A 235,639-nucleotide genomic window follows, 5' to 3' on the forward strand; every position below is an offset into this window, starting at 1 on the left:
TCTTTTTGCACTTGTTGGTATAGTCCCACATCCCTGGGTACTCTTGGAGTGTGCAATATATTAAGTGGGAGTAACCCTCTCCCGAGGTAAGAGGCATGAGGCATGGGCTTTAACATGATATCAGAGCGGGTGTACTTTTGGAATGGGTTGAGTCATTATCTCTAATTGTGTGGAAGGGGAGAGTCGAGTGTCTCTAACCGTGACGTTGAGGGAGAGTGTGTGTTAGCATCATCCCACACTACTTGGGTACTCTTGGGATTTGTAATGTATAAAACGGGTGCAACCCTCTCCTTGCAAGCTGATTTTTAAGGATGAGTTTGGCCCATGGGCTTTAACAACACTAACCTAAATGCCTTCTTTGTGAAACCTCTTGATTTTCTTTTAAAATTAGTCATCTTTAATTTATTTCTTATTCTCATTTACAATTTTTAGATTTTGATTTTTCAAAACCTTAAGAAAGGGGAAGAATTAATTTCAAAAGGACAATTTTTGAAGAAGTATAACAATGAACTTTTTCGAGTAAAAAAAAAAATTTATTTTCATTTCACGAATTAGGGTTCACATTTGTGATTTTTTAAGAAAACATATTGTCTTTGCAATAGTTAGTAACATGTATTCAACCTTACTTTATGAAGTTTGTTACCCACCAAACGTCACTTTATCAAGTTTGTTATCGATCAAACCTTGGAGTGCGGATCCGCATCATAAAATCCTAATTTATGCACATAACTTGAAGTGGATTTTAACTGCATCAATTTGTGGCATCAAAAAGCATGATCTAATGTCATGGGATTATAAAAGAAAAAAATTCTAAAAACTTTGAAAAAAAATACCAAGAGAAAAATATTAATTTTCACTGTTGAATTTTAGTTTTAAATTTGTGAGTTCAGGTGCCATCCATTCTCAACACCTACGATCAAACTAAAAAATGAAGGGGTTTTTAGAATTTTTTTCTTTTTCTTTTGAAATTTTCCATTAAACCTAGAAGGCTGTGTTGTTGGATTTCTAATTTGATTATCCATATGGACCCAACAAACCTTAGTAAGGTTTTAAACATTACTAAATTAGTCATGGTAGCATGATTCGTAAAATAAGTTTTGTTTAACTAACAAACTTGATAAAGCAAGAGAGTTTTTAAAAAAAATTTGCGACTGATAGGTTCGTCTAGTAAATCTCTATAAAAAAGGGTTCTCAAATACAAATCTAGTCTAAAAGATTAGTTTGCTTTTTAGTTGGATTAGTCATATACCTTATCTGTAACATTATATATATATTAAAAAATGGACGGTTCACGATTCTTCAACTCCTAAATATGGGGTTAGAAGTTTTAGAATTAGCTGATTTTTTGTGGGGATGATCTCCTCGTCATAGCGATCATCCTCACCAAAAATCAGCTCAATCAAAAAATTTAGCCTAAATAAGACAAAACACGTTGTAGATATGTGTGTACACGGATCTTAACCTTATATATATATATATATATAGGAAATGTTCAGCAACAAACATTTTGGCAAAACATTTTTCAAACACATGGGTTGGAGGTTTTGAAATGGGCTGATTTTTGGTGGAGATGATCTCTATGGTGAGGAGATCATCATCACAAAAAATCAGCCCATTCCAAAACTTCTAACCCTATCAAAAATTATTTACAAAAATTGGACGGTCCACAATTTTTCAACTTGTAAACTGGGGCTAGAAGTTTTGGAATGGGCTGATTTTTGGTGAGGATGATCTCCTCACTGTAAAGATCATCCTCACCAAAAATCAGCCTATTCCAAAACCTCTAACCCATGTTTTGAAAAATGATTGTTGCTGAACAGGACCCTATATATATATGGGTTATGTTCTCTTGTCAAAGTCCAAACCAAAGTATTTTATCCTATATGTGATAAAAGTTTCGAAATGGACTGATTTTTTTATGAGGATGATTTCTATAGTGTGGAGGAGATCATCCTCACAAAAATCCAGTTCATTCAGAAATTTCTAACCTTAATTTATAAGTTGAAGAATCGTGGATCGTCAATTTTTAACTATTAATTTATAATCATTTTTCATGGGATTAGAAATTTCAGAATAGGCTGATTTTTGGTGAGGATGATCTCCTCACCATAGAGATCATCCTCACTACAAAAATGAGCCCATTCTAACACTTTTAGTCCATATAAGACAACACTTTTATTAGGAAGTTGATTGTTGAATCCAATCCTATATACATTAATTGAAATTGACCTGAATCAAACCTCGCGTGACTTACCAACATAGCACGATTCATGTATTAGATATAATGAGTAGGCTAGCCCGACTAACAAAGTCATATTCCCAACCTGACTTAATTTGACACGCACAGATACAATGTGGTTAGATTAGAGTTTTTCTAACATAATTTGCTTTCTTCCTACTATGCTTCTTTGATAACTCGGTTTAAAAGTCTCACACTCATGTGTATTCCTTTTTACTAATAATGCCTAACCAGCCTAACATTTTGCAAAACTGATTTGGTATCAAAACTCACGTGAAAGGCTGCAGAAAGGTCAGCAACTTTTAATTCTTTGGGCCCCTTTCCCCCTTTGTCTAGTCACCCAGGTCTTCCTTTCTCTCTCTCTCTCTCTCCCTCTCCTTTTCCAAGAATATGGGTTGAATTAATTAAGTATAGATTTTCAAATAAATACAAAAATTTTGATATTTTATAACTGTTGTTAATGTTGACATAGATATTATGCGATAGTTGCGTCAACACATATAACATTTTTGAAATTTTTTGTTAATTATTTAAAAACAAATCCATTAATAATAAAAAAAGGTATTTCACGAAAATGATTGAATATTTTGCAAAACTTACAAATTCAACTATTTTATTTGATATTTATGAAAATTAAATTATCACATCCAATCTTGTAAATTGTAATCATGTATTTCTATAAAAACAATTATACAATATAACGGTAAAATCATCAAATTGGTCAAATAAAGAGCCTACATCAAATAATCATTTTTCATAGAAAATCATAATAATTACAAATTAAGTCGTGATAATATGACGCCCCCCGATGCCCCCATCACATTACCTTAGATTAATTGCCTTGGGATAAACAAGAAAAATATTTATGATTATGTGTATCCCAAGGCAAATGATCTACAATTCTATGATGAGGTCGTACGAATGCGTGTATCAGAAAATCATTACACTTACCAAGTGGATACATGACAGCTTGTATGGACACTTAGAAAACATGACTGATATAGTAATATTTAAAATATAGATAAATTTCTTAGTAATCTCTTATTAATTAAATTTTAGTATTTATTACCCATGGTCCAATGAAACCCAAGAACGTAAATTCGAACAATGCTCTTCTTGGGTAGGTGGGTACCAAGGAGCTTTCAAGAACAAAATTTTTTTTGTTTTATTTATTGAATTAGTGCACAGACTAAGACAATTATAAAATTTTAAATATTATTATAAGAGACTCCAATTATAAAATATTTATTCTTTGTTTAATAATCCCAAAACTTACCTAAATTTATTCTTTGAATATTTTTGCCCCTCCAAGAGTGGATATCTGGTGTACACTAAATGAGTTAAGGAACTCACGATTAGCAGCGTGTGTTGGCCGACTCATTATAAAATAATTTGCTAAATCAATTTTATGGGTGCTTAGATACACGGTGCAAATGATTTGCATTGCGAAAATTTTGCATCATCACCTAAATTTGTACGAAATTTCAGCAAATGATTTGCCGCACAAAAAGTTTTGCAAAATTATTTGACTCCAACCTATGCATATCAAAATTACTAAATAGCCCTTATTACAAAAAAATAACGTCAGTACTTGTTATATAGACCTACTTGCACATAAATTTACAAAAGTACTTCTGCTCGAAGAAAATTTTAAATTAGAAAAATAGTCATCGGTACTTGCCATAATAATATGCATATGAATTCGAAAAAATACTCTAAAAAAAGGTACATTTACTTACATGTATAAATTATAAAAGTACCCTCATCAATGTTTTTTTTTTACAAAAACATCCTTGATATGAATATATTTTAGTAAATTCATGAACATGTTATTGTAACAAGTATTGAATGTATTTTTATAGTTTGAATAATTTTTTTAAATATAGATATAATTGTAATTGCAATATGGAGTATTGATTCTATGACCTATGTTATTGTCTTGTTGAACCCATCTTCACTGTTGATCAATATAACCTCGGTTACTTAGCAAATACATAGATATATATGGGATGTGAGAACCAAATTTAAACATTAATTGGGATTAGCAAAATAATCTTAGAGATAGAGAAAATTACATTGAGATTTGAATAAGATATATTCAACCTAAATCTAACCTGAAAATCTTTCCAAACTTGATCGAAGAGAGCATACCTTAAGATGTTGACACCCTCATATATGTGTAGAAGGCTCGGCCCAATGTAGTGGCCGACCCCTATGCAATGGATAGGTGGTTTGGCCCAAAGTCATAGTCAATAGCAGGTAGTTCAGCCCAAAGTCATAGTCAACCCTCGTATGCAATGGATAGGTGGCTCGGCCCAAAGTAATAGGGAGCTTGACCATATGCTTATTAGACTTCACCTTCTCTCTCTCTCTCTCTCTCTCTCTCTCTCTCTCTCTCACACACACACACACACACACTCCCTTATGGTCATTGGACTTTTTTTCCCTCCTACCTCTGTCTCACAAACTTACATATGCCTTTAGTCTTTTATCCACTTATTATCATGAGATAGGTCTCCTCTAATCGACAAATGAAAAAAAAAATACTACATTAGTCATATGAGGATGACACCTTTCAAGTTAACTTGATAGGGAAGGTTACCTTGGAAAAAAAAAAACTACCCAAGTAGCAATCTCCAATGAAGTGGATAGGAGTAAACCTTAATCACTTTCGATTCAAGGACAATCAATTAAACCCGACTCAAAGAGATAATGGGAACATAATTTGACTGAGTCAACTTGGGTACTTGAGCCATTCCTGAGTTCGAACAATTAGAAAATCAAGACCGCTTCTCATGTCAGTTGTAAGTGTCATGAGAAGTAGGTCTTTAAAAACATTAATACGAGGTATCATGGACTAGTGGAGGAGCAATTGCATTATAAGTGTAATGCTTTGCATTTAATCCGTGAGAGAAACCCATTTGTTTAGTTGTGATTTTGATTTTTGATCTATTTTTTATTTAGTTACACATCAAATAAAAGAGAAGTTGGAATTAAACTCTTATTACGTTGTGTTTCTATTAGCCTTAATAGAGACAATAGGTTGTCTTGCGCACACAATGAGGCCCAAGAAGGAAACCCAAGGCTTCTAGTGGGCTTTGGATCCAACTTTCGACAACTCTTAGGGTATGTTTGATTGCATGGAAAGTCACTTTCCATGGAATTTGAAATCCATGAAAAATTAGTTGTGGAAAATAGGTAGAGTTGGAAAATCAAATTCCATTGTTTGATTTCACTTGGATAAAATCATGGAAAAAATATGAGAAAAAAGAAGAAGCGGAGAATGAGGAAGAAGATGGAGGAGGGGGAGAGGAAGAAGAAGATGACAAGGAAGAGAGAGGGGGCGAAGAAGGTGGTGGCGGCGGTTGCGACGACGGTGGAGGAGACGGCGATGACGACGACGGTGGAGGCGGCGACGATGGCAACGATAGAGGTTAGTGAGGAAGATGGGGGGAGAACGTGGTGGTGGTAGCGGAGGAGGTGAGGGATGGAGAAGGAGAAGAAGAAAAAGAAGAAGAGAGAAAGAGAGAAGGTGGTCGGAGACGGAGTCGACGGGGATGGCGATGGTGACGACGGCGATGACGACGACGACGAGGTTAGTGTAATGGTGGTGGTGGTGGTAGGGAATAATTGAGGATGAAAAATATGGGTGGATTTCATTTTCCCACCAATATGGGTGGGAAAGTGAAATCCATGATTTAGTGGAATTTTTGAATAGGGTGGAAAATGAATTTCCATTTCCATGTGCAATCAAACACTTGAAAAATGTCATTTTCCATAGAAATTGATTTTCCATGGAAATTGATTTTCCACCATATTTTCCATGTGCAATCAACACATACCCTTAGCGTGTGTGTGTTGGCGATGCGCATCATATGTGTTTCACACACATGCATGGACCAGACCAGACTCGGGAATTAACTTAATTTAGTTTTTTGTTGAAATTTTATTTTAAAGAATCTAAACCAACATCTGTGGGAAACCCAATTCGATAATGCCCTGTTTGTGGTGTCCGTACAAGTCTTTTGTGTTTGAGAGACACGAATAAGGGGGTTTATGACTGTTTGAACAACCACATCCCTTATATTTAATTTCATTAATCTCTCAATTCTTTCAGATTCAGTTTTCTCAACAAATACTCTTTTATTCACAACCTATTGTCAACTACTCACCATTATAATTGCATTATATTGTTTAGGAGAGCACACAATTAAATTCGTTGTTTCGTTCAAATTGTAGTATCCCTTTAGAGCGTGGGTTATTGTATCTTGAAAAGTGGATGCCTACAAAATTACGATACCTTAACAGGGGTGATTTTTTTTTACTTTAGGACCATGCATTCATGTATGTCTCAACCATTCAATTTAGTTAAAATATATTTTTGTTACATCCAAATCCAAAATTTGAATTTTTCTCAATACCTACATTAAAAGCATATGAATGTCTTTAGAATTGAAATTGTCGATGAATTACATAGGTCTCACAACCCAATACAGGTGATAACTAGACCATGAATTACTATGTTATTTTTGGATATCCATGAAGAAGACTAGAGTATGAATCGATGTTAAAAAATTGAAAACTGAAATTTTATAGACAATCAAATTCTATATTTCTCTGTTAATAATCATTTTTTTAAATAATCAATTCTAATGAGAATAATTGGCAAACGGTACCTTGGTTTTATAGCGTAAATCGATTTAGGTGAGCGAGGACAGCACTTGCACTCACGTTAATCGATTCAAGTCCCTCGCAATTGTTCGAGAGCCCCTTGTCTGGTGAACCCATACTTCACAGAGCAGTCTCTAGTCTACTTGTCACCGAGTCTTCGAAACTTCTTTTCCCCGACTTCTCTCTCTCCCCTAAATCCGTCTTCCCGCCATTAAAGCCTCTCCAATTTTCGAGGTTTTCGACAGAGAAGAGATGGATCTCAGATCCAGATCCCATGCTACGAGGTTGATCTTCTCTCTATATCTGATCGCTCTACTTCTTTTGGTAAGCACTCTTCGAAGTCTATATAGTCGAAAACCCTCGTTTTTTCCTCTCTACTTCTGTTGTTTTCTGTCTATTTTCCTTGTAATTCTCCATAGTTTTGATTATTTTCTGTTTTTGGTGATCTTCTGATACCTGTAATTTTGTATCCAATTGGATATTAAGTTCAAAAGACGAAATTGTTGCTTATTTTTCTCTATCAACTGGTTATTCGATCATATTTTGTATGATTCATTTGAAGTTTAGTTGTTTGGTAATATCCAATTATCAGCTGAAATTTACTCGTAGAACCCTTGAGAAACACCTTCAAACTGAATCTAGAAGCAGTTGGAGACCAATTGAAACGATGCACATTAGAGCCCGCCCAATCCCTGTTGAATTCAGTTCCCTCTAAATCCAATAGAAATTTTGACTATTGAGTGTGTGTAAACGATCGTAATGTCCAAAGAAGAATCTTAAAATTTGCTGCATCCTGTATTTCACACTTAGATTTTTGAGAGAGGTAGATTGCACTATCGAGATCTGCCGATAGTGGTGTAAGAAATGATGAACGTCCAACCCAAAAAATGATTGAATGAGATCGCTTCCTCCCCACATTCAACTGTTTCTTCCTTAGCAGCTTCTCACCACTCCGTAGAAGGCGAGGAGATCAATCCAAGATTTGATTCAGAGCGGGTTGTGCGGAAATGGTTAGCGAAGCATGAGATTCATCCTCTTTTCCCCACTGCTCACCTAAACCACTATTTCTTTCCTCTCTTCCGGCGCTGTCGGCAAGGGATGGATATTCAATCCCAGAGGATCCGGGGGTGGACTTCGACGAGGGGATGGGATGACAGGCACTGGTCACGGGGAGGCAATCTCACTCCTAATCGCGTGATGAAGCAGAAGAGGGTCAATGTAATATGAGTAGCGGACCATAAAAAGGAGGGATTTGGTTCCAGCACTATTTTAACATTTTTTATTCACTAAGAAATGATGTACTTGCTCTATAGCTTGGTTCTTTGGGGATTTAAGTGGATATTGAGAGTTTGTTAGACCTGACTACGGCACCCACAATCCTTAAAGAGGTACATTACATCCGTCAGTGGTAAGGATTAAAAAAATGTCGACCTTTTCTCTGTGTACCAACAGTGTGATTTGAAGATAGTGTGTTGAACTCAACTACTCATGGAATCAGGCTCTCAACTATGAAACCTATAAGCTTTACAGGAAATCATGAAGTTTATATAGTGGCATGATTTGTTTTAGTTGATGCACAGAGTCTTTTCTTTGACTAATCGAGGCTCCTACGTTAGGACATTCAGATGTGTCTGTCTTCATTTGAGAAGTCTAAACAATGACAGTGAATTATTTAAATATGATACGTTTTACTGATAGCTGGATAATGTTTTTCAGTTCTTAGCTGCCGGGTCATATGGATCTTCATTGGGATCTCGTCGAATTGGGAGATCATCAGTATTTTCCTTATTCAACCTTAAAGAGAAGAGTCGATTTTGGAGTGAATCTGTTATGCATTCTGGTAAGTCAATTTCATGGATCTATGACATTTTCTAATTTTCCATTTCTCATTAATGGTTGTATTGTGGTCATGGGCTTATCAGTTTTAAGTTAAGTCCAAGTTCCCATCATTCAAAATGTTCTTTTATATTAGTAACATAAACAATAAGACATGATTAACTGATGTATGGTTTTGATGTGACCCTATTTCGTGGAATAAAGACATCTTGCATTATCTTACCGCATGTTTTTTTTTTTTTAAACCATTGACTTGTTCTTTATGTGTGCCTATGCATGCATGTCGTGTGTGAATTCATTTGGGTCTGTGGGTGGGTGGTAGAGTGGTAGGTATGTTTATCAGTGTATCTACTTGTGTGCATGTGTGTACGTATTCATATTTAGGAGTTTATCGATTATGCCCATTTTCCTATCAAAATTGGATGGATTTTCATCCCAATATCTTTACTGATACCTTCCATTTTTCAGACTTTAACGACCTGGAATCTTCTAGCCCTGGCAAAATGGGTGTTTTCAACTACACAAAGGCAGGTAACATGTGTATTGCAATTCTTTTTCTTTGATAAACATGGTTATTGAAGAACAAGAAGCATGAAAAAGATGAGATCATTTTGAATAGATGTTGTGCTTATGGCTTTGCCATTATTTGTATACTATGCTTATGCATCATCAAACTAAGCATGCTCTATTTTATCACAGTTGGAACTAATATGTACTTGATGTCTGCACACACATCTTCTGATTTATGAAGGAAAGAAACAACTGTGTCTGTGAGGGCAAAGCTAGTGACTCTCAATCCATCTTTATCTCAATTTTGGGTTTGGTTTTTTTTTTTGGTTGAAAATTTGCAAGGAGTTCAGGTGTGTATTTTATGAAGATTTCATAGGCAATTGGGAGAGGGTGTGTTATATCAATTTCAGTTAATCTTGTTGTATCTGCTGTGCTTGATCGGTCATCTTGCCCGGCCTTGTTTTTTAATAAAATCTTTTGCTTATAAAAAAAATATGATTTATGAAGAAGTCTCATATTAGATTTTGGGCCTAATGGTTCTTCAACTAGTGTTGTTTATGGTTTGAATGATTATATTCTTTGAAGCTTGGTCATGGATGTATGCCAACATTAAAAATGGACTTGATGATAGTGAGACAAGAAAATAGGATGGTGAAACAAGGGAATAACTTTTCTTTAATGATGGCCCAGATTATTTCATCATCTTTAAAGTATTATCCCAAAACATATGGGATCAGTTGAGATAATCTTGTTCCTCCATTCATTGTATCCAAAGCATATGTTACTTCAATCCAGGCGTCCTTGTATATGCTGTCACTACCTTAATTCCCACCCTTCTTGGGTTTCCTCTCAACCTTTTAGAATCTTCAACTTGCACATGCCTTCTAGTTGGTGTTGTCGTTAATCTTCATTGCAAATGACCAAACTGTCCCAAATCGACTTTCCTGTAATTTATCAACTTGTGGGGCTAATCCTACATTTCCAAAACATATTTATTTATAATCTTACCTGTCTTAATCTTGTTCTACTCTTCCATCTCACCATCTTCATCTTTTTTGCATTCTTTTATTGATGATGTTGTTTCTTGATTACTTAAAATTCAATCCCATAAAGAATAGCCATTTTTATTGTTGTTTTATAAATATTTTCTTTTAATTTCATTGTTATGCATTAGTCACTTATCATTTTGGAAGCACACTTCACCTAAACCACCTACCTCTAAATTTATGGGTAACACACTCTTCAAAATCTTTCCATTATAGCGGATGATATAACCAAGATAATGGAAATGGTTGCTCCCAGGTTTAAGCTTTTATTGGTGTATTCTCTCTTTGTCCTGGCTAAAGTCACACTGTACGGATTGTGGCAATGTAAGGATTTCTTTGTGTTGATTTTGTACTTTCACCTTGCCCCTTAAAATGGATGGTCTGGAACTTCATTTCTGAGCGTAAATGTTACGTCCAACGATGTACCTATTCGTGTGCTTTCTAATAATCGTGTGATTTGTCATTCATCCGGAAAAGAAAATTTCTATGTGGCTTAGTGCTGTGACTGGAATTTGTGGTGCTTGGGCTTGTTTTTAGTGTATTTTGTTCCTCTGCTGGTCATCTTGACCTGCTTTCTTTTCTAATACATTTTTCATACCAAAAAAAGAAGAAAAAAATATCCAATAGGTGCGTCATACACCCCATAAAGTGAAACGAAAGATTTAGTAACAATGGGACAAGATGTTTATGAACACCCATATGTCTCGGGCTCAAGGGTATCACTCATGGGGAGGGAATTTGTTACTTTCATCAATTATTCAAATTATGTAAAATCAAGGGTTAACATTGATTAACTTCTGGCCCTTTTTGATAAGACTATTTTCAATAATTTAAAGCGTTATTCAGTCCCAACTTATAGTCTATTGTATAATACTTGTGTTTGAAGGGAAGCAAGGGATCAATCTACGACATCTTCATGAGTATCAAAGCTCACACGTTCCTTTGTTCAAAGATGCACGTGAAATTCCAGGGGTTTTCATCGAGGACTTTGTTTTTAAATAGGATAGTTTGATCTTTGGATCTTATTTGTATGTAGCTTTGTTGTGTTTTTTCTATTTGTGTCTTGGTATGTTTCACCTACTTGCTGATTTTTCTTCTATAAAATTTCCTTATTTACTAGTAAGAAATAGGAAAATCCATTGGTTTTACTTAGGTTTTAACTTCTTAGCACAATAGATTGAATACTTAGTTGTTTCCACCATTAATTTATGTGTTAAAGCCTAGTTTTTTCAGGATGAATCAAATTTTAGTCAGTACTAATTTGAACTGGGTGGTGATTAGGTCCTTTGAAGCATCTTGATTCTTTTGATCTTTTATCTCAGGTAACATTGCAAATTACATGAAGCTCTCGGAAGTTGATTCTATGTACATTCCAGTCCCTGTGAATTTCATTTTCATAGGATTTGAGGGAAATGGGAACCAGGGTAATGATACTGTTTTTCAACATCAAGTTCTGTTTGTTGGTTTAATCTTTTGTATCTATCTGATTGTGTGTGTTTGTTTTATGTCTTTTTTTAATGGTTTTGTTTGTCACATTTTCTTTAGAATTCAAGCTTGGTCCTGAAGAATTGGAGCGCTGGTTCACAAAAATTGATCACATTTTTGAACATACGCGAGTTCCACCTATTGGAGAGACTCTCAGTCCATTTTACAAAGTTACCATAGATAAAGGACATACTCCTTATCTTCCTACTGTCAGTCACATAAATTACAAGTAACTTTTTTCTGCTTCTTGCTCTTCTTTTTAGTTCAAAAGCTAGATTGGCTTATTCCGCACATGATACATTTTTTAGTTCTGATTCCTAGGAAACTTGGTGCACTTTTTCTTGATTACTATTGTTGATATGCCTGTGTGCAGTTTCTCTGTTCATGCCATACAAATGGGAGAAAAGGTTACTTCTGTTTTTGAGCATGCCATTAAGGTCCTATCGCGCAAGGATAATATATCTGATACCAGGTAAAATATTACATCAGCCCTGATCTCAGACTGTTTGTGCATATGGAGTTTGGCATACTATTGAGGTGAATCTGCGTACATAGTGACATGGGCACATCTCAATGGTTTGTCCTATTCCATTAAGCAGGGACCTTTATCTTATTTGATTTTGGGGATAAAAGGCAGTTTTATGTTGATATTGGAATTCATTGATATACTAATGGTTTTCAGAGATCCTAGGTAAGCCCCCATGCATTTGATATGCTAATTGCCTAGGCGCCTATGCGCTCAACTAGTGAACATTCCATCCATATAAATGATGATTTTGGGTTTTACCTGTTAGTCTGTTATATTATATATGATATTACTTGTTCATTAACTCGATCTTAATCATTTAATGTTAGAATACTAACCAAGCAAGCCCTTTGAATGGTCGATAACCATGATCGATGGTCCTCAAACAACCTAAGTACACTATGTATAACCGTAAATACTCAATTTCAGTGGTTTTATATCATTTCTGTGGAAAAAAGAAGAAGATAAACACATGCTTGATTGACTTGCTCTTCTCTATTAAAATAAGAAAGCCTAAATCAGATGTGATGTTGATTGCTCGATTAATTTAATCAATCTATGAACGGGCCAAAATATGAAGGAACGTAACTAGACTGAAGTTATGGTTCATGATAGAGTTAAATGGTCAAATAGGATTCATCTTTGGGATGAGGTGTAGACAATGATGAATGGCAAGACTAAAAGAATAACTTTGCAAGAAGGCTTTATCAAATAGAAGGCTAAAAATCTTAAACCTTTTTATAATATTTTGTAATTAACATTTGGCCCCTTATGTACTATCTGTAAGTCTGGCTGAAAATCTTGCTTAGTTGTCTGTAGCGAGTATTTGGCTTGGGCTCAACCCGCTCTACTACTCACCCTTGTAAATGTGCCTAGATCTAGGGCTTTCAATGGGTGAGTTCGGGCTGGGTTTGGATGAGCCCTAAAGAGGCGGGGTTGTACCTTAGATTAGCCCTAAACCCTTATTGGGTCTAAATCGACTAAGCTAAGCATAACCCTGACGGTTTGGGTTAGACTCGGATTATTTTTGAATTTTATAAACACATTAAATTCATGCACCTTTGAAGTTGTTTGGAATTGTTTGATGCTACTTTTCATCAAAATAAGCCTCTAATCTCTACTGTAGTTAAAAAAAAATGTTAGAACTAAGAGTAAATTTGTTATTTTATGATGTTGTGGTTATTTTTTGTTACAAAATCATAAATTTAATTACATATGACAACTATATAGTAAAGCACAACTTAGTTGGTACAGTTGTGAGACACAAACCTTTGTGTGGGATCCACTTTAACCACTTTATTGATTTTCTATTTACGCCCTCAACTTTATTTTCACTTCTCTAACGTTATTATATTTCATCTTTTACCCCTTTTAACCTATTTTATTGTTTTTCATTTTTTACCCATTTAACTTCAAAATTCTTTAATTATACCTTTCCAACTTTATTTATTTCACTTTTATGCTGTTAACCCTCCCATCAAGCTATAGTTTTGTGGGATTCACTTTATTTCTTTTACATTTCACCCCCTATAACTTTATTACATTTCCTCTCTTACCCCTTTAACCCACTTTATTGTTTTTCATCTTTTACCCCTTTAACCTTAAAAATTTATGGTAATACCCCAAATGCAATTAGGCTTGACCCAAACCCACTAATTTTGTGTCATGCTAAAATTGCCACCACCTATTCCAACTTTATGTTTTTTGTTTTTACCACCTATTTTAGTACATATATACAATATAGTAGTGGGCTGGGTCATGTTGGGCATTATTAAGCCCTAGCCCGGTCCAAATGTATTTGTTGGAAAGTTTTGAGCCTGAGCTTCCTTTGCGGGCTCAAAAGCAAGGCCCTAAACCTTGTTTTTCAGGCTGGACCAGGCTGGATGAGTGGGGTAGCGGGCCAAATTGACATCCCTACCTAGATCTCATGTTTATTGACACTGCATCAAATGATGGACCTACATTTACATAATATATGACTACCTTTTATGGTTTTCTTTTAATAGATGATTTTGATTGTTTATGAAACAATCAATCTACACATTTTGTATGGCTTAACTTTTACAGTTTTACTGGATTTTGCATTCCCATGCTTAGATTTAAATCTTTCAGTTTGCTAACATGCTTAGTGATTCCTACATGCAAGTTAGGTTGAATATCCCTTCAAATGCTTCTATTAATTTCTTTTGATGTTCGTGCTTACAGGGATGATGAAAATGTTCTTTGGCAAGTAGATGTCGATGCTATGGAGTTGCTTTTCACAAGTCTTATTGACTATCTTCAACTTGAGGATGCATATAACCTTTTTATCTTGAATCCCAAGCATGAAATTAAAAGTGCTAAATATGGCTATCGGTAGGTGTTCTAATAAGGAACTTTATAATGATTTTCTGATCCAAACAAGTAATGCACTTGTATCATCTTAACGTCCTAAGCTTTTAGAAGTTGTATTCAGTTTGAAGATGATCTTGTTGTTGTTAGAGACTATAGTCTGATAAGACTGAGAAGCATAATATTTTCAATAAAGCACCTCAAAACTCTTTTACGTGAAGTGATCATCCTTTTTCATCTGGGCTTGGGATTGGTACCACAAGCCTAATCTATACTCAGGCAGAGATGAAAACACAGGATGGGTTATAAACTTAATGAACGCTTGCCTTGACTTAGATGTGGCTCGAAATAGAGTTGAATGGTGAAGTAGGATCCTTATCAACCCAGTATTTGCGATAAGGTCTGGATGATGGTGCATAATTATTAGAGGATTGCAGTTTATCCATATCCTCCATGATTTAGGAGTGGCTCAATCAAAGGTTTCCTACATTAGGTCATGCTCTTGGTGGTCTTTATGCATATGAATATGTTTATGTTTCAGACGAATAGGTCAAGTTTTCGAATATAATAAAGATTGTCTTTTGGTTGTCTGTATTCAACAACCATAGCTTGCCTTTTCTTTGTAGTTGTGATCTATTTGATAATATTTTTTCTCTCTCATTTCCCCGTAATGAAGTTCTGTACTTGTTTGCAGGAGAGGGTTATCTGATTCGGAAATAAGTTTTCTTAAAGAGGTAGTTTCCAGTTTACTTGGTTCAAAGTTTGTTTTTTTGCATCTCATTTTCTTTTGGTTGTTCATTCCTTTGAGGATGGGTATCCTGTTAAGAAAGTATGCCACCTTTATAGTTTTATTGGACTTTTTTGGTCAGTCTGTGTAGTTAAGGCTTCGCATGGGAAAAATCTATGCGAGTGTTTCATCTATCTGGGACTTCTTGAGCTAAAACAGAGTCTAGGCTGGCACTAGTACAAAACATTCACTAGGTACCAAGGGCGCCGGGCGTTTAAGTGTTTGCATAGGCTATACATATAAAATCAAACTTACATGTTTATAACACATTAATAAAAAATAAATGTGTATGGAACTATTGATATAGAGGTTATTTCTTCTTCTTATTCTTATTATTAATCTCGTCTATTGTTCAGTTGATGTACACTATGTCACCGTAGACATGGATTTACGATTCGGTTGTCTTTTCAATTTGAAAATAAATTTCCACATTTACCACTCTGTAAAATTCTATAAATCCAGTTTGATTTGGTTATCCAAATAGATGTCTAAAGTTGGTACCTCTTTGTTTATGCACCTTCTAAATCAATCGATAAATATATTTCTTTTCCAATTATTTATCTCTTTATTGTTAGTGAACTAAATAAGAGATGATTTTTCCATTAAATTTCTGCCTATTTTGTAGAATTTTTTGTATCTGGTGCTCTGGGATGAAGTAAAAAGGGTTAAATGAAACTGGAAGAGATAAAATTCATTGGAAAAATCAAATCCCATAAATAAATAGCGAAATGATTGATCCCCTCTCTTGAGGAACCCCTATACCCAAGGCATCACCTAACTCTTCTGATATCAGTCAGGCATCACTTGCACTTATTACTGTGTCACTTTGTTTGTCTTTCTCTAGATGTTTTATCCTTGTCCAGACTCTATACTTACTCACTGAGCTTTGTTATTACAGAATAAGAGCTTGCAAGAGAAAATTCTTCAGTCAGGAAGCATCCAAGAAAGTGTTCTTGGTAGGTAGCAACTTTTGTTTATTTTTCTTCTTTTATCTCAGGAATGGTGGGGTGGCATACTCATTAGTTCATAAGTTGTCTACAGATGAGGTTACTAATAAATCAGTAAGAAATTCTCTTTTCAGCTCTTAACAAGATTAAAAGACCTCTATATGAAAAGCATCCTATGACAAAGTTTGCTTGGACAACCACTGAGGATATTGATACAGTAAGTATTCATTCTGTTTCTAGAACTCGTGAAAATTGTAAATCATATTTTTCAAGAGTTCAAGTTAAAATCAACTTTCTTTTTGATGGCTTTTAAAATAACTATTTCAACTGTCCATGAGATTTACTTCAATTGTATCCAATTAATTCATCTTTTTGGTAAGCAATTTTATTCATTCATATGCTAAACATATAGTAACAGTTAGAACTCATTTGGAAATGCCTGGCTGCACAAAATGAACTCCGGAATTTGAAGCTTTAATGGTTTAAATGTACAATTTTGAAGGCTTTTATGTGCCATTGTATGCTGCCCAGGTAGAATGGTCAAACATCTGCCTAGATGCTTTGAATAATGTTGAGAAGTTATATCAAGGAAAGGCTGCTGTTGATATCCTGCATAGCAAACTTGTACAGGTATTCAGTCACTTGGCAATTTTCCTGGTCATAAATCATAAACCTTGCAGGGCTGAGATTAAACTAAATTTTGTTTCATTATATTTCCTTATTTTTATTTTTGTACTTCAAGTTAAAGAATGGGAAGAACGAAGATATGAAGCTCCTCCTGGAAAAAGAATTAAAACGTGGGGAATTAGTCGGTCTTCACACTGAATGTCTCACAGACACATGGATAGGAAGAGATAGGTTCTCTCTCTCTCTCTCTCTCTCTCTCTCTTGTCAGCACGTCTTTGAGGCTTAGGTATTATTTTTGTATCAGGTGGGCATTTATCGATTTGAGCGCCGGCCCTTTCTCATGGGGTCCTTCTGTTGGAGGAGAAGGTGTGCGCACAGAACTTAGCTTGCCAAATGTGGAGAAAACCATTGGTTCAGTACAAGGTACTATTTCATAGCTATTCTTGTATTTTCATGCAATTTGTGTTGTCCTCTGCAGAATGCATGGCTCCAGAACTTATCAGTTGGTTGCATTAGCACTTACCCAGTTTCTAATGTTATATTGGTACTGATTGACATTAATAAGATGCAAATTGAACTGATGTAACATTTAACAAGGGAATAGCATGTAATGTTGCTTGAGTAAAACAGGTTACAGTTTATTTTGAAGTATTTCTGGAGCAAGGATGAGTTTATGGGGTTTGAGAACTGAGACGTCAACCCAGATGAATCATTGCCAACTTTTTGTTTGTGCCAGACATACTATTATAGACAGCCACTTGTGATATGTTTGTTTAATTTTAAAACGAATATGCTTTACCTAGTTTGGAAGCCTTTGAAGCCTTCCTCTTTCAGTCTATTTCATTCTCATCTAATTGATGTTTCAATGACCTGTAAGTCGGCATTAACTATCTTGATTAGTAAGAAAATAAGCTTTTCATTGCTATCATCTGTTTCTGCCTCATGTAATTGATGCTTCCACAACTTTCCAAATTGGTGATAAATATTGATCACTAATAAATGTATCTTTTCATTACGGTCATCGACTACCCCATGGATCGCTATATGTATATATATCTTTTATATGTCAATGAACATCATGATAGCATATCAGCATATCTGTGAGGATGTTAATTTATCATTTTGCTGTATTGACGTTTTTCTGTTTATGACATCGACTCTTTCTGCAGTAGCATTAACTCATAATTTCTTTGTGTCTTTCAGAAATTACGGAAGATGAAGCTGAAGATCATTTGCAAGGTGCAATCCAGGAAAGGTTTGCAGTTTTGGGTGATGTATGTCCTCTATCTTCTTTCACTTCTGTAATTTTGGTAGGACCAACTATACACTGATGGAATAATGCTGAAAGTTCTTCAACATTGGGCTTCAATTTATGGAGTGGACGGTTCTTAATTTTTATTGAGAAGTAGTTGGAAATTGCACATCATAAAGCTATGATTAAAGGTTTCCTTGTCAAAGGGTTCTTTAACAGATTAGGATGAAAGCTTTTTTGGAGTTCTAGATTTTGTTAGTATCTAAAAGAGTCAAAGTTGCTATTTTGGTTTGATAACAAAAGAGTGCAGGTGGGAGCACGATTACCTCTTTCTTTATGTTCTTTCTACAGTAGCACCATGATTAGGGACATTACAGTTTTTCCGGCTTTAAAGATTCAGGAGCTTTGGTTCTTTGCAAAATGAGTTGTTCCTTTTGGAGGGCAGCACGGGACAAAATCCTCACATGAACTGCTTGAATCCTACTGGAGTTTGCAATGTAATGTCTGTGCAATGCTCAATGGCAATACGTTACCATCTTCACTCTAGTTGTGGATTCACCAGGAAGATTCTTAGATACATCCTTATTTTTTTGGACTTAAGTGGATTTTCCCAAGCATAGAGGACATAATTACTGATTAGTCAACTAGTCTTTTAATCACTATGGGTAGAGGATTATCGGAGATTGTCTCACTTGCCTACCTTGCAGAAAAAAAATATGGGTAGCTTTAAGCAAAGGAAAAAGTGGGAAAGGTTGTTTTCAAGAACTTCAAATTTAAAGAGCCATTAGGGCTGCTATTTTGTGAAAATTTGATGGATTTGGAACAACTGATTTTATAAGTATGAAAGCCATTTGTGTTTAGAAAATCCATTGTGGCACTCAAAAAAAAAAACAAAAGGGAGATCTTCTAGATGAATTGAAGTTGACCTGCCCTCAAACCGTATGAAGATGATATTCTCCTTCTTGTTTTTTTTTTTTAATTTCTGGGAAATTTATTTACTTTTGGCTGCACTTTCCTGGTTTACTCAAGTGTGCTTTTAAACAATGCAGAAAGATCATCAGGCCATTGATATTCTTTTAGCAGAGATTGATATATATGAGCTTTTTGCATTCAAACACTGCAAGGGAAGAAAAGCTAAGCTTGCTCTTTGTGAAGGTAATCTCTAATTCTCTATTGTCATACTTATGTGAGCTTGATTTGCTGGGAAGTTCACTTAGGGGGTGTTCGGTTGCAGCTGTAGCTCTGTCCTGGATAGACTAAATCCAGGAAAGAACTATCCATTGTTTTGCCTGGATTAGGGTTGTAAAATATACTAATCCTTGGAAAATAATTTTATGCATTTTTTCATCTTTTTGGTTGCTAAGCATGGTCCTTCTTCCCTCTGTCATAATAGCTTTTCTATCACACAAAAACCCACATGCAAAAATGCTCAAATAGCCTAAGTTCATGAAGTAAATTTCATAATGCTCATAATGTGTGTGTGTGTGTTCCTGTGCGGATGTGGGCTACTTACACACCATACCCTCACTTATACAAGTATCACGCCGCTGCTCAAAGAACATAAACTGGTTGGTGGGACCACCTTTGAGGAGTTGAAAATAAATGGTGTGATGATTGCTTTCATCCCTTTGATATACCTTTCTTGGAGTATTGATGATATTTATTCGTATTCTCCAAGAATGCTAAAGATAGGACAATGACAATCATATGATATGTTCGAAATTCCTGGCATAGGAGATTCCTGGATGGGTTTTGACGTATGAATCCATAATAATATGTTACTTTTGAACCTTCCTTGTTGTCTACATAGCTGTCCACTGTAGGTCTAGCTGATTACTTGCTCTGATTCCTCAATATGTTCCATTTGATATTTTAATATCCAAGACTCTCAGTAGATCATTTTATAAAAGCCTCAGTTTATGTCTCACCGATTACTTTCTCTGATATTCTAATGGGCTCCACATGTTCATGTCGGCCTTTTCCTTCTGCTAATAGATCTGCTTTTACCGATAAAAAAATGTTGGAATAAAAAAATTTGCGAAGGCATTTTGTATGTCAATTTTGACTTTCATATTATATACATTTCAGAGCTTGATGAGAGAATGCGAGATTTGAAAAATGAGCTTGAGTCTTTTGAGGGTGAGGAGTATGATGAAGGTCATAAGAAAAAGGCTAACGAGGCATTAAAACGAATGGAAAACTGGAATTTGTTCAGTGATACTTATGAGGTATGATTTCGAATAATTTTTCAAATGGTTTGTAGTGGAAATGGGACTTATCACTGCAATACTTTACTATTGGTTTTGATGAATAGCGACGATAAAACACGATTTTTGATCAAGCTTAACTATATAATGATTTTAATACTGCTTAGACGTTTTAACGTTTCATCATGACTAATGTTCCTATTCAGGAGTTCCAAAACTACACTGTTGCACGTGATACTTTCCTTGCTCATCTAGGTGCTGCACTGTGGGGGTCTATGAGGCACATTATCTCGCCATCAATTGCTGATGGGGCATATCATTACTATGAGAAGATATCATTTCAGTTGTTTTTCATCACACAGGAGGTATAATATTTGTTTATAAGTTGAGAGGTCTCATAATTCAGAAATCTTTTTCACTGTAGTCTTGTTTGTGCAGAAAGTCAGAAATGTTAAACAGCTACCTGTGGATCTCACAGCTCTCATGAACGGGCTTTCCTCTTTGTTGTTACCATCTCAAAAAGCTATGTTTAGTCAACATCTGTATGTATTCTGCATTGCTTGTTCACTATGCCGCATATTTCTGTATTCTGCATTGTTTAGTCTATATCATTTGTTACTCATATGTCCTCAAAAGTCCCTTTGCACAGTAGGATACTAGGTAAAGTTTGGTTGCTTTTTACCTATAAAAAAAGAAGTTTGGTCGCTTTTTTAGTAACCTTGTAGTTTCGGTTTTTCATGTTTTAATTTGATACAACAGCCAGTTACTTATTGAATTTTCTGTTGGCCTTTTGATTTCATGGGCGAACTAAGGAAAAAGAAGAGAGCAATGTACCCTTATAATTGATAATTTCATGTATGACTCCATATTGTATTGATGATGGTGAGTTTGTAGGATGACACTTTCAGAAGATCCAGCTTTGGCAATGGCCTTTTCAGTGGCACGGCGGGCAGCAGCTGTTCCACTATTGCTAGTCAATGGGACATACAGAACAACTATCCATTCCTATCTCGACTCCTCCATTCTCCAACATCAGTTGCAAAGGCTGAATGAGCATGGTTCACTTAGAGGTACCCGGCTATAAATTTCTCACACCCTTTTCCTTTTCTGCCATTTCTATTTTTTACTCTTATTTGTGTGGGGGGTTGGTTGTACTAGTAGCCTCTTCTCACAAACATGAGATGATTGCTAGTCAGATGAGTCCTTGAGTTACACTTGTGTAAAGTATGTACAACTCATGAAGTGATGCGACTCATTGGTAGCCATTGAAAGTCACTGTGATATAGTTGTTTTTAGACCATGATGATCTCTATTCGGCCTAGTTGCTGCAAATCTCATGTCTTGGAATTCAAGCTTTGTTATTTTTCTTTGATAATGCAGGAACACATGCACATACCAGATCTACTCTGGAAGTTCCCGTATTTTGGTTTATACATAGTGATCCTCTATTAGTTGACAAGCATTATCAGGCAAAGGCGCTTTCTGACATGGTCATTGTTGTCCAGTCGGAACTATCATCATGGGAAAGCCATCTGCAGTGTAATGGGCGGTCTCTTTTGTGGGACTTGAGGTTGATATTTTGAGCATTTAGGGTCTAATCTTTAATACCTTAACATTTAGTGATTTTTAACTTTGATCATTCAGAATTTAGCTTAATGTTGGTCATAATTTTTGGCTAAATTGGGCTAAATGGTTCTGGACGAATTGGGTTGAGCTTTACACAGTTCACCCATGACTTTTAAGTGAATCCATTTTGTTGCTCACTGATCATATGATATCAAAGACCATATTATCCAAATCTGTTGGGTTTTACAGGAAAAAATTAACTCTATTTTGTTTTTCATTGTGTTTCATGATGTAAAAAATCAGTGTTTTCCAAACTTAATGGATAATGACAAATATGGAGACCAGTGTTTTTTTTTGACATATTGCATTTCTTTTTCACAGGAAACCAATAAAAGCTGCCTTAGCTGCTGCTGCTGAACATCTCGCCGGTTTGCTCCCCCTTCACCTGGTTTACAGTCAAGCCCATGAAACAGCGATTGAGGTATGTTGAATATTCTGATGTCTTATTTGTCAGGGTTGTACCTTGGGTAACAAATACAATCTGGATGGAGATGTTGTTAACACACCCTCCCCCTCCTCTCTTTCTGGACCAGTTAAAAATGAATTTATTGAATAAAAAAGGTGTGGATTATGAGAATCATTCGCAAATACAAAAATGCCTGTAGGCATTTTTTGCCAACCTATCATCACAATCGTTGATACTGTGGAGTATGACCATTTACTTACTATAAACTTTCAATGATTAGTGTGGCGGTTGTCTTCTAGTCTCCAAGAGGCTGGACTTTACAAGGGACCCATAACCAAACTAGATATATTTTCTTTACTACAACCTGGCTCACAAAGTAGCTACAGAAAATCTTTAAACATTCTTAGTGGGTCATCTTCCCCACTTTATTCTATAGCAGTCTTACAACCGCCCCTGAGGAACCTTCAAAGTTCTACCTAACTCTTCTCGAATATTCTTTTCAGTGGGCCCAAGTGCAGTTTTCTGCACCAATAAACCTAGAATTTAATTCTCTGCATAGTTGACACTGGCTTGGGTATACTGATACCACGTGAGTCTTTTAGAACAGTAGCTCACTTGATGGTTGAGCACTAATGATTTCAAAAACCTGATTGAGTGACATTTACTCATGTTCAAAGTTTGTAGCTTCGTTCTTTCCAAAACCATCAACACAAAAACAAAAAAAGTACTCTGCAGTGTACCCTCCATCTCCACAACACAACGCATTTTTTTTTTTTGGCTGAAAACACCAGCAGACCGAGGTTGAAATAAGCACCATGGATTCCTTGGAATTTCTATTCATGGGCACTTATTAAGGACAATTTTTTTTTTCTATCAGAAAGCCCAGAAACATCAAAACAGATCCATATCACAATTTTTTTCCAGGTCATAAAGAATGGCATATATTTTGAAATGCATCACAGAGGACTTGAGAAAAGAAAATATTGATCCATCTCATGATCCTCCATTTTTATTTTATTTTTTTGAGGACATGTGTGGGATTCATTTTGGAGAAAGAAAATCATTTCTACTCCATGGAGTGACAAAAATCCTTCCCTTGCAGGCCCCAATAATAGGGGTTTTTTTTTTCATGAAATTTTGCTAAATTCTTTTTCCTTCATTTCATTTTCTTATGCCTTATGGTCTACTGTAATAAGCTTGTGTATTTACTGTTAAGCTTTAACTGCGTTACCTTCTATATTGCTAAGGCATGTGTTTCCTGCAATTTTATAGGACTGGGTATGGTCAGTTGGGTGCAACCCTTTATCCATCACTTCTCAAGGATGGCACATTTCACAGTTCCAGTCTGACACAATGGCTCGGAGCTATATCATCACAACACTTGAGGAATCGATACAACTTGTCAATTCAGCAGTTCATCTTCTACTCATGGAGCAGACAAGTATCCTTCCTACAATTTAGTACTATACCACATGGGAAGTGTTTTGGAACGTCTTTACATTTTTTCCATTTTAACTCATTTTTGGTGAAAGTGCAAACACTAAGTGGTACCATGGACCTGGGAGTACATGGAACTGTAATCATCAGAGGCATGCCATCATAAGGGGTGGGGATTGATGCCATCGTAGACCAAGGCAATGGATTTTATCGCCCGTGTCATATGGTATTATATTATCTGCATACCCCAGGACTATGGCATCCTTGTTTTTATGAGAATAATCCACCTTTTTCTTTTTATTGTTTTAAATTGGTACCCAAAGACTAATATATATTTTTTTAGCAAATGTTCGTACATTTTTTCCTCGAAGGCGCTGTTTGGTTTGTGGCATTCTTTTTTCTGGCAAATAATTTTGCATGTGAAATGTCATTTAGGGTGGTCTGCCTTCAATTATTTCTGTGGGAACAAAATTTCAGTCAAAGTAGACTTGACAAAAACCAGCTGCACTGACTTTTAAGTTCTTCCAATCCAAGGAGCGTGAGCTAGTGAACAAGTACAACTTAGTTACTGGCCTGTGGAGAAGAGTGAGTGCATTTCCTTGCTGTCTTGTGCCCTAAATATGCCTATCCTAATTCCAAGTTTCTTTTTATAAAATTCACCAATACAATATGGGTCTCTGGTTTCAGATCTCAACTATTACTGGAGAACTGCGATATATGGATGCCATGAGGCTGCTATCAGCTATGGAGGATGCATCCAAGGGGTTAGGCACTCAAACTGCTTTCTTGTTTCCCATTTGTTTTTAATGATTGTGGGGTGTATCATACTTTCTCAAATATGGGTTAAAGTGACACATAAGTGTACTGAGCTCTGTATAATGGTTGAGTTTGGGTCATCTATCACAAAAATAATGGTAATTTTTTTATTAGACGAAAGTTAGGGATTGAAGGCAGCACATACTACATGTCTGTGGCTCCAACACTGTTGGATGCCGAAATGCATGTGTCGGGGAAGACCACTTTATCCCAAGCCAATATGACATAATGCAGAGGTGTCCCAACAGTAGCAGTCCCTTTGGTGATCCGAAACAAGATCTGGTTGTAATGACCAATGGTCAAATTCTCCATTTTCGTAAATTTAACTTATGATGTATCACATGCTTTGTCAGGAAAGACCACATTATTCTTGGCTTTCCTGAAAGTAACTTGAATGATATTGTTTGGGAATGTTTCCGCATTTCCAAAAATAGGGACTAACCACATTTGTTGCCAAGTTTCAACATCACACATCCAATCTGGTCAATTTGTTCTGTTCTTCTTTTTCTTATCATGTACAACTCTCGCTACTTATGTAAAATAAATGTACTGCTGCCTAAAGTTAGATTTAGTTGGATTTGATCTTAAATTTATTCCATCTGTCTCATAGATGGTTGTGGTTTAATCCAAAAATTAAAAAGACTTATGGATGGATAATTTTGATAATCTATTTGATTATACATATCAATTGGGCCTTTTTCTGTATACATATGAACAAACTCACTCTCTTGCAGGTTTATGGATTCTGTAAATGCAACTATTGCCCTACTCCATCCAATTCACTGCACCAGAGAAAGGAAAGTTCAAGTAGAGTTTGACATGGCAACAATACCTGCATTCTTCGTTGTTTTTGGAATTCTCTGGTTTTTGTTGAGACCGAGAAGGCCCAAACCCAAAATCAATTGAATAAAACACTCAGAAGAAAATGAGGCCAAGGACAGGTACACTTTCTCCCAATTGTGGGGTGTTTTTGGAATTTTGTATGAGAGATGTATGGCTAACAAGAAAGTTATTGGATCAGACATCTCCTTTTACTGTCTTTGCTTGAGCTCTCTGTACTGTTACTAGTAATCTGGTGGCTGAGGGAAAAAGTAGAGAGTTATGTGGTCCATTCAGATGAGATGTCGTTGTCATGACCATTACACTTTCATGGTTTGGGCTTTTTTACTGTAATGGGATTATTTAAGCTCATAATTTACTTTCAACAGAAAAAGATAACTTGAAATTATATGGTACACATTGAAATGCAGGGGTTACTCTTGAGTTCCCCCTTCCCCACCCCACCAATTCTAGTTAATGAATTCTGAAGGTGAAACTTTGCAGTCACAAGTGACTGGTTCTATCTTTTCTCTATTATTTTTAAGCTGGAACAATCTTAGATGTGTTATTCTCATTACTTGGGCTGCAATGTATAGTTATTTTCTTTATCATGAATAAAATATAGATCAGTAGTGGGACACATGGTGTTAATGTGTGTGGAGTTGAGTTAGGTTTGCTGGACCTGCCAATGGGGGGGATAGGCCTTGTGGGTACTGTGTCCTCAAGGAGCTTCGAATCTCTGCTGTGTCATCTATGCTGCATGGTGTACGGTGTCAATATCCTGGGAATGCTCTGTGATGCGGTATCCTCATCAGCTCATTGCTTGTTGTAGACTCTTCAAAATTGTGCTCGTATTTTCAAATTTACAAGAAGTTTGTTGAAATTCAAGGTAACCATGATGTTCGCCCTTTTTCTGACTCTGACCTTTGTCATAAATGGGTGAAGACTGATGGATTCCACGGATTTGTAAGTCTGTAAATAGAGAATGTACCACCCCATTTGCCATTTACCATTATTGCTTACAATCTTTGCAGACGCAGCTCTGATGGTCTTCTTGCTTCCTTTCTTTTTTGACTTGTTTAGATTGAAACATGGTTTTAAAACTCATTTCGACGCCTCATCTCATCCATGAATGAGACCGAGTTGTCTCGGACGAGTTTTCCTATATGTTTTAGTCATCTCATTCAACAATGAGAAAAATGAACCCTGATTTTAAATCTCAATACGTTTGACTTATCTATCCATAACGTTGGTGGATGATACCGAGATTTATTGTAGGAGTCTGTCTCAATCTTGGACAATATTTAAAATCATGGATGGAAAGTGATTTCTAGTTTATCAAATGGTAATTTGCATGCAAAAAAAAAAAAAAAAAACTGAGTGGTAGGGTTTTGAGAATCGATGTCCAGTTGTATTCCCAAACGAAATGTTATTAATGTGAGTCAATGATTCTAATCCTTGTTGTATCCTTCTACAATGTCAGGAAGGAGGATTAAAGGGCTCCATGTCTGATGTGTTCGATGTGTTGTGTTTGTTTTCAACATAATTGCTTCTACATATCCTAATCATGAAGCTTTATACGTACAACATTATCTTCGAATGAATGATTAATTACGGCAAAATAAGCTTACATGTGATTGATGGGACATCATAAACAATGGTTTTATTTTGAGATTAAAAAAAAAAAAAAAACTAATTTAGCAATTTTTAATTTGAGAGTCTCCAAATAAATCTATTGGGTAATCACTTTCGGTCCAAACAAAAAATAAAGGAAAAATTAGTTAAAAGGACCCTGTGATGGGAGTTCTTTCTAAATATTCCCTAAGCTCTGAGGAATAGTTTAATAATCCATTTAGCAAATTTTTCTTGTCTGAACGGTTCCTCGTTATTGGAAAGATCACCACTTTTTATTTGTTGTTCATGTCAACATATTTATTGTTTGACACCTCTTTTTATTTTTTATCGAATTTAATATTTTTTATTGTTGAATTTGAAAATTTTTAGACAATGTCGACTTGACGTTAGTAAAATCTGCCCATCTACATTTTGTTACTTTTTCAGATAAAAATATGTGAAAAAATCAATTAAAAACTCGAGATAAAACTTGTCTGAATGATTTCAAACTAAAATAAATATTAAAACAAAGAATTTTTTTGAAAAAAACTTTAATTTTTTCACACATCTTCAAAAAGTTTAAGATATCCCTTGAAATTGATTTTTTTCTTTCCTTCTTGAATCCTTTTCAATAAAATTGAAATTTCGAAATCTTGATTAGGATGTTGAAAATCTAATTTTTTGAATGACAATTGTGAGATCAAACTGTTAGGACATTCAATTGTGAGAACTGTGATGAATGGGGATTATTAAAAAAGAAAATTTTACTAAATGAATTATTAAAAGAAACTTAAAACTTGATGACTAATTAAAAAAGAAATCCCTCCACCAAAGTTTATTAAGTAATTTTTTTTAAATAAAAAAAAAAAAAAAACAGTCAAACATGATCGGATGATTTCAACCCTCTTTCCCATCCTATTAATTTATGGGTTTTTGTTAACAAGTGCCCAAGGCACACGTTAGAGTTTCCAAAAATTACTTAATAATCATAGTCACGAAGTAAAATATTAAATAAATAAATTTTAATAATTGAATATTCTGTTTACATGTTTTCTTCGTCACTAACAACTTTTACTGGATTTTTTAATTGTATTTTGTCGCTATTACGTCCATGTACACTCACTTTATTTATATATTTAATTGGTTTCCTAACTAGGCTTTTTTGCCAGCTAAATTAGAATCAGAGATTCCGTCTATAGAATTGCCAGAGAGATTCCGCATCCAAACAAACTAACGACCAAAGGAAAGTCCTAATTGGGGTAAAAATACGTATTTACTCTAATTTACATATAACCCCCTTCTCTAAATATATATTACATATCCTTCTGTTTTGAAATTAATTACTTATTCTTGACCGTTGTAATCTTTGAGAGACTAACTAAAATGACTTTAATACCCTCTTCTTAAGCTCTTTGACCCATGATTTTAAAACTCATCCAAGATCGAGACGTATCGCCCGAGTTAACTCAATATTGGAGTTGAACGAGATTAACTCACAAAATCACTTTTTTGATAGAGATTTAGGACTCATGTTCAATTTTTTTTTTTTAATTTTTTGAATAAGACATCTCAAACGTATCGAAAAACTCATCTGAGTCGACTTGATATCGGACTTAGACGAGACAAGATGTGAAACCAAGTTTTAAAACCATGCTTTGGCCCCTTCCATTCATCGGGATACAACTTTATAATAGGGAAGTCCTTTGGCAAATATATAAAACTTGAGAACATCTCCTCAACGAAATACAATGTTTTAAGATGAAAAATCAAGTATTCCGAAGAGATTGAAGTCAAGGCTATTTCTACCATTGTTCATTAGTCAAGATTAGAAGACTTCAGTCAAGGGATATATATCATGAGTTTGAAGATTAGGGGGTATATCTCAAATATTCAGTGAAAGTCAAAGGTTATTACCTAAATTATCGGTAAAATTATTATTATATATTCTTCCAATCTCCTTCGCGTCAACTTCATTGTAGACCTCTGTTAGCGGAGCGTTTTAGGGGTTTTCTTCGTCTCGATTCGATCTCTAGATAAGGTAAAATTGCTCATCGTCTTTGTGGTTTGAATTTCTTCGATCGTACTTATTTGGTTGGCGATCACTTTGAAATTAAAGGAATCCGATTGAGAAATCGTACGGATCTAGAGTTGTTTAGTTGGTGTAGATGTTTTGATTTCTGATTTAGTTTGCTTGATTTATCTTCTTTCTGAATCGTGTGTTTTGGATTTTCTTTTTTATTTTTCTAGTAAAAAAGTTTTGATTTTGGTAGTCGTTGTTTATTTTAATAATAAAATCCTATTATTCTGTGTTTGATAATAATTTACTGGACATCAAACCATGATTCATCAATCTCATATACCAGTTTGTATTCTTGACTGCAGGGGTGTGGGAGAAATGGCATTTAAGACTTCTACAATTTCTCTTGCTGTGGCAACTTTTGGGATCCTTTCATTCATACTCGGCGTAATTGCTGAAAATAAAAAGGTTAACTTTTTTTTAACTAATTCAGAAGTTATTGCATGTAAAGGGAATCCTGTTTAGAAAATCATGCCAATAGATAGGTTCTCCATGGTATTTTATTTATTTATTTATATTTATTAGGCTTTTAGTATCCATCTAGACTTGGCCTTTTGGATTTAGGAATAGATTTCGTTCGGATGGTGAAATCTTATTGCTTACCATGTGATTTAAATTTTTTATTATGTTATATCTGTTATATCATTGCCTTTTTTGGTTTGAAATTTTTATTCTTTAGGTTTCATCTCCAAACATTTTTGTAGACAATCCTAAAAAAATAAATATGTCCATTAACTTCTAGACACAAAATTTAGGCTTTTCTATTTGTATTTTATTATGATGGTTGGATTTATTAAGTTATATGCAGATTATAGAATTAGGTGAGAACTGTTTGGTAGTATATCTGAACAATAAGGAAAATTATCTCAGCTGTGAAATATAAAATATTTTAGCTTTGATTATATATTCTATGTTTTTCGTTGGTTCTTTATGGTTCCACTCTTCTTGATATACTTTCTCTTTTGTCAGCCTGCATCTGGAACTGCAATTCCCGGAAGAGATATGGTGATTTGCAAATTTCCATCGGATCCTACTATTGCTCTGGGGAGTTTATCTGTTGTAGCTCTCGTTATCTCAACCATTCTTGGTTTGTTTTCTGTATTTTACTCCTACAAAGGAAAATCTGTTCCTAGAGAGGCTTTGTTCCAAAGCACCACTTTGGTCGTGTTCTTTGTGATTGCAATGTAAGTACTTTTGTCTGTATCATCATATTCACTATTCTTTTTGGTAATCTACTTGTGAGCTCTGAATGTTTGAAATGCCATCTTCTTGTTGCATTTGAATTCTATCTTTGCTTTATTTCATTTTTTTGTTTTGTTTTGTAGAAATAGAAATTTGAAATTAATTTCTTTTAAAGTTAAAAGACTAAGACAATGGTTGAGATTGAGTGTTTTTTGCCCCTAGTTAAACATATAGTGTTTTATAATGTTTTTTTTCCTGGTCATTATATGTTTAATTGATTATGCCCATGAATCTAGTCCCACCTGTTTATTTCATCCCTTGGATGTTTTTGATTACCAACTTAAAGACCTGTTTCTGTTATCTAAATAAAGTTATGACATAACCACCACGTAACATGATCCTCCAAATGGGTAATACTAATTTGGTCCCTTAGATGGGCCTTGGCCTGTCTATTGTATTGTCCCAATTTATTGGCATGTGTGCCCCTAGAAAATAAATTGAGCTAGCGCACGTCATTTTTAGCCACCTTTAAGCTTGCAATAGGACTCGGAGTGCTTCAAGCCTTGTAAACTTAAATGATTTGATCTTAAAAGAGAAGATTCACACCCAAGCACCTTCAACCTACCATGACTTTTTGATGTACTACGGTGGTTGGGATGTCTAATTCCTATGGTTATTGGTGAAAATTAATCTCAAGCTGATGATGTTGTAGCTTTTTCTGCTTGTTTGGCTAGAGCGATCCATGTGCATACTGGTGGTTAATCAATTTCGTAGTCATTCTAGAATAGCACTTATTGTGAGTTTGTACACATTTTGTATAGTTCTTTTTTTCCCCTGCATGCGAGTCTATCTGATTCCTTACTTTCACTGAAGTTTGTGCATTGGTGATATCAGGGGTGTTTCTATTTTTGGGGCAGTAATGATGCTTTGGGCCACAATCACTGAAGGTCCTTCACCGCGTCCACAATGTGCATCACACCCTTGACTATGCATGCCCCACAGCCAAGACTGGACTCTTTGGTGGCGCGGCATTTGTGGCCCTTGATGGATCCCTCTTTTGGTTGATCTGCCAAATGTTAACACTCAATGCCAGAGAGGACTACTTGGAGGACGATGTCAAGGGTGAATATGGTGAGGTCCTTGCAACTGATTACGATACAAATGGAAGGGCCAAGGTATAATGTGTGCCGTGGGAGGTTATAAGAATGATCAGACGTGCACTGCCTCAACTCTTATCAGCATACTACTTGTTTAGCTTTTCAGTTTCATGTTTATGTTTTAAATGTGTTAGGATCCCGTCGTTTATCTCAGATTTGTAACTTGTCTTGCATACATGCCAAAGGACATCCTTCGTTCCATTTGCACATTTGGTTTGGTGTTCCCCCCTTTTTTAATTTGTAAATATAGTCGTGCCTTTCCTGTCATCTCTTGTAACATTTCGTTAATTCTGATAAGCTGGAATTTAACGCAGATCATGATCAATGTTTGGTTCCAAATCTGAATTTCGGTATAGTTGTTCTATCCAGCACTAGACAATGTTTCAGTGAAATTCTACAAATCTAATTCCGATCCTCGGTTTTAAAAAAAAAAAAAAAGGGCTCAAGAATACAATTCCCAATCATACATTTAAGGAACACATACATTAGAATTCCTTAAGAATACACTTAGTTATTTCACAATCATGCATTAATGTACACATACATTCCATATAATTGGGTAACAAACTAAACGGTTAAAAAACGAAAATTTGCAAGTTATTGTCTGCCCCTGAATTGAACACTAGTTTTGCATACACATTCTTGCTATCAGATCTACTATGAAAAAAAAAAATCATAAAACTTGGCAATGTTTACTGCTTACATTTTTTTTCCTTGAAAAGACCAAAAATAAATAACTTTCAAGAAAATTGTTTAATCGAAAAGTCCAAAAGAACTATCAGAGTAGGTTCAGGACTTCTGGAGTGCTATGTGATCGATGAATAATAATTAATTTAAAAAAAAAAAAACTTCAAAAAGAATGTGGATTAAGATAGTGACAGAATGCAAGGAATGCTATGGGATGGTAAGGATTCGATGATGGTGGCAATGATGACCTCTCTCTCCCGAATTGTCCCTGACATAAAGGTTTATGCGTTTTAGTGAATCTCAAAGATAGATAAAATTCTCCAATATTTTCCTTTTTTTTTTTTTTGAATAGTGGACTAGCTGATTAATCAGGGAATTGATGAATTAATCATGATTTATCACCTGAATATATGACTTGTAAAATCAGGGTGTAGATTATTAAGTGATAAATATTCCTTTGTAGATGATTTATGAGTTGGAGTTCAATCAATTAGTTATGAAAACTTTATGGCATGAACTTGTCACCAAAACCCAAGATTGAAGATGAAGAATATTTTACTTTTTTTGAGATAAAAATATTAATTTTATTTTTTTACGTGTGTTTGTTAACCAAACTATAGATAGGTGTTTAAATTAGAGAGCTGGTATTCGCACCCCATATTTTACTTATTACACCTCATTTAAAAAACAAATAAAAATAGATTAATGGGTGAAAGTAAGTAAATGTTGGGGTGCCAATGCTTAATCCTAATTGTAAACAAAATGCTGAACTAGTTGTAAGGTTTGTAATGTTGAAGTAATAACTTCAACCAGACTTTTGTAATGGGTTTGTTTTAATCTTTAATAATCTAGGTATGATAAAATAAATGAGAGCTGCTATTGCCACACCAACCTCTACTAATGCCACACCAATTCCTATGTAACTAGATCACCAAATAATTACACGGTGTGGGTGAAATAAGTAAAAGTTGGGGTGCTGATAGCATCTCTCTTAAAATTAAATTACAGAGAGAGATCTTTATTTTCCTATATAATATATACAGTGTAGTTGGTTTCTCCATTATTATTTCTTTAAGAGATCTTTTAAGAGATAGAAAGCAGAAGAAGAAGAAGAAGGGTCATGAGGTTGCAGACACCGAGAGGGTCAGGAACGAATGGGTATATTCAGACCAATAAATTCTTGGTAAAGTCAAAGTCAAAGTCAAAGAAGACAGAAGGAACTAAGAGAATAGAGTACGATGGTCATGTCCAGAAGACGAATAAGGAGAAGATGGTTGAACATGAGAGGAAGCGTCAGATACAGTTGAAGCTTCTGATGCTGGAAGATAAACTGATCGAGCTGGGAATACACAGAAGCTCAGAAGCAACGGAGAAAGCCATTTAATTTTATGTTGGCTGTGCTTTGAGTTTAGAATATAAAAATAAAAATAAAAATGAATACTGTATTTATATTTATTTTATATTTTGTTGAATGAGATGGATCCAATGATGGATTACTGTATTTTTTTTTTTTTGTTTTTCAATTTCAAAGCTTTTTTGAACAACGACGAATGTTCTTATTTATTTGTTGGGAAAATTATTTAAAGTACCCTCCTAGAAGGGTTTCTTTCTGAATAATCCTTATGTTTTGCATGTTAGCTCAAGAGGACATTTAATAAACTTTTTTTTTTTTTACAGGACATTTAATGAACATTTTTCTTTCTTAATGGTCTCTCATATTGTCAAATTCATAATTTTTACTATCAAACTCGACGCTTTTTTAATTTAGTGTCGAGTCGAGTTCATCGATTTTTAAATATAAATTGGTGAACTTGACACTGGTAAAACTCATTTATTTTTAATTTTCGAATTTTTCCGACTAAAATACATGAAAAGATCGACTAAAAATTTAAGATAATGATTTGTTTAAATTATTTCAACCCAAAAGAACCATTTTCAAAATATTCGAAAAAATACTCAAAAATGAGTTCTTCTTCTTTCTTAAATTCTTTATGACAAAATAAAATCTTTGAAATTCGATTGAGATGTTAAAAATTAAAATTTCAATTTTTAGATGAAAACAATGAATTCGAATGGTTAAGGCATTCATTGTGAGAAATGTGGGAGATGAGGTTGACAATTTTTGACATCTCCATTGAGTTCGAACGGTTAGGTCATTCAATCTTGAGAAATGTGGGAGATGAGGGTTAGGTCCTGCCAAGCAACCTTTGAAAAACTTAGGGATCATATAGAAAGAAGTCCTTTCTTGAGAGTTCTTAAAGTAATTTTCTCTTATTTGTTTGTTTATTTTCTTTTAATATTTTAGTTATTAATAAAGATATATATACATAGCCAGTGACTGGTTTTGGCATTGAAGAAATGGGCAATTAGGTCATTTCTCACTAGTATTCGATAGAACACCTAAGATATATAAGATCTCAAATATTGATCAAAGACTAATGATAGGCATATTGACCTTTCTACGCTCCCTAACGTGGCAGTGCATTGAACCATAGATTTTTATCATGTATCTCGGAGAAAAAAATTTATGGTCTATGCATTGTCGCAAAAGCGTCAAGTTTGAGTGTGTCAGTCTATAATGACACTTGACTAAAATTCCACCATTCTTCAGTGAATTTTGTATTTTCGAATGAATTTTAATAATATGATGTCGAATGCCCTTGGCTCCCCTTTCTCTCTCTTACTCATTATGAGAAAAAGAAAATTTTCTGATGTGATCACCTTGTGACAATTAAAAATATGATTCGATGTAATGGAGTTGTAGAGGATAATTATATAAAGGGTTTTTTTTTTTTTTTTTTTTTATGTTTCACTGTTGAATTTTATTTTTGGGTGTTCGATGGTCATCCATTTTCAACACTTTGGATCAAGCTCAAAAAATGGATATTATTTATTAATATGAATATTTTCATGAAATCTAAAAAAATAAACATGTGGGCAGCGTGCAAGAAAAAGAAGTTTTCTCTATTGTTGATGCCATTCGTGCCACACATCAAACTTTGTTGGGCTGTGAGCAAACATCCACCAAGAATTGGAGGACATGTTATTGATTTGAAGTAAAGGAGTGTGTCAAATGCTCATAAAAAATTTGCTAATGTCAAGGTTGGAAAACATAGGTGGTAATGTGGTATCTCAAATATTAACCAATTAAAGGGGGTTCTAATTAACCCAAAAAAATTGAGTGAGGGTCGGGGCAAACAATGGGGTAAATTTAAAATATATCAAACTATTAGTAGTTTCATGTAATATTTTAAAAATGGATGGGGCTATAAGCACCCCCACTACATAGCCAAAGTTTTTGTCTTATATAGGTTATAAGTTTTGGAATGAGCTGATTTTTCATGAAGATGATCTCTATGGTGAGTAAATCATCCTTGCAAAATATCAGGATATTCCGAAATTTCTAACCCCATCAAAAGGAGTTTATAAAAAATGAGTGATTTAGTACCCTTCAACTTGTTTTAATGGAGTTAGAAGTTTCAGAATGGACTGATTTTTGTGGGAAATGATATCTCACTATAAAGATCATCATCACCGAAAATCAGTTCATTCCAAAACTTTTAACTCATATAAGTAAAAAAAAATTGGCTTTGGTGTGGGGCTCCTTTCGTAATAATTGGATTCCTTTAAAAATTCTTGTGGGGGCAAGTGCCCCAATTGCAACCATCGTAAATCCATCTCTGCCCATTTGTTACATCGTAGGAAAACGTTGTGTGACTTTCTTTTATTTTGTTTGGACTTGGGCTTCAAGAGGCAAAACAATATCAAAAATATCTTTTCCGAAGCGAAGTCATCAAAGGAATTTTTTTATTTTTGGGAGAGAAACATGTTTTCTCTATTCTTGATCTTGCTAGAGATCTCTAGGATTGTAAAACTTGAAAGAATAAAGTGATTGGATTTTTTATCTAATCCATGAATGCAGGCACAGTGTCGGACCACGCAAATCATTGTGTTTAGTGAGCGATTTTCTATATTTTTTGCTGCTTTGTTTTTTCATTACTTTTTTTACATCAAATATTGAAGATAAAGAACCCAACATTAGTAAGAGCTCTTACAAATTTTACACCAAATTTATTAGTTGAAAATCTTACTCCAAACCCATTATTGACAAGAATTCTTATAAAAGTTTCCTCGACTTGTAGCTAATTAATCTTTGAAAACAAAATCTGGATTTTGTGAAGCTTTAGTGGTGTGGTTCCTCTTTAATTTTCAAGAATAAGAAGGGGAAAAGCAACACTATTTTTTTTTCTTAATAAGTTTTTTATTATTAGTTTAGAATGTAATTATTACAAGGAGTTGGTTCAATGTGGGGCCAAATTGAAATCAAATTGGCCTAGGTAAATTCCACTAAATTAACAATAACCATAACTTAACCAAACCGACCATAAACCTACTTGAAAACAATCAAACACCATATATTTTAATGAAAATAAATAAATGATAAACATGAAATATTCCATATATTAAGTCTTTAGTCTATATATTAACTGCTAAGCAATAAGCAATATATATATATATATATATATATATATATATATATATATATATATATATATATATATATCAACCATTTTCACCTTCACGCTTCAATCCATAACAAATACATATAGGGTCGTGTTTGGGGGATATTTGCAAGTAACAACTATTTTTACATCCTTCAATGTCATCCATTTTACAAGATCCAAGAACATCTTATGGTACTGTAGAAAACATTGAAGAAATGAACGGTATCCAAGTGATTGTGTAAAAATAATTGTCAGTTTTATATATTTCGGGGATTGAAAATGAAGTTAAATAAATCAAAATTATTTTGATGGTTAGAAAGATAAATTAAGATTTTTTTGTTTTTGTTTTGGTTATACATGAACATATTTAGATACTATTTTGTTAATCTAAAAAAGAAGAACAAATTTTGAGGTGGGGGTCACAAATTCAAATTAGATCGAAATTGAGGATATTTCTGTAATTTTTTTTAGTCTCTAGTAGAGGACCTCGGTCAAGGAATATACTATTATTTTAAAACACATGATATCTCAAATATCTTCTATTAAAAGTTTCACACATAAACTTTTATTTATAACACACCAATCTACATATGTAATTTAAGGTCTGGCGTGTTGCAAGTAAAAGTTGGTGTGACAATAGAATCTGTTATATATATATTCTTAGTCCAGCTTTTGGTCCTCACGTATCTAGTCTCAAGCGGAGAAAAGCTAGGGTTTCATTCATCTTACGCGATTTCAATCTAGAAGTTCCTTGTCGTTGTTATTCGACTGTATTTTAAGGTAATTATTTTGTTTCGTAGAGTTGTTTAATTGGTATAGATGTTTTGATTTGTTTGTCCAATTGTCTTCTCTTATGTTCGTTCTCTTTTCTTTCTGAATCGTATATTTTGATTTGATGATCCGATAAATCATTCTGATTTTGTGTTTATTTTCAAGCTACAAGTTTTAATTTGTACAGTTCCTTAATCTTCAATCTGATTCGATTCGTTCTAGGGTTTGCTGATTTTGTTCTCATAACTCAGCTACCAAATGTATAACGGGATAGGATTGCAGACCCCGAGAGGGTCTGGAACGAATGGTTACATCCAAACCAACAAATTTTTTGTAAAGCCGAAGAGTTTGAAGACAGAAGCAAAGGGATTAGAAGGTGATCAGGGAACTGGTGGTGTGAAGAAGGCCAATAAAGAGATCCTTGAACATGACAGGAAGCGCCAGATTCAGTTGAAGCTTGTGACACTGGAAGATAAATTGATTGAACAGGGATACACAGACGACGAAATATCTGAGAAACTCGATGAATTAAGGAAGTCTTTGGAATCTTCTGATGCATCCGCTGCAGCCAGTGATCCTGGGGGATCTCTAATCACTGAAAACAAGTAATTATTCCGTCACACAATACCCATACTTTTAGTTATCTTGTTTTGTCTATATGTTATTTCATGACCATCTTACCTTCCAATTCATTGGAAAAGGATTTGTGTTTGTATATTAGTATTCTCATTCATTTACATAAAGCCATGGTTTTAAAATCGTCTTGAATGAGCGAGATATTTACTCTTCTTGCACCATGTTGATTTTTGGGCATCAAACTCGGACTCGTTTAACGTCGTTTGGTGCTTTTAAGTTTTTTTATTCGGTGGTGGTTTGCTTCAAAGAAGTGTTTGTTAGAGGGTTTTGTTGTTTAAGATGGAGAGGCGGATTTTTTTTTCACACTTCTTACAGCTGTGTTGACTTGCTACCATAAATGTACTATCTATTTTTTTATTTGGGGGGGGGGGGGGGGCAACAAATGGGATAAAATCGGTGTCTTGTTATGTACTGAGACAATTTGATCTCAATAAATGTTATCTTTAGTTATTAGATGAAGGCTAGAACATAACATTTAATTTTGGGGGTTATAGAAAAAATATAAACGCAGCAGGGGATTGGGGTCTGTGATTCTCCACCTTTATGACCAATCTTTAACTTTGTAGGGTGGAATTAGCATTGATCCGAATCTTTCTTCGTAGAAAGGCGGGTGGAAGGGAGGGAGTGGTTCTCCACCTCTATGAGTGATCTTTAACTTTGTAGGATGGAATTAGCAGTGATTTATAACTTTTTTAGACCCAGTTCAGTTGATTCAAATGAGGCTTTTCCAAGTTTTATGAAAACTCTGTTGGATCAAGCAATCTTTACCCATATACAAAACTGATCCTGCCAGTTTTGAAACTCGTTTTTAATTAGTTTTCACTGTTTTCTGACAGTTGGAGAAGTGATGAGCTGCTTAGTTCCATTAATTGTGCTTTGAGCTTGGAATATCTAAATTTAAAGCTTAAAAAGAATTTAATATTTAAACCCTTTTTTTTTCCTTTTTAAATTTCAACATGAGCATCATTTATATTTGCATTAATTGTTTGCTTGAGATAGATCCCATGATGAGTACTGTTTTCTGCAATTTCATGTATTTTGAACCATGAATGTGTGTGTGTGTTTTTGTTTTCTGCGAAACAGTTCAAAATGTTATTGTTAGTCAAGGTTATCACATGCGCTAGGCTTGCCTAGGTAATGAAGGAACCATGTCCCTGGGCATGTCTTTTGATTAGTCTTTTCTTATTCCTGAATATCTACATGCCTCATTCTTTTATATTTTATTATAGTTTTATGTAATGTTATTGAAAACGGATATTTAACATGTTTTTATAACTGCAAATTCTTTTATTGTATGGGTTTTAGTCTTTTAGAATTTTTTTTAATTATAATTCAGACTTATTAATATTAAATAATGAAGACTGAAATTATGAAAATCTTGAAAGAAAAAAAAAACTTTCATTTCTTTTATTTACTATTGAGTGTTTGTTGTTGTAGATGGTGATGTTAAAGTTGGATTTTCAGTTCCTTGTTGAATAATTCATAGTTCATTTTGGAGAATCTTATGGAGGTAGAAGAAGTTTGTTCATGGTGGGGTTAGATTAGATATTGTTTGTGACGTGAATGGTTACTGTTTCAGATCTTTGAAGTATAGGCCTTAGGTTTCAGTATCATAATAGTTATCATGCTTTTTTATCTTTTGTATGCAAAAGATATTGGTTACTGTATTTAGATTTTTGAAAGATTAGCCTGAGCTTCAGTATCATAATAATTATCATGTTTTGCATCTTTTGGGTGCAAACCTTTATTTTTCTTCTTTCACTTCATCTAATTTGTTCGAATTACTTGGGTGAATTCTCCAGGTTCTCAGATACACAGACACATCAAATTGCAGCTAGAAAGGAGAGACAAATGGAGACATTAAGAGCTGCTCTTGGGATAACAAGAGGTGATGAAACCTCTGAACCTCCAGAACAGAAGCAGCAGGAAAAAGGTCGTGACTTAGAGGCTGATGAAAGTGATGAGGAGAAACCAAGAGAATACCAGAATATTGATGTAGAGGATGAAGAAAAGCTACTAGAGAAAGATGAATATCTCAAAACTGACAAAGATGTTTCAATGAAGGGTTTGAAGAGATTTGAGACTAAGAATGATGGAAAGAGAGATGAAATTGCGGAGTCAAAGCGCCATGAGAAGCAAGATAACAAAAAGAGAAGGTATCAAGGTGATTCTTCTGATTCAGATACCAGTGCAAAACATGTCAATGTATTAAAGAAGAACCTTCGGAAAGGTAGACGAAGCAGTGATTCAGAAGGTGATTCTGATTCTATACATAATAGACACAAGCAAAAAAGTTCGAAGAAGACCAATAAAACAAGAAGGCCCTACAGTGATGATTCTGATTCTGACAGTGATGATGTTGGCAAAAGAGATGCCAAAAAAGATATGAAACTAAATGTTAGAACTCATGGGAGGCATGATTTGGATGAAAACCCACAGAAGCCCAAAATTCCAATGGAGAAGGAGCACATGAAAAGAGGCAGGCGACATGACTCTGATGATGATTTGGTCCTCGATAGTGGGAAAGGAAATGTAAAAAATCGAGCTGAGAAACATAAGGATCTCAGTGGTAGAAGTCGCAAGACAAATCAAGATGACTTGGACCTCAAAGATCGTAGCAAAAGACGGGAGGAAGGTAGCCGAAGGTACAATGTGAATGATGAATCCGAATCTGAATCTGATAGAGAGAGAAAAATTAGCATGGAAAAGAAAAGTAGAAGACATGATTCTGATGAGGATGACTCTGATACCAGTATTGGTCATATAGATGCCAAAAGGAAGGTTGGGAAATACAAAACCTCAAAAAAATACGCAGATTCTTCAACTACTGACAGTGAGAGCAGCAAAAGCAGAAGCGATAACTCTGATTCAGGCAGCAGTGATAGTGATTCAGGCAGCAGTGATAGTGGTTACAGGCGTGTGAAACTTGATAGGATGAAGTCTAGTGGGGAAAAGAAAGGATTTGGATCTAGGAGGGGTGAAAGTGATGATCAAAGAAGAAAAAATCACAATGATAAACGGCAGGAAAGTGGTGGTTTTGATGAAATGAGGAAATTGGATAAAAGTAATCGGGTTGAGTCAAGGAGGGGGGAAGCTAAGGATGAGGGTTATGGCCCTCAAGAAACAAGAGGGAAGAGGAAGCTTGAAGATGGGGCCAGTGAAGAGCAACCAGAGTCAAAGTCGAGAAATCGGAATTTAGAAAGAGATGTAGGGCATAAGGAGCAGCGTGGGAGCAGAGCTGAGTTTGAAGATCGGAAGGTGGCCAATCAGTCAAGTTTAGATAGATCAAGGGAAAAATTGTCGCATCAACGATTTCATGGTGGTGGAGAACATGGAGGTAGTTCTCACACAGTTTTTGAAGAAGAACGTGGAAGCAGAATGTACAGGACGAGTGAGGAAGGGAATAGGAGCAGGCAGGCAGGAAGAGATGAAGATCGTGGAATCAGACAGCAGGGAAGGAATGAAAAGAAAGAACATGGAAGCATAAGGCACGAAAGGAGTGCAGAAGAACGTGAGATCAGAAGGCATGAAATAGATGACAAAGAACATGGTGTCAAAATGTATGAAAGAGGTGAAGAGGAGCATGGAAATGGGAGGAGACGTGTAAGGGATGAAAATAAAGAACATGGAAGCACAAGGCACGCAAAGGTTGCAGAAGAATGTGGTATCAAAAGGCATGAAATATATGATGAGGAACATGGTGTCAAAATGCAGAAAAGAGGTGAAGAAGAACATGGAAATGGGAGGCGTAGAAGGGATGAAAAGAAAGAACATGGAAGCACTAGGCGCGAAAGGGGTGCAGAAGAACGTGGTATCAGAAGGCATGAAATAGGCGATGAGGAACGTGGTGTTGAAACACATGAAAGAGATGAAGATGGGAGGCATGGAAGGGATGAAGAAGAGCGTAGAAGTAGAAGGCGAGGAAGGGATGAAGAAGAAGAAGAGCGTGGAAGAAGAAGGGAGGGAAGAGAGAGAGAGATGGATGCTAAGAGGGGCAGGTATGATAATGATTCTCGATCAAGGAGAAGTAGGTATGAGCACAACAGTGATGATGATCGGCCAAGGCGGAGAGACTGAGTAGCTGTACGCATGCTTGGAACCAGCAATACACTTAGTGAGTTTGTGAAGTTTTTATTTTTTTCAAATCTTACAGTTGGAACTTGTTCAACCTTTTTCCCCTGTTATCTTAGTGTTTTATGTTTATTAGGAACACTGTGCAGATCCTCTGCTACACCCAATCGGGTTTCAAATCCAACTCCTCCTGACATATTACACAACATATCCTGAATATAAAGGAGACTGCCAGTCTGTGAGGACACGTGCCATAAATTATTAAATTGAATTGGGTTTGGAACTCGATGATGCCTAGGACTGTAGGATCCAGATTCTATTGAAGAACTGTATTGTGTTTTTAATCTGAAAACTATGGTTTCCCTTTTAAATAATTCACAGTTTGTTTTTATTATGAAGCTTCTTTGATTAACATAATCTGAATACCATGGGCGTGCAGAGATGATAGTGTTCGACTGTGATGGCAAAGCTGGCAAGCATTCTTTAAGGGATGGAACACTAATCTGGGCATGTGGCAAGGGCACATGAAATCATGAAATGCTTTTTCCATATTTTTTGCATTATGTTTGGTGAACTTGTAAAAGAGGGTGATTACTTTGGTAACTTGTATGTTTGAATTTGTTAGAAGCTATGAATATTTCAGGTTTGTATTTTTGTTTCTATGGAGAAATTGGCTGACATGATATGCTTGCAGTAATTGCTATTTTTGTTTTAGCACTATGGAAGCCTTTGTGTTTTTTTCTAAAAAAATAAATAAATCAACTTTATGTACATTCATACTGTAATAATCAAACCATTGGTAGTTAAAATATAAGTTGCAGGACAGTGAGTCAAAAAAGCTGTGACTGTGAGGAAAGCAAAGCCGCTCTGCATCCTATATTCCCTGTGAGATTTGTGGGGGAAGGGGAACAAAAATGTTTCCACATTAAATTCATGTGGATTCCCTCAGCAGAATAAGTTCTTGTGGGCTGTGGTTCTGCTGAACAGCTCTTTATGGGCAAAATAAAAAATCTTGCTAGAGTCCTTAGGGTAAGGCTTTGACAATTATGATAAAGCTTATCTTTTATATATGATCTCAAGGATTTTAAAGGAGTATAAAAGTAGGATGGAAAATGATACATGGATGTTGGGAGTGAGATTGTGAGAAGTATATGAAACATGTCTTGAATGTTGTATGGTTCTTAATAGAGTTAAATGGATGAAATTGGATTTCATGTTTTCGCATCATTTAATCAAGTTGGATTTCACTTCCACTGCCCCCAACAACTAACCAAAAAATAATTAAAAACCACCCAACATGATCTTGTCATGATTCAGATTCATGCTTCAATGATGTTTGAAGTAATATTCATTTTTTCAGGGGTCCCTAATTGTGATATAATAGTTGTTTTGGGATTCCAATGTGATTGCACTGTACAACCACCATTGTAATCCTGAAAAGGAGTCATGTCAAATTACTGCCAAATAAGTTCATCATTTGAAGCTACAACATAATTTTCACACTAGAGCTGGTTACAAGTAGTATTACATCGTTCACGAGTAGATAAATAAGATCCAAAAATTGTCATTTGAGTAATGGGTACAAATCCAGAAAAAAATAAAACTAGAGGGCCTCCGACTGGTGATGAGCACGACTTCCATGCTATACGCATCATATGCACAGTGCACCTGCTAGACCATAAAAATAAAATGATTTAACCTACCATACAACACATTCCTAATATATAATGAACATAATGCTTAATCCTCAATCAATTACTCGTGGCATTCATGTAGAGACTTTACATTGCTCTTGAACCCACTTGTCGTAATCTTGGAGTAGCTGCTGGAGAAGCAGTGGAACGAGCCTATCCACCAGAGATTGCATGATCCTTTAGGTAACCACAAATCACCACAATTTGAATGAGCTTCATGTAGTAGTTTTAAAAGAAACAAACAGTACAACTGTAGTACCACAATAATTTTTAGATTTAAGAATGTGAAGTTTCGGAGACCAAGACACACTAGTTTTGGACACGTTAGGGGTGAAATTCTGCTCTACCTTTCCAGAAGCAGACTCATATTCCAGTATATAATAATGTAATTAATGCTAATCTTGTTACCAGGAAGGAAAAATAGCAGATAATAATTCATTAGTGAACACCTCATCCCTGAAGAGAATTCAAGAATTTAAACTACTTTATCAAAAAACAAGAAGAAGAAAGAATTTAAACTACTTACAAATTTCCAGGCGTCTCAACAGCAGATATTGGTAGCAAACTAAATGGCTGTGTGTAGATCTGCAGATAACAGAGGTTGATGTAAGCTTTTTTAGTTACTTATGATTACGTGACATAGTTGCCAATTCGAAAAAGTGCCAGGTGGGATGGCACATGCGGCCTGCCAAAGCAAAAAAAAAAAGAAATTTTCTCGAAAAAGTACACCTCTTAGTTATGACATTACAAAGATGTCTCCCCAGTTAGCCATGAAAGACCATAATCAACCGACTGGATATTTTACATCAAAACTTTGAAGATATTAATATAAACCAACATATCCAAGAAATTTTTTTTGGGCTACCTATCTGAGTTCAGCTCCAATTATCTGCTAAATGGGACTTTATATGATCAAGTACTCAAGAAACTCAATCAAAACCTGTTTGAAATTCTCAAAAATTGGTTATTGGTCTCAACCCTAAAAATTTGACTTGTGTTGAACTGAATTTCAACTCCAGATGGATTGAGACCAAATTCTAGGTTGGGATAAAGCTTCAATTCTCAAAACCATCTGATATGGCGGCAATTCTCAAGCTGAGACGCGTAAGGAGAGTGAGAATGACAGAGAAAGTCCAACAACAATGACCAAACTGGAGGAACCATGGATAAGATCTTCTGAAGAAGAGAGGGGGTTAGGAAATCCTCTATTGAGGCTGCAGACAGAAAAACTGCCTCTGGTGGGAGGGCACACCATATTGTGAAGGCATGCAGGCACTGTTGCAGATGCTAAGGAGGTGAAGCTGCTAATGTCCTCAAGTCCTGTATTGTTGGCCGCTTCGACGGGATGCAAAGTGACCTTAATCTTTATGCTTAGGATCATAGTACAAGCATTGGGAAGACTTACGGTTAAGGAGCTGGAAGTAGAAATGGACGAAACTTTTGTGGTAGGATAAGGTGAAATTTCAATTATTCATCAACTATTTTCAGGTAATGCTCTTTTCTTTGTGGGGAAGTTGAGCATCTAAAAGGAATAAAATCATCACCCTCCATTCATCTATTCAGATGCAGTCTTCATTGCATTGAGGTGATTTCCAATATATGCATAATTTCAAAGAGCAGGATTATTGAGAGTTTCAAGAGACAGTTGGCATCTAGGAGAGCACCTTATCTTAATTCTAATGTCTATGGCAATCAGACTGGAAAGTTTGATGACGAACTTCATTTGGAATGGAACAGATTGAGTGGGATAGTAATAAGGTAAATACTGAGATCTTAGTGATTGGAGGGGAATATAAAATGTGAGGGATGAATTCAAATATATATATATATATATCTATGGGAAGCGTTCGGAGGCCCTAGAGAGAGCCAAACATTGTGCCAAACATTTTTCTATATATGGGCTAGAAGTTTCAGAAATGGCTGATTTTTTGTGAGGATGATCTCTATGGTGAGGAGATCATTCTCACAAAAAATCAGTCCATTATTAAACTTCTAACCCCCCATCAAAAGAGGTTTACAAATAATTGACGGTCCAAGATTCTTCAACTTGTAAACTTGGGTTAGAAGTTTCAGAATGGGATGATGTTTTGTGAAGATGATCTCCTTATCATAGAGATCATCCTCACAAAAAGCCAGGCCATTCCAAAACTTCTAACCCATATATCCAGTTTTAAGGCCTCCGAACGCTCCCCTATATATCCAGTTTAAACTTTGCAAGGGGAATCGGTTCTATTTTGGAGGATGTGTAGTGTGGCAAGTCTTCCTTGAAGGTCCCTTTTCCCTCTTTGTTTTCTGTTCCAATAAGATGGGTTGTTTAGTCGGAGATTGTTGGGAGATGGGAAAGGAGGGATGTTCTTTAGACATGGGCTTCATAAGAAATCTTAATGACTGGAAGATTGTTTCTCCAATCTTATTGCTCTATTAAAAGATTCCTCGGTCTCAGCAGTGGATGAGAATTCAGAGTATAGAAATTGGATAAAAGGGTTGCTTATAAACCCATCTTTTGATAATTTTGTTTTTAGGTGGACTCCATCATCCACAATCCCACCTAATTTTGTACAATTCTTAGAGAGGACAGTCTAAATCCTAAGCTCCACAGCAAAATTTCATCCACTAATCATGCATCTTGATTTCATTTGGGCATTTAATGAAAATAACTAACAACTACATGTAACAGAATTTTAAAAGTTTTAGGGAGAAGACAAATAACCTCAAGAGAGAGATTCAATTTCACATCAACATCCAAAAATTGGTCAGAACCATTTGTTTTCCATGTTATGTGATTTCGCAAAAATGCTGCAAAATGAAAGCAAAGATTGGAAAGTAATTTATTGCATATAATTCCACAATGTTTACTGAGTTCCAGTGTCCTTCAAACTCAATGCTCAAGCCCAAAAAATTCTATATATCTGGTAGAAGCTACCAAACCACCTGGATCTATTTTAAATTAGAACGTGACAAGATGCCTATTTGTTATGCACATGAACCAAGAATTGGCAACTTCATTTGAAAATTTTTATCGCACAAATTGTAACTCCATAACAATTCATGAAAAATTCTTATACGGTTCTTCAAGTCTCAACCACCCATGAATGCACGACACTTGTTATACTGAAGTTAATAAAGTAAAATTTGGAATAGAGGTTGATGTGATTTAAGCCAAACTGAGAACATTTCATTCCTATAGCCAAAACTTTATTCTACAAAGAGATATATGGCTCGGTTAAGAAATTACAAGTCCTTGTATAGTTCCAAAATTGCACCTGAAAAATGATCATTTTGGCGTTCTATGGCTTCTGAACCCTCGAACTGTATGAATAAACAGAAGGAAAGAATATTAGAACAGATCCCTTAAACAACCATGGACTTTCTTACAAATAAAACTCAACTTCAAGATTCAAAATACCAAACTTTATGGTTAAACATGATGCAAGTGCTTGAGATATGAAAGCAACAACAAGTTTGTGCAATATATAATAAATATAGGCACGCATGAATATATGGATCAATCCGAGTTGTTCTGTGTATTATTTGTAAGAACAGACCTCTTAAAAGACAAATTTTAGATGATTATACAAAAAAATCTCTTCCAAACAAACATCTCCTTCATAATACGAAATATCAAACATGAATACCAGTGTTTGAGGTATGAAAAAAAAAAAAAGTTTGTACCATATATAATAAACACACGTGCATATTTTAAATTCTGTAGTGCTTGTGTGTTTAATCAGTAATGGTTATACAAGAAAACATAAGAGGTTAGATAAGTCAGTTGCCTATGCACATTGTTTTATCTTTTATATAGCACTTAGGCAACGATGCTGCATGATCACATGAAAATTAGTCCTCCAAGGTGCCAGATATGCCTTTGAAGACGCAATCTGAATAGGCGGCCTAATGAATAGCTTGGGATGAAATTGGTTCCCCTCGACCACAAAATGCGGAGGGAAATAATGTTGACATTTTTATTGGAACACACCAACGGCTGTCCTGGTAACTTAAATAAGGCAATTGGGTGGTGGTGGGGGGGATTTAAATAAGCAAAACACCCTTAGCCGTTGGTGTGGCCCAATGAAGTGTGTGAGCTTCGTACATAAGATAGTTGTGTTGTTAACATCCCTACTCTTGTAGATACTTAACAAAGTATATAGAGTACTATGTAAGAATGATGCAACTTGTGTCTAGGACGAGGGTAATAAACTCACCTTGCAAGACAACATCTCAACTGTGCAATCTTCACTTGTTGGTGTTACTTGTAAGTCTAACAAAGGGGCCACTTCAAAGTCCAAAAGTTTGAGTTTTGGTAGGGTGCACCTGCATACAAATCTTGTCAAAAGTTGAGAAAATGTCTCTCAATATTGTAATGTCCACTTCCTTTCTGCAACTTTGGTGTGTACAAATTCTCCCTATTGACATTCTTAACTAATCTGTTTAGCGCAAAAAGGTCTGGTACAATATTCATCAATAGGAGAGAATTCCATTGAAAAAGAGGAGGGGTGGGTGGTTACAATGAAATATATCTCCTTCATACAAAAAGGCCTATGGGAAAAATAAGTGCTTGGGCTATATTTCATAATGTCTAAATTCATTATAAGATCTCTAATAGGCCTGGCACGTTGACCATGCCATCATGACTTTTTCTAGTGCTCTGCCTTAAAGATAATCATAATAATATTAAAAAAAACAACTTCAAATTGATTTAGATATTGAAGCTGGAAATAGAAAGCATTTATATTAATATATTATTTAGAGCAACTCCAACCCACGTCTCTACATTTAGAAAAGATGCTCACCTCCGAACCAATTTGAACTCCAACCAATCCCTTCTCTAAAACACTATTCATTTGCTTGAAAAAGTTGAAAAGTGAGGGACTAAAAATGGTATTTAAAACATTTTCATGATAAGAGAAGGTTATTTTTGACATTTATGGAAAAAAAAAAAGAGGGATAAAATTGGTATTAAAATAAGGTGAATAGTGAGTTGGAGACATGAACAATAGATCTCTATATTTAGAGACGTGAACGGTGTTTTAGAGGGGCTTTCTCTATTTTAGAGACCGGTTGGAGTTGCTCTTAGAAAGAATAGAAGAGAGATTTATTGTAGTAGGCATCAAAAAGAGAGGAAGGACAAGGACCTATAAGTGTTAGAATCCATGGACTGAAAGCTTTGCAAGGCCTTTGTGTTCAAAATTGCTTCAACTCCTGATGGATGACAAAGAAATTCACTAATTGGGTACATCCTCCCATAGCCTTCCTCATAATTTGGCAACTTAATCGTTTCCTTCCGTCTAGCAGATAAATTTGCAATCTTTGCATTTGAGTTAGCCAATTCAGCTTTGGGTACTTGGATTACTCCAGTTCTTCTCCTGAATGTTAATTATAGAACCGTCGATGATGAAAAATGGAATCATCAACAAATATAAGAAACGAAGACAAACTAAGAACAAATCTACGGTTTTTAACTTTTAATTTAGTCTAAGCATTTTTATCAGAACCCATTCATTATTAGATTTCAAATGTCTGATTATGGGATCAGAAAATTGAAATACCAACATTAGAAATTAAAAAAACAAAGAAAAAAAAAGAGTATGGAAGACCTTTACATAAAATGGGTGTTCCCATAAGTTGTCGTAGTCTGTTTAACTAATGTCGTTTATATTATTGTAAATTTGACAAATTATGGGTTTCTAACAAGAAGTACCATTGTTTTAGATAGAAGGAGAAAAGAAGAAGATAATATTAGATATAGAAAGTGTTGCAGATGAACCTTATTCTGGAAAAAGCAAGGGAAGGAAAAGTGGGAGTGAGTGGTCCTTGGCATTTAGTCCTTATTAGTGGTTCAACTGCATAAATTGCTGTTTAGAAACAGAAAAACAGTAGACCCTTTATACATATCTTATCAACAGACACAAAGCTAAGGAAATAACAGGATTCAGCTTAAAATCAAGTAAGTAAATTGGTGGGAACAACTTACCTCTTTTACTTGGATTGATGGGTGATTGAGAGTGGAAAGAAGAAGATGAGTTGGAGAAAGATCTCTCTAATCTGCAATTCATTGAGATTTATATATCTTTCACCACACACACAAACACACAGAGATGGCGATACATAATCCAAACTGAACTTTAATGAAAAGTTCATTTAATAAAATAAAATAAAAAAGACTTGGAACTTGATCTTTGTAAAGAGGACACGTGTCTTTTGTGTCATCTTCTTACCTCCTTAAACAGACCCCATTTTGTTTGTTAAGACACAGATGGGACTTACTAGTAAAAACCACATGTTTTGTTTCCTCATGTTTCCTAGGGATGAGTACCCCATCCCTTCCTAATGATATATTTTGAGAAATTCCATTGTCACACCAACTTTTACTTTCAACACAATTCTTTTAAGGTTTTAATATTTCTCAAGGGGCGGCTATTTGTAGACATCGAAATGCCTCAATGCACCACTTAAGTGACTTTTGTTTTAAAAAAATTAAATTACCATTTTACCTTTTTCATTTTTATTTATTGCACCCACCATCACCTACCAAACAAAAACTTAAAATCCACTTCCTCCTCGTCCTTCTTCTTCTTTCTTTCTTCTTTCCTTTTTTTTTTTTTTTTATATTCATCTTCTTTTGAGTTTTATGAGAAATTGAATCGATGGAGATTTTTTTTTTTTCAAATAATCTTATTTTTTTAAATTTATTCTGTATTTAGTCATCAAGAAAGATAGAAAATCATTGTTAAAATCTTAAAAAAATAATTTTGAATCGAAAAACTTGAAGATTTTTTGATAGTTTTATTCGATAGGTTAGTTGCATAGTAATACCAATGATATAGTTAAGCTATATAAATAGTACAAAAAATGCAACCAAGCAATTATAAAGATTGCGGGAGAAAATTTCCAAACAATTTAAATGCTTGGATTTTACTTGTTTTTCAATATGCATGGCATTATGTCATTGTTTCATTAGCTTAGCATATATTTTTTTGTAACAAACATCTTTGTTCTTGGATATTGGATATGGACAAGTTAAAATATAAGACCATGGTGGAGTAATGATTGTTTTTTTCAATATAAAATATGTTTGTTTTATTAAAAAAATATTAATTCTTAAATATAAAAGAGACTTTTTTACAGGGAAATTTAATCTTACCTTACTATAAAATTGGTCACAAAATGCAAGATAAGGTTTGTCCCCCTTGATTTTTATTGACTTAGTTAAACCATTAAAAAAAATGACGTTCTTTAAATAAGAGAGTGAAATTATTGTAATACCCTTATTTAATAACTGATGCAACCTCATAGAAATGTGTAACCTCAATTTGGCTTCTTTCCCAAGAGTTTAGATCTAGCATAGTGTCTACGTGGTAAGATTTGTTAATTTTTAAAACACATTGGGCTCTTGAACCAATCATGCACGCAGCCCTATGTGTCTCTTTTCCTTATTGAAGTTTTAGATCTAAGAGTTTTTTTTCCCAACCTTGAAGTCGTCGTTAATGTTGGCATCACCTCCAACTGAAAATCAAACGGGTCAATCTCCAATTAAAGTTTTAGATCTAAGGGTTTTCTCCTCCCAATCTTGAAGTCGTTGTTAATGTTGGCATCACTTCCAATTGAGAATCAAACCCTTGTTACAAAGAAATCAAATGAGTCGATTTCCAATTAACAAACTGTGGAGATTCCATCTAATATCCGCAATAAATCCACTCGAATAAAGCAAAAGAAGAAGAAGAAGAAGAAGAGAGAGAGAGAGACTTGCATCGCTCTACAAAGGGATAACCAATATGCTTCAAGAATACATACCTGACTTCAAAATAATAGGATTCTTTTGTTTTATTTGATAATGCAAGATCTTACAAGAACAATTAAGGATGGGTACTTAATTTGTGTATGAAGGAAACCCTAGGTTCATCTCTAAAGAAGTTGAAGTGAGGGTAAAGAAAATGAAGTCCAAATCGATGGATTACATTTGTTTGATCTAACGATAGTAAATGTTTTAAATTTTTATTTCTTTCACTTAAAACACATGTGAATCGAGGGCAATTTGATAATTGCACATACCTGAGGGTATTTGAGTCATTTTTCAATCTCAATTAACATAGAACTGTTTTTGTTAACGGTTTGACCAAGTCAACATAAGTTAAGGGGGGCATACCTAATTTCGCATTTCATGTGGGGGAGGGGGGGGGGGGGTATAGGGGGTAAGACTAAATTTCCCTTTTTTATAATAGGTTAGTAAAACAAATAAAATATACAACAATAAAATTGATATTTAAGTGTAGAGTCGGGTTCAAGAACCAATAAAATAGCTAAAGTGCTTTGTCTTGTATGGGCTAAAAGTTTCAGAATGAGCTGATTTTTTGTGAGGATGATTTCTATGATGAGTAGATCATCCTTAAAATAAAATAAAAACATAGTTTATTCTGAAACTTATAACCCCAATTTACAAATTGAAGAATTGTGGACCCATCATTTTAATGTTAAGTTGTAAACAACTTTTGATGAGATTTTAGAAGTTTCGGAATATATTAATTTTTTGTGAAGGTGATCTTCTCACCATAAGGATCATCCTCACAAAAAAAATCTGCACATTTTGAAACTTTTAGACATATAGGACAAAACTCTGATTCCATTTTGACTCCCTAAATTTTGACTATCAAATATTACCTTGAGTATATTAATTAACTTAATACATAACGCTTTGGAGGCACTCTACACCCTAAAAATATTTTTGAACGCTTTGGTCAATAAATTTATAACGAACCAATTGTGTGAAAGAGCTTCCATTGGAATTGTTTTAGAGGGTAAGAAGCTCGATTTTTGGTCTGGGCCTGTGTGCAAATTGGATTGAATGTAGGGTCATGCTAGAGGTGGAAAATCTGATAGGAGGAGTAGTGAGTGAAGCAATCAACTACTACATGTACGATTAGACTAGTCAAACTTACGTTCTCACATTAGAAATAGAAACAGAGAAACAGGAAGAAACAGAAAAACCCAGTCGGACTAGGGATTATAAATTAGAAATTGAGTAGGAGAAGAGGAACTTACGTAGGTTGGTTGTTTTTTTTAATGTTATAAATAGAGGTCTTGACCTCTCAATTTCTGCATTAATCAGTTCGAGATTAGAGATTAGAGAGTAGAGAAGCATTAATCAGTTAGAGTTAGAGATTAGAGATTAGAGAACATTATGTCGATTGAAGAAGAAGGTGATCACTTTGATTAAGTAGTGAGGGGAGAGATTTGAAGTGGAGGAAAGCGATGGCCATCCAATCAGAGATGATCAAATACATGTCGAGGCCGATTGTGTAGCGGATGGTATCCCACTGTCGGGTGTGTGTGAAGAGCGATATAATGCCAAAAATCATAGAGTACATGAAGAAGCATGTTGGTGATTCTTCTTCTTCTTCTTCATCTTCATCTTCATCTTCATCGGGTACTACTGATATCAATGCTGAGTGGGATTCTGAATTTATAAATAGTGCTGATCAAGCTGTATTGTATAAACTCATCATGGCCTCTAACTATCTAGAGATAAAGGGTTTGTTGAATTTAGTGGTCCAGAGAGTGGCGGACATGATAAAGGGCAAGACTGTAGAGCAAATTCGTGAAACATTCAACATCGAGAACGATTTCGCTCCAGAGGAAGAGGAGAAAATTCGAAAGGAGAATCCATGGGCCTTCGACTAGTCAAATAAAACCCATCCAACTAAATTTATTTTCTGATTATTATTATTATTTTTGTGTTGTGTTTTTTTTTTTTATAAATCTTTTAGGATTTAGATTAGGTAAGTAGTAGAAGAAGAATTTGATTGTTATTCCAAGAAATAAATCAGACCATATATATATATTTTTTTAATAATTATTATTCAATGAATCACTTTTCTTTCACACAAAAATGCTTTGTATTTTAGTAATTGTTAAATTTCTGCATTAGAAAATCAATGAACCAAATACACCCTTTTGCCATTATCTTCAATCTCTGGGTTCTATTTCGAATCGTGATAATCTGAACCTAAAGAACAAATAACAAATTTTAAGGAGTTTGAAACAATATTTTATATATTCAACATTCAACCAATGACGGGACCAAATATTATTATTATTATTATTTAATTTGAAAGTTTGTTTTTAATGAGTTGAGTAACTTGTTGGCGGGATTTGAAACCAGGTATAATGATTTGAATTGTCGACAATTTAAATCATCAATGTAATCAATCAATTTTTGACAATTATAACCAATCGGTTCAAATGCAGTTTAAATTGTTGACAAAACATTAAGGTTATGAGTTGAAACTTGGTTCAACCGAATTTGTTTTAATACATTCTATAGGCACCTACCAAATATTATCAAACAGATTTAGTGAGTACCTATTAAACAAAACTTTATCATATGAATAATTTTTCGATTGGAAGTATTAGGGTAAAAAAATAAATAAGATCAAAACTTAAAATCTTTATTGAAATCTTTTTAGATGTAAAGGAGAAGAAGAAATGAGAGAGAGAGAGAGAGAGAGAGAGAGAGAGAGAAGAAGAAGAAGAAGAAGAGAAGAAGAGAGATGATGAAAAGAAGAGAAAAAAGAAAAGAAAAATGATTTGGTACCATTAGGTGGGTAAAATAAGTAATTTAGGTTAAAAGTACACTTAATAGATTTGTGTAAATAATTATTTTAAAGTTAAGGTGGGTATTGCAAGAAAGTCGGTGAAATGAACTATTTTGGTGTGTAAAATTAGCCAGCCCCTTTCCCCTAACAAACGATCAAGATATGAAGGAAAACTCTATTTTCTTTGGAAAATCTGTCAGGAAACCCGTACCTGTATTTTTCCTCTTATATGTGCTTCATTGGATACAGGCTATCAATCACGGTTTTTGAAGGACCATATCACAGTAAGATGCCGTTATCGTCATCTTGAGACAATGGTTCGATTGAGAGAAAAAATGAAACACTCTCGACCATAAAATTCTGAATCAATACGAAATTTAAATGATGGTCATGACATCAATATAATGTGATATCAGTTGCAACTTTTCACGTCCAGATCAATACGAAATTTAAATGATGGTCATGACATCAATATAATGTGATATCAGTTGCAACTTTTCACGTCCAGTATAATGGTACATTTAAATAGAGATGTGTCCACTGTACAATTAGCACGTCGATTAACAACTTCTAAACCCAAATAAGTATTAACAATCGAACTAATATCATGAAATCACGTTTCTGATGGGTGGAGAGTTGCATCTGCACAGCGAGCAGCCAGAAAATAAGGGTTGGAGCCAGTTCTTCGTACAATGATGAGACCATAATAATCATCGTAAGTTTTTTTTTTCCCCAAATATTTGGTGTTGCTGAGTGACTCTAGGTCCTCAATTCAATTCTGTCCAGAGCTCTGCATCATCATAGTCGTGAGATATAAACTTCGTATTATATTAATCTGCTTTAATTTAGATAAACTGTCGCTTTAGATACACTGTCGCTGAGGTCACAGCCCTTGGTTTCAAAGGGGAAACATATAACACAAAGCCCAGAAAGAAACATCACAATCTCGAATAGAACAATGGATGCAGTTTGATGACAACCATGTACCAATCCCACTGCCACAAGAGGGCATACCATCCCACCAATTCTTCCCACCGAGCTTGCAACTCCAACACCAGTTGTCCTAATCGATGTTGGATATATCTACAAAAAGGAAATAAAACAGAGGTTAATTATTTGGCACTCAAAGTGAATGTTCTTTTAAATGCGTAAATGTATATCGTTGCCACCGGGTAAACATGTTTTTAAGATCAGAAACTCAAACATGAAGATGGGTTTTGGACACCTTATCATCAAAGTTTCATCTAAACCTTTCTTCCTTTTTTTACAAGTCTTATCCGTGTCTTATTTGATCATGTATTTCTGAAGATGTTTAAAAACAACTTTCAGGAAGATTAATGAATCCTTTGACTAACCTCTGGAGCATAAATATACACGATTGTGAAGGTTCCAGTGATGCATATGCGAGCTCCAAACAAAAGACCAGTTGTCAAGCTCTCTGGCTGACGGAACACTAGAGGTAAGAGGAAAATGCAAGATAAGAAGAACATGACCGACATTGAAAGCTTGCGACCCAGCCTGTCCACAATTAATGCCGATAACAGAAGCCCAGGAAATTCTGAAAGTTAATTCAAGTCAAACACCTTTATTTTCAGGAATTTTTTTTTGCAGATGAACACCCTAAAAAAAATGTGACCATTTACATACTTTACCTGCAAAACTAGTGATGAAAACATCTTTGTAGAGATTTGCATCTGGGGCATTTACTTGGTGCAAAGAAGTTGGTGCACAGTGACTACGATCGCTTAACTCAGACGTCAGCAACACGAGGCCATAATATGAAAATGCATTCCCGAAGAAGACCACCCATAGTAGGAGGGTTGATCTGAGTAATTTTGGTGAAAGGAGCATAAACAATGAAGAAACACTTCCCGTTTCTGAATCCATATTCTCAGGAATCGTGGCTTCATTTTTTTGGGGTGGAATTAAAAGTAAATGAGTATCTTCCGATGGAGTACATTGGTCTTCAAGCTCAATTGAGTGATCAGAAACAAGCACGCCGGAAGGCAACTCCACTCGGTTCAGTCTCGCCACTCTCTCTAAAACACTAAGTGCTTCAGTTGTTCTACCTTTCATACATAGATACCTTGGGGATTCTGGTGTAATACCATAAAACAGAAGCAGAATTAACGATGGCAAAGAAGATAGTGCAAGTAACCACCTCCACCCTAATGTCGGCATGATTAACTGCACAGAAAATAGCACGAGGACATGTAAGTATCAAAATGAATCTTGGATATCACTTATCAGCATAACAAGTTTGTGAAAGAGTTGATGATAAGAGCAGTCGGGCATAAGAGGACATGGGTGACAGGTCGAGGAATCCTAGTTTGCAACCACAAGAGGCAGTGCGAAATTTCAATGACTAATTATGGTCAATGGTTCTATCTTCAGATTTGATGAGGTTGTTGCCCATGAGAATTGTGCAGTAATCAGTTTTAATGACCTCAACAGTTCGTACCAAGGACCTTGACTTTGGATGTAAAAGGATTTCCCCATTTATCAAAAAGCTTGGGATCATAGTATTCAATTTTGACACAATTCCATGAAATATATTGAAATATTTCCATTTCCACAGACTCGACACAAAATTTAATCGACAATTTCTTTTCGTACATGTTTTGGTGGAAATGTAGCAAATTTCGACCAAAATAATCAAATTTCAAGTTTAAAAATGCAGAATATATATATATCTTGATTATTCTAATTTCTAAGCATGTTAGGATGTTTCTCACACACATGCAGTTGTTCAATATTTCCATAATTTCCAGGAAACTTATATTTATTTCCACGTTGATACAAATATTTATTTCCAAGCTGACTTAAATCAATATTTAAACTGAAATCTAATACATTGCTTGGGGCTGGCTTTAGAGTCCACTCTCCAAATACTTCTAGATTTTTTCCTTGAAGCAATAGATTCTATAGAGATCCTAGAGGTGGAAATTAGGGGATAGACCTTTATTTTTTAGCGGTTAAAAGATGTCAACATTCTTTTCGTGAGGTTTAGTGAATTTGGTTCCCTATTAAATCTTTTATCAAAGTCGTCTTCAAAATTATTGCTAATCCCTCTCCTTATCATTTCCTTTCAAAAACATTTGGAAAAAGAGGGTCTCACCTAATATAAAGTACTGTGCAGATAGGTAGCTCTTAGAGAAAGATAATTACTAGTGAAATCATCTAGAATATAAGAAAGTATAAGCTATTAGCCTCACAATTGCGGCATGTATGAGAGATGGTGATTTCATTGATCATCATTTTGTACTTGTGACATGCATTTGAGAATAAATTTCTAGCCTTGGGATGGTCATTGAGGAGATTAAGGTGATGGGATTTCATTGGGCCCCTACATTGGTGGGAAAAAGCAGTAGTAGTGATAGTCTTAGAGAGAGAAATGCAGTAGCTTGATTGCCCGTCCCCCATCATCCAAAGACATCTATGTGAAATGGAGGGCCCCCAAAGGAAGATGAAATTATGCTCAACGTTGATAGTTATTCTAGGAGCAGACTGGATCCATCAGGTATTGGTGGTAAACTGGTAATTTTAGGAAGTCTATGGCAGGAACCTTTCAGATATTTCTTGGTCTCACTGGAGAAGTTATTCCAATAAGGTTGAAGATTTTGCTCTTTTTGATGGCTTAAAATTAATCAAAAGGATTAAACTTGGCCATTTAATTAAACAGAAATACAACCAAAGATGGAAAAAAGTAGTTAATTATAGCTACCATATAAATCTCTTCTTTTTTTTATAGCAAAGATTAATCAAAGGAGAACAAAAAAAGAAGAGAAAATATACAGTATGAAGAAAGAAAAATGTTATAGTGAAAGGATCTTGAATGATCAAAGAAGGTCCCCCAATTTCTTCCAAGAAGAAAAAGTTAGCAATCTTCTTTGCAGCATATTCTCTTTTGAAATACAATATAAAAGCTACTAAAAATAAGCAATACAATATTATATTGAATTTCCCAGATTTAAAACAAGCTCAAGATTTTTATTTTTTATTTTTAATTCTTTTAAAGAAGAAGGACCGAAAGAAAAGAAAAGAAAAGAACATTAAAAAAATTAACTCTACATAGACTTGCATAAGACAACTAGAGGTGGTGGGAGAATAGCAGCTTTACCCATGCAAGTGAAGCCTCCAAAATTGTTCCAAGAGTCCAAAAAGCCGAAAAAACAACCATCCAAGTGCCTCTGCTAGGAGCGGGAATAAACTCTACAAACCATGAAGCAAGAACGGGGCCACCTCCCAAACCAATGCCAACCAAACATCGGAGAATAAGCAATGAGACATAATTTGGGGCAAAAGCACTTAGAAATCCAGCCACAGCAGTAACTATTGCTGTAACAAGGAATCCCATCCTGAACATAAGGGTAGAGGAAAAAATAAGTTATCGGAAGCACAAAAAAGGAAATGCATATATAATCACTAAGTGCTAAACAAAAGAAATAACATCTAATATGTTTTCTTACATAGAAAGGTAAACTCTGGATAAAAAGTGAACAGATACAGTATAGCTGGTCCAAACTAAGGCAATTTAATTCAACAATGATGGTAGTCAGACTTTGAAATAATTTACATCCAACTATAAATCAAAAGTTAAATGTTGATGACAATGGATTTCTTTTTTTTTTTTTTTTTGGTTGATGAGTGAAAACTTTATTGATAAGAGGACAAGGAGTCCTCAAAAAGAAGAAAACAAATTACAATCTCCCCCTACTTACAGTGTCCCATCTGAACAAGAAATCTTCAAAAAACAAATCCCTAAACTCCTTAAATTGCTTACACCAACAAAACAACAAATCAAGAATGCTAAAAATTAGCTCCTATGTCGAGTTTTCCTTGCCATCAAAAGTGCGCTCAATCCTTTCTTTCCACAGGCCCCAACAAATTGCAAAGGGTGTGAACTTCCACAAAATCTTCATCCTTCCCGAAAAAGAAAAGGGACTTCATCCTCATCTTTGTTGTGCCAATCTATTTACATTTTGCATTTTGATTACCCAACATTTAGCTCCATAAAGGTTTTATTTCCAAGAACAACAACAAAGCCTTATCCAAAGATTTGGGGTCGGCTAGCAAATCTTGTTCCTCCATTCCATTGTGTCCACAGCCAAGCATTTTGTTATTTGAGAATGAGTTTATATTTCCTTTCACTATCTCCACTCCACATTCTTTTGAGTCTTCCTCTTGCTCTCTTAAGACCTGCTACTTGAATAAGTATTCTAATAGGGACTGTAACCAGTCTTCATTGAACATGCCTAAGCCATATACGTCGACTTTCTCCTAGTTTATCACCAATTGGAGCTAATCCTACATTTTCTGGATGTGCTTGTTTCTAATTTTATCTTCCCTAGTCTTTCCACTCATCCATCTCAACATCCTCATCTCTACTACACTCAATTTATTAGCATGATGCTTTTTCACCGCCCAACATTCAGATCCATAAGTATTGACATGACAGGAGGTTCCCACAATCAAAGAGTTTTTGTGCTTATATTCCTATATCTAGACTTGATGAAAAGTATAAACATAAGTCTTATTGCCTTGGGCAAGATATGACTATAGCACCATTTGATGCATAAACTGGGAACATGCAACCTCCTGAAATATAAATTTTGGTATTCTTTGAATACATCCCTGACTGATGAACAGCAACTAGAACATTCTTTCAAGATTGAAACTTCAAACATGACAAACAAACATGCCCGCAAGATGATATGCAGTTATTGCACGAATATTAATATTGTCTTCCTGAAAAATGAAAGTTTTTCAGAGAGCACTTGACATACTACTAACTGAAGGAATTAGATGAATAAAATTATATCCCTTCAAAAGTCAAAACTATATTGACAGGTACACTAAATTAGAGGAATAAACTAGATGCAGTTAAACAATGTTTCCAGCAACACAAGGACATTATAAGGCACAAGAATGAAAAGCTACACATTCATAATGTTTACATATCCAACATATTACAATGTAATCTTAAAAGGTTTTGCATAACTTCTGAAGCATGTAATACACCTTAGTAGTATGATATTAGGAGTAGCAGAAGCTAAACTGATGGCAATGCAAAATAAAATGTAACAAATTGGGAGTAATATAGTCTAAAGGAAGGTGGACCAATCAAGGGGAATATTAAACATATATAAACTAAATGGACAAAGACCTGCCTCCTTCCATGTTTATCTGAAACTATGCCCCACAAGTAAGCTCCAACTAGCATACCGACAAAAACAACACTGGTGATCAGGCTCTCTTCATTAGAAGAAAGCCCCCACTCAGACTGAACTGCTGGTCCTACAAAAGAGAGAAGCATCATTTCCATTGCTTCTGCAACCCATCCCATCCCAGCATAAACAAGCACAAGACCTTGGAAGTTCCCAAATCCCATGGCCACAAGTGCTTCATCCACTGTGAACCTTGGACCCCTATCACCCATCTGCAAAACCAAAGAAACAAAAAATATCAAGTCATGTTCTACAGATGCACACTGTAACATAAAACATAAATCCTTCAATGTGAAGCTAACATTGAAGGATTCACATAAACATTATCTCTTTGTTGAATTTTCAAAGTATCTTTTTGGCAAAATGGAACTCCCGTACCTAGGCCACATTATTTCAGGTCATAACTAAAATGGTCAAAATGTTATGATGTCCTAAACCAAAGACATTAAATGTGTTACAGGGGGTTTCTTAGGCTTACACGGTAATATCAATGGTTTATTGATTTATGAAAGACTACACTAAGATTAGTGCACCACTCAAAGCCATGATACAAAAGAAGCATTTCATTGTACTCCAGAGGCCAAAGCCACATTTGAAAATCTCACATGTTCCATGACCAAGAGTCTACGAAGCCATTCCTTGCACTACCTAATTTGTTGAAACCATTTGTAGCCAAATGTGGCACATTAAGGAATGGATTTGAAAGCGTGTAAGTGCAAGAGGGCCGTCCATTCATTTTTACCAATTGAAAGCTCACGAGAAGACATTTGGGCTTTTCAACCTATGGAAAAAGAAATGCTTGCAATCATCCATGTGATTACAAAATGGAGTCCCCATCTCCTTGGACAGCATTTTAAGGTTTGTACAGAGCATCACAAACTTAAATACCTCATGGTTGTAGTTGGGAGGATAATTGAGAATCCTACCAAAATATGATTGTTTGGGGTAATATTTGGATATATTTCTTTTTTTCTGCTTTATATATATATATATAAGTTGGGTCTTTAAATTGTGGAGAATAAAGGATAATTAAGAGGCTTGAATTCAAACAATTTGAGGGTTCCCCTGGACATGGGAATTACTTTTTGCTAATTCAGCTGTTCTTGTTAATCCCACATAGCTACAACTCCAATGAAATATAATCAAATAACTATATGTTTTTCAGAACAGATGAAAATTTTCTAGTTAAATTCCGTTTATAATCCAAGAAACATAGGCGAGCCAATCCAAATTCCAAAATGAGAAACTGTTGAACATCAACAAATCTGACGAAAGTGTAACCAAAACGCAGGAGAATCTATAATTTCATATAAAAAAAGGGGGAATCTAAATGAATCGTTATGAAGATAAGAGATATTTCGGATTTGAAACTAATAATTGTTCCAAAAAATTAAGAAAAAATAAAATAAAAATATACCAGATGTTTTCGTTGTTGTTGAAGGAAGAGATGACGAAGGAGTGTAGTTGTTGATCCTTTGCGAAGTCAAACGAAGCTGTTGTTGAAATAATAATGGAGCTCTTACGAATTATGAACGCTACGATTAGACTCTCTGACACGTTAAACCATTCCCGCTTTCTTTCTTTATATTATGTGGGTGGGGTTTCATTTAGACGTAAGTTTTTGGTCAATATCAGAGGATACCCCTCTGTTTTTTTAAACTAATGACATACCCCTTGACGTAGGTCTCCTCTGAGATATTAATGTTGTAAATGACGTAAATGCCCTCTGCTCTTCACCCCAAAATTTTCTTCACCAAATCAATCGGCCTCTAATTCCTTGGATAATTCTTCAAACGTACGATTCTATCTACAACAACACCCTTCAACTGGTTTTGGGAATAAAAATCACTGGTGAAAACGATGATAATTAAGTCTTTTTTTTTTTGGTCTATATGGCAAGACGAGGTCAAGGGGGTATGTCATCTGTTTGGAAACATAGAGGGTATCTCAAATCTTTACCGAAACGTGGAGGCGTGTGTCTAATTGTACGAGGTTGTTAAGCGAGGTCGTTAATGGATCTTATTGGGCCGGACTTATCTGTAATATGACTACCTGAATCTGATCTAGCCCATTCTATCAAATGGCCCAAAAATTTAGGCCCGATCTCTGACTCAATCCAACAATTTAGCAGTCTAAAAAAGAAGCCTAGGCCTGGTTCATCGAGCCTGATCATATAATGAAGCTTGTCCATTTGGACCTAAAAGCCTATTTGGCCATTCATGGTACATTGGTGTCGCACTTACGACACAAGCTTTTAAAACTTGTTAGAAACCAAGATGACTAGGGAGAGTCATCGTGATCTCGAATGCAACCAAGTGAGATAGTCAATGTGAATCATCCACTACATTGACTTATCTGTTGAGTAGTCAGTCGCAATGGCAATGGGTCAAGTCATGTCGTGTTAAGGTAAGGGTATTCTGAAAATTCACCCAACCCAAACCGACCCATTTATTAATCGTGTCAAAACCTTAAATCCAAACCCGACACATTTACTAAATAGGTAACCTAATCCAACTTGTGTAACCTGTTAAGCAAAATTATAATCTTTAGTATAAAAAAAAAAGTTTCATTTTCTCCACCAAAAATTAAAAAACCATTGCTAAAAATAAAGTCACACAACCATAAACTAATATCTGCCATTATACTTAAGTATTTTTCAAAAATAAAAATAAAAAAATTCAAAGTTCTTAGAATTTTGTACTCTACATCCCAGAGGGAATTGGATCATGTTTTTGGATGTTACAAGGTAATGCAGTCAAGAAACTTTTCTTACTTAGAAAGAAAAAGGTTTTTCTTTCCCAAACTAAAATCTCAATCACTATTATTTGAAAAATATCTTAAAACACCTTCAATATTTTATAAAATTTGGGGAAAAAATGTATTATAAAAAAATTCTACATAATTTTCTAATAAAAAAAAAAGAAAGATAATTTTAAAAATTATTAAATAATTCTTGATATTTGAGATACCTCTTATGTTTCATGATTTGAAATATGTTAAGGACACAATAATTAAACCTATTCAAACGGATTAAGTGGGTTGACGTCCTTAACCTAAAGATGACCCGTTTAATAACCATGTTAGACAGGTCGACACTACTATGACCTAAGCCCAATTAGGCTTGACCCAAACCCATTAATTTCGTGTCATTTTCAAATTGTGTTCACGGTTCATGTTAAGATTGCTACCCCTAAATATGAGACTAGTATGTCAAGTTGAGCTTTGAAGAATCCTATCTCAACCTTAAAGAGGTAGGTTGATTTATACCAACCTTAATCTCCATTAGGACCTAAGTCGACTAAGCTTAAGCCTGACCCCAAAGGCTCAAGCTAGATTCAAGTTGATTTTTGAGCTTTATAAAAATATAAAATTCATGCATTTTGAGAATTGTTTAAGGCCATTTTATGCTAGTTTTCATCAAAATAGATCTCCAATCTCCTTCCTAGTTGAAAAATAATAAGAAATTAGAGTAAATTTGCTATATATATAATATACTTTATTTATTTTTTGTTGCAAAAATTATACATTAAATAGTGTTATTGGATTTGTTCATGCTATGTTGAACGACGAATCGATACAAAGCGAACTAATTCATGGTTTGATTTGAAATGTGATCATTAAAAAAAGAATTGTGTTGGATTAACATTGAAGTGTACATCATGGGAGACATTTTTGACATGGATGTATATCAGAATCATAGATGTTTTTCATTGAGGAACGAGTGAGATCTCGATGAATGTATCTATGGTTCTGACACACATCCACGGTACATTTTAATGTTACTTTAGCATTATCCTTTAAAAAAAAATTGATTTGTAGTTTGAATCAAAATGTGTTCATGAAAAAAAAGAAAATTGTATACTCCATGTTTTGGTCAATGTTAGATATAAACAATTTAAGACAAACATAAATGGCCTAAAAAATGAGAGGTTCATATGGAGGAACATTGATCCACGATTTCGAAATTTATATGCTAATAACTTAATGAACCAATGGCATGACACCATGTGTATTGAAAAAAAAATACCAAAATAAAGCACTTTAACTGCTACAAAATTCTCTCGACCAATCAATCACTCTTTCCTCATTTAATACATATGATGTCATGCCATTGGTTCATCAACTTAGCACATAAATTTTTAAATAACAAATTTTTGTTTCACTCGCTTTAAGTTAACCAACATTTAAATATGGGTCTTGTTAACGCATGCCCTTAGGGCTTAGGGCACACGTAATCAAGTCGAGATCTAGGAAAAGAGCAGATTTGGGGGGGAAACGTTAGCAGGCCATTAGGCCTAATTGACAGCCCTAATATTGGGGACCCCAATATTGCTCCCTAGAATATGGGAAAAGAGCAGATGTGGGGAAATGTTAAATGGCGATTAGCAGTGTTAATAGGGTGCCTCTTAGAATCATCTATATGCCATTTTTCTTGTCTTGTATAAGTTTAGTTGAGAGCACTCAATGCTGGTAGGGCCACTGGTTTGGAGTGAAATTCACAGGTGATCGATGAATCCAAGGACTTGGTACGCCTATTGAAAGCGACTTTTGGTATCATTTACACCTTGAATAGAGAGAGAGAGAGAGACCAGCCACTAATTCTATCATGGGTGTTTTAGGTAAACAGACACATTTTTAAAATAGAGAGTTTCTATTGCCACACCAACTTTTACTAACACCATTATTTGGTGATTTAGATACGTGGCATTAGTAAAAGTTGGTGTGGCAATAACAGTTCTCTTAAAATATCTATCCAAAGGATTGTTTACCCATTTTGGTGTTTATTTTTTTATTATTTTTCAATCAAAATGGATCATTAAACTGAATTCACTTTTATACTCTTGTTTTTGAATTTCTCTTTAATTAACCAATATTTTTCTAGAGTTTGCATTGAAAAAGATAAATTTAGGATGATTTAGACATGCCTCCTAAATTTTGCTAAATATTAGAGATACTCCTTATGTTTTAAAATTGATGACATGCATGTATTGACCTCAATATTCTAGGAAAAAATTTAGATTTTTCTTCTCAAAATCAGTAATTTTCAAACTCTCCAACCTATAGTCATTCAACTTTATCTTCAATTCAACGTTTTCAATCTAGAACTAACCTTTTACATAAAATCGTAGATTTTTCAACTTAACATCTTTTTTTATTAATCTTTTCAAAAATATTATTTATTTTTTTTCTTCACAAAAATAGTCATCTTCAACTTCTTCAACCTCTACGATAACTTTAATCTATTCAACCTTATCTTAATCCATCATTTTCTATTTTGTCTCCTTTATAGAAAATTCAGATTTTTCTATCTAAAATTTCATCATTTTATATTTTATCAAAAAGTATAGCTTACCTTCAGATTTGAAGGTTAGAGACTTGAAGTAGATAAGATCTGATCCAAAAAAGGAGTTGAGATTAATTGATTTTGAAAGAAAAATATGAGTTTTTTTATTTTATTACTAGAAATTGAAGATTAGGTCATTTAAGTCTTTTCCCCTTAATCTATGTCAACAATTTCAAAACATTTGGGGTATCTCTAATATTCAGAATATTATAGGGGTCATGTCTAAATCATCCATAAATTTTTGTCCCTATTTTTTTAAAAATATTTTCGAGGGCAAAAGAATGTTTTTTTTTTTTATTTAAAAAAAGTACACCATATTTTTGCACTTTTCCTTTATTTAACTCATTCCGTAAATGTGTTCATTCGGAAAGACATGCATCGAGTGTCGTTTGCTTGTCATATTAATTCCTGTCATTCTCAAGGCATAGTGAGGAAAAGAAATTAAAAGGGAAGTCATCATCATTATAGAAAGAAATGGACTGTAGAGATATAACGATTAGACTTCCATTTTCTATATATATTGACGAAAATGGATCCAATGTATTTTTACCATTTTGGTCACTATCCACATCAAAAAAAAAAAAAAAATAGGGATAATATACTTATTTATTAATAAATATTTTAAAAGCTATGGAGGATGTATTTCTAAATTCTGACCAACTCTATTAATTTACCAACCTTATTGGCAAGCCACTTTATGATGCATAATCTTGTTCGTCCATTTTTCTTTACCTTCTTCTTTTAATAAGAAAATAAATTTCTTTATTTGAATTTACAAATGTCGCACTTTTGATTTGTAAAACAATGATTTTTTTATATGTTTAAATAACTGGGTATCTTTGTAGATAGTGGACCTAGCTTGTATCTGGGCTTTGCCCCATTTATAGACCGTGGCCTTGTCCAAGGACAAGTCTCGGGGAAAGTGCAATGCATGCACATCACATGCACCAAGTAAGTGAGGGTGCATCCTCACGAGTAGCAACTGAGGAATTAATGCTTATATTAGCTGGGTATTGCAATATATGATAGATACTTGATATAAAGTTCTTGTGAGAGCAATTTTTTTTTTAAATAATGATTTTCTAAAGCCCCCATCACAGATCCTTAGATCATTTGCCTCGAGATACATAAATCTTAAAAATTTTTCTTGTGTATCTGGAGGCAAATAATCTACGACTCTATGATGGAGGGGGGAACGCCAAATTATAACGACTCCTTTTTTTTTTAATATATATTTATTATTATTATTTTATTTTTTTTATATTGCATATTCACATTTCAAAGAAGAATAAGTCTGACATGCGCTTCATGTATATAAAAAAAATTGCATGAAGTGCCAACACATGAACACCTCATCATGACTGCAATTTTACGAAACAAATTCATTAATGTAAAAAAACAATATACCAATTTCATTAATATAAACTTCTAACAATGTGTTGTGAGACAATTAATTGGCCCAATGATCTTATGGTATTGGGAATTCTCTTCTTAGAATCATTATAAACAAAAGTGAAACTAGTTTTATTAAATATATAATCAATTTTTTATAATGTTAAAAGTCAATAACTATGAATCAATCGTTAAAAATTATCTAATCTAATAATTTTAAGACACCATTTAATTTGAACATTTGTCTAATAAATCCACCAACAACCCATTATAAGGCCGTTGCCAAATAAATGTCCCACAAGACACTTTCAATGAGAAGTACATCAAAACATCGACACATAAAACAACAAATACAAGCCTAGCATAAGGTGTTGGCTTTCATGGAATCTGCGCAGCTTCACATAAGATTGATGCAAGGTGTTCAAATTGAACTTGGTCCCCATTTAATGGTCCCAATTAAGGGTATTTTACCAAAATGGCCCATTATTTTATAAAAAATTACTGGTTCAAACACAAACTTAAATTGAGTTGTGATAATCTGACGCTCATTTTTTTCAGACGCCCTCGTACGCTCCCATCACATAATCGTAGATCCTTAGCTTCGGGATACACAAGCAAAAGATTTATGATTCTGCAACTGCCATGTTAGAAAGAGTAAGGGGGCGTTTGAAAAAATAGCATTAGATTATAATTAGTCTCTAAAATTTTACCGAGCTAGGCATATGTTGTACATCTAAATTGAATTTACCTTTATATCCTTTTTAAAATGCATAACATGAACTATTCTTCCAAAAAGGGTGCTTATTTAGTTGAACTTACTCTTAAGCCCTTATTTCAACTTGAAATAAATACTAAACCTTAAATATAGTTCTTTCATATTTGTACTTTTGTATAAGAAATAACATATATGACCTTTATCTCAACATGAAATAAACCCTAAACACTAACTATGGTTCAATCATTTTCATAATTTTGTAAAAATAAAAAATAAAAAAAATTGATCTTTTATTTTATATTCAAAATCTCAATGTGGCATAATATGGATAGCCATTTTGGTAAAGATAAGTAAATATCAACACAGATATATAGCTATTCTCATAAGAATTTTAAAACTACCATTGGCCAATTGGTCAGTAATTATGATCTCATACATGACCATTTTGGTACTCCCCACTTTAACAATAACCATATCAGAGGATCAAAGTCATGTTGATGAATTTTGTGTTGAAATTTTATCAATCATGCTACACTGACTTCGTTGGACGCTATGTTCAACCCTGCGCTGATGTGGAAGTGTACAACTAGTCATGGATTTCTTTCCTTGAGATACATGATAAAAAAATCAACAATTCTCCATGCATTACCATGTCAACACAGCAGTTTCAGAAAAAGTCAGCCCAGCATTTTCCTTTTCTGTATATAATTTGTGCCTTGTTAACGTGTACCCTAAGGGTACACATTAAAGTGCAATAAATACACTTTAAAAATTAGATTTGATATCGAAAATACCCTTAAAAAATTTAATTTTTCCAAAATACCATGAGATTCCAATTTCAAAAGTTTATTTATTACACTTTAAGGGCACACGTTAACAAAATCCATATAATATAACTAAGCACAAAGGGGTTACGTATGGAGAAATGATTAAAAATGAAATAATTTTAACCAAGTTGATTGCAAGATTTAATTATCAAAATCTCTTTAAAAAAAAGGCAGGGCCCATCATAAATTACAAGTTAATTAAGCGTGGTTTACGCCCCCCCCCCACATGTATTGGGGAATAATTAAGATACCCTTGTGTTTTCAAACTTATGATAAGTCCTCTTTGACCTTGATCTTCTTTAGGAGACTAGCAAGATGACCTAAATACCTTCTTCCCCAACCCACGACTATTAACGCTAGATTTTTCTTCTCAGAAGCAAAGATCCTAAATCTCCCACATAAAGTTTTCACCATTCTCATCAACGTTAAATTCTATCTATTTCATCTTGCAAAATACTTTTGTATTGTTGGATCTACTTCAAACCTTGAGAACTAGATACGATTTTTGAGGTGTAAGATTATGAAATATTGGATAGAAAAATCAAGAGTTTTCCATAAGGTCCAAACTAACTTAGTTGGTGAAGTCTATATATGATGATACCTTAAACCTAGATTTAATTCCCTCTATGATTGATTTATTCGTTAAAATAAGGCATACTACTCAAATAAATAAAAATCATCTTCCAACAGATAAAAAATAAATTTTCATAAATGTTGAAGGACTTGAAGATGGCTGGTCTTGAAAAGAAAACAAGAAATGATTTTTGGTTATAGATCGAAGCTGAGGGCAGTTTAGCCATTTTATAATTATTAAAGAGAAGACTAACGTCAAGGGGGCATGTCATAAGTTTGAAAACAAGGATAAATATTTGTTTGGCATCCTTCTATTTTTGTCTCTTAGAAAGATGAAACGGTGGCATTTTGGGAACTTCAAAATATATTTTAAACAACTAAGCATTAATAGTAATTTCAATCAATTCTTCGGGAAACAAGATTGAGATTATGATTTGATGATTGTCTCTCTCTAAGAGCCGTGTTTGTGTTTGTGTTTGCTTATGCTTTCGTCTCTCTCTCTCTGTTTAGAGAAGAGAAAATAATAATCCATAGCACACCACTCTCTCAGTTTCTTCTGCAATAGTAGTTGAAGGTGAGATATTTTTGCAATTAATAAGATTCTTGTTTTTCTCTCTAAGGAGATTCCCAATTTCCAGGGAAATATTATTCTCTGTTTTTTTTTTTTTTTTTTTATGTTTGTTGTTTATTCTGTTTGGATTTGAAATTTGAAGTTGAGCTACTGCTTTTCTCTGCTTTTCCATCTGTTCTAGGAATTTTCCTTAAATTTAGCAACTATAGATTCTCTCCATTTGTTTTCTTTCCACCCAAAAAAACGGGAAGAAAAATTGTGATAATTTCTTCTTCTTTTAAAGTTAGAATTCTGAAGTTGTGTTTTCTATTTATGAATATTAAGTGCTAATTCGTGGAAACTGATACATATGTTGTTTAACCGTGATGATTTGGAGACTACTGAAATGGAGAAATTCATCCTTCATGGTTAAAAAACTTTTTTTTACCCAAAAAAGTGTCGATTTTTTTTCTTGCTAACCTTTTGAAATGGAAGTACACTTAGAGAACTATTCTTACTTATTTTGAGACCTTTTTTTTTAATGGGTAAAGGGTTAGTGGTTAGCAAGGTGAAGTTGGGTTCAAGAGGATCTGAACCTAAGAAATGGGAACAACACTCCGCACATCTTACCAAGTTAGTTAACTTGGCTCTTCTTTTGGATCTCCTTATCATAGAAAAAGATGAATTTATTTTTAATTTTTTAATTTTTTTATATCAATGCCCATGATTAGTCGTTAAAGAAGAATGACAATGAAGGTCACAAAAAGGAAAAAAAGTCTCATTGATGACTCCACTCTACATTTAATATATGCTCTTGTAACCCCACTTGTAGCTAACTCATTGCCTTCTCATTTACAGACCTTGGATATGCAGGAACTAGAATTTTTCGTATGAACTTGATTTCCATATTTAGAGTTTTATTCTGGGTCCACTTATTTATTTAATGGTTTTTTGGACTGTGTTTTAGAGGACCAAGATTTTTTCATGGGAGCCAATCATGTTCTTTTGTTGGCTACTATGCCATACACTTTGGAGTTGATGGCAAGCGTCCATAGCACTAGGACTGATCAATTTGTTGGAACCCATTAATGATGGTACGTCGTTCCTTGCCCTCTTATGTCACATTTCCACATTGAATTACCAAATTGGTTTGTGGTACATCCAACACAAAACTAGATATAATAGTATGACAGGCATATATGTGGTGATCCATGTGGAATGTTTGAAACTTTGTAGTGCATTCTCACTCTGAAACAATGGAGTTCATGGGAATCAAGTTTAAGGCACAGATGATCTAGGATGCATCATTGTTCAAGGGTTTAGACTATAAATGAATATCATAGTTGGGCACTTTTTTTTGTCCGTCGAAAGAAGTGGAAATTTCTGTTCTGAAACTCTGGATTCTTGTGTAGAGATGCAGATGTTATTGTACTATTTTGGTGGAACTTCTACCACATAAAAGTTCAAATCCCTATATTGTTCATGATTTACTTGTTATTCATCTTTGTATCTCTTTCTCATTTCCAAAATATTAATTGCAGAGACTCTGCGAAGGACCGATGCATACTGCACATGGAGTGGATGAATGATTTGAGTTGTTTTTCTTAAAGACCATGAATTGCAAGAGTGCCATTTCTGTAAAACAAAGTGAATCTCCAAAAGGAGTGGCACAAGCTTATCATACTGCCCACTCCCCAGTTCAAAATACATTCACTGAAGAAACAAAAGGAAAAAATTTATTGGATGATGGCTGTTCATCTGGATGTCCATCCCTATATATACAAACACAATCACTCAGTTCGTCCAGTCTCCAACTAGCATCCCCATTCCAACCTCAGAAATTAATTCCAAACCCAGAAAAAAATAGCCACATGTCCCAAAGTTCTCATCTTCATTACCCCAAAAGCATGTTTTCTCGGTCTTCTACGTTCTGTACCAGATTATATTCATCATCTTCAACAAGCTCTGACACCAATCGGCAGCAAGGCAACCTACCCTTCCTCCCACATCCTGCAACATGTGATCAGCACATTTCTTCTGTTCATTCATCTAAATCTCCATTGCTATTAAGTAGGGATTTAAGTGATGAATTTTCTGAAGAGCATTCTGAGTATCTGATGAAAGACTTTCTTAATTCACCGGGAGATGATTTCGATGGTAGCTTTCATGGCGTGAATTATACAAGTGAAAATTTGAACTTTACAGAGCAATTGGATCTACAATTTTTGTCTGAGGAGCTTGACATAGCTATGATTGACAATGGAGAAAATCAAAGGCTTGATGTGAGTACATCTTATGCGAATCCTATACATATTTCTCAGAAGATGTGAACAGGATTGTGCTTTTTGTGTTCATTTATTGTTCAAATTTCTTCCTGTATATATATATTGAGAGGAAAGGTTACCTTTAGGGGAATACAAAGATGGTCATGGTTTATAATGACTGGGCTATGTGTCTCAACTTGTAGACTCTCTGCCAAAATCTGAACTAATTGCAAAATCTTTGTCATTCAATCTATAACTTTTTCCAGATCATTATTCTCAAAATAATGGGATGGATTTGGATGTTAGGATGGTCTGATTGGGTATATTTGGGATAGTTCTTTAGGAGGAACCATCAAGTAGTGTCACATTACTGTGTGTGCTTGCTATTTGTGTTGTTATGTGATTATTAGAATACTCTTTAGGTTTTTAGTTGATGTGTACTTCATTTTATTTTATTATGATCATTAAAGATAATGTAATTTCTATAAAACGGCGGTTGAGATGACTGCAAAAGATGCAACGACCAAGACCAACCTGCTACAAGAACAAACTTGATGTGTACTTTATGTAGGAAATATACGAGAAACCTCAGGTTTCTCCAGCCCCGACTGTTGGAATGACATGCAACCAAAACCATCTTCATCCTTTAGTCGTTCCTGCTGATGGTAAGATTCCTTTGAGACACCCTAGTCCTAGAGCTGCTGCTGCACACAAACCAAGAATGAGGTGGACACCTGAGCTCCATGAGCATTTCGTAGAAGTTGTCAACAAGCTTGATGGTGCCGAAAGTAAGCAAATTAGTTTGATTAATAACCAACTGAAACAGGTCTTCCATCTCACAATCTTCATTGTGAAATGTAGGGGCAACTCCTAAGGGTATATTGAAGCGTATGAAAGTTGAGGGTTTGACCATCTACCATGTGAAAAGCCATCTGCAGGTATTATTGTAGATTTATTTTTCAGATTGAATTTTAGAATTGATTCAGTTGCAATGTCATTTGAGCTCACATTTTCATGTGTCCATGATTTGCAGAAATACCGACTTGCCAAGTACATGCCAGAGGCAAAAGAAGGTAAAAATTACTGGAGAAAGGATGCTTGCTTCTTCTTCTTCTTCTCTCTCTCTCTCTCTCTCTCTCCTGTTTTTATTTTGAGTAAGCTAAACATAGTTTTCTTATGCTGAGCCATTAGACACTTACCAGTTACCACATAAACTTAGATGCAGTGTTGTATTAAGCACAAATGTAAATGGGACATTATGTGATGCTTCAAGGAATGTTGACTGAAACCTGTGGCAAACCATATCACGGCCATCTCTTGGATATAGTATAGCTCAAGCCTATGCTCGATTGGAACCATGATTGCATTAACTTCCCGGGAATAAATGGGAAGTGGTGGTTTGGATAAAGACCATAATTGGGTGATCCAAAGACCAACTACTATATCAGAACTTTCCTAATGGTCCATTCAATGGGTGGCTACATATACCTAGTTGGCCCAAAAAAATTTCATTTGGGTCTATGATTTGTTCAAGATGTTGTCCACAACTTAGCAGTTGAGATCAATGAACGAATAGACCGCACTACAAAGATGTAGGACAGGGTGATGGAGCAAAGATAAAGACTAGAAACAAGTACATCAGAGAACCAATTTCGCTTCATTGTTAGTGAGGTCATCCAACAAAGCCTTCTTTTTTTACTTAAGACTTTAGGGAAGAAGTTTCGTGAGAAGAGAAAGAGCATTCATAGTCTTTATTGAATCAGAGAAGGCATATGGTAGGGTCTCTAGAGAGTTATTTGGTGGGTATTGGATTGAAAAAGGAGTCTGGTGCAGATATATTGACATTATTAATGACCTGTATGAGGGATTGGTAACTAGAGTGAGCTGTTGATGGTATGATTTGCAGATGATTTTGTGTTGGTTGATGAGATTGTAGGGGGAATAATTGCGAAACTAGAACTGTGAAAGGATAGTTTCAAAGTGAGATATTCTAAAATAAATAAGACCAAGAAAAAGTATATGCAAATCTAAGCCAGTTTGACAAACAAAGAGGGATAACGCTTTATTTAATACTGATGAGGAATAAATGCCCTAAAGTGACCATTTACGCTAGCTAGATTTGATTATCCATTTATTGGAAGAGATTGGGGAGGCTGTTATTGGTTTTTGGTTCGAATTCTAAAACCCAAATGGGATAGGACTAAGGGAATTAGACCAAGTTATTTTGAACTCAGCTTGGTGGGATCAGTTGTCCAATAGCCGATCAGCTAGGTGACAACAAACCACACCTAGTTTTTGAAACATATGTTGAATTGGGTTTTCCATGGTACCTGGGAATCGATTTTTGGTATTCCTCTCTTAATTAGGGGTTGGTAGTTAGGGAGAGCCCAGTAAGAAAATTGCTCTTTTGTATTTTGCTCCATAAGTTCTCAATCCATCAATGGTCACCAATGGGCCTAACCTTTAGGGGTGAACCACATAAGTTTCTGTGCCTTGTGTGCTTATTTGTTTTCTTGTTTTTCTCTTGATTTTTCTACCATCATTTCTTTCGAATTCTTAGTTTTATTTCGTAGCATTGGACACTCCGTTCCAACCATTTATATCAAATAGCAGTTGAGTCAAGTTTTGGTTCTTATGAATGTTGCCCTAAAATTATAGGTAATGAGGCTACATAAAGATAGTTTCATTATATTATGTGCCTGACATGTACTGATGTGCAAATAAAACTAAAAGAATAATTACAAAACAACTATGAAACCAGTTAAGCTTTTACAGGGGTATGTTGTATAATCAAGAAACAACATGCTCATAAATTGACCGTAGCATAGGTGAGAATGTTGGGATGAAAGAGAGACTAGGAAAATAGACAATCAAGTATGAGCACATCCGAGGGACTCTAGTAGTAGGCCTAATAGGTGATAAAATAAAGACAAGTTGATGGAAATTTTTTGGATATGTACGAAGTGCCCAAATCATCTCAATAATAGCTTGTGAGACGGAGTGCTTAGGTGTAGGTTGAAGGTTCTAAATAATCAAGAGGAAAGCCAAAAATGACATTGATTGGCATAGTAAGAATAGAAAAATACTCCTGGACAAAGAGCATAGCTCTAGATGATGAAACAGAATTTATATTGCTGACCCTAAATAATTGGGATGAGGCATTATTAATGATTATAATGAGAACACTCATTTGCTATTTCAAGCACTACTTACCATCTTGTGTGGTAAAGGTACATGTTAGGTCTTATAAAAAAAAGGGTAACATGTTGGGAAATTGATTTTTTTCCTTTAGTGGGGTGTTTTGTGGAAAACTCCATACCTGTTACCCAAATAATTTTTTTTTTTTTTTTTAAATGCCTGTTACCCAAATAATCATGACTCCTTTTGATATTTTGCTATTGTGTTTTCAAGACAATAAAGCTTCCTGCTCTGAAGAAAAAGAAAGGAGGGCAGCTTCAAGCAAAGAAAGTGATCCACACATTAAAAGGTCAATATTCAGTGTCTGAATTTATATTTTTTCCTCTACTTGGTCATCATGCAAACATTGTTAATTGATCTTTCCTCATTCTTGTTTCAGGGGCATGCAAGTTACCGAGGCTCTGCTCATGCAAATGGAGGTTCAAAAACAGCTTCATGAACAGCTGGAGGTTTGTCTACTTCCATCGACGTGTTGGATTTTTTAGCATCTATAATATTTTTGGTTTAAGAATTTATGGTTTTATTCTCACCTGTAACTTAACTTGCACTATTTTGATGCTTTTTAAGAATAAATGTTTTCAGGTCAATGAAAGTCGAGTTTTTCGATTCTCACTTGCACACTTCCATTGATTTTTGGTTCATGCAGGTACAAAGGACCCTTCAGTTACGTATAGAAGAACATGCAAGGTACTTGCAAAAGATTTTGGAAGAGCAGCAGAAAGCTGGCAATGCCTTAATCTCTTCTTATAGTCCTGCATCATCAGCTGACCCACAAACAGATGGTTGTTCCTCACCACTACAAACAGAATCTAAAACTGAGTCATGTTCATCTCTCCCATTGACACATAAAGCTACCGACTGTATTGAAACTGAGCAACTAGCAGGTCAGAGTCAGAAACGGTTCCGGCATGAAACTAAGACAGAGGACGAGCCGGTTGTTGAAAATCCATTGCAATAACTGCTTAGTGCTTCTCTAGGAAAACAACTTTGTTTGCAAAAAAAGAAAAGAAAAAACATTGTATCATATATTACTTCTCTTCTTTTTCTATTTTCAGAATTGTTCAGCTTTTGTATATCTCATGTAAAATGGAATCTTGATTTGTATTGGATGGTAATGTTTACTAGTTTGAATAGGGTCAAAAAGGAAAGGGAGTGCAGAAAAATCAAGGGTTTTTGGTTATAAGTTGAAGATGGCGGCATTTAAGTCATTTTACATCAGTCTATTAGAGTCAACCGAGGCCATCTCAAATATTCATCAAGACGTTGGAAGGGTGGCCCAATCATATCTCGATTCCAATTGCCCAACTATAAGAATTTAGAACCACACATTTGAAGTGGGAGAAGAGTACAAGAGGCAATAAGTGAGAGAGACAGGACGGGACACCACAGCTGGCCAAATTACTAAGGAATAACAACAAACTACGCCACCACTAAGAGATGGCTTGACCTGGTTTAATTAGTCCAGTGGGGGTATTATTGAAAAGAGTCGTGCTGGAGTAACATTGAAATTGACATCGTTCAGGACATAGGTGTGTATAGAACCATAGATGATTCTCACTTGTATCTCGATGAAAAGTATCTAAGGGTTTATAGACACATTCACCATGGCAATGTCCCAAACGATGTCAATTTCAATGTTACTCCAGCATTTAGGAATCTCTTAACTACAAAAAAAAAAAAAAAAAAACAATCCCTAAAGTTTTGAAAACGAACAGAAATTTCTTTTTAAGAAAAATTTCCAAGGGAATTGTTCTATAATGCTCTCAAGCAGTTGTTTGTTGGCTGGTATGGCTACATAATTAAGTAGATGAAAAATGTACTGAAAGACTTTTTTTTTTTTTTCGAACGTGGTATCCCCGTTGATAGTGGACCAGATTGTAACCGGGTTTTACCTGACCCGTGCATCCAGCCATATCTGACAGGATTAATCCACGGTTGCACACACTGATCCACACAACACGTGCAACTTTAATCCAAGAGGTTACACTCGGTTTTGAACTCACGACCAAAAGGAGCACTCTCGTTGCTACGCCTTGACGCTGAGCCACACCCCTGGTGGATATGTACTTAAAGACTTGGTTAATTAAGTTCATTTATTATTGCGTCTGCAAAAAGTTGTACATTTTTTTTTTTCAATTGATTATGCCAGATTAAATTCTAGACCAAACTGGATCTTCTGTGAACATTACCCGTTACTTTTTATAAATAACACATTCAAACAAGATAAAAAGATAAAAAAGATCAGGTATAATGAACTTGATGAATGATCTTTCCACCTTTTGAGTACCAATATCAAGAGTTCAAAACAACTTAAATTTTCCAGAATTTGACTTCAGACATGTCTTTGGAGCTTTTACAGGTACTTTCACTTCTCATTACTTTTCTTCTTGAGGCTTGCACTTAGGGTTGCTTTTGTCTTCATCCACTCCCTCTCCGAAGCTGCACTCCTCATAAAAGTGCAGACTTCACCGACACCAGCCTCCCCCTTCTCTTTTTTATTTGGCCCCGAATGGCTTTTATTTTCAGGCAGCTTATTATAGGCGCTATTATCAGATTTCCCGTTCTGCAAATTCTGTTCCATTGTATTATTAGGCAGAGACTCCAAACCAGCTAAAATGGCCTCATCTTTCGCCAAAGGTACCATATTGGATCCAAAAGGTACAGTTACCTTGTGTTGCAGGATTCCATCGTTCCCAACATCAGAATTATTTGCTCCATCTTGAGTTAATTCACTTCTCAACTGCTGTGTTAAATTATGTTGTTTGTCGTCGATGGAGTTCACAGTAACTGAACTGCTGGATTTTGGTATAGTTTGTATTGTAGCATTGCCCGGCAAAATTTTTGAGATGCTGAACAAACTGTTGTCCATCTCACCAACTAGTTCCCTCCAGGAGGACTTCTGTTTCCATGCTTGCCCTCTTGTTGATTGATGGGTACTTGCTTTTCCGTCAGTAAGTTGGGCTTCTTTTGGGCACTCTGACTCTTTAGACACAGTTTCAGAGGGTGCTACTACAGTGGTGACATTGTCTTGCGGGATTCCATCCTTCCCTCTTGTTGATTGATGGGTACTTGCTTTTCCGTCAGAAAGTTGGGCTTCTTTTGGGCACTCTGACACTTTAGACGGGGTTTCAGAAGGTGCTACTACAATGGTGACATTGTCTTGCGGGATTCCATCCTTCCCATGTCCCAAAGCTTCAGAACTGTTCCCCACGGATTTACTTCTTGACTGCTTCACCAAATTCTTTTGTTTTCTGTCAATGAAGCTTTGGGTATCCAAACCATTGGATTTAGGCCAATTATGTTGCGCACCTGAATCTGTCAAAATGTGTGATATGCCGAACGAACTGTTTGCTGTCTGACCAACCAGTTCTCTCCAGGAGGACTTCTGTATCCATGTTTTATCTATGGTTGATTGATCGATATTTGCTTTTTGTTCAGTAAATCGAGCTGGTTTGAGACCCTTTGATTCTTCCGAATGGGAGTCACCCAAGTTCCCTTTTTTGTGTTTCGTGGATGTGAATTCATTTCTGTTGCTTTCATCTTCTGGAAGTAACCGGGGTTTCTTTGAAGTTCGATCCGAAGAATTTAAACCACCAGTGTTCTTCTTCACCTTCTGATCTTCAAGCTTGCTCTGGGTTGGAAAATCATTTATAAGTTGGCGTTTCCTGAACTTTGATTCCTGGATGAAACAGAAGCAATAAGTCCATTTATATTTGGTGACCCAATCTGAATTATAAAACCTACAACTAAAAGCTTGCACATAACTACGATAAATCACCATAAAATACGATACCTGATATTCGGAAAGTGTTCCCTGTCCCTGAGTCTCCTCCAAACCTAATTTGCCGCTTCCCCCACTCACCATATTCATCACAAGGTTATCCATATCTGTATCTTGATCCACGGCAGTTGCATCAAAAGGAACATCATCAACTATTTGATTGGACTTGTCCTCTTCTGTAGCCATGTTGGTCTCACAATATGCAGTTCTCGAATTGACTTCCTTCTCGAAGATCTTGTTCATCACAGATCTCATCATATTGAGCTCTTCCTCATTAATTTCACCAATTGGGTCTTCAAGAGCAGAAACCTGTTTTTCTTTCGCACTTTCAAAAGGACCACAGTGCTCCTCACAATCACAGAAATGGATCGGGAGAGAAGGAACTTCAATACGTTGGAAACTGTACTTGTGCTTGCCTGTTCCACTGTAAGGCAATGATTTCACCTGCATTAAAATAAATAAATAAGTAAAACTAAGTTTGTATTAAAGAAGAGTCTTTTCTTAAGCACCCTTTTTACTAATTATTTTGGCATTCTCTCAAACGAATACCCCATGTGTAAATATTGGAGCTAACCTTTCTTAACTTGGGAAAGAAAATCTGAAGCTGAGTCTTCTCTGGGCTCAAGAGTTTAGACTTTTCTGATGTGGCCATGACTTTATCTGCAACAACGTCATTCTCAGGATTTTTAGGAACTTCAGCGTCTTCTGCCCACTCTCGTTTCAAGCGAACAAGATAATTCTCTTTAGCCTTCTCAAGCCTCAACCGACCTCCTTTCCACATACATCCGTTATACTGCATGGTTATACAGACCAAAATGGTAGAATGTCATTAACCATCCATTAGAAAAAAGAATTGTTGCAAAATGAATGGTTAGTTTCTTCTCTGGAACATATTTTTCTTACATTATTTGAACATACATAGAAAATATCGGTAACCATATTAACAAATGACAGATTGTTATAAGCAGAGACAACCCTCACTCCTTACCTACTTTTTTTTTTTTTTTGATAACTATAAAATTATATTGCAAAGGGGAGAAGAAAGAAAATACAAAAGAAAGAGGCTGAGGTAGCCCCCAAGCAAAAGCAGGAAGAAATTACAAAGCCGAAGAAAACAACATAGCAACCAAAGTAAAAAAAAAAAAAAAAAACACTAAGAAACACAAAAAGAATCCCATCTAAACACAAAATCATCGGAAGAGAGCCCCGCAAAATCTGTGCTCAACTTCAAGCAAAGGTAAAGAAGCCCCAAAAGTTCCAGAAACACCATGTGAGACGTACTAGCCTTGCCCTAGAACACCCTGATATTTCTTTCTCTTCAAAGACCCCACGCAATAGCTGAAGGAAGGATAGCCCAAAGGTAATGTTTTCTACGAGAGAAGATATTCAAAGTCCACCCTTCTAATAATGAGATGACAGATAATGGAAAGACCCAAGCCATACGAAACCGGGAAAGAAATTTCGACCAAATACCCCAGGAAAAAGAACAACGGATTAGGGTGTGATTAACACATTCCCCATCCCTCAAACAAAGCGTACAAAATAGAATAGCTATAGGAATTCAGAATTCTGTTGAGACTATTTTCATATCCTACAAACCGGGAGAAACCAGTCTGTTTCAAGAAGATTATTTGAATGAGCTACTGTTATTTAATTCAAAACTATTATCACTTACATTCGTTTGAACAAGGTAGCTGATTCCATCAGCATCATTAACACAATACCAACTATTTGGGCCAGTAACATGAATCGGACTTTTTCATTTTATCAAGGCATGTGTCTTCAGATCTTCCCTTAATCCACTTCATTTCATCTTTCCTCTTCCCTTGATAGAACTCTCAACTTGCATGTTGCACCAAAGGACTTCTTCTAAAGTATGTTGTGATAAGTCTTTGTTTTAAATGTCCCAATAATTTCAACCTGAATGAATCATGGTCATCTGGTCAATTCTGTATAAATCAATGTCTTTCATTAATCTAATTGTGTCATATATCCTTTCACTAATCAACTTGCACCCTCCTAATTGGCTCTCTTATTGGACTTAGTTGCACATGATCAAACCGTCTAAAGCTCACGCAACAATCATTTAAGAATTGAACCGAGCTGATAGTCCAACAGGGTCTGACCGAAATTGTAACAAAGTTGGTTCAATTCAAATTTTTTTTTTTTTGATAAGTGTAATGTATTGATAAAAAATAACAAAGTACAATGAGGCCGAGGAAGCCTCTCAAAGAACTACAAAACAAACAAAAAAGTTAAAGCATCAATGATTACATAAAGAGTTCCATCTAAAGACAAAATCATCAAAAGTAGTCCCTTTGAACTCTAATTTCTGTTTTGACCAAAAGTACATCAAGCCCAAAATCTCTAAGAAACTGCCATGAGCACTTCTCATCTTGTTGTTGAAGACCCTATTATTTCTCTCACTCCACACCCCCCAAGCAATGGCCGAGGGAAGAATAGCCCAAAGGAATCTCTTTTTGGAAGAGAAAGCATTACTAGCCCATCCTTCTACCAACGAGGAGAACTTACAAGGAAAGACCCAATGAATACGGAATAAACCAAAAAAATTTGACCAAATATGATGAGAAAAGGGGCAATGGATTAAAATATGATCGACAGACTCCCCATCATTCAAACATAATGGGCAACAATTAGGTGTAATCCAACCTCGAACAATCAAATTATCCATCGTTAGTATTTTACCAAGAGAAGCCAACCACACAAAAAAAGAGATTTTAGAGGGTATAGAGTTAGACCAAATGATGGATCCCAGGAATGATCGCTCGACATAAGGGTTAAACCACTTCTGAAAAGAACTGACAGAGAATCTCAAGTCTTTCGCCCTCGTCCATTCCCACTTGTCCTGTTCCTGTACATCGAAAAGACACGATTGCAAAAGATCAAAGAAAGAGGTCACCTCAGTTAACTCCCAATCATTAAAATTTCTTCTGAACCTCAAATCTCAAGTAGAGTTGGAGTCGTTGCGTATCAAACACCGTTGGATTGTTTCATTTTTTTTCCGAGAGTAAGCGTACAAGGACGGGAATTGAACCGCTAGAGGTGATGTGCCACACCAACTATCCTCCCAAAATCTGATTTTATCCCCCATGCCCACCTTGAACCTAATCCCTTTCTCAAACTCCTCTCTTACTTTAAGAATCCCCTTCCAGACACTACACCCGTAGGTTCAATTCAAATATAACTAAGTTATTTGAAACAACTGTCAGTTTTGGAACCGATGGTTCCACCATCAAACTAAGTGAACAGTCAATTTTTATGAATTCAAAATATAATATTATGGAAAAGTTTTCTTTTCAATATAAAACTTTTGGGAAAGGTAATACAATTTCTATACTGGCGAGTTTTTTTTTTAAATAATCAAACCCTTAATAATACAAAGCAAAAAAAAATATTACACGATTGATTGTTTCACAAGTAAACTATTCACATTTTTAATAAAAACAAGTCAGTCTGACCGAATTAAACCAGGTTCCGACAAAAGCCCAAACATTTTGACAAGTGTTTCGATCCCATCATCAGCTCATTTATTAAAACATTTCCATGCAACTCTTAAGTCTTAACTAGTACTCAAACATAATTTTTTTTGGCTTAGGTCAGGCCTATTGCACCCCTCATCGTCTTTAAGCTTCCTCTTGAAAATAGGGTCACACAACACCAAAATTTTAACTTTGCCAAAATACTTATCCTTGTGTGACATAATCCTAACATTTCCATACTATTAAGTTTTCCAAGATCCAATTCCATTGCGATTAAACATAATACCTTAAAAAAACAATTCTGAGATCGAAGCAATTACTCCTTCCAAATCCGCCAATTAAAGCTCAATATCCTTTTGAAGGATCCAACCCTTTATTACTTCTCACATATTCACTTGAAATAAGTCTCTTCCATAATTATCCATTACTCCATTTTGACCACCTATTTACCAAAATCACTCACTTTTGGGGCAAATAAACATCCTTTCACTTGGCCAGATGGAATTTTTCATATAATCCTTATGTTCTTGGGAAAAAGAAAAAACCCATCTTTGAAATAATATGTTTTACAGTAGAAGAGTAGAACACAATATATTGAGATTGATTTGATTAATAGAAAAAAAAATGTGGGAGAGAAGCTGGAGACCTTGCTAAAGAGCTTGGAGAGAGAATTGTGAGATGAGGGTTGGAAGTCGATGTAAGCGAAGCTGCGGCCATTGGTTCTGACAATGTCGACGCCTCTGACTACTCCCAAGGACGAGAAGGTCTTCTCAAGATCTCCAACTGTTACGCTCCCACCCAAACCTCCCACGAATATCCTCGTCACCACCTCTTCTTCGACATCTTCTTTCCTCTCCATAAATTTAAGATTGACAAAAAATTGAAATTGAATCTGGAACTAGAACAAGACCCAACTCCACTGCTCCGCAAGGACAAATCCTATTTCAATGTCGAAAACCCTAATTAGATACGCAAGGACTCGGAATTGAGTTGAGTCGAGGATGAAGTTTAGAAAAATTAGACATATTTTAACTGCCTCCCTCTTTTTAGAAAAATTATATTTGCCTCCTTCCCCTTACTTCCACTTTAAAATGTGAATCTACCCCTCGTTTTATTATTATTATTATTTTTTTTTAAATTAAATTTGCCTTTTTCCTTAGGTGCATTTTACATTTTCATGTTTAAAGTTGTTTGCTTGAAGGAATGATATGTTAGTAAAATAAATCTTTTTAAATTTTAGCTAGAAGGTGGCATGAACAAACACACACGTATTAATAGGGTTTATATGTAATTTAAAATATTGATTGGAGGGTATTTAAATATTTACCAACTGATAGCTTTGTAATTTTGAAAACTATTCTAGAATCTTGGCCATTTTTTTTCTTTGTTTTCGACTAAAATTGCTTAATTATATTAAGTTTAAATGTGAAAGATGAGAGCATTTGTGGGATCCAAAATTTGGTGTCCAACCATTTCTACTCCACCTTCTCTCTTTATAATAGTATAGATAAGTATGATGAGTCAATTGAAACAAAAAAATTAATTATTGGTGCAATTATTGTCAAGATAATTGTGTGGATATAAACCTAATTATGATCACTTATTTTTGTTTTTTAAACGAAATAGGGTAAGGTGAGAGAAGTAGAAACAATATATAAAATCATCACGAGATACGTATACGTTGTCTTATAGATTACAGACACTTTCATTTAATGGAAAAAAAATGAAGGTACTTTCATGTTTTTTATGAATTCACTTTTAGGATACAACGTAACTCATATTTGCACAAAATTGAATATTTTCTCAAAGTTTGCACAAACTTTAAAGAGACAAATTTCCGGATGTCTTTTGCCAGTTGAAGATCCAACAATTCCACTTTTTATAGGTGCCAGCTAGTTTAGTTGGTTAAGGCCCTGTTTGTTTCAGCTGCCAGAATCTGCTGTCAGCTTTTGCTGTCAGAATCTGCTGTCAGAAACTGAAACACTGAAAAACTTGTTTGATAGAGCTTTGTAAAAGTGCTGTGCTGTTGACCAGAATCTGGTAATTATTGTTTGATACAGCTTCTAGAATCTGCTGTTTAGGGTAAAATGACCAGAATACCCTTAAGGTTGATAGTGCACCCAGAATGCATTAAAAATTACCAGAATACCCCTATAAATATATAATTACACTAAATATATATAAATAAATAAAATTATATAAAAATTAAAAAAATAATTATATTAATTTTAAAATATTTATAATTCTAAAAAATATATAGAAAAATTTATAATTCTATAGAAATTTCGGCAACATCTCCTCTTAAAAATAGACATATGAAATTTTCCTGATAAATAAAATACCTGCATAATACGCAATTCAACATAATGCACCCAGAATGCATAAAAAATTATCAGAATACCCCTATAAATATATAATTACACTAAATATATATAAATATAATAAAACTATATAACAAATTAAAAAAATAATTATTTTAATTTTAAAATGTTTATAATTCTAAAAATAAATTATAGAAAAATTTATAATTCTATCGAAATTTCGACATCATCTCCTCTAAAAAATGGACATATGAGATTCCTTATAAACAAAATACCTGCATAATTAATATTGATAATGCACTCAGAATGTTCTAAAAATGACCAGTATTATTTATATTCATAACACATCCACATAATATCTCATTTATATTCTGACATCATTTAATAAGTAATCCACACTACATGATCAGTATGTAGCATATGATGACATCATTTAGCTCAATTCTCTTGCATATTTACCAAGATCAGAATGTGGTAAATGGATTCCAATCTTATTTTCAAGTGAACAAAACAAATAATATTACCAGTAACAATGAACACAACCTAAAAGCACATTCATATATACATGTAGATCAATCAAATACTAAAAAAGATGATATTTCTTCTAGTAGCAATGAAAAAAACTGTGTACCGTGACCCATGGTTCCAAACTTTGAAAATAGTCTTTAGTAATATCGTGCAAAGCATCAAGAGCAACCTTATCAACTTACACCAATAATTTCCCCAAATAAAAAATAATCAATTTTTATTTTTACCGGCACGAAAATCTTGGTAACTAAACAGACTTCAAAAAAAAAAAAAAAAAAAACTTACACGTTCGAGTTGCAATTTGCTTGGATGCTCCGAAAACTTCTTTGAAACCAACATACAAATCCTCGAATGGTTTGAAATCACACCCGCTTTCCAAAATGCATCCGAGAACACATGAGAAAACGAATCGGGATAATCTAAAATCTAATTCAATCTATACATCTTAGCCAATAAACCTCTAGCAATATCAGTAAGTTGCAAGACCCAATTCATGTTCAAATCCTTATGAGATCCTCCTCCCAAGTTCTGTGACTGACTGCCCTCCATCTATTTGTCTTCTACCTCAGTCTTCAAATTTGATTTAGGACAATCCTGAGCACAAAATAACTAATAAACAACTACCATGCAAATCATAAATTTTTTGATGAAATAATAGTCTCTATTGAGGCAAAGGTGTCAGGTAGCTTAGTTGGTAAAGTACCAAATACAAAGGAACCATCATTACTAACTAATGTTGTTGGGATGTGTGGAACTTGGGTGAAAGCTACGAGTACAAGGAGCCAAACAATGACAACAATTCCAACAACAACAACAATAACAATGAGTATGTGACCAAGAAATATAGCTTGAGTAACACAAGGTTCCACGAGAACATTAACAACAATGATGTTCAAATTGGTACTCATTGTAATGTTGGTCAGTCATGCCATTTTGTTCTTAAGAGATATTTATCATTTAAAATTCAAAGAAATATAACTTTCATTAGATTGGTACCTCTTTTCAAAAAAATTTGTTGTACCTAAGGGTGTTGAAGTATACACATGATGGGTGAAATTTCCAACACCTAAATAGTAAGGACATACTTTTTCATTTTATTGAGGTGGTGAGATCAGAACTACCACTTAACCTTCAGAGGCATTGAAGGGCAATAAAATTAATAAATTTTATGTTTTTGGTTTAAATTCAAATTTTACTAAAATTATTCCTGAATTTCAATTTTTTTTCATTCTCCATTGGATTCTTAAATGTTCATTCAGAACTCAACCTACACTATTCCCACACAAAATATTTCATAAGTTTGAAAAATGCTAACTATGTATAAGAACCAACCAAATCACTCTAAAATATCAAATTTCCTAAATCAAAATAATTGCAAACTAGATGAAACAAGAATTTGTAGAAACTTTACCTTCGCTGCAACATACCAGATTCGTTGGGCCGAAGTTGACTGTTGTTCGTCCCTGTGAACTCAAATGTTTCGCAACTACAAAATCAGAGAAATAAAACAGATCTAAGAACAGAAAATGAAGAAAAATAGAAAATTTAAAATTTTTAAAATACTTAGTAGAGAGTTACCTTATCGATAATTCGGCCATTGAATGCTCGATTGAACGCCGGCTCTACTAACACAACTAATACGAGAAGAAACCCAAGAATCGATCGTCGATGGCGTCGATCAGAGATGCCTGTCGTTGCCAATTTATCGTCGATGGCTTCGATCGGAGATGTGTGCCATCATCAATGGGGATCTAGAGGTGTCTGTGGGGTTTCGGTTGAACGAAGAACAGCTGCGTGCTGTCGAGAAGAAAAGAGAGAGAGAGAGAGAAAGAATGGATGTGCGACGTATTTTCAAGAAGAAGAGATGCGTGATCCGTCGAGAAAAGAAGCTGCTGTGCAGTTCTGTCGCAGAGAAGGGAAGAAGAGAAGTAGAGAAGAGATCGAGGGTACTTCGGTCTTTTCTGCTGAGCCGTTTTTCGGTGTTAGAAACTCCCGCAAACGCGAATATAAAAGCGTCTTTTATTAGCTTTTTCAATCTGCGTTTTAAAACGCAAATTTTTAACGCAAAAAATATTACCAAACGGTAATTTAAGAGTGAGACGCAGATTCTCACCTCAAAAGCGCAAAAAAGCGCCTCAAGAAGCGGTAACAAACACCACCTAAGTGTTTGGGTGATGATACTAAATACCAGGGTTCAAATCTTGTAAGTATTGAATTACTAAATCCATTAAAAACAAGTTTACCAATAAAATAAAATAAAACAATTCCACTTCTTCTCTTTGATACAATATTGTGAATCTTCCTCATGTCTACTAATACAGAAGTCATCACCCCTTTTTGACCGCCCATTTTTGTAAATCACTTTTAATGGGGTTAGAAGTTTTGGAATGGGCTGATTTTTTTTGTCCATATAAGACAAAACACGTTGTAGCTTTTATGTGTCTACGGATGCTGACCCCCATATATATATATATATATTAAACAAGAAATACAAAATCACTAATATATAGAATTCCATCCCCTAACAACATATCACAATAATATTTATAAGCCAAACAAATAAAAAATCAACTCTACCCATACATAAGCAGAGTCATCATGGACTCCACCAAATGTCCATGAACCAACAAAGGATCCAAACAACATTAAAAACAAAACCTTCAGTAAATAAAATTGCATACAACCTCCAAATTTATTATTTAAATAATATTAGAATAAATGAGAGTAAACCAAGGCCCACATTAATAATGTTATACTGTCCATAATAATAAGATGGAATCAAATAGTTTAATGATGCTTCCTACAAATACATGTAGCAAGAAATAAGTCTCAATGACATGTTTGCCCCAATTGGGTCGAGAAATTGCAACCGGCTCATGTTCTAAATGGGCCGAGGCTTGAACATCAATCGGGTTCAGACCGAAAAAAATGGGGGCTGCAATTGAAAAAGTGGTAATGAATGTAGAGTTCCAAGGTCGCCGCTATATCCCATGCAAAAGTAGATATGAGATTCTCTATTATTTTTTTAATATTTTGTATTTGATGAAAAATAATACATAAATAAGATTCTTTTGATTTGAATTTCGAAAAGAAAAGGCTTTTTTTACTTTATTTCTCTCTCTCTCTCTCTACTCCGCCCGACCCTTTGTGCTGCGGAGGATGCCATATGTCAGTTGTCACTACTGTTCTGACTTGTACGTCTCGATATCCCATGCCATGCGGGACCCACACTACATATCAAATTTTAATTTTAACGAGTCAAAATCTAATCTCTCTCTCTCTCTCTGTCTGTGTGTGTGAGTGTGCATTATGTGTCGTCTTTCAGTTGGAGTGTTTCACAGTGAGTCAAGCTTTGTGCAGAAGAGAACAGTATCGTTTGGTTTGGTTTGGTTACTGAAAGCTCTCCTTAGGAAAAGACACCAAGATCGATTTGTTTTCTACTTTTAAAATAAGTTTGCCAGTTCTTTGTGTTTGGAGGTTGAAACCAGTGTCAGAGATTCTCTTTTTCTTTCTTGTTTTTGTTTTTGTTCTTGTTCTTGTCAACCCTGTTTTTGTTATTTGTTATTTGTTTTTTGTTTTTGTTAAATAATCGATTTCAAATCTCTGTTTTTGAAATTTGGTGGGAGTTTCAATTTATATATATATCGTTAGCGACGGACGGATCACGGATAGGATGATTCTCTCTCTCTCTCTCTCTCTCTCTTGAAGTTGACAATAATACCAATTTTGAATATTTGAAAGAAAGAAAGAAAGATCTGAAGGAAGATTTCATTCTTCTCTCCCAAAAGGAATTTTCAGCAAAGTTTCTTGATATTTCTCTCACTAATAGTGTTTGAAGGTATGTATGTTTTGCTTTTAAATGTCAACTTCATTCCTTTTTTCTTTTTTCTTTTTTTTTCAAATCCAGATTTTGAGAGAGAAATGTCCTTTACTGCGAGTGTTCATGACGAAAAGAAAGAAAAACCACAACTTTTTGACCTTCTTTAGATCTGAAGCTTGTTTTCATTCACAGAAGTGAAGTTGGAAATTGAACCCCACATTTAAAACAAAAAAAAAGAACGTTCCCCCTCCATTATTAAAGCTTTATCCTCGTGGGGAAAGGTTCAGTGACTGTGAACCCACGGAAACAGACCATAATGAAACTTTTTGAATTTTAAGTTGGAGTTTATAGCTGAATTTGTTGAAGTTCAATTTAAAAAAAAGATACGATTCTTTTCTTTTTCTTTTGGGATCTTCCTCTCGTGATGAAAGGACAGTTATCTGCAAATTTGTTAGTTTATTTGGCTTTATTGCTCACAGGTGTCACAGTGTTTTTGTTTTTTCTGGTTATGGGTTTCTTTCAAAAGCTTTGCTATCTTTCTTGTCATCCCAGTTTTTTACATGAATCATTAATTACTCTCCAAAATATATGTTCTATTTGAAAATATTATTGGGATGCTTTGTTAACAAAATTCTGTTTTCTACAAATTTTTTGCAAGTTTGGGGTTGCTTCTTATTTATGTCTCTATGAGTTCTTCAACCAAAAGATTTGATTTTGAAATTTTCGGATTCTCTATAAAAGTGCAGCATCCCATGACTACAAGATGTGTGAATCACCTATTGTGCAAAATATATTGTGCTTGTAAGTGTTTCATTCTTGCTGTTCTTCTTGGTAGCTTATCTGTTGTTCAACAATTTATTTATGTTGAATTCTATTAGGATTTGGGACTATTTTGATGGTCTAGAGAATTTTTCGGTTAAATACTACTTCATTTATTTTCTGCAGAAGTGATTCCCACCCCAAATGTTTGCAGATTGTTGGGAGAGAGAGTAATTCAGAACATCTGTTGGATTTTGTGGACAAGTTTGACAGTGGTACTAATTCCTCCATGTTAGAGGTCAGTACTGATCGGCTAATATATGTGTTGCAAATCTTAATCTGCATGTTAAATAAATCTCGGAGGAAACCTGATTGCAGATTATTTATTGGAAATTGGAATCAATCAATTAGTTTGGTGGAAAGCGGACCTGGCTACCCTGTTCTTCCTTTTAAAAAAAATATATTTTTTCCCAATATTTGCTGAAGATTTTTGAAGTGATTATCTTATAAGGCAAATTTAAAAAAATACAATAAGAGTCGTGATTTTCTGATGCCCCATCTGACACATGCCCCCTAACACCCCCTGACGTGGCATGGGTTAGAACCATAGATTCCCCCCTCAGGATACACAACTGTACATCCCCATAAATATGTGCAGTTGTGTATCCCGAGGAAAATAATCAATGGTTCTAAAACATGCCACATCAGGGGTCGTGTGTCAGAGGAAAATCATTATTCAATACAATAATAAGACATACCATGCCCTATGAAGTTGAATGTTGAGCAATTAAGAAGCAACATGTTAATAGATTGATTGAAACGAGATAAGGATGATGAAATGGATGAGTGGAAATATTAACAAATATAAAATTAGAAATTGTCACACTTGTGAAAATGTAGGAGTAGCGGGCATGACATAAGCTAGGAGATGATTGAGTCAAATGGTTTGGTCATGTGTATCAAAATGCTGATTACAGCTCCAACTAGAAGGAAAATGCAAGTTTAAGGTTCTAAAAGAGTGTGAGGAAGTCCAAAAGAATGTCGATTGTAAGTAGTGAAAGCATATATAAACACACTTGTAATGACCGAAGCCATAGATGATCATCATCAACACTAGTGACTGCACTGACGATCATTTTCTCTAATAAAAAACTTTGTAATGGGGCTGATGATTGGAAGCTAGAAGTCTCTATCTCTCTCTCTCCAAGAAAGATGTGATTTCTTTTAGCCTCTTAGGCTCTTCCTATTGCATGAACTGTAATGTAAACCATTTAATTTTTTGTCTGGTTAGGTAAGCAATTCTAGTGGACATGCCAAAAGTTTTGGATACCAACATACTAGTACCTCTCCGTACAGATTCCAGCTTGAACAGGATGTAAGTGGCCTTTTTTTTTTTTTTGGGTTAACATGCAAGTGTTTTTTGCGTACAATCTCCAATGCAACGATACAATGACTGTTGGTTATGACCATGTTAAATAAGGTTCCAATTTCAATCATTGATGTACGCATCAAATAAATCTTTGAACTCAATGTTCTTTGCAAGCACAATACTTACCAATAACTGTGATTTTGACTTGTAGAGTGTGGGCAAAGCAATGCAGCCTATCACTGATATATAGTTTTTAAATCGTATTTTGAAGTTCAATTTACTGAGGTGTATACCTCACGGTTCGTGGAATTTTTAATAAATAATCTGTCACTTTGTTATTTCCTAATGGAAGTCATTATGTGATAGGTTCAACGATTGCAACAACAGCTTTGGGAAGAAAAGGAGATTCATGCTATCCTGGAAAACGCTGTTGAGCACACTGCCGTAACATCATCTAATTTATTGTGCCTTCCACATAATGTATACTTCTTTTTTTCGCAGTTTATTTTTAAATTTGTAATATTTTAATGAAGAAAGAGAGGATCAATTGTTATGGAATGCCTCTTCTGGTCAATCACTATGTATATAATATCCTAAATCTAAGTTTACAGCGCAAATGGCCTTTTCATTGATTTATTCTCTTCCTTGAGTTTCATTATCTTGTACAGGCCAAGGAACTCTTGTCTGGTATTGCCATGTTGGAGATCACTGTTTCAAAGCTTGAACAAGAGCGGATTTCTTTGCATTTCCAACTTAGTCAAGAAAGAAATGAAAGGAGGCTTGTGGAGTACCGGATGAAAAATTCACCTTCTAATTCAGAATTTCTTGGCTCTCCTGACCACTTGAAAAGATTGGTATAAACTCTTTATTTAGAACATCCTGTTATTTCAGTTGACCCTCATGATCATCACACATCCATTCCTCCTCGACAATGCTCTGAAGAAATTTAAGTTCATCTTTTGTATCATTCTTACCATTTATTATCTATGAATATGTTCATGTCCTTTGCATCTTTCTCTGATTATAGTGATTAAAAATGTCTATACATAAAGATTTATGCTTTTTGTGTCCCCGGTATGGAGCCATTACTCTTCAATTTTATAAGGGGGTCATAAAGTAACAAGAAGTACCATCTTGTGTTTTGTATTGGAATCCCTGATTATGTCGGAAATCTATTGATTTTCGTGGGTTAAAGTCCAATTTAAAACCCCACCCCCGAAAAAGGAAAAAAAGAACGATGAATGGGCAAGTTGAATTGAAGCACTCTACACATGAAAACAAGACCACATCTGGAAATAAGACTGTTGTGTCACCCCAGAGTATTTTCTGATTCAAATAACTTGGTGTAGAGGAAAAACTATGGAACTGCTGCTGTTATTTTATAAAATGATGGAATAGATACTGTGTGTGAAATTAAATTGTGATGGAGTTTCACATTTTAATTTTTGGAGTTTTTGTTCTCATTGCTTGGTGATCCTGGACTTCAATGTCTAATTTGTGAGTGGCACAGAATGTTGATAAACTATATTCAAGAATAGGACACAAACTGGAAAAGTTTGATGTATTTTCCATGATATCCATATGGGCATGAAAGTCTCAATCATTTTTTTTAATAATTATAAATCATCTTAGTGATCATATAAGGGTATTCTTTTGATGCTAAGAAACTTGTAAAAGGGAAATAGTTGTAAAATCTTTTTGATGTTGGAATCTAATATTTGACACTTCACATCAGAATATGGACTCTGGCACACTCATCCAAGACAAGAATGTATCCACACAAAAACTACATGTAGTCGTTGGGAAGCTTAATAAAGAGATGCCAATTAAGGGCCTTTGGGATCACCCTAATCATCTATCAGAGGAGATGGTGCGGTGTATGAAGAACATCTTCATCTCTCTGGCAGGTTCTTCCAATGTATCATCCAAATCGTCCACTTCGGACATCCATTGCTCTCCTTTGTCTCCGCATGGGCATCTCTCATATTCATCTTTGTCGTCATTATCTGAGCACTCAATGGTTTCATCGTGGGTGCAGAGCCCACGGGTTGATTTACAGTGTGACTGTAAAGTGTTGTCTACAAAAAATACATGTGACCCCTACAGAGTTCGTGGAAAATTAAGCTGGGCAGACATTGGAAACTATGGATCAGGAGTTGAGGTTTCTTGGATGTTAGTTGGGAAGACACAGCTAGAATATGCTTCTGGGGCATTGCGAAGATTCAGGTAAGATGCTATCCATTTTTTCTGGGGTTTTAATTAGATCTTTGGACTAATTGATGACATGAATTATATTGAATTAAATATAATTTTTGGAAACAAGAAGACCTGATATTGGCAATTTGGGAAGGAACTTTTCTCCAATTTATGGTCTTAATTTGGCGGCAGATTGCTTTTTATGACTTGATGGTTCAACAATCTGAACCTGAAATTTGCAGTTTGATTGAGTTTCCATTTTGTAAAACTGATCTAGTTCTTTTCTTCCCATACTTAGTATATCATGAGTTAATATTGTGAGATGCATCTCAAGGTTTAGCTCATTCTGAGATGGTGTGATGCACTATTTTGTTATCGGCCATATTTGTAAAATTTAAAGCTTGGCATATTTAGCCAAGAATTTCCTTAGAACTTGAACTCTTAATTTTCATTTAAAAGCGTGAGTTCTTATATTAATTCGATAGTATTTATGCGGTTATGGTGCTATTTGTTTGGAGAACAGGTTGCTTGTTGAGCACTTGGCCAAAGTGAATCCAATCCACTTGAGCTGCAATGAGAAGTTAGCTTTCTGGATCAACATATATAATGCACTGATCATGCACGTATGTTTTTCTTTTATTTTGCTTCCAAAAGATTTACAAAATAAGCTCAAAGCAGTTTCATTTAAGAGAAAAAGTATAAAAATAATTTAAGAGGACAATGGTTAACTTGTTCTTTTTAGCCTAATATCTGGATTCCTGACAGGCTTACTTGGCATATGGAGTCCCTAGAACTGAATTGAAGCTTTTCTCATTGATGCAGAAGGTGGCTTGTAATATACATTATCTTCCCTTTCTTTTCCTCTATTTCCAGAGTTCTCTCCATCTCCTTATTTTTTCTTTTCTTTATGGGCAATTCTACAAATCAACATGCCTCTCAAGTACCATGTTATGAAGAAATTATTGAAATATGAAATTACATGGATCTTTTTAAGAATTTTGGCATCACCCATACAAATACTAATTTATACGGGGGTTAGCTTTGTTGGTCCTAGACAATGGTCACAAAAACTTTGTTTTTGTTTTTTTTGTTTGTTGAAAAAGTCTCATTTAGAATGCATTTTGTACTTATAGCGATTGAAATAATTTAAAAACATGATTTTTTCAACCAAAAAAAAAAAAGCTTGTCTACGTTTCAAACATGTTTTTAAACACATTAGTAAAAAAACATTTTTTTGTAGACCTATGGCTACTTGTGATTGGTTTTTAATTTTTTTAGTAATATGTTATTTAGCTTAAAATATACATTGATGGTTAGATTGTTTTTTTTAGCATCATAAAATGTATAATGATGTGTGGAAACAAATTATCATACATAGCTCATCTATTTTTATTTTTATTTTTATTTTTAAACGAAAAAATATATTGGAAACTTAGAATAAATGTCTTGTGTATTATATTTTTCATTTTTTCCCACTTTTTTCTACTTCCTTTCCCCTTTTTGTGAAGTTTTTCCTTGCCGTTTTAAACCCGTATTCCGACTTGGTGACTAGTAACAATAAAGGATAAGTTGCTCAGTTATCATGCCTCATAGTTACTGTTATTCAATTTTGCATTCTTCTTTTCAGGCAGCATACACAATCGGGGGCCATTCTTTCAGTGCTGCAGCCATTGAGTATGTTATTCTGAAGATGAAGCCACCAGTTCATAGGCCACAGACTGTATGAACTCACATTTTTGCTATTATATAAGTTCTAATCTATTCTAGTTTATCTTTCCTTCTTCCTGGTTCTGATGATTAACATCTCATATATTATCAGGCTTTGCTGCTTGCCCTTCACAAGATGAAAGTATCAGAACAGCAGCAAAATTTCTCGATTGATACTCTTGAACCACTTGTAGTGTTTGCTCTCAGTTGCGGAATGTACTCGTCCCCTGCAGTTATATTTTCTCCAATGCCTAGGCTTCTTTCCAAATTCACTTACTTGGAACTTTTCAAAATTTCTCCAAACTTGTTGATCATATCTAAATTGCTGTAGTATTGACTTTGTAGGTAAGGATCTACACTGCCAAGAATGTGAGAGAGGAGCTTCAAGAAGCCCAACGTGACTTCATACGAGCTTCGGTTGGGGTAAGCAACAAAGGGAGGCTCTTGGTGCCAAAAATGCTTCATTGCTTTGCGAGGGGCTTTGTCGATGATTCCAACTTGGCTGTATGGATCTCTCGTTACCTTCCTCCCCAACAGGCTGCCTTTGTTGAACAATGTGTGTCACAAAGGCAGCATAGCTTTCTTGCATCTCGCAACTGTGGCATTCTCCCCTTTGATTCTCGTTTCCGCTACCTATTCTTGCCTGATGAAATCTCTCCCTCTTGTCACTAAACTCCCCTATAATCCTTATATTTGGTCCAAACCGTTACTCCAGAACTATATTTCTTGATTTTGTGGCTCCATCATATTTTGGAAAGACGATGACACTTGCAGTTTCTGTTCATACCCTTTAAGCGTGTGACAACATCTTAAGTCTGAAACGGTATAAGCACCAAGTGCTTTTGAATTCTTTACTGACAAAGAACTTTGTATCAGAACTTTTGGTGATCAACGTGGTTGCCCTCACTGTACCCAATGAAATGTTGTTTAGGTAAATTATGTGAAGTGTTGAAAGTTTTGTAATCTTATGATTGAATTAGGGAATGGTGTACAGTTTGTGCACTGTGTTTCATGACAATTGTACAGTGTTGATGCCTGCTTGCCTAGTTGCTACACATCCATTTGAATTCTACTTGGGAATTGATGCATTTTAATTTGTAAATGTTAACTGATCCATGTCTGATGTGCCGAATTTGATATGTACCAAGGATGTAATTGTAGTTATCAACTTTCCTATTTTGGATGAAATTTGTTTGGGGTCCAAATCCTATTTTTGTTACAATAGTTACCTTATTTATCCTCCAAATGCTTTCTTCAAGGAGAAATAGATGAGTTTTGGCAAATGGTATCACGAAACGGATAATTTTTTGTCCAGAGTTTCATAGGGTTCTTAAAAGCTAGGGCTTTTTGTAGGATCCTTTTTTGGATGAGAAAATGGATATTTTGAAATCCAGGATTTCTTATAAGTTTTCTTAAACTAAATTCATTTTTACTCTTTTTCTCTCTTCCTCCCTATTTATCATGTTCCTTCCCTTGCTCTTAGGTCCTTTCTCTTAGGTTTTTCTAAGAATTCTAGAAGATGACTTTAGTGTATCTATTATTAATTGGGGTGTACTCTATTACTTCATTAATTTGTATGTTATAATTAAAAGTTGATGTGCCAATAGAAATTCTCTTTAGGAAGCTAGAATATTTCCCCTTAAGCAATAGAAACAGATTAGTTTTGGATATATTTATGTGTACACACTGTCGAATGGTGAAGACAAAAAGGGTAAAAACCAGAGCTTTTGATAAGGTGATATGTTCAATAGTCTGTTGGGTCGAAATCCATCATCTCCTTCAAGGCTTTGGCCATTCAAACCCAACCACTATAGGTGGTCTTCAACAGATTTTCAGCCTTTATTTGGTTATTTCTTCTTTCAATCATTTACCCTTCAAAGGGTTCCTCCAATTGGTGTGCTCTGGAACCCATGATTCATGTCATACACTTGGTGAAATAATAATTGTATTTGATAATTAAAATTTCTAATCAATTTGATTTTTCAGTATATAAGAATGCTAAATATTCATGATTCAGAAAAAACACACAAACCACCCCAACCAAAAAAAAGAGAAGTAACAAAAATATAATTGCATTATCACCAATGCCTATAAAGATAATAATACCAAAAAGGCAGAAAGGATATGTAGTAACGTTGTGCCCTTTTAACAAAAGACACATATAACCAAAAAAAATACGAAATCAAATATAACATTCAGCGTTCTATGTAATTATATGTATATACACACAGTAACAAAACAATTTCTTTTATGTTCATCGGAAGGAAGGAAGAATCAATCCTACACTCCACCTCACAATTCAGAGTCTGTGAGGGTCATGTATCAACTTTGGTAATATAGATCTATGGTTCATGTTGCTGTTTCAATTCACTCTAACATGAGAGCAATCACATAGCCACCACTCCCATAAATCTAACAGAAAGAAGAATGCATTGAGTCTACCCCTACCACCTTTAACCTCATTTCCAGCCATGAAAATGGTTGGTATTTAGAAGGAATAATGAAACAACTAGTCACAAACCGGAGAGTGCATTTTTTCATCCAAAACGGATTACGATACACGATATATCGTCTTTACTCTTCCTTGCCAATGCCTCCATGGTCAAACGCTTTGCTGCTGCTCGAGGATCTTTAACCGATTTCACCAGTTCAACAGCCTCTTCATTCTTCATGACCTAGCATAAGAAAACAATTAAAGAATCTTAATCACCATTGTTGATTAATGTTTGTTGGTATCTGAATGATCCCCAACTTCGGTGGAGTACAAAATAAATTGAGTTCATGCAATGACTATGAATTTGAAGTTAAGTAAAATTGAGAGCAACCATGATTTTTTTGTGGAAAATTTCCAAGAGGATAAAAAAATTCAAGGGCTAGAAATATTTTTACTGATAAAAGAAAAAGAGTATTAAAATATAATAATAATAACCCAGACTTGATTGAAAAAAATAAAAACCTCACGCCAACAAGTTGAGAAGACCCCTTGAAGTGGAAATACAGACTATTGCAACAAACTCGGAATCAATTCCAAGTAAGCTTTTTCAATACTATCCTGAAATCAATCTGGCAAGATGATGTACCCCAAAAACATTACTTTACTTGGAGATACCCCGCCAAAAGTCTTATCTTCTTCCCATTTGAATTGCTTCACTTGTTGTAAAACACAACAACAAACGAGGCAGAAAAAAATATTACCCATGGTTGAGACCAGAACGAAACATTGACCCCAGGTTGACTTCAGGATGGTCTCTGTGGTATTATCAACTCTCCAGAAAAAAACATGTTTGACTTCAGCACAATCATCATTCCTAACTAAAGGGCGGGGGGGGGGGGGGGGGGGGGGGGGGGTATCAACATTTCAACACCTATATGTGATTATTTACTTTTAGTTCTTTGATAACAATTAAAGAACTCTGCCAATGTTCGCATTGCCAGTCCCAAGCCCAGACAAAGGAGGAAGGTAGTGTCATGTTGATGGTGTAAATATCCTCAAAACCTTAATATTGATCCAAACTTGCAAAGCGGGATGGGGAAAAAAGGATTTATGCAAATAAATTGCTTATAACTTCAAATCCCCTCAAAAAAATAAAATAAAATAAACAAATAAAACAAAAGTAAAGAAAGAAGAAAGAAATTAAGAAGAAAACAGTAACACATGAGCAAACAATCAAAACTTTATCCTACTATTGCCAATGAAATTACAGATCAGGAAAAAGAAAGAAAAATATGAATAGTAAGATCTAACCTTCCACAAGCCATCGCTAGCCAATATGACAAACTCAATAGTGGGGTCTATGGGTATATGTCTTACATGAGGCTCCGAACTTAAATGCGCCTTGAGGCTTTGATCACCAAACGCACGTGCAACTGCCAGCTGGCCATTCACCCGGGGCACATCTCCTGAAATTAAAATTAATGGATAGAAGGATATGTACAACTCCTTCCATCGGAGGAAGCAAAGTTCTCTACAAAAGAAGAACCGTTTGGTGTAATTGATTAATCAAAAGAAACAAGTACCAGGAAGCGTAATCACAAAGCCGCCCTGTTTCTCAATCCTTCTCCGTTCGGTCTGTGGTTCATGGTCCACTGTAAGCTGATTAGCAGAGCCCCTCTCACACACTACGGCTCTAGAGTCACCAATATTTGCAATCCACAAATCTTTACCATCAATAACAATGGCAGTAACCGCTGTCGAGCCACCAGGACCCAACCTCGTGGCATTTTCTAGAATGATTTTGTCAGTGGAGCTGTACGCATTCTTAATTGCCGTTGCAGTGTCTTTCCAGAAATTTGGCTGTACCATATATAAATAAAACAAAAGAGAGAATAAGTTAATCATAAAAAATGGCTCGATTGATAGGTAATTCAATGTAAGAATTAAAAAAAAACTAAGTTGTGCTAGGAAATCAAATCAATTTAGTATAAAAAAAGAATTTGCAAGTTTTTTGCTTGGTTATCTTGATGCCCATAAAAAAGTAAAATAAAAAAATTCAATCAACTTAAAGAAAGAAATTCAAATGGATATTTGACTAAGTCTCTAGTCAACTCAAGGTTGTCCATCAGTTTGTTTAACTCGATTTTCAATCTTAGAACCTTCAAACAAAAAAGGGTTATTGTGCTCTAATAATAGACAATTTGATTACGTAAGTAAGCAAATTATACAGTGAAACCCATCCCACATCTCACAAGTTCAAAATGAGGACATTCACATGGTGGAACCATTAGTATGCCACCATTTCATTTCTGGATTATGTAGTAGTTTTTTTTTTTCCGTTCGTTCAAATAGCTCTGTGATCTTTCTTAGTTTTCTCCCAGGAATCATTACCCAAGAACTATGTAGCAGCCAATTAGATTTACCCTTTACAATATTCTAGAATGAATCAAAAGAGAAGATTGAAGGATGGGGATAGGTTACCTCATCCAGTATGTTGTTGAAAAGGTTGTGTTTGAGATAACTCGGCACGAGATCCCCGAGGTGGCCATCAAAAATGGCAAATAACCCAAGCTCATGATTCTTTTTGACTTTGTACTCGGCAACTAGGTAATCCTCCATATCGTGACCCGATTTCCCTTCAACCAAGTGGAACCCATGTACCACTCTGTTACGGGACGACTTACTTCGCCCTTTCCCAGTATCTGGTGTCGATGAATTAAGACAAGTGGCATTCTTCACACCCATCCAATAAACACCAAAATAAATAAATAATAATAATAATCAGAAATTCATTCTCAATCAACATACCCAGAAACCAAATTCCATAATCATATAAAACATGGATTAAAACAGGTAGTAATTCATTAACCAAATCATTGAACACCTCCAAATCACTACTCTAGTCTAGTTTTACAATAATTAAATTATATGGGACTGAATTTAAAGAGCATGTTATCTCCAAATCATTAAAAATATTCTAGGAGAACCCAATCAAAACTGTTTCTGTATGACCAAAAAAAAGAAAAACAAGTGACACCCATGCATAAAGAAGAAGCAAATAATCTAAAACCCAAAGGGGACCAGCTTGTTTATATTGGAATGAAGACTGTATATTGGTGAATCTTACAGTTGGATTAGATTGTGAAGTACAAGCATAATCCAAGAGGGGGGGAAAATAAAAAGTCAACAAGAAATCTTGGTTATATAGTTTAATATTTATGCATATTTATTAAATTATAATATAAATATAGAGAGAAGAAGAAGAAGAAGAAGGAGAGGAAGCAGTAAATATAAACCTTGATCTTGGTAAGGAGATCACTTCTCCTTCTGGTGCTGGAAGAACAGGTAGCAACTGATTGGTTCTCCATATCAAACCAAACAAAACATAAGACCCACTTCTCTCCTCTGCTTCTGCTTCTGCTTTTGCTGCTCCTCTCTTCTTCTTCTTCTTCTTCTTCTTCTTATTGAATCTCTCAAGAGAGAGAGAGAGAGAGGAGAGAGAGGACTTGTTCTTCTTTGGGGGCAAAAAAGAAAATAATGAGATAAAGGTTACAGTAGTTCAGCAATGCCATCGTTTCCAACGCGTATTTGCGTGGGTTGGGTGACGGAATGTTTGACTATAAATTAGTCAAATAAAGATGATGGACGGTGGATTCGAGTGTGAACTTTGTTTTCCAGCGGCCAACCAACGGTTGAGACTCCTTAAATATCTCCCAAGCAGTCGTTCAACAAGATTTTTCGTATGCGTGTGGTCCCCTCTCTGATGCTGACATCACCTTCTCCTTAATTCTCCGTAACCTTCCTCGAACTTTCGTACCCTTTGACGATCTCGTAAAGCAAGAAATGGGCCTGATTTTTTACATAGATTTTGTATTTTGTTTGAGACCCTGTTATTTTCAAAATAATGACATGCACCAATGACTTTAGTTCTTCTGAGAAATTAAAAGAAAATGACATAAATACCCTCATCATTTAGCATGAACGTCTTTATTAATATATCTCATCAATCCTATCTTGTTACTTAAGTTTTTCTTTTAAGTTTTTAGGAAAGAAAATTGAGGTTGAAGAGGGTAAAATGTTTTCCCTAGAGAATAGAAGCAAAGGATTTTTTTTTTTTTTTTCCTTTGAAGAAAAAATTAAGGGATTTTGACAAAAGTTGAAGATGAGAGCATTTAAGTCGTTTTCTCTATGGATATGTGATCTATTTGAAACACAAGGGTTATCTCAAATATTTACCAAAATCCGGAGGAATTGTTTAAATCATCCTTTCTTTTCTTCATCTTTAAAAAAAATAAAGTCGAACTTATCAAGCCATGAACTTCTGAACAGGACCAATACACCTAAAAATATGAAAATATCCTTAATTAATGATTACGTGGTTGAATTTGGGCATTATTCCATATAATAATGGTTGGTAAACATTTTCATACCAGTGATGAAGAGCAACCAATCAATCACCTCTCAATCTTAATTAATGGGTTCATAGCTAACTTTACAACTTGGCTTTACACTACATTGCCAGTCCCATACCCGCCATAAAAGATGAGAGTTACAACGTGTTAAGAGCTTCACCACCTACTAAAATGATTTTTTGACCCTTTCTGCTCGTGTTTCCCTCAGAGACTACACACCATTGTAGATTCCAATTATAGTGGGAAGTGTGCAAGAATCAGCCAATAGATCATCTAAAAAATGACAAACCACTAAAATGTTCAATTGCGATGGAAAGTAAGCGAGGATTGACTAACGCTAGCAAAAAAAATATCGACCCATGATGATTGTAAGATTAGTGCGGCACTTAAATGTGGGGACTTTTAGCATGTACGAACATGTTTTTTTTAATAGCTACAAGGTTAGTGGTTAGCAAATGAAGTTGGGTTTAAGGGGGTTTGAACCTAAGCCATTGGAACAACACTCCACATATCTACCACTTAGCTTAGTTGGCACTTTGTAAGAACAAGAAGTTGCTTGATACAAATAAAAGAAGAAAATAAATATAGTTTGTTTAAAATATACAAAATGTTAAAAAACATAAAAACTTAAAAAGAATCGATGGTTACAAACTTCACTCAAACCTTGGTATTTGAAAAATTTTCAATCATCCCCTTTTGAACCTTGGTTTGAAGTTGTGTTGTGAAATTGAGGTCCTTGCATTGACTCCATCTATAGTTTCATCAATCAATACTACATCATCAACAACAACATATACCAAGGGAAACCTCCTTCAACATGAGGAAAGACATGGGAGTTAGTTTCCAGTTAGTGGGTTTATACCAGGGAACACTAAGGGTATGTTTGATTGCACATGGAAAATAAGGTGGAAAATCAATTTCCATGGAAAATGACATTTTTCAAGTGTTTGATTGCACATGGAAATGGAATTCATTTTCCACCCCATTCAAAAAGTCCACTAAATCATGGATTTCACTTTCCCACCCATATGGGTGGGAAAATGAAATCCACCCATGTTTTCCATCATCAATTATTCCCTACCACCACCACTACCACCACCATTACACTAACCTTGCCGTCGTCGTCACCATCGCCGTCGCCGTTGGCTCCGTCTCCGACCACCTTCTCTCTCTCTCTCTTCTTATTTTTCTTCTTCTCCATCCCTCACCTCCTCCGCCACCACCACCACCAAGTTCTCCCCCCATTTTCCTCACTTACCTTCATCGTCGCCGCCGCCACCGTCATTGTCGTCATCGCCGCCACCGCCTCCACTATCGTCGTCGTAGCAGCCACCGCCGCCACCGTCGCCCTCGTCGTCGCCACATCCTCCTTCTCCTCTTCTTATTTTTTCTCATATTTTTTCCATGATTTTATCCAAGTGAAATCAAACAATGGAATTTGATTTTCCAACCCTACCTATTTTCCACAACTAATTTTCCATGGATTTCAAATTCCATGGAAAGTGACTTTCCATGCAATCAAACATACCCTAAGTCCATTCAATTTTTTTTCCTTTAGTAATGGGTGTATTAATTGTTACTATTTAGGGATAATTCCCTAGGTGTGTAATGTTTGTAGATGATGTATTGTTGGTCAAATTAAAAAATAGACTTCTCACATCACAACAAACCCAACATCTGCATGAAGTTAAAAAACTAAATTATAGAATACCACAAAAATTAAAGATTTTACGATAAGTAAAACCAAGAAGAAATATAAGTAATACTACTTTAGTAAGGTACTCAAAAGGTATAAGATGAGATACTAGTTAAAATTGATGTGCTATAAATACCCCAAAGCAACCGCTTTCTTTATGTAGGTTCCATTATATAAAACTATGGAGAAATTTGTAAGGATGTAAAATATAGACGTAGTGTTGGTAACATTAGAAGGAAAGGAATAGATGAGTGTTTGAAGGAATGAAGCAATTGGTTCATAAACTTCTTATTAAAATTTTATGAATTGCATTTTTTTGGGTGTAGGTTGCTTAAGGAATTTAGGCGTAAGACTTACTTTTCAGGTGGGTTCAATTTGTAAGCCACGTGGCTAACCTACTCTATCTTTGTGGCTCAGTGGTCACCTAAACCACCATTTATTATCATTAGTGTATATATATATATACCGTTCAAAACAAGAACTAAACCATCGTATCTAACATTGTTAGTAGACAATAGAAGAATAGAAAGCGTGACAAAATTTATAGGATGCAATGAATGATACAACAGTCAAGCTATCAACAACACATGCCCCAAGCAAGTGTCTACTACCTGTCAAGAGTGCAACCCAATGGAAGTGAAACCTCGTTAAACAGCTCCACATACCCTCCTCTAGTAAAAACATACCCTGCAGTTGCAGTAACACAAAAGGAGTTGAGGTCAATGCCCTTTCCAAGACCAGTTTTGGAATGAAAAATGGACCAACTAGTTCTAGTTAAGTAAAAGAGGAGACAGAGATAGTTCAGTAATTAAACCATTAGCGCTTTGGAAATGTTGTACACTCCTTTATAATCAGCTCTTAGTAGTGAAGATAGCGATTGACTCAAACTTTGAAAAGCTCCCAGTCAACTAGAACTAAGATGATCTGGCTTGGAACACTTTTCTCTTATCCAGTCCACAGTGGTGAGATGTCCAGTGATAGTGGAGTAAGAAGTGACACAACAGATGACCTTGTTGCAACCTTCCACAGAAGCCTTGAGGATTGACGGCTCAACTAAATCCCCAACCACAATCTCCACTGACCTCAGAAGCATGCCTACCACTTTCGGATCACCTTTATTTTAGAAGTATTAAACACAATTCTGTGATTGCACAGCTCATTCAAATCCATGAGTCCTTCACTTTTGTTTTTGATCCGTAAAAAAATGATTTTAAGAGAAAGAAGCAATCAACAAGGAAATTACAATCTAACTGTAATGAACAAGAAATTCGTTCCAATATGGGCTTAAGACACATAACTCAGTTGGTTTGACACATTTGCCAAACAACTTCAAGGTCAAGGGTTCAAGTCCAGCTTACCCATCAAAAACAGAAATTCCCTCCAATATAAATATATATGTGAAAATAAATAAATACATGTGTGTGATCGTGTGCAGAAATCAAATTGTCACGGTATAGAACGCAAATTGAATAATGTCATCTAAAATTAGGAAAGGACACACACAGAACATTCGCACACAACCAATCAAAGGAGGCAAAAGCTTCCAACATTTAATTGGACTTCCCATGAGTATAATAAAATTAGAACAGATTATCTCATTGTGTCTATCAAGGATCATGGCACATCATACATAACCTATTTTTTTGAACAATTGAAATGATATTCTCAATGACACAGACATAATGAAATAAAATCTTGAATCTCTCAAATTGCAAGATTAAGAATTCTCACTATTTCTTCAAAGATTGGAAACAATCATCAAAAGAATGAGCAACTGGTAGGCAAATGAATGAATTTCAGAAAGGGAATCCATGGTTCACAGATCTCTTTGAGGTCACGGCCAGTCGCTTAATTCCCTTAGCATTTTTGTAGAACTCCATGAGTTCGTTGCTGACATCCTCAGCCTGACAGGTAATAAATGCTTTAAGGAACCGAGGCTCCTTCATCCTCAATGCCGTCAACATTGCAGTTCCTTTAATTTGGGGATGGAGACCCAAAGATCGAATCTTTTCTGCAAGAAGATAACGAGGCTTCATCACAGATTCCAGGTTAAAGTACAATAGAAATGGGTTATGAAGTATGACATTGGCGGGCAACTTCAAAGTCCCAATTAAGAAAGTCATGTTCCTCTGAACTTTTTCGACTGATAGTGTGAGAACTAATGGAGATCGACCGAAAAGACTCATCACCTCGTCAACGGATAACCCAAATTTCTCTAGGTTTTCGACCTTTTCTCGAATAGTTTGAAGGCGAGAGATGGCAATGAGGGAGACAACATACTTGTACATCTTGGAATCCTTGGAGAGACCAGTTCTGCGAATGTAATCTAGCTTTTCGTGATCGAACGAAGTTCGGGGAATCAAAGTGGGGCGAGAAAGAAGCATGTGGATCAAATCATCTCTACTGATGCCCATCTCTTGGTAGAGTGTGACACAGCGTTTGATACGAGTTTGTAAGTCATAATTGAGGAGAGAAGGATTGCGAGTGATGGCTTTGAGAAGAATTTCTCTGGAACCAAATAGGGATTGGAGGAAATCGATGCGTTCGTCGAGGTCGGGACCAATGCGACAGGAAAGGAAACGAGGGCGACAGTTGATGATCTTGACGAGATGAGAACCAGTGAAGCCTAACTTACGAAGTAAGGTGAGCTTGGATTCGAGGAGAGGAAGTTCGGCTTTGATCAAAGAAGGTCGGCGAAGGAAGATCTTGGAGATTTCATCAGGAGTGCAACCGCATTTGGAGAAGATTTGAGCAGAATTTCCAAATTCTTTTAGGGTTTCATCTGTAGATGCAGAAGAAGAAGAAGAAGAAGAGGAGAAGCTAGGGTTTTTGAGGGTGAAGAAGGGTTTAAGGAGGGAAGGAGGGGAGGGAAAGAGAGAGCGAATTGAGGTGAAAGCAGCCTTGGCTTTCATCTGTTTTGGTTGAAATGGGCAATCGAATCAAATTGGAGATTAGATGGTTTTGTTGTCAAGGACACTGGCGTATTCCTTCCTCTGGATTCTGGAGTAAAAAGTTCTATTAAAAGGTTATTTACTTACTACACCCTACAATAGGGTTTTCTTGCCAGTAACCCTATAATTTTTTGGGTGGTAAATTAATATAATTCGATTAGTAAAGATTTTCAAATAAAAATACCCTTGATGAAGTTTTAAAAAAACGTGAAATACTTAAAATATCATTTTTATATAAAAATAAATTATTAAAAGAAGGTTAAATATTTTAATAAATATATTTTTTAAACAATTATAAAAAATGATTTAAGTCGCTGGGCAATCTAGCCTTTTAATAACTCTTTGACCTGTCCAACGATTTAAAAATGTTTGATTACTCCCATGGACGAAAATGCACAAGAAGTATACATTAAAACTAGGGTTGGCAACGGATCGGTTCAGTACTGGATCAATGCCACTCAGATTTGATTCGAATTTTTTTAAAGATGTAACTAGTCTGAACAGATTAATGAATATGTGAACCGAATCCGATCCGTTTCATTTCATCCTTAATCCGAAACCAATCCAATCTAATCTGATCCGAACACATGCCTTATCTTCAAAATATCAATGTTCAAATTTAAAAAAAAACTTACTTTCCTACTAGTAATAAATATAGAAAAAAATCAAGAAGACTTAAAACATTATATCTATATATATTTATATGAAATTAAAAATAATAAAAAAAAATTATTGGAATATGTCCAGATCAGAGATTTCAATCCAAATATGATTCAAAAAATCCCATTTTTCATGTTTTTTGGGATCGGACTAGTTCGAACATCAGATATATTTCTAATCATTGCCAACCCTAATTAAAACACTAGACAATTCAACGTTTTAATTTTTTGGAGGGCATTTTTGATAAAGCAATGTATAAAACACTGACAGTCCAGTGTTTTTGATGATATAATTCTTTTTTTCTTTTTTATAATATTAAAATATTTAACTCTCTTTTAATAATTTTTCCTTTTTTTATACATAAATAAATAACGTATGATAAGTCCTCTCTCTTAACTTATATGAGATTTTCAACATCTATCATAGTGATGATTCATTGATGCATACTAAATGAAGATTTAATCTTCCAAAACAACTTAATAAAGGATTTTTCTACTTATCTCTTTAACCTTGTAAACAAACTTGAATGTGAGAGTTGGATGCAACTGACTCTTTTTGGCCTTTGGTGGTTGAAGAGGGCCGCTTCAATGTTTGTTAACAATTCACTTCAATATGAAATCAAATCCTAGTGTCACCTGAAGCACCAGAATATTGGTTGATCATCAAGATTCGCAATACAAATTCCTAGGATCATTAATGGACAAACCCCCACTTGAGCCGGCGGGTATCATTCACTTATCAAAGCTCATGCTTAACAAATAAACCCAACATATAATTGCTCTTACTGGTTGAGAGTGTACACACTGAAACACAATGAATTCTGTTTATTATTTTATAGTGCCAAGAACAATGCCACCATTTGATGCAAATCCATCTCAACAATTATAATGGTAAAATCGGCCGTACAGTCCATATCTCTATCCCTCTTGGAATAAATTACAGTGAACTACGTCATCTGTTAAAAGAGAATTTTTTCTTTTGCTAAGCAAGCAAGAGTGGTTAGTGATCATCAGCGTGAAGGTGTGCCAATTATTAATCATCAATTTGTAGACGACCATATAAATGGCATCAAAAGTCGGAATGATATATACAAACTAAACTTGAGTGAGTTACAGGAGTACGACAAAGAGGGCATTCGGGTTTTTCATTGCACCACTCCATAATGCAGTTCCTGCAGGTAGAACAAAAGAAATATATATATAGAAACCCAATAAGGATCATATGAAAGCCAGTGAGATATAACAGTTGTCTGAGGGGGGAGAGGGACGCTACCAACAGAAGACGTGACCACAAGGGGTGGCAGTTGGGTGCTGGCGAGTACTAAGACAGAGGGTACATTTGCTGATCGTGCTTCTTGCTTGGGTCTGAAATCAAAACAGTACAGAATCAACATTTTGGCATCTGGAATCCATTTTACTCAATATTACAGATCCATGTCTTGGTCCCTTTTGTTCAGACTTTGGACCTAATGGATTGATGGTGTACTGGGTTTCCAAAGATTATGAAATACCACCTTTTATACTGACACATAAGCTTTGTTTCTGACTACATCAGTAATACTTTTGATACCCACACCCAACACAACACCACAAAATAGTTTGACAAGAAACCAAAAGATATCAATAAACCATCAGATGAGATTAAAGAAATAGAGACCTCTGAGACAACCACGGGATCGCTGGCCCAACTGCCCTTGTCAAGATTAGAATCGGAAGTGATCAGATTGCCTTCTTCATTCAGAACAGGCAAGCCTCGTCCTGTGAGCCCATAAATGAAGGAGAGCAAACTGGTTATTGGCATAACATAGAATAAATAAAAGTAAGCATTGAGATAAAATAGGACTGGTGAAGTTTATCTTCTTGCTTTTCTTTGGTTGATTAGTGAGAAATAAAAGATCTTCATAAAATAAGAAAAGTTTCTTTCCTAACAAAAAATAAAATATGTTTAAGTCACCCTCTTTCTAATAGTTCCTACTTGAATTTGTTTGATCAGACAGCATATACTGACCAAATTTAAGAGAAATTTTACAACACAACAATGAGACCAGCGCTATATATGATTTAAGGAGCTGAAAGTTGAGCTGTGAAGAAACAAGTTCACAAAATGAACATAGGCAATATGATGGTGTTGAGGGAACAATAAAATTAGTAACAAGGAAACTCAAGGAAATGTTTACTTTCTTTTCATTTATTATAATTTCCCAAACTATTTATATCTACCTTAAATATGTTAGGATGGTTAAGAAATGAGTTTACGATGGATAACCTGCTGATGTCTGGTTGGTTCCAATTGATGTCTGATGCACTGAACTGGCAATAGATGCCAAATTGCTACGCCTCAGCCCTTCAGCAGTAATGATACACAGTTGGATTAAAAGGAACACTCCCAGTATTTGGTATCTGTTTTGGAAAACAATCATTAGCAATTTTCCTCTTTTAATACAATTCTTAAACTTATAATAAATAAAGCATATCTTGTTAAGGTGCCACAAAAGGTATGAGCTCCAGACAAAAACCAAGCACTTGTAACGTATTAAGCTTGCAATAAACACGTGAGAGAAAAGAACTCAAAGAACATTAAGTATATAATAACAAGCAACAGAGTATTCAGATATCAAGGGAGTTCTTGAAAAGTTTTTAATGAAAATGCAACCTAAAATCCAACCACTAGCAATGCCCCATTATGATATCTAGATTGGATAGTTAGAAAGAGCACATTTTCAGTATGTGCTGTAACCTTTTTTACCTGGTAGGCAGAATATCTGAATACCAACCTTAAAAGCTAAAAATTCCAGCTACGGACTATGTGAGAAGGATGATGTTGTTGGGTGAACCCAGAAAACACCAAGCATTTCAAATAAAAGCATAAAAATAGCCAAGCTTTAATACCAAGGATTGCTCACTCAAGTTCCAAAAACTATATGGAGAAGCCAAAGATATATACATGTACGACTGATGCTGAGTAAGAAGCATAATTAGGAAGACATAACATGTTGATACTGGTAAGCAAACTTACAAACCTACAATCTAAACAAATATTGTACAAAAAAGGAGTACCAAAGTGAGAAACAAAGGATAGGAACATCATTCTCCATCGGTAAAAAATCTGTTGAAAAACTGTTAGTTATCAAGAATGCTAAAAAAAATGTCCCATACAACTATGTACCTAGGCCGTTGATTCAATGGCTTTCCAATGAACACATAACGAACACCAGCAGCACGTTTTGATATATGATAATACAGTCCTGCATGATACAGATGGTGTAAAAGGTTTTTAAATTTTTTAGATAGATAAAATATTTCATCAAAGAGATGAAAAAGGAGAAATATAAAGACCATCCTTAGTGCTTGAGAAAACCAAAGGAACCCACACAAAGAATAAATACAAACTAGGCTTAACCTATGTTACTCGGACTGAAGAAAATCAGTGCCACGTCATAATTCGATAAAAATAAACAACATAAGACCAATAGTAAGAATAGGCAATTTGTGAGCCCACATAAATATCATACGAAGTTGGATCAGTCAACCAACATTTCCTCAAGCTCATGACACTAGAACTTCCACCATAAATGTATGGACTTCCAAAAACTAGGAATCACCTTCAAAGTAAAAGAACATGAGGTTGGTACGGAAAACCAATTGTAAAAGCTCGCGAGCAAACGGAAGCACCTAAACAGTAAGAGCGAGAAGAAATTAGTTGAAAGTCGAAAACAGTCAACCAAGTAATGATCAACAAAGCAAAAGAGTTGTAGTTTACTCTACCAAAAAACCTACATTCAATTCATTTGCTTAGAATAAGGAATTAACAAGCAATATAGCATGCTTCAGGAACTGACAAATGAGATGGAGAAATCAGAAATATATCCAGAAGGGTGTGTGGCATACAGTAGGCCATTTCTGCACAGTATACAACCACAGTCCATAGAGTTTCTGCTTCAACCTCGAAAGGTATGATATAGATACCCCTGCTGCAGGGGAAGATGGGCTTTCAGTAGTAACAGAAGATTGAACTTGATTACTTCCATGAACATTGTTTCCATACAACTCATCAGACTGTGAATCAGCAAGGATGATCCCACGTGCAGCCACTCTAGCACTGCCAAACAGTAACAATTCAAACCTTTTCCGATGAAATAATAACTAGTTCAAATGAAAAACTTGGGGAAAAAGCATTATAATACAAAAGATAAGTGTTTAAAATTAGTGGTGTTGATAAATACCCAATTATTTGGGTGCAGCTCCATCTTTTTCAACTGAATTAATAATTGTGGTACCCCGGAATAAAACTTTCCTACTTCACTATATCAGAATACCTCATAGAAAGATAAATTTCAGACAGGTTTGAGTCCCCAATCAAAAATCAGTTCAAATTTGTAATTTTTTTTTTTCGAAAACAGATATATCGATGAAAACGATGGTCGAGATGACCATTTGAGTACAAGGAAATATTAAGTAGCACAATGATCTCTTCAAACAATTTATACCAGAAAAAAGATCAAACCCAAAACACTAAGGACCTGTGTGGATACTGGAGTCAGAAGTACTCCGCCAAAGAGTTGGAGTTGAAGTACTTTACGAAGGAGTTAGAGAAGTACTTCGGAACAAGATATGTGTTTGGGAACAAAACTCTACGAAGTACTTCTGTGCTGGAATTACGTTTGGAAATTATTCTGACTTTTAAAAAAAGTCTAGAATGCCGTTATATATAACCTTTTTTTCTTTTTTTGGTCCATTTTTTATAATAAAGAGTTTCATATATAATGAAAAGATCTTTCTTGAGAAGGGCCTTTCCTACCAAGCTTAACTGAAACACCTAAAATTACCTATAATACTAAAAAAAAAAAAAAAAAAAAAAAACAGACCTATGTGTTCGAATTTCATTGTGAGAAATTTTTAGTACAAGTTTGAATCAGAACAAAATCCAATCTTTACTACTTCCATAATAGAGAGACCTTCAAGTTTGGAGGACAAAAGAGACGCAAATGGCAGATGCGTTTTACACATATGAGATTATTAAAGAAATTAATTGTGATGGATGCAATAATAAGAATTTTTTAAAACAATTACTCGTTTCAAATGAAGTGATTGCCATGGAATAGAGTAACATCAAAGACGAACAAATTAGTTATTTTTCTAAAACAAATTAATTCAAATCTGAAATGTCCAAACAAAATTAGTTGGAAGTTCAAAGGGAAATTTTGAAAGAAATTGATTGCCATGGAACACATCTTTAATTTGTACGATCGATAGAGATCATGTGCTGGAAAACACATTTGGGGGTTTGATATTCTTTTAGTAGAATATTGATCGAATGCATGGAAAGACCTATCCGTCATCAATTTATATTTTATTTCAAAATAAAAATAGCATTTCTGACGATGGAGAAGGAGAACACGACGATGGAAGTCATGGCATCTAGATATGGAAATCAAGGAAGAGAGGGATTAATGAAGAAGATGATGTGTTCGTGTAATTAAAGAAGGGGCATGTGTGGAATTTCATAAATATTTGAGTGGCATAAAGGTCAGTATTAGCCGTTTTTTAGCAATCTTAGGAGCACCTTTTTGTTACTTTTCTGCCGGAGAGCTTTTAGCTCCTTCGCAAAGGCAGAAAGCACGTGAAACTTTTTTAACCAAACGCACTTAAGAGAACTTTTAACTCTCCGCAGGAGCAGAAGTACTTGTGAAGTCTTATCCTAACGCCACCTAAACATCCGGGATCGATTGCTCCATCCCTTCAAAAATACTAGACGAACCGCCAAAAAAAAAAAAGGTAACATTGTATACTTTCCATCCCCCAAAAGGTGCAAGATTGCAAACTCTAAAATAAGGAATGAATGGAGCTGGAAAAACACTGAGAATTGTGAAATTGAGATGTGAAATAAGCCCACACCTCTCATGCAAAGTAACAATGGATAGAACACGATAGGACCAACTCACCACTAGATTTTCACATGGAACGAAAATTGACTGAAGTGATACCTTGGATTATAAAATTATCCAAAGTAAGAAAACCACTTTTGATGGGATTTTTTAAACTAAAAAAGCATATATTGGAAAACATCCATTGACCAGATATGAAAATAAGGATACACATCCCAAAACTGAACATTTAAGCACCTATTTTAAAAAAATGTGAAACAGAAGGGTGAACGAACCTTATTCTTTCTGCAAGATAAGGAACTGCTGTCTGGAACAAAATGAAGAGAGCACGCCTTGCTGGTGTTGGAGGAATCTCATAAGGACCTGCAACCTACAAGATCAATTCTAAGTATCAGAATGCAATGGAATGGTTAACATTTTGGACAAAGATACCCTTTTAATCTCAAGTAAGAATTCGAGCAGCATTTCTTATGAAGCACACAAGGGCATCAGGACAGGTATGTTTTATAATATGAATGATGTATAATATTTCAATAAACTGTCCATTATTGAAGTCCTTAGACTGTTGGAAGGAAACAGTTGACACAGTAAAACCACTTGATTTTAAAATCAAATAAATAAGGGTATTCCGTTAATTTTTTTAACAAGCATTTCTCAAGAAAATGATGTTCTTGTACTCTAAACTGATGAACACAAAAGAGGAGAGACTTATTTTCTTGACCAAATTGTATTCCATTTTAGTGTCCTAGTTCTAGAATTAAAAAAAAAAAAAAACAACATAAATACATAAATAAATTAATTAAAGGATACGAACCTGTGTAATGTCGCAATATTCTTCCCCAAGTGTTTGCTGCCCCGAACCTGTTGTCAATACATAATAAAGCATCTGACCCAACAGTTTGGTCTGCAAGATGAAGAAGAAAAAAATACAATGCCTCTCATAAGCCCGAATACATGCAATGAGAGGTTGATCCCATTGTAAAATATATACTAAAGAATTGGACCCAACAACAGTTAAAAGTTATAGCTCTATCATGGAACATAAAAATGCAGAAGAAATACTAAGTACCAAAGCAGTTCAAAAGTCTAACCTCACTTTGGTAAGCTACGGCAACTCGTGTACCTATAAGTAAAGGCAAACATCATCAGAACTGAAAGATATAAAGTACTCTCATCGTAGATAGATAGAGATAAGAGAGAGAGAGAGAGAGAGAGAGAGAGAGAGAGAGAGAGACTGAGTACCGGTCATAGACTTCATTATTACATGTTAAAATGAGGTTTTCTTGCCGTGTGTTGTGACATGGAAAAACTGAATCATCTATTTGAACAAATTTATCTAAATTGCCAAATGGACAATAACCTCCTTGTCCACATAACATTCACTCTACTACATATAACACTTTTTCCCTACAAATAATTCCGTCTATTGAATTCTGATCTTTTAGAAAAAAAGGGAAAGATGAAAAATTCGTCTTTGTTCCATAAGGCATATGTCAACTGAGTTGAAAATTGACCCAACCACCTCAGCTGCTATATATGAAATCCATGTAACTGGCAGGATAGAATTTTACAGTACACACCAAAAGTACAAAAACTCAGAAAAAGCATTTTAAATTTAAGATAGGTATCACTTGCAGGCTTGCATCAATCCAAATTTTTTTTCTTAAGCAAGAAATTTAACCTGTTTCAATGAATTCCCATATCCAAACTTCAATCCTAACCTCAAAGAGAAACAAAATAAACCCAATCAATTGAAAATTTCCAATGACACCCATTTGGGCCAAATCAGTTCACAAATTGATTCCTAAGTGCAAAATTTAATTAAAGTCCTCTAAAGACAGATTAAAATATGGTCAAAATCAATTCTAATAAAAATTCAAAATGGGTAAGGAAGAAATAGTATAAAAATCAAATTTTGTGAATTGGGTTAGGGCCGATCCACCACTAACTAGCATCACAAAAAGTGGGTTTCTTGAAAAAGCATATAAACACATTTTATTTCAAATGTACTTCAAGAATTTTAGTTGTATTCGCTGTGAATTGTGATGACTCTTTTAGATGGCTAAGAACATTATCTGGAGGCAATAAAATATTAAAACCCTATCACTAATTTCAGCTTCAGGTAAATAAGATCGTTCCACCCGAAGCTTTGAGCCAAATTCAAAAAAAAAAAGCAAATTAACGATTAGAAAAAAATCAAACCCAAACGAACTAACCAACAAAACCCTAACTCTAAAATTAGAATTTAAATCGAAACTAACCGAATAAATGGCGAAAGGCATCACGACACGCGTCGTAAACAAAAGAGGCGTACTGGTCGTCCTTCTCGGCGGCTCTCATGATCTCCGGTTGCGCAGCGAGAGGGAACCGCCTCCCTACGGCAGGCTGTGAGGTGGAGGAGGAAGATGTGGTGGGCCCCACCAAATCTCCATCGCCAGCGTTAACCATCACTAACTAAACCTCTGTGTCTCTCTCTTTCACTATTCAGTGAAATTCCCGCCAAAATATTATGGGAACAATCCTTAGTTCGATTTGTCTCTTGAGGACGAGCAAACCAGACTACATCGAACGAGCAAACGAGAGAGACACAGAGCTTCAAAAATCTGCTTTTCACCTAAGCTGAAGTGAAATGACCTAAATACCCTTCATCAAATAACGTATTTTCAACGTAAGTCCCACGACATAAAACAGAAAACCCAATCGATCTCTCTCTTCTTCGTTCAACCTAAACCCCACAGCAGCTGATCTACGATCGACGCCATTGAAGACGGCAGGCATCTCCTATCAACGCCATCGACGATAAATCAGATCTGAGGTTTTCTTCGCCTCTCCTCTCTCGGACGAAAAAAAAATCCTCTTTGCATTCTCTCCCTCTCGAGTCTCGATCTCACACAAAGCAACCCTTACCCAACCAAACGAAACACATTTCTCTCTCAATTGATCTCTACCTCTCTTCTCTCTCGATTGATCTCTACGGAAGCAATACCAATATCTCGCTACAACAATCCATCTCCGATCTCTCACAAGCTTCAAACACCAACCGCGATCTCTCTCCGATGTCTCTCACAATCTACTGCGAGATTCAAACACCAAACACTAACATCTAACGGCAGGTACGATGAAATACGACCTTAAATCCAACTGCTCTCTCGATCGCTTCCTCTGTGAGTCATTGAATTTCATCTTTATTTTATGTAAATAAGTTGAAATGATAGATTTTTTTTTTTTTTTAAGTAGACTTAATTTTATGTCTTTCAATTCAATTATTTAAAGAGATCATTTATCTCTATATCTTGATTAATTTTTTAACTCGACCTAGTGTATTTTGGTTTGGTCTGGATGAATTTTTAGAGTTGACATGGTGAGTGGTTCAAAGAGTTTTAGCAGCACTTAACTTGAAATTCAATTGAGTCATTGGCAAAGTCTAGTCGAGTCCGTGAGTTTTAAACCATGAACAAAAACCAAGAAATAACCATCTCATGTTCATGTTCCTCTTTTGATCTAAATTCGAATATGTTGATTGATTATATGGCCAAGGAATGGTAATTCAAAGGATTTTGCTCAAAATCAAAATGGAAGGAGTTGGACTCATGAGGTTTTGCCTTCTCTATTGTGTTATAAAGTTAAAAAAGGTGAAAAAAAAAACATATTGATTTATGCACAAATACATATGAATGTGTTTTGTATATAGAATGTTGGCTTGTGTAGTATGCAGATATTTTCTTTATCAGAAAAATTTTATATGTCCATTTTTAAAAGAAGATGCTGTCGAAATTCTGATAGAATTATAAAAATTATAAATTTATTTAAATTAAAATAATTATTTTTATAAAATTTTAATATAAATTTATTGTACTTATATATATTTAGTATAATTATATATTTATTAAGGTATTCTGATCATTTTAGGTGCATTATCAACATTAAGGTAATCTGATCATTTTACCAGAATAAAGTAGAATTTAGCAGCTGTATCAAACAATAATTACCAAATAAGCTTTTCAGTGTTCCAACTTTTTACAACTATTTCTAACAGCTACTTCTTACAGTAAAATCTGACAGTAAATTTTGGTAGCGTTATCAAACGGAGTCATAGAGAGTCCAATAAGGATTGAAATGTCAATAATACCCCTAAACTTTAAATCCAATTCTAATTGTTATCCTTCTCTAAAAACCAACTCAACTCAAGTGGAGAAAAGGTTTCTCAAACCCTAAAATGCAAAAAAAAAAAAAGATTTGCTTCTAATCACCGATTTTTTATTTTTTATTTATCGTCAGACACGGACCAACAACCATTGATCTATAACGCAGATTAATAATCTACAAGTATGTTTTTTATTTTTGTTTGAGATATACATTTTAATTGGAAATCATTAGCATCTAAACTGTCAAGTTAGTGGATTCGGATTTGAACCTTATCGTGTGGACCCACCTAATCTAATTATTAAAACAACTCGTGTTGATGATAATAATGTCATTAGTGTATCATATTTATCTGGTGTACACAGGTTAAGCATGTTATAATCGTGTCGTGTTCATAGGTTATGTGTGTCAGCCTTAACATGTCACAACCCAACCTTACATATTGAACAGGTTTATTTGTGGCATGTTGTGTTACATGTTTGATAAATAGGTTGGGTTCGGGTTTTGACACAATTATTAAACAAGTCGAATTCAGGTTGGATAAATTTTTAGAGTACATTTATTTCAACACAACTCACCCATTGAATTCTAGATGAATAAGCTCCAATATATTTGCATAGGGGAACGAATTGACCTTCCATCCCTCTAGAAGCATTTAAATGTGGTTAATAAGAAATTAACATAGAAAGATTGATACTTACAAGGTGACCTTCCATCCTTAAAGAAATGTTAGGGTCTTCGAGAATAAGGACTTTATTAGGGTCTTTGTATTTTGAAGACTTCTTGGGGAGGTGGGATTGGGTTTGTAACCGTATGAGTAGTTCGTAGCTTTGTGAAGGTGTAGTTTGTTTTTATCTCTTTTTGCTTTGCTCGCTTTGTTCTTTGGGGTTTTAGGTCACCTCAACCGCCCCCGTTAATAAATATATTTTTATTCATAAATAAAAAAAGATTGTCATCCAAGAGAAGAATTGGGGAAGACCCAAAAGTAGCAAATTGGAAACATGGTCGTTTGAAAATCCAAGTAATTCATAATGTCGAACACCTTTAGATTGCACTCGAGAAGACATGACTCTACCTATTGTTGACTTGCAATCCTAAACTTCCCAAGAGGAGAGCTAATATATTTTGAACACCTAAAGTGAACAAAGGGATCATAAAAGGGTCGTCCCTTGACAATAAAAGGAGGTTGATATAGGGGCAATTAGAGATGTTAGGAACCTTTCATCTTGCCTGCAGACACACTTTGCTTCTAACAATAAAGAGAGTGTTTCCATCACAATTGTAAATAGGTATTTATAAGCTCAACCGAGATTTTTAAAACATTGGGGGATTCAACTCGTTCGACTCCCGAGATTGGAATGACTCACCTGAGTCATATATGTATTGAATGTCATAAAACAATGCCAATTCCCATTTGCCAATGAATGTGAAATGTGAAATATTTGCATTTTGTAGCTCAAATCAAGAAAATGATGAATCATGCTTCCAGAGAATGCAATGCATCCGTAACAATTTTCGATGCATTTCGATTACATTTGATCTGCAGTGTAGGGTTAGTAGCGTCGTTCTGGGTGGCCCACAACATTTATGCTATCAATCTAATTTCTGATCCTGTTCAAACCCTCCGTCTCATCTTGGTAAACGATCGAAAATCAATCTCATATCATCCAATATTGATTTTTCTTTGTTTCTTTAGAAATCAGATTCAATAGTTTTTTTTTAATCTTCTCAGGTTGTCGAATGTCCAATTACAATCTTACTTTACAGTCTCCTTCGACAGAATCTAGATCAATGTTCGGTAACATATCAATCACTCTTTTTCTTACTCTTTATTTTTTTAATTTTTGATTTGTTTGTGTTCGCAATTTTGAATGATTTATAATGTTTTAATAACCTCTCTAACAGTACTGGAAGACTGTTGGGCAAGGACTATTGGCTCTGCCTGCTGGTGTGTCCCAACTCTGTTTTTATTTTTCTTTTATTTTTTTGATTTTTTAAAAGGTTTTTTGGAACATTATGGAGTTTCTTTAAATTACTTGGTTCAAAAGCATATCTTCATCTTTCCATATCTCAAATCAAGCATCACAGAAAATGATAAAATAAAGCCATCTATTTGTCAAAATTTCTTTAATTTATGTGATTTGTTAAAGTTTGTGATTGAAATAGATATTTACTTAGAATAATGCTGGAGTGACCTCAAGTTGGAAACTCATATCGCATTTCTTGACGTGAAAAGGTATGGGAACCATAGATGCTTTTCATCGAGATACGAGTGAAAAAGAATCTATGGTTCCTATCCACTTTCACGTTAAGAAATACGATATGAGGTTCCAGCTTGAGGTCACTCCACCACGACTCTTCTACTTAACTCGACTCGTAACGAATTATATGTTGTAGGGGCTTCATTGATGGCCTTTGGAGCTACTATTTTAGGGGCACCAGTTGGAACTCAGTAAGTGAATTACTTATGCTCACCACTGTCATATTGGAACTAGTTCACTGCCTGTAGTTTATCAGAATTAATTACTGAGTATTTTTATTATTGCCTCTCATGTTTTAAGATTTCTACATCTTGTATTGGACACAGGTACCTAAGAAAGACTTTTAATTGGTCACTTCTCATGTCATTATTCACTGTGAGTATCAGTTGTGTAACTTCGTTTTTTATATTGCTCTGTTACTTCCTTGAAATGTTTCTCGGTTGGTTCGTGATCCCGAGAATTGAAATTGAAGCCCTGCAAAAAAAAATTCTTTTTGAGCTATGATATTACTGCACCATAAAAATATTAATAAACCCCATAAATGATTTTGTTATAAAATCATACTATAAGTGAATGATATTCCAGTTATAAGGGGAGATAAGAGTGATAAAACAACGAACATAAATGCAAAGTTCTAATGGGAGCGTCACACATTACAAAAATTAAAACCTAAAAATTTTAAATTTAAAAATATATATATCCTAAGGACTCCTCCCTTCACTAGAGTTTACTCCGGTGTTAGCTTATCCCAGTACATGAGATACCAATTTTTAATGATGTGCTACATCCCGAATCTCTTCGATGATGTTAGAGTATCTCCACATGCGCTTCTTCATCCTAGAAGCTAACCTAATCACAATACTTGAGTCCCCTCCTACTAATTTATTGTTAATGTGTAAGTTTTGGCTTTGTTAGAATCAAACTCCCGAACTGGCCGTGATAACGTTAGTTTTGTGTGGCCTTGTACTGAACATAGGTATTTTCCAAAACCCAAATTAATAGTATCTATATGAAATATTAAGAAAGCCAACCCAAGTCCATGTTTGGACTATGGTTTTCGTGATACAGGGCTAGTGATGCTTTCTTGATCAAGTAAAGGTTGGCTAGGTATAATGTCTTGTCACTCAATTTGATGCGAATGCTTTCAAAATACGAGTGGTCATTCGACGTGTCTTTCGGCATTATTTGGTGAAGTAATTTTCTAACTACGCATACTATTTGATATCAATCAAGTGAGAGAATATCAGATTTTGTGTGGTGTTATACAAAATACAGGTTTTCCCAACCCCTAGATTAACAATACACATTTGATTCGATGAGAAAAGGGTATGGGCTCGTAGATTAATATTTGGATGGCTACAGTCTATGTGATGAGGGGGTGTGCTAGTATATTTTACAATCTAATGTCAAAACTGTAACATTTTAAAGTGTAGCTCCCATCTCTCGATCCAATGATGGGTTATGGTATGTGGATTACATAAATGTGGCATTGAATGGATACCATATGCTCACTTTAAAGGTTGAAGCCTTCGTCAAATAACTCGTGGGGAGAGATGAAGGCTCTCCCCTCACACATTCTTTGTTCCACCACATGTGAATTCAAGATTCTCCTAGACACATTCTCTAAGCATGGTTGCTCATTGGCAGTTTGTTTGGCAAGACGTTTTCTGCTTGGATTTGCCACTAAAGGAAAATGAATACAGGAATGTTTTAGTTTCTTTGTTTCGGAACCTGATACATACTTCGTTTCACTAGTTTTTAGTTATTTGGATTTATTTAGCTTAGATATATATATATATAACATGTCGAGTTTCTCCTTTACTTTGCCAATCCCCGAAGATCAGTATGGAACACTCTAAATTATATTAATCATGTTCTATGTTAAAATCTTACGAATCAGGCCTCTTGCACTCCCAAACTCTAGGGAAAGATCTTGTTTGTTGTTTGTGGAGCATTCAGTGAAGAAAAACAAAAAAAAAAGTATTTTATCTCCCATTGAAGCATTAGGTATCTGCTCACACGCAAAGATACGCCGGAGATAATCTCTCTTTTACTGCTTAGTATCCTCTTCCTCTCAAATGCAAAACATCGAAGGTAGGAAATGCCTCAATGAGTCAAAATCATAAATGCATATGCCAGTTTTTAGCACTAATTCAATGTGTAGAACAAAGTGATCCCAGAAACCTAGCAAGCTCACACAGTAGGTTAAACAGTGTGTCCAACAGGGCTAATTTCCATGGTTATCAATACTGTTTGCTATAGTTGTTGATATCAAGTTTATTATGTTCAACATGCTATCTTCCGTCGTGTAGGTTAGTGAAGTAAATGGCAATCCTATTGGGTGTTTTGGCAGTTTGTCCCAGCAGCTTCTATTTTTGGTTCATCGTGGAAAGATTGGCAACGTCTATTTGCACACACAAGGTAAGTGTTGCAAATTTTTTGGAGACAAATATGGATTCTTTACCATAGATGGAAACTTCAAAAAGTTTGTCATGCATTTATATTCCCATCTGTTGGAAATAATGGACTATTATTTGTTCTCAGGCCAACAGGAATTCTTGATTATATGATCTGCATTCCAGCACATGGAGCTGTTATTGGAGCTTGGCTTGGGGCTTGGCCCATGCCACTTGATTGGGAAAGGTCATGGCAGGTATTGTTTCCTTCGTATTAATTGTAATTTACCGAAGCTTAAGACATTTTTTTTTTGTTCAAGTTGTTGTTTTCTACCCGTTGTCTGCACTTTCATTAATAGTCTTTATAGATGCAAAAACTTGCACTACCTCGAGATCCTCACTGATGTATTGATTCCTCCTTCTTGTGTTCCTGGGTATGCCTGCAACAACACCTTTCCGATGCCTAAGTCAGAACTTTAGTACAAAAAATAGTGTAGAGTTTAGAGGGGGAGAATCTCCTACCATTTAATGCTCTCTCTATGTATTTATACAAGCAAAACCCTAGGATCTCTTTTTTATCATCTTTCTAATTGTGCCCTTTATCTATTTTAGTAGGTTGTTTTGATTAGGAATATCTCTAATCGATATCATTGTCTTGTTCAACCCCTACTTTTTCGGGATTTTCCTTTAATAAAAATTCCTACTTCATTAGTCACGCCCAATCCTCGATTTTGTTGGGATTTAGGTTGCCTAAGCCATTCTACCTCGTAATCCTGACCCGATATTCCCCTGACCAACCGAAACCCGAGCCCATGGTTGGTTTGCCACGAGCTTACCCCCGGATCTTCACACCAAACCCAAATCCCTAGGTGTTATATGTCGTCCCTTGGTATCCAACGAAAAATATCCTCCACACTCTTCATCTCTTAGTTGTTATTTTAGTGTCATGGCCCTCATTATTAATTTTTTTAGGTTGGATCATATACTTGTCTTAATTTTACTTTCATTTGCACTAATCAACTTAAGCTATTATTACCAAGGTTTAAAATCTCATCTCAAGGCAATGCCTTGCTCAAGAAAATCTGAGACCATTTCAGATGAGAGATTTCGAGAGAAGAATCTAAGACTATCTTAACTGAGACACCACTCTAAGATGGTGCAAAACTTTAAACCAAGTTTGTTACCGAGATTTAAAATCTTGTCTTGAGGCAATGTCTCGGACGAGAAAATCAAGATTGTCTTTACAGAAACATCCCATGATAATCAGAAAAAAAAAAAAATTTGATAAATAAAATGATTTCAATAAAAATGAACAGAGGAGGGAAGCAAGATGACCAAACCCATTAACAGGGAATAAAAATGGAGTAGCTACTACTACTCAGGAACAATACTACAATCCTAATCCTGTCTAAAAATTTAGTAACATTGAATATTTCAAGGTTAATGTTTTGTTCTAATCTTTGTCAATATCAGAGTGATTGTAACGGGAAGACTGATTAAAGAAGTTTAGTTATACCGTATTAGAGTATAAATTTATGTTGGAATTTTATGATTAGGTCTCAAATTGTCCAGTTATGAATTACTTGATCCAATTTGACTAGGTGAATCGGGCTAGTTATATATTTTAATTACAGTATTCAAAATATATTGAAAAATGTTTAATTATCGTTAAGTAAGATGTATAAATAGAATATTGTCAACCTTGAAATTTGCTTCTATAATCAATGTGGACCCGAGTTAGTTTTTACTCGAAGATTTACTTTCATGAAGAGAACTTAGAAACCTTAGCCCCTCTCTAAGTTCTTGAATTGAGCTGAGCTCTGCATCAGCCCATCATAATTTACAATCTTGGTTTGTAGTTTCAGCTTCTAAGGTTCTCTTATTATTCACAACTTTGATTGATTTTGTGTGTGTGTGTGTGTGTGTGTGTGTGTAGGAATGGCCCATTTGCGTTAGTTATGGAGCAGTGGTTGGGTATTTGGTCGGAATGGTTGTATCTATGGGTTTCATACTTGTGTTCCATAGAAGACGACGACACGTCAAAGGAGATTGATTAACCTGAAGCAGAACTTTGCAATCTACAGTATGTTCGTCTGTTTTATGGTGCCTCATTAGAAAAGTCTTGTTGTTTTTGAGCACGTATCATACATTTCCTTCTATATGAGGGACCTATGTTTCGCTGTTCAAATACAATTTTCTTTCTTTCTCTTTAATTTTACGACCTTGAGAAAAATTATCGTCGAGGTAAGTATTAATGGGACATGTATAAATCTTGACAATAGAATTTTGGCATTTACACGGTTGGGATTATGTGTTTTTTCTTGAGCCAACAAAATTCAAACCTCTTATGTATATGTGATCCATTAAGTCCGCACAAAGAGAAATTTGTTGTAGGTGTCAACTTGCTTAGTTGGTAACACTTTTGGGTGATTATATAGATTCACGAAATTCATATTCTCTTGAAATCAATTTCTCCGAGTAATCATATGGTCTCTCGTAGAATTATTAACTTGGAACTTGTCACGAAAGTTACCAAATGGAGAATCAATACCTAGAAAAAAAAAAAAAAAAAGGTCAATCTTCTTGGTACGAAAGAAATGGAATAATATTATTCATCTCAAATGTACTTACCAATCAGAATTAGCCAGTTGGGGAATAATTAGCATCCCACTTAAAACAGCTTTAATAGAATGAAAGAATCCCCACTTAAATCACTTATCAATATTACATTGGCCCATGTATATATTCCTTCCTTCTTTATATCCATATCACATTCCGTTAATTAAACGGTATAAACTTTTGGTGTTTTTAGTTTCGATTTTATCTACATCACATTCCGTTATTTAAACGGCATAAATATCACTGACGTGACGTGTGACTTAAGGATTTACATCTACGTATCTGCATGGGCACCACGTATACAGGTGCAGCAACGATAATACACCCTGATACACGAGATCGCTCCCTTGATGTTTATAAATAGCGGGCCCAAACCGTCACAGGTGCAAGTTCTTTGACATCTGGCGCCCAAAACAACTGAGACTAAGAACGAGGAGGAGAGAGTAATGGAGCAGAAACAGAAGTACGAACAGTTCAAAGGGCAGCCGAGGCTACCGAAATTCGCAGTCCCGAAACGTTATGATCTGAAACTCAAACCAGACCTTATAGCTTGCAAATTCTCCGGAACAGTTGAGATCACAATCGATGTAATCTCTGAAACTAAATTTATAGTCCTCAATGCGGCGGAGCTTGTCTTCGATCATAGTTCAATTTGGTTCAAGAATCAAAGCTCTTCGAAGGTTAATAATTTATTCTTCTTGGATTTATCTGTATTTTCTTCGATTTTGATAGATTGAATGATGGATGAGATTGGTTTTGTACTTCTGTTTGTGTTTCTTTCAGAAATTTCTACCTTTGGAGGTGGAAATGGTGGAGGAAGACGAGATTGTGGTATTTGGATTCAATGAGACTCTTCCAGTTGGTGAGGGGACTTTGGGGATCGGTTTTGAAGGAACCCTAAATGACAGGATGAAAGGATTCTATAGAAGGTATTATCTGTTTCATCCAATCCATCTGTCTTATTTTCATTAGTCTCTCTCTAATAAGTTAGGGTTTTTTATTATGTTTGTTTAGTACTTATGAGCTTAAAGGTGAGAAGAAGAACATGGCGGTCACACAATTCGAGCCTGCGGACGCGAGGCGATGTTTCCCATGCTGGGATGAACCTGCTGTCAAGGTGTTTTTCACATTTATTTTCTATTTTTACTTGATTTAATCTCCATTATTTTGCAATTTAACAATCAATCACAAATATTTATATTTTTTTTCTTTCAAAAGAAGCCGGAAAATTTGAGTGTGAACATTTCTATTCTTCTTTTTGTAATCATGACAAATCTTAGGTGCCATTCCTTTCTCTTGAATGAATGTCTTTTGTTCTTGAGAAATTTCAATCGTTTGAAGGATATTCACTTTGTATATTATATATGCTTGATTATGTATGGAAGCCTAGGTTTAAAATATCGTCCCGAGACAATGTTTTGGTCCTGGCGACCAATACTTTTGGATACATTGCTGAAACTGTCAATGTTTCAGGGTTCATATTTTGATTCAGTCTCAGCCAATACCAAAATTATCAGCTGATATATTCCGACACTTATCAAACCCTTATCCCATGGATTTAGTGTCGGCTAAATAAATCTTGTTTCTCCATTCCACTCTATCCATAGCCACGCCTTTTGTTATTATAGTTGTATTTAATTAATAAATTAGAATATTGAGCATGGATCACCAACCCAATTTAGATATCTTTTTTTAAAAAAGAAAATTAATAATATGTGTCATTTTTTTGTTGTTAGGATGTCTTGAACAGATATGCGTATCATTGTGTCTGAGATGCCAAACAGGGGCGGAGCTAGTAAGGAGCTGGTGGGGGCAATTGCCCCCACAGAGACACCCTTATATTTTCAACTAACTACATGCCCCATTTGTCCCCACTCCCTCACCTCTCTCCCCATTTGCCCCCACACCCTCATCTCCCTCCAATTTTTGCCCCCACAGCCTCACCTCCCTCCATTCAAGTTCTTCAACTATACAACTAATCATAGTTTGCCCCCACTACAAGAAAATCCTAGCTCCGCCCCTGATGCCAAATACAGCTAAAAGTGCTGTGTCTTTGGTAGCTAGGTTCAAATGCGTGTTGGTTGCAGCTTATATGATATCTTGATAAAGGATAAATTTACCCCCTTACATTGACTAATGCGTCGTGTTCAGGCTACATTCAAGATAACATTGGAAGTGCCCTCTGAACTGATGGCATTGTCCAATATGCCAGTCATTCAAGAAAAGCTTGATGGGCATCTAAAGACAGTTTCTTTTCAAGAATCACCGATTATGTCAACTTATTTGGTGGCTGTCGTTGTTGGTTTGTTTGATTATGTAGAAGACCAGACATCTGAAGGTACGGTCATATACTACTTTGTTTCTTTTTATGTGTAACCCTCATTGCTGATCGTGTTATCTTAAATTTTTACATATATGGTCAGGTATTAAGGTTCGAGTATACTGTCAAGTGGGTAAGGGAAATCAAGGAAAATTTGCTTTAGATGTTGCTGTGAGGACACTTGATCTATATAAAGTGTATGCAAGCTACAGACATAACTTTTGTCTATTTTGAACAATGAATCTCCTTAGAGTGATTAGGTGCTCGATGTGGCCTTCCTTGATATACATATCTAATTTCTTATTTGAACTCTTACAGATACTTTGACACTCCATATTCACTACCCAAACTCGATATGGTTGCCATCCCTGATTTTGCTGCCGGTGCTATGGAGAACTATGGTTTGGTTACTTACCGTGAAACGGCTTTGCTTTATGATGATCAACATTCCGCGGCTGCTAACAAGCAACGGGTAATTGACATCTGATGCATTTTATCCATTTGTAAAAGTGCTGAAATCCTTCTCATGCTTTTCTAGATTTTTATAGCTGCTATGCTATCAAAATACCATATTTATTGTTTCAGCATGTCATTCTGCTTCTGTTCAGGTTGCAATTGTTGTAGCCCATGAATTGGCACATCAGTGGTTTGGAAATCTTGTAACAATGGAATGGTGGACTCATTTATGGCTTAATGAGGGTTTTGCAACTTGGGTATTTCTCATGAGATCCTTTATCTTTATTAAATACAACTGGTGATCCATTACTGTATCATGAGCTAGTAAACCGTTTATTTGGATGATTTTTGTGTTTCAGGTGAGCTATTTAGCTGCTGAAAGCCTATTTCCTGATTGGAATGTTTGGACTCAATTTCTTGACCAAACTACTGATGGTCTTGGGCTGGATGGACTTGCAGAATCACACCCTATAGAGGTAAAAAATAGTAAATACTATTCCATTTATTCAATGTGATCTTCCTTTGGAATTGTTAAAGCTTACTATATTTGAAGTTGCCTTGATATAACTTATCTCTTATATTTCCCCAAGTAAACAATATATGTTTCAGGTGGAGATAAACCATGCTAATCAGATAGACGAGATATTTGATGCAATAAGTTATAGAAAAGGTGCCTCTGTTATCCGGATGCTGCAAAGCTATCTTGGTCCAGAATGTTTTCAGGTTAGGCCATTTATCTTTCTTTTCTTCTTCTTCTTTTTTTTTTTTTTTTTTTTTGCCTCACTTTCTTTGTAATCTTTTTAGTCTCTCTATATCCTGGTCATTATATCGTTTTTTTTTTTTTTTTGTTTTGTTTTGAGAACTATGTGTTGAGAGCTTTCCCAATATTCCAACGTGAATGTACCGGGATAATCTGTACCTACACTCTTTTATATTTAGGTCCTGTATGCAAATCCTAAAAATGTAAGATATTTTATTTGAAGGAAATATTGTTTGAAAAAAAAACAAATCAATAGAATTTTCTGAGCTTCCATGTTGAACCTTAATAGGTGATGTATTGCTGAAGATTTTGGACTTGAGATCACTACAACTTTAGGTTGTAGGATTCAACCCTTTTTTAATAATTATTATTTGCTTATTTTGTATTATCACACAAGCTGATGTTTTTCTGCCCATTTTGTATTATAACACAAAGCCAATGTTTTCAAGATACTACCTTCTTTTTGTTAGACATTAGTGTTACACTAATCAAGATACTACAGAACAAGCATATGTCACACTATTCTTTTGACTAGTGTTTCTCTGTCATAGTTTCTTTGGTCTTCATCTGGCAGTTATAGAGTTCTGTTGGTATATTATTTTGAATATTCTTCTCTGGCACTGAGTATAGTTATTATTTTGACTTCTTCATGCAATTAGAGATCATTGGCTTCATACATAAAAAAATATGCTTGCTCAAATGCAAAGACGGAAGATTTGTGGAATGTTCTTGAGGAGGAGTCTGGTGAACCAGTGAACATGCTAATGAATTCATGGACAAAGCAACAAGGATACCCAGTGGTCTATGTAAAAGTCAACAATCATGAGTTAGAGCTTGAGCAGGTTTGTTTGGTTTACCTTCTTTTTTTTTCCTCAAATCAATTAAAGGTAGCATTTATTATCTGATAGGTTTAGGGTGTTTTATTATTTTCAGATTACTTAAACATGATGTTTTAGCTGTGTAAATTACGTTCTTTAGATTACTAGGGTGTTGTGGTACTTGCATGATTTTATTTGCATGTTATAAATTTACAGGCATCTGTATAAACTGGCAAAAGTGTTAATTATGTGCTTATGGTTGAGAAAGAAAATGAACTTGGTTCTTTTATTAGAGAAGAGAATACGTTGGAAAAGAAAAGTGCAGCTTGTGATGTGAGGTGATGGCCGAAACGATTATGGAAATGAGAGAGGAAGAAGAAGATAGTAATTCTTTGAATACAATTTCTAGTTTCTTTGGTCTATCGTGACATTGGAACTTAGAAACTTGACCATTGGAAACTTTCAAAAGTTTTGAAAACTTCCAGCCCATGTTATGTAGTTAGTAATTCTTTGAATAATTCGCGAATTATACCCGACTTTTCCGAATGATGCACAAAACGATTAAAACTTCCGTCCAATTCAATTCCTATTCAAAATTCTTGACTTTTTGAAACTTTTTGAATTATTCTTTTCCTGAATTAAACAAATCAAAAATACTTCTGCAAAGAGAAAAAACACAAATTAACTCATATTTTTATAAGAATAAAAAATCTATCTCAATATCTCATGATAATATTTTCATTATTCTCTCTTTACACTTAAAGGTTTCATCATTAGACAATCACTAATTGTTTTCACACTAATCATTGTTTGTTATCGAATCTCATGATTATATCAACAATTAATTTTTCACTCCTTTTACATATCTTCTCTCTCCTCTCAGATTTTTTGAACATGAGTCTTGGTAACTCAATTAATTCAGATAGTATATGCTTTGCGTTATGAAGATTTGTGTTAATAGTATGATTAATCATAAGAAAAAAAAATTGTTCTTAGTTTTAACTTTTTTTTCTATATATGCTATTTTAGAATAAATATTAAAATAGAATATGTGTAAAGGTATCCAAGTGTTATTGATTTGTACTAATGTTTAAGGGTTTGATATGCATGCATAAAAATATCATACGTTCGTAATTTACCAAGGATGAGTTCAAAGGTGATTTTGAAAAGTAAGATATAAAAATAATAAATCTTAAAAAGATAGGGGAGTTTTCTAAATATTTGGATATGAGTACTATGAAATATTTAATATGTATACATACAAATTTTTTAAAGTTTTTAAGAGTATTGAATTCGAATTATACCCGAACCATTCTCGTATCGTATTTTTGCCGTTCTGTGAATTTTTAAATGAACTAGTAAATGTATATTCCGAATTGTACTCGAATTAATCCATAACGATTTTTTGCCATACACTGAATTGCTAACTATACTATATGGGCCACATTCTAGCACATGTAAAACTTGGGTTTTGGCCCCCAATTAGTTATTGAGAAGTCCTTGTATACGGGCTTGATCCTTTAGCCTTTGAGATCTTCGAAGATTCTTTCGTTTCTCAATCGATTTCAATTGTTGATCTGTGATTTTCTGTGCATCAATCTGTGTTACTCAGAGGTATCCTGATCTCCATGGAATGGTGAAAGGTGTTGCACATCGAGGACATTTGAAGTCTGATGTTGGTCGGGTAGCTCCATGCGATAGGCATTATCCTTAATTTTCGTAAGCACACATTACCCAATCTTCTTAGGTTGTAGTTTGTTTTAAGATCCACTTGTCAACAATTCCTTGGGTACAAAAGCCCACGCATAATCTCCAACATTGAAGACTAGCGACAATGTGCATCCTGACAAACCTGTTTATGGATCCTTCAAGTCGATCAACAACATTCTTGGGCCTGTGATGAATTGCAACTGAATTTGGGATAGGAATTAGACCCAAAGGACCTTAAGAGTTCTTTCCAAAGATGACTTGAAAGGAGAGAAATTGGTGGTTTGGTTAGGCATCTTGTTGAACTCAAACTCAAGGCTTGATAGAGAAGTAACTCAATTTTTTGTATTTTGACATGTGGTCGCAATATGTTTCCCAACTTTCTATTGCTAACCTAAGTTTGTCCTTTATTTTGAGGATGACAATGGGTGCTGAAATTCAATTTGGACCCCAAACATTGATGAAAGCATCTCCAAAAGTGACTCATGAATTTTGTGTCTCGATTATGTATTCTACTTTTGGGTATCCATGGTAAGAAATGATCTCCTTGAAGAATAACTCAGGAATATGACTAGGATCCACTGTATACTTATAAGCAACAAAGTGAACCATTTTGTAAAATCTATCAACAATCACAAGATGCAATCCATAGAAATATGTTCCCAAGGATAGGCGGGAACAAGCAAAAGCATGTATAACATTCGCTTTTTTGCAATGTAAGTTTTCATATAGTTTGCTAAAGGAATGAAAGGTTGTATTGAACTTTGTTCTCTCTATTGCCTAAAGACAATTAATTATGCAAACGTAAAATGGAAGTCATGGAAATCTCTGGTGACAGGCAAAGAAAGTGGAAGCATCTCAAAATTGTGGGCAAAAACAAATAAGTTTTATATCTTCAGACATGCAAGAGTATCTAGGATCTTGCCAAGTCAATGGCTAAAGGAGATATATAAGGGCAATACATATCTGTTTTTTTCCTGTCATCCATATGCCTCATATCTTTTAATGGAAATTATTTTAGCATGGATTTGAAGAAATAGTCAGTTATGTCAATTGTTTAAGTCTTAACGAGTCCATGATGCAGGAAGCAATTTTGTTTGATGATTATCATGTCATCATCATCATCTACACCTTATCTCAAATTTTGAGTTGCTTCTAATCATCATCATCATTATTACCTTTAATTTTTTTTGTGTTCCTTCTCTGCCTTACATTTCATTTTTCTCTTCTCTAGATAGTTGATGGATGTGTACAATTTATTTAATTCATTGCAGACACAGTTCTTGTCCAGTGGAGCCTATGGGGATGGGCAATGGATTGTCCCAATAACATTATGTTGTGGTTCATATGATGCTCACAAGAATTTTCTTTTAAGAACAGAATCAGAAACTCTGGATATAACTGATCTTCTGGGTTCTTCAAATGCTAAAGATAACTCTTTGGAGAAAGGAGCCCAAAGGAAATGGATTAAACTTAATGTTGACCAAACAGGTTTCTATAGAGTGAAATATGATGATGACCTTGCAGCCAGACTTAGATGTGCTATAGAGGCCAATTACCTGTCTGCAACAGATAGATTTGGTAATATAGAAATCTTCACTATTGGTTGCTATTTTTTGTATTAGTCAGATATATTTACCTTCTTATTATTATGATTTTTGACAGGCATTTTGGATGACTCATATGCTCTATCTATGGCTTGCAAGCAGTCATTGTCCTCTTTACTTACCTTGATGAGTGCATATAGGGAGGAACTTGAGTATACCGTGTTGTCATGCTTGATCAGTGTAATGGTCTCCTCCCGATTTTGATTACATACCCTTAATTCATGCCTCCAGCTCCCTAACTCTGCTATTTACTAATTCCACAGGTGAGTTACAAAGTTGCAAATATTGCGACTGATGCCACTCCTGAATTATCAGATAACTTGAAACAATTCTTCATCAAAAATTTTCAGAATTCTGCAGAGTAAGTCTAAGATCATTGTTGTAGTAACATAAAATTGTTCTGTTTGTTTACTTGATGCTCATAAGGCAAGCTTATAGTCCTTGTTAAGTCAAGATTTGTCGGTAGATTCCATGTTTGTTTCATTTAATTCACCGTGCCAATTTGCAGTTATTATCTAGCAGTGAAATCAAGCTGAAATTATTATTATTAGTAGTAGTAGGTGAAGGCGGGTTTTAAACATGGGTCGTGGTATCAATCCTCATAGACTTAATCGACTTAGCAAGTTGGTTCCTTCAAAATGTAAAATTATTTGTCATGAGGTAATGAGTGAGAGGTAACAGGGATTAGAAATGAATGGTCTGTTCTTGGTTTTTAGATGCATAGGAGGGACAACAATGTTCAGTAAATTCCACATTAACCTTCATAGGACGGACCAATGATCGATGGAGCTAACTTTGTCGTACCACATTAACCTCCATATGTTGCAGGATCAAAAAGTGAGACGAAGACCAATAATTTAGCAAGAGTTGAAGGGCCTTGGAACAGACCGTTTGTTTGTAAAATTGAGGGGTGTATCTCTCTCTCTGTTTGTTTTTTTTTTTTTTTTTTAGGGGGGGGGGGGGGTGTTGGGGGAGGGGTCTAAGGAACAAATATTCTTTTTAGTGAACAAAGATGTGGAAGATTCTCATTTGGAAAGAAAGGGGGTAGTTAGTTGACAGGAAACGTAAAGGATTTTGGAGAGTTTAAGCCATAATATGCTTATAGATCTAGATCTTCCATTAAAGAAGTGAGTGTTTCCCTTGGACCAGTACTAGGAGCACCCAATACTGTTTGGATTGGATAGGTTTCTTATCTCAATTCAATGGGATGAGCATTTTTTTTTAGCCTGCTACGAAAATTACTATTTCCAGACCTACTTTTGGTGGTATACCTATTGCTATTTATATCACCAGCCCAAATTACCATCCCAATCTTTTCTATTTTGAGTGTGTGCTGCTTTAAAATCCATTTTTGTTTTTTTTTGGAAAAGTTAGGCGAATGTTGGCCCTCTACATGCACGTGTTTCTAGAGAAAGCTTAAAGCTCTTGATGACAAGCTTAGGGAACGGATTATAGAGGAACAAGGATATAGAAAAAGAAGGCGAACCTAGATGGAGTCTAGATCACATCATGTTGGATTTTACCTAGATGGAGTCACAAGGATATAGAAAAAGAAGGCAAACCTGAATTAGAACAATTCTTCCTTTAATTATAAACTCTGACCAAGTAGTTTGTTAGAGGTATTCAAATCCTAGATGGAGTCTTAATAGAAAATGGGTACATCGATTCCAGGACCAATTTGCAACCCCTAATATCTTGTGAAAGTTTGCATTAAAGACTGTAGTCTTTTATTGTATGATCATCAACAAGTTAATTCATGTTCATGTCTAATGTTCTTCCATGAAACTTGATTTATAATGATGGATAATAAATTTTAAGAATGCACACAGATAACAAATTTTGTGGATAACATTTGGAACAAGGAATATAAAAAAAAGATAGAGGACAGTTTTGGGTTGTTCCCTTGTCTGAGATAGTGGCGTGAACGATAGGTGAATCAAAAGCAACCTGTGGGGGAAAATTCCCACATTATTTCTCCAAAAAATAAAGATGCCAAAAGGTGAATTCTAGATGTTGTTTTATATTCTAATGGATAGTATTTAAACACAAGGTACATGAATTTTAGGCATCAGCTTAGTTATTTATTGAATGAGAACTGTTAGAATTGTTACACCATTCTCAGTTGGTGCAAGAAAAACATCTAGAGCTCACATAACAATTCTAACAGTTGACATTTTGTAAAATGTGAGATTCATGTATTAAATCTGATGACTTGTTTCTTCCTTACTCTACTGGATATAAAATTTATTTTTTCCAGTTTTTCATTCTTTAAATGGCTTCATGTTGAATTTTATCTACAGTAAATTAGGCTGGGAGCCAAAGAATGGTGAGAGCCACTTGGATGCAATGTTAAGAGGGGAGGTTTTGACTGCTCTTGCTGTTTTTGGGCATGATGCAACACAAAATGAAGCAATTAGACGTTTTCATGCATTTTTGGATGACAGAAATACACCACTTCTCCCTCCCGACACAAGAAAGGTTGATGCATTAAAAGTGCTGATGGACTAGGTTTTTTTAATTTTTCATTCAGCCATTTACATTCACTTATTGATGTGTTTTTACAACACATTTTTGTAGGCAGCATACGTTGCTGTGATGCAGACTGTGAGCTCATTGAATAGATCGGGTTATGAATCTCTTCTAAGAATTTATAGAGAGACTGATCTAAGCCAGGAGAAAACGCGTATTCTAAGTAATATCAATTTATGTGGAAGTGATACAAAGTAATTAATTATATCCATTTGTGATACAGAATCAACTTTTCATGTTCTGTAGGTTCGCTAACATCCTGTCCAGATCCTGATATTGTTCTTGAAGCTTTGAAGTTTTTGTTGTCTTCTGAGGTAACTTGATTCATTTTAACGTATATGATTTTCACAAGTCAAGGTATTGGTCTTATTTTGAAATTTTATCTAGGTTCGAAGTCAAGATGCAGTTTTTGGGCTTGCAGTAAGTAGGGAGGGACGTGAAACTGCATGGGAATGGTTGAAGGTACTCTATTTCTTCAGTTTAATCCTTTTACAGTTGAAGCCACTGCAATCAAACTTCACAAAGGAAACAACTCTCTATTTGTTAGTCATCTGCTAACTTGGGAAGAGTCATTCTTTACTTGCTCCCTATTTGTAATCTTATTTTTTAGATAGGTGTAAAAAATTTATTGAAAAGGATTCAGTGGTCAAGGTGGTTGCCATACAACAAAACAAAGAAAAAAAGCAGCAGCAAAGATTACAAGCACCCAAGATCCAACTTAAAAATGAAATCTTCAATGTAATCTCTCACATATAGGGCCCATATAGATATCATATTAGACGATCCAACTATGCAGTGAAATGTTCATACCGTCCTCACAAAATTTCAATCCATCCTCACAGACTTAACCTCATTAAATGTTGACTTAAAATTCTGGATTGTTACTGTTAGTTTTACGTCAGATTTTTAAAATATTTAATACGTAATGTTGTTAGAATGGACTGATTTTTTTAAGAAAATGAAAAAATGTTGAAGATAACTCCATATATAATTTGATCTTCTAAAATGTTATTCATATAGGCCCTACGAGCAGTACAAACTGGTTGTAATATTAAGGAGCAAGTATAATCCATTTGCCTGAAAGAATTCTTTCAGGATTTGGAGTGGCACCCTCTCAATACAATTTTATGACCTTACACACCATTAGTCACAATAATAACCGCTCTTGAGGAAAGATAAATGAGTACGGAACGAAATATAATAAACTGAAAAGGCTGCATATATATATATATATATATATATATATACACCGATATTATTCTGTTGTCTAAGGATACCTCATCTTGTAAATGCAGGATAACTGGGATCACATCATGAAGACCTATGGTTCTGGATTTCTGATAACTCGTTTCATCAGCGCCATTGTGTCACCTGTCTGTTATTAAACCCTTGTCACATTTCCTGTTTGCACTTCTACCTTTTTTTTAATTGAAAGATAAAATATGGAAAATAAATTTTTGTAATGGGAAGACTTCTTTTTTTCCTTGTTTCAGTTCTCTTCATTTGAGAAGGCAGCAGAGGTAAAGGAGTTCTTTGCAAGCCGAACCAAGCCCTCAGTTGCAAGGACATTGAAGCAGAGCCTTGAACGTGTACACATCAATGCAAATTGGGTTCAGAGTGTTCGGAATGAGAATTCCCTCATGGAGGTAGTCATGGAGTTGCTATATTAGGTAGTAGTAGTAGTAGTAAGGGGGTAGGGAGTTTGCAAACTACTGGGGGTGTCAGTGGAAGTTTAATTCTGTCAAATAATAAGGCACATCCATCTATGGTGTTGGACTAATATCCACTTATGAGTTCATCTTTCTGGACTTTTATACTGATTTGACCCAAAAATCTGATTTGTTCCAATTTGATAACTTGGGATCACTGGAGTGAGGATTTAATTTTCTATAAGGATCTGAGCTGTTGCAACCATATTTAATGATTAGCTGATTGATTTGGCTGTAATAATTTTTATCTGTTAAGGACCCGGGCCAGAGTATATGAGAAAATATATGAACATATTATATAAATGTTGTTTAGATGTATGTTACCTATATTTTATATATCATACTGGTTTTGATCTTTTATGTGAAAACGTTCCAATTAACATTGGATTAAAATATTGAATTTCAATAAGAATCCAATCCTATAAAGGTCCATACCAGTTAGTTGTGTCATATTGGTTATTATGTTGTTAGGCCTAAAAGTCAAACGACTCCCCAAGTGGTAGTTTTTAAAGCTTGTCAAGTTGGCCTGAAACTTGGTCAAGTCTACTAAACTCAACTTGGCCCAAGTTACCTTGAAAATGCAGACAATTTTAATTACAACAATCAATGATCTTACTTGTTCACATGGGTGGTCCCATTGATCATTAGATAACAGCTTAGGCAATCATGGCAAATTCCTCCTTATGGGTCAAAAAGAATCTTCTGCATTTAAGTTAGACAATTAAATACTGTAATTTTCAAGAAGAGACGGGCCTAACCAATTCAGCTACCTTATCTCATCGGATCATCATTTTAGCTAATAATTTTGTGAAGTTCACAGCTGTTATAAATCTGGGTTCCTAACACACTGGAAATCAAATCAGATTCTGTAGTAGTGGAGGGACTGTTAAATGAGTGAAGGAAAAAAGACCACTCAAGAACATTGCTCACCTTCTTCTCCCTGAAGACCATTTTATTTGCCAAGATAGACAAAGCTTAAAAGTTACTATGTCCTGTGCAAGCTCCCTCATCTCACCTCCATGATTCTTGTCAAAGATAAAAAGGAAAATCCTAAAATACAGAGCATGGACCACCGACCACGGAGAGGAGGTAAAAGAGGCTTCGCTCCATATTTTGAGCTTGGAGGGAGGTCTCTTCTTCTATCTATGTGCGTCTGCATGTGTGCATATGAGGGGGGTTTTTGGTTCCTATGGTCTGTAAGCGGATGGAAATCTTTTTATTTCGCAATGTTTGCTTTAAATTTTTTTTTCTGTACCACTAAATATGAGTTATCATTCAGTTAATCTTGAAACAGTGGTTTGTCCAAAAAAATTAAATTAAATTAAATTGGTTATTTGAGTCGGTTTCTCCTGTTTTAATGAATCTATTGCACAAATCAGAGATGACCAATTTATGAAGGAAATATATTCGACTCTAATGCACCATTTAATTATTGTATAATTAACAATTAGTCATTCAAACTAGTACAATGGATCATTCATGTACAAGTCTATACCCAATGGCACGTGAATGAGTTCATTGGCCGAGGTAGAATAATTTACGAAATGGTTATTGACTCCTGATATTCTCTTGCATGTACATATACAATGCCTAGCAAGTTATCAGTTAGAATACAAATAAATCCATATCAGAATTGTCAAGAAACAAGATTTGGTATAGAATTTTGGATTTGATTTGTTATTCAATGTGCAGGATACTCATCTGCACAACTATCAAGAAATGGGAGTAAGATTGTGGTTTATGATCATATACAGTTCGATAGTTTATACAATATTTGCTAAATCGGGCACAAGTATGAGAGTTCATCATGCCCTGCTAAGAATACAGGATGACCACCTTCAACATCTTCTAGAGGCCACAAAGTTGAGAGGATTATAATAGAAGAACTAGCAGTGTAATCAAGAGTGCAACCGAACATACCAATGCCTGAAACAGCCATTTCAGTCCATTAAAAGATTAGCCATAAGTAAGGATGTCATGATAATGTTTAGATAAAAACGGAAGAGATGAAAAACAACTAGGCAATTTGTCTCATATATGTTAATCAATCAAGGGGCATAGCATGCATACAAATAGTGGGTATATGAGATAGATCGAGATGGAGCACTTACAAGAATAGCAGATGCAGCAAGGCCTGCCCGCTCCCTTGGATCCTTGCGGTAATAGTTCCCAAAGTAGAGAATCGTGGCATAGTACCACATCAGTGGAAACACAAATCCTAGTAGGAAACTGCAATGTGAAGCTGTAACCATTAGATATGCATAAATATATATATATATATATATATATATATATAGAGAGAGAGAGAGAGAGAGAGAGAGAGAGAGATGTACTCACGAAAACCATCCTATCCCACAACCAAAACACGGGAGGGGTTTGTCATAAAGTCCTAGTTGACAGTCTTCTGCATCTCTGATGAGGATATACTTCCCTTTTTCCCGGTCCATAGCATCTGCAGATTGCCCTACATTCAACAGAACACCAGTCTAAACTACTCATCCAGATATGAAATTCATAAACAATCGGTACCTCTATAGTCCTCTGGTTATTAAGTAAAATGAATAATTCTACGTTGGCTTTCATCAATAGAACATATCAAATGCTTCTCCGATAAAACCCACCCGCCATTGCACAAAATTCAAATAAAAACAATAAGCTCAACAAGCTCTAAGAAAACACTATGCCGTCGAAGAAGGCATATTCTCTGCATATGGAAATGAATTCCTGGTGAATATGGAAAGCTGCCCATATCACACTACCTTTATACACTGAAAGATGTCGAGCGGACGGCCTCAAAAGATCGAAGTGCTTATCTGAAACTGAATTCACCAATTCAATGCCTTTTCTTATACCCTCCACCTGCTCAACAGTAGCATCTGTCACACCAAGAAGGCTCCTTTTATAATCATTATGAAAATAATTTTTTTTTTTTAAATTCTCTATCTATTATGTTCCATGTATATCTCTTGCATGTGTAATTCATGCTATGAAGGCATACATTAGCCTTTTGCATAATGCCAACAGCGAGTGATCTCTATCAGTTCAGTTCTCAGCAACTCAAAGTTGAATTCTTCACAACCATCTATCCCTTGCCTAATCCAACTTTGTGCATGTCAACTATCAGAAAAATGAAAGTTGAAATTTCCAAATTATATGACAAGAATGCATAATAGTCTAAATTTTTTGAACTTCAAGTGACATGTAAGGAACATCCCGAACAATAGAATATCTGGACAAGGGTGTAGGAATTCATTTAGTGGATATTGCTATTAGGAGAAACTAGTTACCTTCACTTCTTTCACCAAAAAGGAGGCACAGAAGCAAAATAAGCTAGTTTACATCTTAAAACTGTATTCTGCGGAGTAGGAGCTTAACCCTAGTCCAGATGACCCTCATTAGCTCTAGCCATCTGAAGAAGCTAGAGGAACTATGGAGATATCGACAGACTAAGGAAGCTCACCAACAATTACAACGTAGGTCAAAGAGAAAATAATAGCCGGAAATTCCATGGAAAATCCATGGCTCCTAACAAGGTGCTAAATAACAACTCCTTAGCAAGACTGCTTTTAGCATCCTCCCACATCAAAAATTGAAAATGAAAGCCAAGTATGCACAACAGAGTCCCGTGTACATGGGCAATCCTTAATACTTGTCAAACATGATCTAACAAGAAATTTTCATACAGAGGAAACAATGCCCCCAACCTCTTTTTATTTTGGATTGGGGGGGGGGGTTGTCAAATTAACTATGGTCTTGACCAAGAACAAAAGGGAAAAGTGCAAAATCACAAAAAGAGTTAAACAGAGACTCCACGACCACCATACCTTAAAAGCCACACCAGAATAAACACTTGAGGAAACCGCCCAATTATCTAGAAGCCTTTAATTCAAAGGCAATCGGCTTTCAAGAGAAAAGTGTAGCCGTACAACCTAAATGTTCCATATACGCCAGATAGGTTTGTCATGATACCATGAATAAGAACCTTGAAAGGGAAGAGGACGACGAAAGAAAGTGTTCCACGTAAGCACCTCAGCAACCCAATGTTGTTAGTGAAGAGTAGTGAAACCATATCCTAAATGAGAGCTATAACGACATGTGTTCCTTTTCATGTCAAATTGCATAGACCTAGGTCATTCTCAATTGTAGCTTAAGCTCCAAATGAAATCAATCTTGGTGAGTCTGAATCTCCTCATTGACACCTCTAAGATTTCTAAAAATAGGTTAACCAAGTTCTTTAGGATGAATAAATCGTCAACATCACATTTCATCATTTTGAAGGAAAAGTGAATTAAAAAATTGAAGCTACTCAAAATCAAATTCTTTCACCTTAGGGCCAGATGTTCTACATAAGGAGTACCAAAATATAACAGACTAGTTAATTAGTCATACGAAGATGTTCATGCTGAACATGCACAAGTCCATGCCGAACATGCACAAGTCCATGCCGAATACCATTCTTCATGGATTTCAATGGTAGTTAATTGTTCTGACTAAACTGATGCCTCACTGGTTTCAGCGTTGGCACTAAAACACTGGCATTGACATCAAACTTGAACCAGGCAGCAACTAAGAAACTCAAGCATAAGCATGTCAGACAAACTTGGCATAAAATTTTAATGTGAAAAATATCAAGATCATGACATGGGAGATACACGAACAGCCCACAAAAGTAAGCCCCATGTTATGTATTTTGTTGGCGGTACCCTGAGTTGCAAGGGGGGCAGGGGGCGGAGCCCCTAGACCAAATTTTTTTGGGTTACTAAAAAGGCAATTTTGCAATATTCTCTTAAGGGTTTTTTTTTCTATTTTTGGGGAGATAGACGTGTTTAGCAACTCCAGGTTTTATAAATAGAGATCTCTAGGTCTGTAAAACAAAGGAAAGAAAATACTAATTGTTTTTATCTATCTATAAAAAAAGGTGATTTTTTATCTGATCCGTGGATTTAGGCAACACTGCTGAACGACAAAAATTCTCATGTTTTTCGTTGCGATTTCAGTTCTCTTTACTGCTTCGTTTTTTCACACCCACAACAATTGGCGTGCAACTAAGTTAATTATCTTTATCATGATGATGATAAATCTGAGTAATGATAGACAAGTACTATAAAGATGAAATGAGTGAAAATATAACTCAAGTAAAGTTTTGTACTCTGATCCATTTGTGTAAGAGGCGAAGCGTACAGTTTGTTGAGGTCGTCAGTACTGCCAGAGTCCAAAACACCTGCTTCAAGTAACATGAATTTATTACTGACCAATACAATTCCAACAGAATTTCAGATTTTAAATTTCCACTTCACTGTCCACCCAAATCATCTAATCACTCTAATCCTATATGTCAATCATATATGACGCCCCATAGGATCATCATGGGTGATGCCTTCTACACCTTGAATCATAAAATGACCCAGTCACTTGTGAATCCAAACTGTTCAATTAATGGGCATCGAAACTAAAATGATTAGAAACCTACAAGAGGATCTTAAAAGGTCTGAATAAATCAGAAACTTGAATAAGCTAGAAAGAGAATGAAGTTCTCAGATCCATAACAATGAGGCATTACATTTATAATAAAAAAATCATCAGAAAGAAAGGAAAAATAACAAACCCCTCAAATGCCTCAATTTAAAATTACTTCAAATTACATCCCATCAAAATCCACATACAGAATGGATAGATCCAATAAAATATTCACCATCATAATCAGCACAAACCACCATTCCTTATCATTTTTTTTTCCAAATAATCCACCTCTCAACGCAACACTCCACAAACCAACTAAAATAAAAATCTAAATTGCCTCTTTTCTCAAACAAAACCCATCAGCTTAAAATCAAATTTCCTCCTGAGAAACTAATCTACATTGCAAAAACAGCCAAAAATAAATAAATTAAAATAAAATTTCCCTCACCAATTAAGAACTCTCTCGTTAAAAAAAATTAAAATTCATGATCCAATTTGATTGAAACACTTTTATTCAAAACCCAGTTGCACGACAAGAAAACAAAATGAAAAACTTTGTTTAAAAATTGAAAAAAAGTGTCAGAAACACAAACAAACTTACGTCTACAAATGAAGAAGAAATACTAGATAAGAAGAAGAGAAATTGCGAGCTAGCTTAGTTGGTAAAGTCTAATGGGGGATGATACCACAGACCTGGTTCAATTCTCGCCATCATCCACCGATCAAAAAATAAAAAGACTAGAAAAAATGAACAAAAATCCAGACTCAATTGAATTCAAATGAATCCCATCAAAAACCAGTATCTAAAAGTCTATATTTTCTTCCCCATAACCACTGTTTTCAGCAAGAATCAAGATCAATTGAAGAAAAAAAAAGTACTAAAAGAACAAGCAATGTAGAGCACAAAACAATAACCACTGTTTTCAGCAAGAATCAAGATCAATTGATATAGAAGAAAACATCTTACCTCCTAGAACTGAACCCAGGATACGAAATCCTTCTTTTTTCAGAATTTGAGAAAGAGGAGAGAGAGAGAGAGAGAGAGAGAGAGGAGAGAAAGAGAGATGGCATGACATTAGGTCCCTCCGCATTAAAATAGTTGAAGTAGAAAAAGACAAGAGCCTATCTGTACGCCAGTATTGAAATAATAAACAATTCTGTAGAAATTTTTTGAAGTTTCATTTGACTTTTAGAAGTATTATGAATTGCACCCCCGAAGAGTTGGTTTAATTAATAATTAGGTTATCAACTTTAGACCTTCAGTCAAGAAGCATTATCATTTGGAGAGATTCACTGGGGTAGACCTCTGTTGAAATTTTATTACTTAACAAACCTTATTTTGAACTAAAAAAATAAAAAACGCTATCATGAGTAAGAGCAGCTCACCCAATATCCTCTCCTAACTATCGTTTACAGAGTCAAAACCCTTCAAAATTTTTATAATGCACTCAGATTGGGATTCTCTACTTTGAAATATTTTAGAGAGAGAAAGTGGGAGAGAAAAAAAGAGTAAGATACTCTCTCTCTCTACCTAATGACGATAAAAAATGATGGCAGTTGTAAAATATTTTATTATAACTGAATTTGAGAAGAGTTGTTTTGACTAGTACGGATTGGAGTGCCAAACCCTTAAACATGCAAAATGGCTCTCTATAATAATACGCCTATTTGCGTGGAAGTTGCTCTAACTAAGAAAGTTTTTAAATCTCTCTAAGGATCTATCGACCCACATGGATTATCAAATTGGCAATCCAACACCACAACCCTATAGGGTTTAAGAAAAAACTCATATTCAAAAATTCTTAAAATTTTGTACTTTATAAGCATGTTGCATCAGATCATGTTTTTGAATGCCACAAATTGATGAAGATATGTAAAGTAACAAATTAATTGCATTAATTTGAATTTTATGACATCCTCACTCCAGGATTTGCAACAACATCAAAAGCACACAACCTTATGCTCAAACAACATGGAAACCTAGTTCGACAATGTTTAGAAAGTTCACAAGTACCACAACGAAAATCAGAGTTTGAATTTCCACTCGATTAATAAGAAAATATAGAACGCCGTTGAGTATGTTACCTGGATATCTATCCCCCTCCTTGCCTCACGTTGAAACATGCTATTCAGGACCTCGTCGATCAAGGTAAAGTGGTAATTTCGAATTCAAGTACATAACTTTCATCCAACATCCTTCATAACACCCTTTTCACCCACTCAACTGGCGGTCCTAACAATTCAAGTGCCACGGTCAATTACATCAAACAAGGAGATGAGTGTGTGGATCCCGTCAAGTGTTGGGGCCAGCACAACTGATTTTGGATCAGATTAACAATTTGATAAAGTAAGATTTCCTTGGAACTGTCAGAACTTTGGTGAGTTTTCGTTAGCGAGGGTAAATCTTTATTATTTCTGTAGACTAAAAAGAACTAGTAAACATTTTTATTTTAGTTTTTTAGGGGTAAACTGGACTTGAACCCACAACCTTAACATTGAGTTGTTTACTATGTGTCGACAATTTAAACTGCATTTCAACCGATTACATTGATGATTTAAATTATCAACAATTCAAATCATTATTTTCGAGATGATACCAGGGACCTGGGTTCAAATCCCGCAAGCAAGTTCCTCAACTCGTTAAAAACAAACTTCCAAATTAAAAAATAATAATTTTTGATCCCATCATTGGTTGAATGTTGGATATATATATAACATTGTTTCAAACTCCCTAAAATTTGTTATTCGTTCTTCAGGTTCAGATTATCACGATTCTAAAGGAAATAGAACCCAGAGATTGAAGATAATGGCAAAAGAGTGTGCTTGGTTCACGGTTTCGAACACAGAAATTTAGCAATTACTAAAATACAAAATATTTTTTTGTGAAAGAGAAGTCATTCATTGAATAATAATTAGAAGAAAAAAAAAAAAGACAAATATGGTCTGATTTATTTCTTGGAATAACAATCAAATTCTTCTTCTACTACTACTTATCCAATCTAAATCTTAAGAGAAAAAAATAAAATAAAATAAAATAAATCAGAAAATAAATTTGGTTGGATGGGTTTTATTTGACTAATCGAAGGCCCATGGATTCTCCTTTCGAATTTTCTCCTCTTCCTCTGGAGCAAAATCGTTCTCGATGTTGAATGTTTCACGAATCTGCTCTACAGTCTTGCCCTTTATCATGTCCGCCACTCTCTGGACCACTAAATTCAGCAAACCCTTTATCTCTAGATAGTTAGAGGCCATGATGAGTTTATACAATACAGCTTGATCAGCACTATTTATAAATTCAGAATCCCACTCAGCATTGATATCAGTAGTACTCGATGAAGATGAAGATGAAGAAGAAGAAGAATCACCGACATGCTTCTTCATGTACTCTATGATTTTTGGCATTATATCGCTCTTCACACCCGACAGTGGGATACCATCCGCTACACAATCGGCCTCGACCATGTATTTGATCATCTCTGATTGGATGGCCATCGCTTCCTCCACTTCAAATCTCTCCCCATCACTACTTATCAAAGTGATCACCTTCTTCTTCATCGACATAATGTTCTCTACTCTCTAATCTCTAACCTCTAACTGATTAATGCTTCTCTACTCTCTAATCTCTAATCTCTAACTGATTAATGCAGAAGATTGAGAGGCCAAGGACCTCTATTTATAACATTAAAAAAAACAACCAACCTACCTACGTACGTTCCTCTTCTCCTACTCAATTTCTAATTTATAATCCTAGTCCGACTGTGTTTCTGTTTTGGTTTCTGTTTCTGTTTCTATTTCTAACGTGAGAACGTAAGTTGACTAGTCTGACTCGTACATGTTGTAGTTGATTGCTTCACTCACTACTCCTCCTATCAGATTTTCCATTGTGGATCAGTTAGTGCTGTCAATGGATCGAATCAGACCCGAAACCCGATCTGTTCCAATCCAATAACTTGGATCGATGTTTTGGGTTACGATAAGGATCCTATCCAATAAGGTTTCGATCCAATATCTTATTGGATCGGATCTGGATCAACCATTACCAAATCCGAGTAAATGTTAGAAAATATATAAATATCTTATATATTTATTGAGATGGATGAACTTTGTTTAGATTTTATATATATCCGATTTTTAATGGGTGGGTTTCACACGATTGGTTGGTTATAAATTCATTGACCAAAGCGTGGAGCGGGAGTGCCAAGTTCAAAAATATTTTTAGAGTGTAGAGTGCCTCCAAAGCGTTATGTATTAAGTTAATTAATATACTCAAGGTAATGTTTGGTAGTCAAAACTTAAGGAATCAAAGTTTTGTCCTATATGGCTAAAAGTTTCAAATGGGCGTATTTTTGTTGTGAGGATGATCCTTATGGTGAGAAGCTCACCCTCATAAAAAATCAACCTATTCCGAAACTTTTAATCCCATCAAAAGTTGTTTACAACTTAACATTTAAAATGACGATCCACAATTCTTCAAGTTGTAAATTGGGGTTATAAGTTTCAGAATAAGTTATATATATATTTTTTTTAAGATGATCTACTCAACATAAAAATCATCCTCACAAAAAAAATCAGTTTATTCCGAAACTTCTAGCCTATATAAGACAAAACACTTTGACTATTTTTATTAGTTCTTAAATCTGACTCTACACTTAAATATCAATTTTATTGTTGTATACTTTATTTGTTTTACTAACCTATTATAAAAAAGGGAAATTTAGTCTTAACCCCTATAACCACCCCCCCCCCCCGCCTCCTCCCCCCGCGCACGAAATACGAGATTAGGTATGCCTCCCTTGACTTATGTTGACTTGGTCAAATCGTTAACAAAAATAGTTTATGTTAACTGAGATCAAAAAATGACTCAAATACCCTCAGGTATGTGCAATTATCAAATTGCCCTTGATTCACATGTGTTTTAAGTGAAAGAAATAAAAATTTATAACATTTACAACCGTTAGATCAAATGAATGAAATCCATCGATTTGGACTTCATTTTTTTTACCCTCACTTCAACTTCTTTAGAGATGAACCTAGGGTTTCCTTCATGCACAAATTAGGTACCCATCATTAATTGTTCTTGTAAGATCTTGAATTATCAAATGAAACAAAAGATTCCTCAAACTATTTTGAAGTCAGGTATGTGTTCTTGAAGCATATCGGTTATCCTTTTGTAGAGATCGCTAGAAGTTTCACACACACGTACACACACACACTCTCTCTCTCTCTCTCTCTCTCTCTCTCTCTCTCTCTCTCCCCCCTCTTCTTCTTCTTTTTCTTCTTTTGCTTTATTCCAGTGGATTTATTACGGATATTAGATGGAATCTCCACAGTTTGTTAATTGAAAATTGACCCGTTTGATTTCTTCGTAACAAGGGTTTGATTCTCAATTGGAAGTGATGCCAACATTAACAATGACTTCAAGGTTGGGAGGAGAAAACCATTAGATCTGAAATTTTAATTGGGGATCGACCTGTTTGATTTCTTCGTAATAAGGTTTTGATTATCAGTTGGAGGTGATGTCACTATTAACGACAACTTTAAGGTTGGGAGGAGAAAACTCCTAGATTTGAAACTTCAATGGGGAAAAGAGACATGATCCAATATAGTATCCCTTGCACGTCGCAACAAATGCTGTCTACATGGCACATTTTGTTGATTTAAAACACATAGGGCTGCGTGGATGGCTGGTTAAAGAACCCAATGTGTTTTAAAAACTAACAAATCTTGCATGTAGACACTATGTTGGATCTAGACTCTTGGGAAAAAGGTTAAATTGAGGTTACACGTTTCTATAAGGTTGTACAATTAAATGAGGGTATTATAGTAATTTCACTCTCTTTTTGAAAGACCATTGTTTTATTTAATAGTTTATAACTAAGTAAATGAAAGTCAAAGGGGGCATTTTGCAGCCAATTTGATAGCAAGGTAAGACTAAATTTCCCTAATAAAAAATTCTCTTTTATATTTTAAAATTAATATTTTTTAATAAAATAAACATATTTTATATTGAAAAATACAATCATTGCTCCACCATGTTCTTATATTTTAACTTGTCCATATCCAATATCCGAGAACAAAGATGTGTTGTTAAAAAAAAAAATATGTGCTAAGTTGATGAAACAATGACATAATGTCATGTGTATTGAAAAACAAGTAAAAAATCCAAGCATTTAAACCGTCAGAAAATTTTCTCCCGCAATCTTTGCAATTGCTTGGTTGCATTTTTTGTACTATTTATATAGCTTAACCATATCATTGGTATTACTATGCAACTCACCACCTATAACTAGTATATTCTTGTTATTGTTTTATTTTATTGGTAAGCCTTTTTTTAATGAGTTCAATAACTCGGTGCTGGCAGGATTTGAACCTAGGTATCTAGTATCATCGCCCAAAGACTTTATTAATAAAAAATTAGTACAAATCAATACTATTATTAACAATTAAGTAATCAATATATTCTTCAAAATTTGCAAAGCACATAGGAATTCAAAATTAAGTACAAACTTCGAAAACAAAAATAAGAAAGAAATTGTTGAAGAGGTACCAATCGTAAGAGCAGGGAGGATTTACAGTGGAGGCACTTGTCCCACAAGAATTTTAAAAGTTTATAGATTAAGGAGCTATTGAGGTAGATATTAACGGCAGATAAAAATATCTGTCACTATTGCCCCCACAAAAAAATTGCACTCTTAGTTACCCCCATAAAAAAAATTCTACTCTTAGTTGCCCCCACATGTGCAAAATGCTCGCTTCGACCTTACGTAAGAGCTTCAATTGTTCCAGTTCATTGGCCTTTGAAAATCTCTTAAAACCTCTTCGATTGTTCTGGGGTTGTACTCTCTCTCTCTCCCTAAAAAAGATGACCATAAAGGAAGAAAAAGACTTCGAAATGAAATGAAGACCACAGAGGACATAATTAAGAATTATAAACTTCTAAGAGTATCTAACAAATTTGAAGATTGCAAGGGCCACGTCAACAAAAGTTGATAAGAGAGAGATTGGTTGGAGTTTTTTGTTTGGAAGAAGGGAACAAAAATGGTAGGGTGGACCTTTTAAAGGAGTGCTACTATTGACACCTCAACTTTTACTTGTTACAAGTCGATTAAAAAAAATCAATTATGGAGAATAAGTAAAAGTTGGGGAGACAATAGAAACTTTCTCCTTCTTGTTTAGATTTCTATTTCCTAGATTTATGATTTTATATGAGCCTAATCCTAATCGTAAACAACTATTGAATGCTTTGTTATGCTGTGGTAATTACTTGAACCAAACTTTTTAATGTTAGAATGATGTGTTTTAATTGTTAATTAAGGTGTGATAAATAATTTTAAAAATTGGGTGCAATAAGTAAAAGTTGGGATGAAAATAGCAGCTTTTTTTCAAGTTAGGGTGAGCATAGTAGCACCCACTTTTTGAGGCATTTACACCCACTTAAAAATAAAATAAAATGACAAATGGATCCCAATTGATATTAGGGCTTGCACCCACCAATATAACTAATCATTTGAAATTGAAAACCCTAGACTTTTGTTCAAACTATTTGGGAAGACTAAGAGAACTCCTCTATGCTCTTCCATTTTTGTTGATTTTAGGTTTAAAAAGTTCTAAAAATAATTATTTAATTGGATTACCACAATGGAAGTTGGTTACTATTGAAATCTTATTCCATTTTTAGATTTTCTCATTGATTAATTTCATTTGTTTAAATCAAATAATGATTTCCAAGAACGCAATCTAAAAAGGGAAACAACTCAATCAAATGATCACAATTGAAATGAATAGGATAGTTCAAAAGTTGTAGATAAAACTTGTCTCTTCCCATGCATTTATCGTTTTTCGTTTTCACGTTTTACGTTGTACAAAAACATGTATGACCTTCAAGGTCAATATAAGCAATCAAAAAAATGATTTTTATTTTTTTATTTTTTTTATTTTTTTATTTTAAATTTAACACATCATCAATAAGTTCTTGTTATCAATACTCTCTAAAAATATTTGTCAATATTTTTAGACATTCAAATGTTGTACATTATAGTTTTAATTCTAATCTAAACCAATTCCAACCATTTTCCCTAATTTTTCTATGATTTTCCTCCATTACAAAGAAGAGATGATAAACAAAAAAGAAAAATTAAGTTTGATGTCTTCTAAGGTTCAGAGCAACTCTTGGTCGAAGATGAAGATGGTTCATTGTGAATTTCTCCATGGGACAACGATGGGGACATGTTGTGATATTCAATCGGGAGTGCAACTACTAAGTGGGTGTAGATGCCTCAAAAAGTGGGTGCAACTATGCTCACCCTAAAGTTATTTTGGATGTAAGTGTGCACATCTATTCCCATGTATGAATCGCCCATTAAGTTCCATCTAATGCGTTTTTATTCTTTCTAGCCCTAGTAACTACAAAAAAATGCTTGATTGATAACATGTTAGACCTAAAACCCAAATGGTATTATGATTATTTACTTACATTTGTTGATTTTTTTTTTTCTTTCAATTGTGGGTTTCTTCAATCGGATCATGAATGTGTTGTAAGTCTATGATGATCAAATCCAATAGCAAGATTTCAACAATCAAGTTATGTACCAGAATTTGGAATAAAATTATTTGGGATTGTAATCACTATGGATGAACTCCTCAAGGTATTAACATCACCAGACAAAATATCAGTAGTTGTAATTTATTATACAGAATTTGAATTAAATTACAACAAATATTAGTAAACAGGTTACTAATTGTTATATTACTCAACAGGACAGGTAAAGATCTGAAATTAAAACAGATGAAATAAGAGCAAAGTCAAATTACAACACTGGATGATCTCGGTTCTAAAATCTAAAACCAATGGCTACCTAGATTCCTAGATTCATAGCTCCATCTCTCAATGCCAATCAAATTGAAGTACAATATACAAGTAGATGATGGTGGAAAGCCAGTACAAGTAACCTGTTATTCATCAATCTGATTTGAGAGGCACGAAGAGAGCGCACACCATCACCCACAAGATCTACGTCTGCCGTAAGACCTGCAGGCACAAGTATTAAAATATAGCTTCAAATTCAGCAAATGAAGGGATGGACAAAAAATAATATTGGGAAGAACTACAAAACTGCAAGTAAACGTACCCACCCAGCACAAAATACTCGAATGTATAACATCCTAGGCTCACAGTGAATAGACAAAATATAGAAAAATTGTAGTATAAAAAACTACCATTTCAGGGAAATGATTGAAAAAAATAAAATTGATAGGCATTTGGAAACTGATTTGATTAAGAAATGTGGATGTGTGCATGTATACGGATGTTTTAGAATGGTCTGGTCTTTCTCCTGTCCGAGACGCATTGGCTTGATGAAAAAAATTTAAACTTCAACAAACCAGAATGTGGGGCTTGGGGATGGGGTTAGGAGTATGTGCAATGGACACAACTTTGACCTTGCAATTGCAAGTCACTGCACCTTCCAATTGCAGTTATGGACTTACAGGTGAAGCATGAAAACATGTCCTTGTGAGCCTATGTTAATTACCCAGAGTAAAAGCAAGCCATACATAAAAGGGCCCAATTTAAAACAAGATTCAATCATCAGTGGAGGGTGATAAAAGGCTTAGAGAAGACAAAAGCTTAGGGTTCTTAGCATGGGAAAAAATTTGGTAATTCATAATGAAAATTGCCCGAGGAATAGAAATTGAAGAAGAATAGACCAGGGATTAAAATTCAAGTCTTCAATCCTCAAACCTCAACATGAAAATTGCCCGAGGAATAGAAACTGAAGAAGAATAGACCAGGGATTAAAATTCAAGTCTTCAATCCTCAAATCTCAACATGATAACCACAGCTGTGTGGCGATTCCCATTATTTCCTTCTTGATAGCATTGCTCACATAATTGAGCAAGTTAATCAAATTGAGGTTCACAAAGCAATATAAATGTCTTCGAAGTCTAAATTCTCACATAAGGAGCAGAAAATAAATATGTCAACCCAAGACCGAAAGAATGCACAGAACATACGGTATGATTAACATACACAAGCAATGATGAGGTAAGACGAAAGCATATGAATGGAGGTCAAAAATAAACATTTCTTCTAGTTTTCAAGATATATAAAGTTATAAACTGGCATAACAACAATTGGGAGGCGAGAACTAGAACATATCAGGAAAGGACTGAATTGAGTGGCTCAAGATCTCTCTTTTTCTCTTAGGCAGTGTTTATTTGCGCTATTTTTCAGCGCTTATTGCTAAAAAAATTAAATTCAGCACTTTTTGTCAAAATAGCGCATTTGTTTACTCTATATTTTCAGCGCTTATTGCTGAAAATAAGTGAAAAAAATTCAACACTATTTTGATGCTGAAATAAATGCTGAAGCAGTAAGCACTTCGCTTTTTTCGACACGGACAAGTATGCCCTTCATTTTTTTAAGCATGGACAAGTATGCCCTTATTCTTAAAAGGATATTACCTCTTATATCCCATGGATAAGTATATAAGCACCCCACAAATTAATAAACCCAAACCATGGCTAAATTATTTTGTCTTATATGGGTTAAAAGTTTTGGAATGAGTTGATTTTTGGTGAGAATGATCTCCTCATTAGTATAAAAGCACCCCACAAATTAATAAACCCATACCATAGCTAAATTATTTTGTCTTATATAGGTTAAAAGTTTTGGAATAAGTTGATTATTTATGAGGACGATCTCTACAATGAGGAGATCATCCTCACCAAATATCAGCACATCCTGAAACTTCTAACCCTATCAAAACAAGTTTAAGAATCATAAATTGTCCCTTTTTTTTTTTTTTTTGAAAACTATTTTAGACGAGTTAGAAGTTTCAAAATTGACTGATTTTTGGTGAGGATGATCTCTAGACCATATAGACCATCCTCACTAAAAATTTGCTCATTCCAAAAACTTTAACCCATATAAAAAAAAAAATTGGCTATGATGTGGGTTGCCCTTATTAATTCATAGGGTGCTTTTATAATTACACATCCTTCATTTCCATCGAAAATTATTCATCCAAAATTAAGTTATTTTAATGTTGATTTCAAATTTTGGTGACTTGTATGACATTATTATTTTTAATTTGAAATTTGTGAACTCTTATAAATAGAAATTATTATTTATAAATTGAAGATTTGAGTATTATTTATTATTTAAAAATGAATTATATTTAATTTTATAAGAAATAATATATTTTATTGTGTTTGATAATAAATAGACATTTGAAACATGCAAACAATGTATAATAGGATTATAAGGGTAACAAAGACAATTTACCAGCTTCAGCAATGTGTAACAAATATGATTCAGCATCTAAACAAACAACTTTTTCAGCACTTAAATTCAGCGCTTATAAGTTTCAGCGCTTAATGCTATTCAGCACTTATTTTTTTCAGTTTAACAAACAGCACCTTAATCTTCATGAAATGATTTACCTATTAAATATAGTCCCTCATTGAAAAAGTAAATCTGAAAATATGACAAATAAGTCAACAAAGGTTACCAAATGCACTAACGGAACGAATTAACACATGCAATAACTAAAAGTTACCGATGCAATAATTTAGCATTGTATATGACAGTCTGATGGAATATATAAAATAAACCAGTATTGAGAACTACCTGTTGAAACTAGAGCTGTAAATTGATCTTTGCAGACCACTTGAAGATATCAGAATAAACTCGATCGCCACCCAAGTCATCTCCTGTAGCCCCTGCTGCTACTCTTATAATATCCTCAATCAATGCAAAGTTCCCCATTATATCAACATGAGCACCACTCTGGGTGCCCCGGCCCTCCAGAAGATTTGATGGAGGGGCATGATCATACTCCCTAATGTAAGTGCGAATGCCCGAAGGATTGAACCGGGTTTTCCCACGCCAACCTTTTGCACACATGAACCCTGCACTAAGAACTGGCACAGTCTCGTCTCCATCAACCGTAAAGACCCCACCTTTCAGACATCTTCCCTCATTTCCACCATCAGCTGAGGTATCGATCTGAAATGGAATGTAGCATTCAGCAGTGGGGCTTAACTTATACACGTAAGCTCTTTCAGTGGGGATTCCAACTCCATACATGGAATAAATCTCCATGTCCGGAGCATTGGGTAACCTGCAAACAAATTCGATTAGATTAAATAGCAAAAATGGAATTCGCCCAGTTAATGGACTTTACAACTAACTAGAAAAGAAAATAATCGTGCATCATTACAGTTGTACAAACAGGTAAAAGCAAATAACCATAATTGGTTGAAAAGCAGAAACAACTGGCAGGTAATAAAGTTCCTATATTTCATAATGTTAGAATCAAATATGCACCTTGGTTTATGTTGTATCATTCTTATTTGTGACCAATTGATCTCAAAAAAATAAATACTCTCCATATTTTAAAAAGCTTTAACCATTTGCAAATTCAGAAACTTTGACTGGACCTATTTCATCTCCCTGATAAACATCAGAAGTTAACAAATAGCAAAGTTTTGTCATTTCATAAGAATTTCAAAAAAAATATATGGAAAATATCAGAGAATAGTTGTTCTCATTTTTTTCCCAACTTTATCATTATTTATGAAATTAGTAAATAACCTGCACGTTAAAAGTTCTTTCGACAACATAAGGGGTGGAAAAGTAATGTAAAGGATATCTAATATACAAACATAGTAGATCTCAACATTTTCCCTTATTAGAAGATCCTACTAACTGATACAGATTTTTTTTTTCATCTATCCACAATATTCTTTGAAAATGAAAAACAGAGCATTATTCAAAATCAAAACCGATTAGAAGAAGAAATAACTTATATTGGGAAATTTATATGTTCTCACTTTGTTTCCAAGGGGTTGGACCAATATTTGTGGTGGTTGTACATAGGATCATCCAAATCCTCAGCTATCCCATATGAAAAATGAGCATCTCCACGCTTCATCATCTTTGGAGCAACAAATTGAAGCAGATCCAAAAGTGATCCAGCTGTGTAAACTTTATAGTCTGCGACAGCTCTGATACCTCCAATGCCCATGTCTTGGTACTCCGTCCATACATCGTCACAAGACACATTTGCAAGGTTATTACCCTTAACAGCACCCTGCATATTAAATAAACAGGCAATCATGTATAAGGGAAATCACAAATAAAAAATCAACATAGACAATAATTTCTAAACAGTAAATATTGAAATTGCTATAGAGGCAAGTATCAGATGTCCTAAGATGCATGTATATAACAATGAAATCTAAGTGAAATTCGGTTGGATGACAAGAAACAAAAGAAATTTGGCATGACAACACAACAGTCAGACATTATATGGTAGGACAGGAACTCTGGTAATTATATGGCAAGACCACACTTTGAAAAACACATCGGAAGTTGTGTTCGTTTTACCTCCAGGGGGTTGCCTGAGTGGTAAAACTAACGACAGGGGTTTGCTCGCCCCAGTCATGTGTTCGAAACTGGTGCCCTCCTGATTTACCTTGTTACGCGTTGGGAAACTTTCGTAGGATCAGGATGAGCTACTTTCGTTGGGAAACTTTTGTGGGAAACAGAGTGCCCTCCTGATTAGTCTACATCCCAAAACGATGTTCTGATACCCAACTCCAACCCCCCCCCCCCCCCCCCCCCCCCCCCAAAAAAAAAAAAAAAAAAAAAAAAAAAGTGCTCCTTTTCATGAAAGTTTAACAAAATTCTGTATGAGATATACAAGCATTAACACTGAATAAATGACGGGGATAAATATTCATGATGCCGTACTATATGATGTACAAGTAATATGCGCCCTATCTTGGCTTCAAGTATTAGCAATTTGTTTTTCACTCTCAAAACATGTCTGGCACTTTCATCCTACACAACATTTCACTCATGCCCATGCATTAGAAATCAGAAACACAGTCAACCTAAATGATCCACTTATTTCACTCAGTTTCATTCAATTTAAGTGACTAGAAAATGGTTTGCCATTATATGCTTTGGCAAACGGTTCAAACCAATATATAAAAAATGAGAATTAACAAAGCATATCTACAATTGGTCGAAGAGGTCGGGCATTAGGTGGAAGAAGGTATGGAGGACTAAAAGCTTTTATACAGTGAAGATACAAATGGTGGAAATGGGGTTAGTGATGGAAAAATGATTTAATAGGTAGTGTTTTGATTCTTGAGTATTATGAAGCGATAGACTTTTGTCAAGTTAACTAGTCCTAGTAGAGGGTGCAGCCAGCATTAATAGTGGTTTGTGTATACCAAGCAGGATTAAGTGACAGTATCTAAACAGTGAATCATTGACAAAAGTAAGATAATCTCTAACAAAAATTGACAGTCAGTTTCTAAGGAAATAGATAACCACATTTCAAAACTAGAAGAATTACCCTGAAATCCATCCTATCAATTGTGGACGAATCTGCCTCTGATACATCTTTTCCAAATGATATAATTCTTCCATAATTCACAATTTCTGTTTGAGAGTCCACACCCTCTGTGCCATTGTAGGCTGCAGCCTTCGTGTCATTGTTTATCTGCTTTTTTTTATTACAGTTATAGCCTTCTTCTGGTGACCAGTCAAGGCCACCCCAAATAGTGTCCCCGCCTTTTGGTATCATTGACATGGTTGAATCCCATGTGCGACTCATCCGCATTACACGTAGTAAAGTTTGAAGATGAAATAAATCCATGTCCAGAACACCTGGTGCAATTGCCCTGCATAAGGGAAATCATTTGATTTAATGACTCAAAAAAATGCACAAAGAAAAAAAAAAAATAAATAAAGCATGCCTGCATCTTTGAAAAACAAAAACAACAAAATAATTTGAAATGTTTTAATGAGTGAGGGAATTGCTAAAGAATATCTAGAGGTGTAAACGCCTACTTGGTCATACAAAGAGCATAAATTGAAACTACATAATTGACATCTCTACAAATAAAATGACATTTTTAAGGTTGTTAGAAACTTTGGAATAATAGAAACAGAATAAAGTATCAAAGAAACGATGATGCTTTGAATGGAAAATAGGACACTGGAACAATGTTGATGAGGAGAAAAAGGAAACAAGCAACCAAATTTCAAAAAGGAAAGAAAGAGGAAATCATGTCAATGCTTAACAGAAATTTCTTAATTTCTACAGCATTTGTTGAAATGGAGTGTTTTGTATTGATTCAAAAACTAGGCAAAAAAGTCAATTGCCAAATCAAATTAAAGATTTTCATTTTGAAACTGGAACATATACAATTTTCTTATATTAGTAGGATGAATATTGAAAACGAATAAGATGGATCTCCAAAGTCCAAACAAATATTAATTCCTAGCATACAAGTAAATGCACATTGTATTAAAGTGGTTGAGTTGGCCAACAAAAGAATATACAAGGGCTTCTCAAGGGATACAAGGAACACCCATAAAACAGTGGATTCCATAGGGGCTAAGGACCTGCTTGGTACACTACAAATCATTTGCATATGCAAATGATTTGAACACCAAATGTTTTGCAATGCAAATGGTTTGTGATGAATGACTTGCTATTGCTTGGTAACCATTGGGAAGTCTCTTGCGAATCTCTTTTTTTGATTGGTTGATCTTTGCAACAAAAAAATTCATTGTGATTTTGCAAATAAGTTGCGGTACTTTTTGTACTGCAACTCATTTACTGAAATTTCTTAACAATTTGGGTGATCCATGCCAAATCATTTGCATTATGTAACCAAGCACCAATAAAATTGATTTCAGAAAATTAATTGCATTTGCAAATGATTTGCAGCATACCAAGCACAGCCTCAATTACAAACCCATTGCCACCTACCCATGAAGCCCTCCAAAAAAATACACCCCTAAACTCCTTAAACACCTTACACCAAAAGCATAAATAACCCATTACATTCACCATAATCACACTAGTATGACTCTCCTTATCCTCAAAGATCCTGGAATTCCTCTCTTTCCAAATTGCCCAGCACACTAAGAAGAGAGAATCAACCAGAGAATTCTTTTTGCATGCAAGAAATCCGTCCCAAAGCTTCCCACAAATGTCTCGGGGTCATAAGGAAACAACAACTTGCATGAAACAGCCCCTCCAAGGTTGGCTTTTTTATTTGGTAGGCTGTGGAAGATAAGATTCTTCCCTACGTAAAGCTAACTCATTGGCAAATACTATTAAACATCAACATACTTCCACGAAATATACCAAAATATATTCATTTTCACAAGGCTTGAAATAAATTTTAACTTAAATTTTCTTTTTGAATATATTTCAGTGGAAATCACTATTTATTTCGTGAAATATTCCGGTGAACGTGAATTTCAACCAAAATATTCAATTTTAATTATTAAAATACAAGATTTAGATGGAATTATTTTGATAATATTAAAATTCAACCAAAATATTCCTCTTGGAATTTTTTTTTTTTTAAATATTGATAAAAGTCATTAAAAAAGAAAATACTTTCCTTAGTAAGATTTTAAGCCTTACCATGGATCGTTTTGCTCAAATGGATTACCACATTGGCAATCCAACACCGCAGCCCTCTAGATTTCATGGAAAACCCCTAATCCAATTTTTTTTCAAAAAAAAAATTTCTTTTGGGCTTGATCCAAGGTTTCAAAAATGGATGGCTACTGAAATTCCACCTAATTCCCAAATTTAAAATTAAAATTCTACAGTGGAAAAAAAAAAACTTTTTTTGGAATTTGTTTTCCAAAATTCTCTGTCCTGAAGTGATCCCAAGGATCCTTAGTAAGGGTGAAATCCTAACTAACTTAGTATAGTTAGTCGGACTCTTAAAAATACACACACACACACACAAAGGCTTGTAGAAAGAAAATTCAAATTACACATTTTTTTTTGTTATGCTTGTACATTATACATAATATTCATTTATTAGCATACATGAATTTAAGACCAATAGTGAGATCAATGAGAAGAAGCGCTTACTTGCAAGTTGAGGGATCTAAAAGGGTAAGAAGAGGGGTTAAAATAGCATGGATGATGACGGTAAGAAAAGTAACAAAGATACATGCCTTGATTAAACAAAACCCATAACAACCGATTATCAATCACTACTTAATAGTTAAACAAAAATACCTGGCCACGGCAACATCCTTGGCTTCAGCAGAGATAAGTCCTGAGACTGCTTTTGGAACCCCTAAAAATGGTCCACCAATGTTCATGATGGCCTTTATATGCTTAGCACACCAATCTGACCCACCCCCACCACCCATTGGAGCTGGTGCCTCAACCCACTTCATAAAATGCAAAAAGTATAGAACTCCCATTGAATGTGGTATAACCACCACCTTTCTCCCACCATTTGTAGCGACCAAGAGTTCTATATTACTTTTTATCCTGCTTAAGGTTTGGTCACGCACCTGATTAATTCAGTTTTGGGAGAAATGTATTAGTTGATATCAGAGAAAAAAAAATCAGTTTAATTTAAAAGGCTACCTCAGTGTTCTGAAATGAGATTCTCCAATCATACGCAGCCATGTACATGGTTTTCTCCTCATATCCAATGCGCGCCAAATTGGCAATCAGAACTGCCCAGACAAAATAGCCAGGTAAAAAATAATCGGCTGCTACAAGTCCAGTGACAGCCCTAACTCTTATGCCGGAAGGATCGAGCCCAGTTTCATTGTCCAGTGACATATGTTCAACCCAGCATAGAGGTCTGCAGAATATCCATGCCAACATAGGAACAAACAGAAGAAATAGGACTACCTATGATTAGACCTTTCCTCAAATAATAATAAGTATATGTAACAAATGAAACAGAAACACGTCAGTGTCCGACAACGATGTGAGGCGTCTGATATTGCACCATTGAGAAGCCTGAAAACCAGATATTTCCCTTCAATGCATTATAATCTAGTATTTGTGCAGTATTTAACTCGACTCTTTTAAATAAAATAAGGAAAGGTCTATATATGAAAGTAACATTGTCACCATGGTTTTAAAAAATGTTTGAGACTCAGATGACTTAAACTAGACGAGACGCCAAACTTGCGTTGAAAATTTTTTTTTCTGGTTTACACATCTGATTTGGAATTAAATTGTCCAAGACACAAATATCATTTGTGAACAATATGAGACACCAAACATGCGTTGAGATTGGATCGCATAATTTGAATTGGGCTTAACAATTGTCAGAAATCGAGATGACTTGCTTTAGTCATCTCGGTATCGTTCTTGAACAAGATGCCAAACCTGCATTGAGATCTTTTTTCCTTTCTCCTGGTTCACATATCTTAATCGGGCCTAAAAAATGTCCACAACATAGATGACTCAGGCAAGTCATCACAGTATCATTCGAGAATGAGATGAGACTCGTTGAGTTTTTCTTTTTTTCTGGATCACAGATTTGAATGGGGCTTAAAGATCGTTTGCTCGCCTGAATCATCTCAGTATCATTCTTGAACAAGAGAAAACACGGAACCAGGATTTTCGCACTATATAACTCCCCAAATACTAAATTGAGTAGATTTATAAGAAGAAAAACTGTCTAAATGGACAAAAAGTTGAAAAATGATACCTTTTATAGACTTCACCAAATGTGCCACCCCAAAGCCGCTTTCTGAACAATCCCTCAGCACATTGGTGCCCCTCCCAGAGCTCAAGCCCACCAGTTACGATCCCTGGTACGAACACCACTGGATGCTTTGCCTTCAACCCCTCTTTCTGCAATTTTACACCAGGAGGATCGGGCAATGGCCCTGTAATCGCTTCGGTCACATATTGAGGGAACGATGAGGGCATCGCCTTATAGAGAAATAGCAGAGTCCACCAAATCGAACAGATGCAACCAATGAACCAACAACAGCTGTTGATACAAGAACATAACTTCTTCTCTTCTTTCCTCTTGTTTGATTCCTTCTCTTTAAGCTTGCTCACATCTTCGTCGTCTCTGTTTTCGATTACATTTTGAATCTGAGAACTCGAACTCTTCTCAGTTTCAGAACCCTTTCTGCGCCTCAACATTGAATTTGTTTAATTGAAATATACAGATCTCTTTAAATGCTCTGGTATCGGCTTGAGTTGATCATTAATGGCGCCTGAGCTGCTCTGCTTATCAAAGCTTCTTCGCTTCTTTTTTTTTTTCTTTCTTATATTTCAGTTCAATCTGATCAAACCCTAACCCTAACACTAGATTTGTTTGGCTTCTTTGAACACTTGATGCCAGTTTTCATTGCAGCGGCTACCGGAAAAATGAGGGTTCCGGCATTAGTGGATTTTGATAACGAATTTACTGATATTTAAGGACCTGTGAGTTTTCGTCCAAAGCGCTGATGTCGGTTGCAAACGAATATAAATCATACACGTGGCGTAATTATGACGACTGAACTTTAAAAATTCAATTGACGTCATCTAATCCTCTGGTGAAGATAAGTCAAGATCGTGTAAATAAATGTCAATAAAAAATTTTGAAATAAGTTTCAGAGTCGTGCTGGGGTGATACAAAGGTGACAAAATCTCGTGTGTCGTGCACATTACATAGATGTTTTACCGCCGACATTCGAGTAAAAAGCATGTACGATCATTTTTGTCACCTTTGTGACTCTATTTCTATATCTACGGTTAAGATATTACTTAATATTTTTATTAAATATTTTAAACTCACATTTAATCAATTATTTAATCAAATTTGACAAAAGAAAATTAATACAAAAATAAATTTGATCATGAATATCCAAAACATTATATATATAAGGTAGCGTTCAATGACTAACATTTTGGCAAAACATTTTTCAAAATATGAGTTATAAATTTTAGAATGGGCTGATTTTTGTGAGGATGATCTCTACGGTGAGGAGATCATCATCACTAAAAATCAGCCCATTCCAAAACTTCTAATCCCATCAAAAATAGTTTACAAAAAATGGACGATCCACGATTTTTCAACTTGTAAACATGTGTTAGAAGTTTTGGAATGGGCAAAAATCAGCCCATTCCAAAATTTCTAACTCATGTTTTGAAAAATGTTTTGCCAAGAAGTTAGCCATTGAGCACTACCCATATATATATAAATAAGATAATCAGACGAAATTTGATTTCTCATACAATTAATGAATTTATATATATATTTTTTATTTAAAGTAGGGTGTAATAGGTAATGTTAGGTTGCTAATAGCATTTTTTCTTGTTATTTTTAACATGTAACTTGGCATGTAAGAAGTAAAGTTGGATTGTCAATACCAATTTGCTATTTTTTATTTTTTTTTTTAATATTTAACTTGGAGTGTAACAAATAAAGTTGTGTTGCCAATAGCAATTTTTCCTTTTTTTTTTTTTGTAATATATAACTTGGGGTGTAACAAGTAAAGTTGGGTTGCCAATAACAAACTTTATATATTTAACTTGGAGTGTAATAAGTAAAGTTGGGATGCCAATAATAAATTTTTTATTTTTTTATTATGTGAATAGTGATTTAGAGGTTGAGCTCCACTGGAGTTCGTTTAGATTTGGATGAGAAAATCATCTCTAAAATGTGAGAATATGTCAAAATAAAGATGAAAAATAAAAACACACGTTGGAGTTGCTCTTAGCAATCTTCGTTTAATTATTGGAAAATTCACGAATTTTTTATTTTTTTCAATGAAAGTATTATTCTTCAAATTATTTAATTATTATGAATAATTAACGGATTTTAAGTTTGAAAATAATAGAATGCTGTTTTTACTAATTTTTATTAAACTCGATAAAAAAAAATACATTAAGTTATTGTATGTTGCAAAGTGTAAACTTGTAAGTTGTGACATATACCCCAAGTCGACTTTGAAGCGGCAAGTCTTCAAATTTTTGGGGGAATCCACATTTTTACATGACAAATGTCCATTATATCTTTAAAAAAATAATGACATGACCATTTACATTTGTTTGAGATTACACCTTAATTTTTTAAATTGATGATTTCTCCTTTGACTTTGGTCTCATTTTAAAAATCAATGGAATAATAACCTAATTATCATTACCATCAACGTCACCATTACTATCATATGGCTGACTTTTTTATTTTCATGAATGCAATGAATAATACACGTATGAAGCATGTGCCACATATTTTTCATTTATAAAATTTTGGCCAAATTTTAGATCGAAAATTTGTAATCCTAAAACTTGAATTTTCATGAATCGAATTTTTTGCCTTATTCCGGATTGCTAACAAGGCATTTGACAACAATTGAACCGAGTGTCCAAATAGAACATCTAGACTCGACTGTGTGAAATGTAGATATGGGTAGGGCTGTCAACGGATAGGTATCCGATCGGAAACTGCTATATCCGAATTCGAATCCGAAAAAAAAAATATACTATCTGAATTTGAATTCGAATCTGATCGGATATCTCTAACAAACATTTGAATTCGAATCCGAAAATATATATCGGATATTTGATAATATCTGACCGATCGAAATTCGCACAATCGAAACCCACGGATTTCATCTGAAAAATCACTCCGGCGGTTTCAGATCGTAAAGAGAGAGAAAGAAAGAGAGAGAGTATGTACCTGAATGCTCGCCAGCCGGAGTAGACGTGTCGGAGTTCGCACAGTTGAACTTGAAACCTACATTTGAATATTTCCTTCAAAAAATCACTCCGATTGGTTTAGATCGGAGAGAGAGAGATGAGAGAGAGAAAGAGAGAGAGAGAGTAGGTACCTAATGCTCGCCGATCGGAGAAAATGTTGCTAACGGAGTTCAATCGAAACGAAACTCTCCATTAACGTCGTCTGGTGTTTAGAGATGAAGGTTGTTTTGAGAAGATAAAGCTTTGAAATATGTTTTGCTGTATGACACGAATACATACACTATATATTTACATATATAAGGTTTTGCTGTAAAACATAAATATATAATATATGTATTATTATCGGAATGGATATTATCGAATCGGATATCGCAATATCCGAATTCGTATCCGAAACTCATTCGAATGTTAAATAGACATCCGAATCCAAATTCGATATCCGAAAAATATCCAATTTTTCGAATTCGAATTCGGATTTCGGCTATCCATTGACACTCCTAGATATGGGCACACATAATTCGGTTTGATTTAAATTGGGGGTAAAATTGGAATCGAACTTGATCAATTTCTACAAACCCGGAACCGAACTGACTACCCCCTATAACTAAATCAACCCAATCCAACCTTATCCCAATTTGGTTTGGTTTGATTCTCGAGTCCCTTGAATATAGATATCAAGGCACCAATTGTCAAAATCTACAACTAAAACATCCACGGCTATCAATGATTTCCATCAAAAGGTGCAATAATTAGGGTCATGTCATTTGAATCACTCATATTAGTGACTAAAGTTGTTAGAATATAGAGGACAAACAATAAGGTTGCACACAGTTTGGTTTGGATTAGGTTGGGGGTAAAATTAGAATCGAACTTGATTGATTTCTACAAATTCATAATCGAACCAACTACCCCTAGAACTAAACCAAACTTAATTCAATTTGGTTTGGTTCAATTCTTGAATTTCTTAAATATATACATCAAGGCACCAATTGTAAAAAAATTACAATTAAAACATTCACGACTATCAATGATTTTCATCAAAAGGCACAACAAAGAGATTGACATTGACAATATAATGTTAATATCTCTATAATCTCAACTATCTACTCAATAACATGAGTGATTTTTTCAAAATTGAAAGTCATTGGATGGTTAGGGCTGTGTCATTTGGATAACTCAAATTGGGGACTAAATTTGTTAGAATACAGAAAACAAACAATAGGGGTGCACACAGTTCAGTTTGGGGTAAAATTGGAATTGAACTTGATCGAATGTTACAAATTTGGAATCGAACTGACTACCCTTAGAACCAAACTAACCTTAGTTTGGTTTGATTTGGTTCAATTCTCGAGTCTCCTGAATATAGATATCAAGGCACCAATTATCAAAATCTTATAGCTAAAACATCCATGACCATTAATTATCTACTTAATAACATGAGCGGTTTTTCTAAAATTGAAAGTTATTAGATGGTTCGGGCTGTATCCATTGGACAACTCAAATTTGTGACTAAATTTGCTAGAATACAAAAAACAAACATTGAGAGTTTTTTTTTTCTTGTATTATATAGGTTCTAGAATTCCTTGAACCGAATCGATGAATGAAAAAATCGAACCAATCCAAAATACCTTGGTTTGGTTCGATCATCTGTTTGACATGATGTTGTGCACTCTTATAAAACACAATGATGGGCCCACTCAATTTATCCCTCACATAGGGATTATGATTTATTTTACAAATCTCGAGAATAAACTTTTGATCTTGTTGTCTTCCCCATAATCTTCTTTTCAATGATACCCTTCCAAGTGTATTGTTTTTCCTCTATTACATCTTTTCAATAATACCCCTCTAGCTCAATTATATCTCTTCTCCTATCTTCTAATCCTCCTCAAGTAAACTCATGGTTTTTAAACTTGATTTCGCATCTCATCTCATTCATGCTAGATATCGAGTCGTCTCAGACGAATTTTCCAATACACTTGAGATGTTTCGTTCAAAAAAATGAAAAATGAACATGGGATTTTATATTTCTTCTCAAAATTTGACTTGTTCGTCTGTCTCATCCATTCCTGATATCAAGACGATTCGGACGATACATCTCGACCTGGACGAGTTTTGAAACCATAATTAATTCATAAGACCCCACCTCAAGAGGCATTTCATTATTTTGAAAACATCCACAAAACGTAAGAGAGGCGGTTCATTCACAATTGTGTGAAGTTCGGAACGAAACGGGGGCACGCTTAGTTATTTATTTTTCAAATATTGATTTTCTTTTTTTCCTTCTTATTTCGCCAAAATAGAGGGAAAGGTTAGGGAACTGGTTCTGGTTGTCTACGCGCCTTTTTTTTTATGATCGATCTTAAAAAGACCATGGAAGAGGGAATCGTAGAAGAAAATGAAGCATTCAGCAGCAACAACGGCACCAACGAAGATGAAACCCGAAGCAGAGTTTTCTCTCAGCTAAAACCCTACTGCTTAGAACTTCTCCACCTTCTCCAAAACCCTAATGAAAATCTCACAACGATCTCTGAACTTTCCGCGGTTCTTCGCAAAACTCCACCCTATGCTTTACAACCTTTTCTCGAGTAAGTTAAAATTCTTTCATTTCTTATGTTTCTTATCTTCCATTGTTCTCGAGAGCCGTTGTCTCAATTGTTCCCGAGTTTCATCAGGAGTTCCACAGTTTTTCGTGGATTAATATCTTTTTTTTTAATTGTTAATTTCTTAGGTCAACTTGGATCAGCATTTTTGCTTTAAAAAGTTTTTTTATTTTTCCCAAATATAATTTGCGTGAAAAGCTCTTACAAAGGCTTTATTATGCCTCTCTCTCTGCGGAGGAGAAGGCTTGGACTTGATTCTTTTATTGAACATTGGGATTTGTTTCTAATGTGTTCGTGAATTTGTCACAATTCTTTTAATACCAATTTTTCTGTTTATACATACCCCTACCCGCCCACCAAAATAAACAAAAATTAAAAAAAAAATCGGATTTTGATGGGTGTTTTGTTTAAATTATTTTCTTTCCGGTTTTGATGAATCATGGGCAGATCTTTTGTTGCACCAAAATGGTGGTTCAAACAGTTTCATTTATTTTTTCCTAGGAGACAATGTTATGTAACCTAATTTCCTTCAGTTCCATTCAGGTAACTAAGAAGCTATGAATTAATTTATCATATTCGAACTTTATTATATTAATTCTTACTGATTTTCGTTGTGTGGGTATGTTTCATTTCTCAGTTATACCTTGTTCCCCTTGCTGCTGCTTCTTGACGCAGCAGTCAGCTGTAGATCCCCACAAAAGTTTGATTCCGAAGCGAAATTTCAGACATCCAATGCCCCAAACATTCCACATGCTGTTAGTGATAGTGTGGTGGAAGGTGTACTTCAGTGTCTAGAGGAGCTTTTGAAGAAATGCCATTTAGAATCTGTGAATCAGGTATTTGAATTCGTATTGTTTAGTGGTTTTAGATCTCGCTCTTGTTATGGTTTATCGATTGGAGTTATGTCTGAGTAAAGAGTCTTACATTTGAACCCGACCAGATCATTTTTATAATGGGTACTGGAGAGGGGGAGTTTGTGCAATAAATTTTGGGGTCTAAATTTTTTAATAAAATCTCAACAGTTTATAGTTCTCAACTAGATTGTTTAATATATATATATATATTTTTTTTTTCTTCCTTTGTTACGTGTAAAATGATACAGTAAACCCATTGATCAAGATGCATAGGGAGAATGCAGTTACCGCCCCCCCCCCCCTTCGGGTGATACGTTGTTCAGTTAAGGGTCTGAAATATGAAGCAGTCTCCTCATCTTAAAGATACAGCCATGAGGCTAGCTTAATTAGTGTGCTTGCTAGCAAAATAATTTCAATTAGATTATTTAATGTTCTATTAAGACAGCAATGAGTGTTTGGGGTTACCTTTATTGTTTTTTTTTTTTTTTGTGGTGGGGGTAACAAGCAACTGTATCGATCTTTCTTGTTAATTTTACAAGATAAGTGTTACTATTATGTTTACACTACATTTTATATCTATTCTGATTTATTATGAAAATACTAAGAAAATCGAGCTTGGCACTCAAATGGTTATGCTCCATTAATTTTTTTAGTCTGAAGCAGTCCATACTGCATAGAACATAAATTTACAGTGTTTTTTAGACATGGTTCAATTTTTTATCAATTGAGGGCTGGGGCATATTGTCATCTTTGATGCATATTAACAATGATGCTGTGACCTAGATATGCTTTAGGCTCTCTAATCCTCTAGTTTATTTTATAATTGATACTTCTGCCAAAAACACTAGCTGTCCTACATTGTAGTTACCAAGCTTGTTTCCTCATAAGTTTTGGAATAATATGTATTCCTAGAATCATATTCTAGAATATTTGAATTTTTCTCTCTTGAGGAAGTTTGTTGACCTGTATTATGAAGGATTCTTTTGCAGATGGTTGTAGTGCTGAAAAAATTAACATATGGGTTATTGCTTTCGGCATCCGATGCTTCCGAGGAGTTTCGTGAAGGAATAGTTAGGTGTTTCAGAGCTCTACTTCTGAGGCTGCATCCCTGCTCTGACGAGTGTTGCATGTGCAGAAAGGTTCCTGGTTTGCCTACTTTAGTGGCAGACAGCATTTTGCAAATTCCACCTGTTACTTCTTTGCAATATAAATCAGAAGCGAATGAATGCTTACTTGCATTTCTTCAGTCGCAAGATGCTTCGGCTGCTGTTGGACACTGGCTCTCGCTTCTTCTCAAAGTACATACAATTTCAGCTGTTTTTTCATTTTATTTCTTTTCCATGCTTATGTGTTTAGTTTCAAAGGAAACAAATTTAGTATTTATTTTTTAAACTTATTCTTTTCTCTTTTTATTATTTATAATGTTATGCAAAGACTGCAGATATTGAGGCTGCACGAGGGCATCGTGGAAGTGCAAAGCTCCGTATTGAAGCCTTTATGACCCTTCGTGTGCTTGTTTCTAAGGTAACTTTGCAATAATAAGTACACATCAAAACTAAGGTGCTTTCATGTGTTACACTGCATCCTTGAATACCAACATACCCAATGGCTGGATATTGGAAATCTATCATAGTTCCAGGAAGAGGTGCAAGGCAAACCTTGAACCCCACTTCAAAAGTGCTGTTCTAAAAGGCCTTGAGTGCCTATGAAAAAGTCACACTTTTTTTTGATAGATATAATGGTGAAGGTTGAGTTTTGATCCCAGGTTTTGGTATTATCATTCATAGACTTTACCAACTTATCAAGTTTTTAGCTTACGAAATCACAATTTAGATAAGCATATAGGACATGTAGGTGAGAATCGTATGTTAAACTATGAACAATGTTTCAAAGCCACTTTCATGCTAGTACAAGGCATACATGTGCAATAAAGATTTCCAACTTGCTTCATACCATGCTCAGGTCTTATGATCTCTGAGTCTCTTGCTATCCCCCCCACCACCTTCCCCTCACCCCGCTTATATTTTGTCTCTAAGCCATAGTTGAGTCAGGTTATAGGCTATTCAATACCAATATTGAAATGCTTGATCTTCTTTACTGGAATGCACAATAGATGTACACTTGTGCACAGGGTGAGGCACAACTTTGGGGTCTTTTGAAAAGGAACCCTTAAAAAGAGTCTTCGGAAATGAGAATATTTACAGAAGTTCCAAGCTCAGGCTTCTGTAGTTTCATGTTGCCATTCCAGATGGAAAACCTTTACGATCAACGGCATTGTCATCGCTAAACACATCATCTGTCCTCAGATCCGAGGTTCCTTATGAACGACCATCAACATTGGCTCTGTACAATCATCTTTATTGGGACTCCAACCCCTGCACATCTCTCTCCAATCAAAATGATGGAACTAACTATAAGCACTAGTTGCTGTTTAGACCATTATGTACTTTGTTAAATAGGTTTCATATTGAATTAAATTATTAGACCTGAAAACAGAAACTGTTGGATTTTTATTGTATCCCAAAATGAAAGATGATTCAATGTGATCTATATTTGTCGACGTAAACATATGGTCGTCATGGCGTAATAAGAAAATGGATCTCTTTTTCATATTCCAAGCCCAATAAGCTTCAATAGAAATGAATCTGAAGGACAGTAGCGATTGGAACTAATATACTTTGTGTATTCTCTTTTTTACTTTTTTGCTAATCAGACTTTGTACATTCTGTTTCTTCCTTACACCTCTGTTTTCAGTTAAGATGATAATTAGGTCTCGGTGAAGAATATCCCCCTCACATTTTGAGTTCCTCTTGCTTCTTAGCTCTGCTATCAAATTTCCATGTATTCTGTGTAAAAGAAAATGATATGTTATAAATGCATCTAATCAATGAAGCTTGAATTCAGCAAATTTTATTTCATGTTTAACCATGGAAGCCTGCTTGTTTGTGCATGCAACGGTATAATTGGATTTCAGTAATTTTGTCATTTTTGCAGGTTGGCACGGCAGATGCCCTAGCTTTCTTTCTACCTGGTGTTGTTAGTCAATTTGCGAAAGTCTTGCACGTCTCAAAGACAATGATCAGTGGTGCTGCTGGAAGTGCAGAGGCCATGACTCAAGCATTACGAGGTTTAATCGAGTTCCTTATGATAGTCCTTGAGGATGAGTCTAATCTGTCTGGCCTTGATATATCTGTTGGTGACATTACCGGACTTCATCCAAACAAGGATAAATCTCCCCAATCATTCTTGGAGGCACTTCGTCTCTTGCCTGTCAATGCTGAAGAGAAGGGTGAAACATTAGCTGGAGATTCTAATAATCAGGGACTCAGTATTGTTACACCCAAAGTTGATCTTAAAGGAAAAATCAGCTCTGATTCTTGCAACAATGAAGGATGTCTACATGTGAATCGTACAAAAGATTGGATTGAGGAAACTTCAGCACATGTGAATAAATTGTTAACTGCAACTTTTCCGCATGTATGTTTTTATCCCTTTAGCGGTAGTGATTATCTTGTTTTTTTAGTGTCTATTGATCTATATGCTATTTCTATATTTGAAGTTCTGAACACTATGCGTTTTGCCTGTCAGCTTTGTGTCCATCCTTCAAAAAAGGTGAGACAAGGACTTGTAGATGCTATACGAGGACTCCTATCAAAGTGCAGTCACACGCTGAAGAAGAGCAGGTTGATGCTTTTGGTGAGTTGGTAACTGTTGTCAACATGTTTCTGCATAGTTAAATTAGCTTATAATGGGCGACTCAAGTTGATATCTGATTAGGTCGGATACCAAAAGGCTTCCACATGCCACCCAGGGTACTCCTTTTGTTAGTTGAGGTTCCAATGTTCTTTGACGTGGAGGCATTGAGCGAGGCATCTCTCTAGCTAAAGCTTTGAGCATGCACTTTTTAAATAGTTGAAATAAATAAATGTACAAATAAATAAATATCAAATATTCCAATAAAAGAGAAAATCAGGTAAAAATCTAAAAAGAAAAGGAGGATTCACAATTTCACGTTCCAAAGTTTTAAATATCCAAAGTTTTAAATATTCAAATTCAAATTACAAACTCATATGTAGTTTCATATTTTCCCACTCCCCAAGTTTTAATCTCTCAAACACTTTGAATTTAACAACCACTGGAATTAAAAAAAAGCACACCACCATAGAAAGACTAGAAGAAGAGTAGGTTTGTCATAGGAAAAAAAGGAAAGAAGAAGAAGCCACAAATGCTTGTACTTCCCCCAGCAAGACTCTCTCTCTCAAAATAAATTTGAACACCATAATATGCTAGCTTGGAATAAAGAAAACAGATCTAGGCATGATCCAATAAATGTTTATTAGGCAGAAAAAGTGGTTCCAAATGCGACGCGCAAAGCTACAATAAATAAAAGGCTATTACTTCAATACAATTTCCCTAGAAATGATAGTATTGTTGGGAATTTCATATTGAAGCTGTAGGAAATGATAACATAAACTTGAAAATACTCACAAATGCCATAGACTACAATAAACCACCTTATGGAGTGTGGAAATTAAGATTAGTGACATTCCGCTTCATGTGGGTGTAGGAATCTGAGAGTCAATAGCCAAAAACTACTATATTTCTCGTGGAAATTAGAATAATGATGCTACATAACTGTATGCACCTTAATATGCATAGTGCTTGTTTAAATGGACATACTATTAAGTACCACATTCACTCATCGGTATATATTTATTAGTTTTTAGATTAATGAATAGATTAATAATATATCCACTTAATATGGAAGTGCTAACATGCTCAGAAGACATTAAAATGAGATGATACATGGATGCCTTACTAATTGGAATTTATTTATACTAGTGAATGAATACTATAGGAGGCTCAAATCACAATCCTTCGACACCGTCTTAGAGCTTCTTCTGTATAGGGCCACCAGGTCAAATTCGTCATCCAATCTTCAACGATGGACCTTCCAAATGCACTTTGACGATAAAGCCCTGAAATCACCCTATTTCTATGTCATTGATTATTTTCTATTCCTGAAATTTGATTATTTCCATTCACTGAAATATTCCACCAAATGTATAGTGATTTCCATCACACTATATATGCTAAAAGAAACTGTTGTTTATGGATTCTTGTGGAAATGGAAATATTTCACTATATTTTTTCATGGAAATATATCAAAATTTGATTATATGATCCCATTGATTATGAGACTGTGCGGGATGCTTGTAAGTCACAAATTATCTCATTTGTATGATGAGAAATTTTGTGGCTCTAGTAATCATCAATTTTGCTACTGTGGTCTGGATTCCACTCTCTCAAGATGTCATTATTTCCATTGAGGTTAACTTCCTGAGTATTAACTTTTCTTTTAGCTGTCAACATAATTGGGTTTGATATTACTATTTTATTGCAGGAGTGCTTGTGTGTTCTGGTTAGTGATGATTCGGAAGAAGTGTCTGTAGCAGCACAGGAGTACCTTGAATCCTTTTTCCTGTTGGGTGAGAATCATTTGATGGAAAGTGAAGTTGCTGACCTCTTTAACAGGTTGGTGTTTCCTGAAACTGAAAACTAGCATTTCATCTAATGGGACTGTTCAGATCTAACTCGTGTCCCATGAACAGGCTGATTGAAAAACTTCCAAAAGTTGTGCTAGGAAGTGAGGAAACAATTGCGTTATCACATGCTCAGCGGTTACTTGCAGTAATGTACTATGCAGGTCCCCAACTTGTGGTGGACCATCTGCTTAGATCTCCTGTAAGTGCACAGATTCTTACTTGCCTGCTATTGTTATTGGTGACTGGTGACAAATAAAACTTAGTGTTTGTAAGTGAAATTGAAGCTCAAACAGTCTCTTAGCAAGTCCACACTTGATATTAGTTGAGTTAAAATGTACTGTTCTAGTAAAGTTAGGAGGAGCATGGTTAATTGCTAAATTTGGGGGTTTGATTGGGATTAGGATAGAATGAAATATTTGCAGTATCATACCTTTAGGGATTTATTATCCTTCACTAGGTATTATACGAATATTGAGAAATCAATGTAGAATTAAAACAGTTAGAAGGTTTATTCCACCTCAAATCTGGTTGCAAAGGAGGGATGCTCCCCCATTTTGTCTTGGGGATCAATCGGTTAATTTCATAAATCCCTGCATGTTCGTGAATATTTGGTGCTTAACAAAAAGTCCATATCTTGCAAGTCAATAACCATTTATTGGTTACAGAGTTGATTTAATCTGGTACTAAGCATAGAGATTTTGATCACTAAGCCTATAAGAAGTTAAATAAATTATGATATAACTCCCTCTTATTCACTCCTGTGCCAGGGCAAATGTCCCAAACTGTGGAGTGTTCTTTTGGCCAGATGGTACCTTGTTGTTTTTCGGGCTTAGCATGCACCTAGGAACTAACTGGCCTGGTAGTTCTAACCACTTAGCGTGATAGCTAGACTATGGGTTTATGAATTTAGTGTCCCTTCCACACTGACAGAATACTTTATTTTTATTTTTAACTCATTTCCCTTCTCTTGTCCTCTCCATTCTTTTTTGTTTAGCAGCTATTTAAGTTTTTGTTGTTGCTCTGCTCATTCAGTGTGGAATTTTATTTATTTTTCATCATATTGGAAATGAGTTTTTAAGTTTTAGAATTGAAAAGAAGATAACAGTTGCTTGTTTCTTGGATGTTTTAACACTCTTCCAGTACCAAAACTTAGTATTTTATTTCAGTTATTTGCAATTTTGCATTGTCATATCAGAAATGAGTGTTATTATACATGGAATGCAGATAAGTGCTGTTCGTTTCTTGGATGTTTTAACACTCTGCCTGAATCAAAATTCAGTATTTGCTGGTTCTCTTGACAAGTTTATTTTAGCAAAGACATTCTCAACTGGATACTTGCACTCAATTGCGGAGTTAAAAGCTGGTCCTCGTTTGGACTGTGCTGACCGTACTGTTGTTAAAGCTGCTTCATTTGAAGTTGTTAACTCCCCGGGTTTTAAGGAGAAAAATTTACAAAATTATGAGTTTCCACGCATGCCTCCTTGGTTCTCCTATATTGGCAGTCAGAAGCTATACCATGCTCTTGCTGGAGTTCTTAGACTTGTCGGTTTATCCACAGTTGCAGGTCATCTTAATTCAAATATGTATTTTGTTCATATATTTTGTTTTGTATCCCATACTTAAATTATATTTATCTGTTTCTAATTATGGTAGACTCCAGAAGTGAAGTGCCCTTATCTATTATCATTGACATTCCACTCAATTATTTGCGTAAATTGATTTCCGAGATCCGGATGAAGAGATACAGTAAAGAAAGTTGGCAATCTTGGTATGCCAGAAGTGGTTCAGGACAGTTATTGCGTCAAGCAAGTACTGCAGCTTGTATTCTAAATGAGATCATTTATGGTATATCAGATCAATCAATTGATATGTACGCAAGGAAATTTCAAAAGTCTTGGATGAATGAGAAAGTGATACAAGGATATGATGGAGGATCTGCTGATGCTCAACCTTATAAGATCAGAAACTCAGTCCTTAAGGAATCTGTTTGGAATGTTTGCCAGAGGAAGGATGCAAGGGGACATTTGATTGATTGTATTGGCAGTATTTTACACGAATATTTGTCTCCTGAAGTTTGGGATCTTCCAATAGATCAGAAATCTTCTCTACTAGAATTGCATGGTGAATCAGAAGATATTTCGTTACATTTTTTCCGTGACACTGCAATGCTACACCAGGAAAGTACCTTTTTTCTTGATTAATTAATGACATATTTTCTTGATTCCTCATGGGGTTAACAAAGTTCTATTTGGCAGTTTTTTATACATGGTACTGATTGTTGTTTAATTTCTTCCAAACAGGTTTTAATTGATGGAATAGGCGCCTTCAATGTGTGTCTTGGGAAGGATTTTGCTTCTAGTGGATTTCTTCATTCTTCTCTTTATCTGCTACTTGAGAATCTTATATGTTCAAGCTATCAAATTAGAAATGCTTCTGATGCTGTCCTACATGTCATTTCTGTTTCATCCGGACATCCTACTGTAAGTCTTCAGGTTATAATCTTTGTATTCATAACATACTTGCGTGGTTCATGGATGATGATGTTATCTGCCTTTATGGCAGGTAGGGAGCTTAGTTGTGGCTAATGCAGATTATATAATTGATTCTTTGTGTCGGCAATTACGTCATTTGGATATCAATCCTCACGTACCAAATGTACTTGCTTCTATGCTATCCTATATTGGAGTAGCTAATGAAATATTGCCATTACTGGAGGAGCCGGTATGTCTTTTAACTTCTAGACTAGATTCTAGATTTCTCTTCCTTTTAGAGTTAAGACAGAAGTACTGTCTTTTGCTCTGTTAATATTTGTCTTTTTTTTTTGGTGCTTTTGTTGACTCATTCCAGATTTCATACTTCCAGTTTTACTCAGTTTCTTAAAATGTAGCTATGTAGGCTGATGCTTCTCTATAACGAATACAGTGATTTTAATTTTTATATCTTGAAGCAATGCTATTTGAATTCCACATGTTGTTGATATTGTAAATGTCAATAGATGCGGTCTGTTTCGTTGGAGCTTGAGGTTCTTGGCAGGCATCAACACCCAGATTCAACCATTCCATTTCTGAAGGTTGTATTAGACACTATGTTTTCCTATTTCATTGTATTGGCCATTTCATTTTTGCATTTTTTCTTTGCTATGCTAATTTAGATAGAAGACTGCACCTATTCATCTGATCATTTTTTTTTGGACCAGTCAAAATGTTTTCATTTAAAAGAGAAAGGCATGGTTAAGATGACCACACCAGATCAAAGATTCAAAAACTCAACAAAAACTGAAAGACCGAGAACAAAGAACAAAAGAGCAAGATTACACAGAAATATTACAAACCCAATCCCACTTCCCCAAAAAATCTTCAAAGAAGATCCCTTTTGATTCCTTGAAAAATTAACTCCAGAGAAAGAGAAAACCTAAAGTGGACTGAGTTCTCTATTCCTTCAAAGCCATTCATTTGATCATTGATTGAGGAAGACTACTGAAAATGTTAGGAATTTCTTCATTTTTAGTTCAATTTTATGTATATATATTTTTCTGGTACTGTATATATATTTTTCTGGTACTGCTGAATAGGCAACTTTTTTTTATATATTAAAATACATGAATGTGTTGTTTACTTAACCGGTTTAAATTTTCGAAGGTGAAAGAGAGGATGTAAGAGAAGGATTTTTGAGAAAAAGGCCTGTTGGAAATTATATGTGTGGGTAATCCTGAGTGCTGTATTTACAGAAAAGGCCACTCTAATATAGTTTGTGAACTAGGGTTGAATCTAAGAAAACAAAAGCGAAACGAACTTAGAATTTTTCCCTAGAAACAATCTCAAAATAGCGTGAATTTCGTAGTCTTCATTTACATTTTCAAAGAAAAATAACTAGAGTTAGTTTTGCTGTTATTCAATGATCTTACAAAACATTTAGTATTTGTTTTTGGTAACTGAGATGCTTCCCCATTGAGAAATCTCATGTACAGAACACTTCTGAAAACTCAAAATCTGCCACCAAATCAAAAATTGAATTGATTTGGTGCAGTGAAAATGTCACATCTTTATGAAGCTTTCCAAACTTGTGTGTCACTTGTTTACTCACCCTGGTCTAAATAGCTTGCGAGTCATTTTTAGCTCCCTTAGAAATAAAAACTGGAACGTATCACAGAAAAGTTTGACTTGGATGTCCTTAAAAACATCTCTATTGAAATTGTGTCTATGTGAAAACCCTACTTTTAACAAGTCCATGTCTGGGCTTGTTTTGTTGACTAAATTTAGACGCTCTGTTGCTTTAGCCAATAACTTCTATGGACCACATATTTCACTCACAAGAAAATCCCCTCAATTCCTGGTTTGGTTGTGATTTATCCAGTCAAATGCAAACTTTTTTACATCTAAATTGTGCTTATATACCTGATTAATTATCTCTCTCATTGATCATATTTTTTTTTCTTTAGGCTGTGGCTGAAATTGCCAAGGCATCAAAACATGAGGCTTGTGCAATGCCCGCTCAGGCAGAGTCATATTCTATGAGTGTTAAATCCAAGGTGTCTAACATGGACGGGAAAGATAGAAAGGAATCCTGGCAAAGTTTTGTATCACACGAAGTCGATGATGTTGGTGTAGGTTCCATGGAGTCAGGTATTTGCTTTTTGACTACATAATAATGCATGATTGTGGAGTTGATGTGGAGCATTCCCTGGTTGAATACACAGATAATTGGGTGTTTTTTATGTCCCTGGTTGTGAATGTGTTATATATTTCCTCCTGACATTCTGATATTTTACATATATTTACACTATTTATATTCCACATAATCTTCCCCACCATGAAAAAATCATGTTATTTGATTGAATAAGAGGGCAAAATGATATTTTAAAATGTTAGAAAGAAACTTCATCATGCAGTACTTTTCGATGTTGATACTTGGGGAAAAGGGAAATTGAGTGCACCTCCACTTTAACCATCCAACTCTGATTCTATATGTAGTATATTCCTTGATCTCTCCACCCTTAGGTATAGCAGACTGGCTGTCAAGGAAAAAGTGAAATCCCCCCTTCTTCCTTTGACCCTCATCCCCCATTGCAGGCCATTAACCACCTTGCTCAGTTGTGCTCCCTTCAAGGGGTGGTTCTAACAAGCCAAAAGGGAAACTTAGAATTCATTCGTAGCTTGAACAAGAGCCCTCGTCCTCTAATAGATCCAAAATAATGAAAGTGCTCACTTTGGGTTACTTCTGGACTGTCAATTTGTATTGGACATTCTCTTGCTGTGTGTTAATACTAAATTTGCATTCAACATACTTGGTCTTAGTTCTACTTATTTTAAAGCCCTTGGACTCAAAAATCTCCTTATATTAATTAGTGTGTTCTACTTATTTTAAAGCCCCTGGACTCAAAAATCTCCTTATATTAATTAGTGTGATGAATGCAATGGTAGATGCAGCTACCAATGGCAATGATGTTGATATGCATCTCAAGCACTGGGAGGAAATGTTGTTCAAGTTGAATGAATCTAAAAGATATAGAAGGACAGTTGGGTCTGTTACTGGCTCATGCTTAATAGCTGCAACGCCACTGCTTGCTTCAGTGGAGGAAGCAGCGTGCTTGGTGGCCCTGGACATAGTTGAGGTACTCTTCTGACTAAAAGTTTATAGTTTCTCATGCCCGTATTGGTATCTTCTACCACGACAAAGCTTTTAAAAGTTGGAAGTTTGCACCTAAAGAAGGTTCCTTGTTTCTGCAGTGTTCTTATTTGTATCCCTATTTCTGAAATTTCAAACGAGAATAATGATTCAGTTGAAACATGAGAACACTGCAACTATATGCTAGTGCATCTCATAATGATGCAGGACGATGAGGGGAGATAAGAAAATAGAATTTGATCTAGGAAAAATAGGGGATTTAGGGTATTTGAGTATAAGGTAGATTTTGTTTAGGAGATTAGTGAAGTAAGGGTTAAAGAAAGTGGAGAAGGATTAAAGGGTAAAACAAAATGGGATTTGTAGGTTTCAAGAATCAAGAATCAAGAAGGAGATTTCAAGAATCAAGAATCAATAAAGGGGAATCAAGAATCAAGATTAAAAAATCCTCGATTTTAAGAAATCATGAATCAAGAAAACAAAATTTATGGGTTGGGTTCTTGAAATGATTGAAGGGTTCTTGATGGTTTCTTGATTTCTCACAAATAAAAAAAGAAGATGAATGATAAGAAGATTAAAAAAAAAATGATATCTACCTTGGAATCACCACAATGATTTCCATGGCATCAACCATGTTGAATGCACCAACATTCAAAAGAAAACAAAAACTTCTTATTTATTCTATTCATACTCTATCAATAAGTCCTAATACAATCTATAAATAAAGAAAATAAATCAAGAATCCTTGTCAAACTAAAATACAAAGTAAATAAACCTAATTTTCGTGACTTTCTCTCTCCTAATTTTCAAATCATAATAAACTTAAATAAAAGACAAAGTTAAGTTACTAAATGGCCTCTAAATATTATACTAAGACCATGGGCCAATAAAACATGAAAATAAGTTCTAAAAACATAAAATTAAAACCCTAAAACAGAAATTTAAATAAAAATTAAAATCTACTCTTCAAGACTTGATGTCCCCATCAATTCTCCTTCACTAAGAAGATTTCGCCATTGAGAAAATAAAATTGTAGTAATTCTCATCATCGTTTGCTTTCTGCATTACATAATTGTTGAATTTGTTTTGAATCATATGTCAAATTTTCACGACCAAGTACGTAGGAGATAGACTAACACTATATTTATTATTTTTATTTTTTCAATTTGAATTTATTTTAGGTTGGTATTGCTACACTAGCAAAAGTGGAAGAAGCCTATCAGCATGAAAAGGAGACCAAAGACGCAATTAAACTGGCGATTCAGTTGTGTTCGTTTTCTCATCTTCAAGACACGATGGATGCTGCTGATGAAGGAAGTGATGAGAATAGATTGCTTCCGGCAATGAACAAAATCTGGCCTTACTTAGTGGTTTGCATAAAAAATAAAAATCCCGTGGTGCGTAATCTCAATCATCTACTTTATATCCCCTTAGTTTTGTCAATATTGTTTTGCTTCTACGAGTTTTGAACCATCTACAATGACATGACTAGCTCTTTCAAGGGTATTTTCCAATTCGGCTCGTGTCAACAACATTTAGACACACATCCAACATGCATGGCAATTTCACCCTGCATTTTAATTTTTTTAATGAAAAAAAATTACTCTTGCATACAATGGTGAAATTGGTTCCCTAGAAACCAAATGGACTTAGTCATAATAAACGACTTGAATGGTCTATCTTTGGATGTGATGGGAAACACCATTTAGTTTATGGAGGACGGATTACACCAATCCTCTTTGAAGAGGTTTTTTTGTAGAATAAACCAATAATACATAAAAGGTGACACTACCTTTACATGTTTAGGATGTGTCGATTGTGTCCTTATGTTGATGTGTGTTTTGACACGACAACAATCCTAAAAGTGCTGTCCTTGGTATTTAAGTAAAAAAAACCAATTTTCCCACTAATTTTTATCATTGCAACTTCTGTTTCTTATCATATTCATGATTAAAGGGTGCTTACCAAATCGGGAGGTCTCTTAATGCTGCTTTTATAGATTTCTGAATCTCGAACACAAATTTGTGCAGGCCATCAGGAGATGTTTGGGTGTGGTAAGTAGTGTAGTTCAAATCTGTGGAGGAGACTTCTTTACCCGCCGATTCCACAATGATGGGTCCCACTTTTGGAAACTGCTAACTACATCCCCATTTTGGAAGAAACCCATACTGAGAGATGAGAAAATGCCTTTACAACTCCCTTACAGAAGTAGTTCTACTTCTTCAGAGAACTCGATGGCTGAGACTTCCAATTTGAAAGTCCAAATAGCTGCTCTCAAAATGATTGCTGATTTGTCCATGAACAAGAGGAGCGCTTCGGCTTTGGAAGTGGCCCTGAAGAAGGTCAGCGGCCTCGTTGTCGGGATAGCTTGCAGTGGTGTTATTGGTCTTCGTGATGCTTCGATTAAAGCAATATCAGGGCTTGCTTGTATTGACCCTGATCTTATATGGCTTCTCGTAGCTGATCTGTACTACTCATTGAAGAAGGATGTTCCTTCACCTCCCACATCAGGTTTACTCGAGATTTCTCAACTCTTGCCCTCTCCATCGTCTCCCAAGGCATACCTTTACGTGCAGTATGGTGGGGAGAGTTTCGGTTTTGGTGTTGACTTCTCTTCAGTTGAAATAGTGTTCTCGAAGTTGTAGTCGGAGGTGTTCACTTTGTAAACATGCAGATAGAAATGGTATTATACTGGTGATTTTCGTTCCTTCAGTTTTTCGTTTTAATCTTTCCTTATGTAGTTGTCGTTCTGTAATTATTAAATCATAATTATGTATAATAGAAAAAAGTATTTTGGAGGGAATTTATACTTCAGTGGCCATAATATGGCTTGCTTCGCGGCATTTGCTGGTTCTGGGTTTGGTCTGATTTTACAAATACAAAATAGAAAATCGATCTGAACCAATTCAGTTTTGGATCAGTTCGAGTAGAACCCGGGCTTGATCCATACTTTCAGTCCAGTTTCGATTAGGGTTTCCATTCTTTCGTAAATCCTTAATTAAGGGTGTCCCTAATTTACAATACTACCCTCGTTAGGCTTCATGTGACACGCACTGGAGAGCCCTGTTAGCAAAACAATTTCTCACGAGTTATGCATGTCTAGGAGCCAGACCAGTGACCCACAAAAGAGATGATCTTTCGGATTTGAACTAAATAAATTATAAATAAAGCCAGAACTCAGGTATTCAAACTTGTGAGATATTATTAGAGAAGAAAGAATGTCAAAGAAGGTGATCACTTTGATAAGCAGTGATGGGGAGAGATTTGAAGTGGAAGAGGCCGTGGCCATCCAATCTGAGATGATCAAAGCCATGATGGAGGCTGATTGTGTAGCCGTAGAGGATGGTGTCCCATTGACGCTTGTGAAGAGCGATATAATGCCAAAACTCATAGAGTACTTGAAGAAGCACGCAGCTGTGGCTGATGATAATGGCGATTCTTCTTCGGTTACCGATGTTGCTGAGTGGGATTCTGAATTTATAAAGAGCGTAGATCCGGTTTTGTTGAATGAGCTTATCTTAGCCTCTGACCATCTGAAAATAAAGAACTTGTTGGATTTATCGTGTAAGAGTGTGGTCGATATGATCAAGGGCAAAACTCCAGCGCAGATTCGCGAAACATTCAACATCAAGAACGATTTCACCATAGAGGAAGAGAAGAAAATTCGAAGGGAGAATAAATGTTTCTTCGATTAGTAGTACTAAAATATTTTATATTAGATTAGTAGTTAGTAGAAGAATATGAATTGGACTGTAATTCCAGGAATTAAATGCTTCCTTCCCTTTGTTTTTCAATTATAAATTTATGAGTATTTCCGAAAGTTAGATTGGGGTCCGTTTGACATAAGGCGAAAATGACAGTGCAAACAAAGATAAAATTTCTCTCCTAACTGCACATCCTGTCCACAAATTTTAATTTTAAGATTTCAAATCTTAAAATAGATTTTTGGGCCCTTATGGATTGCCACATTGGCAATCTAATACCACAACCTTCTAAATTTTATGAAAAAACTCATTATTATTATTATTATTATTTTTAAAAAAGCCAAAAATAAATAAAAGGTATTTATATTGCAGCGACCATTTGATGGATCCCTTCATGGCATTTTCCTTGACCTCCTATTGATTAGCAGACTTTTTGCTCTAAGTTGAGGGCGATAACCAAATCTTTCATCGTTTCGTGCAGTTAACCAAAGTGAACTATTATAACTGATTGTGTAAAAGTGCTTCCATTGGAATTGCTTCTGTAGACTGTGTTTTCCAAATTGGGCCTGGCCCATTCTGCAAATTGGATCAAATCTGGGACCATTTTAAAAGTGGGTTACTTGGACATGTAGTTTTCCAATGCTCCCAGCGCTTATCCCTTTATTGAGCGGATAAGGCTTGGTTTGGTTTTAACGCCCAATTGAAAATTTGCTAAACATCAAAACGGGTATATATGGTCCCTTTAATAGATATTTCAAAAACACTATTGGACTAATAATTTTTTGCAAAACTCACTGTTTTGGTAAAAACTCTTAGAAAAGAGAAAAATTACTAAACCAGTTTAAGCATTTTGACAAAATTACTGGACCAGCTAATATTTTTGAAAATAGCTGTAAACCTTATATTGTAACTATTACTAAGATAAGGAGGAAAAAAAGCCTTACTAAGCCCCATCCACCAACAAGAAACGTAAAAAAAAAAAAAAAAAAAAACTCAAGACTTGTTACAAATCTCAAGGATTTAATTTACGAAGTCTTTTTTACGTGAATGAGGCTTGGTAAGGCCTTTTTTGTTCCTTACTATCATAGTATGGCTAGTCGGATTCTTATTAATTTTTAACAAAAATTATTATATTGAATCTAGCTAGTTCAGTAGTGTTTGCAAAATATTCACCATTTTTGTAGTCGAACTGAATTTTTGGATTCGGGTCCGATTTTAGTAAGTCAAATCAGAAAATTCTGAGGTGCATCTCAAATTTACAAAACTACCCTCGTTAGGCTTCATGTGTCACGCACTGTGAACAAAAATTGTGTGAGAAAAATTTCTCATGAGTTAACAATCTGTAGGAGTAAAAAATGTAGCATAGGTCTTGTATGTTATAAATACAGAACTTGCCTCTCAATATTTTCCATTCAGTTAGAGAGATTAGAGATTGTTAAAAAAATATAGAAATGTCGAAGAAGGCGATCACTTTGATAAGCAGTGATGGGGTGAGATTTGAAGTGGAGGAGGCCATGGCAATCCAATCTGAGATGATCAAATTAATTGTCAACTCTGATTGCATAGTGGACGGTATCCCGTTGATGAATGTGAAGAGCGATATAATGCCCAAACTCATAGAGTACATGAAGAAACATGCTGACCATAATTGTGATTCTTCTTCTTCGGGTGATATTGCCGAGTGGGATTCTGAATTTATAAGTAATGTTGAACAAGGTGTGTTGTATAATCTCCTCATGGCCTCTAACTATTTGGAGATGAAGAACTTGTTGGATTTAGCGGTTCAAAGGATGGTGGACTTGATCAAGGACAAGACTTCGGAGCAGATTCGCGAAACATTCAACATCAATAACGATTTCACCCCAGAACAAGAGGAGGCAATTCGAAAGGAAAATCGATGGGCCTTCGAGTAGTAGTAGTAGTAGTACTACTACTAATTTGGGATTTACTATTTTCTAGTCTTTTATATTTTATATATGAATAATGCTGAAGTGACTTCAAGATTATACTTTATATCTCACTTTCGTGACGTGCAAAAGGCACATATGACTTCTACACACTTTCATGCCACGAGAGTGAGATATGAGGTAAAATCTTGAGGTCACTCCAGTACAACTTTTTATATAATAGATTAATAGTTAGTAGAAAAATATGAATTGGCGACTGTTATTTCAATAAATTAATTAGAATATGTGTGTTATTTCTTAATTATTATTCAATATATCACTTTTCTTTTTTTATTTAGCATTAAATATTTTAATTTTATTTTCTTTTTGAGTTATTGCTAAATTTGTGAGTAGTAATGGGAGTAAAACTCAGCCCATAAACTCTCATTAATTGGGTCGAAGTAACACTCCAACCAAGTATCAATGTGTGTAGAGAATCATTAATTTTCTTGAAATGCATAAGCCTTTTATCTTGAGAAAAAGGGCATATCAATTTGCCAATCGTGCGGTGAATTTTTTTTTGCTCATATGATCGACCAATCACATGAGCCCTCGAGACAGGCTTACGTGTCATGCAATGGTAAGTACTATGAGCAAAAAATTTCTCATATGAGTCGTTGAACTTAGGTGCCTTTGTAACTCACAAAAATATCTTGTCTGGTCTCGTCCATAAACGAGACCGAATCGTCTTAAACGAGTTTTTTAATATGTTTGAATTGTGTCATTAACAAATGAGAAAAATGAATCATAATTTTAAATATCATCTGATACGTTTGACTTTTCTATTTGTCTCTTTGGTGGATGATACCAAGATGTACCGGATGAGTCGTTTTGATCTCTGACAAAATTCAAAACCATGCTTAGAACCCTTTCATGGACCGCAACCAAAAAAAGAAATTCAACAGATTTAAGTAAATAATTAAGAATACTATTTAAGTTTTAGGTCAAACTTATAATCAAACTTGTAATCAATCAAACTTTTTCGGGAGTTACATGGGCCCGAAATTATATAAGACATTAGGTAGAACGTAATATAGTTATTAAGCAACTGGATGTACCAAAGTTTTCCCATCTTTCCCGGACTTATCACCGATCTCTCAAATCTAATTTAATCGACGATTCATATCCGCTCGTATACTTGTATGCAAACTCAATAACTCTAAAATATCCAAATTGCCCTTTTATTCTCTTCTTCCAAACCAGAACTCCAACCTCTCTCTTTCTTTCTTTTCTGAACTTTTGTTGATTTGGCTCTCGAAATCTTCAAATCCGTTAGATACCCCTGAAAGTTTATAATTCCTAATTCTGTCCTCTCTGGTCTTCATTTTCAAGTCTTCTTCTTCGTTCTCTCTTATTCGTCTTTTTTGGGTGAGTGAGAGAGTCATGGATGGAGGAGGTCCACAGTACAATCCCAGAACAGTCGAAGAGGTTTTCAAAGATTTCAAAGGCCGAAGAACTGGAATGATTAAAGCTCTTACGACTGGTATCACTTCAAGAATTTCTTTCTTCTTTTTTGTTTCCGAAGTTTGAATTCTTACGTGCTTTTTGGGTTTTGATTTTTTTTGTGTGTGCAGATTTTGAAGAGTTTTTTCAACAGTGTGATCCTGGTTAGGGTTTCTTTCCCTCACTTTTGGCTTTGAGTTACTTTGTTTCTTTTGGTTTTGATGTTGGTAATTATGTTTGCATGTTTCATTTCTGGAGATATTTAATGGGTTTTTTGGAATTTAGAATGTGGTGAGGATTTTGGATTATGGTTTTTGTTCTTCTGTAGCAGAAAATTTGTTTGGCTTCTGAAACAAAAATAGTTTTCTGGAATTCTTTAATAAATGCATTTATAATAAAGATTTAAATAGTTAAGATTTGATTATATGGTGAGGATTTTTGGAATATGGATTTCGTTCTTCTGTAGCAGAAAATTGTTTTGTTTCTGAAATTCTTTAATAAATGCATTTATAATAAAGATTTAAATTGTTTAGGTTAAAATCATGGTTTTAAAACTTGTTTTGATGTCTCCTCCATGAACGTGACTGAGTCGTCTTGGACGAATTATCCGATTTGTTCGAGTTGTCTTGTTCAACAATGAGACAATGGACTGACTTTTGAGAAACACATCAAGTTTGAGATGACTTGTCTATCTGTCTTGTTGGTCGACAATACCAAGATGAATCGGACGAGTCATCCGATTTGGTCGAGTCGTCTAGATCAACAACGAGATAATGGACTGAAATTTGAGAAACACATCAAGTTTGAGATGACTTGTCTATCCATCTCGTTGGTGGACGATACTGAGACGAGATTTAAAACCAAGGTTAAGATTTGATTTTAATTTTAGGATTGAAATCTTATATCATACGATGCTAAGCTAAAATCTAATGTGACTCTTGGCTTGCCTGAACTCCACTTTGATTCAGCTCAACTGATTATGGAATTGATTATGATCTGGTATGTCGATTGATTCAGTTGTGACTAGAACTGGAATCGTTCGTAGTTGGCCTTTTATCTCTTTTCAACCCACACTGAATTATGTTGTTCGAGTTGAAGTGGTCTCAGGGCTGAACAATATGGACTCCGAGTCTGAGTTCTAAAACCATGTGATTAGCACCACCCAGTTGTTTAGTGATTGGAACAATCTCAACTGGCAAAGAGAAAACATAGCACTTCATCACCTATATTGAATAATAGAAACTTTCCGAAGATATCTATATTTGTTTTACTAGACAGTTCTTTTCTGAAAGAGCATAACTTTCCAAATATCATCACTAGTTAACCACCAAGACTAGGTCACTAGTAAACTCAATTAGAAACTATATTAAAGTTTAAAGTAAAACTAAATTATAGCCTCAACTAGGTAATTTTACTTAACATGAACTCAAAAGCAACTAAGCTAACAAGACTAAATTTAGGAAACTATAGAAAATGTTCAACTTCTAGTTTGTAAAGCAGGAGAGTAGTTTTTGTTGCCTTTCTCCCAAAAAAAATTACTATGTGTTTTTCTGCGGTGTTCTTATTTTAAAATAAGCAACTGTATCTTACTATGTTTTTCTCTTGTGTAGAGAAAGAGAACTTATGTTTATATGGATTTCCAAGTGAGCAATGGGAGGTAAATTTACCAGCTGACGAGGTTCCTCCAGAGCTCCCAGAGCCTGCATTGGGTATTAACTTTGCTAGAGATGGGATGCAAGAAAAGGACTGGTTATATTTGGTTGCAGTCCACAGTGATGCATGGTTACTTTCTGTAGCATTCTATTTTGGTGCCAGATTTGGATTTGATAAAAGTGACCGGTATAACCATTATATCAATTTTACTTTCAACAATACCCTTTTACATGTTAACGTGTTGGATTATTAGAAAATTATTGTTTTCTGTGAATGTTTGGGATTGTTGTGTCAATAGGGATAAGGTTTAATAATACTCACTCATTAGAGGGAATGGAGGTCGGGTGCTCACTCCTTTTCTATTGTCAATGTGATGGACTTTTGAGCCCATTACTCTTTTAAAAGTTACAGTAATATTATTTAAATTATGGAGAACCTGATAATTTCTTTCAATTGTACATATCAAAATAATAATAATTTCTTTCAATTGTGAAGCTTTGTTCCTACGTAATTAAATTGGGAAGGCAGATGGTAAAATCCTCCAATAGAAATTCATCATTGTAGGTAATCCTGTACTTAGTCATGTCCTCACTATGTATTCAATTTTTCTTTAGCTGCTTTGGGATTTGGTGAATCATCTAATTTATTGCAACCCACCCATTCAATTTTCATTTTTCTGTTCCCTATGATTCTTGATACTAAATTTGGACTTTTTAAAGTGGTAGAAAAGAGGTAAATTTATTCATTTTATCAGTGAAGCAGCCTTCTTTCCATTTAGTTCTGTGGACATTACTTGTTTAGATTTTAAATTTCTTGAACAGTGGTAGGAGGGGATTTCAACTTTCTCTCAGTGTAAATGCTTGTCTTCAAGGAGATGGTAGTTAGTAAGAATGTGTGTGACATGTTGGAAAGGGGTCATAGGGGGCAGGAGAGGATGTGTTGCTAGCCATGGAAGAAATATTTTAATAGATGAAGGTTTAAAAGAAGCGTGTAAGGTTGTCACCCACAGCCACAATATGAGACAAACTTTTTCTGTGAGGAAAAGCTCTTCTCGATAATATACCATAGTAGCCTTAAAAGATCAATTTTATTGTATATCTTGTCCTCCTAACCCTTATTTTATTTTTATAAATAGACGATTTATTGATTGAGAAAGGTGGTCAATTGACCGTCCTGCTACATATGATTAATTTTAAATGATAATAATCTGTTCTAGAATAAATAATGTCAAGAAAACAAATCATTCCCACATATGAAATAGGTTCATGTTTCTTCATAATTTATCTTTTTATTAAATTAATTGTGTTATTTATTATTTTTGTTCTTAGCTTTTTATTTAAAAAGGTGTGCTCAGGAGGCGTACCTCTCATGCTTTAGGCCATTGAAGCACCCTGCCCCACATATTTAAAAAACATTGATGGAAATGTACTGCAATTGGGAACTCATTTGTCTCACCAACAATAGTCCGTGCACTAGTCCTCACTCCCTCATCATGTCCCTAATAACGTCAATATTCATTTCCAAATACCCACTAGTCTAGCTTGCTGACACCTTCTATGCTTTCTCAAAATCAGAAAACACCATGTTCATATTCTTCATCTTTTCTTTAAAATTGCATTGTTCGTGTAAGAGAAGATTACCTTGTTATTTGATTTCCCTGTCATAAAATCCAAGTGCTCTGCTTATCCTTGTTTGTTGTCTTAATATTTTCTTCATCAATCTCTTCCATGGTTTAATGGTGTGGCATGGCTTAAATGTTAATCCTATGGTAGAAAGTGTGGTTTTTTGTCTCTCGATTCTACATGGCTCATTTGATTATTTTATGTGCCAGGCTATATGCACCCACCATTTATACCCACATAAAACACAATTTGGGGTGAGATATATAGAGGTAATGGGTGCACTGAGCATTAAGGATGGGTGCAAATAGCCTGAACCTTATTTTATATGTTAGAGAGAGTATAGTAAATTGGATATGTTTCTGTCCTGTATTACTCTTTTGCATGGAGAATGGTTGGTTGTTCTGTTGTTTTATCTATCCAATAAAACCTTGCTGATATTTCTGATGCAGAAAACGCCTCTTCAATATGATAAATGATCTCCCAACTATATTTGAGGAGGTTACTGGAAAGAAGCAAGTTAAGGAGAAGACATCAGTTTCAAATCATAGCAGCAACAAATCCAAGCCAAACTCTAAAGTGGTAAAAGCAATTAGACCTCCTGGCAACTCTATTAATCTAGTCAGTTGTAGCTGAATCATGATTGTTGTGCTGGCATACATGTGTGGGTTTAGTTTCTCTGTTGGGCTTGTACAACCTAGTTTCTCTATGGAACTTGCAATAATTTGTATACTTTTTTGGATCATGGTTTGGTTCATAGCCTCTGTCTCTGATAATCGGATAAATAGGTTTAGTCCCAAGAATGGTAGCAACTGGACCTTACCAGTAATCTAAGCTTGAACACCCACAGACTGATCAGGAAAACCAAGCATAGTTCCACTTAAGGTTGACTGCTAAAGATCAGTGGCCGGCCTAATAATTGTGGTAAAAAAAGTCATGATCTTGCCTTGTTCATTTGCTTTCGCATTTTATTCGTTAAGTGCTTAGTGTTACTGTCATTGCGAGTTGGATTTTCTCCATATATCTAGACCATTGGATAGTACTTGAGATTGAGACCATATTACTCCTGGATACCATTCAGTGGTCTGGCTTTTGGGGTGGATTCTCCTCTGTATGACAGCATATTGATTTTTTGGGTCTAGTCTTTCAATCCTGGAAACACAGCCTTTTTATGGAGCTGAGGATCAGGACCTCTTAAAGGCGAAGTCCTTTTACCCTTGTTTTGGCTTCTAGGATTGAACAATTGACAAAGAAAGGCTGGTCAACTTTGAGGGACCTCATCTTTAGAATGGGTTACATCCAACAATGAAACAAAGAAGTTTCCCACTTACATGGACATGGAGGAGCGATTCTCCAAAATCCTTATTGCGTCCTTGCATCTAAACATTACTGTAATGTTTCTCACTTGATATTTTCTCTCTTCAAAAGTAACTAGATCAACCTAGTTAATCGGCTATGTGTTAATATTTGTCAAACTTCCTCCTATCTAGCAATCATTTAGTTGATTTGGGTTCTGTTTTTAATTATTCACTCACTGTAGTTTATTGTATTACTTTTTAATATTATTGCTTTCCTTTTGGTGATGACAGCAGCGAGGTTCTGAAACCCGGAGCAAGCAGTCCAAGTTGATGCAACCAAAGGAAGATGAAGAGAGTTTGGAGGAGGAGGAGGAGGAAGAAGATGAGGAGGAGCATGGGGATACCCTGTGTGGGGCTTGTGGAGAGAATTATGCATCGGATGAGTTTTGGATCTGCTGTGACATCTGCGAGAAATGGTTTCATGGAAAATGTGTGAAGATTACTCCAGCTAGGGCCGAGCACATCAAGCAGTATAAGTGTCCATCTTGCAGCAACAAGAAAATACGTCCTTGATGGCCCGCCCATAAGTGAAGGTTCTCTGTGTTCGCCACAGTGGACTATACTAATTGTCTAGTCAGTCAGGCTTGTTCTTTGTCTCTCATATCATGTTGGCTACAGATGTGTATGAAAACTTTGGTTTTGAAAATTTCACTCTAGGATGATACTACTGCTAGTCTTTTAAATTTAAAAAATGCCCTTTCTTTGCATTCTAAAGATCACCCCACGATCCAGTCTGCTTGCTTTGTGTTGAAATTTTTTTTGTTTTAGTTTTCTATAATGCATCTGAAGCCATTTTTAACTATATAACCTCCACTTGATAACTGTCTTCCAGGTTTCTCTCGTATTTGCTTTGACAGTTCATCTAAGGAAAAAAAAAAAAAAAAAAGAAGTTCCAGTGGAATGTTATGATTTATTATGATTGGCTACTATTTCTGGCTTAAGTTGATGGCGTTATCTGTGGCAATTTGGATGGTCTTGATCGAATCTTTATTTATTTATTTATTGGAGTACATAGAGGTTGTCTTCTGGCTTCTGTGGATTGTCGTAGGTTTCTATGTGTGGGTTTTGCTCTCTTGGAAGAATTAGAATTTCAAGTTATGGCCCTGATTGGTGAAGGAGCAAAGAGGATTCGATCAAGACTATGTGCTCCAATAAAATAAAATAAAAAGATTATGGCCTCTACGGATTGACCTAGGTTTCTACGTGGGGTTTTGTCCTCCTCATTCACACGCACCAAATAATTTCTGGGATAAATCTCTTAGGGTAGTCCTTAAGAGGTGTTTCCAACTCAAGACCACCTCGACTTCTTCGTGAGACGTGTGGTCCTTATTAAAGAGAGTTGCTATTGCCACACCACCTTACCAATTCCTAGTTCACCCTATAACAAACAACTTTGGACTGTAAATTGATCTCAAAGCCCAAGCCCACTTAATGAAGCCCACCTCCTACCCAAGCCTAGGTCCAAGAAAAAGCCCAAGCCAAATAATGGGGGGGGGGGGGGGGGGGGGGAATTTGACTGTTCAGCATGCAGGATGATGAGGTGGAGAGAGATGGCAGCACCAAGTGGCATGAAGCATCAGAAATGTGGCGAAAACCGTCAACCGGGCAGAGATTGCATAAACCAAGTGGCAGAAATTCATGAAAAATGGAACGAAAACTATCCACATCGCTCCCTTCTCCACCTCTCTATTTAATAATCTCAATCGCTCCACCTCTTCTAAGCAACACAACACCCTATACTCAATTCGCAAACCCTCTCTGAAAACCCACTCAAATTCAAACTCTCTCTCTCTCAGTTGTAGAAAAAACACTCATGGAAGGATTAACAGTGAAGGAAGATGAGGTGGTGGTGGTGGTGTGCAGTGGTAGTGGTGGTGGTGATGGGTTTTGTTCATCATCAACGATTCTAGTACCACAACCAATGGAAGGATTGCATGACACTGGTCCACCACCCTTTCTCACCAAAACATTCGAAATGGTCGAAGACCCAACAACCGATTCGGTCGTTTCGTGGAACAGAGCTCGAAATAGTTTTATTGTTTGGGATTCTCATAACTTCTCCAGTAATCTTCTCCCCAAATACTTCAAGCACAATAATTTCTCTAGCTTCATTCGCCAACTCAACACTTATGTAAGTTCCAAATCCTGCTTACCCATCAAAGAATTTTATTTTATTTTTTGGTTGAATTTCTCATTTATAAGTCATGCCCATGGTGAATTTGAGGTTTTGGCCTGTGGGTTTTGCCAAAAAAAAAATTTGTTTATTTTATTTTATTTTATTACAGGGTTTTAGAAAGGTTGATCCGGATCGGTGGGAGTTTGCGAACGAAGGGTTTTTGGGAGGACAAAAACATTTGTTGAAGAACATCAAGAGGAGACACATCTCTCGAAACTCACAAAAAGGTCAAGAAGGAGGAGGAGGAGTTTGTGCTGAATTGGAAAACGAAGGCGAAATTAGCAGATTGAGGAGTGATCGAAGTGTATTAATGGTGAACATTCTGAAGCTGAGACAACAACAACAGAGCTCCCAAGAACAACTACTCTCCATGGAAGAACGATTACAAGGAACAGAGAAGAAACAACAACTTGTGATTTCTTTTCTTGCAACAGCTGTCAAAAATCCATCTTTTCTTCGAAAACTGAATGAATCAAAGAAGAATGAATTGGGTGAGATTGGAATTGGGAGGAAAAGGAGATTACAAACCAGCCCAAGTACAGAGATGGTTCAAGAAGTTGTTCAGGAAGAAGTGGCCACCATTGAATCAGAGATAGAGATGTTGTTCTCTGCTGCAGTCGATTGTGAAACCCATGATCAGAGGAGTGTTACAATTGATCACGGTTTGGACTCGGTTAATGATATAATGTGGGAAGAATTACTGAATGAAGAATTGGTTGGAGGAGGACAAGAAGAAGAAGATGTTGAAGTGGATGCTTTGGTGGGAAGAAGTACAAGATTCGGTGTGGTGGAAAGAATGAATCATGGTGTGTGTCAAGAAGAATGGGATTCTTTATCTACACACACCCAGTCAACTCGGCGATCTGTGCCTGTAATGCCCCTTAGTTGAGGAGCAATCAATCCATGTAATTGTAATTTGTGTGTTTATTGCTATCGATGTAATGCTTGAAAAATGGAAAGTCCATTGGTCTCGGAGGTTCACTGAGTTGAGTCAATATGACTCGTTAGTGAAATATGAAACTTTTAAGGCTAGACGATGGTTTCCTAAAAAAAAATGTCTTGAGTTTTATCCTTGTTTTTTAAACATGTCTCAACATTTTCATACCTTTTAGGTTCAAATTAGTAATAATATAATACTTCTTTACCATCCAACATTGAGTTCTATATCTTTTAGGTTCAGATTAGTAATATAATACTTCTTTGCTATTCAACATTGAGTTCTATGAGCTATCATCTCGGTTGATATTTTTTGAGTATTTTTTTTGGATAACGGGTTCTTGAACTTATGTCTGACTAGTGAGGGAACGAGCCGGGGATGGAATCAAGGCATATGGGGGATGGAATCAAGGCATATGGGAGAAGTGTAACGCTCGCACATCACACACACCAGGTGAGTGAGGGTACAAGCCAGGGATAGAACTTGGGCATATGGGATCCTCCCTTGGGCACATGTAACACCCGCACATCACACACACCAAGTAAGTGAGGGAATGAGCCAAGGATGGAACCAAGGCATATGGGATCCTCCCCCATCACACACACCAGGTAAATGAGGGAATGAGTCGGGGATGGAACCAAGGCATACTGGGATCCTCCCTCGTGCACGTGTAATGCTTGAACATCACACACACCAAGTGGAATAAGCCAGGGATGGAACCAAGACATATGAGATTCTCCCTTGGCACGTGCGACACCCACACATCACACACACTAAGTAAGTGAGGGAATGAGCCAAGGATGGAATCAAGGCGTATGGGATCCTCCCCGGATACGTGCAACGCCCACACATCACAAGCACTAGGTAAGTAAGGGAATGCTCCTGCAGGTGGTCCTGAGAAAATAGTGCTCATATTAGGTATTGAACTCACATATTTCCATCTTTTCTTCAACATAATCTTGAGGGGTTGGCTTAATGGTAATTTCAGATTGATAAGCGGTTAATGCCCGTAAGTAGTGAGATTGATACTTAGTATGAGCATTAATTCCTCAGGGTCACATGTGAAAGCGCACCTATGGGAGTTGCATGTGTCTCGAGACTGGACAAAGTCCAGATACGGGTCCAGTCCCCTGTCTGCAGGCATACCCACTAAAAAAACATATTTCAACATTCTCATAGCATTTAGGTTCTAGTTATTAATATGATACTCCTTGGTTATTCAAGATTCAATTTCATGAATGTTCTGTAAAGTATAATTGGTCTTTGGTCTTGTTATCATCTCGTAATTCTTTATTTGAATTTTATTGATTGAAGCGCACCTCCACTGAAATAGCACCGCCACTTTAACTCTTATGTGAAGTATATCTTCAATTTCTCCTTACTTATCTTAAAATGGTCACCTCAAAGCATTTCTAAATCAATCGACAATTTCCATTCTTATCTTAAAATGTGCATTTGGATACACAACTGCACATATTTATGGGAGGTGTAGTTGTGTATTTTGAGAAAAAATCTATGATTCTATGCACATGCCACCCCACCGGAGTAGAGGGAAAGTATGTGGGGGAATCAGTTTATCGTTATTCTTGAAATAAATATTTATTATTTTATTACAAATAAATAATAATATTTGACAATTATTTTGTTTTAATTAATCAGAGGTGGTGAATCGCTTAATAGCACTAGTAATACTAGTCATCAAACTATATAAATAATATGAAAAATGCAACAAAGCCAGGGATATGAAGCTATAGAAAATATAATAATAATGGAACACAATAGAATCATGACTAACGATCCTATTTTTCAATGCATAATTTATTAAATAAAGTGTATTTGTTGTTTTTCAACCTACTCCTTTCTAGTATAGTTCTGTCAGGACTGAAGAGAAAGTGTAATGTGGTTAGTAAATTAGCTACTAGCTAATTACGGCTTAATTGATTGGACCTTGCTCACAATCTGTTAGTTTTGAGATACCTTGGCACCTGAAGCATAGGACTTGTGAAGCTCATGATTGGCTTCCTACATTTGGCTATACTCACTCATAGTCATCCCACCATGAAGTATCGTCACTGGACTGAACTTCAGCTTTCTTTGGGCAGGTCTAGTTCCTAACCCGAATTTGAAAGTGCCAAGTCGACTCCCTCATCTGCATGTCTATATTTGCTTTATTAATAATGATCAATTCTAAATGGTAGAAGAGAAAATAAATTTTCTTTGATAAGAAATAATAGTAAGTTGTGATGGAGTAGTCCGAAAAGGCCACTCACAAGGATTCATCCTAGTTTACTTGATATGTGTGATTTTTGGGGTATTAGGAGGATTTGGGCAAGATCAAGTGCTCTAAGAAGCCCATTACCTTACTCTTGCTAGTCAATTTTACAGGTCCAACACTCTCATCTTCAAAATAAGAAAAAAAAAATTGTCACAATTAAGTAAATAAAGCAAATGAATACCTATGTAATAAAACACAACGGTCGATCCCACTTTCTTTATCCCCTCACATAAAGAGAGTTTGGGATTTAATCTACCTTTAGATCTTGAGGACACCCTTTCAACTTTATTATATTTTCTCTATTAACCTTTCTAAAAAAAAATCATCTAATTTTATATATTATCTTCCTTCTTCTCACTTTTCAAATAGACTAATGATAAATTAACTCGAAATTCACAAAGAAAAAAAAATTGATTCCATACACATGCCACATCAATGAGTGAATTTTCAGTCAGTTTATCACATCTCTTTCAAAGAATACCCCTCTAATTTTATATATTACCTTGACTTTGACTAGCCTTAGTAAGTTAGTAAAGATTTCATCCTTAATAAGTTAGTAAGGAAGGGTTGTTTGGCTCACCTTGTGGCATTCAAAAATGTGATCTGTTGCTTTAGGTTTACAGAGGACAAAAATCTGCGAACTTTGAAAAAAAAAAAAAATTCACCATTGATTTTAAATTTTAAATTTAGGTGGAAGGTTCATTTGATTGTTGTCCATTTTCAAAAGAGTCATGCTAGAGTGACCTCAAGCTGAAACCTCCTATTGCACTTCTTAACATGAAAGTGGATAGGAACCATAGATGTTTTCATCAAATCTTGATGAAAGCGTCTATGGGATTTGATGAAAGCATATATGGTTCTCATTCGCTTTCATGTCAAGAAGTGCGATATGAGGTTCAGCTTGAGGTCACTTCAATATTATTCTATTCAAAACCTTGGACCAAGTCTAAAAGATTTTTCTTTTGAATTTGAGTTTTTCGATGAAATTTAAAGGGTTGTGGTGTTGGATTACAAATGTGTTAATCTATTTGAGTAAAACAACCCTTAATAAGACTTAAAATATTACCAAATTAGTAAGGAAAGTGTTTCACTCGTAGTTTTAAAACTTGAAAATTTGATTCAACTCTAATATTCATTGAGTCGAGTCAAATAAAAAACTCAAGAGTCGACTTGAGCGAGTCAAATTAAAATATTTAATGACTTAAAGTACCCTCACAAAATGCCATTTGTTTTTTCTCCTCAAAATAAGTCAACTTGACTCGACTAGTTTTCAAACAATGGTGTCGTTATTATCTTTCCTCTTCTCCCTTTCAAATAATACTCCTCCAATTTTTTTTTTTTTTAAATTTTGTTTTTCTTCCCCCTTTTCTATTAATGCTCCTACAAGTTTATTATTTTTTCACTTTTACCCCTTTAATCTCAATTAGGATACACAAACAAATTCCAGTGCAATAATAAATTTGATATTTGAGTATATCTATATAATAAAACACAACAACGGTCTCATTTTTATTTAAAGATATCTATCTTATAAAACAACATATCTTGATGAAAATTTTATCTTTTTATTATTTCCCTTCCTCTATTTGTATTATCTTTCCTCTTCTCTCCTTTTTCTTTTGATTAATCTCAAATTTTTTTATTTTTTTTCTCTTTCCTATTTTTTTATTGATACCCTCCAATTTTGTTATTTTTCTTCTTTTACCCCCTTACGCCCCGAGAGGATGCCCAATGCCACAGACTACTTATATATAACTTAGGCGCTCGTATTTATGGCGTTTACTCTCCCGCACCTCGCAAGGTCGCAACTTAATCCCCGTTATCGATGGCGAACTTCTCTACAAATCGAGTAAGGACTCTCTCTCTCTCTCTCTCTGTAAACATCGAATTCTTCTGTTTGAGCGAACTTTGCTAGCTCGGTTTCGTCTGATCTAGGGTTTAAAAGAATTGTTTTTTTTTTCTTCTTTTAATTTTCTTTTGAATCTAGGTTTCAAATTTCTAGATCACTTCATTTCGATCTGCAATAGGTTTCTTTTATCGGTTAGATCTGTAACTAACATATAAAAAATTTAGTTCCAGTTACATTTCCAATGCAATCCGGAGCAGAATTGATGAATTTGGGCTCGAATTATTTATGTTGCTAAATGTTTCAAACACCTTTTGTTACATAAAATCAATAAGGAATTTTGCTTCAGTTCAGATACAGATCCATAGCATGATTACTAAAAGTTATTCACCTCAACCATGAGGTCGCTGATTTGATCTCAGTTTACCCTTCAAAAGAAGAAAAATACCGATTTACAATTTTTTCACATGTAGAACCAGATTCAAGAGGATCAAGGATTGGGTTTATTTCATTATTTATTATTATTATTTTTGCTATGGATAACTCAATATTATCGTCTAGAAATGAAGAAATCTGTAAATTTTGCATGATATGATGACAATATCTGAACTATGAAGATGATTCCTTCTCAAGTTTATGTGTTCTGATTTAACAAAAAATGTTCCTATTGTATAGGAGTGTTGCCCTTCTGTGAAAAACATTCTTCTTCTTGATTCTGAAGGCAACCGCATAGCTGTCAAGTATTACTCGGATGATTGGCCAACACTTAGTGCAAAACTAGCTTTTGAGAAATCAGTTTTTACTAAAACTCAAAAGACAAATGCTCGGACAGAAGGTAACTTACATTAAGTTTTTTGTCTTTCTTCTTTCCCATTGTTTGTCTTAAAACAATCTAGAATGTTTTGTGGAGGCTCTTAATATTATTGAATGTTTTTTCCTGTCAACGATCAGATGTATCAGTCAAGGTTTTAACCTGTCTGAATAATCTATCTTTTCTTGGAAATGCAATGATTCAATTCAGATTATTTTGATACGTTTCAGAGGATAGTACTTTTGTTTGGTAGGATTAGTTGCAACCAATCCTCGTTATCAAATTGGGTTTAATTCAGAGTCAACAACATTATACCAAAATGTTCTTCAATAAATTTCATCTAAGACATCACTGTTTGACCATTATATTGTTCAACTTCAAGCTTCACAATTAATTTGTGAAGTTTGTGATTTTTCCAAAGAATGTGCAATTTTTTTCTTCAAAAGTTTGTGAATTGGAAGTAAATCGCTGATTGAAAGAGTCATGAAGTAATCGCGTCATTTTGAAAGAGTTGGTGATTCTTTTCAATATAGACCAAGACACATGGATATCTGGTTTTATTATATATCACTGTCAACATGAAAACAATTGCAATGTTAAGAAATTCAAACATTAACAGATTTACACATTCTTAAATTTGAAGGACATTTCCTTTCGTATTCCATTTGTGTTTTTTTTTTTTTTTCTTTTGGTTTAATTGGTTTAAGAGACTGAAAAATTGATATGATTGACATACCATTGCATTGTTGATAGTTGATATTTCGTTGTCTACAGCGGAGATAGCAATGTTTGAGAACAACATAGTTGTCTATAAGTTTATCCAAGATCTGCACTTTTTTGTTACTGGGGGCGATGATGAAAATGAACTCATCTTGGCAACAGTTCTTCAGGGATTCTTTGACGCAGTTTCCCTAATCCTAAGGTCTTGTTAAGCATACCCTGGGCCATGGCTTATTGCCTTCTGTTTGACTATTGTTTTCCCCTTAACTTCAATTCTTGAATAGTCTCTCAGTATATGCGTACACACAATCTAATCTGATATACTGTGGTTTCAGGAGCAATGTGGAGAAAAGGGAGGCACTTGAAAACTTGAATCTTATTTTTTTATGCATTGATGAGATCGTTGATGGAGGGTATGGACAATTTGCTTGCTTGATGTTTCTTAAGCTTTTAGTGATGTCTATAATGCAATTCATGTACTTGCAAGATGATCTATCCATGCTTCTTACTCTTTCTTGTTGGTCATAGAAGATCCGGAAATTTCGGTTTTGTAAGCTGGAAATTGGTTTTAAGGTTAAGGTGTCAGATGGGGTGAATTTTAACACTAGGTGAGAATGTAGGATTGGAGAAACAGGATTCATTTAGCTGACCCCAAATCTTTGTAAGGACTGTAAGATTGAATTTGGGAGGCAACTTGACCACACAATGGGTAATTTAATCACACCAACAGAATTAGAGGAGTCTCACCTCTTGGGAAAAACTTGCAAGAGAGCAGTTAATTCTCATAAAAACAAATCTTTATTTCATGTCTGTTACTCTTCAATTTGCGGTTCTCATCGATCACTATTGCCCCCACAATTTTGAGATACCCTTGTATTTTCAACTAATTACATACCCCATTTACCTCCACTCCCTTACCTCCCTCCCTATTTGCCCTCACCCCTCACCTCCCTCCAATTTTTGCCCCCCTCTCCCCCCTTAAGATGACATTGCCTCTTGACTGTGCCTTCTCTCATAGACTAATTTGGAAATGACCTGGATATCCTTTTCTTCACCTTTTAACCAAAACCTCTGAATTTCTTTTCAAAATCATTCATCTTCAAGCTCTTCAATTGTACCATTAACTATAGTTTGCCCTCACTACAAGAAAATCCTGGCTCTGCCCCTGCTTGTGATGGTACATATGTGATATTTGACTGGCATCAGTGACTTTTGAGCCCTTTGGGACTTACCATGTTATGACAATAGCTATTCCCAGAGGTGGCTGATAGCCTTTTACTTATCACCTTCCTATTTTTCCTCATCTATGGAAACAGTTGAAACTCCTATTTTTTACACAGCATTGTAAACATCAAAGATGAGTGACAAGCAGATTTTGAAGAGGGCATGGGAGAGACACTCATCTTAATAGAAATCTCCATTTCATTGGGCAGCAGCTTGTTTAGGCTATTATATTTATTTGAGTCTTGGATCCAGTGATCCACGAAGCTCCATACTGACTGGAGTTCTGTATTAAGTGGGGATTTGTTCTAGCATCTTAGGAGCATGGCAATTGGTCTAATAAACATCTAATTTGAAACTGGTCCGATAACTGAACAAGCTCGCGCACTTCACATTTCAAGATTCATTAAAGTGGACTGCAAGATTCATTAAATCTGTGGGTCTTTACTTCATCCTTATTAGTGCCTATTAAGATCAACAAATTTGAAGTTTGAGAGGATCTGTTTTCACTTTTTATAAATGTAAGATATTATCAAAAGTGAATACAGGTGAAGATGGCAGACCTCACATAGAGGAGGAAAAAAAAAAAAAACAACAAAAGCACTACAAATCTTGGATAAAGCAGAAGCAAAACCTAAACAGTTTGAGAGGATTTATTCATCCACATGAAGATGAAACACAGCTGTTTTATAAATCAAACTGGGTTTTTTTTTTCTTGGTGCCTGTTTTGTGAGTAGGTTGTAAGGTGTCTCGATGTTATTTGCTTCATTTAGGAACTAACGCACCTGATTTATTCACGTCTCATGCAGGATAATTCTTGAAACCGATGCAAATGTTATCGCAGGAAAAGTTGCAAGCCATAGTGCAGACTCTGCTGCACCCTTGTCTGAACAGGTGAATCCCTCATCCATTTCTTAAAAAAAAAATTCCTCCACTTGGTTTCTAATAAAATTCCAATATTTCTCTTCTGGGTTGCAGACTATAAGTGAAGCCTTAGCTACTGCACGCGAACAATTAATCAGATCCCTTCTCAAATGATGCATGCAGCTATATGAAAAGCATGAGAAAAAGTTCCTTTTCCCCATTTGGGGTGCAATATTCAACTATACTTGGGTGTTGTTTTTTGTTACTTTAGTGGAGTTATTCCATTGAAGCTATTTACAGCTTGAATTCTATCAACAGCAATACCTTCGATGCAGTATTCAACTATTTTCACATTTGTTTTCTTGCATCCTTTCTATTTTCGTAGTTTTTATTAATATCATCCATATATTTACCTCTCAAAAACACACTACACAACCAAAGAAAAGAAAAAGAAAGAACATTCAGACTGAGCTGCCGGATTCCAGAAAAACTTCTGCAGAATTCTGCTCTGGAATTACTATTTGATGAGAAACTGGTGGCTCGACGATGGCACGACAAAGTGGACAGTCAGAGTGGGAATAGAGCCACATATCTATACAAGAAGCATGGAATGAATGTTTGCACCTCGGCAGTTGCCGTACATCCTCCCCTTCTTCAAAAACTGATAGACACACCGAGCACTCATTACCATAAGCTTGTTCACAGGTATCTTCTTTCCTAAACTTGAACGTGGGAACCAAGGCCGAACTCGAGTTTTCAAAACTTGGGCTGTTTGGGTATCTGAAAGACAGGTTGTTGGGCCTCTGTTGGAGTTGTTGCCTACGATGGTGTGTGCACCATCCCACAATAATGAGGTTGTACAAAGCTAGAATGACTGCAATCGATCCAATCACCACAAGACCATAGTAGAACGGGGACAAGTTGGGTCTCTGTAAAGGTGGTGGTTGAATTGGTGCAGAGGGGCTTCGAGCAATATCTGCCATGGATGAGGTTGAAAAATTGGCGAGGATTACAAAGAAGATTGTGCAAGTATGATAATAGTAGCTGATGGATAATATAACCATTAATCTAATGTTTGTGGCTGTAGCTCTTACGGAGTCTACAAAATTGTTTAATTAATGTGTTTAAAAATAATTAAGAATTGAGTAAAAGACAAAGCAACGGACAATTACGTACACACTGGAGAATGTAGATGTGAGCTTCTATGCTTAATTATGATTTTTCTTCCTCTGTATCATAGTTTTAAAACTTGTCATAGTTGACTGAAAACTTGGTTTTGCGGAGTTGACTTGACTCAATTGGATTCAAAGGTGATTCAACTCCGAAACTTGATGAGACCAATTTGCCTGGTCAACTTGGTAAATCATTGAGTCAGATCTAGATTTATGATTTCGGTTCCAATGAAGATCTGATTTGATTAACTATAGGACGGATATTGGATCAACCATGTCCCAATCCAATAAATGTGAAAATTTAATTAAGTTCTAGTATATACATTTTATTTGAATGTAAGAAGTCTGTTTATAATTTGTAGAAATTGGATTTCTAAAATTTTAGATACTACCATTAAAATGCAATGAAAAACTTGATCCAACAAGGATTGGAATAACCATAACACGCATCCTTAGAGATACTTATCTCGAGGATAAATCTCAACCGTTGTATTTTGTATTTAACAGTTGCCATGAATCATCTTCATGAGTCTGTATCTCATAAGGGTTAGGATCTAGTGACTCGTGAAGAATAAATCATGAGAAAATCCATGATCCTAACCGTGTAAACACAAAATCCAACGGTCAAGATTTATATGTTTCTTCATAATACACATCTCGGAGATATTTATTTTGAGGATAAATCTCAACCGTTGGATTTTGTATTTAAAGGGTTGGAATCATGTGGATTTTCCAGTCTTAATCATAAATCTTTAAAAAAAAATTAATAGGAAAAAAATCAGATATGTAGAAACACGACATCCATAAGGAGGAGTAGACATCCTAAATGGCATGATAGAGGCCGATAAAACAGTGGTCTATGATGTGGTTGGCTTCGGACGTAATTCACATATTCATTGATAATGTAACGGTGTGAGAGAGAGAGAGAGAGAGAGAGAGAGAGAGACTCTTGTTGGGTTAGGTTGCATGGGTGATATTTAAAATTTAAAAGACTTTAGTAGCATCTAATTTTTATTTATTACACCCTAATTTAAAATAAAGAAAATAACTAAATGATTGAGAATAAGTAAAAGTTGAGGTGTCAATAGAAGCTCTCTCCCTTTTTTGTTTTCTTTCCCACTACATTTCTATTTTTTGGGTTTAGGATTTTATATGAACCTAATCATAATTGTAAACAAATACTGAAATTGTTTGGATAAGTGTCATAATGTTGAGATTATAATTAACAGAACCTTTGTAATGTTTGAAGAGTGTGTTCTAATATTTAATTGGGATGTGATAAATAATATATTTCAAACAAATCCAACATCCATATATACTCCATTGCCCTAGATAAACTCACGATATTCCACCATTGAAGAAACTTGTGAGCATCCCCACTTGGTTTCTCCTCAAAAGATTATCCCCAAGTAATCACCTCCTTGGGCGGTTGGGCCCTACCAATTGTGAATGCCTAACATAAATTGATCAACAGCTTGCATGCGCCATAGCTATAAGATTTGGATTCCCAAACGAAAATGAATTTTGATTATCACTCGACGAGTTAGTGAAAGACACCAAAATCTTCAATGACAAGCATGTTCTATAGAAATCAAAATATGATTTTGTCATTGATTCGAGATGAGAAACAATCAAATTAAAGGATTATTCTTCTTTATTGATTCTTAATCTTTCTTGTGATATGATTAACAACAAAACCTTCAATGACAAGCATGTTCTATGGAAATCAAAATATGATTTTGTCATTGATTCAACATGAGAAACAATCAAAGGATTATTCTTCTTTATCAATTCTTAATCTTTCTTGTGAAATGATTAAATATATATCTGTTGTAATTTTATTACAAATTTTTTTCTATTTTTACGAGTATTTCATTCAAATTTTTTTGAAATGGGATCCACAACATTTTAAATGATTAAATACTTATAACACCCTTAGTTCTTTTAATCAAATACCCATTTTACTAAAAAGAATGAATATATATATAAAAGTATTTAATCATTTTATATTTAAAATAAGATGAAAATCATTTCAAGGTTTGTTAAGAAATAAAAATAGTTTCCTTATTAAGTTAGTAAGAAAAAGTATCATTTGGGCCAACGTGGTATTCCACATGGGTCAAATAAGAACCTCATTCTAACTCTAAGTGGTGTCTATGTCATATTTTACTAAAAGTGTACAATTATTTGCTCCTTTAAAATACGTATAACTATTTACAAAATAAAGGGTATTGTTATTAAACAAAAACTGAAATTTATTCGTTGTTTGGATGATGAATCACATACAACATGCCCTTCCCTCTTTAAATAAAAGAATAATGCTAAAAGTGATATTTTAATTAGAGTTGTGATAATCTGAGTATCCCACGTGGCATACTCAATCGACTCCCCTGACACGAAATATTTGGGAACCATAGATTTATACTCTCCGAGATACACAATTGCACCGATCCCTATTAAAAAAAGTGCAGTTGTGTATCTTGAGGAATACAGATCTACGTGGAGTATGTCACATGGGATAATCATTTTATCACGATTCTTTTAATTAAACAAAAAGTGATATTTATTCTCTATTTGAATGATGAAGCACATCCAACGTGCGTATCGCTGTTTAAGTAAAGAATAATATAGTGCTAAAAGTGACATAAATATTACATCCTTGGGAAATAAAGCAAATTCGACCTATCTTTCTCTCTATAGAAAATAAACAGATTGGTTCCTTCCATATTCCTTTATCTCTTCGTCCAATCAACTTGTCTAGATTTTTTTTATTAGTCTTGTAGAGGTGAATAGTGTATTCTAGGGATCCAAAGTAATAATCCCTAGGTAACAATCTTATATATCAGCTGTTTATTTGATGGAAAATCTTATTAATTAAGCTGTTAATAAGATATCAATCCTTTATATATATATATATGGGAGCGGTTCGGAGGCCTTAAAGAGAGCACATTGTGCCAAACATGGGTTAGAAGCTTCAGAATGGTAGAGATCATCCTCACAAAAAATCAATTCATTCAAAAACTTCTAATCTAAGTTTACAAGTTAAAGAATCGTGGACCGTCCTATTTTTGTAAATCGCTTTTGATGGGATTAAAATTTTTGGAAGGAGCTGATTTTTTATGAGGATGATCTCTATGATGAGGAGATCTTCCTCACAAAAAATCAGTCCATTCCAAAATTTCTAACCCATGTTTTAAAAATATTTGGCACAATGTTTGACTTACTTTAGGGCCTTCGAATGCCACCTTTTATATATATATATATATATATATATATATATATATGGGTTGCATTCTTTTGATAAAATCTTAGACAACATTGTAAACAAAGCATTTATCTTATATGGGTTAAAAATTTCAGAATGAGCTGATTTTTTGTGAGGATGATCTCTATAGTAAGAAAAAGTATCATTTGGGCCAACGTGGTATTCCACATGGGTCAAATAAGAACCTCATTCTAACTCTAAGTGGTGTCTATGTCATATTTTACTAAAAGTGTACAATTATTTGCTCCTTTAAAATACGTATAACTATTTACAAAATAAAGGGTATTGTTATTAAACAAAAACTGAAATTTATTCGTTGTTTGGATGATGAATCACATACAACATGCCCTTCCCTCTTTAAATAAAAGAATAATGCTAAAAGTGATATTTTAATTAGAGTTGTGATAATCTGAGTATCCCACGTGGCATACTCAATCGACTCCCCTGACACGAAATATTTGGGAACCATAGATTTATACTCTCCGAGATACACAATTGCACCGATCCCTATTAAAAAAAGTGCAGTTGTGTATCTTGAGGAATACAGATCTACGTGGAGTATGTCACATGGGATAATCATTTTATCACGATTCTTTTAATTAAACAAAAAGTGATATTTATTCTCTATTTGAATGATGAAGCACATCCAACGTGCGTATCGCTGTTTAAGTAAAGAATAATATAGTGCTAAAAGTGACATAAATATTACATCCTTGGGAAATAAAGCAAATTCGACCTATCTTTCTCTCTATAGAAAATAAACAGATTGGTTCCTTCCATATTCCTTTATCTCTTCGTCCAATCAACTTGTCTAGATTTTTTTTATTAGTCTTGTAGAGGTGAATAGTGTATTCTAGGGATCCAAAGTAATAATCCCTAGGTAACAATCTTATATATCAGCTGTTTATTTGATGGAAAATCTTATTAATTAAGCTGTTAATAAGATATCAATCCTTTATATATATATATATGGGAGCGGTTCGGAGGCCTTAAAGAGAGCACATTGTGCCAAACATGGGTTAGAAGCTTCAGAATGGTAGAGATCATCCTCACAAAAAATCAATTCATTCAAAAACTTCTAATCTAAGTTTACAAGTTAAAGAATCGTGGACCGTCCTATTTTTGTAAATCGCTTTTGATGGGATTAAAATTTTTGGAAGGAGCTGATTTTTTATGAGGATGATCTCTATGATGAGGAGATCTTCCTCACAAAAAATCAGTCCATTCCAAAATTTCTAACCCATGTTTTAAAAATATTTGGCACAATGTTTGACTTACTTTAGGGCCTTCGAATGCCACCTTTTATATATATATATATATATATGGGTTGCATTCTTTTGATAAAATCTTAGACAACATTGTAAACAAAGCATTTATCTTATATGGGTTAAAAATTTCAGAATGAGCTGATTTTTTGTGAGGATGATCTCTATAGTAAGAAAAAGTATTATTTGGGCCAACGTGGTATTCCACATGGGTCAAATAAGAACCTCATTCTAACTCTAAGTGGTGTCTATGTCATATTTTACTAAAAGTGTACAATTATTTGCTCCTTTAAAATACGTATAACTATTTACAAAATAAAGGGTATTGTTATTAAACAAAAACTGAAATTTATTCGTTGTTTGGATGATGAATCACATACAACATGCCCTTCCCTCTTTAAATAAAAGAATAATGCTAAAAGTGATATTTTAATTAGAGTTGTGATAATCTGAGTATCCCACGTGGCATACTCAATCGACTCCCCTGACACGAAATATTTGGGAACCATAGATTTATACTCTCCGAGATACACAATTGCACCGATCCCTATTAAAAAAAGTGCAGTTGTGTATCTTGAGGAATACAGATCTACGTGGAGTATGTCACATGGGATAATCATTTTATCACGATTCTTTTAATTAAACAAAAAGTGATATTTATTCTCTATTTGAATGATGAAGCACATCCAACGTGCGTATCGCTGTTTAAGTAAAGAATAATATAGTGCTAAAAGTGACATAAATATTACATCCTTGGGAAATAAAGCAAATTCGACCTATCTTTCTCTCTATAGAAAATAAACAGATTGGTTCCTTCCATATTCCTTTATCTCTTCGTCCAATCAACTTGTCTAGATTTTTTTTATTAGTCTTGTAGAGGTGAATAGTGTATTCTAGGGATCCAAAGTAATAATCCCTAGGTAACAATCTTATATATCAGCTGTTTATTTGATGGAAAATCTTATTAATTAAGCTGTTAATAAGATATCAATCCTTTATATATATATATGGGAGCGGTTCGGAGGCCTTAAAGAGAGCACATTGTGCCAAACATGGGTTAGAAGCTTCAGAATGGTAGAGATCATCCTCACAAAAAATCAATTCATTCAAAAACTTCTAATCTAAGTTTACAAGTTAAAGAATCGTGGACCGTCCTATTTTTGTAAATCGCTTTTGATGGGATTAAAATTTTTGGAAGGAGCTGATTTTTTATGAGGATGATCTCTATGATGAGGAGATCTTCCTCACAAAAAATCAGTCCATTCCAAAATTTCTAACCCATGTTTTAAAAATATTTGGCACAATGTTTGACTTACTTTAGGGCCTTCGAATGCCACCTTTTATATATATATATATATATATATATATATATATATGGGTTGCATTCTTTTGATAAAATCTTAGACAACATTGTAAACAAAGCATTTATCTTATATGGGTTAAAAATTTCAGAATGAGCTGATTTTTTGTGAGGATGATCTCTATAGTGAGAAAATCATCATCACATAAAATCAGTTAATTCTAAGATTTTTAATCCTAATTTATAAGAAGAAGAATTATGAATCGTCAATTTTTATCGTTAATTTGTAATCACTTTTCATGGGGTTAGAAGTTTAAGAATTAACTGATTTATTGTGAGGATGATCTATTGACTATAGAGATCATCCTCACAAAATATCAGCTCATTATAAAATTTTTAGTCATATAAAACAAAATTTTGTCAAAAGCACGCTACCCTCTATGTATGTATATATCAGATGAACAGCTGTCCCGCACCTATAGAATAGACACGGTGATGGTGTAATCCCAATAATTCTAATTAAAAAAAACCAGTTCAATATTGGCTAATAGAGATTTAGAGGTAAAGACAAGGGTATTTTCGTCCATAACAATTTTCCATACTTTCTATACAATTTTCTATACTCCTAGTCTCTATAAATCCCAGCTGCCATTCAATAATACCGTTAACTCTCATATCTTCAACTTCTTTCGTTTACGTGACTTTGACACAGAAGCTTGCCTTTTCCATGGATGATAATAATGGAGAAGCTGTTGTGAGAGGAGAGAAAAGAGCGAGTGATGAAGCTGACGTAGTTTTAGTGATTTCAGGTGAAGAAGAAGAAAGAGAAGCTTTGAAGAAGAAACATAAAGAGAAACAATCTTCTCCAAGCTTCGATTCAGAGGGTGTTGTCGAAGCTTGTCGGAGGACCTCCAAATCAATAATTGAAGGGAAGAATCCCCGAACAAGCCCACCAAACGGAGAACAAAATCCAATATGGAAGAATTGTTTGGAAGGTAAGAAATGGAAAGTTTTGGTTTTTATGGAGGGGATTGCATTAATATGCATTATAGGATGCTTAATTGCAATCTTTAGAATTCGAAGTTGGCATCATTTCTTGATTTGGGGGTTCGAGATTTGGAAATGGTGTGTGTTCGTAATGATAATCATCTGTGGTCGATTGTTTGCATGGTGTTTAATCGAACTTATATGTATCATGATTGAGAAAAACTTATTGTTAGGCAAGAAAGATATTCTGTATTTTGTTGATGGGTTAAGGAAGAGCGTTCGGATCTGCATTTGGTTGGGTTTGCTTCTTCTTTCATGGTCTTTATTGTTCAATCTAGATGTCGATAAGCGATCAAGAAAAGCCAAAAAGATTCATATGTATGTCTCTAGAACTCTTGTTTCTTGTTTGGTGGGCGCAGTCATATGGTCAGTGAAGACACTATTATTAAAGCAAATTGAGGCTTCTTTCCTCATCCGTACTTTCTTCGAAAGGATTCAAGAATCAATCTTTCACCACTACATTGTTGACACACTTTTGAAGCCTCCATCGGAAACAAGAACGGGACAGTTGAATATCGAGACTACCAAAAAGAAGAAGAAGAAGAAAGGACGAGAGGAAATAAAAGAGATTAATCCAAGCAAGTTGCAACAACAGAAGCACGTGTCGCCTTGGCGGATGAAAGGGTTAATTGCAGTGATAAAGGAGTACGATCTGTCCAGAATCTTGAAATTGAAGGAGAAAATTGATGGTGAGGAAGGTACTGCTGAACGGAATAAAAAAGAGATTAGTAATGAGTCGGACGTAAAAGATGCTGCTCAACAGATTTTCAAGAACATCGTCAAAGATGATAACAAGTAAGATTAATTATGAGGTTTTGACTACTCTTCATGATTCTTTATCTCACTCTCATTTCTGGTTTTATTATGGCTGCAGGGATAGATGTATCGAGAAGAAGGACTTGCTAAGATATTTGGATAAAGCGGCGGTTGACAAAGTGCTCCCAGAATTTGAAGGATATGAGGACACGAGAAAGATAAAGAGAACGGCCTTTAAGAACTGGCTGGTAAGAAATCTATTTGTTTTATCTACGGTCTCCGATCTCAACATTTCCAAATGGTTGTTGCCTTCTAGACTTTAAAATCCTAGGAAAGCTCATGATCAGTTGATTTTTGGTTTATTAATTTAGTTCATAATTCATGGTTTCTTCTATGTTTATGTTATGTACCTAAAACTCCAGATGTATATGTTCTCTTTGTCAAAGTGTTTTGTAGAATATGGGCTAAAAGTTGATTTTGGAATGAGATGATTTTTGGTGAGGATGATCTCTATGGTGAGGAGATCATCCTTACAAAAAATCAGTTCATTATAACCACGGTTTAAAAGTTGAAGAATCGTGGACCGTCATTAATTTTTTATGGAGTTCGAAGTTTTAGAGATCATATATATATATATATATATATATGGATGGCGTTATTACGTCCCCTATTACGACTCATATTGCGACTCACCGTTTTGTCTTATATGAGCAAAAATGTTTGGAATGGGCTGATTTTTTGTGAGGATGATCTCTATGGTGAGGAGATCATCCTGGCAAAAAATCATCCCACTCCAAAACTTCTAACCCCATCAAAATTGATTTACAAAAATTGGACGGTCTAAAAATTTTCTATGTGTAAACATGGGGATAGAAATTTCATAATGAGCTGATTTTTGGCAAGGATGATCTCCTCACCATAGAGATCACCCTCACAAAAAATCAGCCCATTCTAAACATTTTTGCCCATATAAGACAAAATGGTGTGTCGCAATATGAGTCGTAAGAACCCGACCCTATATATATATATAGGGTAGCGTTCAATGGCAAACATTTTAGCCAACACTTTTTGTCCTACATGGGTTAGAAGTTTTGGAATGGACTGATTTTTGGTGAGGATGATCTCTACGGTGAGGAGATCATCATCACCAAAAATCAACCCATTCCAAAACTTCTAACCCAATCAAAAATGGTTTACAAAAAATGGACGGTCCACGATTTTTCAACTTGTAAACATGGGGCTAGAAGTTTTGGAATGAGCTGATTTTTGATGAGGATGATCTCCTCACCGTAGAGATCATCATCACCAAAAATCAGCCCATTCCAAAACTTCTAACCCATGTAGGACAAAAAGTGTTGGCTAAAATGTTGGCCAAAATGTTTGGTGCTGAACGGGACCCATATATATATATATAGGGTCCCGTTCGCCACCCTTAGTTTTACCACACACTTTAACAAACGCGTTTTGTCTTACATGGGTTAGAAGTTTCGGAATGAGCTGATTTTTGGTGAGGATGATCTCTATGGTGAGGAGATCATCCTCACCAAAAATCAGCTCATTCCAAAACTTCTAACCCCATCAAAATTGATTTACAAAAAATGGACGGTCTACGATTTTTCAACGTGTAAACATGGGGCTAAACATTTCGGAATGGGCTGATTTTTGGGGAGGATGATCTTCTAATCATAGAGATCATCCTCACCAAAAATCAGCTCATTCCAAAACTTCTAACCCATGTAGGACAAAAAACGTTTGTTAAAGTGTGTGGTAAAACTTAGGGTGCTGAACATTTCCCATATATATATGGGTCGGGTTCCTGCAACACACATTGCGACACACATATAGACAACGTGTTTGTCTTATATGGGCAAAAATGTTTGGAATGGGCTGATTTTTTGTGAGGATGATCTCTGTGATGAGGGGATCATCCTGGCAAAAAATCATCACATTCCAAAACTTGTAACCTCATCAAAATTGATTTACAAAAATTGGACGGTCTATAATTTTTCAACAAAAATTGGATGGTCTAGAAGTTTCATAATGAGCTGATTTTTGGAAATGATGATCTCCTCACCACAGAGATCATCCTCACAAAAAATCAGCCCATTCCAAACATTTTTGCCCATATAAGACAAAACACGTTGTCTATATGTGTGTTGAAATGGTTGTCGTTTGACCCTGACCCTATATATATATATATATATATATATATATATATGGGAAATGTTCAGCACCTTAAGTTTTACCACACACTTTAACAAACGTTTTTTGTCCTACATGGGTTAGAAGTTTTCGAATGGGCTGATTTTTGGTGAAAATGATCTCTATGATTAGAAGATCATCCTCCTAAAAAATCAGCCCATTCTGAAATGTTTAGCCCCATGTTTACACGTTGAAAAATCGTGGACCGTCCATTTTTTGTAAACCATTTTTTACGGGGTTAGAAGTTTTGGAATGAGCTGATTTTTGGTGAGGATGATCTCCTCACCATAGAGATCATCCTCACAAAAAATCAGCACATTCCAAAACTTCTAACCCATGTAGGACAAAACACGTTTGTTAAAGTGTGTGGTAAAGCTTAGGGTGCTGAACGGGACCCTATATATATATATATATATAGGGGACGGTTCAGTAGCCCTACAGTTTGCCAAGTTTGGTGTTAAACATTTTTCAAAATATGGGTTAGAAGCTTTGGAATGAGCTGATTTTTTGTGAGAATGATCTCTATGACGAGGAGATCATCCTCACCAAAAATCAGCCTATTCCAAAACTTCTAACCCCATCAAAAGTGATTTACAAAAATTGGACGGTCCACGATTCTTCAACTTGTAAATTAGGGTTAGAATTTTCAAAATGAGCTGATTTTTGTGAGGATGATCTCTTCACCGCAGAGATCATCCTCACAAAAAATTAGCCTATTCCAAAACTTCTAACCCCATCAAAAGTGATTTACAAAAAATATTTGGCACCAAACTTGGCAAACTTTAGGGCTGCCGAACCGCTCCCTATATATATATGGTAGTGTTCTTTTGATAAAATCCTGGACAATATTTTAGAAAAAGCATTTTGTCTTATATGTGCTAAAAGTTTTAGAATGGGTTGATTTTTTCTGTGGATGATTTCTATGATGAGAAAATCATCCTTACAAAAAATCAACCAATTCTGAAATTCATAACCCTAATTTATAAATTGAAGAATCGTGAGCTGTCAATTTTTTACTGTTAGTTTGTAACTACTTTTTATGGGGTTAGAAGTTTCAGAATTGACTAATATTTTGTGAGGATGATCTATTGACTATAGAGATCATCCTCACAAAAAATCAGCTTATACCAAAACTTATTAGCCATATAAGACAAAATTTTGTCTAGAATTTTGTCAAAATAACCTAACAATATATATATTCTTTTTTCGGTGAAAGGGTAATCTGTAATTGTAAATTTTCTCTTCATAATGGTGGAATCAGTGTGAATCGTAGATGTACTTCAATCTTGATGGAACCACGTAGAATCTATGTGTTTCTATGTCTGACTGCATTTTGTTTTTGGTTTTTTTTTCTTCTCGTTGTCCATTGCTTCTGTTTTCTTAACTTCCTAATCCTAATTCATAGCTAAGTTGAAGCATAGATCATTATCATCATCCTCCCTTTCATCATTCAATTCTTGATTTCTAGAAGTAATCTCTTTGTTAAAGTGTACATGTGAAAATCTCTCACACCATTGGATATTCATCCTTTTGGTCTTCCTCGCGTTCTTTTAAAACCTTTAAGTTGCACATTCATTCTAACTACGGATGCTATAGGTCTTTAATTTGTTGTGTATGCACTTGAAAGTCATTGTCTTCCTTCCATTTCTTCTCACATTATTCACATCTCTCTTGTACGTGTCTTTAATCAAATTAGCCTTCTAATTCCCTTCATTTCCTCTCTTTCTTTATTATTTACAAATTAAAAATAATTTTGTCTCAACTAGTTACAAAGGATTGGAAGTGTTACTGAAAAACTCTCTTTAGATCGATCAAGATTGATAAACTACAAAGATTTAAAAAGAGAAAACAAAATAGAACATGAGATTTACGTAGTTTGGCAAGATTGCCTATATCCACGGGCAGTGATAATAATTCTTATATTGGTGACAACGGCGAGAGCACAATATAAGTTATAGGGTTTTTAAACTTGGAATATATACAACGGCCTAGGGCGAACCATACATTTTCTAAAGATGAAAATGCCCCAAAAAAATCCCAATCCCTGCTCCCAATTTGAAGGGAAATTTTTTCCCCTTGGGGCCTACCAGCCCTCCAACCCTCTCAATTGGTTCAAGATACGCCCAACTATAACTCAAGTTAGAGCCATAAACCAAAAAGGAAACTGGTCCTGCCAATGACCATGAGATTAGACAGGCAAACTACTATAAACAGACGCTGGTTGTGAAATGTGAACACAAAATATATAGACCTTATCAATTGAGGTTAGACCTTTTCATTGTTTCATAAAAAAAATATGTAGGAAAGCGCCATTTTGTTATTACAATCTCAACACTTATGAATGATGGTTAATGTTTTCCGTGTTCAATTTCAGGTGAACGTCTACCGCAAACAGAAATCACTAATAGAATCCTTAAATGGCACCAAAACGATTATAAAGAAGTTGAACCAAATTATATTAATGCTTGTGATTGTTGTGATCGTTATTGTGTGGCTTCTTTTAATGGGATTCGCAACGACACAAGTGCTCGTTCTCATCTCGTCTCAGCTGTTACTTCTTGTTTTCATGTTCGGAAACACAGCGAAGATTCTTTTTGAGAGCATCATATTTGTATTCGTGACGCACCCATTCGATGTTGGTGATCGCTGTGTCATCAATGGAGTTCAGGCAACTCTTTACAAAACATTAACTTTTTTTCTTTTTTTAATTATATATATTTGTTTATTTGTAGTTGATAAGCCAAGCTTGCAGATGACCGTTCAAGAGATGCACATTTTAACAACAGTCTTTCTGAGTTATGATAATGAGAAGATATACTATCCAAACTCAGTGTTGGCCACCAAATCCATTAGCAACTTCAATAGAAGCCCATGCATGGGTGATTCTGTGGATTTCTCTATTGATGTTTCGACTACGATGGATAGATTCAACCAGCTAAAAGAAAAAATAGCAGCGTATGTTATTAAGTCTCAACCTTCAATCTTAGTTAGCTAGTATCGTACGTATCAGTGCAATATACAATGAGGAATTCATGCTAATTGTCCTCTTTGTAGTGTTCATTCCTTAATTTATTTCACATCTTTCCATTATTATTGTTTTACTTAATAGATAATTAATCATATTTCTGGCGCTTTTTCAGGTACATAAAGAGCAAGCCTAAACATTGGAGAAGTTTCCACAGTATAGTTGTGAAGGAGATTGAGGATGTTCATAAGATGAAGATAATTCTCTTTGTTACTCATACAATGAACTATCAGGACATCGGAGAGAAGAACAGCCGAAGATCCGACTTGGTTATCAAGCTGAAGGAAATCTTTGAAGAACTCTCTATTAAATATCATCTTCTGCCTCAGGAAGTTCACTTAAGCGATGTTGGTTCAGCAACAACAGTACATATGAATATTGAATGATGAACTTTCCATTACTTGATAGATTGCTATATGTGCTGCAAGAACTTAAAATAGTTTAGGGTGTGTTTGGAAGCAGTTAGTTGGATTTGGAGTTGGAGTTCATTCTAACTCCTTAAATGAACTTCAATGTTTGGTTTCCTGTAGTAATACAGTTGGTGAATTGTTCTCACATTTGACTGAGATCCGATACATCTCTTCTATTACTTGAAAAATATTTTCATAGTCAATAAAATTCAATCGAGTCAGCTGGGTTTTATATATTTTGATAAATTAAATAATTTTTGATAATTTAAATATTTATTATTTCAAATAAATATGATTTTATGATGAAACATATTCTAATCTAGGGCTCAAAGTGGGTTGGGTTCGGGTCAGATATGAGTATATCCATATTCAAATCCGATATTTTTATTGGGATCCGTATCTAATTTCGATTTTGATCTTATTAGCTAAAACTAAGGGCGGAGCTAGTAAGGAGTTGGTGGGGGCAATTGATTTTTTGATCTTAAAAAATGTCATTTTCCATAAAAATTGATTTTCCATCCTATTTTTCTTGTGCAATCAAACATACCCTTACATCTTTCAAAACTCGGGCTGTTGGGGTATCTGAAAGACGGGTTGTTGGCCCTCTGTCGGAGTTGTAATGAGGTTGTACAAAGCCAGAGTGACTGCGATCGATCCAATCACCACAAGACAATAGAAGAACGGGGACAAGTTGGGCCTCTGTAAAGGTGGTGGTTGAATTGGTGCAGAGGGGCTTTGAGCAATATCTGCCATGGATGAGGTCGAAAAATTGGCGAGGATTACAAAGAAGATTGTGCAAGTATGATAATAATAGCTGATGGATAATATAACCATTAATCTAATGGTTGTGGCTGTGATTGTGGCTCCTACGGAGCCTACAAACTTGATTAATTAATGTGTTTAAGAATAATTGAGGATTGTGTAAAAGACAAAGCAACGGACAATTACGTACACACTGGAGAATGTAGATGTGAGCTTCTCTGCTTAATTATAATATTTCTTTCTCTGTAACATAGTTGACTGAAAACTTGGTGTAGCTGAGTTGACTCGACTCAAATTGATTCAAAGGTGATTCAACTCCAAAACTTGATGAGACCAACTTGCCTAGTCAACTTGGTAAATCATTGAGTCAGATCTAGATTTATGATTTGGGTTATCCAATGAAGATTTGATTTGATTACCGACGGATATTGGATCAACCATGTCCCAATCCAATAAATGTGAAAATTTAATTAATTTATATTATATGCATTTTATTTGACTATATGAAGTCTGTTTATAATTTGTAGAAATCGGATTTCTAAAATTTTAGATACTAACATTGAAATGCAATGAAAAACTTGATCCAACTAGGATTGAAATCTCCATAACACACATCCCGGAGATACTTATCTCGATGATTAATTTCAACTGTTGTATCTTGTATTTAAACAATTGGAATCATGTATTTTTTCCATGAATCATCTTCATGAGTCACTGTATCCCATAAGGGTCAGGATCCAGTGACTTGTGAAGAATGACTCATAAGAAAATCCATTATCCTAACCGTGTAAATACAAAATCCAACGGTCAAGATTTATATGTTTTTTCATAATACACATCTCAGAGATACTTATTTCAAGGATAAATCTCAACCATTGGAATTTGTATTTAAACGGTTGGGATCATGCGAATTTTCCAGTCTTATCCATAAATCTTTTAAAAAAAAATTAATCGAAAAAAAAATCAGATATGTAGAAACATGACATCCATAAGGGGGAGTAGACATCCTAAATGGCATGATAGAGGCTGATAAAACAGTGGTCTATGATATGGTTGGCTTTGGATGATAATATTCATTGATAATGTAACTGTGTGTGTGTGTGAAAGAGAGAGAGAAGAGAGAGAGAGAGAGAGAGAGAGAGGAGGGGATAGGTTACATGGGTGATATTTAAAATTTAAAAAGATGGCTGCACCCAATTTTTATTTGTTACATCCCAATTTAAAATGAAGAAAATAATCAAATGATTGAGAATAAGTAAAAGTTGAGGTACCAGTAGAAGCTCTCTCTTTTTCTTTTCTTTTTTTCTGCTATATTTCTATTTTTTGGTTTAGGATTTTATATGAACCTAATCATAATTGTTGACAAATACTGAAGTTTTTTGAATAAGTGTCATAATGTTTTGTAATGTTGAGATTATAATTGATGGAACATTTGTAATGTTTGAAGATTGTGTTCTAATCTTTAATTGGAATGTGATAAATAACTTAAGAAATTGAGGTGTAATTAGTAAAAGTTGGGGTGCCAATAGCAGCTCTATAAACATATTAGATAGGAAGGTTGGAGAATTGTAATTTGAGTATGAGTTGAATACATGTCGTGGTATGACTAGCTCGATAGTGGTGTAGTTGGTGTTGGTGACTTGGATGGAATTTATCGAAGTCCTTGGGTTTAGATTCAGCTTTTATAAGGAGAAGGCATCTTCTAATGTTTCAATCAGGTACCACTAATGATTTCTGAAATTTTTGGCTCCACATGTTTTCATTGTTCTTTAATAGATTATTATATTCTCATTCACGAGTGGCCTCGTGAGTTCGATATTTAGTATAAGCATTAATTTCTCAGGGGCCACCCACGAGAGTGTACCCTCACTTACTTGGTGTATGTGATGTGTAAGCGTTGCACATGCTCCATGACTAGTCTTTCGACAAGACCATGATTTATGAATTGGGCAAAGGCCATATACGGGCCTGGTCTGCTTTTTACCAGGATGCCCTGTTATAAAACATAAATAAATAAATTATATTTCAATTTGGCTTTCTAAACATTTTCGCTTATAGACCCTGAGACCATCCTTCATTGATGGCTAATTCATTCCCAAAGTGTTGAACCCTCAATTTTGACGCCTATTATTTCACAAGTAATTTATTCCCTACAAATCCAACATCCATATATACACCATTGCCCTAAATAAATTAACCATATTCCGCCATTGAAGAAACTTGTCAGCATCCCCACTTGGTTTCTCCTCTAAAGATTATCGCCAAGTAATTACCTTCTTGGCCCATGCCAATTGTGACCCAACTGATTTTCCGATGCCTCAAGTAACATAAATTGATCAACAGCTTGCATGCACCATAGCTATAAGATTTGGATTCCCAAATGAAAATGAACCTTTATTATCGCTCGACGAGTTAGTAAAAGACACCAAAACCTTCAATAACAAACATGTTCTATAAAATTCAGAATATGATTTTATCATTGATTCGAGATGAGAAACAGTCAAAGGATTATTCTTCTTTATCGCTTCTTAATCTTTCTTTTGATATGGTTAAATATATATATATCTCTTGAAATTTTATTACAAAAATTTCCCTACTTTTACAAGTTTTTAACTCAAAAAATCGTGAAGTAGGATCAACATCATTTTAAATGATTCTATACTTATAATACCAGCAGTTCTTTTAATCAAATACCCATTTTACTAGAAAAAATGAAGATATCATAAGTATTAAAACAATTGAAATGATGTGGAAACCACTTCAAGATTTGTTAAGAAAGAAAAATAGTTTCCTTACTAACTTAGTAAGGAAAAATTCCTCATCACATCATTTTGTTGCATTCAAAAACATGATCCGAGGCATACAGATCTACAATTCCCGAACTTGTCACTTTAGGAGAGTCGATAGAGTATGCCACATGGAGTAGATTATCACGATTCTTGTAAATTTGGGGGTTTGATGCACATCCATTTACAACACCTTAACCAAGCTAAAGAAAAAGCATCATTTGGGCCGACAGTCCTTGAGTCCTTGTGATATTTTACTAAAAGTGTATAATTGTTTGTTCCTTTAAAATACGCATAACTATTTACAAAATGAAGGGCATTGTTATTAAACAAATTGTTTGGATGATTGATCACATCCAACATGCCTTTCCCTCTTTGAATAAAAGAATAATGTTAAAAGTGATATTTTAATTAGAGTCGTGATAATCTGACTACCTCATGTGGCATACTCAATCAATTCCCCTGCCATGAAATATTTAAGAATATAGATTTATACTCTCCGGGATATACAATTGCACTTCCCCATAAAAAAAGGTGCAGTTGTGTATCTTGAGGAATAAAGATCTACGATTCCAAACTTGTCACATGAGGGTAGTCAATGGAGTATGTCACGTGGGATAGTCATTTTATTACAATTCGTTTAATTAAACAAAAAGTGATAACGTGCTTGTCCCTCTTTAATTAAAGGATGTTGGGAAATAAAGCAAATTCGACAATCTTTCTATCTTTGGAAAAGAAAAATATTGGTTCCTTCCGTGTTCCTTTTACCCCCTTGATCCAATCAACTCGTCTAGATTTTTTCGGTAGTCTCGTAGAAGTCAATAGTGTATCCTAGGGATTCAAACTTATAATCCCTAGATAACAATCATCAGCTGTTCATTTGATGGAAAATCTCATTAATTAAGCTGTATGTTCATAAAGATATTAATCTTATAGATATATGTATATCTGAACGCTGTTGGATGTGATAATACCGTTCACTCTCATATCTTCAACTTCTATCGTTCCTATTCTCTATAAATCCCAACTGCCATTTAATAATACCGTTAACTCTCATATCTTCAACTTCTATCATTTACGTGACTTTGACACAGAAGCTTGCCTTTTCCATGGATGATAATAATGGAGAAGCTGTAGTGAGAGGAGAGAAAAGAGCGAGTGATGAAGCTGACGTAGTTTTAGTGATTTCAGGTGAAGAAGAAGAAGAAGAAAGAGAAGCTTTGAAGAAGAAAGAGAAAGAGAAACAATCTTCTCCAAGCTTCGATTCAGAGGGTGTTGTGGAAGATTGTCCGAGGAACTCCAAATCAATAATTGAAGGGAAGAATCCCCGAACAAGCCCACCAAACGGAAAACAAAATCCAATATGGAAGAATTATTTGGAAGGTAAGAAATGGAAAGTTTTGGTTTTTATGGAGGGGATTGCATTGATATGCATTATAGGATGCATAATTGCAATCTTTAGAATTCGAAGTTGGCATCATATCTTGATTTGGGGGTTCGAGATTTGGAAATGGTGTGTGTTCGTAATGATAATCATCTGTGGTCGATTGTTCGCATGGTGTTTAATCGAACTTATATTTATCATGGTTCAGAAGAACTTATTGTTAGGCAAGAAAGAGATTCTGTATTATGTTCATGGGTCAAGGAAGAGCGTTCGGATCTGCATTTGGTTGGGTTTGCTTCTTCTTTCATGGTCTTTATTGTTCGATCTAGATGACAATAAGCAATCGAGAAAGGCCAAAAAGATTCACATGTATGTCTCTAGAACTCTTGTTTCTTGTTTGGTGGGCACGGTCATATGGTCAGTGAAGACTCTATTTGTAAAGCAAATCGAGGCTTCTTTCCTCATCCATACTTTCTATGAAAGGATTCGAGAATCATTTCTTCATGAATACATTGTTAACATCCTTTCAAAGCCTCCACCTCTATCGGGGAACACAAGAACAGGACAGTTGAATTTCGATAATATCAAGAAGAAGAAAGGACGAGAGGAAATAAAAGAGATTAATGTGAGTGACTTGCAACAACAGAAGCACGTGTCGGCTTGGAAGATGAAAGGGTTAATTGCTGTGATAAAGAAGTCCAATCTGTCCGGAATCTTGAAATTGAAGGACAAAATTGATGGAGAGGAAGGTACTGCTGAAAGGAATAAAAAAGAGATTAGTAATGAGTCGGACGTAAAAGATGCTGCTGATAATATTTTCATGGACATCGTCGGAAATAATAACAAGTGAGATCAATTACCTACTTCTAAAAGTACATAATATCATGAAGTTTTGAGTACTCTTCATGATTCTTTATCTCACTCTCATTTCTGGTTTTATTATTGCTGCAGGAATACTTGTATTGAGGAGAAGCACTTGCTAAGATTCTTCAATAAAGAGGTGGTCAATAATGTGCTCCCAAAATTTGAAGGAGCTGATGACACGAGAAAGATAAAGAGAACGGCCTTTAGGAACTGGCTGGTAAGAAATCTATTTGATTTATCTACGGTCTCCTCTTAACATTTCCAAATGCATGGTTGTTGCCTTCTAGACTTTAAAACCCTAGGAGTTGATTTTTGGTTTATTAATTTAGTTCATAATTCATGGTTTCTTCTATGTTTATGTTATGTACATAAAACTCCAGATATGTACTCTTTGTCAAAGTGTTTTGTCGAAATGAGATGATTTTTTGTGAGGATGATCTCTATGACGAGGAGATCATCCTTACCAAAAATTAGTCCATTATGAAACTTCTAACCCCAATTTATAAGTTGAAGAATTGTGAACTGTCATTAATTTGTAAATCATTTTTTATGGAGTTCGAAGTTTTAGAGATCTTATATATATATAGTGTTCTTTTGACAAAATCCTAGACAACATTCTTGACAAAGCATTTGGTCTTATATGGGTTAAAAGTTTTAGAATAAACTGATTTTTTTTTCTTTCTGAGAATGGTCTCTATACATGGTGAAAAAATCAGCAAATTCTAAAATTTATAACCCTAGTTTATAAGTTGAAGAATCGTGAACTGTCAATTTTTTACCATTAGTTTGTAACTATTTTTCTTGGAGTTAGAAGTTTCAAAATTGATTGATTTTTTGTGAGGATAATCTATTGACTATAGAGATCATCATCATAAAAAAATCAGTTCATTCCAAAACTTTTTAGTCATATAAGACAAAACTTTGTCTAAAATGTTGTTTAGGATTTTGTCAAAACAACCCGACCATTTATATATATATATATATATATATATATATATATATATATATATTCTTTTTTCAGTGAAAGGGTAATTTGTAATTGTAAATTTTCTCCTCATAGTAGTGGAATCAGTGTGAATCATGGACGTACTTCATCTTGATGGAACCACATAGAATCTGTGCGTTTCTATGTCTGATTGCATTTTGTTTTTGATTTTTTTTCTTCTCGTTATCCATTGCTTCTGTTTTTCTTAACTTTCTAATCCTAATTCATAGCTAAGTTAAAGCATAGATCATTATCATCATCCTCCCTTTCATCATTCAATTCTTGATTTCTAGAAGTAATCTCTTTGTTAAAGTATACATGTTGGAAATCTCTCTTACTATTGGATATCCATCCTTTTGGTCTTCCACCTGTTCTTTTAAAACCGTTAAGTTGCACTTTCATTCTAACTATGGCTGCTATAGGTGATTGTCTTCCTTCCATTTGTCTCACATTATTCACCTCTCTTGTACATGTCCTTAATCAAATTAGCCTTCAAATTCCCCTCATTTCCTCTCTTTCTTTATTATTTACATGAATTAAAAATAATTTTGTCTCAACTAGTTACAAAGGATTGGAAGTGTTATTGAAAAACTCTCTTAGATTGATCAAGATTGATAAACTACGAAGATTTAAACAGAGAACAAAATAGAACATGATATTTACGTAGTTCGGCAAGATTGCCTACGTCCACAGGCAATGATAATAATTCTTATATTGGTGACAACTGCGAAAGTACAATATAAGTTATAGGGTTTTTAAACTTGGAATAGATACGGTGGCCTAGGGCGAACCATGCATTTTCTAAAGATGAAAATGCCCCAAAAGTTGTACAGATGCCCCAAAAAAATCCCAATCCTGGCCCCCAATTTAGAGGGAAAATTTTTCCCCTCGGGGGCCTACCAGCCCTTGAACCCTCACAGTTGCTTCAAGATACGCCCAAGTATAACTCATGTTAGAGCCATAAACCAAAAAGGAAACTGGTCCTGCCAATGACCATGAGATTAGACAGGCAAACCACTATAAACAGAGGCAGTTGTGAAATGCGAACACAAAATATGTAGACCGTATCAATTGAGATTAGACCTTTTCATTGTTTCATAATAACAAATAGTAGGAAAGCGCCATTTTGTTATTACAATCTCAACACTTATGAATGATGGTTAATGTTTTCCGTGTTCAATTTCAGGTAAATGTCTACCTTGAACGTAAATCACTAGCAACATCCTTAAATGACACCAAAATGATTATAAAGAAGTTGAACCAAATTATATCAATGCTTGTGATTGTGGTGATCATTATTGTGTGGCTTCTTTTAATGGGATTCGCAACGACACAAGTGCTCGTTCTCATCTCGTCTCAGCTGTTACTTCTTGCTTTCATGTTCGGAAACACAGCGAAGGTTCTTTTTGAGGGCATCATATTTGTATTCGTGACGCACCCATTCGATATTGGTGATCGCTGTGTCATCAATGGAGTTCAGGCAACTCTTTACAAAACATTAACTTTTTTTCTCCTTTTAATTATATATATTTGTTTATCTGTGGTTGATAAGCTAAGCTTGCAGATGACCGTTCAAGAGATGCACATTTTAACAACAGTCTTTCTGAGATATGATAATGAGAAGATATACTATCCAAACTCAGTGTTGGCCACCAAATCCATTAGCAACTTCAATAGAAGCCCATGCATGGGTGATTCTGTGGATTTCTCTATTGATGTTTCGACTACGATGGATAGATTCAACCAGCTAAAAGAAAAAATAGCAGCGTATGTTATTAAGTCTCAACCTTCAATCTTAATTAGCTAGTATCGTACGTATCAGTGCAATATACAATGAGGAATTCATGCTAATTGTCCTCTTTGTAGTGTTCATTCCTTAATTTATTTCACATCTTTCCATTATTATTGTTTTACTTAATAGATAATTAATCGTATTTCTGGCGCTTTTTCAGGTACATAAAGAGCAAGCCTAAACATTGGAGAAGTTTCCACAGTATAGTTGTGAAGGAGATTGAGGATGTTCATAAGATGAAGATAACTCTCTATGTTACTCATACAATGAACTATCAGAACATTGGAGAGAAGAACAGCCGAAGATCCGACTTGGTTATCAAGCTGAAGGAAATCTTTGAAGAACTCTCTATTAAATATCATCTTCTGCCTCAGGAAGTTCATTTAAGCTATGTTGGTTCAGCAACAACAGTACCGCTTAATATTGAAAGATGAACCTTCCATTACTTGATAGATTGCTCTATGTGCTGCAAGAACTTAAAATGGTTTAGGGTGTGTTTGGAAGCAGTTGTTAGTTGGATTTGGAGTTGGAGTTGGTGGAGTTCATTCTAACTCCGTAAATGAACTTCAGTTTTTGGTTTCCTGTAGTAATTTAATCGATGAATTGTTCTCGCATTTGACTGAGATCTGATACGTCTCTTCTATTATTTGAAAAGTATTGTCATAGTCAATAAAATTCAATTGAGTCAGCTGGATTTTATATATTTTTATATATTTTTTAATTTTTGATAATTTAAATATTTATTATCTTAAATAAATATGATCTTGTGATGAAACATATTCTAATCTAGGGCTCAAAATGGGTTGGGTTTGGGTCAGATATGAGTATATCCATATTCAAATCTGATATTTTTATTCGGATCCATATATGATCTCATTTTAGATCTTATTAGCTAAAACCATGTCTGAATCATATTGATTACACTAAATCTGGACTCAGATCGGACCCGACTGAATTACTTGATATGGTTTGAATAATTTTGGACTGTTCAACATTTTTTGTTGATATATATATTTTTCTTCTATTTGTTGTATTATTCTATTTTACTATTATAATTAATTTATTTTGTAAGAATTCATGTTATAATAAAATAGAAGATAAAATATATTTTGAAAAGTTAAAATATAATTTTCAAAGCATTATATCATTCGGATCTAGGCGGATATAGGGATCAATCCATATCTGACTTGAATCTGACTCGAATCCAACTCGAATCCGACTCGGGTTAAGGAACATCAAATATGCTAAATTCAGATTTAGATCACTTGAATTTCGGATAAAATCCGACCCATTTATGCCTTATTCTAATCACCTTATTATATTAAAAAATTATAATTAATTAAATAGGAATCTAATCATAAATAATATAAAATGAGTTGAATGATTTATATACTAGATGACTCGAGTGTGACAATTCGATTTTTGAGATTAAAGATTTTTGCTTAAAGTTGTAAATCCCACACATTGGTGGGAGTTGTAACTCCTTTTAAAAATTGGGAGTTGAGGACCTTCTTAGAATTGTAACTCCATGAAATTAATGAACCAAGAAACCAATTAGAATTTTAAGGTGGGAGTTATAACTCTAACTCCCATTTTCAAACACGTATTTATTTGAAGTTTTCAATTGATAAATTGGTCCTATGTGAATATATATATATATATATATATATATATATATATATATATATATTGAAACTGAGGCGTTTGATCTTCTTAGCGCATCCAACCAATCCTTGGGGTCACATGCAGTCCCCTCCCCCCCACATGTACTACGCTAATTTTGGGAGAATCCTTGAGGGTCATTACGTCACATTGTATTTTAAACGACAATAGTATTGTGCTAGAAATGACTGTTTGAATCCATTGTTGATTGTGACTGTTTTCAACGTTTTCAACAGTCGTTTTTCACTTAATGGGTGTAGATTTATTTCGCACTTTTGTCCATTATTATGATATGTGTATACAATCGTTTTTCGAGATAGATCTGGGTCATCCAAACAATTTTATGTGTGAAACGTCGGATCAACCCTCAAACCCACGGCCAAGATGCATTACTAACCCTAATAATCTCAATTCGTTTACCCTTCTAACCCTCGTCTTCATCTATCTCAAAACCTTTCAAAACCGCGAATCAAACTAGGTTGAAGTTGAACTAGAGTCTCTCTCTCTCTCTTTCGTCTCAATCCCTAAAAGCTCAAGCTAACAAGCCCTAACAAAAAATTCAAAACCCTAATCTTATCACCCTTTTATTCTCTTTCTCGATTGAAAGTAAGAAAAACTTACTCTTTTACATTGCGATTTCTCTTTGTTTTATTCTCATTTTCAATGATTGGGGTGCATCACGCATTTCTTGGTCGAAGAGCGGTACAGATCTCATCATCAGCAACATCACAATCTTCATCTTTGATGTATTCTGATTTATGAATTTTTCTCTTTTAAATTATTTTCTAATTCTCAATTTGAAGAAATCCATCAAAAGAGAGCATCTAAAAGATTAAGCAAAGATTCTTCTGGACCAGATCTACAAACCCCGAGTTCATACGGCCTGTTAATCTTTCTGTCTCTTTCTCTGAAATTTCTCTCTAATGGCGATTATGAATGGATCAACGATCCATTTGTAGTCGACCATTCTCTAAGTCTACTCACTTTTAAATATGAGCTTCTGCAACATACAACTTTTGAGTTCATTGATGATTCTTGTAAGTGGAATGAGCAAGTAAGATAAAAAATGCCAGAATTTTTTCTCTAGTTCCTTTAATTGATTTGCAACTTTTTTCAGAGATGTTTCTGCATTTTTTGGATGTTTAATTACTTTTTAATAGTTTATTAGTAATCTCTACTTTGAAAACCCATGAATCAGATACCTATCACACCCAATTTTACTCTCATAGGTTGAATTTTGGGCATTATGGATTTGTTTCTCCTTCATACGCACAATCTGTTAGTTTATTTTATTATGTAATTATTTTGTTGGTTATGGAAGTTGAATTAGTGAAAAATTTTCAGAAAGTTGTTTCCTTTGTTTAAAAGACAATTTTGTTACAACAGATTTTTTTTTTTTTTTTGTGTGTGTTTTTTCGTTTTTAAGATTATTAATTTGTTTTGTGTGAATTATTATTATTATAGGGATGGCAAGATCAAAGATCGCAAATTGACTTTCCGAGGTACAAATTTTTCATCATTTATTTGTCTCAATATGAGTTGGTTCAGAGCTTAATGGTTTGAATTATTGAAAGTAATCTCGTGGTTCGGTTTATAAGATATTATGTTTTCTAAATTATAATCTTAAAGAATTTTTCGGTGGAAAACTATTTGCATGATTCAAGCACAAATAATCATTTTCTGAACCCAATGATTATATTTTTGAATAGTTGATCTCAATAGTTATGTTCTCAGAGGCATCCGATATAATTGGAATGATACAGTTGTTGATCACATTGTACTTGAAAGGATAGTATGAGCTATTGTTACTCTGCAATTGCGGACCATTAATATGATGAAATCTTTATGTTCTTGACTTACAATCTATCAAGACAAGAACTAAAAAATCATTTTTTGATTTTTACACTTGTGACGAAGAGTATTTTTTAATTCTAACAGCAAATTATAATTGGAAGTAGAACCGATAAAAGAGACTATAATGCAAATTTTAGTTTTTGTTGTTTGGGTTTATTTTTCAATAATGCTCTAGAAAACTCAATAAAAATTTCATATTTCATTAAAAATATTGTTCCTCTTTCTAAATTTTGGTAAGTGAGGGTGGTGATGCTTTATTTTCAAGCTTGTAATAAATGATAGTGCCTAGGTAGAACCTTGGACAAACATTGCTATATGTTTATTGAATCTAAACATAGAGAATTTTGTTTAACAATCATGTGTGAGTTCTTTAGAAAATGCTTATGTTCATGAAGCTATTAGCCGTTTTTTTAGAACTTCACTTTCTTTATAAAGGTTTCTGGTAGGCTGGTTTGTTTCATAAATGTTTTCTTACAACTCTTTCTTGCTTTTTTGACAAATTATATTGTTTTTGTTAATTCAACTTGTATAGTATTCTCCTTACATTGGATAAAGAAGGAGGGTTGTCATTAATGTGAACTTCCTAAACCACCTAACATAAATCCCGATTAGACTTTTCATGGACGAAGTGGAATGAAATAACATGATTCATTTAGTCAATTTAAAGATAAATTTTGATGATGATGACATTCTTTTCGGCTTCCATGAAAAGTCTAATTTGGATTTATGTTAGGTGGATGACAGGGCCAGAGCCAGGATTTTCCTGTAGTGGGAGCAAACGATGGTTAGTTGTTTAGTGAAGATGAATGGTTTTAGAGAGAAATTAAGAGGTTTTTAGTTAGAAGTTGAAGAAAATGATATCTAAGTCATTTCCAATTAATATTTGAGAAGTCTCAGTCAAGAGGCAATGTCATCAACAAAACTTTGAAGAGGTGAGGGAGTGGGGACAAATGAGGCATGTAATTAGTTGAAAATATAAGGGTGTCTCAAAATTCTGTGGGGGCAAAGATTGGAAGGAGGTGAGGGTGTAAGGGCAAATGGGGAATGGAGACAAATGGGGCATGTAATTAGTTGAAAATATAGGGGTGTCACAAAGTTCTGTGGGGGCAAAAATTGGACGGATGTGAGGGGGTGGGGGCAAATGGGAAGAGAGGTGAGGGAGTGGTGACAAATGGGGCATGTAATTAGTTGAAAATATAGGGGTGTCTCAAAGTTCTGTGGGGCCAATTGCCCCCACCAGCTCCTTACTAGCTCCGCCCCGGGTGGTTGAGGATGTTTACATCAATGGCAAGTGATTTGGATTTTCTTAAAATGAGTCCATTGCTTCTTTGAGTTCAACAGGGTGGTAACTTTCATATTGATCCTACTCACAGATGACGAGAGATCAGATTTTAAACTTCATATTGATTGATAGTACTTGGAATAACTCAATGCAATTTCAGGCGTTTGAAGGAAATACTTTAAACTGCCATTTGGTTAGGTAATTTGAAGGTTGATGGAACTGTTACAAGTTTACCCTTGACTATACTTGTACATTGCATGGCTATAATTTGATGCATGTTTTCTTTCTTTTTTCATAATGAAGGTCTTAAGGATTCAGGCAGATGTTTTGGAGAATTAAAGAGTACTTTACCAATATAGACATGCCTACTGATATTTTAATATTTAAGCAGAAATAATGTATTTCAATTTTAATGTTTCCATCAATAACTCTTCACTTATATGAAAACTTAGTGGTAGCAATCCTAACAGAACATTTGAAACATAAAAATATAGCACATATCTAATAAATTAGAAGCAGTCGCGTTTGTACTAAACCATAATTTAATAACAAAGTATTGACATATTTGAAGTATTTGATGAGGTAATACAATAACAAACAGTATATTATTAATGTATTTGTTAGGGAGAACAACTTATTTCAACATAATAGAAAGTGTAATTCTAGTTTCTGTTCTCTGATTGTCATCATAACTTTTCTATTCTGTTGGTAGACATCATAGAAACTTCAATTATCTTCTTTATTGTCCCATTACGCAGATGTGATACAATAAGAGTCAATAATAGAAACTTATGTATTTTTTATGCACAGTTGATTCTAATGAAAAGGGGGGGATAGGTAATCTATACTGGACACTTGGGTCAGCATTCAAGTAAGCTTAATGAATATTTTGAGTTAAGCCCACATTTTTTACATGAAAAATCTATAGTTATCATACCATACATAATAGTAAACAAGTAAACTTGTAATGATATTGATGCTACCAATGCTTTTTATGTTTCTCAATTCTTTCATTCATCCAATCAATTACATTAGAAGAGGTCCAGTCCAATGGAAGACCTCATCAATATGAGAATCAAGAGCCATTTGAATACCCCGAAGAACTTCTCACGGTTTCACCAAGCAGGGTGTACCCTTAGTGCAATTTTCAAGGAGTTGCATTACTCCTTATTTATATCGCAATGAAGCCTACAAGCTTTCAAGTGTGGAAATGCATATTTTTATTATTTAATTTTCTTTTCTAAGAGAACGATTCTGATATGGGACAGCTCCTAGACTGATTGTGTTCAAACCAGAACTGATGAAGGAAATACTGTCTAACAAGTTTGGTCACTTTCAAAAGCCCCCATTAAATCATCTTATTGATCTTCTAAGGGACTTTCAAGCTTGGAATCAGAAAAGTGGGCCAAACAGAGAAGGATAATGACTCCTGCTTTCCACCTTGAGAAATTGCAGGTCTTATTTTTTAATCATTTTACAAAGAAAACATTTTCAAGGGAAAATTATTTTTATGCTAGCTGATTGGAGTCATCATATTTTCTCTCATCTAATATTGATTATTTTTCTGATTAAAGGGGATGACACTTGCAATTTCAACTGATCCAACGATTGGATGATTTGGTTAGGACCAATGAATCTTGTGACGTTGATATATGGCCGGAACTCCAACATTTTAGTGGTGACGTCATCTCAAGGACAGCCTTTGGAAGCAATTGTGAGGAAAGAAAAGAGGGTCTTTGAACTTCAAAGAAAGCAATCAATACTTGTCATCAAAAGCTTCTCAATCTGTATATGTACCGGTATCAGGCACATTGACATTAATTATAGGTTCTACGTCAAATTACAGATTATGAGTTACGATAATTAAGGTTTCAATTCAATTTTATTTACAGATTTGTTCCCACAAAGAACAGAAGGAGAATGAATCTTGATGTTGAGGTGATGTGGAAATATGCCTTGGTGTTGGCATGTAATGCAGCAAATGAATAGTGTGTTGGATGGGGGTGAACTCTGAGAAAACCATCACTTTAGATTCTTTTGTAGATTCCCGAACAAAAACCCACCTTGTGATAAATGTAATGATCCATTTTTTTAATTTCTAAATTCAGAATTTTATTATTATTATTATTATTATAAATCTAGAAAAATGACTGTCTAAGACCATCATTTTTTCCAACTTTTTTCAGCAGTCGCAGTTTAAACATGACTCTTTTTAAAATGATTGTCCAAGACAGTTGTTTATTACACATTATAATGATGTAGTGGGTGGTCAACAATGGGGGTTTCAACTCAAGACCTCTCCCGATTTGGAGAGGCCTTGGCCACTATGCCCAACACTCGTTGTTTATAATCACGATTGCATGTAAATTTTTAGTGAGTTGATGGTATCTATTGGATGAAGGTGCCACTTTGCTAAGTTGGTTTAAGTCTGTGGCTATTAAAAAATTTTAATTTCACTAAAATTCCTCTCTTAACTTAAAATACTTAATAAATAAATTTCTAAAATAAATAAATTTAAAAATTGTGAACATAGAATTACTAGAATTAATACATTATTAACGCGAATCCTTCAAACAACATTCTAATAATCTTATAGATCTCGTTGTTAAATCTCCAAATTTGTAGTATAATAGTCATTATGACGTAGATTCTGTGGCCTCACTGTGACTCTTCCATTCATCTTGTCCTGTATCATTATAGACTAATGAAAAATGAATGCAATGTTTTGAAGAAATTTTCTCATCAAAATCGAATATTTTTAAGCAAGTGGTTGAAAATGTTCAGCTTGTATTGGAAGGGGTTCAAATTGATGATGATCCGAATGGCCTTTTTACTCATTTTCTACAAAATTGGAATTGCACTTGTGCGATTCAGTCTCTCAAGGTTATTCATCTCTTCTGTAAATGTCCGGGAGAACAAATAATTAAAATAAATACAGATGTTTGTTGTCTTCTATGGGAGAAGGATTGGGATTTATTAGTTGAAATTCTAAAGGGGACATGGTCTTTGCAGGGTGGGCGAAGATTGAAAAAGATGATATAATTTCGATAGAATTGAATGCAATTCAAGAAGCATTGAAGTTTCCAAGTTTAAAAGCTTTTCCACAAGTTCTCATCATGTTAGATTCATTCTAGTTGATCAAATGTATCAAGAACGAGATGATTAGCTCTTGAAAATACATTGAGTTATTTTAGAAAATTCAGTACGTGGCATCTACATTTTTTTTTTTTTTTTTGGATTTGAGTTTTATTGGCATGAAGTAAATAGAGTAGCAGATTTTTTTTTTGGCAAAGATGAGCTCATTTAGTGAGTTTGTTGTTGTGTGGTGTAATTGAGAATTTGGATGGCATCCCTCAAGAGTTGTCGAAAATCCTCATTGAGGATCTTTGCTGTAATTATTTGCGTTGAACTTGTCTAATAGGTACAGTCCCTTCAATGACAACTTATCATATATAAAAATATATATGATTGTAATGCCCTTGTCATCATTGTACATTCGATATTATCTTTACCTAAGACGTGTAATGATCTTCTAACATATGCGCCCATCACAGAATCATAAATCATTTGCCTCAAGATATGCATAATCATAAATCTTTTTTTGTGTATTTTGAGGCAAATGATCTACGGGTCTGTGACATGGGTGTATGTCAAAGAGAGGCATCATATTATCACAACTCAGGAAGTTAAAGACTAGAACTGTAACAATATGATGCTCTGCTTTGACAAACGCTCTCATCACATAACCGTAAATTGCTTGTTTTGGGATACACAAGAAAAAGATTTATGATTTTATGTATCCTGAGACAAATGATCTATATATGGTTGTGTGATGGGGGTGTTATATTCTTATGCCAGAAAGTCTAGCGACTTATATATATATATATATATATATATATATATATATATATATAGGGGGCGGTTCATGGGACATATGTAAAAATAATGGTTTTTTGAAATATGGGTTAGAGGTTTTGGATTTAATTGATTTTTTGCGAGGATGGTCACTATGATAAAACGTTCATCCTCATAAAAAATCAGCTCAATCTAAAACTTCTAAATCCATCAAAAGTGATTTACAAATTATTGGCAAAAATTAACAAAAAGTCGACAGTTCACATTCTAAATCACTTTTTATGGGGTTAGAAGTTTCAGATTGGACCGATTTTTTTTCGGGATGATCTTCTCATCATAGAGATCATCCTCCCAAAAAATCAGCTCAATTCAAAACTTCTAACCCATATTTTAAAATTTTATTAATGTTACATTGTTTTTACATATGTCCCTTGATCCGTTATATATATAGGAGGCAGTTCATGGGACATATGTAAAAACAATGGTTTTTCAAAATATGGGTTAGAGATTTTGGATTGAGCTGATTTTTTTTGTGAGGATGGTCACTATGACGAGAAGATCATTTTGATAAAAAATCAGTTCAATTTGAAATTTCTAAATCCATCAAAAGTGATTTATAAACTATTGGCAAAAAATCGACGGTCCACATTCTAAATCACTTTTAATGGGGTTATAAGTTTCAGATTGGACTGATTTTTTTTTTTTTTTCAGATGATCTTCCCATCATAGAGATCATCCTCACAAAAAAAATCAGTTCAATCAAAAACTTCTATTCATATTTTGAAAATTTATTAATGTTACATTGTTTTTACATATGGTCCTTGATCCTGACCCATATATATATAAAAGCAATATAACATTAATAAATTTTCAAAATATGGATTAGAAGTTTTGGATTGAGCCGATTTTTTCTAAGGATGATCTCTATGATGGGAAGATCATCTGAAAAAAAAATCAGTTCAATCTGAAACTTCTAACCCCATTAAAAGTGATTTAGAATGTGGACCGTCAGTTTTTTGCCAATAATTTGTAAATCACTTTTGATAGATTTAGAAGTTTCAGATTGAGCTGATTTTTTGTAAGATGGTCTTCTCATCATAGTGACCTTCCTCACAAAAAATCAGCTCAATCAAAAACCTCTAACCCATATTTTGAAAAACCATTGTTTTTACATATGTCCCTTGAACTGCTATATATATATATATATATATTATGGTCCTGTTCAGCACCCTAAGCTTTACCCTACACTTTAACAAACGTGTTTTGTCCTACATGAGTTAAAAATTTTGGAATAGGCTGATTTTTTCGGTGAGGAGATCATCTTCACCAAAAATCAGCCCATTCCAAAACTTCTAACCCCATAAAAAATGGTTTACAAAAAATGGACGGTCCACGATTTTTCAACTTGTAAACATGAAGTTAAAAATTTCGGAATGGACTGATTTTTGATTAGCATGATCTACTAATCATAGAGATCATCCTCACCAAAAATCAGCCCATTCCAAAACTTCTAACCCATGTACGACAAAACACGTTTATTAAAGTATAGGGTAAAGCTTAGGGTGTTGAACATTTCCCATATATATATATAGGGTCAGGTTCAAGGGACATATGTAAAAACAATGTAACATTAATAAAATTTTAAAATATGGGTTAGAAGTTTCGGATTGAGCTGATTTTTTGTGATGATGATCTCTATGATGGGAAGATCATTCGGGAAAAAATTTAGTCAAATCCAAAACTTCTAACCACATTAAAAGTTATTTAGAATGTGGACCGTCGATTTTTTACCAATTTTTGTCAATAATTTGTAAATCACTTTTGATAGATTTAGAAGTTTACGATTGAGCTGATTTTTTGTGAGGATGATCTCATCATAGTGACCATCCTCGCAAAAAAAAAAAAAAGCTCAATCGAAAACCTCTAACTCATATTTTGAAAAACCATTGTTTTTTCATATGTTTTTACATATGGCCCTTGAACCGCATATATATATATATATATATATATATATATATATATATATAGGATCAAATGACATATGTAAAAACAATGTAACATTAATAAATTTTCAAAATATAGGTTAGAAGTTTCGGATTGAGCTGATTTTTTGTGAGGATGATCTCTATGATGGAAGATCATCTATAAAAAAATCAGTCCAATTTGAAACTTCTAACCCCATTAAAAGTGATTTAGAATGTAGATTGTTGATTTTTTGTTAATAATTTGTAAATCACTTTTGATGGATTTAGAAGTTTTAAATTGAACTATTTTTTTGTGAGGATGATCTTTTCTTCATAATGACCATCATCGCAAAAAATCAGCTCAATCCACAACATCTAACCCATATTTTGAAAAACCATTGTTTTTATATGTCCCTTAAACTGCTATATATATATATATATATACCCTACGTGTTTTATCCTACATGGGTTAGACGTTTTGGAATAGGCTAATTTTTGGTGAAGATGATCTCTATAATAAAGAGATCATTATCATAAGAAATTAGTTTATTCCAAAACTTCTAACCCTATCAAAAATGATTTATAAAAAATAGATAATTCACGATTTTTTAACTTGTAAACATGGGGTTAGAAATTTCGGAATGAATTGATTTTTGGTGAAGATGATCTTCTAACTGTAGAGATCATTCTCATCAAAAATCAGCTCATTCCAAAGCTTCTAACCTATGTAGGACAAAAACATGTAGGGTAAAGCGTAGGATGCCGAACACTTCCCATATTATATATGTTAAAAATATTAAAATATTTAAGCCTCTTTTATTATTATTTTTGTGGAGAAAGAAGAAAGGGTTTT

General features: G+C 34.8%; 22 protein-coding genes, 2 long non-coding RNA genes and 4 pseudogenes across 85 annotated transcripts; 17 read left to right on the forward strand and 11 right to left on the reverse strand.

The window, feature by feature from the left end:
* The first annotated feature begins 6,963 nt into the window (after positions 1-6,963).
* On the forward strand, positions 6,964-26,027 carry LOC147397623 (uncharacterized). Of its 3 annotated transcripts, none has more exons than XM_086449466.1 (25): positions 6,964-7,234; positions 8,627-8,750; positions 9,215-9,277; positions 11,625-11,726; positions 11,848-12,016; positions 12,161-12,259; positions 14,519-14,668; positions 15,339-15,378; positions 16,330-16,387; positions 16,513-16,595; positions 16,910-17,008; positions 17,127-17,236; positions 17,310-17,428; positions 18,209-18,279; positions 19,307-19,412; positions 20,346-20,485; positions 20,671-20,829; positions 20,903-21,006; positions 21,359-21,534; positions 21,845-22,034; positions 22,412-22,511; positions 23,769-23,937; positions 24,436-24,518; positions 24,621-24,697; positions 25,484-26,027. In XM_086449466.1, exons 1-25 carry the CDS (start codon positions 7,163-7,165, stop codon positions 25,653-25,655), a joined length of 2,835 nt encoding a protein of 944 aa, XP_086305592.1. In that variant the 5' UTR covers positions 6,964-7,162; the 3' UTR covers positions 25,656-26,027. The 3 variants fall into 3 exon arrangements, with proteins under 3 accessions (XP_086305592.1, XP_086305591.1, XP_086305594.1); XM_086449465.1 differs by having other exon boundaries at positions 6,965-7,234; positions 17,121-17,236; XM_086449468.1 differs by lacking the exon at positions 6,964-7,234 and having other exon boundaries at positions 8,670-8,750; positions 9,215-9,273; positions 17,121-17,236.
* A 3,038-nt stretch (positions 26,028-29,065) lies between these two features.
* On the forward strand, positions 29,066-31,937 carry LOC147397624 (keratin-associated protein (DUF1218)). The gene is given in 5 exon segments (XM_086449469.1): positions 29,066-29,220; positions 29,565-29,667; positions 30,229-30,443; positions 31,336-31,387; positions 31,389-31,937. Coding segments are annotated over 4 exon segments (591 nt in total). The 5' UTR covers positions 29,066-29,220; positions 29,565-29,577; the 3' UTR covers positions 31,623-31,937.
* A 5,513-nt stretch (positions 31,938-37,450) lies between these two features.
* Positions 37,451-42,951, forward strand: LOC147397625 (pre-mRNA-splicing factor). 4 transcript variants are annotated; one of them, XM_086449472.1, is made up of 4 exons: positions 37,451-37,570; positions 37,784-38,166; positions 40,000-42,311; positions 42,708-42,951. In XM_086449472.1, exons 2-3 carry the CDS (start codon positions 37,820-37,822, stop codon positions 42,272-42,274), a joined length of 2,622 nt encoding a protein of 873 aa, XP_086305598.1. In that variant the 5' UTR covers positions 37,451-37,570; positions 37,784-37,819; the 3' UTR covers positions 42,275-42,311; positions 42,708-42,951. The 4 variants fall into 4 exon arrangements, with proteins under 4 accessions (XP_086305598.1, XP_086305600.1, XP_086305601.1 ...); XM_086449474.1 differs by lacking the exon at positions 42,708-42,951 and adding an exon at positions 42,405-42,553; XM_086449475.1 differs by lacking the exon at positions 42,708-42,951 and adding an exon at positions 42,418-42,553.
* A 793-nt stretch (positions 42,952-43,744) lies between these two features.
* Positions 43,745-50,194, reverse strand: LOC147397626 (DUF1997 family protein, putative (DUF1997)). 4 transcript variants are annotated; one of them, XM_086449479.1, is made up of 9 exons: positions 49,937-50,194; positions 49,730-49,805; positions 49,098-49,328; positions 48,168-48,276; positions 47,226-47,271; positions 46,673-46,758; positions 44,489-44,547; positions 44,054-44,139; positions 43,745-43,939 (listed from the first exon to the last, which is right to left on the reverse strand). In XM_086449479.1, exons 1-9 carry the CDS (start codon positions 50,016-50,018, stop codon positions 43,920-43,922), a joined length of 795 nt encoding a protein of 264 aa, XP_086305605.1. In that variant the 5' UTR covers positions 50,019-50,194; the 3' UTR covers positions 43,745-43,919. The 4 variants fall into 4 exon arrangements, with proteins under 4 accessions (XP_086305605.1, XP_086305602.1, XP_086305604.1 ...); XM_086449476.1 differs by having other exon boundaries at positions 49,730-49,817; positions 49,937-50,190; XM_086449478.1 differs by having other exon boundaries at positions 43,745-43,936; positions 44,028-44,139; positions 49,730-49,817; positions 49,937-50,190.
* A 3,110-nt stretch (positions 50,195-53,304) lies between these two features.
* LOC147397627 (SKP1-like protein 1A pseudogene) lies at positions 53,305-53,640 on the forward strand (annotated as a pseudogene).
* Positions 53,641-54,993: 1,353 nt separating this feature from the next.
* Positions 54,994-62,355, reverse strand: NIAP (Major facilitator superfamily protein). Its single transcript, XM_086449482.1, has 6 exons — positions 62,199-62,355; positions 60,725-60,993; positions 58,675-58,912; positions 56,207-56,741; positions 55,910-56,112; positions 54,994-55,637 (listed from the first exon to the last, which is right to left on the reverse strand). Exons 2-6 carry the CDS (start codon positions 60,991-60,993, stop codon positions 55,395-55,397), a joined length of 1,488 nt encoding a protein of 495 aa, XP_086305608.1. The 5' UTR covers positions 62,199-62,355; the 3' UTR covers positions 54,994-55,394.
* A 7,693-nt stretch (positions 62,356-70,048) lies between these two features.
* LOC147397629 (myb-like HTH transcriptional regulator family protein) lies at positions 70,049-76,768 on the forward strand. Of its 3 annotated transcripts, XM_086449484.1 has the most exons (9): positions 70,049-70,206; positions 71,150-71,276; positions 71,724-72,464; positions 73,018-73,234; positions 73,308-73,384; positions 73,480-73,519; positions 75,858-75,933; positions 76,024-76,093; positions 76,291-76,768. In XM_086449484.1, exons 3-9 carry the CDS (start codon positions 71,796-71,798, stop codon positions 76,600-76,602), a joined length of 1,461 nt encoding a protein of 486 aa, XP_086305610.1. In that variant the 5' UTR covers positions 70,049-70,206; positions 71,150-71,276; positions 71,724-71,795; the 3' UTR covers positions 76,603-76,768. The 3 variants fall into 3 exon arrangements, with proteins under 3 accessions (XP_086305610.1, XP_086305611.1, XP_086305609.1); XM_086449485.1 differs by lacking the exon at positions 71,150-71,276 and having other exon boundaries at positions 70,062-70,206; XM_086449483.1 differs by lacking the exon at positions 70,049-70,206 and having other exon boundaries at positions 71,094-71,276.
* A 1,050-nt stretch (positions 76,769-77,818) lies between these two features.
* ROS3 (RNA-binding (RRM/RBD/RNP motifs) family protein) lies at positions 77,819-83,889 on the reverse strand. The gene is made up of 4 exons (XM_086449486.1): positions 83,572-83,889; positions 80,000-80,218; positions 79,438-79,869; positions 77,819-79,323 (listed from the first exon to the last, which is right to left on the reverse strand). Exons 1-4 carry the CDS (start codon positions 83,782-83,784, stop codon positions 78,010-78,012), a joined length of 2,178 nt encoding a protein of 725 aa, XP_086305612.1. The 5' UTR covers positions 83,785-83,889; the 3' UTR covers positions 77,819-78,009.
* Positions 83,890-85,640: 1,751 nt separating this feature from the next.
* On the reverse strand, positions 85,641-87,635 carry LOC147397631 (uncharacterized). Its single transcript, XR_015180719.1, has 3 exons — positions 87,353-87,635; positions 87,186-87,260; positions 85,641-86,368 (listed from the first exon to the last, which is right to left on the reverse strand). It is a non-coding gene; the product is annotated as an uncharacterized LOC147397631 (long non-coding RNA).
* Positions 87,636-89,439: 1,804 nt separating this feature from the next.
* Positions 89,440-96,697, forward strand: LOC147397632 (ubiquinone biosynthesis protein (Protein of unknown function, DUF547)). 5 transcript variants are annotated; one of them, XM_086449488.1, is made up of 12 exons: positions 89,440-89,612; positions 90,253-90,395; positions 90,540-90,651; positions 91,645-91,728; positions 92,089-92,202; positions 92,391-92,576; positions 93,458-93,948; positions 94,442-94,541; positions 94,684-94,743; positions 95,546-95,638; positions 95,738-95,857; positions 95,971-96,697. In XM_086449488.1, the coding sequence occupies exons 2-12, from the start codon at positions 90,358-90,360 to the stop codon at positions 96,295-96,297; spliced, it is 1,725 nt and encodes a 574-aa protein (XP_086305614.1). In that variant the 5' UTR covers positions 89,440-89,612; positions 90,253-90,357; the 3' UTR covers positions 96,298-96,697. The 5 variants fall into 5 exon arrangements, with proteins under 5 accessions (XP_086305614.1, XP_086305616.1, XP_086305615.1 ...); XM_086449490.1 differs by having other exon boundaries at positions 90,336-90,395; XM_086449489.1 differs by having other exon boundaries at positions 90,341-90,395.
* A 1,090-nt stretch (positions 96,698-97,787) lies between these two features.
* LOC147397633 (putative protein phosphatase 2C 44) lies at positions 97,788-101,573 on the reverse strand. The gene is made up of 5 exons (XM_086449495.1): positions 101,356-101,573; positions 100,541-100,792; positions 99,643-99,919; positions 99,371-99,525; positions 97,788-98,300 (listed from the first exon to the last, which is right to left on the reverse strand). Exons 1-5 carry the CDS (start codon positions 101,425-101,427, stop codon positions 98,163-98,165), a joined length of 894 nt encoding a protein of 297 aa, XP_086305621.1. The 5' UTR covers positions 101,428-101,573; the 3' UTR covers positions 97,788-98,162.
* A 4,160-nt stretch (positions 101,574-105,733) lies between these two features.
* Positions 105,734-107,242, reverse strand: LOC147397634 (Mitochondrial transcription termination factor family protein). Its single transcript, XM_086449496.1, has 2 exons — positions 106,357-107,242; positions 105,734-106,178 (listed from the first exon to the last, which is right to left on the reverse strand). Exons 1-2 carry the CDS (start codon positions 107,077-107,079, stop codon positions 106,125-106,127), a joined length of 777 nt encoding a protein of 258 aa, XP_086305622.1. The 5' UTR covers positions 107,080-107,242; the 3' UTR covers positions 105,734-106,124.
* A 1,340-nt stretch (positions 107,243-108,582) lies between these two features.
* PEX10 (peroxin 10) lies at positions 108,583-116,480 on the reverse strand. Its single transcript, XM_086449493.1, has 11 exons — positions 115,924-116,480; positions 114,754-114,785; positions 114,477-114,566; positions 113,938-114,032; positions 111,666-111,876; positions 111,380-111,449; positions 110,944-111,022; positions 110,044-110,177; positions 109,435-109,535; positions 109,051-109,142; positions 108,583-108,949 (listed from the first exon to the last, which is right to left on the reverse strand). Exons 1-11 carry the CDS (start codon positions 116,108-116,110, stop codon positions 108,847-108,849), a joined length of 1,194 nt encoding a protein of 397 aa, XP_086305619.1. The 5' UTR covers positions 116,111-116,480; the 3' UTR covers positions 108,583-108,846.
* Positions 116,481-116,633: 153 nt separating this feature from the next.
* Positions 116,634-124,787, forward strand: LOC147397636 (uncharacterized). Of its 8 annotated transcripts, none has more exons than XM_086449498.1 (10): positions 116,634-116,775; positions 117,941-117,988; positions 119,261-119,442; positions 119,538-119,603; positions 119,711-119,753; positions 120,203-120,257; positions 120,393-120,441; positions 122,420-122,487; positions 122,611-122,719; positions 124,399-124,787. In XM_086449498.1, the coding sequence occupies exons 3-10, from the start codon at positions 119,275-119,277 to the stop codon at positions 124,513-124,515; spliced, it is 675 nt and encodes a 224-aa protein (XP_086305624.1). In that variant the 5' UTR covers positions 116,634-116,775; positions 117,941-117,988; positions 119,261-119,274; the 3' UTR covers positions 124,516-124,787. The 8 variants fall into 8 exon arrangements, 7 of the variants coding, with proteins under 7 accessions (XP_086305624.1, XP_086305625.1, XP_086305627.1 ...); XM_086449499.1 differs by having other exon boundaries at positions 119,352-119,442; XM_086449501.1 differs by having other exon boundaries at positions 119,352-119,442; positions 119,538-119,598.
* A 667-nt stretch (positions 124,788-125,454) lies between these two features.
* On the forward strand, positions 125,455-137,290 carry LOC147397637 (aminopeptidase M1-like). Of its 2 annotated transcripts, none has more exons than XR_015180279.1 (19): positions 125,455-125,761; positions 125,865-126,010; positions 126,096-126,198; positions 127,233-127,419; positions 127,505-127,598; positions 127,720-127,873; positions 128,010-128,114; positions 128,217-128,333; positions 128,467-128,580; positions 129,277-129,459; positions 132,417-132,723; positions 132,808-132,929; positions 133,013-133,110; positions 135,050-135,227; positions 135,327-135,441; positions 135,525-135,592; positions 135,674-135,740; positions 136,574-136,651; positions 136,772-136,839. XR_015180279.1 is itself a non-coding variant. In XM_086449487.1 (19 exons), the coding sequence occupies exons 1-19, from the start codon at positions 125,528-125,530 to the stop codon at positions 136,946-136,948; spliced, it is 2,655 nt and encodes an 884-aa protein (XP_086305613.1). In that variant the 5' UTR covers positions 125,456-125,527; the 3' UTR covers positions 136,949-137,290. The 2 variants fall into 2 exon arrangements, 1 of the variants encoding a protein (XP_086305613.1); XM_086449487.1 differs by having other exon boundaries at positions 125,456-125,761; positions 135,666-135,740; positions 136,772-137,290.
* A 1,346-nt stretch (positions 137,291-138,636) lies between these two features.
* LOC147397638 (uncharacterized) lies at positions 138,637-143,543 on the reverse strand. Of its 3 annotated transcripts, none has more exons than XM_086449505.1 (6): positions 143,415-143,541; positions 142,137-142,208; positions 139,747-139,863; positions 139,325-139,451; positions 139,099-139,216; positions 138,637-138,913 (listed from the first exon to the last, which is right to left on the reverse strand). In XM_086449505.1, exons 1-6 carry the CDS (start codon positions 143,536-143,538, stop codon positions 138,860-138,862), a joined length of 612 nt encoding a protein of 203 aa, XP_086305631.1. In that variant the 5' UTR covers positions 143,539-143,541; the 3' UTR covers positions 138,637-138,859. The 3 variants fall into 3 exon arrangements, with proteins under 3 accessions (XP_086305631.1, XP_086305630.1, XP_086305632.1); XM_086449504.1 differs by having other exon boundaries at positions 142,119-142,208; XM_086449506.1 differs by lacking the exon at positions 139,747-139,863 and having other exon boundaries at positions 143,415-143,543.
* A 1,971-nt stretch (positions 143,544-145,514) lies between these two features.
* LOC147397639 (SKP1-like protein 11 pseudogene) lies at positions 145,515-146,165 on the reverse strand (annotated as a pseudogene).
* Positions 146,166-151,095: 4,930 nt separating this feature from the next.
* LOC147397640 (phospholipid:diacylglycerol acyltransferase 1-like) lies at positions 151,096-161,671 on the reverse strand. The gene is made up of 7 exons (XM_086449508.1): positions 160,964-161,671; positions 159,880-160,102; positions 159,520-159,803; positions 156,817-157,144; positions 155,282-155,541; positions 154,077-154,569; positions 151,096-151,475 (listed from the first exon to the last, which is right to left on the reverse strand). Exons 1-6 carry the CDS (start codon positions 161,407-161,409, stop codon positions 154,086-154,088), a joined length of 2,025 nt encoding a protein of 674 aa, XP_086305634.1. The 5' UTR covers positions 161,410-161,671; the 3' UTR covers positions 151,096-151,475; positions 154,077-154,085.
* A 4,225-nt stretch (positions 161,672-165,896) lies between these two features.
* Positions 165,897-181,293, forward strand: LOC147397641 (ARM repeat superfamily protein). Its single transcript, XM_086449509.1, has 17 exons — positions 165,897-166,544; positions 167,197-167,395; positions 168,403-168,711; positions 168,848-168,937; positions 170,408-170,890; positions 171,002-171,109; positions 172,818-172,948; positions 173,026-173,158; positions 174,184-174,523; positions 174,613-175,133; positions 175,257-175,439; positions 175,522-175,680; positions 175,955-176,029; positions 177,398-177,581; positions 178,380-178,570; positions 179,763-179,978; positions 180,612-181,293. Exons 1-17 carry the CDS (start codon positions 166,309-166,311, stop codon positions 181,224-181,226), a joined length of 4,173 nt encoding a protein of 1,390 aa, XP_086305635.1. The 5' UTR covers positions 165,897-166,308; the 3' UTR covers positions 181,227-181,293.
* A 233-nt stretch (positions 181,294-181,526) lies between these two features.
* Positions 181,527-182,407, forward strand: LOC147397642 (SKP1-like protein 1A pseudogene; annotated as a pseudogene).
* A 1,329-nt stretch (positions 182,408-183,736) lies between these two features.
* LOC147397643 (SKP1-like protein 11 pseudogene) lies at positions 183,737-184,198 on the forward strand (annotated as a pseudogene).
* Positions 184,199-185,388: 1,190 nt separating this feature from the next.
* On the forward strand, positions 185,389-191,011 carry LOC147397644 (PHD finger protein ALFIN-LIKE 4-like). Of its 2 annotated transcripts, none has more exons than XM_086449512.1 (5): positions 185,389-185,714; positions 185,806-185,838; positions 187,285-187,513; positions 189,399-189,528; positions 190,539-191,011. In XM_086449512.1, exons 1-5 carry the CDS (start codon positions 185,615-185,617, stop codon positions 190,815-190,817), a joined length of 771 nt encoding a protein of 256 aa, XP_086305638.1. In that variant the 5' UTR covers positions 185,389-185,614; the 3' UTR covers positions 190,818-191,011. The 2 variants fall into 2 exon arrangements, with proteins under 2 accessions (XP_086305638.1, XP_086305637.1); XM_086449511.1 differs by having other exon boundaries at positions 185,392-185,714; positions 190,536-191,011.
* Positions 191,012-191,847: 836 nt separating this feature from the next.
* LOC147397645 (heat stress transcription factor A-2-like) lies at positions 191,848-193,632 on the forward strand. Its single transcript, XM_086449510.1, has 2 exons — positions 191,848-192,435; positions 192,590-193,632. The coding sequence occupies exons 1-2, from the start codon at positions 192,118-192,120 to the stop codon at positions 193,367-193,369; spliced, it is 1,098 nt and encodes a 365-aa protein (XP_086305636.1). The 5' UTR covers positions 191,848-192,117; the 3' UTR covers positions 193,370-193,632.
* Positions 193,633-197,384: 3,752 nt separating this feature from the next.
* Positions 197,385-201,507, forward strand: LOC147397646 (coatomer subunit zeta-1-like). The gene is made up of 6 exons (XM_086449513.1): positions 197,385-197,541; positions 198,214-198,373; positions 199,124-199,271; positions 199,405-199,482; positions 201,100-201,184; positions 201,269-201,507. The coding sequence occupies exons 1-6, from the start codon at positions 197,518-197,520 to the stop codon at positions 201,326-201,328; spliced, it is 555 nt and encodes a 184-aa protein (XP_086305639.1). The 5' UTR covers positions 197,385-197,517; the 3' UTR covers positions 201,329-201,507.
* Positions 201,508-201,615: 108 nt separating this feature from the next.
* On the reverse strand, positions 201,616-202,137 carry LOC147397647 (RING-H2 finger protein ATL33-like). The gene has a single exon (XM_086450214.1). It carries the CDS (start codon positions 202,135-202,137, stop codon positions 201,616-201,618), a length of 522 nt encoding a protein of 173 aa, XP_086306340.1.
* Positions 202,138-208,815: 6,678 nt separating this feature from the next.
* On the forward strand, positions 208,816-215,761 carry LOC147397648 (mechanosensitive ion channel protein 10-like). The gene is made up of 5 exons (XM_086449515.1): positions 208,816-209,998; positions 210,078-210,207; positions 214,536-214,829; positions 214,914-215,116; positions 215,302-215,761. The coding sequence occupies exons 1-5, from the start codon at positions 208,884-208,886 to the stop codon at positions 215,570-215,572; spliced, it is 2,013 nt and encodes a 670-aa protein (XP_086305641.1). The 5' UTR covers positions 208,816-208,883; the 3' UTR covers positions 215,573-215,761.
* Positions 215,762-220,727: 4,966 nt separating this feature from the next.
* LOC147397649 (mechanosensitive ion channel protein 10-like) lies at positions 220,728-224,809 on the forward strand. Its single transcript, XM_086450215.1, has 5 exons — positions 220,728-221,374; positions 221,480-221,609; positions 223,564-223,857; positions 223,942-224,144; positions 224,330-224,809. Exons 1-5 carry the CDS (start codon positions 220,728-220,730, stop codon positions 224,601-224,603), a joined length of 1,548 nt encoding a protein of 515 aa, XP_086306341.1. The 3' UTR covers positions 224,604-224,809.
* A 1,126-nt stretch (positions 224,810-225,935) lies between these two features.
* On the forward strand, positions 225,936-231,070 carry LOC147397650 (uncharacterized). Of its 37 annotated transcripts, none has more exons than XR_015180306.1 (5): positions 226,044-226,868; positions 227,296-227,333; positions 229,778-229,838; positions 230,342-230,422; positions 230,542-231,070. It is a non-coding gene; the product is annotated as an uncharacterized LOC147397650 (long non-coding RNA). The 37 variants fall into 37 exon arrangements; XR_015180309.1 differs by having other exon boundaries at positions 226,044-226,577; XR_015180311.1 differs by having other exon boundaries at positions 226,045-226,533.
* Positions 231,071-235,639: the final 4,569 nt, after the last annotated feature.

This window comes from Akebia trifoliata, chromosome 8, assembly GCF_017979445.1.
Source record: "Akebia trifoliata isolate Shusen 1 chromosome 8, ASM1797944v1, whole genome shotgun sequence".
NCBI classification, from domain to species: domain Eukaryota; kingdom Viridiplantae; phylum Streptophyta; class Magnoliopsida; order Ranunculales; family Lardizabalaceae; genus Akebia; species Akebia trifoliata.

Bases quoted from the DNA above. Each gene is read 5' to 3' on its own strand.
- ROS3 (XM_086449486.1), bottom strand. From the start codon at position 83,784: ATGGAGAGGAAAGAAGATGTCGAAGAAGAGGTGGTGACGAGGATATTC. The intron at 80,219-83,571 runs GTCTCCAGCTTC...ATAACCATGCAG, and splicing joins TCTCCAAGCTCTTTAGCAAG to TATAACGGATGTATGTGGAA. The intron at 79,324-79,437 runs GTATCGTATTTT...TGTTTCATCCAG, and splicing joins GAACACTTTCCGAATATCAG to GAATCAAAGTTCAGGAAACG.
- LOC147397648 (XM_086449515.1), top strand. From the start codon at position 208,884: ATGGATGATAATAATGGAGAAGCTGTTGTGAGAGGAGAGAAAAGAGCG. The intron at 209,999-210,077 runs GTAAGATTAATT...TTATGGCTGCAG, and splicing joins ATCGTCAAAGATGATAACAA to GGATAGATGTATCGAGAAGA. The intron at 214,830-214,913 runs GCAACTCTTTAC...CCAAGCTTGCAG, and splicing joins GTGTCATCAATGGAGTTCAG to ATGACCGTTCAAGAGATGCA.
- LOC147397634 (XM_086449496.1), bottom strand. From the start codon at position 107,079: ATGAAAGCCAAGGCTGCTTTCACCTCAATTCGCTCTCTCTTTCCCTCC. The intron at 106,179-106,356 runs GTGATGAGTCTT...ATCTTCTTGCAG, and splicing joins TTGGGTTATCCGTTGACGAG to AAAAGATTCGATCTTTGGGT.
- LOC147397632 (XM_086449488.1), top strand. From the start codon at position 90,358: ATGTGTGAATCACCTATTGTGCAAAATATATTGTGCTT. The intron at 90,396-90,539 runs GTAAGTGTTTCA...TATTTTCTGCAG, and splicing joins GTGCAAAATATATTGTGCTT to AAGTGATTCCCACCCCAAAT. The intron at 91,729-92,088 runs GTAAGTGGCCTT...ATTATGTGATAG, and splicing joins GATTCCAGCTTGAACAGGAT to GTTCAACGATTGCAACAACA.
- LOC147397623 (XM_086449465.1), top strand. From the start codon at position 7,163: ATGGATCTCAGATCCAGATCCCATGCTACGAGGTTGATCTTCTCTCTA. The intron at 20,486-20,670 runs GTATGATTTCGA...GTTCCTATTCAG, and splicing joins TGTTCAGTGATACTTATGAG to GAGTTCCAAAACTACACTGT. The intron at 24,698-25,483 runs GTTAGGCACTCA...ACTCTCTTGCAG, and splicing joins ATGGAGGATGCATCCAAGGG to GTTTATGGATTCTGTAAATG.
- LOC147397640 (XM_086449508.1), bottom strand. From the start codon at position 161,409: ATGTTGAGGCGCAGAAAGGGTTCTGAAACTGAGAAGAGTTCGAGTTCT. The intron at 160,103-160,963 runs GTATCATTTTTC...GATATTCTGCAG, and splicing joins TTTGGTGAAGTCTATAAAAG to ACCTCTATGCTGGGTTGAAC. The intron at 159,804-159,879 runs GTAGCCTTTTAA...TGAATTAATCAG, and splicing joins TCTCATTTCAGAACACTGAG to GTGCGTGACCAAACCTTAAG.
- PEX10 (XM_086449493.1), bottom strand. From the start codon at position 116,110: ATGGTTAACGCTGGCGATGGAGATTTGGTGGGGCCCACCACATCTTCC. The intron at 114,033-114,476 runs GTTCGTATCCTT...TTGATCTTGTAG, and splicing joins AATATTGCGACATTACACAG to GTTGCAGGTCCTTATGAGAT. The intron at 111,450-111,665 runs GTATGCCACACA...CTTACTGTTTAG, and splicing joins CTGTGCAGAAATGGCCTACT to GTGCTTCCGTTTGCTCGCGA.
- LOC147397629 (XM_086449484.1), top strand. From the start codon at position 71,796: ATGAATTGCAAGAGTGCCATTTCTGTAAAACAAAGTGAATCTCCAAAA. The intron at 73,520-75,857 runs GTAAAAATTACT...TGTGTTTTCAAG, and splicing joins CATGCCAGAGGCAAAAGAAG to ACAATAAAGCTTCCTGCTCT. The intron at 76,094-76,290 runs GTTTGTCTACTT...TGGTTCATGCAG, and splicing joins AGCTTCATGAACAGCTGGAG to GTACAAAGGACCCTTCAGTT.
- LOC147397626 (XM_086449476.1), bottom strand. From the start codon at position 50,018: ATGAATTGCAGATTAGAGAGATCTTTCTCCAACTCATCTTCTTCTTTC. The intron at 49,329-49,729 runs GTTCATCTGCAA...ATTAACATTCAG, and splicing joins CTTGCTTTTTCCAGAATAAG to GAGAAGAACTGGAGTAATCC. The intron at 43,940-44,053 runs GTAAAGTCTCTA...TTTATGGTCTAG, and splicing joins CAAGTGGGTTCAAGAGCAAT to CAGGTGCACTGTGCATATGA.
- LOC147397647 (XM_086450214.1), bottom strand. From the start codon at position 202,137: ATGGCAGATATTGCTCGAAGCCCCTCTGCACCAATTCAACCACCACCT.
- LOC147397646 (XM_086449513.1), top strand. From the start codon at position 197,518: ATGGCGAACTTCTCTACAAATCGA. The intron at 199,272-199,404 runs GTCTTGTTAAGC...CTGTGGTTTCAG, and splicing joins GCAGTTTCCCTAATCCTAAG to GAGCAATGTGGAGAAAAGGG. The intron at 199,483-201,099 runs GTATGGACAATT...CGTCTCATGCAG, and splicing joins GATGAGATCGTTGATGGAGG to GATAATTCTTGAAACCGATG.
- LOC147397636 (XM_086449498.1), top strand. From the start codon at position 119,275: ATGATGAATCATGCTTCCAGAGAATGCAATGCATCCGTAACAATTTTC. The intron at 120,258-120,392 runs GTAAGTGAATTA...TATTGGACACAG, and splicing joins GGGGCACCAGTTGGAACTCA to GTACCTAAGAAAGACTTTTA. The intron at 122,488-122,610 runs GTAAGTGTTGCA...ATTTGTTCTCAG, and splicing joins CGTCTATTTGCACACACAAG to GCCAACAGGAATTCTTGATT.
- NIAP (XM_086449482.1), bottom strand. From the start codon at position 60,993: ATGGGTGATAGGGGTCCAAGGTTCACAGTGGATGAAGCACTTGTGGCC. The intron at 56,113-56,206 runs GTAAAGTATGTA...ATTAACTTTCAG, and splicing joins TTTCATCACTAGTTTTGCAG to AATTTCCTGGGCTTCTGTTA. The intron at 55,638-55,909 runs GTTAGTCAAAGG...TCCTTTTTGTAG, and splicing joins TGTATATTTATGCTCCAGAG to ATATATCCAACATCGATTAG.
- LOC147397649 (XM_086450215.1), top strand. From the start codon at position 220,728: ATGGTTCAGAAGAACTTATTGTTAGGCAAGAAAGAGATTCTGTATTAT. The intron at 221,375-221,479 runs GTGAGATCAATT...TTATTGCTGCAG, and splicing joins ATCGTCGGAAATAATAACAA to GAATACTTGTATTGAGGAGA. The intron at 224,145-224,329 runs GTATGTTATTAA...GCGCTTTTTCAG, and splicing joins CTAAAAGAAAAAATAGCAGC to GTACATAAAGAGCAAGCCTA.
- LOC147397638 (XM_086449504.1), bottom strand. From the start codon at position 143,538: ATGCGGAGGGACCTAATGTCATGCCATCTCTCTTTCTCTCCTCTCTCT. The intron at 142,209-143,414 runs GTAAGATGTTTT...TACTTGAAGCAG, and splicing joins CCTGGGTTCAGTTCTAGGAG to GTGTTTTGGACTCTGGCAGT. The intron at 139,864-142,118 runs GTTATATTTTCA...TTGGTGTGACAG, and splicing joins GAGTACAAAACTTTACTTGA to ATGCTACTGTTGAGCAGGTG.
- LOC147397625 (XM_086449472.1), top strand. From the start codon at position 37,820: ATGTATAACGGGATAGGATTGCAGACCCCGAGAGGGTCTGGAACGAAT. The intron at 38,167-39,999 runs GTAATTATTCCG...TGAATTCTCCAG, and splicing joins TCTCTAATCACTGAAAACAA to GTTCTCAGATACACAGACAC.
- LOC147397633 (XM_086449495.1), bottom strand. From the start codon at position 101,427: ATGGAGAACCAATCAGTTGCTACCTGTTCTTCCAGCACCAGAAGGAGA. The intron at 99,920-100,540 runs GTAACCTATCCC...TATATGGTACAG, and splicing joins TCAACAACATACTGGATGAG to CCAAATTTCTGGAAAGACAC. The intron at 99,526-99,642 runs GTACTTGTTTCT...TTTTAATTTCAG, and splicing joins CTTTGTGATTACGCTTCCTG to GAGATGTGCCCCGGGTGAAT.
- LOC147397641 (XM_086449509.1), top strand. From the start codon at position 166,309: ATGATCGATCTTAAAAAGACCATGGAAGAGGGAATCGTAGAAGAAAAT. The intron at 168,712-168,847 runs GTACATACAATT...TGTTATGCAAAG, and splicing joins GGCTCTCGCTTCTTCTCAAA to ACTGCAGATATTGAGGCTGC. The intron at 172,949-173,025 runs GTTGGTGTTTCC...TCCCATGAACAG, and splicing joins GTTGCTGACCTCTTTAACAG to GCTGATTGAAAAACTTCCAA.
- LOC147397645 (XM_086449510.1), top strand. From the start codon at position 192,118: ATGGAAGGATTAACAGTGAAGGAAGATGAGGTGGTGGTGGTGGTGTGC. The intron at 192,436-192,589 runs GTAAGTTCCAAA...ATTTTATTACAG, and splicing joins TTCGCCAACTCAACACTTAT to GGTTTTAGAAAGGTTGATCC.
- LOC147397637 (XM_086449487.1), top strand. From the start codon at position 125,528: ATGGAGCAGAAACAGAAGTACGAACAGTTCAAAGGGCAGCCGAGGCTA. The intron at 125,762-125,864 runs GTTAATAATTTA...TGTTTCTTTCAG, and splicing joins AGAATCAAAGCTCTTCGAAG to AAATTTCTACCTTTGGAGGT. The intron at 127,874-128,009 runs GTAATTGACATC...GCTTCTGTTCAG, and splicing joins CGGCTGCTAACAAGCAACGG to GTTGCAATTGTTGTAGCCCA.
- LOC147397644 (XM_086449511.1), top strand. From the start codon at position 185,615: ATGGATGGAGGAGGTCCACAGTACAATCCCAGAACAGTCGAAGAGGTT. The intron at 185,715-185,805 runs GTATCACTTCAA...TTGTGTGTGCAG, and splicing joins GATTAAAGCTCTTACGACTG to ATTTTGAAGAGTTTTTTCAA. The intron at 187,514-189,398 runs GTATAACCATTA...TTTCTGATGCAG, and splicing joins GGATTTGATAAAAGTGACCG to AAAACGCCTCTTCAATATGA.